This window comes from Pipra filicauda, unplaced genomic scaffold, assembly GCF_003945595.2.
Source record: "Pipra filicauda isolate LSUMZ 115617 unplaced genomic scaffold, ASM394559v2 scaffold319_size1146426_pilon, whole genome shotgun sequence".
NCBI classification, from domain to species: domain Eukaryota; kingdom Metazoa; phylum Chordata; class Aves; order Passeriformes; family Pipridae; genus Pipra; species Pipra filicauda.
In genome coordinates, this window is record NW_024104442.1 from 877,656 (window position 1) to 1,146,406 (window position 268,751).

The 268,751-nt window shown below is 54.2% G+C and overlaps 1 protein-coding gene across 6 annotated transcripts; it reads left to right on the top strand.

The window, feature by feature from the left end:
- The first annotated feature begins 36,733 nt into the window (after positions 1–36,733).
- Positions 36,734–229,559, top strand: LOC113996710 (ankyrin repeat and fibronectin type-III domain-containing protein 1-like). Of its 6 annotated transcripts, none has more exons than XM_027737923.2 (23): positions 36,734–36,868; positions 58,227–58,420; positions 64,518–64,735; positions 154,685–154,725; positions 188,223–188,351; positions 213,715–213,916; positions 214,222–214,429; positions 214,719–214,913; positions 215,186–215,299; positions 215,865–215,962; positions 217,526–217,616; positions 219,372–219,479; positions 219,732–219,831; positions 220,400–220,532; positions 221,285–221,404; positions 221,763–221,978; positions 222,325–222,491; positions 222,942–223,092; positions 223,828–223,996; positions 224,260–224,426; positions 225,276–225,486; positions 225,776–226,449; positions 228,387–229,559. In XM_027737923.2, exons 2-23 carry the CDS (start codon positions 58,348–58,350, stop codon positions 228,672–228,674), a joined length of 3,873 nt encoding a protein of 1,290 aa, XP_027593724.1. In that variant the 5' UTR covers positions 36,734–36,868; positions 58,227–58,347; the 3' UTR covers positions 228,675–229,559. The 6 variants fall into 6 exon arrangements, with proteins under 6 accessions (XP_027593724.1, XP_027593720.1, XP_027593723.1 ...); XM_027737919.2 differs by lacking the exon at positions 36,734–36,868 and adding an exon at positions 37,410–38,750; XM_027737922.2 differs by lacking the exons at positions 36,734–36,868; positions 188,223–188,351 and adding an exon at positions 37,411–38,750.
- The last annotated feature ends 39,192 nt before the right edge of the window (positions 229,560–268,751 follow it).

A 268,751-nucleotide genomic window follows, 5' to 3' on the forward strand; every position in this document is an offset into this window, starting at 1 on the left:
CCTCTGGGGGAGGAACCTTTTCCTGAGATCCAACCTGACCCTGCCCTGACACAGCTCCAGCCATTCCCTGGCTGCTGTCCTTGGTCCCCCCAGAGCAGAGCTCAGTCCCTTCCCCTCCTCTGCCCCTGCCCAGGCAGTTGGAACTGCAGGGAGGTCTCCCCTCAGTCTCCTCTGCTCCAGCTGAACACACCAAGTGCCCTCAGTGTCCTCACACGGCTTCAAATCAAGGCCCTTCCCCATCTCCTTTGCCCTCCTTTGGACATTCTCTAATGGCTTCAGATCTTTCTTATGTTGTGGTGACCAGGCAGCTGGACACACAGGAGGTACATGTGTGCATCACTCCCTCAAGTTCCACCAGCCAGCTTTTTCATGGAGCCTGGTGTGTGTGCTGATGGGTCCAGGTGCTGGCTGGGTGGTGGGATGCACCTGGAGAGGTGCTCACACCTGCTCTTTTGGGAAAACAGCACCTTGGCCCCTTTGCTTGGTGCCCCTGTGGGGTTCAGCTCTGCTGTTTCTTACTACTGGTGCCCAGACACTCAGTGAACGCAGGGTGGTGCTGAGTTAATGGTTGGATTTGGTGATCTTAAAGGTCTTTTCCAATATTAACAATGCTGTGATTCTAGAAGGGTCTTTTAGGTGCTGGAAGGCAGTTGTGTGACAGAAGGCAAAGGTCGGCTGCATGTCACCTTTGGGCTGTTAGGGCTGGGGAAGTCAGTGGTGGTATCACCTCAGGATTAGTGTGGGGGCTCCTCAGCAATCTGAAAACAGGAGTGAAATGAACTGTGTGTTGATTGAATGAAAACCAAAATGGAATGAAAAACTGGGCTTACAAAATCATGCAGGCTCTGAGTCACATGAAGGTGCAGCTGTTGCTCACCTTGTCTCTCAATTCTAAAACTAGAAGTTGGCAGCAAAACTTGGGGGTAGTTAATGGAAAGAGGGTGAAGGAAGGTGCTGCTTCACCAAGCAGGTGATGAGTGCTTGGACCTTGGTGCCCTTAGCTTGGGGAGGCAGGTGATTTGTTTGAAAGGCACTGGGCAGATTTCTTGGCCAGCAGGTCAATAGATGGGTCTAGAAAGGACTTGCCTGAGATATATCCACTGTCATACCTCATCCCATAGTTGTGGATGTTTAGAGAATCCAAGGAAACCGACCATGGGGTGCCCAGGCTCCTGTACTCCCCCTAAAAATCCCTTTGGAGAAGGTTAGAGCTGAAGAGCAGAAAAGGTGGCAGTTACTGATGGTCTGTGGGGTGCTGAAGGCTGCTGGGGACACCCCAAAGGTCAGGCCAAACGTGCTCATGTCAAGAACTTGCCCAGTCTGTGCTGAACTCTTCCCAGCCATAAGATGTGCCTGTGGGCACTGCCAGGCACTGCTCAGACCAGGGTCTGCCTCCAGTAAGGACCCTTGTTTCTAGGCTGTAAACTGGATGTCTCTGTTATTTAACGAATGTTCTGGGCTGCAACGGGTTTCACTTGAGGTCTGCAAAGGTGTTTTTGAGCCCAAATCCTCCTGAGAGTGCATCTTCTCTTCCCAAAGCCAAGGGCACCCGTGGGAGGGGCTGCTGGTGGGCCCCATGCCAGGACCAGGGTTGGTGGAGCATTGAGGTGCAGCAGAGGAAGGAGGGTCACAGGAACAGGAGGAGATCTGGCCCAGGAGGAAGGATGCTGTTTACACTGGTTTGCTGCAAGCCAACGATTTGTCCCTGGGTTTCATGGTAGAGCAAAGCATATTTACTCAGCTTGTTTGGCCAGTGAACAAGTGCTGGATAAGAAACTGTCAGATGGGAATCAATTAGAGACTCAGCTTTGAGTGAATGATCTTATTTGACATCTGAAGCCCTGTGAAACCCAGTAAGGACAATGCTGCTATTTATATGGTTCTTTTCTGGTTCCTTCCCTCCTTCCCTGTCATCATCTGTGCTCTAATATTAGAGCTCTGACCCTGTGTGTTGCTCCCAGAGCTGACACCAGCCCTTTCACGTGGTTCCTGTGAAGAGATCTTTTTGTTTGTGAGGGGGAGGCTGCTGGCCAGGCCCTACATCCCTCTTCCCTTCTCCCTGGGGACAAGGCAGTGATTGCAGAGGGCTGACTTGTGCTGCGGAGAGCCCAGCCCAGGTTCAGGTGTGTGCCCTGCAAGTCATTCTCGACGGGGTCTGAGCGGCAGCTGGAGCCCAGGCTGTAGTGCAGCAGGGTCAGGGGGTGTTGCCAGGGGCTGGTTGCTGTTTTGGCTCTGGGCTCTCTGCTTTGTGTGGCACTGTGGCCTTTTGCTCCTCTCCACTTGACTCCTTGGTATGTTGAGTAGTGACAGGACTTCCCTGGCTTCTGCTGGGAGTTGTCTTGTCACAAAAGCAGATGAAGTCACTGTCCTGGGTGATGATGGTTTGTGTTATGAGGAGGTGGGAGTGGGTGCAGAAGAGCAGAGGAGGGGTGATTGCTATTACAAACAAGCTCCTGCTGTCCTGGAGATCCTGCAAGGCTCCTGTGTTAGGGGAGAGTCACTGAGTCCCTATCACCATGACATCTCCTTGCCTACGACTCAGCCCAGGCTGCCCAAGTGAGTGAGTCAGCAGGCAGTGACTCAGGAAGGTCACTGGACATATTTACCCTGCAGGCAGAGACATTCCTGGCTGCCTTTATGACACAGCTTGCCTAAAACTCATCACTAAATGGTGACTCTCTATACCCTTGCCTGGGGCCTCTGGACAGGCTGCTGTTCCTGTTCAGTGGGGTCCCAGGCACTGCAGCTCTTGGAAAGAAAAGCACGTCTCCTGGAGAAACATCCCCTCTGAAACTACATGATGCTGTGGAGGAAGGTTTGCAGTGGGCTTGGCTCTGCCCTGCCTTGGTACCACTAACTGCATCAAAGCATTTCCCTTGAGCACACCCAGTGCTGAATGGGAATGTTCTTATGAGCCAAGGAAAAGCTTTTCAGTGCTCTTCTTACCTCGGGACTTAATTTTGAGGTTTGCTTGAGGCTGACAGCACTTGATCTTATCATATCTTCTTTATCTCCTTTTCCTCCCTTTAATGGTGATGCAAATAAGATTTTCAACTTCTTTTAACTGCTGGCTCTCTAGGAATGCTTCAGTGGAGGTACAAAATCCAATAGGGTTTTCTTAACGAATGTTCTGGGCTGAAACAGGTTTCACTTGAGGTCTTCAAAGGTGTTTTGGAGCCCAAACCCTCCTGAGAGTGCATTTTCTCTTCCCAAAGCCAAGGGCATCTGTGTGGGGGGCTGCTGGCCCAAGTTACAGCTTCTTGTCTGTAACTGTGGTGTTGTCCCTTTTATATCCCTTAGAAAAAACTTTAAGATTTGAAGAGTATTTGAAAGAGTTTTGGTCTGCAAGCTGAAACTTCCTCTTCTAGCAGTGGTGTGCAGTCAGATTTGGAGAACCGTGGAGGTCAAAGCCCTGCCCTCTCCATGCCTGGCTTGCTGGACTGTTTCCCCCACTCCCTGGGCCCCAGTGAGGTCTCTGCTCCTGGGGCTGCCAGCCCTGCTCTGGCAGCATGTTGGGATCTGCCTTGGTGCCAGTCATGGGCACTGGTGCAGCCTGGCTTTGCAGCACGTGGATGTGGACTTGGAAGAGAAAAGGAGGAGGTGAGCGTGCTCCAGGAGAGGTCCTGTGCAGGTGAAAGTGAACTGTTGGTGGCTCACACTCAGCAAAGCTGTCCTGCTTTTCAGTGATCCACTCCCTCCATAGTATGGCTGGAGCTGGTGAGGATCAATGGATAGGGCAGCTGGGAGAGGCAGTGTGACCCTGCTGGGCAGATCATGTCACCCCTTTGTGCCACTCAGGACAGGAGTCCCGCCCTGCCTCGGGGTGTGCAGAGACAGGCTGAGCTGGTGAGCTGGGCAGGCTGCTGGGGGCTCTGCAAGTGGAAAAGTGCTTGTGCCACTTTTACCTTCTTCCCTGAATTTGAACAGGGCTGACCCTGCACAGAAACACTGATGGCTGGCCAGGTAATAATTAACTGGGACGGGTATCCCAGTAATTACCCCTTCTAGGCACACTGCACTGCCTGCACATGCAGGGGGCAGCAGAGGTGGGGGTGGGTTTTGCCCTCCTCCATATGTTTCAGGGAATGCTGAGCATGCCCTGGCAGCCAAGGTGGGTGTGCAGTGCCTTTGGGTTCGGTGGTTCCTCAGGCAGCCGCTCTCCTTCCCTTTGCAGTGGGTGCAGAGCAGGCTGTGCTCTCCTAGGGGACATCTGCCATGGGGTGATGGATGTCCCATGGCTGTTCTTGCTCTCTTGGCTCCTCCTGGGCAGATGGACGAGGACAGAAAGGGGTGGGAGGGCAGCTAAGATGGGACATGGCCTCGTGTCGTGGAGTGGTTGTGAAGCTTTCCCACTCCAGACATGTGTGTGCACCCTGGAGTGGAGCAGAAGCTGTGCCTGGGGGGCTTGGGGGTTGGACCTTTCCAGGGAAAAGGCACAGGCTGTGGCACAGGAGGCTCTGGGAGATGCCAGGCTGGCAGGACATGACCTGCCGTGGCAGCACTGCCAGCACCCAACCCTGCCCTGGGGTGCTCCCCTGGCCTGCCCCTGGCTCCAGGCAGCTGCTGAGAGCCTTGGCAAGTTGTCACTGTTGCTTTTGCCTCTAATGCCAATACCAGGAAGCACACTGAAATGAACTAAGATGGCTAGAGGAAAGCCAGAGTCTCTCCATGGCTCCTGCTGGAGTCACTCCCACTGGAGTGCTCAGGGCCTGAAGTGTCCCTGGATCAGCTCCGGGCTGTGAGTTGGACTGAGATGGGCACTGATGAGCAATATACATTGAGTAAATCAATCCATACACCTGTAAAGTTGTAACTGCACCATGCATTAACAATGCAGCTTGTCCTGCTACCACTGCAAGAGAAGAGCGTCATAAAAGTTTACAGCTGCAATGGCTGGGTGGTCCTGGAAGGACAGTGGTGTTCTTTCTGCTGGTCAGTTTTTCATGGGGATGGCTCCTGGCTTTTGTTTAGTTACAGTCTGCTTTAAAGCTCCTGGTTAACAACATCTCTGCTCCTGCCAGCTCCTGGCCTGGCTGCACATCCCATTCAGGATGGCAGCACTCCCAGCAGCACAGGCACATCCAGGTCACGTCCCTGGGCTGGTCCCTCCGTGCCACGGCTGCTGTTGGCTTTGGCCCTGGCTCTGTGCCCAGCATTGCTTTCCAGGCTCTGGGGTTTTTGTGTGATGTGCCAGGCCAAGCAGAGGTGATAGTTGGCTGTCCAGGTGTCTCTGGGCATGCAGGGCTTGTAACTTGCCTAGGTTTCATCCTCTGCTCAGCCTTGCCTGAGTCTTGGATTCATCCTGCTGCAGGGGAGGATTCTGGATGCTCATCAGTCAAACATCCTGCTGTCTCTTGCCCACAGGTTTTATTGGTGTGCCTTGGTTTCCTGGCTCGTAGGTGAACTAATAAGCAACAAAGCTATTTTCTCTCTTTTTTTGTGTAAAACTGCTTCATGGATTTGATTAGGGATTTTTTGTGTGGTGTGAAATGGTGACAGGTCACTGGAGCTGATGTGCAACCTCCCAGAGCCGCTGGAAGAGGGAGAGATTGGATGGATGAGGAAAATTAGCCCTCCTGCCTTGGACCCAGCTGTTGGGTCAGAAAAATGCTGGAAAAGGCTGGAGGGAGGTTGCACACTGTTGAGTCCTCCCTCTGTGCTAGAGCTCGTTGTCTGGAGCAGCAGGGAAGGTCCTGGAGAGCCCCAGGCACTGGGAGCAGAGGGGACAGTGCCAGCCTGGGCTGGGGGAGGCAGCTCCCTGTGAAGCCCCCAAAGTCCCTGCCTGCCACATGATGTGTGTACTGGCAAGTTTTTTCATAGCCTGGTGCTCAGAAATTGTTACATCTGCAGTTGGAGAGTTCTGCTGGGCTTTGGGGGGCTGAGATGTGTTTGGAGAGGGGAGACCCCCCCCAGCTGTGTGAGCCGCAGGAACATCCTGCAGTGCCCTGGAGGCTGCCCCAGGACTCAGCCACTGTCACTGCTCTAGGGGGGGAAGAACACTCAGGCAAACACACTGTGGGTCACTCTGCAGCCGAGAAGTGCACGGTTTGGGAATTAATGGCACTTTTACCAGCAGACTTTGGTGTGTGTATTCCCAGGCTGCTATTGCTCAGGGCTGGGCTGCTTTACTGGCCCAGCCCTGGTGATTGCAATCCATTACTCTTGGGGGTAATCAGGCCCTGGGGAGGATGTTTGCAATCACGAGCCCCTTTCCTTTGCCTTTTTTTTTTCCCCTTTTCTTTCCCCTGGGAGCTGCTGGAATGGAGCCGGGGCCCTGACAAATCTGTTATCTTTTACTGCATCCGTCCCCATGCAGGGTGGAGGGCAGGGCCCTGTCCCAGCAGAGCCCAGAGCTGGGGAGCTCTTGGTGGCTGCAGGAGCCAGCAGTGGCTCCACTTGTGTCTCCTCTTGTCCCTCTGAGCTGCCTCTTGCCTTTGGGATGGGTCGCTCCTGTCTCCCAGGAGCCCTGCTGCTCCTGGCACATGCCTTTCCCTAGGGAAGAGGTGTCCTTAGCAGCCTGATGACACGTCCCATGGTGCTTTCCTTGGGAATAGTTACAGCACTCAAATGGGGAAAACAAATGTCTCCTCTTTCTTTTTTTTTAATCTGTGTTTTTTTTGAGCTGGCAGGTTAAAGAAACACTGTTAATCAGGGTGTGGGGGAAGAGCTTTGCTCAGAGTAGTGGGGCTGGTCCCTGCAGGGTTTTGCTTAGATAAGCAATTTTATCAAATCAGGGAGGATACCTGAGGCTTTGGGCTATTAATTCTGGATTTATTCCTAATGCAGGTCAAAAAAAGATACTTGTGTGTGTGTGTGTGTGTCTCATTACCCAGCAGCTCCATGGTAAAGGAAGAACCTGAACAAACAACTGGGAAGGCAGTGAGATGCTTAGATTAGGGCAGCTGCCTGGTGAGGAAGTTTGTGCTTGTGCTTAATCAGTGATGTTGGCTGTGTGGGGCTCAGGCCTGGCCTCCTCAGCTTCTGGGCCTGTCAGGAAGAGAGATTTGGAAGCAAAACCAGTGAGAGAGACATGCATATCTCAATCTTACTTTCTAAATATGTATTTTCTGGGTTAAAGAGGCTTTCCTGGCATTCCTTGTGCCAGGGGAATAATGTGGCTTAGACTGAGGTTTCCTGCACTTTAAGCAAGGACCCTCTTCTCTGACCTGCAACAGAGGGCAAAGGATGTTTGCCTGGCACAGGGTGGGAACCTGGGTCAGGGATCCTCACCATCACAAAGGCGTGTAGTGACAGGACAGGGGGGGAATGGCTTCCCACTGACAGAGTGTAGGTTTAGATTAGGTACTAGGAATAAATTCCTCTTTATGAGGTGGTGAGGCCCTGGCACAGGTTGCCCAGAGAAGCTGTGGCTGCCCCTGGATCCCTGGGAGTGTCCAAGGCCAGGTTGGATGGGGCTTGGAGCAACCTGGGCTAGTGGAAGGTGTCCCTGCCCATGGCAGGGGGTGGGATGAGATGAGCTTTGAGGTCACTCTCAACCCAAACCATCCTGAGATTCCACAATCCCCAACATGAGCAGCTGCAGGCTGGAGGGAAGGGAGGGCAGCCCTGCTTCCCTGCCAGTCCCCAGGACACCCACCACTCCCTCAGCACTGCTCTGCTCTCAGGGGAAGCTCCCAGAGGCTTGGGAAGAGGTCCCATCACCTGTTCCTGTAAGAGAAATCTCTCTGACACAGCAGAAATAAAAACAAAGAGCTCTTCTTCAGTGTTTACTTTTATTTTTAGAAGACAATAAGTGAGCGGGGCAGGCTGGGGGCGGAAATGGTGGCTCTGAAGTCCAGGCCCCCCCTCCGCCCTCGCCAGGAAGCTCACGCTGCACGTGCGCCCGGCTGGGATGTTTGTAGACAAAGAGTTTCTTGATGCTTTTTTTCCTCCCCCCTACAGTTCCCTTGCCCACAGGCAAAGAGGATTTGCTGGCTGACATGCTGGAGTCTCGCAGGGAGCCGGGCTCCGGGTGCTGGGCGACTGCGGCTGTGCCAGGCTGTGCCTGTTAGCGGCCCTTTGCCTTGGGTGGTGGGAGAGCTTCCCAATTTTTCTGTTTTCTTGGATCCGGGAATTCAGTCGTTGCTGTGTGGTGCTGGTGGTGTTGAGAACAGGAGGCTGAGGTGGCTCCCACATCCCTCCATCCTTCCTTGGCTCGACCGACCTGGACGGAGCTGGCGCTTCCCGGCTCAGCTGCTGCCCGGCTCAGTGCCCTGCGAGTGCCCTGGTGCAGGATGAGTACGTAGCCCAGTTTCTCTTCCTCCTTTGCTGTGCCTCTTGGGGTGCCAGGATGTCCCTGGTGAGCGACAGGACTCTGCCACAGCCTGTCACTGCGATAGGTGTTCGTGTGCGGCTCCTTTTGTCTGCTCTGGCCAGGAACTGCCAACAGCTCGTGTGATGCCCCTTTTCTTCTTCCACCAAGGAGAGATGCTGTGAAAAACCAAGCTGAAAACCAAGGAATATTATTCTCCTTGTCATGCCAGTGAATGGGGCTGTGGTTGGACCAGGTTGTTGGATAGATATCCCAGTTGGCTGCTCCAGGACCGTGTGCTCCTCGGGGAGCCGTGCTCTGTGCAGGGACACACGGCCTCCTGGTGCCCTGTTTGGAGCTGTGTGAGTTATGGTGCTTGCTTTCCTTGGGGGTTGGAGTTCTCTCTGTGTCTGTGGTGTCTCTCCTGTTTCTGTGGCAAAGGAACCCGATGTGAAGCAGCCCCTGGGCTGTGGGCAGGTGCTGTAGTGATGGGCAGATGCCCCTCGTAGGGGTCATGTCCTGCCATGGTGCTGGGGACACTCTGTAGCCAGGGCTGTGGCTGGTTCATGGGCAGATAGCATTTGTGTTTGCGCATAAAGCAGCATGCAAAGGCTCTTTCATAGAGCCTGTGACTGTCATAGTGTGGCACAATCCCTGCTCTCCATGGTCTGGTCCCCTTGCAGAGCTCCAGCTGGAATCTGCAACCTCTGGAGCCAGTGGTCAAAGCAAAGGGCTGTCTGCTTTTGTGAAGAGGAGGAGGGCATGGCTGCTGGCTGGGAATGAAATGGAAGAGCTGCTGCTATTGTGGGGAGCTGGGGATGCAGCCCACCCTGCCCTGCATCTACCGGGGTGTGACCGACAGCTGCCCACCCAAACGGGTGCCTGGGATGGCCTGGCCTAACCTGCATCCAGAGAGACTCTGTCTTGCCTTGAATGAGCTTTCTCCATCCCCTCGAGTTGGCAGGGAAGGGAGCAGCTTGTTCCTGAGTGCTTGCCAATCCTAACAGAGAGTGTTTTACATGGACTCTGTGGCAATCCCAGTTCGTGCTGGGCAGCAGCATGGAGGGGAGCTGGAGAGGAGCAGGGCCGTGTCCCCCCTGCCGTGGCAGGACTGGGGGGGTGGCCGGCAGCCTTTGGCAGTTATCAGCTCCCCCTCTGAGCTCCTTTGCCTCGGAGGGATGTGGGGTTAATCCCTCTTCGTGGACCCCAGCCCATCCCCTGTGCTGGTCCTGCTCCATTCCTGGGGGGTGTAACCCACAGCAGACCAGCAGCTTTCTCAACCCAAAGCTTCCCTGATCACAAAGCCCAGCCCAAGGGGTAAAGCACTCTAAAGGTTGTGTGTGCAGCACTGCCTGGCTGATCTCTTCCCTCTCTGCTGTGGGTGCTGAGGGGACGCTGTGTTGTTCAGTCCCATGAGTAGTGTGTCCATGTCCCTCCCTGTGGGCAAGTGCAGCTCTGCTCCCTCCCTGAGCTGGGGTAGACTTTATAACTCCCAGCAGTCCTCTGCCAGCTCCCCACCCTGAGCTGGCTGTGGCTATGGTAAGAGTTTATGGCATCGCTCTTATTCCATGTGCAGCATTCGCCTGAACATTTCTCCTTATTTTGTTCTCATCCTTATCTTTCCCAGGTGCCTGCTATTGGAAAGGGGGGGGGATTTGGCAGCTTGGGCAGCCCCTTCAAGGGCTGCAGGGCTGTGTTGGGCAGGTGACATCAGAGCTGTCCCTGCCTGGGGACACAGGGCTGCTCCCTGGCTCTGGTATTGTGGGGCTCGTGGGTTCCCCTCGTGCCTGATGAGGTACCAAGCTTTCCCATCTTACCTGGCACCAGCAAAGGGGTGGCTGGGGGGTGTGTGGGCAGGGACTGGGAGTCCCTGTGCCAGCTGCTCTGGATCAGGGGGCTGCAGAGCCTGGCACAGCTGCTTCTCCCCCTCCGATCTGAGCAGTGACTGGGAGACTCTCGCCTCCTCCTCATTAAGTGCTGATTTGGTGGCACATGCAATAGTTAAGGGCACAAAACTCTTTCAGTGACTATGAATTGAAAGCAAGAGCAGACAAACAAAACCAACCCAAGTTCCCAGGAATTCCTGAATGGTCTGTATTTGCTCTTGGCAAAAGGGGATTTTCTCCCCTTTCCTCTGGAGGAACGTGCTGAAGCCGTTTATTTCCACACTGCTTGGCTGGGACCATTTTATGCAAAGGAGTCAAAATCACTAATGTAAAAACAAGGGGTTGCCAGGCCAGTGATCCTCACTCTGCAAATACTGCACAAGATTTGGCTAAAAATGGAATGACTAGACAGTGTAGGAGCCAAACCTTCTTTTGAGAGAAGACGAGTGTGCTGTCCCTGTAAGGGGTCCTGTGTGGGCTGTGGGTTTGCATCTCTGGCTGTCAGTGCTGATGTCCTGGTGTATGGAATAAATCCTCTTCTGGGAAGCAGCTGCCACAAGACCATGGGACCAAACCTGCAATGAGCATCATTTTGGTCCTGTGCACGTCTGGAGAGTTTTACTCTGTCTGACAGAATGATCCCCCAGGCCTAGTGGCAGCACTGGAAAAATGGAAGGAGTAATCCAGGTTTGCTGCTGTTCAGCTCTGTCCTGCAGTGACAATAACAGGGAGCTTTTTCCAACTCAGTTTGTGTCCAAGTAGACTCTCTGCAGAGGGAAAAGGCCAGGTGCCTTTCAGGAGTCAGGAGCTCATAGCTCCCTGGATGTCCTTTCTTCCAGCTCATGGAGGAAGAGGAGTCTTGACCCAGGGACTGTGTCTGCTCACTATGGGTGCCTGGACAAGTTTCAGAGAGCAAACCCATGGCCAGAGATGTTGGCAAGACAAGAAGCAGCTCCTTCTGTGTCTGTCCTTAGAGGGCAAACCCCCGTTTTCTTTCCATTCAGTGAGAATTTCAATGGCACTGTTCTGACTGCTAAAACCTGGTTTGGCATGGACTGAGGAGGAGTGCTGGGAACTGCTCCTTCCAGCCCCCGGGTGCTGTGGTTCCCTATGCACAGCCACCAATGGGTTTTGAAGTGCTCAGCACTCACAGAAGCCCCATCTGTGGCTGTGGTGTCAGTCCCTGGCACTGCAGCAGTGAGCCCTGCTCGGCTGTGTTACCACGTGGGAAGGGGTTTGCCCTCAGGTGGGCTCTTCATGGGGTGCTGGTGACAGGACAGAGGTAGACAGCACAAACTAAAGCACAGGGAATTGCACTTAATCCACCAAAAATGCTCTTTTACTGGGTTAGTCTGCCCAGAGAGGTTGTGGAGTCTCCAGCCTTGGAAATGTTCAGAACTGAAGTAGAAGCCGTCCTGGGCACCTGGCTGGGAAGTGTTTGGACTGGGTGATCTCCAGAGGTTCCTCACCACCCTCAACCATAGCATGGTCTTCATTCCTGAAGCACCAGGTGAAGGTTTTTCCTATGACTGCCACTGTTTAAGGAACATTTCCAGCTGCATCGGCTCTTCCCCAACTTCCTTCCCTGCCTCAGGACCTGGGGCTCCTGGTCAATGGCAAGTTGAATATGAGTTGGCAGTGCCCTGGCAGCCCAAAGGGCCAACCATGTCCTGGGGGGCATCAGGCACAGCATCACTGAGGGAGGGCGGGGGATTGTCCTGCTCTGCTCTGTCCTGGGGGCAGTTTGGGGCAGCACAGTGTCAGAAGGATCTAAAGCTGTTGGAGAGTGTCCAAAGGAGGGACATGAGGATGGGGAAGGGTCTGGAGAGGAAGCTACAGGAGGAGCTGCTGAGAGCACTTGGCTTGTTCAGCTGGAGGAGATGGAGCACAGACCTCATCGGGGTCTGCAGCTTCCCCATGAGGGACAGCTCTGAGCTCTGCTCCCTGTGAGCAGTGACAGGACCCAGGGAACGGCTGGAGCTGTGTCAGGGCAGGCTCAGGTTGGATCTCAGGAAAAGGTTCTTCCTCCCGAGGGTGGTTGGGCACTGACCAGGCTCCCCAGGGCAGTGGGCACAGCCCCAAGGCTGCCAGAGTTGTCCTGTGCATTTTGCCTTTTAAATTCTTGCAATCTGCATCTCTTGAGTGTGCAAAAGTTCCTTCTTTGTCAAAAATGTCCTGCTTCCCCTGTACTTCAGGAGCCCAAGGATGCCTCAGGTTTGTGTCAGCTTTCCAGGAAAACTAGGGAAGAGCATCCCTTGGCTAAGAGGTGCTTAGAAAGTGAGGGAGGAAAGCAGTTTCATAATTAGCTGCCTAACCCTACCCTAACTCCTGCTGCTGCTGTGTGAGGGCGAGCAGGAGGGACATAGGTGACAGTTACCTTTTGCAGGTCATTTAAAGGTAAACAAAGAGCTGCTCTGCAGGCTCGACTTCCCAATCCCTAATTTGTCCGAGTGACTCTTAACACTGAGTAATGAACGGGACGATTTGTCCAGTGCTGAAGGGCAAACCCCATTAGCTGTGTTGTAATAAAATTTCCCTGACACCTTTCCCCGTATCAGACACAGATCCATAACTACTTGGCTGAGGTTGCAGTCTCCAATTTACAACCAGAAAAATATTTCTGGTTGAAACTGGGGTTTTCAGGCTTCCACCTCTCAGTTGTCAGAGAGTCATAGAAGGGTTTGGGTTGGAAGAATCCTTAAAGATCATCTCATTCTATTCTCTACCTGGATTTTGTAAGATTTTCTGAGGGTTAATAATTTTTGGGAGATGCTTTTTCCTGCCTTGGCAGCCCCAGCTGGGCCAGGAGTGAGGGAATCAGGTCACTTGGTTGTGAGCATTAATACGAATTCAGTCCTGGAGCAGGGTTCCTGATGAGCAAGTGTGACTGAGGGTGCAATTCAAATATTCCTTTTGCATCAGAGTCCAGCTCAAGTGAAGCAAAATAATGAGTTGCAAATCATTTTCTCTGTTGTATGTTTTCCCCCCACAAATTGCCTTTGAATATAAATGCTGGAGCAGACAGCAGCTCCACTGTGGAGACTGAGGCCAGGCTGAGATTGTCTGAAATTCAGTGATGCTGAAAGCTGGCAGCTGCCTTTTCCTGTCTGCCACAGGGTAAATGTGCAACAGGCAGGTGAGTGACAGGCACGTTGGGGGCTAAAAGCACTGGTGTCATGAGCTTGGAACAGAGGAAAATGGAGCAATGTTGTGATACGGCACAAAAAGCACTGAGAGGCCTCTCTTTAGTGGGTGGATTTTTCCTCTCTTCTCCCTAATGGAGGAAGAGTTTATTCTGAAGCTTTCTCTCCTAATAGCTTTGGGCACTTCCCTGTGGTGCCTGGGTTTTGCTATCAGAAGCAGCAGTGAGCATCCTGCCAGGCCTGGGGGGCACAGCCCCATAGGCTCACGAGTGCTGTGTGTCCTGGAGCATTGGCTGCTCCCCTTGGGCAGCAAAGCCCTCGTCCCACAACAGTGTCTGCTCATGGTCTCACCCCATTGATTCCTTTTCCTTCCCATCTCCATGTTGTTCTCTGTAGTGCCAGGCTGGCCTAGAGCCAGGACAGCCTGGATATGCTGGTTTTTTCCCCACAGTGTCACTGATTCACACCAGTTCCCACTCCTGAGGGAGGGTTTCTCTTTCCCCAGTAGTTCACCCTTGTGCCTTGGCTTCCAAATGGGGCACGTCCCCTCCCCCACAGCCCAGGCTGCAGGATAACGAGCATGTGGCCCTGTAATTGATAAATTATCGTCAGTATGGCAGCAAGTAAATGTGTTGGGCACTCTTGCCAAGCCAGGCATATTTGCTGGGGTCAGGAGGAGGCACTAATAAATTTTGGCTGCTACTGCCAATTACAGTGGAGGAAGGATATATGAAAGTAAAAGCCCGTAGTTCTTACTCACACATTTCCTTTTCACTGCTGAGTAAGAAATTAATGTAATCCATTAGCTAATGCAATCCATCATCAATCCAGTGACTGGTAATCATCCTGACAGAGGACAGCACATCCTGCTTTAATGTCGGAGCAAGGAAGGGAGGTTTGCCTCCCCCCAGAGTGTGCTGTCACACCAGTGTGCTCAGGCTCATGGCTGCTGGGATCATGGAATCATGGAGTGGTTTGGGTTGGAAGGGACCTTAAAGCTCATCCAGTCCCACCCCCTGCCATGGGCAGGGACACCTTCCACTGTCCCAGGTTGCTCCAAGCCCCGTCCAACCTGGCCTTGGACACTTCCAGGGATGGGGCAGCCACAGCTTCTCTGGGCAATCTGTGCCAGGGCCTCGCCACCCTCACAGCCAACAATTGCTTCCCAATATCCAGCATAAACCTTCCATCCTTAAGCTTGGGGCCATTAAGATCCTTTAAACTGAGCTCATTGCTCAGACCTGAGGGGTGGGATGAGCTGAAGCCGCTGGGTGGGACAGTGCTGGACCAGACATTTCTGGGGTTCTTGGCCCCATTTGAGTGGGAAGTGACTGTTCTCCTGTGCTGGGCACGTGGCTGTTCTCCTGTGCTGGGCTCGAGTGTCACTCCCCTCTCTGTTATGAGCTGAGGATGTCCCACGCTCTGTCCAGCTCCATGCTGGGCAGGCTCTCTTTGTCTCTCTCCCTCCCATTGGCACAGGCTGGCACTGCTGGAGCACGGGTATCTGCATGCTGGACCGTGGTCTCTTGGCTGCCTGGAGCCCAGGAGGAGCTGCTGTGGCCCCTGAGGCGAGGGGCAGGATGGACCTTGCCAAAGAGGGAGTCAAGGCTGGACCATGTTCCCCATCTCTCACTCCCTGATGGCTGGTTGAAAAGATGTGCTGGTTTTGGGGAAGCCAAGCTGACATCTGGCCTGCCAGTGTGAGCATTCAGCATGCACCGTGCCTTAGTTCCATTTTCATGTTTCAGGGAGAAATATGGGAGAGACTGGAGGGAGAGGCTGTGCCTCACCGTGCCAAGGAGCAGTAGGTGCCAGGGCTGGGGGCTTCCAGCCTGTCCCCGTGTTTCAGTGTTTTCATACAGCCTGACAAACACCTCCTGGCATCACAGCACTCCTGGGAAGTGCTGGGAGCCGTTGGGATTGTTGGGCAGTTGTAGTTTTTAATTGGAGCAATGCCCTGTGAACTGGCTGTGACTGAGGAAGGTATGAGTGACAGTGGTGAGAACCAGGTACTATCACAGCTGAGGTTTCACTGCAGCAGTGGTTAAATACATCTGTTTAATCTCTGTCCATTATGTCAGTGTTCCAGAGCGAGTGCTGTGTAAGGAAAACAATTCTTCCTGATTCCCTTTATATTTGGTCTTGTTTTTCACATTAAGTTGCAGGGAGGGCTTGCCTTTCCAGGGAGGATCCCTTGGGAAGCCTGTGCTGGGCTGAGCTGTCCTGGCTGTGCAACAGCCACCAGTGGCCACTGCTAGATGCTTCCCACCTGTGAGATCTGAGCTGAGATCCCTGGAGTGATCCCAGGGGTGTGGAGTGAACACAGTGCATGTGCTGGTGTGTGACAGGGGCAGAAGTGAGGACAGGAGGTAGGAGGGCTGCTCTCACCCCAGAGCTGGGGAATGAAGGAAGTGGGATAAAACCTCTTGCCCTTGGGGGTTTGTTTTTCTGCATATGGAAATCATTACTGGCAGGGATGTGAGGTGCAAGTGCTGGAGAGGGACAGGATGGACCAGGCCCGAGGGCAGGAGTGCAGGCTCTGCTTGGTTTACTCCCCTGAGGGAGCACTTTGGAATCCTTGGCTTTCTGCCAGTCTGGGGGCAAAAGAAAAACGGATGATAAATGGATTGAAGCTGGGATGTGTCAAACCCTACAAGAGGAGAGGCTACACGAGAGCTGCAGAGGGACTTTTGATAAGGGTGAGTAGTGATAGAACAAAGGGGAATGGCTTCCAACTGCCAGAGGGCAGAGTTAGTTGGGATACTGGGAACAAGTTCTCCCCTGTGAGGGTGGGGAGGCCCTGGCACAGATTGCCCAGAGAAGCTGTGGCTGCCCCATCCCTGGAAGTGTCCAAGGCCAGGTTGGACGGGGCTTGGAGCAACCTGGGCTAGTGGAAGGTGACTCTTCTCATGACAGGGGGTGGAACTGGATGGTCTTTAAGGTCCCTTCCAACACAAATCACTGCATGATTCTGTGAAACCCCTCTTGGCTTGGTCTTCCTGTTGCTCTGAGTGTGTGTTCACGGACACTCTGTGTGCTGCAGGCCCTTGCACGAGGCAGGACCTGCAGTGAGACCCCCAGCTCATCTCACGGGTGGGACAGGCAGAAGGGGAGCGTTGGGCACTCGTGCTGTCCTGTGCACATGGGGCACAAACCTCCCTGTGGAGAGCAGCCAAAGCACAGGCTCCAGTGGTTGAGCTTTCTAGTCTTTTCCCCAAAGCTAACTTTGCCTTTGCAGACACAAAGGCAGGTCTGTGTCCCTGCCTTGGCAGGGCTTGCCATGGCCCAACGTTGGCTTTGTGTGCCCCGGGCTCCGGGAGCCGCAGATGGGCCGGGACGAGCGGCTGCTCAATGCCGGGATTGTCTGCACTGCCCCCACCTCCCCTGGGGACAGCCCTGCCATGGCCCCCCCACCCTGCTGCTGCCTGGGGCTGCTCTGGGTCCCCAGCACCCCCCTGAGCCAGGCAGTGCCTTGGGGCATAGAGCAACCCCAGTCCTGCTGCCCCTCTGTCCCCAATGGCTCCCTTGCTCTCCTGGGTGCCACCCTCCCACGAGGATTCATCCAAAGGACTCGTGGTCCTGGCTGGATGGGGATGCACCAACCTCAGCCTTTGCCATGGGCACTCTCTGTGGGTGAGAGAAAGGGATGCTGGATATCCCCATTCCAGCAAGGCTTTGGTGCTGCTGCTGCCACGGGACACAGGGATGGGGATGCCTCAGGGAGCGTGTGGCCCAGCAGGTGGAGGGGACAGCCCTCTGCAGTGCTGCTCCCTGCCCTCCTCTGGGCTCCGTTTGTCCAAATCTGTCTTAGAAGGCAGAAGGAGAAGGTGTTACAAACAACCTGTGAGTAGTGCACGGACAAGCTGGGGGTGCTGGAGCTGGGACAGAGCTCTGGTGGCAGATGTGGAAACTCTTTGCAGACCATTCTCCCGGTGCAAGTAAGGACTGCAGGATCCTTCAGGTTGAACTGAAGGAAGAAACAAGCAGGTGTGTTGACAGGGAGAGCCTGAGACTGGGCTGCCTCAGTGAACGAGGGCCTTGTTAGTGGTGTGAGGAGAGGTGGCACAGAGCAGCAAATGGGAGGTGGGTGCAGCAGGGGCTGTTCTTGCCACCCACCCTCTGTGGATCTGCCTGGGAACATCCCCTCAGGGCTGGGCCTGTTCCCAGAGGGTGCAGTAACGATGGTCAGGGTTGTTTTAATGTGTGAGCAAAGGCAAGAGCAGGTTTCTGTGGGGTCCCTCCACCTCAGGCTCCTGGCAGGAGTCTGATCCCTCTGTGTTTCCTTCCTGCACATCCTGTCTGTGTGGGGATGGCCAGGAGTCCGGCAGCTGCCACCAGAGCCCTCTGCTCCCTCCTCCATACTTCCAGAGTGGAATTTCAGCCTGAACTCTTTCACCGAGAAGCAAGTGCTGACCCTGCCTCTGCTCCCCCACACAGCCCCCCTGCTTCCCGGATGGAGGTGGGAGGAGAGGAGGGAGTAACAGCATCAGGAGGTTGTTGCTCTTGCAGGGTGTGTCCCCATGGACTGTGGGTCGTGTCCCCGTGTGTGTGGGGTGGGGGACACGAAGGGGCAGCGCAGCACCACTGCTCTCACAGCTCTGGCACTCGTGGGAGGGGGGTGCACTGCTGACACCCCCTCCCCTCTGCTCAGCCCTCCACCCTGCCCTGACCCCAGTACCCGTGACCCAGCACCCCAACTCCGTGTGCTCTTCCCACAGTCCCAGGTCTTTTTGGGTGGCCAGATATCTGCATCTATCTCATGGAAGATGCATCTTAAAGAATTCTTCGTTTTCACAGGGGTTGTCTCCTGAGAAGGACAGACCTTGTGCTTTTGGAGCACTGGATAAAGCTTCTACCAAAGGAGCATCTGTCCCACAGCACCCTGTGGGAACTGCTGTTGTCCCTTGGCATGTCCCCTGCCTGCCCCTTGTGCCAGGGCATGGCAATGGATGGTACCACATGGGTGGGCTGTGAGGGGCTTCACAGAGGCTGCTCTTGCTCTGGTGCTGTGAAATGTGACACTCCTGGGGCTTCTCCTACATGCTCCATCCCTGGGTTACAGCTTTGGGAAGAGGGAAAAGCCCCTCTGCAGAAGATGCTGGTTAAGACATCAAAGGCATTGAAGCGGGAGGGACATAATAAATGTAATTGTGATGAGCTGCTTTCCTCTGTGGGCATGAGCTGTGTGAGATGGAGAGAGATGCTCTGCACAGAAATGTGCTCTTTGCCCGTGTCAGAGGCAGCTGAGGTGTCAGAGATGTCAAGATTGTCAAAATGGCAAGGTGTGATTCCCATCGGAGCTCTTGCTCCAGAGGTGCTGGCTCTGGCTGGGCAGAGGTGCTAATCCCTTGGGAATGAGCAGGAGGCAGAGCACTAAGGCTTTTTTTCCTTTTTTTTTTTCCTTCCCAGCCCTCCTTGTATTTCTGACCTAGAAATTCCTCACTCAGTTTGCTGAGCTGGCTTATTTAAAGACTTGACTAATTTCTGGAGGATTAATTATTCAGAGAGTAGGGGGAGGGAGGGTAATGCCTGCTCCCAACTCTGCAGGCAAACCTGCTCAGGGTTCCTTCATCTGCTGCTGGCCCTTCCCCGGGTGTCCCTTGGGCACATCCTCTGTGCAAATGCATATTGAGGAGCACGTTATAATGGAGTTGTGTGTGTTGCTCTGGTCCTTTTTCTTATGATTTCAGCCTGTGCTGCTGTTCTTCCTTCCTGCAGGTCCCTGTGACTGATGTTCCTGTCCCAGCCTCCCTGTTTGGGGTGGGCACCTCCACCTTGGCCAGGGCTGTCACAGAGGGCCTTGGCCACGGGGATCTCACAGGATCTGCAGAGATCTGGTGACAGTGCTGGGATTTTGGGGGATCTTTGTGCCCTGTCCCTGTGGGTGGGATGGTGCTGGTCCTCCCTGTGGCCATGCCTGCATCCTGCTCCCTGCTCCATCCAAGGCCACTTTGGAGGGAGCATGCAACAAGCTGCAGTGTGGGTGATGCTTGTTCCGTTAAAGCCTTGTTGTTGTGCTCAGGATAATTCCTCAGATGTGCAGTGACAGCAACTGTTTTTCAGGTTGCAAATAGCTCCATGCCCTGGAGAGCATATAAAAGAATATATTTCCTTGATCTCCACAGGCTCTTGATGTGCTGATGAAAGCGGATTCCCTGTTCAACAGCAAAGTAAGGGCAGGTTGGCAGTTTCTTTCCTTTTTATGCTCCTCTGCTTTTTCCCCATGGTGTTTTGGGAGGAAGAGGCTGTCAGCGTCCTTTGGACCCGACTGCAGTGTTTTGGGATTACTCAGGGATCCAGCCCTTTGCTGCAGTTGCGGGAAGGTGGGGGAGAGACTCCCAGCCATGCTGGGCTCCCTGCAGCCCTGCCAAAAAGTGCCTGGAGAGAACATGAGCTCCTCAGGAGAGTGCTTACACAGAATGATTTTGCTGCTGTGTGTTCCTCTGCACAAGGGCTTTTGGCAGCAGGCAGAGTTTGTCCTGGCCACCATTGTACAGGCACAGCTGTCACAGCTGGAGGAGCCTGGGCCACCCAGGGCTTCCAAAAGCCCCCTTCTCAGAAGGCAATACCCAAACCTTCTGTTCTCCTGACCTGTGTGGAGGGGCAGCTTTGCTGGTAGTGACCTCAGTGCTTTTTGTTTGTGTTTTGGCAGGATCATTGCAATAAACAGTCAATGATTTATTAATAACCTGCAAATAGCTGCTCACCAGTTGAGCGGTGGGATGTGTCTGTGCTCTCTCCCCGGCCGAAGGGAGCTGCCAAAAGCACCAGTGTTCAAAGCCGACATGTTTAGCTACTAAACCCTGTGGGCAGAGCAGGATGTGCAGCTGCTGGGGCTGTTTTGTGGGGCTGCAGTCACCCGGCTGCTGAGGGTCACCCCAAAAACGGGTGTTTTCATGGGACTCACAGGCAGCACGTAGCAGAAAATACCGAGCTAAGGAGTGCTCTGCCTGCAGCAGCCCCTGTGAGCTCTGCTGGGGGACACACCAGGGGACGTTGTGGGCAGCTGCTGTCACCCCAGAGGGCCATCCTGTGGTTCCCACGCTGTCTGCAGGAGCTGGCATTTCACACGAGCTCATTTCTCAGCTGTTCTGCAGACATCTCTGTTTTCCAGTTTTTCCAACTTCTCTCCTCTCTAGAGTTTGGAAACCTGTGGGCATCCTTGCTTGGATCAGAGCAGCTCTGCATTTCAGCTGTTATTTCCTTCTGTAAGTCCACCTTCAGCTGGGTCCTGCAGGGGCTTCTGCACAAGCTCCTGAGCTGTGAGGGGTCTAAAGGTAGGAAGTGTCGGGATGTGAATGGCTGAGCTTCACCCTGCAATGGGAAGCTGTGAGGATCTGGAACAGGAAAGCAGAGGGGAAATGAGTGAAGGGTGGGCTGTGTTTATGGAATTGAGCCCAGCCCTGTGGCAGACAGGGGGACTGACACCACAGAGGAGTGCTTGGCTGCACAGGGTGTTCCCGGAGCCAGGCTGAGACTTTCCAAGGAGCAAAGCACTCTGGCAGTGAAGGTGTTTGGGGGAGTTGCTTCAAGCACCTGTCTTCAGGTGTGTTATCCACAGGTCCCCACACTTGCTGGGGGTGGATTTGTGTAACCCCTCCACACACTGTGTTTGGGAAGGTGCCTGGATCTCTGTGGTGTGGAGCCTGGCACAGCATCCAAGATAACAGGTTCCCTTGGAAAAGAGTGGGAATGGGCAGCTGTGAGCCCAGAGGGCAGCAGAGCAGTGCCAGGTGTGCAGGTCACACTCAGGACCTGGGAGTGCTCCCTGGATTTGTGGTCTACACTGAGCAAGAGCCCGGGTGTCGGCTCAGATTCCCTGGGAATTGTCTCCAGGTGCCTCGTGCTGGGTGGATGGTTTTGCTCTGCAGAAGGGCTCCTTGGGTGTTAATGTGAGCTCTGCTACATGAACTCTTCCCCTGCAGCTGCCTCCTTTGGTCAGGTTTTACTGGTCAGGCTCTGTTGCGAAGGTGCTGAACACTCAGAGGGGACGCTGGAGCCGAGTTGAACGTGGCCAGCACTGCTGTGTGCGGCACAGCGCTGCGGTCAGAGCTGGCACACCCTGAGTAACACTGTACTGAACTGGGTTATCTCCCAGAGGGAATGAGATTCTTTAGCATATGATGCTCCTGTTGCTGTGACAGCCTGTGCTCCTCTGGTCCTGTCATCTCTGGATAAGGGAGCTGGAGTTAATTCCTGCTGGTCTGTCAGGACAAGCATTAGCCAGTACTTCGGATTCCCACAGTGCCACAGTGCTGCCTTCTCCAGGGGATTGGTCTGTCCCCACTCTTTTCTGGGAAGCAAGACCCGGTGAGGTGGTGAAGGTCCCAGCTGCCTCTGGTCTGGGGCTGTTTGTCCTGTTCCTGCAGTCTCAGGAGCCCCTGGATTCCAGCAGGAAACCCTGCCAAGCATTGCTTTGCTTCTTCCCCTGGAATCAATGTCCGTCTCACTCTCTTCAGGCTGTGTCTGCACATTTGCTCTACTGCTAATAGAGCTGCTGCTTTACCCATTGGTTCCTCCACCCAGAAAGGGCTCACGAGAGCCACTGCAGCTTTCCCTTTGCTCCACAGAGCCCGCTTGGTTTGCCCGGATGGCTGCAGTGATTGCTGGATTTCATCAGAGGAGAGACGCATCTTTCTTAATAGCCTGAGTAATTTCTTCCACAGGGACCCATTGCATTAAATCTTTAATCCAGCCAGCTGCTAAGGGAACATGCTCAGGCTCCCTGCTTTTCCTATGGATCGCTTGCACAGCCCTAATGTTACCCCCGAGGTTTTCCCCTTTGGAGTAGCTGGAGCTGGTGCAGTTGGAGCCTTTGGAAGGGAGCTGGGGTGGCAAACGGCCTCTTTGCTCTTCTACTTTCTCCCTGTCCTTCGCTTAATGCCAGGGAAGCAGGATCCTCTCTGTGCTGTGTGTACTTCAGTCACATCAGCTGGAATAATATGAAACAAATTGTGCAGGAATTGGGATGTGGTGTTGCAGGGCTGCTACCAACAGCCCTGTTACAGCAGGTCGCTTCTGCCTGTAATTTCTTTTCTTCCCATCCTCAAAAATCCCCGCTTGCCCCAATTTCTTAAGAGTTTCAGGGTTGCTGACTGTCATTTTTGATAGATTTTTTTTATAAAAGGAAATCAGGTGGCACATTGCTGAGCCTGATGCTGCCTGCACTGCTCCTGGGCAGGGGAGAGAGAGGGCTGTGCTGGTCCAGCTCACACTGCCCCATCCTACTTTTGCTGATTTGACTTTTATGTTGCATTTGCTGCATGCTCTGACCTTTTCTTCCTTCCTCTCCCCTGCTTTCTGCCCTGGCAGCCTTCTCTGCAAGGCAGGAGTAATCTGGGAGGAAAGCCTCGTTCATTTTTCATGCTCAGCCACTGGTGCAGCTGTTGACTGTGCTGGCAATTGCCTTTGATAGACATTTACAGAGACAGTGACCTGTGAAAGAGTAAATCAAAGACTCAAAGCTGGTGCCTGGGGTGCACCTTAATATGGTGTGATCTCCCCTTCTGTTCCTCTGCCAATTGTAGGCAGGTAATAAAGACACATCTGCAGATCAGGCAGAGTTCAGCAGCTTCCCTGAGAAACGGGGCCTGAGCATGGCTGGGACATCCTCAGACTTATCCCAGAATCATGGAATGTCCTGAGTTGGAAGGGACCCACAAGGATCATCCAGTCCAACTCCTGGCCCTGCACAGGCACCCCAATAATCCCACCCTGGCCCTGAGAGCATTGTCCAAACACCCCTGGAGCTCTGGCAGCCTTGGGGCCGTGCCCACTGCCCTGGGGAGCCTGGTCAGTGCCCAACCACCCTCTGGGGGAAGAACCTTTTCCTGAGATCCAACCTGACCCTGCCCTGACCCTGCCCTGACACAGCTTCGTGTCATTCCCTGGGTCCTATCACTGGTCACAGAGAGGATGTCACTGGTCACCAGAGCTGGGAGCCTGGAGGAAGGGATATTAAATCTGGCTTGCACAGCTCTGCTCCTGTAGCTGTGGTTCTGCATGAAGCCTGTCTATTGATGAAAAAGATGCTTTGCATCTTTCTCCTATTTATTTTTTTATTTTTAATTTTCTTGTTATCTACTTTTATTTGCCTCTTGGTGCCTTGCAAAGGTCTTAATTCTCAGCACCTGTGGCTGCGAAGGACCTAGTCCAGGCCCAGAGGAGCCCTGTCCCTTATCCTGCTCCAGAGCTGGACTTACTGCCCACATATTGAGGTGATTCAGAGAGATGTGGGCCATGCCCAAAGCTCCCAGGCAGCGGTACCCACCATGGCAGATGTGCCCCACTGGTGACACCAGGTTCAGACCCTGACACTCCGTTGCTCTGGGCTATCTGTAACAAGAAAGCTGCTCCAGTTGCCAGAGCTGCCCTGTTATCACTTAATCTGATTCCTGAGCCCAGTGGGACTGCTCATGCTGTTCCAAGGGCATTCATCCATGAGCTTTCACAGGTCTGGCTGCTCTCACATCTCTGCTCCAATATCAGCCTGTTTGATGTCCTCTGGTACTTCCCACCTTCACTGCTTGTTTCCAAATTATTCTGCCCCATGCACCAGATGCAGAGTGACCTTTAAAATGTGTTTTCCTGGATGTGTGTGAGGATTTGTCTGTAAGGCATATGTGGACTGCCTGCTCTGCATCCCTGGGGGTGGCAGAGAGATGCCAAGCTGTGCACTGGGGAGGATGTGGGTCACATTGTCCCGGTGATTGGCCCTCCTGCAGGACAAGAGGCCTTCCTTCCTTCCCTGGTGCATCATTCCTGCTTTAACCTGCTGGTTTGGAGATGGGGAGGATGGTCCTGCTGAGCAGCATTTCTGTGTGGTCACTCCTGGGCTCTGAGCAGCATCACTGACACCTGCCCTGGCAGGCAGGGACACCTTTCCCAGCCCCTGCTGCAAGCACCAGGCAGAAAATCAACCCCTGACCTTTTCAGCCCCACTCTATTTGGAGCCAAATCTCTGGCCAGCAAGGAGGCCCAGGACATGGATTGTGGCAGGACAGTGCCTGGTCCTGCCATGGTCCCCAGAGCAGAGGGGGGCTCATGTTTTGTTGCAGATGGAAGGAAAACTAGGCTTTGTTTGGAAAATCAGTGGCTGGAAAGACACAGCTGAGCTGGAACCATCACCCAGCTGGGCAGACTGGGGATATTAGAGTGAAAAAGTACCAGCCTGTTTTTTCCAGCTTGGATGCTGCAGAGCAGCACGGGGTGGGAGTGTGGGGTGGTCCATGGCCATCGAGGCTGCAGTGGCCCTCGCTCTGTGGCCCTGCTCTCTGTGCTCTGCAGCAGCTGATGTGAAGGAACCCCAGGGCTTTGCTGAGCATCCCAAAACTGCTGCTTCCTGTGAGGATGCTGCTGGCCCCAAGCTGAGGGCAGAGCTGTGGTGGGACCTGTGGAGATGAGCCATGTGAGGCCACACTGCACCAGGGAAACCCATTGAAACAAAAATGTCTAAAAGCTTCTGATTTTAAAATGTGTCTGCCTGTGTTCAGTTTTCGCTTTTTATGTGTTGGTGAAGGGCTGCCACGGTCAGATCCAGCTGCTTTAGGAGGACTGAAGGGAATGAGGAGTGCTCCTGATTTTGGTGGGGTTGTGGCTTCTTTTTCCAGAATTTCTTCTGGGGGCTTTGGGAGTGGGTTTTTTCCCTGCATGCCCCAGGTCCCAGCTGGCACATGTGTGGATGGTGGGTTGGGGGCTCACAGAGGTGCTGGCTCCTGCCACTGGAAGTTGAGGCTGAGGTGGGTTTGAGGGTCTGACAGTGGATGTGACTGTGGTGTGACAAAAGGGTTGGTCCAGAGGGCAGAGAGCTGCTACCAGGGAGCAAATCAGAGGCACCCAGCACAGGGGCAGCATGGGCTAAGAGGCAATCTTCCTTTTTTCCTTTTTTTTTTTTTTCCCTTGTTTTTCCCCTTTTTCCGATGAGGTGTCACAGCTGGGGAAACCTTTCCTGTGCCCCCAAAACAGCCTGTGTCAGATGGGGAGCTGCTGGCACCTAGGACAACCATCCATCAGAGTCACAGAATGGTTTGGATTGGAGGGAATCCTATAACTCATCCATCCCCCCCCCCGCCATGGGCAGGGACACCTTCCACCAGCCTAGGTTGCTCCAAGCCCCGTCCAACCTGGCCTTGGACACTTCCAGGGATCCAGGGGCAGCCACAGCTTCTCTGGGCAACCTGTGCCAGGGCCTCACCACCCTCACAGGGAGAAATTTCTTCCTAATACCCAATATAAATCTACCCTTTTAGCTTGATGCCATTCCTCCTTGTCCTATCACTCCAGGCCCTTGTCTCAAATCCCTCTCCAGCTCTCCTTGGAGCCCCTTTAGGCACTGGAAGGGGCTCTAAGAGCCTTCTCTTCTCCAGGCTGAAAACCTGCAGCTTTCCCAGCCTGGCTCCAGAGCAGAAGGGCTCCAGGTCTGGAATTTGCCCAAGAGACCTTCCTGAGCCCCTCCTGGAAGGGAAAGCAGCACCCTTGGTTTTGCCTGCAGGCCCAAGGGAGGGGCCATATCCCGATTTTAATCACTTGGGGGTTGCACAGTGCCCAGCTGCACCACTGAGCCCTGCCTGCCTCCTGAGCCCTGCCTGCCCGCTGAGCCCTGCCTGCCCCCTGAGCCCTGCCTGCCCGCTGAGCCCTGCCTGCCCCCTGAGCCCTGCCTGCCTCCTGAGCCCTGCCTGCCCGCTGAGCCCTGCCTGCCTCCTGAGCCCTGCCTGCCTCCTGAGCCCTGCCTGCCCGCTGAGCCCTGCCTGCCCCCTGAGCCCTGCCTGCCTCCTGAGCCCTGCCTGCCCCCTGAGCCCTGCCTGCCTCCCACAGCCCAGAGGTGACCTCTGAGGCAATTCCCAGTTCCCGCAGCCAAAGGACAGGTCTCTGCCCCCGTTAGTTCATCTGCTGTGGCTGAGGTGGGGGGACTGGGACCCAGGAAGGAAGGGGGAAGCTCTAGTTTGTGATGCTGTCATGATGCTCCCTGTGACTCCCACCTACTGCTGCTGCAAACATCGGGCAGCAAGAGACCCGGCCGTGCTGCCTGGGGGGAAGCCAACACGGTGGATGGGGCTCACCAGCATTTGGGAGGCCACCACATGGCTCCCAGATCTGCCTGAGGTGCCAGCAGAGGTGTCCTGGCTGCTGCCAACTGCTGCATGGGACAGAGAAGCTGCTCAACCCACAGGTACTGTGGTGCTGTGTCCTACCTTGACTCTGGGGTGAGGTGTGATGGTGTCTCTGCTGGTGCAGAGATGACTGAGCTGAGGTTCACAGAAATGTGATGAACAAATCTTTCTTTGGTGTATTTCAAGCTTTGTTTTCTCATTTGGGACATTAAGGGATGGATTGCTTGGCATTTTAGCTCAAGATAACCTGTGTGTGCATACATTGCCAAGAGCAGATGTGGTAAGTAGCTTGTTCTGTCACATACCCTTATGATGCTTGTTTTTAGGGATTTGACATGGAGAATCACTGACTTCAGGGCCTTGTGCTCCAGCATCTCCTCTCCACAGCAGCTGGTCACTGCTGAAGAAGTTTCAATTTCTAAATCTCTGTATCTTTTAAGTGAAAGGTGTGTTTCCCACCTGTCAGTGGTTGCTGTTTCCCAGCAGTGCCTGTGCAGAGGCACAGTTATTTTTCTCACCATGTTGACATCATGGGGTTGGAGGTTTGGGGGGTTTTGCTGCTGTGGATTGTGGCTCTGATGCTGGACCTCCTTCCTCCACACTGCAGACAAGGAGCTCTGGCTTGCCCTGTGCTACCCCTGTGTCAAGGCACAGCTTCACAGACCACAGTGGCTGTTGGTAAAGGGTGTTGCCTTAGAGGTGTTGCCCCCCCTCTTTGGAGAAGGGTGTTGAATTGTCGTGGAAATCCAGTGGTTCCTTGACCCTGCCTGTTGGGCAGAAACCCCCTTGACTAAACCTTGTGGCCAGTTAGCACTTAAATTTTGGGGTTTTAATGTGCCTTATGGTGCCTTTCCTGCTGTGGTCCAGGCCCTGCAGCACCCTAGGATGCTTTGCAGGGGCTGGGACCTCACACCTCTTTAGGACACAGCTTCACATTGCTCATCATCTGGCGGGTGCTGGGAAAGGGTCTAGACCCCCATGTCCCCAGGGGGGACATGTTCCAGAGCCCCCTCCCTCCACTGCCCTTGTGTGTGGGATGACTCAGCTCTAGTACTGAGGGAGTGTGGGTGGTCTGTGTTTTGGTTCTCACCAGACCATCTCAGCTGACTCATCCAGGGTCTCACAGCACGTTTCTGCTCGTGGTGGTTTGAGTTTCACAGTGAGACACACATCTGTCCCATAGCCAGTCCCTGCCAACCTGCCCAGACACCTCCTTCCTTCCCTCTGCCAGTGGCATGGCAGCATCCTTGGAGCACACAGCGAGGCAAAGCTGGGAACAGAGGTGGGAAGAGCTGATGTTGCAGAGGGTGCAGGATGCCAGGGCAGAATCTCCCTCCCTCTCTGCATCCTTTATCCTCAGCAGTAGAAACCATGGTCTTGCTAAATGGGGTTGCAGTGTTGGGCTTGAAAAATGTATTCATGGAATGAGCACAAGGAGAATGTGTGGAAGAGAGTCCTAGAAGCATTGGAGTTCCTCAAGGCTCATGCTGGAAGATGGGGGACTTCCCGGGAGCCCTGTGTGTGGCTGCCACTTGAGGCCACAGCTATTCCCACCATCTTCCAGGGCCTGCAGTGTCCCTGAGGTCCCAGAGCTGTGTGTGTGCCCTGAGCAGCTCCGTGACCAGGGCTCTGTCCCTGCTGAGTGTCCGGGAGGATGTGAGCAGGGACAGCACTGCCTTGGAGCTCTGGCAGCGGAGTTCATCTCAGGTGAGGAGTCTTAATATGCAACTTCTCATTTTGGTGCCAGTGACCATCTGGGTAATTGTCTTTGTCCTGCCCGATGGGGCTTTAAATATTTTTGCCTACATTGTGAAGGATTGGACATGATCTGCTTTGTCAGTCGTCTTGCTTTCCTGAAATAAGTCAAAGTATTTGTTTTCCCTCGGCTGTTATTTGGGCCCTGTACTCTCTGGCAGTCCTGGAGGTTTTAATTTTATACAACTAGCATTTTGTAAGTTTTAGAGGTTTGTTTTGACTTTGTTTTAATTAAATTGCTATAACCTGGGGGAAATCTTTTGGCTTCATTTAAATGGAAAGCCTTATTCCAAGTAAATCCAACATCCCTGTCTAGCTGGTGATTGTGCTGTTCAGAGTTTTGACAGGAAAAGTTAAAATTTGACTCCGGGCTTGAAAGTTTGCAATCATTGGCTGCAACAGGCTCGGTGGCGTAAGAGGATTACGTTAATCTATTGTCTGGGAAAGAAGTGAGATTTTAATAGACTCTGTTTTGATGCAGAAATGGGATAATTACTGGGTGAGAGGAGGGAAGGAAAAGGTTGGAAATAGAAATGGGAGCCTGGCAATGGAGCCTTGGCTGCTGAGGATGTCTGTGTCCCTCTGGGCTCTGTACTTGGCCCTGGGGAACCCTGTGCACTTATTGGGGGGGCAGGGAGGATGAAAATTCCCATGAGGTCTGACCACTGTCTCCTCCTGGACAACCTCTCCACCACACAAACCTCTGGCTGCCAGGCTGGGTCTGCTGCCCCTTCACAAAACTCCAGGAGAGTTTGTGTCGGGAAGCCCTGGGAAGGAGAGCTCCTCAGGACTGTGCTGTCATGTCCCTGGGATCAGTGGAAGGACTTCATACAAGTCAAGGGCTCAAGGTCACGGGTGAATAATTCCCCAGAGAGGCTGTTGCATATTAGGAAGAAACTCTTCCCTGTGAGGGTGGGGAGGCCCTGGCACAGGTTGCCCAGAGAAGCTGTGGCTGCCCCATCCCTGGGGCCAGGTTGGACAGAGCTTGGAGCAACCTGGGCTAGTGGAAGGTGTCCCTTCCCACGGCAGGGGGCGGAACTGGATGGTCTTTGAGGTCCTTTCCAGCCCAAACCATTGTGTAATTCCATATTTCTCTGATTTATCCGAAGCAGGCCATGCTGAGTGCTGGAAGGGAGCTGGTTGGATGCTCCCCCTGCTCATGCTGGCGTGTATGAGATGACCTCCCATGGCTGACTGTTCATTTCAGTTTGTTCCCTGTCCAGCCCTGGTGCCACCCCAGGAGGGGTCACCCCACAGCTCAGCTTTGCCCTGGGCAATATCCATCAGTCACAGGCATTTAGGAAGCTGCAGGTAGAATGAAGGGAGCAACAGAGGCTCCATGAGCAGCCACCCTGGTTTTGCAGTTTTGGGAGGGATGTGGAGAGTACAACACAAAGCAAAAATTGCCCCACGGGTTGGCAGCTGGGCACAACCTCTCTGTTCCTTTTCTGCCTCTTCTTTCTCCGGCCGGACCACTGCAAGTCCCGGCCCCTTTTGGGAAGACTGGGAGGTTGTGTCTCTCCCAGGATCCTTCTGGACACACTGTCCAGCCCACAGCTGGATAAACACACCCTGTGGGGGGTGAGCAGTTGGCTCAGGGGTCGGGCACAGAGGGTGACAGTGACTGGGGTGACATCAGATGGGGGTCACTAGTGGGGCTCCACAGGGCTCCATCTGGGCCCTGTGCTCTCCAGCATCTCCATCAGTGACTTGAATGCAGGACTGGAAGGGACATGGAGCACGTTTGCAGGTGACCCAAAACTTCGAGGAACTGTTGAGTCCCCTGAGGGCAGGGAGGGCCTGCAGAGAGACCTGGACAGATCCAAGGGCTGGGAATCACCAACCATGGGAAGTTCAACAAGGGGAAGGGCTGGATTCTGCCCCTGGGATGGGGCAACCCTGGATGGACAGACAGACTGGGAATGAGAGGCTGGAGAGAAGTGCCGGGAAAGGGCCTGGGGTATCCTGGTCCATGGCCACTTGGCCAGGAGTCAGCAGTGCCCTGGCAGCCAGGAGGGCCAACCCTCTCCTGGGGGGCATCAGGCCAAGCATCACTGACCTGGCCAGGGAGGGGATTGTCCCGCTCTGCTCTGCCCTGGGGCGGCCTCCCTTGCAATATTGGGGCAGTTTGGGGGGACACAATGTAGGGAAGATATTGAGCCATTAGAGAGTGTCCAAAGGAGGGCAACGAGGATGGGGAAGGGCCTTGATTTGAAGCCGTGTGAGGACACTGAGGGCACTTGATGTGTTCAGCTGGAGGAGACTGAGGGGAGACCTCACTGCAGTTCCAACTGCCTGGGCAGGGGCAGAGGAGAGGCAGGGACTGAGCTCTGCTCTGGGGGACCAGGGACAGCAGCCAGGGAATGGTTGGAGCTGTGTCAGGGCAGGGTCAGGTTGGATCTCAGGAAAAGGTTCTTCCCCCCGAGGGTGGTTGGGCACTGCCCAGGCTCCCCAGGGCAGTGGGCACAGCACCAAGGCTGACAGAGCTCAAGGAACGTTTGGGTGATCCTCTGGTGCACAGGGGGTGACTCTTGGGGATGGGCCTGTGCAGGGCCAGGGTTGGACTGGATGGTCCTCGTGGGTCCCTTCCAACTCAGCACATTCTGGGATTTTGTGGTTCTGTGACTGTGTGATCCTGTTACTCTGTGATTCTGTGATTCTGTGATTCTGTGTGCTTTCTAAGGAAACCCTTTAACAACACCTGTAGGTCTGACCAGGGTGGTGGGGAGGAGGGACTGTTGTGGGGAGCCGGGTGTGGGAGGGGGCTGCTCCCCCTTGGAGATCCTCTGGCTGAGGGTGTGGCAGCCGTATCGACTGAGTCCTGTGGCTCTCCCAGCCTGGAGACTGCTCGCTCCATATTGATTATCATTTTTTTCCTGAAGGCAGATGAAGTTTGCTGGGCTCTAATTGCAAGAATTATTCTCCTTTCCGTTTTCTGAAATCCTTGATCATGTTAATGAGTTTTCCAATTTTTGCTTCGGGTTTTGCCAGGGTTGGTCTTTAGGGGGAAAAGACCCCAACTGGTGAGTGCTGAGCTGTGTCTGTTCCCAGACTGGCTGAGGATGTGGGGATTACACATGTCCCAGTTTGTCCCACTGGACAGAATTGACAGAATTTGGGGGTTTTGCCCCTTTTGATTTGAAAGAATCATAGAATCACAGAATATCCCAAGTTGGAAGGGACTCACAAGGATCATCAAGTCCAACTCCTGGCCCTGCACAGGAAAACCCTAAAATCCCACCATGCACTTGAGATCATTGTCCAAAGGCTTCTTGACCTCTGGCAGCCTTGGAGCCATGACCACTGGGGATCAAATGAGTTTTGGGTGGATCTCCAGCAGCAGGGGAACAGAGCCAAGGTGACCACCTATGGGCATGTTAGGGCAGAAGCAGCAGCCCTTGCTCTTAAAACAGCCCTGCCAGCTCCAAAAGTCTCCAAATTATTCTGTCTTTGTTTCTCTTCTTGCTGTGTTTCCTCCCATCACCTCACTGTTGATGTTTTATACTTTCTTCAGTCCTTTTGAACTCAACAAACTATTTTTAGGAGGGATCAACCAATTTTCTCTCTCTTTTTTTTTCACTTAGCAAGTATCTAAAAGCTCCTGTGACTCCTTCAGCTGCCTGTGCTGCTGGCTGCTTTTTCCTGCCCTTATCTCTTCCCTGCAAGCCTGAGCCAGGTTTTTGTGCAGCCATCAGGGAGCAGGCACCAGGGCTGGCTGTGCTTTGGGAGGTAGTTGTCCCTGTGTGTGCTGTGATTTAACTGCACAGTGCTGCGTGCGGGGGGAGCCTTTTGAAGTGGGATGAAATGGATGAAATAACTTGGCAATTTCCATCGATCTGGGGGGTTAAAAAGGGAATTGGTTTTCACATGCACATCCCACGCTGCTCCCAAAGGGACAGACACTGAGGAGCTGCTGCAGGTGGGTGACCAGCTCAGCCCTGGTGTCTCTGTGGTGGTGGCTGTGGCTGCCTCTGTGCTGCCAAACAGACTGGATTTGGTGTTGGTTCCACCTCTGCTTCCTGGGTGCTTCTCTGGGAAGGTGAACTTTCATAAAACCCCAGGAGGGACCCACAAGGATCATCGAATCCAGCCCTGGCCCTGCACAGACACCCCAACAATCCCACCCTGTCCCCAAGAGCGTTGTCCAAACATTCCCTGAGCTCTGGCAGCCTTGGGGCCGTGCCCACTGCCCTGGGGAGCCTGGTCAGTGCCCAACCACCCTCTGGGGGAGGAACCTTTTCCTAATGTCCAATTTAACCCTGCCCTGACACAGCTCCAGCCGTTCCCTTGTGTCCTGTCCCTGGTCACACAGAGCAGAGGTCGGAGCTGCCCCTCCACTGCCCCTTGTGAGGAAGCTGCAGACCCTGATGAGGTCTGACCTCAGTCTCCTCCAGCTGAACAAGCCAAGTGCCCTCAGCCACTCCTTGTATGGCTTCCCCTTGAAACCCTTCAGCATTTTCGTAGTTCAAGGCTCTCCCTGTGTAATTCTGTGCTGTTCCCAAGTGCTCTAACTTGGGCAGCACATCTGGATTTGCTGCTGGAATTAGAATAATTGTGCTAAATGAGTTGTAGTGCAGTGATACTCCAGGCAAAGGAGTAAAATGATGCAGTTGGCTTATGGCAGGTACCGGCCCGGCAATCTGTGTGTAATGCAATAGAGCTGCCAATTACAGCAAAGTGCCTGGTTAGGCTGAAATTACAGAGTCTCTCACATCCTCTGAGCTTTATTACAGCTGTGTTAAGATGTAGCACTTCCTGGAGGGCCTCACAGCTCTGCCAGTAAGTGTGTGTCCTCCCAGGGCTGTTCCCAGGAGTGTGTGCTGTTCCCAGGAGTCGGCTCCAGAAGTCTCAGGCCATGTTTCTCCAGGGCTTTGGGCACCAGAAAGGACCTGTGATGGGTTGTGTCACTGTGGGCTCATGTTTGCACAGAGCACAGGCACGTTTAGAGTCATGATGAAATGATTTGATGAATTCCTGATGGAATTGTTAAGGTTGGAAAAGCCCTCCAGGATCATTGAGTCCAACTGTTACCCCAGCACTGCCAAGCCCACCACTAACCCATGTCCCTTCACAGGGAAGAATTCCTTCCCAATATCCCATCTAACCCTGCCCCCTGGCCGTGGGAAGCCATTCCCCTGTGTCCTGTCCCTCCATCCCTTGTCCCCAGTCCCTCTCCAGCTCTCCTGGAGCCCCTTTAGGCCCTGGAAGGGGCTCTCAGGTCTCCCTGGAGCCTTCTCTTCTCCAGGTGAACACCCCCAGCTCTCCCAGCTTATATGCATAGAAGAGGGTCTTCAGCCCTTTGAGCATCTCCATGGCCTCCTCTAGATTCATTCCAATGTCTCTTGTGCATCTGTTCCTTAAATCAGTTCATACTTGCATTTAACATGTTTCTTTGCATGCACATGGTGATAATTGGTTTTGAACATCCTGTGAAATAATGTATTCCGATTTTATTTTTATAGCTATCCCACAACATTTGATGGCTCCCTGGTACACTGGGTTAACTGGCAGAGAAAAATAGGGCCCCAGTCACTGTTATTTAAAACAGAGTGGAAGAAATTTATTTCCCAACCCCCAAGAATTAGTGCTTATTACTTAAAAAAAATGATGATTGTCAAAATTCTTCATTATTGGCTCCATGTGAGGTTTGACAGGGAGCTGATGTCTGACATCCGTGACCAATTTTCAGCAGTTTGGAAAAGTCCCACCCCAAACTCCTTTGAAGTCCTCATGGCGCTTCCCAGGTAACTTGGAGAAGCCGGTCCCTCCCCAGCTGGCAGTGAGAGAAATCCTTTTCATGAGAAATCCTCTTCCACCTGACCTGAGGGCACACATGTTCTTGGGGATTAGGAATCTTCCTCTCACCCGGTTTTGGGGATCTCAGCAGGTATTTTTCTCTCTCATGAGGAGGGACTCTGACAACAGCAGATGGGAACTGGGTTACCCACACACTCCTTCCCCACCGTGAAATGGCCCCTTTGGCCACAGGACATCCTGGGATCAGTAGGCAGCAGTGCCTTCTGCTCCAGGCTCTGTTCCTGATGAACTGCCCAGGCCCTGGCTCCTCCTTTGGCCAGTCTGGCCACTTTTCTGGACTGTTCTGCTGTTGTCCTGTTCTGCTGTTCTTTGATGTCCCACCTGCTCTCTAGGACTGCACTCATGCATCCTGCTGGACTCTGTCCTCCGCACTACTGGAAGACCTCAGTTGCTGCTCTCCAGGTATCAGCCAGCCTGGGAAGGGGCCACTGGGGAAGGGAGCCTCAAACCAGGCAAGGTTTTGCTTGTAGACGTGGGGTGGCTGCTCCCAGCATGGCTTAACTCTGCCTTACCTGCTTCCCCCAAACACGGGGAGGTCGGGTGCTGGTGAGCATCCCCTGTGCCGTGTGGGTGAGGGATGAGCTGCTGGAAGCACAGCTGAAGGAGGAGCAGGATGGGCTCTGCCTTAGCTGCTGAGTGGCCCTTAGGGATGCAGCTCCCCAGAAGAGCCAAGGCTGGAGAGTGGCTGTGTTTAACTGGTGTTGAGTGGTCTGGGTGTGGAGTGAAACTGGAGCCCTGGAGAAACAGGCCTGGAGTCCTCTGGCACTGTAGGAGCAGATGGAGAAGCTGTCAGCTCCAAAGAATCCCCTTTTCCTCCTTCTCTACTTCTGCCTATCCATGCTTAGGAAGTGTAATCAGAGTAAAAGCTGCTTGGGGAAGCCACAGAGATGTAACTAGGCCTGGTTTGCTCACCCCAGGCTCAGGAGCACAGTGACTGGGGGCTGTGAGGGTTCTCCGGGGATGGTGCAAGGACCACCTTCCAAGGCTGTCTGGCTGTCCTGCCATGCTGACTGGGCACAGGACCTGACAGAGTTGCTTCCCAGTTCACACCTGGGGTGTCTGACTTGCTGTGAGGTAGCTGTGATGATTTCAGCCTGGAAAATCATCGTGGTTGTTTGCAAGCTGGGCCCGGTGCCGGTTCTCACGTCCGCGATAGCTTCACTGTGTTTGGAGGGTTTTGAAACAGAGAATGTTGGTCTCTAGGGCCTGAACCACTGGATGTACAGGAATGTGTGAGATGGACCCAGACAACCAGGCTGTGTTTGACTTGTGGGGGTATTTTCCTCCTCCCAAATGCTGCAGCCAGAGGTGTGAGATGCCTGTGCCAGTGTCTCGGTGCTGTGTGCAGCCGTGCTCTGCATCCCCTGGCACTGAGTCCCAGCACCCTACTGGTGCTGATTTCTGCTTTAATGTCTCCTCCACAGCTCCTCTTAAAAATCAGTTTATGTCTCCTGCAAATTAAGCTACTGTTTCACTTATAAAGCGTTTCATTGCCCTGATAAGTGGAAGTGGGAAGCTGTCGCATCACTGAGGACGTGGCTGCAAACCCCAGCACAGCAGCTTGTTAATGTGAAATTAGAGAGGGCTCAGCAGTATCTCAGCAGATTGCCTCTGCTGCTTCATAAGAGACACCGAACTCCTCTGGGAGCTAGCTGTTGTGACAGGCCTGCTGAAGGGCTGACCAGCCATTCCTTGAACAAGGAAGGGCCTGAGGGCTGTTCCATGTCCTTGGGGAAAGGAGGCAGTCCTTACCTTGCCCTAAGCCACCAGAGGAAAAGCAGAGGCTAAAACTCAAAGGAGAGATGTGTGAGCTTGTGCTGTGTCTGCCCCAGTGCTGGTTGTGCTTCCAGCCAGATGAGTCCCAGTCAGCCTGGTTCAGGGGACTGGGATACACTGGGGAGTCTCTGGGGCAGTAATCCCCTCTGGAGAATCACTTTCTGGGCACAGATGGGAGTGTTTATGGAGCTGTCTGAGCTTTCAGGCATTATCTTCAATCCCACCACCCCCAGTTTATCCAGACATGGGATTTTAGGAAGGCAGAGGTTCCTCCTGTTTGTTTTCCAAGTGCCATCATTGTTGGGCAATGCAAGATGGATTAAGATTTGCAGCCTTGCTGGAGGCCTGACTCCCTACCAAGAGCTGTGTCTCCTACCTATTGCAGAAATGTGGGGTGTCCCTGGCCATAGGGTTGTCCCCCATGCAGCTGGAGTGCTGGGGAAGGCTGGCTTGCTCCTTGGATTTTGTGTCCATCAATCTGTCTAATCCTCCTGCTGGTTTTTCTACAGTCTTCCAAATCGCTCTTTTGTCCCCAAACAATTCTGCTTTGCAAATGCCAAAGCAGGATCCCTGGGGCAGCATCGCTGCTCCTCTGCGCTCCCATCAGGTGGTGGGAGGAAAAGGAGAAGAGGGGATTCAAATTAACTCCACTCATCCTCTCCACTCCTCCCGCTGCCCCGTCCAGCCCCTCTCCTGTTGCCTTGGCATGGCTCAGGAGCAGATAACATCACCTGTGCCAGGTAACCCTGCCGTCCTTCTCCCCGGGTGTGTGTGTGCCTCAGCCCAGCCGCCTCCGGGAGAGCCGGCATTGTGCCTTTTCCCATGGCAGGGAAACAAGAGTTTGTCCCCTTCTGCCTCCCCTTCTCTGATCTCCCCTCGGCTGCTTCCCGCTGCCTCCCGCCAGCCCCCTTCGCTCTCGCCCGGCTCCTCTGACCCGCTTTGACGTGTTGCATTTCACGGCCCCCGGTAACGGAGAGCCGATGGGAGATAAGAGGGGTGACCGTGTTCCCGGCCCCCGCTGTGCCGCAGGGAGCCAGCCAGCGGATGCTCTGCCCTCTCCACAAACCCAGCGATTTTGGGAAGTGCCCTGGACCCCTCCCCGGCAGCGGTGGAGCCCATCGGAGGGAGAAGGTGGGAGACAAGGGGGGTGGCAGTGCGGAGCAGCGCGTAAACAGCTTTAATTTCCCCGTCTGGGAGAGAGGAGCGAGGCTTAGCTCTGCCCTCCCCGTGTGTGAGCGGGAGGCACTACGTGCCGAGGGACCGTGTGGAGGTGCTGGCAGGGTCCCCCGTGGCCGTGGGGCCCCCTGGAGCATCGCCAGCCCCCCCTTTGTGTGCGAGGCTGTGCCGGTTGGCTCCGTGTGCCGGGATGAGTGTCAGCGGAGCGGGAGGCAGCGAGCGGGGATGCTGCAAGCAAATTACCCCCCCAAAAAGCGCGGGCGGGGACGGTGGCTCTGCGGGTCACAAGCAGCTGGCGGGGGTGGCCGCCCGGGTGGCCCTGGGGCTGTGGGGTTGTGCTCCGCGGGGCGCACCAGGCTGCTCAGGCATTTAATTCCGAGCGAGAAGCTGAACATGAGCCTAGTGGAAAAGGAAGGAAGGGAAGGAGGGAGGGAAACGGGGCTGGGGCTGGGGAAGGGTTTTCGGCAGTGGATGGCCATCCCTTGTGGTGAGCAGGCTGCTTGCAGGGGATGGATCTAAGCAGGGAGACAGCAATGAATGAGGGGTTGTTTATTTTTTAACATGGCATCCAGACCGGAGGGATAAAAGGACATGCAGGTAGCTTGGGGCTCTGCCAGCTGAGTTAGCACCAGTTTTCCTTGTTGCCTCTCTTGGCGTGGCTGGGAGTCGCCGTCAGACACCTCTTCCCTGGATATGCTTCACTGACTTCATCTGGCTCTGCTCCGTGGGGCTGGAGCGAGGTTTGGGTGGTTTTTTTTCTGAAGCCCTTGTTTTTCCTCCGCCCAGCTGGCGTCAGGCACTGAGGATGCAGAGACAAGTGCTCCTGACTTGGGGAGGGCTGGCAGGAGGATTTCCCTTTGGGTTCGCAGTGTCCCCGTGTCTGCTGTCTGCTGTGGAAAGGCTTTGTGCTGGAGCGTGGGGAGCAGAGCCTGCAGGTGATCTCTAACTGGATCAGTCTCGCTTGCTTTGAATGTCTGTCCCTCTCCTTGCACTCAGGTGTTCGGTGACAGGCTGAAAAATCATGGTAGGTAGGTGCTGCCGGAGGCTGAGGGTGCCTTCTGCTTTGGAAAACAGGGAGGGAGGAAACCTAGTGGACTCTGAATAGCCTCAGGAAGAGCAAGCGGGGATTCTTCACAGGAGGAGCAGTCAAGGATCCTCTCCACCTGGTCGCCACACGCAGTAGGAACAGACCCTTTGGAAATTCATCTGAACAGCCGATTTCTTGGGGTTTCTCGTCACCTCTAATCAAACAGCATCCCCTCCCTCATCCGAGGGCCACCACAGCCACCCTGGCCACTGCTCCAGAGAGCAGCTTCCTCCCCTGCCCAGCGTCACTCGCTGTGGGAGCTCACAGACCTGTGCCAGCACTCCCAAGGGATCCTTTCCAGCGGGCACTCTTCATTTTACCCCCTCCTGCTTAACGGAGCTCTGCAGCGTCGCACTGAATACCTGTGGAGCCACCGGCCACTCGGAGCTGCCACCTGCGGCTGCCTCAGGGGGCCAGCACTTGGTACCCTCCGAATCCAAGGGATCACTGTGGAGCCGCTGCAGACTGTCCAAGGAATTCCTGGCTGAACTTCTCCTGCCTTGTGCCGTGTCTCTGTGGCCCCGCTCCCTCGCGGTGCCATGGGCTGACGGGGCACAGGGGTGTAGCATGCGCCAGGGCGCGGTGGGACACAGGGACACGGGCGGGCGCGTGCCCGGACGCCGCGGGAGCCATGGCTTCGTTCGGGAAGCTGACGGAGTACTTCAGCCTGAGGAAGTCGAGGCCGGAGCTGCGCTCCCGGCGCTGGGGCCGGCGGAGCGGGAGCTGTTGCTGTAGTGTCGTGGAGTGCAGGTACGGCGTGGCTGTGACCCCACTGTCCCGGGGCCTCCGTGTGTGCCCAGGGGCTGCGGGGTGGGAGGTGCAAGCCTTGGTGCTTTGCTTCCCGTTTGACCTCTCCTGGGGCTGCAGAGGGGGCTGGGAGCAAGCCAAGGGCTCTGGAAGCATCACCCTTTCCTGCCTGGGGCTCCCAAGTGGCTCGTTGCTGCAGGATGTCTCCAGCAGGCTCTGTGACCTGGCAACCCTGCCCAGGGCACGTCCCAGGTGTCTGTGTCACATCTCAGGTGTCTGCTGGGTGACCACGTGCAGCTGTACCTGCCTCTGTCTGGTGCTCTCTGTGTCATGCTGCTGTGTCTCACGTTAGAAGAGCGAGGTTATTGCACCAAAATCGCCCTTCCCTCCCTCTGCCCTATGCAAAATCCTCAGCTGCACCTTCTCGGGTGAAGCTGAACCTGTGTGTACGAGGTGCTGGCTGAGCCTCCTGGCATATAGGAGGGGTGGGCAGGGTCTGAGTTGTGCTCAGGGACAGGGTGCAGTGGCGAGGGGAGCTCAGACGGACACATGGATCATTGTCAGCTTGTTTGGTGTGTGGATTGAGGAGGGGATCACACTGGGGATGGGGAGCAGTGGGCTGACTGGAAATCCCCTGGGATCGTGCTGCCGCTGGAGTGCTCAGGGCCATTGTGTGGGGGGGGTGCACACGTCCTTGTTTTGCGTGTAAACGCAGTTACTGCAATTAAGAAAATTGCTCTGTGCCTAGTTGGCTTCTCCTTGGGTGTTACAAGCAGCCTGTAGGACACAACTATCACTTGGTGCTGCTCTGGGCTTTTCCCTCTCCGTGTGGGCTCAGCCTGAGCAGTGTGTGTCCCCAAACCCTCCTGCTGACCTACACAGGGTGCTTCTGGAGGGTTGTGGGTCTATGTAGAGACACACAGGGCGAAAAATAGCACCAAGGAATCCATTCACCTTCTTCCCTGGTTGTTAAGTGCCTCATACTCTGGAAAGGTTATTAAAGTATCTACAGAATGAAAAGAAGTTGGGGCCCCTCCTGCTGCTGTTCGTGCTGCTGCTGAGACAGTGGGACGTGCTGAGGCGTTGCTGTCTCCCCTCTTCCCTCGGAGCTGAAGGAGCGTCGCCTCTTCCCCGCTCACGCGTTTCTCCGGAAACGCAGAAACATTCGGGGCTGAGCCAGGAGCTTTGTTCTGCTCCTTTTTGCCTTTGTGGACAGAAACCCTGGTTTGAAACCCTGGTTTCTGTCCTGAGGTTTTTGTTGTGCTGGTGCCGAGCTGGTGTGAGGAAGGTGAGTTCTCTGGGTGCAGCCGAGCAGGGCGAGTCCCGGGGGTTTGCTGGTGTGCAGCCGAGCATGTGCCACATCTCTGGCCCGAGGCAGATGAGGAGATGTTCCCAGGGCTTCACAGCCAGTCAGTCCCCCATGCACAGGGTGCTACAGTCCTGGACCTTGGATTTTGGGGAGAGTTGGGTGGTTTCCTACATAATGAGAGATGTCACGGTGCTTTCTGAACTCTGAGATGTGAGCTAAAAAGTGGCTTTGCTGGCATGTAGCTCATGTACCAAATTTTCCATGGGGATGTACTGGCTATGGATGTGAGCAGCCTTCTAGTGGAAGGTCTCAGGTGCATGGTGTGACTCTTGGGGATGGTCCTGAGCAGGGCCAGGGGTTAGACTCGATGATCCTTGTGGGTCCCTTCCAACTTGGCTGATTCTGTGATTCCACGTTCCTGCCTGTCAGGAAGGTGGAACGAGATGGGCTTTAAGGTCCCTTCCAACCCAAACCATCTGTGTCTGAGTTCTCCCCTCATGCAGGAGTGTGGCTCACTGTACACCAGCCATGCCCTGTGTGGGGCTGGAGGAGGAGCTCCCCCCAGCCGACGTTTCTCCCCGTTCCTGGGTGCTCTGGTGCAGCCAACATCGAGCTGCAGCCCTGTTTTGTCTCCTGGGCTGTGCAGGTGCTCCAGGGCAGTTCCTCCAGGCTGGATCCGAGTGTGTGGACAGTGTTCCTGGTGTCCCTGCCTCCCCCAGGGACAGGGCTCGAGTGCCCCTATGGATACCAAGCCCATTCCCTTGATTGCTCACGGTTGATTATGGAAGTAAAAAGAAGTGTTGACTGAAGTGTGGGATGCTTTGAAATCACTGTCACTTTTCACCCCAGCTATTCGAGCTTCTGCTTGGTTTCCCCCCCCCCCAAAATGTCTTACATTGAGAAGCCCCAGGAAATCTTCACAGCTGTGATCCAAAAGCCAACACAAGGCAGCTGCTGCCATGGCTGACCCTGTCCTTGCTCTACATGGTGCTTTTTCCAGCTCTGTTGAGCAACTTTCTGCTTTTATTTCATTTCTTCACTCCAATGTGGGCAAATCAAGCATGGAAATAAGATGCTCAGCTCCCATATTTCCAAGTGCATGGATGCACCAGAGATCCTGCACCCCAGGCTCAGCAGGGTGATGTCCAACAGCCCTGACTGCAGCCCTGCCCTGGTCTTGCTCGGGGCAGCCGGGCTCCCACTGCCCTTCCCAAAGCTGTGTGATCCCCTGGGACCACAGGGAACAGACGTAGGCCGGTGCTCAGTGGAGAGGATGCACTGACTGGAGTTATTAAATTCTAAATATAGTGGTCCCACGCATTCTCATAGGACCTAACAGGAATCAGCAGGTGTGCAGTTATGGTTTTAAATAATCCTGCATTTTCGAACGACGCCTCCGGATAAAGCAACGCGAACGATGTGGGGTGAGTAAGTCTGCTGGGCTGGACAGTTTGTGGATAGAGGAGGAGCCCAGCAAAAGCATCACCTCATCCAGGTGCTTTTGGGCAATCATGCTGCCTTCGATGTTCCCTCCTGCTCTGCCACCACCTGTGGCACAGAGCTGTGCTGGGATTTGTGTTCTCTCAGCTGGAGGCTTCTCCAGCCTGAGCCATGCCTGCTGTGCCTGGCAGGAGGGCAAATGCTCCCCTCTGGAGCTGTGGCACAGCAGCCTGGTGTTGGTAAATCAACAGGACAGTTGGTCCCAGGGCTGCGAGGCCCCAGGGTGACAAGGTGTGACAGCGTGTCCCCGTCCTGGGGCAGGGACTGGCAAGCCGAGCCGAGCCCAGGAGAGCAGGTGATTTATTTGCAGCAACTTTTCTCCATCCAGCAGGAGCGGTGATGGATGAACCAAAAAGTGCATCTGATGGTCTCCAGAGCTGCACTGCTCCATGTGGGATGAGGGCCTATCGCAGGGATAGGGGATAAGGGGATTTCTCTGCAGGTACCTGTGGGGGAACCACGGGGGGCTGAGGGGCCTGCTGAGGTTTGGGGGGTTGTTCTTTGTGTTACCTCACTGTGCCAGCCCCGAGGTGCTCATGCCCAGCTGTGTGTTGGTAGGAAGGGCAGAGAGGATCTGCTCTGGCATGGAGGAGAAATGAAAGGAAAAGGCAGGTTATATGAAATAGCTCTTCTCTTATTAAGGTATTTTATAAGCTGAAAGGTCTGGACAATTGATTTTGGGTTCCTGCAGCTTTTGAAAGTGGATCAGAACATCATGGAAAGCCGTTGTGTTGTAACTGAGCTGAGAAAATGGCTCTGCTCTGCTTTGAATGTGCCAGGGAGGCTCCAGGGCAAGCTGAAATTCTCGGGAGCGGGCTGGCACCTTCCCAGGCTGCTGTTTTCAACCAGGGAGCTGGGCTGGCAGAGCCCTGGGCTGGGATCCTGGGTGCCTGCAGTGATTCTGGGAGGACGAGGGTCTGCTGTCATGTGACAGAGCTCACGGGTTTTCTCAAGGACACCCTTGGAATTGGTCTCAACAGGATGCAGGGGGGGCAAGCAGATCTCCCCGAGAATGCCAGTCCTATCACCCAAGTGGTGACCTGCAACAGTAACCAATTAATTTAAAAAAAAAAATCCCAATTAAAAATCATTATAAAATCATAAGTCCTGTCCAGGGGTGGGTTTTGAAAGGCATTTTCTCCTCTAGGTGGGAACTCAGGGGCTGATTCAGTGGCTTCCTCTCTTGGCCCAGGACTGTTCTGGGATAGATCCACTCACCTGGCTTCAGGAGGTCGATGCCTGTTCCCTCTTTGAGACCTGCCAAAGGTCTCCCTCCCTTCCTCTGTGCTTCCCAGAGCCCCACAGAGGGGCTTTGATGTGCTCCCTTTGGGATCACTGCCTAGTTAGGGAAAAGGAGATCTTTGGGATGGAGGAAGAGGAGGAAGAGACTTGTGCCTGGGTTTGGATCCTGCATGCTTCTCCTGGGGGAGACCTTCAGCCTTGGAAGCAGCAGAGCTGATGAGCCCTGAAAACTTGGGGGGTAAAGATTCTGTGTCCTCAGTGGGCTCCAGGAGACGAGTTTTTCCCTGTCTTGGGGTGAGCTTGGTGAAACCCAGGGAAGCTCAGCTTGGGAAACAAGGATGAGAGGGGGTTGGCTCGTGGTGAGCAGGGAGCAGGCAGGCAAGATGGAACCTTTAGGGTTCCACTGCCTTTTTTCTCAACACCCGACTTGGAAGTTGGTGTTAATTAACAATGAATTAAATTATGTAAGAATTATATTACATAAAAATTTCAACTTGCCCGGCCTGATTTTGCCCATGTCATTTGATAATGTCCAGCTGAAGGAACAGTGCTCCAGGTGATGCTCCAGCTTTGCACTCACAGAGGGCAGAGGTGGGTCCGTGTGTCCCTGTTGCTGGCAGGGTTGGAGCCTCTCCCAAGGAGCTGCTCTTTATAGCAGGGAACTGTAACCTGCCCTCCCCTGGGGATGTTTTCCACACTGATATCCTGATCCATGTTTCTTGCTGTGTAGTTTGATGGACTTTGAGATGGAGAGGGGTAGTGGGGTATGTTTTCCTGGCAGGATTGTGTTTAGTTGTTTTTGGGTGCTTAAAAATATCTCCTCAGCTCTGGCAGCACGTCTGTGCTCAAGCACATGGTCGTGATGGGGGACAGAGGAACTGGCAAGTTTTGGGGCTGGAAAAGTGCACGGAAGGAATAGTTCCTGTGTTAGCTGCACACAGCATGAGACAGGCAAAGGTGGCAGGTAGAGATGCTCAAAGGGGCTTCTCTGAGGGGCTCTGAGGGTCTCTCCTACATGGTTGAGAGTTTGCCTGACTTTTCCCACTTGTTTTTTGACACATTTTGAACAAAACCTTTCTGCTCCCAAATGACACATCCGTATGGAAAGATACCTGCATTTTAAAGGAGAAAACAAGTAAGGAACTTGGAAGTGTTTTGGGTTAAGTGAGAAGTTTCCACCTGAAATTAGTCAATAAGATGTTTTCAGCACTTGTATTCCAAACTGCCTGCTGAGGTACCAGCAGGAAAACCTGTGTGGGTGCATGGACTCACATTTTTTGCTGTAACAGATCATTGTAACCTGTTAAAAAAATCGATGTCCATCGCTACTGCATGGAAGTGGTCTGTGCTGGTGCTGGAAATAGATCCTAAATCCAGTGCTAGTGACTCAGTCCATGGCCTGCTTCACTGAGGTGCTGACCACCCATTAATCCTGTTAACTGCAACAGGCAGTGAACACTCAGCATCTTCACAGCTTGGCTGGGCAAGAACATGAGAAAGAGCTTTAGGAGCTGAAATCTTCAGCCTCGTTCAGCTGGAGATGCTCTGGGTCAGGGTCTCAGGGGGATGGAGGGCCTTGGGCTGCACAGCTGGATGTGGGGTGTCCTCAGGGGCAGCTCGTGTGCTCCTGGGTGAGGCTTGTTTGAAATGATGCTCCAAAGTCAGGAACTCCTCTGCTCTGGAGCCAGGCTGGGAGAGCTGAGGGTGTCCAACCTGGAGAAGAGAAGGCTCCAGGGAGACCTTGGAGTCCTTTCCAGTGCTTGAAGGGGGGTTATAAAAAGAAGGAAAGTGACTTTTTACACAGGCAGACAGTGACAGGACAAGGGAGAATGGTTTTAAACTAAAGGAGGGGAGATTTAGATTAGGTGTTAGGAAGAAATCCTTCCCTGTGAGGGTGGTGAGGCCCTGGCACAGGTTGCCCAGAGAAACTGTGGCTGCCCCATCCCTGGTAGTGTCCAAGGCCAGGTTGGACGGGGTTTGGAGCAACCTGGGCTAGTGGAAGGTGTCCCTGCCCATGGCAGGGGGTGGAATTAGATGAGCTTTAAGGTCCCTTCCAATGCAAACCATTCCTGGCTCTGCTCTGTCCCACCTGCCCTGGTGTCCCGGCGCTGAGTGGTTGTGCCTGTTGGGGTCACTGGTGACTTTCAGCTCTTGAATTTCACATCTGCCCCCTTTACCCTCTGAGCTAGTGGTCCATGATGAGCTACAGGACCAAGCCCTCGTCCCCTCTGCTCTGTGCCAGCCTTTCCCCAGGCTGTGTGTGCCACATCCCCAGTGTCTCACAGCCATGACAAGCTGTCAGACGTGAGTGGCTCTGTTTTGTGAGCAGAGTGGCAGTGCCACGGGAGGAAATGACATTTAGCTTTGTTTCTTGATTGAGCTGCCTGGGTTCTGTATATTAAAACTAAAGAGGCTTTTTAGCTTTGTTCTCCCTCGTTGTTTGCAGCGCCAGGGCTGGAAACTGTCAAGAAGGGGCTTGGGAAGCAGCACGGAGAAGAAATCCATCTCTCCATCAAACCTATCCTTGCATGGGGCCTCTCCACCAAACCTTGACTTGTCCTGGTTTTCTGTGGAGGTTTCTGTGCACTGGGGGACATCTGGGTGCATTCCCAGTTCCAGCACCCAGTAACCTGCTGGTCTCAGTTCTGCAGAGCTCCCAGTGCTGCAGTGGGATGCTGGCTCCACACCCTCGGGGCAGGGGAAGCGATGTGCACAGAGCCAGGTGTGCTTGGGCCTCTTGATGTTCCTCAAAAACCTGCTCCCATGGCTGAGTGTTTAATATCTGTCCCATGAAAGTGCTTGCATTTCTGGGACTTGGAGCTGGCTGTGAAAAATTTCTGGATCTGACAGACTGAGAAAGCACATCCGAGCTCTCCGTGTCATCTTTTGGGGCCATGTTGCATCTAAAACCAAGGGGTGTGGTTTGTACCCAGTATTGTCCTTTTCTGCCTGGCTTTGGCCTCTTTTGAAAGTCAGTTTTTGGGCTGGGAGATGAGGTTGGGGGCTGCCTAATTTCTGCACAAGCTGCAGCTAATCTTTGCCTGGATTAGGCAGAAAAAGATGAACGGTCATCCCTTATTTTTGAATGGTACTTGGATGGGGTAGTGGGAGGAAGGGTAAATGATACTGGCATTAAGGGGAATTACATAGGTGGTGTGACTGCAGGAGACGTTTCCTTCAGCAGAAAGCCTTGGCCTGTGAGTCACAGTTGCTCGAAAGACTGTTTGATTCCTGATTCCCCCACTGTTTTGGCTCTGAGTCACAGCTGGGTGGGGGCGCAGGTAGGAAACAGAAGCACCAGCAACCAACCCCAGTGGGATTTGCGCACGGAGGGGGGAAGGAAGTGACTCCAGACAGCGGATGGGAATGTTAACAGCTTCTAATAAAAGTGGTGGCTGGCAAGGGGAAGGTTTCTGAATGGGGGTTGTCCCTGTGTGCCCTTCTCTGCCTGCTCCTGCCTGTGCGGGGCATTCCCGGGTGTGTGGGGACACTGGGAGGTCCCCAAGGTATGTGGGGACATTGGGCAACCTCTGGGGTGTGTGGGGACACTGGGAGGTCTCCGAGGTATGTGGGCACACTGGGCAGCTCCCGGGGTGGTTGGGACACTGGGTTGTCTCCAGGGTGTGTGGGGACGCTGGGTGGTCCCTGAAATGTCTGGGGACACTGTGCAGTCCTGGGGGGACACTGGGCAGTCACATGTGTGGGGCTGAACTGGCTCAAGCAGAGCTGGGGAGGAAGGGGAGAGGGGATATACTGACAAAAAAGACTCTCTCTAGACCCAGGAAGAAGCATTTCGAAGAGGAAAGAAAAAAAAGGACAGTGCTGCTGGGAATATTTCAGATGGAAAAACTAGAATACTTCATTTAATAATTAAAAAGGTTTTTTTCCACAAAAATTTTTGTTTTCTCCTCAGGGAATACTTGGCAATTATACAAATTAATGCAAAATATTTTTAGTTTGCATTTTTTTGATGGGAGAGAATGCAGGAGGGAATAAGCAGATCCTTCTGGTTCATTGGCTATAACAGGCACTTTGGCGTGAGGGGAGCAGAGCAGAGCCCAACCCTCATCCCCCACCTGAGGCAACCCCTGGTATGGGTACACCTGCCTGGAGCACCCATGTGCTTCCACAGATGTCTGGAAACCACTGGAGCTGGCATTTGTACCTGCTGGCTGCTCCTGGCCCTGCTGCCTGCCCTGTGTGCAGAATTTGTGTGACTGTCTCTGTTACATCTATTTTTCAGCTGCAAATCCATGTTTGTGGAAAAGCTGGAAAGCTTCAGTGCATTTTTATGTTGCTTTAAACAACAAATGGATAAAATTTATCACAGAATCACAGCCTAGTTTGGGTTGGAAGGGACCTTAAAGCTCATCTCATTCCAACCCCTGCCATGGGCAGGGACACCTTCCACTAGCCCAGGTTGCTCCAAACCCTGTCCAACCTGGCCTTGAACACTTCCAGGGATGGGGCAGCCACAACCTCTTCAGTGGGAAAGGGAGATCTTATTCTGGCTGAGGATTTTAGAGGCTGTTTTTCCACCAGCAGGGAGGTGCATCCTGCAGCAGGGCTGTGCTTCCCCTGGCAGAACCTGTCCCTGCCTTCCTCTGCGGGAGCTGAGCTGACACTGCTCACAGAAGTGGCTGAATCCCCATCCCTGGAGTGTTCAAAAGCTGTGTGGATGCAGCCCTTGAGGATGTGGTTTACTGGTGAACACGGTGGTGGTGCTGGTTGATGGTTGGATTTGATGATCTTATAGGTCTTCTTCCACCTTAATGGTCCTGTGATTCTGCAGACAGCCTGGCAGCTGAAGCTGTGCCCAAGCTCTTGCTTGGAAATAAAATGTTTTTGGGCTTTGCTTCCTTGCATCCCATGGCTGGACCTCCAGCCCTGGGAATTGGTTCCTTGCCCTCAGTGCTGAAGTTCAGTGAGGGGCTGGCTGGGACCAGACCTGAGTCTGCCCTCGAGGAAACCCATCCCCAAGTGCTCCTGCCTGGCCCCTGTGGCTGTCACGGGCAGGGCTGGACTTTCTCTGTGCTGTTTTGGGCCTCTTTGCTCCTGTTCTTTCCCTCACAAGACAGATAAAATCCATTAACCTGGCTATGAGCAGCTGTTGGAGGGGTCCTTGCTGGAGCTCTACTCCCAGCTCCTCCCAGCTCTCATTAGTCCTGCACTGAAAGCCATTTTTTAAGGGATTTTACTGTATTGTGTTGGGAGCATAAAAATGTGTCTTGTTGAATGGGCTTGTCCCTCTGACCCTGGCAGTGACCTCCCTCTTGTGCTTCAGATGAAAATGAAAACCAGCCCAGGGTTCTGGATGAAAGGTGGTGCCCAGGAGGGTTTAAAACAACAACATGCCTATGATTATAAATCTGTTTTTTGACCGAAACATATGAAATAATTATTTTTGCCAGGGGTTAGTAGTCAGAGACGGATCAGCTCTGCCACTGTTCGCCTCCAGTGCTGGGAAACTTGGTCACGCTGCAGAAATGATGGGATTTAAAGCAAACTGAGCTGCTCCGACAGCTGTCTGGAGTGTCTCTGTGCTGGAGCACGTCGAGTTCAGGCCTGAAGCCTCTGCCCCGTGGTTGTCAGGAGCAGCAGCGTTCTTTCCAAGATGATCTCAGCGGCTTTTTGTCTCCTCTGTCGTGTGACTTGGATTTTGAAGCACCAGGGGAGACCAGCCCCGTGTCATGGGACTGGGAACGGGACCAGGAGCTGGGGGGCAGCAGTGCAGGGGCATCACAGCTCCAGTGCTGGAGGTGGCTGCAGTGCTGGACCCCTTCACATCCTCCCTGAAAGGTGTTTGCAGGTATGAAGGAGGCAGTCTTGTATTTATTTGTACATTAGCCAACCTTTTAAACTGGAGCTGGGATGTTTGTCATCCATGTCACTTGTGCTTCATTAGCTTTTGTCCCCGAAATTTCTCAAGGCAGACAAGAGGTGCATAAACCCCAGAAAAGAAAAGCCAGGAGCCAGGGCACGACGTCTGTGGTTGTGTCTTGTGAGTGTGGGGACAGGGAGGTGTCTGCTGTGCCCCAGCCTTGGCAGGTCATAGAACCCCTTCTCCTCTCTGCTCTGCCTCCCTTTCATTCCCATCAGTGTGTGGTTACTGGCGAGGTGGCACTGGGCACTCTGTCCTTTACAGCAAGGAGCTGTGTTCCTGCATTGCTTTGCTCTGGGCCGCTGTCTCTGCCCTGAGTCAGTGTGTCCATCGTGCAGTGGCTGTGTCCCAACCACGTCCCAGCCACGCTTTGCTGTCCCTCTCCCGCCTCGGGGCTGGCCACGTTTCCAAGTCACTGGTGTGTCCCTGGGGGTTGAATCCTGCTCATGAGCTGACTTTCAGTGTGCAAGACCTTTGGCTTGTGAGCTTCTTTATGCATCTCAAACACCCTCCTTCCTAAGGTGGGGAGTGCAGCCTCAGCGCTCTTCCTTCTGCAGAGCGTGTTGTGTTCCCTGCAGAGCACCCTGGATGCCTTTGGCCATCCTCTCTGCATCACCTGGATGGCAGAGCCTGGCTACGAGCACAGGGATGCTGGGACATTCCCCACGCTGGTCCTGAGGATGCAGGTCACGCTCTGGAGCTGCCGGGAGGGAGGATGCTCGTCTGCTTCGCCACCGCGCCGGGACTCAGTGTGTTCACCTTCGTCTGCCCTCCCTGCCCATTTGTCAGAGGGAACTCTGCGAGCAGGATAGATGTTCACGCTCCATGGATGTTCCTGCTTCTTTCCCTGCACTGGGGACTTTCTGCCTTTGGACTTTTTGCTGTGGAGGTGCAGCTCCAGCCGGGCTGGAGCCCCCCCCCGAGAGTCCCCCCCACCGAGAGCCCGGTCCCTGCTTCACCCCTGAATGGTGTGTGAGCAGTGCAGCAGGTGGGCAGGGGGGAGCACAGGGCTCCTCTCACCTGTGGGATGGGGAAGGGATGGTCTGGTGGTACCACAGGGATAGAGCATGACAGAGAGGGCAGGGTGAGCCCGGTGAGGGCCCCCAGGGACCCAGGGAGTGCTTCTGGGTTGGGGAGTGGGCAGAGCTCCCTGCTGGCTGGGGGTATGGTTCACTGCCTGCAGCAGAGCTGGAAAAACACGTTCTTTTAACAAAGAAACCAACATCCTTTGAATGAATGAACAGCAGTGTCTGGCCCCACCATATTTCCTTATCCCTCTTTAACAACTGGATTTCAGTGACTGGTGGAATGGAGGTGTCGCTGTGAAACACAGCCACGGTGCCTGGTCTGGGCCTGCTGATGTGCAGAGTTTGTTCTTTTCATCCCTGGGGGTGGCTTTGCCTGTTGCCCAGCTTGGACTCCGGAGTGGTGTCAGTGGTGCTGGGTGTGAGCAGCAGTAGCAGGTCTTTCTTTACCTGGTGGGTGAGAGGCTGTTGCCCACTTGAGTGCTCAGTGCTCTTCAGGGCAGCTTCAGCCACAAGAAGGACTCTTGGCCCTTTCCTGGGAAATTTGGAACTTGTGCCCAGCCCAGCAGGGTGGTACTGGGAGCAGGGCTGGGCCTCGGGGCACAGCAGTTCATAGCAGTCAGTGGTGCTGAATCCTTCTCCAAGTAGCCCTGGAACATTTTACTGGGGCTGCCCTCAGCACGTGGGGTGTGTGCCCTCCTCTCCTGCACCTCCCCCAGCCCCTGGAGCCTGGCCCGTCCCTCTGAGTCAAAGCACATTTGCAGGGACAGGAGCAATTATTCCCTGGATGCCGGTGGAGAGATGCTCTGCAAGCCAGAGAGGTGGCAGGAGAAGAAGCTTTTGCAAACCAGCTGGTGGAAATCATGGTATTTACCAGCTCGCAGCTGAGCCTGGGAAGGTATTTTTATAGCTTCACATGGCTGGTTTTTTTCTTTTCTGAACTTGCATGCTGAATGCTGTTTTGGGTTTTGTTTTGCTTTGAAACTGTCTCCCAGCCAGATGAAAGATGCTCTGTTTCAGCTCTCGTCCTCCGCTCCTCACACATACACCGGGCAGCCAGAAAGGAAGGTTTTCTGTTTGGGTGTTTTTTGAATGCAGAGGAAAGATGTCTCAGTGATTTTCTTTGGATTTGCAACCCACGAGGTCAATCCACTGGAAACAATGCCAGTGACTCACGGGTTTGCTCACAGCTCATAAGGTTTGCAGAGCAAACTGGTGATTTGGACAGGTGAGGATGCCCTCTGAAGGCTCCACTCTTCTGAAATCCTTGGCCTTTGGTTTCCAAGGCTACTCTGTGTCTTACCCAGTTGATCTCTTCCTCTCAGACTCCTTCTCTAGGCTTCTGCACTGCTGTGTGACCCCCTTAAACTTAATTCCCTGCCCTCCCTGGGGTCTTGCCACTGCTTTGGGTGCTGGACCACACTGAACCCCATCCTGGAGGCACTGTCACTGCTGCCTTGTGCTTCCGTCCAGGAAAAGCTTCTGAGACACCTCCAGCCTCCTCTGCTTCCCTTCTGCTCCCGCTGCTGCCTTTTCCTGTGGAGCCCCTCTGCAGAAACCAGCTGCAGGCAGATGTTGGCTTGTCTGGTGGGGATGGAGGAGCTCCTGGCTCAAATCCCTGCTAACCCCAGGGCTCACAGCCCCCTCGAGGCACAGCTCACACTGCTGAGCACCATGCACTCCTGGGCTGTCAAGAGGCTCAGCTGTGCCTTGCTTTGGGCTCTGGGAGCTGGGCTGGCCTGGTTCCAGCCCAGGCTGGTGGGGTGTCCTGGCTGCTTCCTGTGGGAGCAGGTTCTGCCTCCCCCCGGGCATGGAAAGTGTAGGGAAGTACCCTAGGGATGGCAGTACAAGATGATCCCTGTGCCATGGAGCTGAGCACTGCAGGGAAACCTCATGGAATCACAGCATGGTTTGGGTGGGAAGGTGTGATGACCCATCCTGAAGGGGGTCGTTCCCCCAAAAGGTGGGTTGTTGCAAAAGGGACCTTAAAGTCCCATCTCGTTCCAACCCTCTGCCACGGGCAGGGACACCTTCCACTAGCCCAGGTTGCTCCAAGCCCTGTCCAGCCTGGCCTTGGACACTTCCAGGGATGGGGCAGCCAGAGCTTCTACAGCCAACCTGTGCCAGGGCCTCACCACCCTCACAGGGAAGAATTTCTTCTCAACATCCCATCTAACCCTGCCCTCTGGCAGTGGGAAACCATTCCCCCTTGGCCTGTTCCTCCATGCCTTGTCCCCAGTCCCTCTCCAGCTCTCCTGGAGCCCCTTTAGGCCCTGGAAGGGGCTCTCAGGTCTCCCTGGAGCCTTCTCTTCTCCAGGTGAACACCCCCAGCTGTCCCAGCCTGGCTCCAGAGCAGAGGGGCTCCACCCTTGGAGCACCTTCCTGGCCTCCTCTGGACTCGTTCCAGCAGCTCCACATTTGTCTTGTGCTGAGGACCCCAGACCTGGATGCAGCACTCCTCCTGCCCTGGCTCTTTAGCATCCTTGTTGGCCTTTTAGGACTGTGAGCACTTTGGGACCTGTTTTCCCTGTCACCTTATGCCTGCTGGGGTCTCCACAGGCTGTTTCAGGGAGTGGACGTGGGTGTTATGTTCATTTTTTTTCCATCTTGCAGCGATTTGTTTTAGTAAGAGGCCGTGGGCTGTACTGGAGGTGCTCACCTTCTTCCTCCTAATTCCAGAGGGGGCTGTGGTGGGTAATGGCTCCTCCTGGCTTGTAGCATCTCCTGTTTCTCTGAATCCAGCTGGAACCCTTGCTGAGTTTTTAAGGTCAGGTTGCTAAGTTACACCTCCTTGGAGGAGCGGGCTGAGCAGCGTGTTACAGGCAAGAGAAGATCTGGGAGCAGTGTCCCTCTGCAATAACCAGGCTCTCCTGGCCCCTCTCTCTGCCATCCTCCCTCAGCCCAGGCTCACTACATTCACCTGTTCTACCCCAAAGCTTCAGCTTCAGCTTTATCAGCTTCCTTCTCTCAGCAGATTTAGTGAACTGAGGGTGTAGAGGAGCCCTCCCCAGTTACCTGTGGGATGCCGTGTGGTGCTGCAGGAGGAGGAGCAGCACTTTGGCTTCTCTGTCTATATATTTTTTTTAATTCTTATTTGCCACTGGGGGCTGTGAGATCTTTGGGACACGTGTTGTTCCCCTCGGAGCTTGGAAGTGGCCTCTCGTGTCCCTCATGTGTCAGGGCTGTCACCAAGCCACAGCTCTGGAGAAGGCAGGCCAGGTCTAGGGTAGCTGCTGCCCTGCTCCTCTGCCCCTCTTTCTCTTTAGCCTTCCACTCCAGATTGCCCTCCCCTTCTCCTTCCCATTTTCCATGAATAGCCCTCCTCTGGGAAGGCTGGGAGGAGCTGGATTTGGGCAGTGGGTGCTTGAGTTTGTCTGAGAGCTGCTGGGACTGGGTGCTGTGGCAGAGTGAAGGCTTCCCTCTTCCCAGGAATGGGACATCTCTGGAGGGTCACCATCCTTGGGCATTTCCAGGAGATGTGCAGAGTGTTTTCTTGCTCAGTTCCCAGGAAAATCATGTAAATCGGGGAGGCTTATTGGGGTCCTTTTTGGATTGTGAGAATAGTGGATTTAGGGTTCTTTTCCCCTCTTACTCCTCTCTCTGTTGTGCTGCCGGATTTCTTCTGGGGCTGGTGTTGTGACTCCTTCATGCTTCCCAGGCAAGCTGCAGACTGCATGGATTGGGCTGGGAAGTGCCCTCCAGAGAGCAGCTTCTCCCACACAGAAACAAGCTGGGAGTGTGTGCAGTTTGCTTCAGCTTGCAGGAGACATGCAGGATCTGACTTTCCCTGGTTTAACTTGCATTAACCTTTTCTCTATCCTTCCCTTTATCTCAGCCTTTCCCCTCTCTTTCCACGGGGATGGAGAAGCCACCCCGCCAGGACATCCCAACAGGGAAGGCACTGGACACAGCACAGCTTCAGAGATGTGTTCTGCCTATTTTCTTTCCACTTTTTTTGGTCCTAGTGACTCTTTGTGTCAGCCTGTGTGCTCTCAGCAGAGCCTGGGGAAGCAGTGCCTGCTGCCTAGTTAGCAAAAGGAGATCTTTAGGATGGGGGAAGAGGTGGGTGAGATGTGTGCCTGGGTTTGGATCCTTCATCCTTCTCCTGGGGAGACCTGCAACCTTGGAGGCAGCAGAGCTGATGAGCCCTGAAAACTTGGGGGTAAAGATTCTACATCCTCAGAGGACTCCAGGAGAGGAGCTTTTCCCTGGCTTGAGGTGACCTGTGGCTGTCCCTAGGGCTGGTGACAGGGACCTGGCCCCGGTGATGGTCCCACATTTCCCCTTCTGGCTGTGGACTGGGAAGTGATGGAGCTGTCACTGGGCTCCTGCCTGAGCTCTCACATGCAGCCAGAAGGATTTTTCCACCCTTGTCATGACTTGATTATGTGCTCTCCTTCCTACCCAAATGCTCAACAGCAGCTAAATATAGGCTGCAGCAGTGTTGATTATGGCTTTTCTAATCGAGCTTTACACTCCAACAGGGATCTCTACTAATGGGATGTGGCATCCTTGAGAGCACCCAGCTGAGGAGCCTGCTTGAGAAGCAGATGTAGACACAATGTGACTTCCCAGTGGGATCAGGTCCTGCTGACAGTTGCTTCTGGAGCTGTGCACAGAATCCTGGTTTTGGCTGAAATAGAGTTAATTTTCTTCCCAGAAGCTGGTCCAGGGCTCTGGTTGGGATTTAGGATGAGAACAATGTTGGTGACACACTGATGGTTTGGTTGTTGCTGAGCAGTGCTCTCCCTAAGTCAAGGATTTTCCATTTCCCATGCTCTGCCAGCGAGGAGGTGACAGGAACTGGGAGGGATCATGGCCAGGACAGCTGATCCAAACTGGCCAGAGGGATATTCCAGACCATGGAACATCATACCCAGTATGGAAACTGGGGAAGTTGGCTGGGGGACCAGTTGGGCTTTTTGTGTGGTGAGAGACTGTACTGGGCACCACTTGTCTGTCTGGGATTTTAATCCTCTCGCTCTTTTCTTATCTCCATTTTCATTACAGTTATTATTATAATAATTAAATTTTACTGTATTTCAGTTATTAGACTGTTTTTATCTCAAGGTTTTTATCTCAAAAAGGGTTTACCTTTTTTCTGATTCTCCTCCCCATCCCACTGGGGAGGTTGGGATGAGCGAGAGGCTGGGTGGAACAGGGGTTCAGTCACAACACACAGGATGGTAGATTCACAAAGCCAGAGGAATTCGAGTTCAGATTTCAGATCTAAACAGCTTTCTAGTTGTTTTGCTTTTTCTGATAAAATAAATCACTCCCTGCAGATATACAACTTAAAATCGCTCCTCTAACAGAGTGAATTCTTCTGTTTTCCCTGCTGTGTGACTCGTGTGAGTGGCCCTGTGGGCACAAAAGGATGGAGCACTAAAATGTTCATGAGGTTCTGCAGGTGATGGAGCTGTACACAGGTATCCTGGGATTTGCATGCAAGAAGAAAGGAATGTTTTGAACTCATTTATGCAGCACAGCGACATGTTAAGCTCCATCCCCGTTGCCTTGTGCCAGTGAAATGTGTTACAATGAGAGGTACAAATGTTCTGCTGGAATAGAAACGGCTCAGGATGCTAATTCTGGCTTTGTATCTCCTGGTGCAGTTCGTTTCCATGCTGATTCCCAGTGAAATGTGGTGCTTGGGGTGGACAGGATGGTGCTGAGCACCTGGCACAGCTGTGGAAGTGCCTCTCCAGGACTGGGGCAATACTGTCCCTGTCCCATTCCCAGAGCACTCTGTGCAGCTTCACCTGGGAATTAAGAGAGAATGTGACTGATTTGTATTACCAAAATTCTGATCCTAACGTTGAAATGTGCTCCCCATCCCTGCTCGGGGGACACACACTCGGGGCTGGCAGTGGCTGCTGTGGCTGCTGGTGGCTCAGCCCCAGCGATGTCCCTGAGGTGTTAGTGGGACCATCCCGTGGGAAATGGCTGCATGGCACCACTCCCACATCGCTGCTCACCTCTGGGTGACATCAGACACCAACACACTTGGGAGCTGCTGCCACATCTGTAACAGGGGGGAAAACCAACCGGGATCAACGTGGCGGGGACAGGCGGCACTGCGGGTCAGGAGCTCTGGCACCACAGACTCTGCCTGCCTGACCTGCAGGACTGGAGAGTGAACTAGGATGACATTTGGTGCTGGAACATGCAGGGAGAGAGAGGGGCTGCCCTGCAGTCTGCACTGGGAGCTCAGCTCTGCATGATCACAAGGCTAAAGCCAGGCTGGGGGAGCTGGGGGTGCTCACCTGGAGAAGAGAAGGCTCCAGGGCCTAAAGGGGCTCCAAGAGAGCTAGAGAGGCACTTTGAACAAGGGCAAGGGGAATGGCTTCCCACTGCCAGAGGGCAGGGTTAGACGGGATATTGGGAAGGAATTGTTGGCTGTGAGGGTGGGGAGGCTCTGGCACAGGCTGCCCAGAGAAGCTGTGGCTGCCCCATCCCTGGAAGTGTCTAAGGCCAGGTTGGACGGGGCTTGGATTCACCTGGTCTAGTGGAAGGTGTCCCTGCCCATGGCAGAGAGTGGGACTAGATGGGCTGCAAGGTCCCTCCCAGTCCAAACCATCCTGGGATTTTGTAATGCTCCAAGACAGGTGGAGGATGCTGAGTCTGAGGTAGAGGGAGGGCAGTGAGAGGCGTGGAAACATCCATGGGGAATGAAAGCTCATTTTGTGAGAGAAGACCGAAAGAACTTTCCTTAATCAGCCTTGAAAAATGCAGGCGGAAAGGGGCTGGGACTTCATTATAATGGAAATTAATCATGGGAGCAAACACCAGAGAGGGGGGATAATTATTTAAGCTGAAGGTTAATATCGGCACAAGAACAAATGAGCATAAACCAGCAAAGAATTGAATTTTGGATGGAAATTTGAAGGATCTGCACCATTCAGTGTGAGATTTGCCCATGGCAGGGGGTTGGAACGAGATGATGCCTAAGGTCCCTTCCAACCCAAACCATTCCATGGTTCTGTGATTTGGGAACAGCCCCCTTGGAGTGTGCTGGGGGGCTCCTTTGGGCTCAGCTGTGGGTTCTGTGACAGCAGGGGAAAGGGGACAGCCTTGGAGTGACCCCAGCCTGTACCCCCAGCACAGGGCAATCCCTGCATGCCTCCTCATGCCACAGCAGTGCTGGGCTCTGTTCCTTTTTGTCACATTTCTGGGGTCCTTGCAGCATGGCCTAGGCCAGTGTCAGATCTGAGGAGGGCACCTGAGGTCCATCCCTTGGCGGAGGCTCTGGGATGAAGCAGGAGAAGGGGGACCCACTCCCATTGCACTGCTTGGCTCACTGGGGTTTTGGAGGAGGTGGTGACACATGACCACACTGCCAGCACATGGATGTGTGTCCTGGTCACCCCTGCAGATTTGGAGACCCCATCATCAAATTCAAGTGAGTTTTGACCCCACAGAGACCTTGAATTTGTGTTTCTACATGTTTCATGACACCTTTGTGAACTCTGCAGTCCCTGCTGTTGGAGTCTGGACCTTCCCTAGTGCCCGACCCTGGGACCCTGGAGTGACCTGGTTTCTACCACAAATACCTTTCTGGTGTCTTGGATGATGCTCACTGGGGGTTTTACTGTCTTAAAGGCAATTTGTATCCCTTCAATCTTGAACCTGCTGGTTTCTTTATTTGCTTAATTCAGATTACCTGTGAGTTTTGAGGTGGGGTGGGTGCTAGAATGCTTTGTGTGCTGTTTATGCTGCTTGTGCCTTGCAGCTTCAGATGCAGATCCTCATTACAGTACTGGCCAAGGGAGAGGGCTTTCCTGGGACAGCAGCAGCTTTGCAAACAGCATGGTGCTCAACATGAGCTGGTGTGCCCAGGTGGGCAAGAAAGCCAGTGGCCCCTGGCCTGTACCAGCCATGGTGTGGCCACAGGCCCAGGGCAGTGCCCATCCCTGTGCTGGCACTGCTGGGGCACCTCCAGCCCTGGGGGCAGTTCTGGGACCCTCAGACAAGGGACACTGAGGGGCTGGAGTGTGTCCAGGGAAGGGAATGGAGCTGGGGAAGGGGCTGGAGCAGCAGGAGCGGCTGAGGGAGCTGGGGGGGCTCAGCCTGGAGAAAAGGAGGCTCAGGGGGGACCTTCTGGCTCTGCAACCCCCTGACAGGAGGGGGGAGCTGGGGGGGATCGGGCTCTGCTCCCAGGGAACAAGGGACAGGATGAGGGGAAACAGCCTCAAGCTGTGCCAGAGGAAGTTTCAGTCAAATATTGGGAAAATTTCATCATGGAAGTGGTGGTCAGCTATTGGAACAGGCTGCCCAGAGCAGCGGTGAAGTCACCATCCCTGGAAGCATTTAAAAAAGGTGTAGGTGTGGCGCTTGTGGCCATGGGTTAGTGCTGGGATAATGGTTGGACTCGGTGATCGTAGAGGACTTTTGCAACCTAAACAATTCCATGATTTTAGGAAGGGCCCTATGCTCAGTAGGCAGCATGTGTGTCCCAGAGGGGTCCTGTGAAGCCCCATCCCTCCTGCTGAAGGGCTGTGCCCTGTGTTCTCTCCCCCCAGGTCTCTGGACAGAAAGCTGCAGCGACCGCTCCTGGGCAAGTCCCGGACGCTGCCCAGCATCCCACAGTCCCCGGTCCTGAGCAGGCTCCCCCTGCTCGACTCCACGGCCTACAGGGAGGAGATGCCGGAGCAGAAGCCCTACAAGAAGTGCTCGGCCTCTGACCACCAGAAAGGCTGCACGGTCCCTTCAGCCGGTGAGTTCTGCGGCACCGGGATGAGCCTCCCCCCCTTCCCACTGCAAAACCCCAGAGAACCTTCCCTGCTTCTCCAGGGGCATAAATAACACGTCCAGCTCCAGCCTAGGTGGGGTTTATCCTACTCCAAAACCAGCCCTTCTTGACAAACTTTTGGGTTTTTTTGCCCCTGGTTGGGCCTTTCTTTGAGCTTGGTACTTAAACCTCCCCATCCCTCGTATTATGGTGATGAAAAAGAAGAGTTGGATGTTGAAAGGCACCCCAGGTGGAGAGGTGATACCTGGAGCATTCTGCCTGGGGGTGGTGCTTGGATCTTTCTGCCTCTGGATGAGCTGCCTCTCCTGGCCACATGTGCCTGGGTGAGCTGCTCTCTCAGGAGCTCCTTGGCCTCTGCAACAGGCCCAAGTGCCTCTTTTCTGTGCCATGAAGTGGCTTCAGGGCACTCATAGATGGTCTCTGTCAGGAACAGTGGCAGGAGCATCTCAGTGTGCTCTTCCCACAGTCCTGGCCTTGGAGGTTTGTGAATGCTCCCCAGCCTGGCAGTGTGTGTTGGCCCTCAGTTCAGCTCTGAGGGTTTTTATCGTGTTCTTCTACTCTCATGCTGATCCTGATGAAATACTAATATGGTTGGACCAGCTGCTCTGAACAAGTTTATTGGCAAAACCGCTGGTGGCCAAAGTGTTTCAGTGCTTTTGGTGCCAGCAGGATCACGCTGGGACTATAAAAATAATGGGAAAAGGGATTATTAGCACTGAAACAAAGATAAGGCCTGCAAGCCAGGGCTGACAACCCAGCACTGAATAAAATCCTTATAAAACAGCTCCCTTCAAACAACACCCTTGGATTTTTTTATTTTTATGTTTTTTTAAGTCTAACCCGCTCACAGTTGGATCCCTGTGTTACCCAGCAGAGCAGCTGTCCAAACCATGGATTAATTTTAGTGCTTTGCAGGCTGCATTTTGTTTTGCGATGCTACTAATTCTCCCCAAAGTCGTGCACAGAGCAGATCTGGGATGCTGCTGAGCCCATCCTGCTGTGCTTGTCCTGGCAGAGCCCCTGGGTGTCCTGCAGCTCCTGAGCAACTGCTCTGCTGTGTTTGGGACCCACGTTTTTTCTTTCAGCCCATCAAATTGCTGGAGTGGGTCTTGGAATGGGAAGAATACCTGTAGTATTGTAGTAGCATCCACCACAAGGGATAGCATAGCACCCCCTCTGCAGGTCCCTGGTTGGTGTGCTGGTTGTTCCAGGGAGCTGTGCTGGAGGGAGAGGGAGAGAGGGAGAGGGAGGCTGGTGTAAGACCGTGGGGTCCCAGAGTGAGTCAGACCCACTGCAAACTGGTCAGCCTCTGCTGCAAGCACCTCCTCTCCTGTGAGGGGCTCGAACTCCATGGAACAGCCGTCCTGGAGCAAGCCCTGTGCACAGCCCTCCCTGCACAGCAGGAGTGAGGAAGGGCCCTGAGTTCACATAACAACGGTTCAGGATCTTGCTTTACTCCTGGCTGGAAGGTGCCAAGGATGCCAAGAGGAGGAGAAGGTTTAGGAAAACCCTTGTAGATTGGAAGGCTCCCTGCACAGCCAGAGCCTTGGATGAATGAATGAGGAGTTGTTTTCTGTCCAAATCCTCCCGTGTTATTTTTCTGGCTCAATTAGGAGCTGCTAATTAACTGCTCATGAAGGCTACCAGGATGCTGTCATGGAGGAGAAAAAGAAGGGATGGCACTGCAGGATGGGACGTCTGGGCAGCAGGACAGGAGAGGGGCAGCACGGGGCGAGTTAACAAGCCCCAGGATGCTGGCAAGGAAAACAGGATTCCCACAGGGAATTCCCACAGTTACAGCAGGGCTGCGGGGTGTCGGGAGAGAGAGGAAATGGAACAGGTTGCCCAGAGAAGCTGTGGCTGCCCCACCCCTTGGAAGTGTTCAAGGCCGGGTTGGACGGGGCTTGGAGCAACCTGGGCTAGTGGAAGGTGTCCCTGCCCATGGCAGGGGGTGGGATGAGATGGTCTGTAAGGTCCTTTCCAAGTCAAAACATCCCATGATTCTCTGATAAGTACCTTTTCTTAAAGAACTGGTGAATTTGCTTTGAGCAGGTGCCATCGCTCCCCATTTGAGGCAGGGGGACATGGCCAAAATGAGCTCGGGAAGAGGCTCATCCACAGGGACATGAGGTTTGGCAGGAGCAGGGCTGTCCGTGGGAGCTCATCTTCCTGGAGAGTTCACCACTCCATGGGGAGGAAACTGCACTCTGCCTCGCTGCTGTTTTGGGGGGCCACGAGCAGAGGAGTCACCAAGCAGGGTGGGAGAAGTGAGTGACGTGTGACATCCTCATCTGACCATCAGAACATGTTCCTCAGCCTTTTCCTTTGTGTCCCATGGTTCCAGTGTGTCAGTGCTGGAGGAGGGATGTGTCCTGTCACTCCATGGGAGGACACAGGAGATTGTCCTGCTGTGGCACCACAGCTCCTCTGCAGATCCTTGTGAGGGTACCAAGGTGTCTGGCGGGGAACTGGGGCCCCAAGGATGGACAGAAGAGCTGAGCCTGCGACTGCTGAGCCTGCCAGATCCTCTCCTCTCAAAAAAACCCTTCCTTTTCATTCAGAGACCGAGGCTGGGCTGGTGAACAGGTCTGGATGTCCTGTTGGTCTGGTTTTGGTTTTCCCCTTCAGGTAACCCATAACAGTGGTGTGGTCAGGTGGGACAGGCCCCAGGTTTTCCTTCTCCATCATATATCCTTCAACCCCTTGCCTGGAGCAGTGCTCCTGGATTAACCCCAAATCCTTATGGCCACAAGCCTGGGATATAGCAGGGGGAAGACAAGCACAAATGAGGCTTGATTGAACAGGGGCAGTGCCTGCCTCGTCCCAGCGATTATCCCTTGGGTGTCACACTGCAGTGTGCCAAGAGATTTCACACAGGCTGGTGGCACAGAGAAATGAGCTGCCTTTCACTTCTCATCCCTTCTTCTCCTGGGAAGTTTTAGGTGTGAGACTGAGAAAGACTCTCTGTTGCTCTCTATTCATCCTACAGCAGCAGGCAGGGGATTCTTCTCAGCCTTTGGCTGCCTGCAGCTCTCACCTGCAACTCTCACCTGCAACCCTCACCTGCAGCCTGCCCAGGGAAGTTGCTGCATGTGGTTTACATTCCTGATGCCTTGCAATTCCCACCTCTTGCACCTGGAAGGAGCAGACCACTCTGGAGCTCTTCCCTGCCTCCCCCCTTCCCTTGTCTGTCAGGCAACATGCAGAGCTCTTCAGGAGCTGGCTCTGTGCCCTGCTGTGGAGCTGGGAAGAAGCGAACTGATAGCAAGGTTGGCGTGAGTTTATTGGGAGTTTTGCCCATGGGAGGAAAGGAAAGAAGCCAAAAGGAAGCAGCTGGATTTGAGCTTAGACCAGGATCCTGGAACTAATTTTCCTAACGCTTGCAGGGATCATCCTGTCCATGCTCAAAGGAGGTACTGAAGAGGCACCAGGTCTGTCCTTGCTGCCTCCTTCATCCTTTGGTGTGTGTCCTCTCCACCACTTCAAATTCAGAGGGAAGAAAGGCTTTGCAGGAATCGTTGCTGTCAAGCCCAAGAGGATGTTTAGAAGACCTTTCAGAGGTGCCCATGTTGAGGGCACAGCTCTGGGTGCCAGAGGGGTGAGCAGCTCCAGGGCAGAAGAGCATGAGGATGGTTGGCCTCCAGGCTGTGGGTTTCTCCTTGTCCCTGGAATTTCCTCTCCAGTTTGGATGGGACACTAAACAACCTGATCTAGTGAGTGGCATCCCTGCCTATAGCAAGGGGGGTGGAACAAGATGAACTTTAAAGTCCCTTCCAACCCAAACCATCCTGTGATTCTATGACTTCTTGATGTTTCCCTTCTGACCATTCTGGGCTTGATCATTGATTTACTTGTTTGGCAGTAATCAGGAACAAGCTCCTTCAGCACACAGAAAATCCTTTTGGGGTAGACAAGGCTCTCTCCTGCAGTGGCTCCCAGGGAGGAGGGACCACAGTTTGGTGAGGATCACTCCTTGGGGAAGCCAGGGAGCAGCTCCTGGACTGTGCTGGAGGATGCAGCTCCTGTAGCTCCTTGGAGAGAGAAGAGACCAAGAGCAGCAAAATCCTTGGGAAACTGGAGTCAGTGAGATCAGATGTGACCCAGATGAGGCTTGAAACCCAACTCATCCTCGGGAGAGCTGTCCTGCACGGAGGAGAGGGTGTCCTCTCCCTTGTTCAGCACACAGCCTTGGACTCCCTCGCCCAGGGTGGCAGAGCAGGGGTGCCTGGGGCTGAGCACCCTGTGGGGCTGGGAGGGCACAGTCCTGGAGACAGAGGGTGGCACAGGCAGTGGCTGGGCCATTGCAGGTGAGCACGGGGGCACTGGGGCTGGTTCCTCCCTCCGTGTGTGATTTCCCTGCGTGGCGGGTGGGTCTCCTCCCGTTTCCTGCCGCGTTCCCGGGGCGATGCTGCCTCTGCCTCCCAGTCTGGATCTGCCTTCGATTGACGTGTTTGTGCGTTGAACAATCACAGCTTTCAAACAGCAGTTCCTGTGTTGTGTGAGGTGACATTTGGAGAGGAGCAGCAGCAGCTTATTAAATTGAAAGTAGGGGAGGAAAAAAACTGACAAAGTGCTCGGAGTGCTGTGCTCTGGGTTGCCTCTCTCATGGAATCACAGAATAGTTTGGGTTGGAAGGGACTTTAAACCTTATCTCATTCCAACCCCCTGCCATGGGCAGGGACATCTTCCATTATCCCAGGTTGCTCCAAACCCCATCCAACCTGGCCTTGGACACTACCAGGGATGGGGCAGCCACAGCTTCTCTGGACGACCTGTGCCAGGGCCTCACCAGCCTTACAGGGAAGAATTTCATCCTCATATCCCATCTAACCCTGCCCTCTGGCAATGTCAGTAGGTGGTTGCTCCTCTGGTGACTTGTAGTCTAGCCTGTGTCCCATCGTGTTCCATGTAAACCCCACAGCCTTCCTGGGTAAACTGGACTGGGGCTGGGTTTTACCTTAGGGCCATTATCTGCTTCAAATTCTGGAAGTGTTTTGCTCCTCAGCCCTGGAGTAGTGGGGTCATGGTTGTTTGTGCTCAGAGGTGCTGGGATTTTAGTAGTGAGACACTTGCCTTGGGAAGAGGCTGCAGGAGGGGCAGAGCCTCTGAAGACAACCCTGTGAGATGCACTTTTGGGCTGAAAATTGATAATTTTTCCAAGAATTGAACAAGAGGCTTTTATTGTTTGTTTGTCATGGCTTGAGCAGTGATTTTGGCTTAAGGGGGGAGGCAGGGCAAGCTCCAGATGTGAAGAAGAGCTTGGCAAGAAAAGCAGGCGGCATCCGAACTGAAGGGAGAAGAGTGGAGCGGTGATATTCTGGAGACATTTCCTGTTGTTTGATTGTTTTTCTCTTTTGTTGCAATGAAAATGTGGTCAGTCCTGCCCTGGGAGCACCAGCCTTGCGTGATGCTGCCTGTCCTCTACCACTGCCGCCACTGTCAGTGTCAGTGAGGTTTGTCCCCAGGCTCTCAGCCCTGCAGAGCTGCTGGGGACAGGCTGGTGGAGACAGGAGGTCTGGCTTCTATCCTTCATGTGGCTGTTGATTTGCTCCTGGCTGTGCCATAAAGGGTTTTTTTTCTGCAGCAAATCCTTTTGTAATTTGTAACATTTGTGGTGCCTCATTTTTCGCATACACAAAGCAAGATTTCAAGACCAGGTTGAGCAGGACTTGGAGCAACCTGGACTACTGGAAGGTGTCCCTGCCCGTGGCAGGGGGTGAAATGAGATGAGCTTTAAGATCCATTCCAACACAAACCATTCCATGATTCTAACTATATTTGACTGATCCCTGCCAGGAAGGTGTTGGGGGCTGTGGATAGGTGGGGCTGGGCACATTGGGAGCAGGGGCTCTTGCCTGGGGCAGGGGATACTCAGGGGTTTGCAGCAGGGATGTGCCCTCTGATCCCTCCCTGGGGAGTGGATCCCACAGCATCTGTACCCCAGGGCCTGCAGGTGGGTGTGGGATGGGATGCCCACTGAGCATCCCCCGAGGTGTGCTGGAGAGTAGGACATGTCCTGGGCTGTGGATCTGATGGGGTGGCATGTCCTTGTCCTCCCCAGGGGAGGCCTGGCGGCTGGAGGATGACTGCACGGACCCCCCCCGGGACCCCCAGCTGGGCACGGCGGTGGAGGACGCCCCGTTCAGCTACTTCCGCACCCGCTCCTTCTACATGAGGAAGAGCCTGTCCGTGGACAACCACCTGGGCTCCCTCAGCTATGCCGTGCACCCGGCAGAGACCAAGGCCGAGCGTGTCAAGACCAAGCTGCGGCGCCAATTCGTGAGTACTGGGGCCTGCCCCACCCCCATCACACACACACGGCTTCCCACAAACACCGACGGGGGGGAGAGCTGTTCTTATGGCCAACATTCCCAAAACAACAGACAGAGAGGCCGCTCCAGTGTGGTGGAGCACCTGGCAGTGGCAGCTCGAGTTTGCCCACACCGTGGCAGAGCCCCTCGGCCGAGGGGGTTCCTGGCTCCCTGATCTCGGTGGGCTGTCGCTGGCTCAGGGATGGCTGGTGCTCAGCCAGGTGAGGTGTGGGACAAGGGCACGGTCCCTGGGCTGTCCAAAGCATGGAACGAAGCTGAAAGTAGGAAACAAGCTTTCCTGTGCTCAGCCTCACATGCATGAAGAACTGCATCTTCCCAACGGTTTGTCCTGAGCCAACAGTGAGGGGCTGGGGCAACGACGAGCCAGCACTGAGTCCCTGGGGCAGCTCAGCCCTTCCTGGCCCTTTGGAGCATTCTGGTGGCCGGACAGCTGGGACACGCCAGGGCTACACCGCAGCTGCAGGAGCCTCTGATCAATGTTTAATGGGCTTTGCCTCTTCTCTTTCCCAGAGACACCCGATCCCGGGGTTTGTATGGCCTTGTCCTGCCTCGTTAGGGGCTTGGGGATGTAATGAGGGCTCGGGTGTCTCCGTGATGAAAAGCACTTGGTGTTGATTGGCAATGGGTGAGAGCATTGGTAGGGAGTGGGGGCCTGTGCACCCTGAGGTGCTGAGGCTGAGGGAGTGGGGCTCATCCTTCCCCAGGCTTTGCTCAGACACATCTGAAACCCCCGAAATCGCTGACGTTCCTCTAACCCAGAGGAGGGGCTGGTCCTCCTCTGGAGCTGCTCCTGCTGTGCCTGGGCTGCGTCGCTGCTGGACAGTGTGAGTCTGGGGGCTCTCCCTCCCTGCTTGTGCTTGGGTGGATCATTGGATGTAATGCTGCTTTTTCCCCCGGAGGACAGTTCCACCCTCGAAGCGTGTTGGTGGCAGCAGTGGGTGCTGTGGGGGTGAGTCTGGGCGAGCTGGTCACGACCCAGGCACTGCCAGTGAACCATCTCTGTGGGAGCTGCTGCCTTGGCTCGGGAAGCAGGTGAAAGCTCAGGGATGGAGATGAGTGGCTGAAAGATGCTGGAGCTGTTCAAGCTGAGGCGGCCCTGCTGTGGGGTAAGACAATGTCTGCTTTGTCTGTCTGCCTGAGTCTGCGGCCCCAGGTGCACCCAGCACAGCGGGAGGGACAGGAGGGCACTGGGACACTGGGGACCATTCCTCTTGCAGGGATGTTTTTTCAGTATCTCCTTGGGACTTGTTCCCCATGGCCTCCCTTCTGCACGTGTGGAAGCCCTTGGACTCTCAGCACAGTGTCCTGGTGCCTACAGAGAGGTGGGTTCTGCCCTGCCCTGTGGAGCAGCCCCCTGCCCCTGCCCGCTCGATGCCATCCCAGCACCTCTCAGTGCTGTCTGTGGCCCATTTGATTTGACCTTCGAGTTCCTCAGGTTTTGGGGACCTTTAGCTTTCTTCAGTGTATCCCTGGAGCTGAGTGTTCCTCAAGGAACAGAGTAGGACTTCTATAGGGTGTGGATTTTTTTTTTTCCCCTGCTACATCATTTCTGGTTCATTCTGACAGGTAAAAGCTGTGGTTGCTGTAGGCTTGGCTATGGTCTCTGACCTTGTGAGACCTGCTGAGAAAAACAGACTCATCCTACTTGGCAAGGGCATCCTCAGGACCCTTCAGAGGAGTCCTGGGCAGAAAGTGTGGAGGAAGGTGAGCTGATAACCCTTACTGAGGCTTGGGCCAGTACAGGACCAGCATTCCCCACACAGCTCCAGAACCTGGTTTGTAAGATGAAAGTAAAGGTCCTGCCAACCTGGGGAAGTTGTTTCCTAGAGCAGTTCTGGGCTCTGTGTCCTCCCAGGGCTGGGTAGTCACCTTCCATCTCCATACTGGAGGTGTTACAGCTTCCCCTGGGTCCGTGTTGTGCCCTCATCCTGCCTGGCACCTGCTCTGCCCAGCCCTGGCTGGTGGAGGAATCGATGCCAGGGGGGATCCACTCTCCTCATGCCTGGCAGAGCACGCACAGGAGAGAGCATGATTTGCCTTTTCCCACTGGCTCATCTGGGACCTTTAGGAAAGTCCATGTTTAAAACTGGATTCATTTTTCCGGGCTGTTGCACTTGCCCAGCCTGTAACACTGATTCCTGGCTTTGCTCTTTCCCTGCTGACAGTCTGAACCACCTTTGCCATGCGATGTGGCTGCTCGGCTTCATTTTCACATTCCCCAAAAATAGAATTTTGGGAATTGCTGAGTGAGGGGGGAGGCTCCTGAGGCTTTGGGTGGGCAGCAGGGACCCTACGCTGGCAGGATGGATGGAGACAGGGCAGAGCTATTGCCCCCATGAATCCAGTGCTGTGTGGCACATCTCAAATCTCACATCATCAGGCTCTGCCTAACGAAGGTTTCGCATGCTGGTCATGGACATCTGAGCTTGTTGAAGGGAGAATTTATTACAGCTTGTGTGAAAACACTGGAGTCTGGCCTCCCTGCATCCCTGCATGTGGAGAGCTGGATGCTGCTGGGGCTGCTGAGGTGCAGAGGGAGCACCTGCAAATCCTGCCTGGCCCCGTTGTCCTGGAGCAGCCGCCCTTCCCGTGTCTGCCGAAGCCCAGCACCCCTGCCTGCCTCCCAGAGCACCGTGCAGGGTGGATTTCCTCCACCCCCCCATGGTGACATGTGTCTGCGGTCCCACTCTGGTGTGTGATGGATCTGCATGTACAGATTACTGGAATTTGCATAATTTGAATTTTAAATGAATTCCAATTTTTGTGATTGTCAGGACTAGTTTTCTTTCTAATAAGCCTTTCCTTTTAGCTCCTCCAAGGCCCGTAGTGCTGTCAGCGATCCCGCCCTGGAGACAGAGGAGCAGTTGATTGCTTTTGACACCTGTCTCTCACACGGATCCCTGGCCTTGTCCCAGTCACTCCGGCTGTGATGGAGACATGACCAGGCTGGGACTGTGCTCCGAGACCTTGGTGTGTTGTTTGGGGTCACTCGGGCATGGCAAGGGCCTGGTTTGGGTTTTGTGCCCTGCTGGCTCTGAGACGGGCAAAGAGGAGCAGGGAGGGGACCTTCTGCAGTGTCCCTTGCCCAGGGGCAGGAGGAGAGTGACATGGCTGAGTTACAGACTGTGCTGATCTCCTTGTCTTCGCGGGAGAACTGATCATTAAAGGCAGAATTAACCCTGTTAAACTCAGCATTAACCTCACAGAGCATTAAAGGAGGTCACTAGGCCTGAGTCACTGTCTGTGGTGGCTGCAGGGACAGTCAGTGCAGATCGCAGCAGGGCTCTGAGGGGATGTAGGCTCTTCCCTCTTCCCCTGGGGAGTTTGAAGGTCTCTGTATCTAGGCCAGTCATTCTGGCATTGCCCACTGACTTTGTGACATTATAAGGAAACCTTTCAGCCTGATGGCACAGATCCTGCTGCCTCTGGAAGAGGAGGAGCCAGTGGTGCCCAGGGTCCCACCACCTGGATTTGAGGTCTCTATCCTGACCCCCCAGCTCCTCCCAAACTACATGCTGCTCCCTGTGCACGAGGGAGGAGTTGGCCAGTTTGTGCAGGGGAGATGGAGCAGATCAACCCTTGGCATTGCCATGGCATCCCTGGTGCTGCCCCAGCTGCACTTGTGCTTGCTGTACTTCCTCTGTTTTACAAGTAGGTGACTCAAGGTTGTGTTGCTTCCCTGACTCTGCACTAATTAACTTGACTCTGCGCTCTCATGCACTAATTTATTTTTTAATCATCATTATTTTTTGGGTAGTATTTTTCCAGGCAGTGATTCTGATATGAAATGTCTGTGCCCTGCAGGTAACACTTAGAGCACTGTTTGTCTTGGGAGCTCTACAGATGAGCTGAGCAGAGGTAATCCCTGCCTTACAAAGCCATGATGAAGGAGGAAAGGCAAACCGGGATGGTAGAGCCTGGGCAAGGGGGGCAGCGAGGGGAGGAACTCACTGTGTGGCAGAAACTTGATCACACCTGGTGCTCACTGGAGTCACTCACAGGGACTGGGCTGGCATTGGCTGACATGTACCTGTCCAGGTTTTCCTATTCCCATGAATAATGATCAACCCAGAAATGCCTCCTGTTGCTGGTGGTCACTGTAGTAATATTGGGGAGCACATGGGTCAGTGCAGAAACCTCCTCACCCCAGAGCAGCACCAATCCGTGGGATGTGAATATCCCAGTCTGGGCTTTTGGTGCCAGCTGAGCTGGGCAGAGCCAGAGACCTAGTAGGACATTGGTAGAACTCCACTCTGCTTTATCCCAATGGTTTGGTCTCGTTCCTAAGTGTGCAGGGACTTCCCAAGTCTGTGGGGTGCAGCCATTTGTCTCCTGTATGCAGCCAGTGCTGGAGGCTTTGGCATGATGCTTTGGTGACAGTGAAGTTGGTTACCTGCTGTAACCCCACCGGTACCAGTGAAATCCTAGCTCTCTCCTTGCTGTTGGATTCTGTTCTGACACTGCTACAAACCTGGTTTCAGAAAGTGTCAGCAAACAGCCAGAAAATGCTTGGCTGTGCCTGTAGTTCAGTGTGACAAAAAGAAATAATAATAATAAAAAATTAGAATCATAGAGTCCCAGAATGGTTTGGGTTGGAAGGACCCTTAAAAACGATCTCATTCTACCCTCCTGCCATGAGCAGGGACACCTTTCACTATCCCAGGTTGCTCCAAGCCCTGTCCAGCCTGGCCTTGGACACTTCCAGGGATGGGGCAGGCACAGCTGCTCTGGGCTGAACAAATGCCTGTGCAAGAGACAGGTCAGCTGTGCTTGGTGGGGAGGTGGAGCAGAGCGGTGGGTCTCCCTGGATCCACGTACACACTGCCCCAGCCTCCTGAGCAGAATGGCAGCGAGTGCCTGAAGGAGGTGGGTGCAAAGGCAGGTGAAGGATGAGCTCTGTGTATCACTCCCTGGGCCCAGCCCCTCCCTGTCACATTGCTCATTTTCTGACTGTTGTTCATTGAGTATTTAAAAAAACCCAACAACCTGATAAATAATGTGATGTTGGAGACAGAGAGCAGCTCATTCCCCTGAGAGCAGGGAAGAGGCTCCCTGTGAATCACCCCACTTTGCAAATTAGTGTGGGAGTGAACAGGCCCAGCGATGCTCCAAACACAGACCTACCCGGCTCATTTCTTTGGTGAACGTGGTTTTATTTCCAACAGCAGCTTGTGACGTCCCAGCAGGTTCTTTTTGGTGGCTGTAGTAAAGCAGGGATGGCTTGGGAAAAGGAGAGTGTGCTCTCAGCATTCCCACACAAAGGGAGATGTCTCCTGTTGGAGGAATTAGGAATTAGAGAGGCAGATTGTGAGGATCACTCCAAGCTGGGCTGGTTCTGTTGGGGTTTGGGACAGTGTGATACATCCCACTTGGGCAAAGCCAAGCTGGGGCCAGGTATCTGTGACAAACAGCATGGACTGGCTGAGCTGGGGCGGGTGAAGCCTCTCCTGTTTGCTGTCAGTGATGTGGGCCCGGTGCTGGGCAGGGTGAGAGCACAAGGCTCTACAATAAACACACAGGAACTGTGGGACCCTGAGCTTGAAACTGGAAGGGTTTTTTTGCTGAGGACTACTTTGGGTTTGATTTCAGTGCTGCTGTTGCGAGGTGGGTACTAGTGAGAACTACATATAATTTTCCAGGGCTTTCCCAAGAAAATATGCAGGCTAGCTTCGGTTCTTTCCAAATAACTTATGCAAAGTATCATGAAAGAACCTCTAGATTAAAAATACAATCACAATGAAAACCCAGCACGATCTCCCTGCAAACCTGCAGTGATTGCTCCCTCTGCTGGCTTTGCTTTGGGGAGGAGAGCCTGGGTCGGGCTGCACAGGGCTGGGGATGCTGTGGGGCACGAGGAGGTGGTGGAGGGAGCATCCTACGGATTGTCAGAGGTAAAAGCAGTAGCTTCAACAAATCCAACTGCAGGGTCCTGCACTGGGGCCGGGGCAATCACAAGCACAAGTACAGGCAGAGACTGGATCAAGAGCAGCCCTGAGGAGAAAGACTTGGGTGTTGGTGGGTGAGGGGCTGGACATGCCCCGGCCGTGTGTGCTGGGACCCAGAAACCCCCCGTGCCCTGCGCTGATCCCACAGCGTGGGCAGCAGGGGAGGGGGGATTCTGCCCCTCTGCCCCCTCAGGTGAGACCCCCCTGCAGAGCTGCCTCCAGATATGGGGGAACCAACAGCACAAGGACGTGGAGCTGCTGGAGAGAGTCCAGAGGAGGCCACGGAGATGCTCCAAGGGCTGGAGCCCCTCTGCTCTGGAGCCAGGCTGGGAGAGCTGGGGGGGTTCACCTGGAGAGGAGAAGGCTCCAGGGAGACCTGAGAGCCCCTTGCAGGGCCTAAAGGGGCTCCAAGAGAGCTGGAGAGGGACTTGGGACAAGGGATGGAGGGACAGGCCAAGGGGGAATGGCTTCCCACTGCCAGAGGGCAGGGTTAGATGGGATATTGGGAAGGAATTGTTGGCTGTGAGGGTGGTAAGGCCCTGGCACAGGTTGCCCAGAGAAGCTGTGGCTGCCCCATCCCTGGAAGTGTCCAAGGTCAGGTTGGATGGGGTTTGGATTCACCTGGTCTAGTGGAAGGTGTCCCTGCCCATGGCAGGGAGTGGAATGAGATGAGCTTTGAGGTCCCTTCCAGCCCAAACCATTCCATGATTCTCTGAAGTTTCCAGCCTCTGATGCATTAACGTTTTGTTTCTTCACGAGGAACATCAAATGCTCAGAGAGCAGCAGGGCTGAGGAGGAGGAGAGCAGAGTCCTTTGCCAACTTCCAGTTTTACTCTACTTCTTCAAGGAAGACTTGCCAAAAATGTGCACCGTGTCCTTTGGTATGTGAAGTTTGTGTGAAAGAAAAAAATAACCACAGTAATTTAAAATAAGTGAGACACTATTTTTGTGAGCTGGTGGGTTCCTCCTCCTCCTCAGGACTGGAGTCTCACAGCGTGAAACTCAAACGAGTTTTTGGGTGGGAGCTGCAGCCTGGGCGGGGTCTTGGCAGCGCAGGGTGGGCTGGGGATGCTTTGGGCTGCAGCCAGCGATGGTCCATCTGCGTGGAAAACCAAACGCTTTTGGATGCCTTGATCCTGCTGAGCGCACAAAGACTTGTGCTGGCGGGGCCCAGAGCAGGTTTGGTTGGGGTGAGGAGGTGCCTCTCCCAGTACAGCTTCTCCTCCTTTGGCTGGCTGTCCCCTCCCAACAGCTGGCTGTGATGGTGACAGTGGCCACACGTCGGCTGCCCAGATCCTTCCTGGCCTCTGTATCCATCCAGGCCCTGGCTTCTGGGGTTGTTCCTCTTAATCCCAAAGTGCACACTCTGGTGAGTTTTGTCATCCTGATTTCCTTTTCTTCCGTGGTTTAACCACAAGAACGGCTTTGTGATGGCAGGTCCCTGGATCCAGCCTGGTCACTGCTCAGACCATGTCCCATCCTCTGCTGACTGTGGGGCCTCTTGGTCCTCCTGCAGACCTTCCTTTTGTGTCCCTTGGAGATCTGCTCTTCTGCTCTTCCTCTCGAGCATCTTGCTCTTGCTTTCCCAGATCTCAGACAGCAAATCTGTTGTAGTCTGTCCTCTTAGACTCACAGTCTTTGGGTTTTCCTGATGTGAGGGAGGCAGGTGCCCCAGGTTCATGAGCAAATGCTGCAATCCCCAGATGTCTTTCATTAGCCATTGGAGCGTGCCAGCGAAGGGAGTACTTTGACAACCTGAGGTTTAAATGCTTCAGAGCACTTTCCCTGCAAGCAAATTCATACAGGGAGGTGCTTGTACCTGAATAAGCCCTTTGGGACACCCTCTGTGGCTTCATAGAGACTCAAGGATCTGGCAAGTGGATTCAGCTGCAGGCCTGGGAGCATTTGAGTGTAGTGCTATGTGGAGGTGGCACTTGGTGTGTGCTGGATGCCATCAGCTGGCTGCTGCAAACCTCTCCAGGAGCAGCCTGCCTGGGTTGCTGGATAAATCACCAGTGGGCTGTAAAGAATTTTTTTCCTTTAGAAAGCATGGAGCTGTGAGATGCAGTAGCAGCTGTGTGCTGCGAGAGGTCTCTGCAGCACAGCACTTTGTGCACCCAGCACAGAGCGGCTGCTCCGGCTCCTCTCACCACCCCTGGATGAAGTGCTTCGTTTTACCTACCCCTGCTCTCACTGGAGAGCTCTGAGTTCTCAGCCTCTAAATCATGGGATCTCATACTGGTTGGGGTTGGAAGGGATCTTAAAGCTCATCTTGTTCCATGGGCAGGGACACCTTCCACTAGACCAGGTGAATCCAAATCCCGTCCAACCTGACCTTGGACATTTCTAGGGATGGGGCAGCCACAGCTTCTCTGGGCAACCTGTGCCAGGGCCTCCCCACCCTCACAGGGAACAATTTCTAACCCTGCCCTCTGGCAGTGGGAAGCCATTCCCCCTTGCCCTGTCTGTCCAGGCCCTTGTCCAAAGTCCCTTTCCATCTGTCTCGTACCTCAGTCTCCCCACTCCTTGCACTTTGGAGCCTGTGGAAAACTACCAGAGCTCCCCAAAGCACGGGGGGGGTCACGGTGTCAGCACGTGGTGGCCACATCTGACTGTCCTTCATTAGTGATGCTGTCAGGGCTCTGTGCTCTCCCTGCCCTGCAGCCAACACTTGGCTCTTTGCTGCATCCACTTTCTAGGGTGACCTGTGACCGGGGTGAGTGGTGGGACGTGACCCTGGTGCTCCCTGGGCGTGCTCATCCTGCTGCAGGTTCTTGGGTCCCAACACCTCCTGCAGGGTTTGCTGCCTGCTGGGTGTTGCTGGATCTTACAAAATCATGAAATCACAGAATGTGCTGAGTTGGAAGTGACCCACAAGGATTGTCCAATCCAACCCTCACCCCTGCACAGGCCCATCCCCAACAGTCCCACCCTGTGCCCCACAGGATCATCCAAACCCTCCTGGAGCTCTGGCAGCCTTGGTGCTGTGCCCACTGCCCTGGGGAGCCTGGTCAGTGCCCAACCACCCTCGGGGGGAAGAACCTTTTCCTGAGATCCAACCTGACCCTGCCCTGGCACAGCTCCAGCCATTCCCTGGGTGCTGTCCCTGGTCCCCCCAGAGCAGAGCTCAGTCCCTGCCCCTCCTCTGCCCCTGCCCAGGCAGTTGGAACTGCAGTGAGGTCTCCCCTCAGTCTCCTCCAGCTGAACACACCAAGTGCCCTCAGTGTCCTCACACAGCTTCAAATCAAGGCCCTTCCCCATCCTCGTTGCCTCCTTTGGACGCTCTCTAATGGCTCAATATCTTCCTTATATCCCAGCTGAGGAGGGAGTGACTTTGGGGGATGTTGTTACAGACCAGAACCCACACCTGAGCAGAGGTTTTTCTGGCCCACAGATGGCCTTACCTGCCTCTCCCTGCAGCTCCCATGGCAGAGCTGATCTTCAGCAGCTTCCCTGGCAATGCAGTGTGTGAGGACAGCTGCCACCCTGCCTCACGGGATGCTGGCACGGACAGGGGAGAGCTGATGTGTCCAACTTGTGTTGCCATGTGTCTCCTTTCCCCCTCTGTGCATCAGTGCCCACCCTGGCACATGGGAACATACTGACAATGTGAGGTTTGTCTGGGCATGATCTTGAGCTGGTTGAGCTCCTTGGGGAAGGCTGACAGTGGAAGGCAGAAGGTCCAGTGGAGACTGAGGATGGGGAAAGTTCTCTGCCATCACAGGGTCCCTGGCAGGGTCTCCACAGGTTCTCTCCCTCACCAAGAGGCTCGTGGTTATGTCTGACACTTCCCAAGGAGCACAGCGAGGTGGAGGCTCTGGGAAGGAGCTGGCAGTGATCTCAAAGGGGATGTTGGGGCTGGAGATTAAGTGGAGCATTTCCGGTGGGAAAGCTGATGTCTGGGCTCAGGTGTCACCTCACTTTGACAGCAACAACAGCCCCGTTGCAGTTGGGAAGGATGGAAAAAGAAAGGAACCTGAAACCTAAGAGCTGTTTTGCTATTTACTTTGGTTCTGTTTTTACTCCAAGAATAGAAACAAAGACGATGGATTTGCATCACCAGGAGCAACTTGAGGAGGGAGGAGGAAGCGATGGGGCCTCATTAGTGGCAGGAATGTGCTGGCAAGAGGAGGACCTTGGTGACAGGGAGGTGGTTTGACCTGGGGGTTCCTATTAGCATTTGGTTCGTCTTACTTGTGTTTTATTTTTTTAATGACCAGTTTGTGAGGTTCAACAAGCAGAGCCTTGTCTCCACAAGGGAGCACTGGCAGAGAGAGCCCAGGGTGTAGCACAGAGGAAGGTGCCCTTGGAGGTGCCCCAGTTGCATAGTCAGGTCTTGATCTCCTGGAAAGAAAAGGAGATTTATCTCCCTCTATTTAGAGGGCTTTGCATGTTACATGTAAAGCTGTTCTTCCTCGTTCCAGCTGCTGCAGTGGCATCTCCGGTCTGAGCCTGGTCACACCAGAGGACTCAGAAAGCAGTGGGATGGTGATGGGGTTGCTGTGAGACCTTCAGCCCTGCTGACCCTCACCCTGGGGGAGGAAGGGCTGGGGTGGATGCTGTGGCTGAGGAGCTCCTGATTCCTCGTTTCATGGCAAGGGCCGTGCTTGCTGCCAGGCTGATGAATGTGTCCTTGCTGAAGCCTCCAAGCAGCCCAGGAGAAGGTGACCTGGCACCCAGGAGCAACTGGCAGGGTAACAGAAAGGCAGAATGATGTTTTTGTGGGGTGAGAACTTCCCTCTGTTTCTTTGGCTGTTACAGAGGTGTCCAAGTGCCAGCATGATAACATTCAACTTCTGGATCTTCCTGTTCCCTGACAGCAGAAATGTTCCACTTTGTGCTAAGTTTCAGCACTTGTGGACACTTTGAGGAAAGCAGCATGAAACTGCTGTCTTGGAATGACCCTGTGGGCTTCCAGTTTCTCTGTGCGCTGATGTGGTCCTGGGAAGACCCTACATGCTCCCAGTTTCTTCATGAGGTTTTGGGGTCCTGACACTCTTGTCTAGGCCTCTGTTACCTCCTGGGGAAGAGAGGGAGGAAACTGGTTGCTGGTGCAGAGCAGATAAGGAGCTCCATGTAAGGAAGCCCCACGGGACATTGATAGGGCCGTGCTGGACCTGGGCCTTGGTTCAACTCCTGCTGCCTTCCCCCGTGGCAATAACTGCATTGCCTGGTGAGGAGGGGCCACACGTGTGGTCTGTGATTTACCTGGGCTGCAGGGGAGCACGTGCCCAGCCCGGCTGGGGCTCCTGCTTCTTCCTCTCTGCAGCGGGGGGGATCATTCCCTTTCAGTAGTTGGCCTCTGTGTCTTTATGGGTGGGTTCCTCTTCCAGGCCTGAAAGTCAACAGCAAACCCTGTCCAAAGCTTGACTGGTTCATGCAGCTTTTTGTTCAGATGACCATTTACTGTTCCTTGTGGCCAGCAGGTACCCCTGGTGAGCATCTATGGCATCAGCTCTGGAGCAATAGGATGTGCAGTGGCTGCTTGGGTGGGAGGGTGGAGCATTGGCTGCCCCAAAAAGTAGGGAAAATAGAGTCCCAGTGCCTGGTCTGAGAGGGGGCTTGTTCTGACTGTGGGCCTGTGCTTGCTGTGGAAAGGCACCAGGCCCTTTGCACTGGGATCGAGCCTTGTGATGCTCCAGGAGGAACACACAAACCACACAGTTCCCTGGGAGACTTTCTGTTGTTGAACTTGTTTTTCCTCATGGGGAGGATTTGGACAGGAAGCAGGAGGGGTGCTAGAGAGTCCTAGAGGGATTCGGGTGAATCCAGCCTTTCCCCCAGACCTCTGGCTGCCCTGTGGCTCTGGTGTGCTCTTACCACATGTTTCAGGGTGACAATTTGTTCATCTCACTTCTGGAAAGCACTGGAACAGGCTGCCTGGAGAGGGTGTGGAGTCTCCCTCACTGGGGGTATTCAAACCCCCCCCGAACACAATCCTGTGCCATGTGCTCTGGGATGACCCTACTTGAGCAGGGAGATTGGACCAGGTGACCCCTCCAGTGGTTCTTCCAACCTGAACCATTCTGGGATTCTGTGACAATGCTGGTGGTCTGATACAGCATTCCCAGCCTTTCTGCACTGAGCCTGTGAGGAGGCATCTTCTCAGGGAGGTGTAGGCCCTTCTGCCATCCTTCCATCTTCTTCCTCAGGGGGCATTGACACCAGAGAGCCTTTTGATGTGATTACACATTGCCTAGTAAATCAGCAAAGCTGCTTTGTCATCTGAGAAGTTGAGTGGGGAAACTGCAAATCTTCAACTGGGGCATTGCTGTGAGTGAATTAATAACTGGAGCATCCTTGGGCATGGCCTGCTCTGAGTCTGTCCGACAGGACACACCGAGCCAGAGACTGAGCACCATGTGACAGGAGCTCTGCCAGCTCTGCCAGCTCCTGGGGCTCATGCACTGATTTAACACCAAACTGGTTTTAGTTTCCAACATGTTCAGCAGATCAAAGTGTTTTCCTTCCCTACCCATGGCCACAGGCATCCACAGATGACACCGCCGAGCTCCATGGTCTGCGGTGCCTGACCTCCCTCTGGGGGTGTCTGTCCTCCCTCTGGGGTTGTGTGTCCAGTCAGGGTCCTGCTTTTTGAGTACCCTTTTCTTGCTTTCAGTGGTGACTGAGAATGCTGAGCTCCAGCCATCTGTCTGTTTGGGCTGGATTTTCAGGGCAATCCTCCAGGACTGTGGTGTGGTGAGGTAGATGTGCCCCAGCACATGTGCCTGTGGGGTATGGATGGACCTGTTCAGTTTTGGAGCGTTGCTTTCAGCTTTACAAGGGTGAGCTGCTCTTTTCAGGCCTGCAGCCCTTGAGACAGTGACAGGCTCAGCTTTGTCTGGGGTTGGGCTTTGAGCCCTTGTGGGAGCAGCAGATTGGGATGGGCTGTGCTTGGCACCCGCAGTCCCTCTGGTGCTTGTCCATCCTGCTGGTGCCACTACAGTTGGGTTTGGTTTGTGCTCCTTGTTTTCTGTGTGTGCCCCATCATGGGGTTATGGGTCTGACAAAAGCCCAGGTGCCTGTCTTGGAGGAGCATCAGTGGAGCTGGGAGAGCCACCGGGAGCCCGAGTATACTGCAAATGCTTTACTGTGGAAATTAATGACCTTGCTGAGAAAAGGCTGATTTTTCATCCTGGGAAGGAAATAAGTGAGGAAGTTACTGTCACAGAGTGGTGAGGAAACTCAGTAAAGCGGTCTGGGAGCGTCCCAGGGCAGAATCACAGAAACATAGAATCTTCTGAGTGGGAAGGGACCCACAAGGATCATTGAGTTCAACTCCTGGCCCTGCACAGGACACCCCAACAATCCCATCCCATGCCTGAGAGTGTTGTCCAAATACTCCCCGAACTCTGAAAACCTGGGAAAGAGCAGAGGGTGGGATCCATCTCTGTTCATCCTGCAGGAGCCCCTGCCTGTGGAACTGAGAAGTGGCTCCTTCATCCCCAGCTGGCACAGAACGACAATAACTCCCTGCCCTGCTCATCCTCCCGGCCACCCCACCTGTAGCCCCAGCTGGAGGTGATGGGACCCTGGCAGAGAGTGCAGGGGGCAAGGCTCAGGTTTATTTTAAACCATGTGCACAAGGTCCTTGGTTGCTGTGAGTTGGTGTGGGGCTGCAGGACACTCAAAAGTGACACACAGCTCAAAGCCTGGTCTAAATATTTTTAATTACCCTGCATTTGGAGACCTTTTACAAACAGAAAGTGACAAGCCATCTCTTTTCTGTGGTCTTGGCCACAGAAAAATATTTAGATCAGCAGCAAGGCAAGTAATCTTGGTCCAGGGCTTTACTTTGAAGGTTCTTTTTGCATAGGGTTGATCTTTCTTTAGTCTTGGTTTTGTTTAGGAGTTCCCATCATAGGCAGACTCGGACCCTCACACCCTCGGACGTGTCTCCTTTCTCCAGGACCATCCAACACCCCCACAGGCATCGCTCCCCCTTCCCAAAAAGTTATTGTTCCTAGAAAGCAGAGCAGCGCTGCTGGAATGTTAATTGGGGGAAGTGAATAACCAGGGCTCCCCTCTCCCCTTCCCCAGCCCCCTCTTAACAAGCAAATTGCATTTATTTAGTCATTGAAGGCCCTGTCTCTCCTCCCCTGGGCAGACTGAAGTGTCCATTGTGCAGCCCCACATTGGGATTTGCTGCCATTTGTTCGAGGAATTTTTTTTTTAAGAAAGGCAATTTTTAAGGAGGGTGGGGGGCACAACACCCCTTTCTCTCTTGCTGCAGGGAGAGATGAGTTGTGGTGGGCAGAGGTGGGCACGGGAGTGGGTTTGTCACTGGTGCCGTTCCCACAGTCACTCAGGCTTCACTCACCTTTCCTTGTCAGCCTCATGGAGGAGGCAGGGAATGTGAAACCCAGCCTGTGTCTGCAGTGGGAAGCGAATCCATCGTGCCTTGCTGTGTGCTCAGGGTGCTGCTCCCTGCCAGCCCTGGGGCCCTGCTCCCCAGCCCATCAGCCCAGCCCAGTTGGTGGCACTGGCAGGGCTGTGGCTGAGCCTGTGCTCAGCTTGATGGGAAGAGGTTTTCCGGGCAAGAGTGAGGCTTTGAAGCCATCCCTGCAAACCCACTAGAAGCTGCTGAGCTGGCCCAGGGGGATTGTGGGTTTGTATCTTGTGTTGCTCCGTGGTGAGAGCTCCATCGAGCACAGCCCGAGGCCCAGCCCAGCCTGGGCTCTGGTTTGTGGCCGAGATTATGGTTTCCACAGATGTGCAGAGCTGGCTGGGGGCCCCCGGCTGGGCTGGGGCAAGGGCAGTCCCCAATATTTTTGTTTTCCTGCTCACTGGGCTTTGGATTTACCAGTTGAACCACTGGATGGGTTTTAGAATCAGGATCATAGAATGGTTTGGTTTGGAAGGGAAGTAAAAGCTCATCCCATTCCATCCCCTGCCATGGGCAGGGACACCTTCCGCTATTCCAGGTTGCTCCAAACCCCATCCAACCTGGTGCTGGACATTTCCAGGGATGGGGCAGCCACAGCTTCTCTGGGCAACCTGTGCCATCACTTCCAGGCAAACGATAATCCAGATCAAATGAATAATTCTACCAAGTGATTAAAGTAAAAACAGGTAATTCTGCAGAGATAGCATTGGGTTGAAAACTGAGGGCTCAGTCCCAAATCTCTGCCACAAAGCCCTGCAGGATTTCAGGCCCTTGGAAGGCAAATTCCCCATGTTTTGTGCTGACTTTAGGCAAGCAGACCTGGAAGTGAGGAGCACTGCACGGCTCCCAGCGGCACCAGAGGGATGGTTTGTGCTGGGCTGATGCTCAGCCCCGTCTCATGCCCTTTTCATAGAATCCCAGAATATGCCAAGTTGGAAGGGACCCACAAGGATCATTCAGTCCAACTTCTTGCCCTGCACAGACACCCCAACAATCCCACTCTGGCCCTGAGAGTGTTGTCCAAATGCTCCTTGAGCTCTGGCAGCTTTGGTGCTGTGTCCAGTGCCCTGGGGAACCTGTTCAGTGCCCAACCACACTCTGGGGGAAGAACCTTTTCCTGAGATCCAACCTGACCCTGCCCTGACACAGCTCCAGCCATTCCCTGGATCCTGTCCCTGGTCACAGAGAGCAGAGATCAGAGCTGCCCCTCCACTGCCCCTCCTGAGGAAGCTGCAGACTGTGATGAGATTCCTTCTGCAAATCAACTCTCTGGAAGCTCTGGATAGCTCCTGCTTCCCAGCTCTCTTTTTCAGATGGCAGACAGTGCTTTGCACTGATGGGTATCTCTTGCTGCCTGCCCCATGTCCAGTTGCTCACCAGCTTTGTAGCACCTGAATGTGCAGAAAACCCCTCAGAGCAGCAGAAGGCAGGTGTTGGATGCTGAGCCTGCTTGGTGGCAGCAGCTCTGCAGGACCCCTCTTGGACTGGTGTTTGATGTTAAGTGTAACAGCATCGGTGCCTGCGTGGGAACTCGCACCCCCTCCCTTGGGTGTGCACCCCCCCTGCACACTGGGGTCACCCCTGTGCTCTGCTTGCTCGAGGTTCATACAAAGGGAGCCATGTCCCATCTTTTCCATAGGTTAGACCCCATGTTTTCCCTTCCCAGCTCCCTGCTCGAGTGCCCGTGCAGCTCCAGCCGCTCTCTGTGCCTCTCGTTCCCCCCAGCCCTTGCCTCTGCTCACTCTCCCTTACTTCTCCTCCTCTCCTCTCCTGTTCACTCTCCTCCTGCAGCTGGGAGAAGCTTTGCTGGGGTAGGGAGAGGTGCAGGCTGGCACTGCCATGTCTGGGAGTCAATGGGAGAGGCACCGTGGTGGCAGGAGGAGGTGGCAGGTCCTGGCTTTACCCATCCCCTCCTTTTTTCAGTGCAAAGGAGGGCGAGCAGCAGCTGAACCAGACCAAATTCTGGGTGTCTCTGTTGCATTTGGAGACTCTTTGTTGCCCATGTGTTGCTGATTTGTATATTCATGATTAAACCTGCAGCTGTCCAGCACCAGGAGGATTTGGGATGAATGACAATGACAAGAGACAAGGTCTTTACAAATAAAGTAATCATTTCTCCCTGCACTTCTCATTCATCCCCTTTCAAAGGGTCTCTGTGTGACGCAGATTTGCTGCACTTTGATGCTGGGACTGCGAGGAGGTGTCTGGATCTTGCAGCCCCCCTTTATTCCCATGGCAGCCGTGGGTGTGATGACGTGGGAGGAAGGGGCAGTGTGTTAAATGCTCTGATAGTTTCTAATGGTGTCAAAGTCTGCCATTTAAATTGGGACTTTCATGCTAGAGAAGAACTGAAAGGGGAAGATGGGCGTGAAAATCGATGCCGTGGCCTCTGTTCCTCCGCAGCGTCCCTGTCGTGGGTGTTGATCAGCTCCCTCCCCTGGTCCTGCTTCCCCTCCCACTGGAGCTTAATCCTCTGCTGATGGCATCCCTGTGTTGCCATGGGAATTGCTTCACCTCTGCCTGCTGGAGAACTGGAGCTGGATCTGCTGGTGGTGACCCAGTGTGGAGGTGGCACCATTCCTGCTGGGTCCGTGGTTGGCACCGAGGTGGCTGGAGATCAACACATGCCCTGCAGCAGCATCAGGGGACTGGGACATGGGTGGCATCACCAATGTATGTCATGTTTTAGCTGTGACTTTGACTTTTTACTGGTGTCTGCAGTTTATCATTCAGAAGTGTTGGCCTGTGCTGCTGAAGGCACAGTGGGTGGTCAGTCACCTGAAGGTCTCTCCCTGGCCCCTGGTGGTCCTGCCTCCTCATGTTCCTAGGAGTTGTACCCTACATCCACACTGCTGTTGCCTTAGTGTGAGGTTCTTCTAGTAAATGTTCCACAGCTCATCCTAAAGCTTCCTGAACTGACCACAACTTCTGGTCCTCACCTTCCTGGAGTCTGAGAGACCAGTATTTGCCCTTCAAACTCCCCAGAGATGCCTGGCACCTCTCCCTTGGGTGCTGTACAGGCCTCTGCTCCCTCCCTGGGGATGGTGATGGGAACAGGAATGGCTGCTCCGATCTCCTGGCACGGCATGAAGGGCTCCTGGGAGAGCAGTGGCAGAGGGCAGGGGTAACTCGGGATGGGCTGTGGCCCAAGGCTGTGTAGGAGCCATATCCCCAAGGGGTGTGGGAGCCATGTCCCCAAGGCTGTGGGACCTGCCTGACTGAGGAAGGACGGGGGCAGCCTTGGAAAGCAGAGGAGTGTGGATGAGATGGCTTCACTCTTACAGAGGTGATGAGCAAAGCCCCAAGTATTTAAACAAGGTGTTCCCTTGAGCTGAGGCTGATGTGAGAGCTGCCTGTCCTGTGCTGCATGGTCTGAGTGAGGACAGACCATGGTGGGCACAGCTGTGTGCCCTCATGAGGTGTCTCTGCAGAGAGGAGGAGCTGTGTGTACCAGCTGCTGACATTCATCCTGGCGCACGGCCGAGGACAGGCAGCTGCCAGCCCACCCTCGGAAGGTTAGTTGGTTGCTGATGGTGTTGGATGTTTTTCCTAAGCTCCACCTCACCTCAGAGCTTTGAAGCTCCACAGAACTCCAGTGTGAGAGGAGAGCTCAGAGAGGTGTGGTGGGATTTCTGTGGGTCCTGCCTTTAGGGATCATGGTGTCTGGGAGCTCCTCAGGGTGACCTGTGACCCTCCTGTGCTGGCAGGGAGCACAGGTTGTGGCAGGGAGCTTTTGGGCACATCTTGCAGGAGGTTGGGGGTTGTGCTCAGAGGTTGATGGACAAGGGCAGCTCTTCTGTAAGTGACATAGACAGGGCACTGTTGTGGCATTGGTGGGGGGAAGATCTGTGGTTCAGTGCATCCCTGGGCACCAGGGCTGGGGGGAAGGAGATCTGCTGGACCATGATCTTGCTGGTGTCCAAGGCCAGGTTGGATGGGGCTTGGAGCAACCTGGGCTAGTGGAAGGTGTCCCTGCCCATGGCAGGGGGTGGAACGAAATGAGCTTTAAGGTCCCTTCCAACCCAAACCATCCTGTGATTCTAAAACAGAAATGGATTGGGCTGCATGGAAAAGCTGGAAGCCATGTAGTAGGTAGGACAACCTGAAAAGTGCATTTATTTCTGTGTTTTTGTGGTGGGGGGAAACAGTTTTCCCCCTGCAGTTATAAAATGGTAAAACCCCAGGGGGTGGTGACCCTTGAAGTTTTGAAGTTTTACCCAATGAGCGCTTCTGCAAAATATAAACGTATCACACTCAGAACGGAAGAGAAGGTAGTTGTAGTTTGGTGGTAGAAGTGGTAGCCATGTTCTGAGGCCACGAGGAAGGGGCTCGGAGCCCCTTGGGGCCTCTGGGGCCCCCCCAGCCCCCGGCAGCGGGGGGCTGCAGGGACTTGGAACAGCATAAAGCTGGGCTAAGTACCTGTGGCAGAAAACTAAAGAAGTTTTCTCTACCGTGAGTGGGCAGACGGAGCAGTGGCAGAGGCAGCAGCGGACAGAGAGCAGTGGCAAAGAACCAACAGATAAGAACTGAAGAAGAAGCAAAACAGCATGCAGCCAAGGAAGACGCAGAGTTGTCTGAGAGAGCCAAGAGAAAGAGAGAGAGAAAGAGCAGCAGAGAGAGAGAAAGTTGGGGTAAGAACTGAAATAAAAACCCCAAACTGCTTTTGTGACCTTTCCTATGTGGAAAGGATGGACTCCTACTGAATGGAAGTCCTAAAACTGCAGCAGCACTGCAGAGAGGAGCTAAAAAGCTCAGAGGAAGAATGTGGAGGGGGTGACCTTGGCCCCCCCCCCCGCTGCTTGAGACAGAGCACAGAGCTCTGTAGGGACCTTGAATCCCCTGAAGATAAAGGACCGTCACGAAGACCCCTGCGCTTCGTGATACGATGTGGTGATAGCGCCCTTGTCCTGGGAAACACAGCCCACGGAGGAAGACCCTCGTCTGAAGACGAGTGGCCAAGGGGCTTGGATACCCCTCGTGTGTGCTGGCAGAGATCCAGCTGCTGCATGAGAAGAAGAGTGAAACAGATAGACCTGCTGCCTTAGAGGCTACTGCTCTGAGAGTGGAAAAGGATCTTTCCTTCTTCCCTCCTGGACTTTTATTTGGAGGGGAGAAGAGATTTGATCCCTTGTAAATACTTATGTCATGGTAGAGATAATTAAGATTGTATATAATGTACTGTAGTATTTATTTGTACAGTCATTGTAATATATATTCCCTTTCCCCCATTTTTAGTCTCGTGTGGTTGTCTGGAAAAACCCATCTCACATTGGGTTGAGATGTGGGAGGGGGCTTAGACTAGGGAATTGGATTTTGGGGCTCTCAAACCATGACAGTTTTATAATTGAAAATCCAAGCAGATGATGGTTTTACAGTCATCCACCTGATTTAAATGAAACCATCACCATTGCCCAAGGAAAGCTGTTGACAAAGTAGCTACAAAGTTCCCAGGAGCAAAAATACTGTTTGAATGAAACACAGGGCACACATTTGGGAAAAGTAGGCTGAGTAAGACTCCGAGGTATTTTTTTCCCTTTAAATAGCATGTTTGGAAGATAAGAAAGTAGAAGAAATGTTATTTGATGGTAGGTCTGTTCCTGGAGGGGAAGCACATGGAGCACGTGGGGCTGTTTGCTGTGCTTGGGGTGTTGTGTGGTGTTGGAAGGATGCGTGGGGGAGGCTGGGCAGGGGTGGGATCTTCATCCCTCTTTTAGCAGCACGTGTGTCCTGGCTTGGTGAGGCTGGCTTGGTGAGCCATAAACAGAGCAAAGTTTGCTTCATTGCCAACCCAGATGAGATAAAATAGTTTTATCGAGATTTATGGGGATAATAAACTATGCAGGGAAGTTTATGACACATCTAGCTGTGATCAGGGAACCTTTAAAGGGTTTATTGGGCAAGGATGTTGTCTGCATGGACAAGCCCTATGTAGTGCTGGAACAGTTGGAATTGTGCTGTTTGCTTAAAATATCTTCATTTAAGCCATTTATTTGCCTCTTCCCAGAGTCTCTCCATAAATGAACCTGGCAGGAACTGTGTGCAGGGAGAGGACTGGTGGTCAGTCACCTCCTAATTTTCATCCAAACAAGAGGGAGATGAAGCTGGGGGAGATCAGCTGCAGGAACCCACCACAGAGCACCAGGTTAAGGCTGTGTCGCCTTCTGGTGTTGGTGAGCTTAAAATTGGATAAACTGAATTTGTGTCCTCAAGCCATTGATTCAGGGCTTCTGATTGCCTAGATGTGCATGTGGCTTCCTGCCAGCAACCAAATAATACCGTAAATAAAGTCCTGCCTTTCCTGTGAAAAAAGGAAAGGGATGGAGAACGTGGAGGTTGTCAGAGCACAGGTCAGCACCACTCTGGGGAGGACCTGAAGTGAGGGAGCGTCTCCTGCTGTGCCCAGGGAGCACAGAGGTGATGAACAGTCCTGGATTCTCCACGTAAGAACCTGGACCCGTGTTGCACAAGAGATCTGGGAGTGAAACCACTGAGCTTAGCAAATCTGAGAAGACAAATGTGTGTTGCTGGGGGACAAATCCCAACGGCCCTATTACTGACTGGTCTCTGAAATTTTGAGGTAAAGGCAGCCTTGTGTTGGGATTTTAGGCAGGCTGTGGGTGGAAGAAGCTGTTTTACAGTTAACTTAAATCACCATAGGAAACGAGAGGTGGCTTTGGGATGGGTCTGTGCCCTGAGGTTGTCCCAACTCCCTGCTTGGTACCCACCAGCACAGCAAAGTCCCAGTGGGACCTCTGGGCTCTGCAGCAGCCTGACCATGTCAGCCCTTGCCTTCCCCACCCCTCTTCCATATCCCATGACCATTAAGTGTAATTCATTGCTTTGATTCTCAACCACAACTGGGGAATTTTGTGGGGAATTTTGTTCCTTTCCACCTCTTGCTGTCAGACTCTGTGGAACAGAACTGGGGAGAGAAGAGGCCACCATGGGAGTGGCACTGTTTTCCCTGTCACTGAGCTCAGCATTTGAGCCCTTACCCCAGTGCAGAGTGGGTGGGGAAGTCATGGAGAGGGACTTGGTCTCCAGTTGTGTTCCTGTCCTCTAATGCAGGGGTTTGATCTCCAGGTCTCCCTACACCATTTCAGTTAACTTTTCTTCATGCTTGGGGCCTGAGGAAACCTTTTTCTTTCTCTTCTGGATTTCTCAAGGAAGGGAAAGCTGATGTCCCCAAATTGAGTCAGTGATTTTAGATCATGTTGTCATTTCTGCAGGAGGGGTTTGCAGAGGGGGCCCTGTCCCTCCTGCACCCACTGCCCACCCAGGGCACAGCTCTCCACGGGCAGTGATAGCTTCCCATCAGTTGGAATCTTCCCTGCCCCGATACCATGCAGGTTGCTGCTGATCTGTAACTCTGCAGAATTCCTGGTGCCTGCTCCAGGCAGGATGCCTATTCCCGCTTTTCAAGGTGAATAAGATACCTTTTGTTTTCCAAGCACAGAATCAATTTACATGAGAAGCTTTCCCCTGTAGCTTTGAGAGCTGATCTCAATTTGTGATCTGCAAACTGCCTGGAGGGGGAAGCAGAGCTTGGTTTGGCCACTCAGGGCACTGGGATGGAGTCACGTCCTCAGGGGCAGGCAGGGCTTGGGGCAGGATGGACTTGGGGAGATGTCCAGTGTGCAGCTGGGACTTGGGCACTGGCCAAGGGAGAAAGAATCATGGAATGGGTTGAGTTGGAAGGGACCTTAAAGCTCATCTCCTTCCTGTCATAGGCAGGGGCACCTTCCACTAGCCCAGGTTGCTCCAAGCCCCGTCCAACCTGACCTTGGACACTTCCAGGGATGGGGCAGCCACAGCTTCTCTGGGCAACCTGTGCCAGGGCCTCACCACCCTCACAGGGGAGAATTTCTTCCCAATATCCCACCTAACCCTGCCCTCGGGCAGTGGGAAGCCATTCCCTTGTCACTATCTACCCATATAAAAAGTCTCTCTCTCTCCTTTTTATAACCCCCTTTAGGCACTGGCTCTCAGGTCTCCCTGGATCCTTCTCTTCTCCAGGTGATCACCCCCAGCTCTCCCAACCTGGCTCCAGAGCAGAGGGGCTCCAGCCCTGGGAGCATCTCCGTGGCCTCCTCTGGACCAGCTCCAACAGGTCCCACATGTGGGCACAGAAAGATGAGGCTGGAAATGCTCTGGGACCAGCAGGCCTAATTCCCACTTTGAACCCTGCTTTGTTTTCTTTTTTTTTTTTTTTTTTTTTTTTTTTTTTTTTTTTTTTTTTTTTTTTATAAACTTGTCCTTTAAGAGAATTTTCTCTCTGCAGCACACAAGGATTGTATGAAATGCCTCCTGTCTGGTGGTCTCTGCAGAGGTTCAGCCTGTGCCTCGTGAGGAAGCGTGGTGGTGGTTTGCTTTGCTCGTGTTGTCACGTCTTCCTTCAGTTATGGGATAAACATTAACACCACAACCACCCACTAACCAGGCGCTGCCTGCCATGGCTTATCATCCCAGCCCTGGGCTGTTGGAACAACTTTACAACACCCTTAAGTTTAAAACAAACACACGCGAAACCCAGTCCCTGTGGGTCTATTAGAGCTGACCAGCAAATGTGCATTTCATTACCCAAAATATGCTGGTAGACCCAGCACAGACAGTGAGCCAAGAGGAAGCAGACCTGCAAAACACTTTGGATAAAATATGAAAAGTGTTTTTTTTTATTTTTCCACCCCTCCCCTTTCTCTTCTTGATTTCTCCTGCTCTGAATTCCTGGGTAAAGACTTGTATTTCTGAGGGAAGCCCAGGCACCAAACTGGGAGATGCACTGGGCAGCTCAGGCCCAGGAATGGCAGGGCAGGAGTGAGCTTGTGGGCAGTCAGAGGACATAGTGTGCTCTGTTTTTATTTATTTTTACTTCTTAATGGCATCAGTGCCTGGAGGGGAGACCTGCTTGGGGTCATTTCCCCCTGTGGGAACAGAGCCATGTCAAGGTCCTGCAGCGGGAGCAGAGCTTTGCTGGACTGGCATCCTGGGGGAACAGGGACAGGACAGGGTGTTCCTCCTCTGGCTGGGGAGGTTGGCACAGAAGGGCAGGGATAAGGGGGCTGTGTGAGCCCTACATGGCTGGGCACCACAGAGCTTGGCACTGACTGTGTCTGGCTCATCCACCAGCAGGAGTCCTCTGCTCTCACCCCCATAAGTGGGAGGGAACAGTTTTAAACTAAAAGAGGAGAGATTTAGATTAGGTATGGAGAAGATAATGGGTGGTAAGGCCCTGGCACAGTTGCCCAGAGAAGCTGTGGCTGCCCCATCCCTGGAAGTGTCCAAGGTCAGGTTGGACGGGGCTTGGATTCACCTGGGCTAACGGAAGGTGTCCCTGCCCATGGCAGGGGGTGGAACGAGATGGGCTTTGAGGTCCCTTCCAAGCCAAACCTCTCTGGGATTCTGTGATTCCCACGTGATCAGCAGGTGTGGCTCCGAGGTTGACCCCAGCCATGCAGACACATCTCAGATGAGGACTGGTAACGCCCAGCCCTCCATTTATCCTGCTTGGTGCAAATTACAGCCATCAGGGCTCCCCTTTCATCCCTTCTTGGTGGGCTTGGCAGGAAAAGCTCCTGCCTTTTCCAGTGGGATTTTGAAGGCGTTCATTAATTTGCAGTGTTGATGATATCTCCTGGTGCTTGGAAGGATTTTGTCATCCGAGGCTGAGCTGTGCTGCACAAGGATCCTGTGTTGGCCTGATGTGCAGGGGAGGCCAAGGCCAAACCCGTTTCCATGGGCTTTGAAGAGCTAAACAGCAATAAGTGTCTAAAGAGTTATCTGCTTTCTTTTTTTTTTTGGAAATATTTTGCCTTTGAATGACTGGCTCGTTGTTCATGTGGAGCAATGATTTTTTATTCAGCAATGTCCACATATCCCACTGCTTCCCCTCCAAGAAAAACAGAGCAGCTGTCTCACCAGTTCCACCAGACTGGTCTCACAGAGCGGAGCCTGGCTGGTGGCTCCACGCAGGGAGTGTTGTTGCATGTGAGAAGGTGACTCACCATCGGCCGTTTGGGCAGCAGCAGCTGTGGGCATTTTCTCTGGCTGCTTTTGGACAGTTTAACGGAGTCATGCCAACTCTGCCCCATTTTTCAGATGGAAAAATAGGTGGGGAACCCATAGTTGATCAAATTAAAGAAAATTCCAGGTAATATTAAGAACAGTAGTGGCTTGTGAGCTCCAACATCAGTTATTTCACCTTTATTCTGACCAAAGGACAGACTCTCTGAGGGGACTGTGGCACAGGAACCACTGAGCTGTATAGCCATGTCCCTGCAGGTGGGATGTTCTCTGTGGTACAGGGAAAGGTGGATTTGGTCACAATCAGGGAAAAACTGCAGAAAGCGGTGATGGGGGAGTACCTGGTGAGGGCTTCAGGAGAGGCAAAGCAAAAGCCCCCAGCCCAGGTGTGCAAGCAGGGTAGAGGGTGCACAGAGCTAAGTATCCCTTCCCATCCCTGGGAGTCAGGTTGGGCAGGGCTTGGAGCAACCTGGTCTTGTGGAAGGTGTCCCTGCTCATGACAGGGGTTGGAATGATTTGGGCTTTAAGGTCCCTTCCAACCCAAATCAGGCTGTGATTCTGTGAACCCAGAAGCTTTGCCCTTTGCTCTGGGGGTGAAGGAGGTGCTGAGCATCACCAAGGCAGAGCAGCCCATCCCTGCTGTGAGAGCAAGGCCTTTCTCCAAAGATCCAGAGAATGGATCTTTGGAGAGAGAGACTGTCCAGGCAAAGCTCTGAGCTCCTGGTGATATGCAACTGGCACACAGCATGAGCAGGATGGGGCAGGGTCTGTGCCAGCATCCCTGGGGTGGGAGAAGATGACTTGCTGGGCCTGGTTTTGCAGTCCCTCATGGCTGCAGGGAACGGTCCAACCCGAACGCCGAGAGCTGTGCAGGAATTTTCAGTCCCAAGTGTTTCAGATGTGTTTGATTGGCTCTGTGTCCGTGGTCAGGCTGTGGATGGACACGCTGCTGCTCTGGGCTGGAGCTGCCTGGCACAGGGGTTCAGCTGGGATGGCTGTGAACTGGGACCTTGGTTTTTAGCACACGTGGCACTGAATTGCTTTTTTTCAGTGGGCTGCAAAGGGTCCCTGATTCAGCACTGACTGCACTTGTTCAAATGGACAAATTTAATTCAGGATGCGGAATTCCCAACAAACTGCTTTTCATATTCGCCTGCAGTGTGCGATAAGGGGGCGATCTGCACACCTTAACAGGTTTCTTTACTCAAAAGGAATTCATTTGACTCATAGTACACCTTTTAATAAATAATTCAACCTAAAACCTCCAAACTCCCCAGTGCAGCAACATGTGAGCTGGTACAAATGTCAGTGCTGACCCAGCTGCTGAGTTTGGTGGCCCCACAGGGGCTCAGCCTGTGCCTGAGCCACACCAGGGGCTTTGCTGGTGGCAGCAGGTGTTGTGCTCTTCCCTTTGCTTTTAGAATTTTAGGATTTCAAGTGTGGGGATGTTCAGGAGCAGAATCTGTGGTTATTTTTCTCCTGTCTGTGGAGCAGCTGTGCCAAACCATATGGGGTGGAAGTAGGAGGAAGATGGAGACTGGGGCAGTTCCCCAAATTAACACTCCAAAATGGTGAGAGCCTGGGGATGGAGGATGCCCTGTGCCTTCTTCTGGAGTGGAGCAGTGGGACTGGGGGAAGGAGAGCATGTCCAAGGGCCTGTGGGGCTCAGGGAGGGTCCCCAGTGGGGTTGTGGGTGCTGGTGCCACTGACTCAGGTCTGGGGCCAGGCACCACCTTGGTGGAGGAGGTTTTCTGACTGACTTTTGCTGCAGTGCTGGGAAGAGGTTCTGGCAGCCCCAGCTGGCTGGTAGAAGCCCTTGCCACAGCTCTGGACATGTCATATCTATTTCTTCCCTTGCTGTCTGTGCTGAGACCAACTTGCTCCATGTGGGCAGAGCCTCCTCGGGCACATTGTCATTGTCTGACTTTCCTGTCCCCTTTTACCCTTTCCTGGTAGAAAGGGAAAGGTTTAATCCACTAACCCAGTCTGTGTAACGGATGATCCTTCTTTCTTCTTGTTCTCTCTTTTCATATCCTTCTTCAACCCTCCAACAAGTACTTCCCCTCTGCCAGGCCGTTTTGGGGCACTGGGATGGTCCATATCCTGTGTTGGAGGAACAATCACTGGATAGTTTGGGTTGGAAGAGATCTTAAAGCTCATCTCATTCCAACCCCCTGCCATGGGCAGGAACACCTTCCACTATCCCAGGTTGCTCCAAACCCCATCCAACCTGGCTTTGGACACTTGGAGGAATGGGGCATCTCCAGGGGTGGGATGAGCATCATGGCAAAGGGTTGGGCTTGCTGAGGGCAGAAGACCCTCTCCTGAGAACCCCAGAAGGCTTGGGAGCACAGCTGTGGGGCTCATGTGCTTCCTGGGCTCCCAGCAGGGCTGGTGCCACCCTGCTCCTGCCAGCAGTCTATGAACACGTGAGCAGGTCAGGGGCTTGGAGGTGACTTTTGGAAACTGGATTCTACTTTGAGGAGACTATAGCAGTGCAGATCGTGCTGGCTTCATGGTGTGGTGCTTGGAGAGGCACACAGGCTGCGTGGGGAGCTGAGGAACAGCCCTGGACAGCCCCGTGGGAGCAGTGGCCAGGTCCTGGTGCCTGCTGAGACACATCACTTTTAGCTGCAGAGCCCATGGAATGGAGGCTCACATTGCTCAAACCAGGTAGGTCACTGCTAATATTATTGGATAGATAAAATCCAGAAAGACTAAGAGTCTTTCCTAATATTGCACCCAGATAGTGCCAGATATGGCTTTGTAATAAAAGTTCAAAATGCCCTACTTTAGAGCCTTCCCAAATCTCCTATTGGGATTAGGAGCCTGTGTTTCGTCTTGTAAAAGCAGAAGGGATGTAATTTTCCATGGGCTGAACCACGAAATCTCTGTCCCTGCACAAGGTGGTGTTTGGGAAATTTATCCTTGGTCTCTCTTCCCTAGTGCTGCTGTTTCTCATCATTTAAACTTGCTGCATCTCCTGCCATCATCCCCTCCTCCCTGCCCTGGGTGGAGAAAATGGACCTGTAGGTGCAGCCACAATAAGGAAAGGTGAGAGTGCTCTGGTCTGGCCCATTTTTTGGGTTTTTTTCCCCAAGCAAATATCTTGTATGGTGGGTAGTGGGTGCCCTGTTACAGCTGCACAAGCTGGGGCAGGAGAGAGAAGGGATTTCTTCAAGGGATATGTGTGGCAAAGACCAGCCTGGAGCCTCTGTCCCCACTCTGTGCTGCCCAGATGTTGTCATTCCTCGAGGAGGGACATGAGCTCAGTGTCTTACCGAGACCACATGTACAGAGTCTCCAGATTCAAAGTCTCCAGGTGCTCAGGATCCAAGTTTACTCACCACTCTGTGCTGCCTGGGGGTATTTCCCTCTGTGAATTCACAGTGGGTTTAATTAATCATCCTCCTGTAGGAGCTGCTTGTGTGAGCCAGTCAGTGTGTGAGCAGGGTGCCTGTGTCCCCAGGGGGGTGTTATCCTACATAAATAGCTTTCTATAAATAAATAAACAGATTAAGGGGATGTCCCTGCAAACGGGCTCTCAGTGTGTCTCAAACCCTCTTGTGTAAATAACCTCACTGACAAGTGCAGGGCCGAGTGGCCTGTCTGGCGATGAGTCTTTGACCTGTGCCAGGGCCTCACCATCCTCACAGCCAACAATTGCTTCCCAAAACCCATTTAATCCTGCCAGGATGAATCTGTCAGTGGGAAGTCATTCCCCCTTATCCTGTCCCTCCAGGCCCTTGTCCAAAGTCCCTCTCCAGCTCTCCTGGAGCCCCTTTAGGCCCTGGAAGGGGCTCTCAGGTCTCCCGGGAGCCTTCTCTTCTCCAGGTGAACACCCCCAGCTGTCCCAGCCTGGCTCCAGAGCAGAGGGGCTCCAGCCCTTGGAGCACCTTCCTGGCCTCCTCTGAACTCACTCCAGCAGCTCCACGTCCTTCCCGTGCTGGGCCCCCAGGGCTGGAGGCAGATCTGCAGGGGGGTCTCACCTGAACAGGGCAGAGGCAGAATCCCCTCCCTGCCTTGCTGCCCACGCCGTGGGGATGTTTCCAAAGGGTAAAATGCAGATCCCTGGGTCTGGAACTGGCCAAACTGCTCCTGTGTTTCCCCTGTCCAGGGGGGTGGGGAGCTGAGGAAGAAATTCTCCCCTGTGATCCTGGTGAGGCCCTGGCACGGGTTGCCAGAGAAGCTGTGGCTGCCCCATCCCTGGAAGTGTCCAAAGCCAGGTTGGACAGGGCTTGGATTCACTTGGAATAGTGGAAAGTGTCCCTGTCCATGGCAGGGGGTGGAACTGGATGGGCTTTAAGGTCCCTTCCAATGCAAACCAGTCTGTGCTGGGAGTTGGCAACCCCAAACTGCCCCATCCCTTCCCGGGCTGGGTCAGTCTCTCCTCAGGGAGTGGAGCTGCTGCAGCAGCCCTGGCCCCTCTGCCATGTTCAGGGCACAGCTGGGTCCTGCCACAGCTTGGAGCTCCCTGCAGAGGGCCATTGCTTCCCCTGTTTGCCACTTGTGTGTCTGTACGCTGGGGAGCACTCTTGTCTCTCCATGCACAGCCCAGGCAGGATGCTCAGAGTGCCTGTGCTGTGCAGCTCTCTCAGGAGGCATGGGAGACCTTCCCAGCAGCGGTGTTGCTTTCCTCCTGTTCTTCACCCACTTGGTTAGAAGCAATTTTGTGGACAAGCCACAGTTTCAGTTTGTAATTTATTTATCAGTGGCTCTGTGAGCTGGAGTTGCTCCATCAAGTGCTTTTCCCTGGCTGACTGTGTGTTTCAGGGCAGAGGGAAGAGCTGAGGTTCAGGTGGGGTGTGAGATATGCACCTGGATGCTTGTAGGGCACGTTGAAGGTACCTCACCCAGAGCAACTGCTTGATTTCCAGACCCCACGTGCTCAATGGGAACAAGCGAAGAGTCACTTCGACTCCCTGCTTTTTGTTGGTGAAACTTTCAGCAAAAAAAAATGCCCTTTTTCTTTCCTCTTTCTCAAGAGGGATTGGAAGGAAGGTTGAGATGTCCACGAGTGTGCTCAAGTGGTTGTGGAGCAAAGCACCTCTTTGGAAGAGCTCACAGATTCCTTTTCTTTGCTGGAGCTGCAGAGCTTCCCCACCATCCTGGCAGCACTCAGGTGCTTTGACACAGCAATGCCACCCCTTATTTTTACATCTACCCCTTCCTGAGCTGCCCCCCAGCACCCTATTTCATCAGTGATCATCTCCATCCTGTGGCAAGTCTGAAGATGAGATGAGTTTTGGCTGCCTTGGCCCCCCACTCTGCCCCAGATGGCAAAAGGTGGGTGCCAGGCTCCATCTCCCAGGCTGCTCCCAGCCCAAGAGGGTGCTCAACGTTGTTTTCCTTCCATGGGTCTACTTTTCTGCCACAGTGAAGGCAGAAATGCTAAATTCCAGCTATCTGTGGGTTGTGGCTGGTTGGTTTGGGCTCCGTGAAGGAGCTGGGACAGTGTTTGAGCCCCTCGAAATGGGGACTGCTCCAGGCTGGGGGACAGTGACCACGGGCACTGCCACCTCCTCTGTGCCTGAGTGGGCACATGGCAGCTGCCTCGAGCCTGGCTCAGCTCAAGGCACAGGATTAAAAGGCTCTGAGCTGCTGGGACTGAGCTGAGATGAAAGCAGTGGCTCCAGCCTGGCATGCCATCACTGCCATCCAAGGCTGTGGTTATCTGCCCACCGAAAATGTTTCTTTGGAGCACTGGCAGTGGGTCAGCTTGCTCTTTTTAACATGATTCTTCTAAGCACATGCCAGGGCCATGAACTCTCACGGGGAGAAGGGGATGGGGTGTTTTGTCCTCTGCCATTCGTGGCAGAAGGACTAGCTTCAGTGCCCAGCTGCTGGTGCCAGTGGTGTGGAGGAGCCACGTGGTTTATGCTGCCCTGAGGTGGACACAGGGATCTGGGGACATGGTGCTCTCTAGTTCTGGACTTTTCCAAATACTGTTCAGCTTTTGGGGCTATTCTAGGAGATGAGAAACTTCCCCAGGATCAGCACAGTCAGCTTGGGTGCTCACAGAGGGGCAACGATGGGCTGGGAGAGGAGGGGTCACCTTGGGAGAGGTGTCCTTGGAGAGGTCTTGGGTCTGCTGTGCTTCTCAAGGTCCAGCAGCCCTTTCCCTTACCACCAAATTCACCTATTGCTCCATTTGATTCTCGGTGTTACTCAACCCCCACTTTTTGGAGAACACCTACTGACAGAGGTCCTGGATGGGACTGGGGGCTGAGGGTAGAGGGATTCCATGGGGCTCCGTGAAAGCTGAGTGTGGATAAACGGGACACAAAACATGCTGGGAGCCCCGGAGAGCTCCAACCGCGATATTTGGAGCTGTCATGAGCTGATCAAAACCAGATTATCTGCATCCATCAGAGATCTTAAAGGGTCCTTCTCACTTCTTGGGACTTTGTTATGAGGCCGTGACCGCCATGTCCTTGTCTGATCCAGAAGGAGGAAACTCTGAGCTGGGGGGATCGAGGGGAGGGAATGAGCAGCCTTGGGAAAAGCACTGGTGGTCCCGCTCCAAGGCTTTCCCGGCAGCCCGGGGGAGCAGCGTGGTGTTAAATGTCATTTTAATGGGGGCAGCATCCCCCTAAATGGAGCAAAACGCAATCTGAGATGAATCAAAGCTGTGTTAATGGGGGAAAACGTCCGTGGCTTTTAAACACTAACATTGCTGCGGGACTCGGGCTGTGCGTCACGGGAGACATGGAAAGGTTGGCCCTTGGCTTGGCCCAAGAACATGGGAGAAAAGCTCCCAGCTGCTGGAATGTCTCTGTCGCACTTATGGTAGTGGGGCAGAAGAGGGAGGGAGAGGAGCAGTTGCACAGGATTTGCCTAAAGGATGCTGTGCCCTCAGATCAGCCGTAATGGAGAAAAGGGAGCAGGGAGAGGGGAGGGAAAAACCTTCTAGTTGTGTGGGGTAAAGGGAAAGCCAGACTTTCCCCCTCCTTTAGAGTCCCCCATCCCATGGATTTAAACACAGGCTTTAAAAGGAGAATAAAAAATAACGAGGACATGGATAGATGGTTTCTTTTTATCTCTACAACTGAGGAGATAAATGTGACATTAATTATGTGACACAGCTTTGAAAATCATTATGTATCTCTGTTTTTTTTTTAAAGGAGGTTTCAGATTTCTGTCTGGGACTAATAAAGAAGGACAATTTAAAAAAAAAACTTTAAAGATGATCTGTAGGGAGAATTTGCTGTCTTAATTTTCCCTTCTGTAGATGCAGCTTGTTCAGCTCTCCTGTCTCTCACGTGGAGGGAGCATCACTGTGTGTGCAGGAGCTTCTGGGGGAGGGAAAACCAGGAGGGTCTATGAACTCTGATAGCAGAATATGGACTTTTGGATGGGTGGGGGGTGAGATGGGGCCACGGGAGGAGGAAGCATTGAACCCTGCACCCCTCTACCCCCAGGAGAGAGGAAATTACAACTGTTAGCAGCACTGAGTAAGCAGTTTGTATGGTTTTGTTGAGGTATGCAGCCATCTGCCTCCTGAGCTTGGTTGGGATGGAGCAGGGAGAGCATCAGGCGGGTGAGGGGAGTTATGGCATTTGAAGTGGTTGGTTGTGGAATTGTGGAATCATTTAGGCTGGAGAAACCCTTTAAGATCAACAAGTCCATCAAGTCCTGCAAGGCCACTACTAAACCATGTCCCCAAGTTCCTCCTTATCAAAGAATCATCACAGAATCACAGAATGATTTGGGTTGGAAGGGAACTTAAAGCCCATCCAGTCCCACCCCCCACCATGGGCAGGGACACCTTCCACTAGCCCAGGTTGCTCCAAACCCTGTCCAACCTGGCCTTGGACACTTCCAGGGATCCAGGGGCAGCCACAGCTTCTACAGCCAACCTGTGCCAGGACCTCCCCTCCCTCACAGCCAACAATTTCTTCCCAATATCCCATCTAACCCTGCCCTCTGGCAGTGGGAAGCCATTCCCCCTTGGCCTGTCCGTCCAGGCCCTTGTCCCCAGTCCCTCTCCAGCTCTCCTGGAGCCCCTCTAGGCACTGGAAGGGGCTCTCAGGTCTCCCGGGAGCCTTCTCTTCTCCAGGTGAACACCCCCAGCTGTCCCAGCCTGGCTCCAGAGCAGAGGGGCTCCAGCCCTGGGAGCATCTCTGTGGCCTCCTCTGGACTCTCTCCAGCAGCTCCACATCCTTCTGATGCTGGGGCTCCAGAGCTGGTTGCTCTGTGTCACTGGCCTGAGACATCGGAGTGTTATTAGGTAGAAACAAACCCAAGAAGCCTTATTTGAGCTGCCTTCCCAACTGCAGTGTGCTGGAGGCTTGGGTTTATCTTGGGCTTGCCCGGGAGAGGGCTTGGAGCAGGCTGACTCCTGCGACTGCAGTGGTGGTTGGGGGATAGATACAAACTTTGCTACCCAGAGTCCAGGGCTTCTCTCAGCAGTCAGTTTAAAATGGTGTGGCACTAGGACAGACAAGGGGTTGCTTGGGATAGGGAGAATAGGTGGAAAAGCATGAGGTCAGTCCATATCTATCCTTGTGCCAGGGCCAAACTGGGTTCAGGGCTGGGAGAGGGGGGGGGATGAGATGGAGTCTTGAGCATCCTATGGGAGGGAGCCTTGATCCACAGACAAAAAAATGGTTTTAAATGATTGTTTTGTAAAATTGGACTCCTTCAATAGGGTTTTCCTACAGACTGCTTGGAGGGTACCATGGCAAGGTATGACTTTTGGTGCTAGGTAAAGGTGGAGTCCTACAAGTGGAAGAGGAGCAACACTGCAGTGTCTGTGGCTTTCTAGGGATTGCTGGGCTTTAATTGCATCTCTGGGTTTTCCATGCATCCCTGTTTACCACTTGCACTCCTCCAGAGGGGCTGTGTTGGAGGCTGCAGCCATGGCAGGAAGCAGCAGGTCCACATGGCTCCCGTGAGAAGTGGTGCCTGTGGCTCGGGAGAGCTCCAGCCTTGCCATGGGCTCTGGGTCTGGGTGCTGCTGAGAATGCACACTGCAGGGCTCAGCACATTCCACGTGCTGGAACCCATGATCTGTGAGCTGTGGGTCTGCAGGGCTCAAACTTGCACAGCACGATGCTCCTTAAAAACCAGCTCTCTCCATGGTACACCAAAACTTCAGTGAGGCTGAGCTCGGTTCCCACTCTGTGTCCTGCTCCCCACCTGAAGCAGCCCACAGAGGGGGGGGGTGGGGTTGCTGTTTCAAAGGGAAAAGCTTCCCAACATTTGGCAACTTGATCCCTTGCCACTACTGTTTTGGTGCCTGCTGGCAGCCACTGTGTGCGGGGCCGTGGCCAGGGAGCCGTCGGGCTCCTCAGGTCCTGCTCCACTGTCAGGGGGATGGGGAAGCTCTGATTCTCCTGCCTGGGATCCTCTGCAGGTCCTGCTCCACTGTTGGAGGGGACATGGGAGCTCTGACCCTCCTTCCCAGAGACCATCCAGCTCACCAGACAGCTCACCAGTGCAGGCAGAGCATCTGTCCAGCTTGGTGTGAGCTCTGCCGTGGACCTGCCCTGGGGGGACGTTCCTCTCCTCTGTCTCAGTCTGTCTGTGTGATGGGCATTTCTCCTGGGCAAGGTGGCACCTTGGCACCTGGGGTGAGGAGCAGGGAGGGCTCTCAGGTCACTGCTGCCCATCAAAGCCCACCTCAGTGACAAGAGGGTCATTGTGCTTTGCAATCACCGTGAGTACGTGCAGGGCAGATCGGGGAGCACAGACTGTGGCAGTGAGGATGGTGGCACGGCCACCCCAGGGAACGGCAGCAGGGAAACACCCTCGTGAGAAAGGTGTCAGTGCCCTCCCTGTCCCTCCAGCACAGAATGAATTCTGGAAAGACATCCCAGAAAAACGCGCCGCTGAGTTTGGGTGGGTTGGGTGTCTGGAGTACATGATGGCTTTGGGATTTTTGTAACACTCATCTGCACGCTGGCTCATGGAAAGCTAATAACTCCCGGCTGGGAGCTGTCAAGGGCATTCTGTCTTGCTACCAGAGGTGGGCTCCAGGGAAAAGCCAGGCAACTCAGACCCCTTCTCCAGGGGGGATTTTTGTCCTGACTCGTGCCTGGTGGCCAGGAGTCGGACGCAGTTGAGCCTGTTGCATCTTGGCATCTTCCCAAGGCGGGATGATGCCATAGTCCTCCTCCTCCTCCTCCACCCTGATGGATGGTGGCTGGAGGACCTGCAGGATTAGGTCACCCTCTGCGGTGGCTCCTGCTGTGTGGTGGCTGTGCTTGGCAGCGCTGCCCTGCACAACCTCCACGGCAGGTCCTGCTAATATTTGCTTTATGACACATCTCTGATAGCGGTTGGTGTGTGCCCAGCCATTCCCTGTAACTCAGCAGCGCCGTTCCAGCCCGGCAGGACGTTAGACCAACAATAACAAAAATAAATCACTCCACACTTGCCCTCCAGTATATACTTAGTTGTTACTGTACGTGAGCCCCCGAGAGAAAACGATGTGTTTATTGGGGCCAGCCTTGCACCTCCCGGCACTGCCCTCAAATACCCCCCGAGGCTCCGGGGTCAGCCCTCGAGGTGCCTGTCTGCACCTCAGTAAATCGTGGAGCTCTCTGTGCCCTCACCCAGCACGGGCTTGAACTTTCCCTGGAACACAGGGAATCGGCAGAGCCCACCCAGAAGGTTTTGGTGAGGGGAAGGGATGTCCCCCGTGTGCTGCTCCCCCCCTCTGGCCAAACACAGGCTCTCATTTACGCTCGGGAACAATGTCCCTTCTCCCGTGCTGCCTCCCCAGCCTCCTCCCCGATGGTATTTTAAACACTCCAACCTCAGTGGCCACCTCTCAGCTCCAAAGTTTTCTGAGAAAACAGAAGTATGTGAGCTGTGGGGTCGTTCTTCCCGCTGCCCTTCGCTGCACGCGCTGTCTCCAGCCTGTTTTCCATGGCAGCTCGTGGCAGTACCTGCTGTTTCCCTTAAAAACCTCAGCTGTACCAGTGGTGCTTGTTTGTCACTGTGCCAGCTGTGGAACCAGGAGGTTCCAGGGCCTGTTTCTCACTGCAGGATGCTCTCTGGTTTGCAGCATCGTGGGACAGGTAGGCAGGTAATGTGTAAATAGGCATGGGAAGAGATACCTTCACTGCTCTTACACTCACCCGAGCAAAATCCCTGTTCCCAGTGGGCCAGCTCTGGCACCTTTTTAAAGGATCTGGCTGTATATTTTTTCTCCAGTAGAACTGGGCATGTGGGAAGTGATGGAACCTCCTTGAAATACAGAAACCTCTGCGCCCTAAATCTTCCATTGCTTTGGGATACATGGATGAGGAAGTCTGGGAGAAGAGGTAAGACATGGCCATTCTTGTGGGCAGCAGCTCCATGAGGAAAACTCCTAGGGGAGAGATGGGGGCTGCAGGGGTTGAACCTTTCCAAATGGTAACAGGGTTTTTCCTATTATTAAGACTTAGTATGTTTTTCTCCCATTAAAATACAGACACAATTGTTTTTTAGTCTCTCTCCCATGCATGGGACTAGTCCCAGTGCTAACACCAACTCCCTACCCCATTTCTTCTTGGCTAAAGCCCTTATTACCAAGTCTCGGTCCAGCACTTCCAGTCCCCAACCCTTGTGTTCATAGTGTTTAATGTCAAGCAGTGTGTTTGTGATGAATTAATCTCCGTGTGGTTGCATGTCCTGGCACACGTGACTGTGATTTCTGTGGCACAGCACCTTGCATGTCCTTCCTGCACAGAGGCCAGAGTGTTGATTTGGGCCTGAGCTCTGCTGCTCCAACTCCTTTGAGCTGCTGTGAGCCTGAGGGGGCTGCAACAGGCCCTTTTGCTCTCCATCTCCCCCCTGTTTTCCTCACGGGGGCTGAAGAGGGGGCAGCCCCAGCCCTGACAATGCTGTCGAGCCATTGTTGGTAGCTGTGCCCATGCCCAGCACTGCCTGAAGGACATGTCCCTTTTTGATTTCCAGCTGGGTATGGATGATCCCTGTGTATCCAGAGGGAATTCCCACCAGCTCCCAGCCCAGCAGCTTCAGCAAGGGTGGGCAAAATAGAGCAAGGCCTCGGGCTCTGGTTTCTGGCTCCTTTCTTGATGCTGTTCCCAGTGTGGTACCAGCGGAGCTGGGCAGGGGCACATGGCTGGTGCTTGCAGGGGGGGACCAGGGCTCTGCCAGGGTCTACTTCACCCCACCACAGCCCCCAAGCATCATGTGGCTGCCCACCCAAGCCTGGAAAAGCAGAGAGGGTTGGGAACACCCTGGGAGGGAATACTTATGGGGTCTGGGATGCTGCAGCCTTAACTCGTGCCTCTGAAAGCGCCAAGTCTGGGGGAGGTGTGTGCAGGGAGGAGGCAGGAGGCTGATGCCTACAGGAGACAAGGTCTCAGCTCAGGCCAGCTCTGCTGGTGGCCCTGGGCAGCCACTTGGACACTGAGGACTGCAGAGCCATCCCCACACTCCGATGCCAAGACCATGGCAGCTGCCTGGCTTTCCTCACATCCAGCTTTGTTGGGGTGGAGCAGTGCTGGAGCGTGAGTAATGATCCGAGCCAAAAACAGATCTTGGCTCTTCTGCCTGCAGGGAGCCTCTGCCCTGATCTTTCTCTACTATCTACAAAGTCTGGTTTCCACCAGGACACCCCTCAGTAGGGAATGCCGGAGCGATTTGTACCATTTTAAGTGTTAGGACAGGCTAAGTGCAAAACTTTTGAGGATGTTTTTCCGTCCCCACCGTGCACCAGTTTGAGTCAAAATCTTTGTCCCACTGTGTTGCTTCTTCACGGTGGGATCGTCACCTGCCTTCCTTGACCCCCAGTGGGACCTCGCTATAAGATCTTGCTTTAATGTGCAGTGGCAGGACAAGGGGGAAGGGCTTTAGGCTGAAGAAGGAGAGATTTAGATTAGATATTAGGAAGAAATTCATGGCTGTGAGGGTGGTGAGGCCCTGGCACAGGTTGCCCAGAGAAGCTGTGGCTGCCCCTGGATCCCTGGAAGTGTCTAAGGCCAGGTTGGACGGGGCTTGGAGCAACCTGGGCTGGTGGAAGGTGTCCCTGCCCATGGCGGGGATTTGGAACTGAATGAGCTTTAAGGTCCCTACCAACCCAAACCCTTCTAGGATTCCATGATCTCCTGAGGGTCCATCACAGCAGAGAGCAGGGATGGGAGAGGGAATGTTCCCCTGGGACGCTGTAGGACAATCACTTGCTCGGGAGCAGCTGCCCAGACAGCACATCTCCCACCCAGGTGGGCATCTCACTGCGAGGGACCAGCACAAGGACAGCAAACACACACTGAGGAGGATTTGCTTCTGGGAACATGCTCTGAGGTCAGGGCAGAGGTTGCCTCAGGAGCCCAGTGGAGGAGGAGGAGGTGGCTGTGCCCTCTGAAGCCCCCAGGAGCCAGGAATGGGGTCACCTTTGAAAGTGGCTGGTCCTTGCTTCCCTTGGGCCCGGCTAACCACACCAGTGATGTGTTTTTCAAGCATTTCCTCCTTTAGGCAGCTCAGCCTGGAATTGTACCGTGGGCTGGCTTTGCCCTGCTACTTATAGGCATCACCCATCTTTGCTCAAGGCCTTGACTAGGTGGACACAGGGTTTTCCTCAGTAGCTTGTGGAAGCCAATGTCAAGGTTTCTTTTGGCATCAGTGCATTTCAGATAAGAGCTGTAATTGCTGCTCAGCACTTCAGACCTCATCTCTCTGCTCCCGCGCCTGAACCTGCCTGCCCTGGAGCGGGAGTGACGTGGAGCAGTAAAACACACACACATCTCGTTTGCTGCAGGGCTGCTCCCCAGCATTGCAATCAGGTATGGTGAGATCAGCACAGTTCTCAGCCTGCCAGCTGGGTTTGGAAGCAGACTGTGCCCTGGGATCTGGCTTTGAGTCAGTAGGCACTGCCCTGAGTGGCTCTGTCACCTTTGGAGTGGGCAGAGCTAATGCCCAGTGACAGGAGGCTGGGCTGCCCACTTGGCCTCAGCCATGGCCTTGGCCATGACCTCCAGGTCTGCCCTGCTCCTTGCAGGGGAGGGATGGTCCTGCCCTTCTGGCCATGAGGTCCCCCCAGCTCCTGGCCCTCACTGCACCCTAATACTTCCCACCGAGGCTTGGGAGCAAGTTGGAAATGCTGCTTGGAGCTGGCAGGAGCCTTGCCAGCATCTGCTTTGGTGGGAAAGCTGTGAAACCACAGAGCTTTGCAGGGATCACCTTCAAAACACTTCCAGACGCCTCCAGTGTCGTGGGGGAGAATGTTCTCACGCTGGGTTGTGGTGAGGTCTGCCCACCTGGGGAATGATGTCACAGGTTTGCCGTGTTCTTATCCCCTCCTGGGGCTGTGCTGGACACTGGACTGGGTCCTGCCAGGTCAGAGCTTGGACACAGCTGACCAAGAGCAGCACAGAGGGGCAGCTGGAGCAGGGTGTTCTCCACACCACACATGGTCCCACCTCCTCGAGGTGCAAGAGAGAGCCAGGCCACCCACAGAAACACAGGAGCACCTAAAGGCTGCATGGAGCAGGGTGGCTACTGGATCCTGCTGACCTCCTCAGAGACCCTTGGCCTCGGGTCTTGCCTGTCACTTTGGAAGGGAGCAGGAATGCTGCTGGAAAGGCAGGGGCTGATGCTGCTGGATGCAGACCTGGAGTCTTACAGCTGCTCAAGGTTTTGCAGCCGACAGAGCATCTCACCTGAGCACAGCAGATCCCAGCTGAGCTCTCATGGCTTCTACCTTTTGGCCAAGGGCTTGGGAGCACAAAGGGCAGACCTGGGGCGTCCAAAGGAAAGCAAAAGGAAAGTGAACACTGTCAAATTCCCAGTGCTGTGGTGGCCTTATGGAAAGGAGCTTGTCCTTGTCAGAGAGGACAGGGGCAGGCAGAGTGCCCACTGTCACCTTGTGGAAGGTGCCAGCTGCTGTTGCAGCACAGAGCTGTCTCTGGGTGTCTGGGGTGCTCAGAGAGGAAGACTTTGTTCCCCATTGAGATTAAGGACCAAACCCTCCAGCTCTCTTCCCACCTGCCCGGGGCAGAGGGAGTTGTTCCATCCTCCATGGCCAGCACTCTTGAAAGAGCAAGGCCTGAGTGTGCAAACCCAGGGCAGGCTGATATCTGCTCTGCTTTAAAAATAACCCTTGTTGAGCTCTGTTCCCATAGTCTCCTTGGGAGAGAAATTTGTTACTGATGTGCCTATGAAATTAGTTGAGTGATTCCTTTACTCCCCGTCATTAATATGAATGTGGCAATGGCAAACAGGAAGGTTTGGCTCCCTCGGGAGGAGAGATCTTTCAGATGGCACAAGTGCTGATCAAGGAGCAGGGAAGAAATCAGTTACCAGAGTTCTGCCTCTGCAGGAAGAAAGAAATGAGTTTGTGTCTCTGACATGACAAACCCCAAACCTCCAGAGACATCCTTGTGCTGCTGCCACACACACTGTAGTGGGAGCTGTGTTCCCACGTGAATTTGGGTGATGAATTTGGGTGCACAGGGTGTAAGTATGTGTGTGTGGGTTCATGTGTGTGTGCATACACTTGCTTTTTCACTAGAAACATGGATTTTTGCTTTTTTGGGAGTCAGGCTTCTCTTCAATAACTGAAAGACCCAGAGGATTCTTTTGGGGGTTTGATTCTAGGTTTTAAGAAGTTCTTAAATTTTTAAAGTCTCTTTATTCCTAAAATTGGGTTCTTTGGGTCTTTAAGCAAGATAAAACCCAAGGATCAGGCTTTCTCTTCTACTCAGTGGCTCATTCTGTTGGGGTGTTGCATCTGTTGATTCTCAGGAATCTTTGTGGGTTTTAAGTATTCTGTTGCCCAGAATTAAGCCAAGAGTTAAGAGGGAAGCGGTCAAAAGGTGAGGAAGTTTAGTGAGGCAGCGACTCTCACGCTGTGTTTCCTGGTCCAGGACTTTCACCATAGACCTGGAAAGAGTGGATTTTAGTTTTCAAAGCCACAGGAGAAAGGTTTCCCTCTGGAGCTGCCTCTGTTGATGCAGCAAGCCCGTGGCCAGCCATGCCCACCAGTGCTCCTGCTGTGTTCAGACCCAGTCTGGGATCATCCTGCTTCCCACAGCCTGCTTAGCAAGATGTGCTCTGGCTCTTGGTTTACTGGGTATTTTGGGGACCCAAAATCTCGGTTTGCTGGGTATTTTGAAGGTCTTACCTGAGGAGAGGTGGTATTTCAAGTCACCTTTGCTCATTCAGAGGTTGCTGAGAGCAGCAGGCAGAGGTATCCACCCTTGGTCAGAGGAGGAGACATGTCTCACCTGGCTGCTGGACTGACTGCCAGAATCCACAGGAGGGCTTGGCTGTTCCCCCTGGGGCCGTGCAGTGCAGGGTACTTGTCGTCAGGGCCCTGCAGCCCCTCTGCAGGGTGGCACAGACCACCACTCCCCTCTGTGCTCTGCCCAGTCCTGACTGCAGGGTTCACTGCTGGATTTAGGGCTTTTCTGACCTTTTCCTGCTGGGCTTCGTGGCCTTTAGCTGCTCGGTTAGAGGCAGCTTCTGTGATCTCGACACAGCCCAAGTCCTTGCTGCCCCCTCCTCCCAGCCAAGAGCCAGCTGGGCATCACCAGAGACCTCCTGCCAATAGGAGACGCCTCCCTCTGAACCTCCGTGGGTTTTCATGCCCTTATTTCTTTTTCAGGTGCCTGTCTCTGCTCCACCCAGCTGGTTCACCTGTGGGACAAGTAGGGAGCAGTTTTTTGGGAATGCAAGCATGTGCTGCAGGCTCTGTGCATGAGTCACTTCTGTCCTGGTGGGCCATGAGGTCTGCTCTGGATGTAGCTGCTCCACGGTGTCCTTTCTTCATCCCTGGGGTTTTTGGGGTGGTTTGGCACTTGTCAAGGCCCCTGGGGCACCCTGGCTGTTAACCAAGTGCATTTGGGTAGGAGTGGGTGGCCAGCCTGCAAACGCCTTGTCTCCTATAGCTGAGACAAGGCAGCTCAGACAAGCTGAGACAGATTGACACTTCCTACATTTCTTTAGCATTCAGCCTAGTGAGACACACATTTTAATGTAGAACACATCACCTGGCCACCTTCACCCTGTTAAACCCTGCAAGAAAGGAGGGCTGTCACCTCACCCCTCCCTAGGTGGTGGTGATGACTTTGCCTGTGCCCTCCTGACTCATGCAGAAGATTTGCCCTGCAATTTGTTTTGTTGCAGTAGCTCTTGTTCTTAATTGCAGGGAGCCTGTAATCAAAGCAAAAGTGTCACAAGCTTTGTTGTTGCTGTTCTTGCCTGTGACAAACAGCAATGGCAGCAAGGCAGTGCCTCTGCCCCATCCCTGGAAGTGTCCAAGGCTGGGTTGGACAGGGCTCGGAGCAACCTGGGATAGTGGAAGGTGACCCTCCCATGGCTGAGGGTCAGAATTAGATGAGTTTTAAGTTCCCATCCAGCCCAAACTGTTCTGTGAATCTGTTTCCACTTTGCTTTATTGGTCAGTGAAAAGTGCAGGGAGGCCCCTTGTCCTCCAGACTCTTTTGGATCCAAGTCATTGGGACCAGCTGGATACCAGGACACACCTTTCCTGGAGTGCTCTCACTGCATTTCCAAGGCCCTCCACATCACCTGGGTGAGAAGAAAGCACCGTTTCCTTGCTAAAAGGAGCTGCAGGTCATGCAGGTGTCCGAGTGGAGATGCTGCACATCCTGCTGCCACTTCCTGCAGCTTTCCAAGACTTGGGGTTAGAGCGATTAAAGAGTTGAATTCAGCCTGGAGTTCCCACCTGGATCTCAGCTGCTGGATTGCTCACAGTGTGAGTGGGTACCCAAAAATGTCTTGCTGTGAAGGTGGAGAACCACATTTATCCAGACAGTCCAAGTGTGGCGTGTGAAAGCAGTGTGTGCTTTGCTGTGCTCTGCTCGCTGCCCCTGGGGAGCAGCCTGCTTTGCCTTCCTGTGATGATGCCTCTGATACGAGGGGGGAATAGGGATGGAAATAATGGCTTGTTACTGATTTTGCACAAACAAAACTCGACTGCTGGGTAACTGCAAGATAATGACCAAAATTTGGTGGTGTTATCACGTGGAAGGATCTTGGAAGGATCTTGCTGTCGTAGATAAGGATCTAAGAGAGCACCTCCCTGCCTCCAGCACTGGGATGTCTTCAGCTCAGTTTACAAGGTACAAGGCTTTTGTTAATATCAAAACTGATAAAGATGAATGTTTCTTAAACCCTTCTGACTTCAAACACACTAGTGGTTTGTAGCATTCCAGTGCCTCTCAGCTGAGGAGCTCCAAGCCATGAGCAAGGAAGGAGGCATCTGGAGTCCTTGTCCTCCCTGGGAGAGGAGGCAGCTCTGGAGCAGGGCTGGGAGCAGCTCTGGGGGGGCTCAGCAAACCCACCAGATCCCTCCTCTCTTGTCAGTGCATGGCTGAAATATTCGACTCTTGTAACACAGGAGGGGTAGAGAATCAGATAGAGCAGAGGAAATAATTCCAGATTTGAGTAGAAATTATGAATGCAGCCTTCAGGTACCTAAAAGGGCTTCAAGAGAGCTGGAGAGGGACTATGGATAAGGGCCTGGAGGGACAGGACAAGGGGGAATGACTTCTCACTGCCAGAGGGCAGGGTTAGATGGGATACTGGGAAGGAATTGTTGGCTGTGAGGGTGGTGAGGCCCTGGCACAGGTTGCCCAGAGAAGCTGTGGCTGCCCCTGGATCCCTGGAAGTGTCCAAGGCCAGGTTGGATGGGGCCATGAACAGCCTGGGCTAGTGGAAGGTGTCCCGGTAGTGGGGTTGGAATGAGATGGCCTTGGAAGTTCCTTCCAACCTAAACCATTCTATGATTAATGGTCTGCTCAGGGTTTAGGCTTATTCTTGCTTCCCAGAGGTGAAGCTGGTCAGGAAAAGGCCCTTGAGGATGCTCTGCTTTCTCCCCAGTAATGGGGCTGAGGCTCAGGGCCATGGCAAGGTCTGAAGGCCTGTTCATACCTCTTTAATCAGGCTGCTCCCTTCTGGGGGTGCTGTGTGGGGGCAGTGAGGGGGAGGTGGATCAGAGGAAGCCCTGGCTGGCCTCCCTGCTGCAGGCAAATGGATGTTCAGCTCCCAACAGTTTGTCGTGACTGCTGGGACACCCCCATACTTTCTCCTGCTCTGTGGGTGCCAGAAAAAGCTTTGTCTGAAACAGCTTCCCATCAGGAACTCACCATGGGTTTCAGCATGGCCTCAAGCTCCAGTCTGCAGTAGAACTGAGTTTCGCATTTATTTTTCATCTTCTGCTCAGATTCTTCTCCAGGGTTATCAGGCAGTAACAGCCACCTTCTCCAAAATGGGATCACATCCCTCTCTTGAATGTCACGGAATGTCTGATGCTTCCAGCCTGTTCCGCCTTGGGCAGCAGCAGCTGGGAGTCCCAAAATGAAGGGGGACAGGATGACAGAGGGCTGGTTATGGAGGTGAACTCTCCTGTAAATAAGAGCTCTGAAACCCATTCTGAGTACCAGGAAATTACTCGTCTCCATTAGTTTGGGCCTTTATGAAAGCAGGTGATGGTTTTGCTCTGCAGGGATCACCTGCAGCTGGCAGGGCTGGCGTTATCCCAGCAGCAGCCATGAGGGCTGAGATGTTCCCCCAGCACTGGAGCTGTGCAGTGTTTTTCCTGTGTGGAGGGTTTTCTCTGGCCAGTGCTGCACGGGGCTGGAGAGCAGGGCTCAGAGCTGTGGAGGTGGCGTTGGATGCCTAGGGGGGATGGGACAGGGCCAGGTGGCTGCTTTGGAAGTAAAGGCAGGGAAATGTGCTGCTGCCTGCTGGGCACCCACCCTCCTGCCCCAGATACCCCCCAAAATGAGCTGGTCCTCAGTGCTCAAGTTTGGGATGGAGCAGTGCTGCAGCATCCAGCCGGGAGCCTGGATAATTTCAGGTTTATTTTGTGTTTCCCAGATACTTTTCAGCAGAGGTTCCCAAAGCATGCTTCAAATAATAGGCAATTTTTTCTTTTACTGCCCCTTTCAGGCTAGTAAATGGTATTTTCCTTTTCCACGGCAGCAATCTTGTGCACACGGAAGCTGCTTGGCCTCTGTGGACGCACACAGTGCAGCTGAGGCTGGGAGAGGATTTATTTACGAGTCCCAGGCTTGAGTTCTCCTTTTTATGCTGTTTCTGCCAGAGTTGGGTCTATGGTTCTCCACAAAGCCAAGGCAAAATAACTGTGGAACTGGGACATGGAAGCAGACAGGATGATGGGTCCCAGCCAAGCTCCAAATCTGCTCCTGATGCCAGGGTTTATGGATTACTGTTAATCTGAGAGGCAGCTTTGTACACTTAATAGGTGTGTGATTGATCCTGGTGCCCAGGAGATTGACCCTTCTCATCGGGCCATCCTTTATTTATAACCTGGAGCAGCTGGAAGTTTCCTCCTGGAGGGAGTGTTGGTCCTGGAGCCGCACTGGCATGGACGTGGCCAGGATGGTCTTTCTGCTGTCACCAGTTGGCATCCTGAGAGCTGTGATGGCTGGAGAGGGGATTTCCCTCGCTCTGGCATGGGGATGGAGCAGAGAAGCAGCTCTGGAGAAGGTCCTCCAGCTCCTCCCAGCCTGTGGCTCCTCTTGCAAGGAGAGGCTGTGCTGGGAGATAGCGCTGGGGATGGAGAGGGGCTCCCCTCCCTCTCTGATGCAGCCCCTTCCCACCCATCCATCCGTTTAAAAATAGCTGTTGGGGGTCTTTTTAACCTGGACAGCCTGAGGCTGGTGGTAAGGCTTGTTGGGAAGGGGAGGGAGCGATGTGCCTGAACGTGCACACTGTTCAATGAACCAGCACAGTGTGAAACAGCACCAAATCCTCGTCCCCCTGCCCGGGCTCAATTAGCTCTCCCTTTATTGAGGGCCTTCCTCGTGCCTCACTCAGCTAATTAAAGAGCCCATGCCAGTAAGCTGTGGCACCAGGTTGACGGTGGGGAGCTTTTCTGAGCAGGATGTGAAGGGAAGAAGGATCACGCTGGCAGCAGCTGCTTGGCTGTGGGCCCTGTGGATTCAGCTCCCCCCCACCGAGCTACTGGAAATGGAAGATCAGGTTTTAAAGCCCGGTTATAAATACGAGCGCGGGAGCTGATGCAACCCCGGCCATGAGAACGAGGTGTTTGGAAATGGGAGACTGCTGGCAGGGAGGGCAGAGCTGCCCTGCTCCCCTCGCTGACTGGAAAAGGGAGGTGCCTCCTTGGCTGTGGAGGGGCTCCTACCCCCTGCTCCCACCACCCCAACCTAGGGTTTCCATGAGGGAATTAGCTGAGGTAATTAGTGGGCTTGATTTGCTCTTGGGTCTGTCTCCTTCTAATAAGTTGTTCAGCCTGGAGAAGAGAAGTCTCTGTGGAGGAGACTTTAGAGCCCCTTCCAGTTCCTAAAGGGGCTCCAAGAGAGCTGGAGAGGGACTTTGGTTAAGAGAAACGTGCTGGGAGTAACAGGACAAGTTTCTGAGGCACTTGGAACATCTTGGTTCCCCCTTCTAAGAGCAGGTCCATGCTGAGGTGGGCCAGAGAGGGGCTGGACAGGGAGCAGAGGAAGAGGGTGATCATAGAATTAGGGAGTGTTTTGGGTTAGAAGGGTCAAGACTGTCTTGTCCCACTCCCCTGTCATGGGCAGGGACACCTTCCACTAGACCAGGTTGCTCCAAGCCCTGTCAGCCTTTCCCCATAGGAGAGGTGTTCCATCCCTTGGCTGTTTCAGCACAGGTGCTGTGGCCCAGGCAGCACCCATGGGTGTTTTCTGGCTGAGGTCTGGTGTCAGAGCCCTGTCTGCAGCTTACTCATCACCTGCAGGGATTTGGGAATGGAAGTACCAAGCCCAGTGCACTTCTGCACTGCCCGTGGCTGCTCCAAAAATCCTGTTCCCTTTGACAGAAATAATGTCCTGCTCTTAGTGGGGCAAATGGAGGTCCCAGGGATTTAGTTGGGGTCAGGCCCTTGCACTGCTACCTCTCAGCTGGTACATAGCAATGACTGTAATTTGTTAGGAGTAGCTCTTTGTTTGGAATTCAGGAAAGAAATTTGCACCTGCCTAGGAATATTTCAGACTGATGTAGAAGAAACACGGCAAAGACTCTCGAGAATAATAAACTCTGTGGGTTTCAAAAGAATTTCTTGAGCAGCCCCAGGTTTTGATACCTGTGAAGTTCCTTGCAGGACTTTGCCTCAAGGCTTTTATCAGGCGGCAAGGAGTGCTGGGAAGCAGTTCCATAGGGTGGGGAGAGTCAGAAGTTTTGGGTGTGGGGGCTGCCCTTGGCTCAGTGCCCACACCTGCTGTGCTCTGCACCTTTCCATCTTGCCTATTTTCGTCTTCAGCACTAGTTTTGTTCCTTTCCAGCAGGTACTGCCTGAACTGGGAATGTGACAGGAGCCCACGAGTCTGCAGAGAATAAAATGCAGCCCCCACTGCTGCCTCTGCAGCCCGGGCCCTGCTCCTCACCTTCCAAAGCATCCTGCACCTTCCTCCCTGAGCTTTGGGATGCTTTGGCCAGGTCTGGATGTGTCTGCAAGGGGCAGAGCTGCTGTTTCTGCAGCCCTTGGACAGGGCAAAGAGCTGAGGAGGAGATGTTGGTACCAGCCCCAAACCCGCTTCCCCTTTGGCCACATCGAGCATCCCTGCACCCCCCACCCTCTCCCGTCCCACCCGGGACTGAAAATCTGTGCTGATATGGGTGAGGTGTGTGCAGTCCCTCCGGTGTTTTAAGCCCAGCACCACGTAAATCTCCCCCGAGCCCCGGCAGGAGCCGCGGTGCGTGTCCAGCGCCGGTGCCGGTGTGGGAGGGAGCCGGTGGGAGCTGGGGTGCAGCGGCAAAATCCTCCTCCTGGTGCACCCATGCGAGGAGCCCTTTAGGTGTCGCGCTGGAGCGGTGAGTCCCCCGCGAGCCCTCGGCCTCCTCCTCCTCCTCCTCCTCTCCCGCAGCCCGGCCGCGGACACTCCGGGAGCTCTGTCTGTCTGTCTGTCTGCCGGCGGCTGGCGCGGGGCGAGTCACGCGGAGCCGTGACTCCCAACCACAGCGCCTGGCACGGAGCGAGGGGGCTGGCACGGCTCTAGTCTGCGGGTTGGAAACAGCCTGGAGATCTCCTGGGATCTTTGGGATCTCACGGGGTCTCCCGGGGGCTGCCCGCTGCCGCTCCCCCCACCCTACGGGGCGCTCCCGCTCTCCCGGGAAAGGGATAAATCACTGTGCCCTCGGGAGCCGGGCGGTGTCCGGTTACCCTGGGCTCCAAGGCATCCTCCTTGTGGGGCCGGCTCACATGCCGATGGTTTGCTCAGGGCTCTTGGCCGGCTTGGGGGAAAAAATCTCAGTTCCCTGGCGGTGACACGGTGTGGGCAACGTTTGGGGAAGGCTGGGAACTCCTGGGGCAGGAACACACATCTCCTGCTGCGCCGTGTCCCCTACACTGGTGATGAAGCAGAAATCCCGCTCTGGGGTGGGATGGAGGATTGGAAGGGGTCAAAACTAGGAGCTACCCCTACTCTGCATCTGCTCCTACCCCTCTCCTCCAGGATAGGCTGTCTGTGTCCTCTGTGTGCTCTGCTGTCTCTCTCTCCCCCTCACATTTTTGTCCCACTGTTGTGTTACCTCTCAGCTTTCCATTTTCTTGGTCTAATTTTTCATTTTCTTCTTCCTTTTGCAGTCTGAGCCCTGGTTCCTTCTCCTCCTACTGCCAGCTCTCTGCCCACCCCTGGATCCTGAGCCAGGTGCTGGGTCATGCTGCCCCACAGGAGGGGAGAGCCCTGGCTGGAGGAGAAGCTGGAAGCTCTGGGGGAGCCATAGGGGGTCTCCAAGAGACCCACAGCTTATTAGAGACCCACAGCTAATTAAAGAGGCTGGCACCTCTTTGAGTAGAGCTGTCCAGGCTTAAAGTGACCTGTCCTTCTGCTGGCGCATGAAGTTGCATCTTCAGTCCTCTTTGGGGGCCTGTCCAGCTGGAGCACGACATGTTAGGGACCCAAACTCACGTGCCCAGCCCGCACTTTGTCATGGCTAAGCTATTTTTGGGCTGGCTCATTTTGTTCCTGCCCTGGCATTTCCAGGGTGAATGACATCAGAGGCTCCAGAGCTGAGCCGCTGGAGAGGAGGGAGCACTTGTGGAAAGATTGGATCATTCAATTCAAAGGGAGAAGATCCTGCTTCTCTGGAGGCAGTTCAAAAAGCCTGGAATTACTTTCGAAACTCCGATTATCTGACCTTGGGCATGAGTGCTGTGCCCCCTGCAAGGAACCCCTGCACAGGGACCCTGTCAGCACTGACAGCCCTGTGTCCCCAATATCTGCAGCTTGAATTCTGGCCTTGCAGGTCTGAGCTCTCCCTCTGGCTGTGGTGGCTTTGTCTCCCCTTGGTTCAGACCAGGAGGTGAATACAGGGAAGCTGCTTTCTGGAGGAGGCACATTGAGGTGTCGAAGGGGCAGGTATTTGACTTTCCCTTGTAGCCAGTCCCCAGAAAAGCCACCATGAGCAGGAGGTGCCAGTGCTTGAGAGGTGACAAATGTGTCATCTGTGGGCCAGGCTGGCTGCAGTGACCACCTGGACGTCTGCCCTGCAGAGCATGGCTAATCCCCCCCCCAAGGCCAATTCCTGCTCCTGCTCTGAGGGATTTTTACGATCGGTTTCAGCAGGATCTGGGCTGATGCATTTAGGAGAGGGAGGAACACAATGAGAATATTTATGTGGGTTGTTTGCTGCTTAGGAGAAGGAAGCTGTGTTGGGTTGCTGGATGGTTCCCAGGGAGAAGGTACTTCCATGGATTTCAGCTTCTTTCCATGAGGTGAAAAGGGAAAGCAGAGGTAAGGAGAGAAGCCTCATGACCCAGTGCCATGAGGGATGGTACAACACCTAATGGGGTCTAACATGCTCCCAGGGCTGGAGTGTGGTCCCTCCTGGTCCCACTGTGCCATGCTGGGGACATGAAGCACCACCAGCAGCTGGGACGAGGGTGAAGCAGAGAAGACATTCCCATTCCCTTCCCCAGCAGGCTGGAGGAACAGAAAGAAGACAGTTCAGTGCTGGGAATGTGGGAGCACAGATGCCTCTCCCCTCCTTTCCTTTCCTTCTGACTTCACAGTGTTTTGTGGGATGGAGCAGGTTCCCCAGCACTGGATGCTGCAGCGCCGAGTGCAGCTCGCTGGGCTTTGGGAGCCGCGCGCTCCCAGGGCGCAACGCGCGATCCGTGGGAAAAGTGGGATGGTGGCAGGAGGGGAAGGGGGAAGGAGCGGGAGGAGAAGGGTGTCCCCCGAGCCCCCCCGGCCCGCTGAGCGTGCGGCGAATTCCTGCCGGCTGGGCTCATGTGAGAGCATTATCCCCGGGATGAGCTCATGCGCGAAGCGCGCGGGTTATCCGTGCGATTCCGGGTGCCGGGGCACCGGTGGCGGATTCCCCGGAGTTATGTGCAGTTGCCATTTCCACGCATTCCTGGGTTAACAGCCGATCGGGTTTCGCTGTTCACAGCCCCATTGAGCGCTCAGGGCCACGGCTCCCGACGCTGGTGATGGAGCGAAATCCCTCGGCTGTCTGGCTTCTGCTTTCTCAAACCTTGCCTTCCCTCTTCCTCTTCCTTGGTCTTCTCCAGACCCTCCCTCCTCTCTCCCACAGCATTGCCCATGTTGCAGGTTCTCCATCTCCTTCCTCATTTCTTGTTGAGCTTTAGTTTGTAGTGCCAGTAGGAGCTTGGTTGAGGCCATCGTTGTGTGGGATCCTGTGCCCTCGTTGGTGTGAGGACCAGGCTGGTGATGAGCCACCACACCCATCAGCTCCTTGCTCTGCTCCGGTGGAGTGTGCTGGCGGGAAAACAGAGTCTGGCGCAGAACAAGTCCCTGCTGTCCCTTTCTCTCTGTTTTCTCCACTCACGGGAGGACCTCAGGAAAGGTGGGCAACTGAGGAAGGAGACCTGGCTGTGTTTGGCCAAGAGACTTGGCTCTCTTAATAATTCAGTCACCAGTAGGTCAGTGATGGGACCAGCCCTGTAAGGGTGTCTGTGACTACAGTGGAGGGTGAGCTCATCTCAACCACTCAGCTTAGGCCATGAGAGGGTCTGCCAGGCTCTGGGGGTCTGCACGTGGCTGCTGGGCCACCCATGGCAAAGGACACTCTTCAGAGCTTGGCCTGCTCAGCTCTCATCTCTTTTCCTGGTGAGGAAGGGGTGGGGGAACAGCAGGGCCACGAGTTGCAGAAAATGAGCTCTTTAATGTCTGGTGGATGTCCATGTGCTGGAGAGGCTCTTTGCTGGCACCAGGCTGGGCTGTCCCAGTCCACAACTCGCTGTGACAGTCAGGGGGGTGGCCCCTCACCCACACCCGTCTGGCTCCATGGGAGCACTTGGGGAGAGCTCAGGTGTGTCCCCAAGGGGTGAAGCCAGTGCATGTAGATCAGTGTCCCTCTAATTAGTAGCAAAGTGGCTGGAGTCTCTTCCTCCGCTTCCCAAGGTCATCCCAGCTTTGAGAGGGAACATCTGCATGGAATCTCATGGCTGTGCTGCCAGCTGCCTTGTAACTTCAGGGGGTGGATTTGTTGCCACCTCCTATCACACAGGACCCCTCAACTTTCAAAGTCAGTGTGAGGCAGGGAGACCATGGAGGTGATAGGGGGGGAATACCACTGCTCAGACATCCCTGGTTCCAAGTCAGGGAGTGAGGTGGGTGAGGAAAGAGTCTGATCACCCAAAATGAGTTTCCACCCTGAACTCAGGAGTCTGCAAGACCTCCAGGGTGGAATCAGCTCATCCCTTGGGACCTGCAGGGAAGTGCTTGGAAAGAGAACTGTGGGAGGCTTGGACTAGCGTGGAGTCCAGGTGAATTTTCTGCTCTGCTGAATATTGAAGGTGTTGAGGAGTCCTAGGGAGGGGCGAGTGTCAGGCAGGTACTCTGCAAGTAGAAGTGTTGGTGCTGGTTCTCAGTCGTGAGCCCATCCCCTCTCTCCTGCTCACTTCTGCAAGGATGAGAACTGTATCCCAGTACAGTGGGGAAGAGCTGCTTTGGATGTCCTAGGAAGGAGCCTTTTAAAAGCAAAATAATGCATGAAAGTCCTTTTTCTGGAGAGTTCTGTGCTCCTGGTTTGTTTGGACATGAGCAAGAGGCATTTATAACAGCAGCCTCTGAAATAAATTGCTGAAACTGTCTTGTGAATGGAGCAGAGGACTAAACTCAGAGACTGATTTGATTGTTTTTTCATCTTCTGAACCTTTAAAAGCAAAAGATGGAGCGATGTGAGCAGATATAAAACATGATAATGACCAAATTCTGAAAAGTCTTAGGAAAAACTGGAAGGACACAGCTGTGGTCATGGCAGTCATGTGTGATCCTGTGCTGTGTGGGTACAGGCACTGCCGTGCTCCTGCCCTTCTGGTGAGAGGCTCGGCTGACATATTATTTTCTAAGATATTTTATATAGCTGTGCGTTGCAGCTTTGTTAATATTGTTACATGAACCTTTTTAATTTCCTGCCTTTTTTTTCCCCCCTGTGCAACCTTAGGATGCTGCGAGTAAAGTTCCCTTTGTGTACGTGTGTGTGGAGAAACAGAGAGGGTGGAACGCGGCTGGTTGGAGGGGAGATGCTCGACAGCTCCTGCTCGGGAGGGAGACCGGAGGAGATGGGGCTCCAACACTGGAGAGATGGAGGGGGAGAGATTGAAAGAAAACACAGCCCAGCCGTGCCGGTGCAAAACCTCTCCTTGTTCAGCAGGAGCGAGGTGAAGGGTGTTGACATGTTAAGTGGTGGCAATTAGGCCGGGAGTTAACACCTTATTAAGCGGGACTGGGGGCAGTTGGCACCTCCAAGCCTCCCTGTCTGCAGGCTCGGCCGGGACACAGCACGGACAGACTTGTTCCCGGCCTTTGGGGCTGTGCCGGTCATCGCTGAGATCCATAAAACTCTCCTGGCTGGTGGGCGAGGCAGCAAACCCTGCCGAGGGCGAAATGGAAGTCCTTGGGAGTCAGAGGAGCCAGTCCAGCGCCGGAGTCCAGGCACCCTCCGGCCGCGGTGTGGTGGCAGCTCTCAGTGCAGGCGCTGCCCTGGCTCAGATTTTCCATCAGGATTGCCAGCACCGTTCCCAGCTTTAGAAGGGAGGGCTTGAACTTGTGCCCACTGAAATGTGGGGCTCAAGGTTCCTGGGGGCTGGGACAGGGGCACCTGGGCAGCATGACCTTTCCTTACCCCACGTGACTCCAGCTGGTGATGAAGTGGACCGTGGTGTGCCGGGCACCTGCCTTTGCTTCTCCATCCTCAGATAAAATGACCTTGATGTAAAAGCCTCGGGCACTTCAGGATGTCTGTCCTCCCACCCCACTGCAGCTGCTCAGCCCAAGCAAAGGAGGGGTCAGGGTATTTTTGCAGCTTTGGAGCCCTTTGCTACCAGACTTGCCAGGACACTGCAACCAGCTGGGAGCTGCTTCCTAGCCCATCAGCCATTTCCAGGGAGCTGCTTCCCAGCCCATCAGCCATTTCCAGGCTCACTGTGGAGGTGACAGCCTGGGGGAAGACTGTACCTGGGAGAGGAGACACCAGCCCATGAAGTGCCCTAAATTCTGTCACGCTGCACTTTTTATTGTGATCACTGGGATGCACATCCCTTAGGGCCTTCCATGAGACCCAGCCCCTGTGTTTGCCCATTGGCATTTATTGGCCTTGTTTGTCCTCGTCCTGATTCAGCCCATTTGAGAAATTCCAGGGACGCTGTTGGACTTTGGTTGCCCCGTTTGGAGGGTGAAACCCTGGCCAGTCTCAGGGGTGGTGATGAGGATTTCCTTGGTGCAGACCTGGGTGTGGAGCAGGACATGGCCCATGGAGCTGGGGATATTTTGGAGCTGGTCTCTCTTCCCCAGCCTGGCTGCAGGGAGGGGTGTTGTGCCCTGTGGAATGATGGGAGATGCTGCAGGACACTGAGCTGACACTGCCTCTGTGGCCCTGGAGACTCTCACCACACCACTGGCAGTGGAGGCAGATGACGATGGGATCTGTAAAGCCAAAGGATTTTGGGGGGATGAGGAGAGGAATGGGATTCACCTCCAGGGCAAGAGTCCTGCCCTCTGTGGGGACTCTGTGGAGACTCTGCAACTCAGACCTGCCATTGATGGGATGTCACCTGCACTGTGCAGTGCTGTGAGCCCGTTCCTCAGCCTCTGACCCACCTCAGTGTACTACAGAGCAGATGCAGAGGAGCAAGGGCAGCGTGTCCATAAGCTTTCTGTGAGGAAGATGTGTGCAGTCCACCCACAGTAACAGAGATCACAGTTGGTTGGGGCTATGGGGGATGCCAGAGCATCCCACATCCCACCTCCAGCCAGGCATGGTGCGGGAGGAGTTGTGCCCGCCAGGACACCCCAGGACATGGCAAGGAGATGTGATTTTCCTACAGTGGTGTTGGCTGGCATTCCCAGGTGCAGCTGGGGAACGTGGATTTGGCTTCCAAGGATGCTTCCAACTCCCTTCATGGGGATGACTGCACAGCCTGGGGTTGGGGCAAGTTAAGTCCCTGCTTGGACAACCCGTGTGCTGCTCTGCTCCAGCCTCTGGTAACATCAGTGGTAGAGTCACCATCCCTGGAAGTGTTCAAGAAACATGTAGATGTGGGATTTGGGGACAAGGTTCAGCTGTGGCCTTGGCAGTGCTTGATTAGTGGTTGGACTTGATGATCTTAGAGGGCTTTTCCAACCTTAAGGATTCCATGATTCTGTGATCTCCACACCATCCTCCCCTCTTCCTCCCCTTCTTTCCCATGCTTGGGAGGGGGGTAGATGTGAGCCTGTGACCTCACTGCTGTCACCGTGGCATGGCAGCATCATGTCAGAGCGGCGCAAATTCGGAGGAGGAGGAGCCTCCCGGCAGGCGCGAACACACGGGAGGGGCTTCGGGGGGGAGATCACTGAGCTGAACCAGGACGGAGCAATGGCAAACCCCGAGCCGGCGTCAAAGCTGCTCTGCTGCCAGTGTAATGGCTCTCAGGGCTTGCTTTTATGTGACAGCTGCTTCCAAAGGCTGGCGGCTCTCCAGGCAGCTCGAGCCGGGGGTGAGCGGCGCGGGCGCTCCGGCAGCGTGCCGTGCCCTTCAGAGAGACAGCTCTGCGCTGCGGAGAAGCTGCATTTTTGCGGTTCTTGTGGTTCCCTGTGTTTTTTGGGAGAAGGGAAGAGGCCGCTGGAGCACAGACCCGCGGCTCAGGCGTGCTCCGGGGCAGGCGAGCGGCGCTGGGAGGGTTTGCAGTGCCCGGCCCGGTGCCCACAGCCTGCCCACCGGGGTCTCAGGGACCGGACCCCTCTCGCCGGCCTGGCTGCTCCCTGATGCCACGTCCCTCGGCTCCTGTGCTCGCTGTCAGCTGCCCACCCCGTGAGCAATGGGACAGGGGGATGGCCCCTGCCCTGCCCTGCCCACCAGGCTGAGGTGCAGGGCCCAGGGTAGCCCAGGACACGGGGGTTTTGCCGGAGGTTTCCATGTCTGCCGCCTTGGCATGGGGCTGTGCGAAGGCATCTTTTACCCTGACAGCAAACCCATGGTGACAGCTACCGCGAGGGGCGAGATTGAAACCAGATGCACCCCTCTTTCTCAAACTCCAGCAAAGCCAGAAACAGCCCTCTGGGGACGGAATGTCTGGGAAGGGCTTGGATGTGCTCCTTCGCCAGTGCTCGGCCCTGGAGCCCCGAGGCACCGCTCAGCCCCGGGCCAGGCTATGCCCAGTGGGTGCTCCGGGCCACTGGGCAGGAGTGGGCACCGCGGGGCCCTCACCCAACAGGCAGCAGCGCCCGGAGCACACGTGGCCCTGGCTAACGAGAAAAGACATGGTTAATTAGAACAAGGCAGCGCGTAGTATGTGTGGCGCCGGCTTTTAAAGGGCTTTGCGTGTTGTCTTCGTTATGAGTGTGAGAATGCAGCTCACTCGCTTTTTCTTTCCGAACAAATTAAGGACACATTTCACCCATCAGGAGATGAAATAAAATACGAGCAGGGAGGGAGCGTGCCTGGCGAGCTCCCTCTCCCCGTCCAGCTTCCCCCGCCCTGCGCGTGGCGGACCCTGCGCTGGGCAGGTGCTGCCAGGCTCCTGCCTGCCCTGTCCACGGGCAGGGCACCATCCCCTGCCTGCCATCGCTCCCTGGCTCACCTGGGCTGCTCCTGCACCGGGGTGGGCAGGGGGACATGGTGCAATTCAGGGCTTGGCAGGGTGGAGATGCCCACAGCTGGAGCAGCTGGTGGAGTCTGAAGCCCTTGGGATGCTCCTGCTTCGTGGCAGACTGAGGTCTGTACCGTGGTGGCATTCCACTCCTTAATGCTGACTGTAGGGATGACACTCCTTGAATTATTTTTAAATTTTCTTTTAGTGCTGCTGGGCTTGACCTCCCCAAAGAAGCACCATAGTGGAGGGTGAGGGGTGGGCTGGAGGAAGAGACAGAGAATAAAGCTGTTCCCGTGAACAGTTGTGATGTTGGTGCTGTGGAGTTACTGGTTCCAAGGGCCACAAAGATGCTTCAAGGGCTGGAGCCCCTCTGCTCTGGAGCCAGGCTGGGAGAGCTGGGGATGTTCACCTGGAGACGAGAAGGCTCAGGGAGACCTGAGAGCCCCTTGCAGGGCCTAAAGGGGCTCCAGGAGAGCTGGAAAGGCACTTTGGGCAAGGAACTGGAGGGACAGGACAGGGGGGAATGGCTTCCCGCTGCCAGAGGGCAGGGTTAGATGGGATGCTGGGGAGAAATTGCCCAGAGCAGCTGTGGCTGCCCCATCCCTGGAAGTGTCCAAGACCAAGTTGGACAGGGCTTGGAGCAACCTGGGATAATGGAAGGTGTCCCTGCCCATGGCAGGGGGGTTGGAACTGGATGATCTCTAAGGTCCCTTCCAACCCCAGCTGTTCCATGATTCTGTGAACTTGGCACAGACAGCTGCCATCCCCAGCTCTGTGAGAACCACAGCAATGGGAGCTGGGAGAGGTGTGCTGGGCAGCAGTGCCAGGCTGAGCACATGAGCTTGGCTGGGGACAGGCACTGCAACCAGGAGAGCTGGTGTGGTCGGTGCTGCAGGGGATCTGTCCAAGAGACCCCTATCTGGGGACACAGGCCTGGGAAAACAGCCATGAAGGGGTTCCAGTCCCTGGCACCGCTGTCCCAGCCCTCATTTCAGCCACAGAGCATCAGAACTGTTGAAGCCCGAGAAAAAAACCCCGGTGCAACCATCCCTCCCCCCTCAGTAATCTGTTCTCTGAGCTGGATTTAGGGATTCACTGTGGCATTAAATGCAAATAACAGACGAGTCGGTTTTGCCCCAAATGGGGGAGGAAAACGAGTCTGGGAAAGGAGTTTCTGTGCGGTAACGTAACCGTAGCTCGGAGGGGCCCTCGGCTCCGCCGTGTGTGTCTCTCTCTGCGTGCCTCTATTTTCCTCCTAATACTCGTGGACTGCTGGCTTGTAACGTGACGACTTTTCAACGTCAATAATGTATTGAATAACACTGTCAGAAACTGGGGGAGCGTTAACTCCTTCCCTAGTCTGCAGCTTGCGGTGGGAGCCTCTGGGGGAGAGCTGTGGTCCCATGGTCAGGGCTGGGGACATTCAAACCCAGCACTGGGAGGTCTCTCATCCTAAGATTGCTCCCTGCACAACCACAGGCACAGGGACAAGAACAATGGGCACCTTGTCCCTCCCCATCTGCTGTCAGCCTGGCTGAGGGGTGCAGAGTGAGGCACATTTTACCACAAATTAGTTAGGAGTTTATCAATGCAGTCACATTAAATGACAAGGCATTGCTTGCTATTGAATTTGGCACATCTCTGATTTTTTCCCCCTGTCCTGGTGACTGAGGGACAGCTTTTAGCATTTCCAGAGTGGATATTCCCCACCAGGGAAGTGCCTCTGCCTCTCATCTGTACCAACCCAGCTGGGACCACTTCCCACCTCAGACTGGTACGTATTCCTGTCCTGTCCTTTGTGACATCTCCTGCTCACCAGGAAGCAGTTCCCTCTTTCCCATTCCTTAGTGCTGAATGTCATTTTTGTCCCATCACGGAGGGATTTTTCCCATCATGTTCCATTTTTCCCCCCACTATGGACTCAGCTCTCTGGCAGTACTGAGGAGTGGCCGATACCAGCAGGCAGCAGTTGTTTTGTAGATCGGTAATCACAGAATCACAGTCATGGAGTCATTAAGGTTGGAAAAGACCTTTAAGATTGCCAAGTCCAACCATTAACCCAGCACTGCCAAGGTCACCATTAAACCATGGCCCCAGGTGCCACATCTACACCTTTTTTAAACACTTCTAGGGATGGTGAGTCCACCTCTGCCCTGGGCAGCTGTGCCAGGGCCTGACCACCCTTTCTGTGAAGGAATTTTCCCAATATCCAACCTAAACCGCCTCTGGTACAACTTGAGGCTGTTTCCCCTCTCCTGTCCCTTGTTCCCTGGGAACAGAGCCTGACCCCCCCCAGCTTCCCTCTCCTGTCAGGGAGTTGCAGAGCCAGAAGGTCCCCCCTGAGCCTCCTTTTCTTCAGGCTGAGCCCCCCCAGCTCCCTCAGCTGCTCCTGCTGCTCCAGCCCCTTCCCCAGCTCCGTTCCCTTCCCTGGACACACTCCAGCCCCTCAATCTCCCTTGTCTGAGGGTCCCAGAAATGCCCCCAGGGCTGGAGGTGCCCCAGCAGTGCCAGCACAGGGATGGGCACTGCCCTGGGCCTGTGCCCCCACTATTGCTGGTACAGCCCAGGGGACATTGGCTTCTTGCCCACCTGGGCACACTTGAGCTCGTGCTCAGCCACTGCTGACCAGCACCCCCAGGTTCTTTCCTGCCAGGCACTTTCCAGCCGCTCTGTCCCAGGCCTGGAGCTCCATGGGGTTGTTGGACCCAAGTGCAGGAGCCGATACTGAGCCTGGTTGACCCTCATAAAATTGACCTCAACCCTGCAATTATAATTGTTAAATCTGTGCTCTCTAATTCAGACAGAGAATTTCAGCTCTAGCATTTGCAGCAGATACCCAGGCTGGAGGGCAGCTCTGCACAGAGCAGAGCCTGACACCCCACTGACTCCTGTCACCCCATTCACCCCATTCACCCCATTCACCCCGCTCACACTCGGCTGCGGAGCAGCAGTGCCAGGATTTCTCTTGAGGTGATGAAAGTTGAGTTTCACAGCACTGCCCACTGTCTATGGGTCTGAAAAAGATCTGCCTATGGTGGGGGCATTGTGCTCACCCTCCTCCTGCCATCCCAGAGTCCCTCGGCATGACGTGCCCACTGACCCCATTGCTCAGTGTGTGGGACAGCCCAGCTCAGCACCAGCCCCTTTGCCCTGCCCAGGCAGGTGCTTTGCACACTGGCTTATGACATGGGCTTCTGGGCTTTGAGCTCTGCTTTAGCAAACCACGCAGCTTCCTAAGCCAGCTTTGGGTTGTTTGGGATTTGCAGCTCTGGGGCTGCTGTTGAGGAGGGGGAGCAAGAGGGTGGCTTGGGGGTATCAAGCAGCCAGTCAGGTAAAGGTCAGCCACCCCTGGCAGCTGGGGCTCCTTGCTGCTCCCTGTCACCTTCCCTGCTTGGGAACAGGGCTCAGCATGTCCCCTTGTCCCAGCCTTCCAGTTGCATTTCATTGTGCCCCATGGCATAGTGGGATGGCATGTGGTGGTGGATTTGGGCACTTGGTGACAGCAGAGAAGCTGTGCCCTCTCCTTACACCCCCTCCCATGGCTACCTGCCCTACTGTGGGATGGTGTCCATAGCAGGAGCCTCTCTATAAGTGCTGTGAAAGTGGCACATGGAGGATGCCACCAGCTCATTGGGGTGACACGAGCTGGCCTCACTCTGCAGCCTTGAGGTGCAATTCCCTCCTTCTTTTCCCAGGCCACACTTGCTGTGCTCAGAACACCATGTAGGGCACAGCCTCTGGATCATTTTCCACATTCCTTGGACAGCCCCACAGCTACTGATGTGGCCGTGGGGTCACAGGAACATGACTGATGTTATCTCTGGAGCCGCATCATCTCTTCCCTCACTTGCTGTGCTCCAGGAAGTTTCTAAAGAGCTTCCCCAGCTCCTCTCGGAGCAGCACTGATTTCCACAAGCCAGGAGCAGACAGAGTGTCCCTCTGTGTTTGTTGTGTGCCCAGGCCCCATGGCATCACCCCACAGTGTCACCCCACATGCCCTGTTCGCCCAGGGACTGCTGCGGGGAGGAGGCTGCAGGAATGCGACTGGGAATAGGGAATCAACTGGGATTAGCTGCTTGCTTTCCAGCCAACGTGACTTTGGCTAAGTGCTGTGGGGGACCCCCTCCCCTCCTGTTTGGCTCAAGGAGAGGAGGGAATAAAAAAAAGAAAAAAAGGAAAATGTTGGTTTTGTTTTGGCTGGGGAGCTGGAGCCACAAGGAATGTTGGGAAACCACAGCTTGGGTTACCCTCTTCCAGCGCACGGCATGATGCTCTGGCGAGGAGGCAGAAGGGGCTTCTCCCTCCTTGCCTTGCTGAGACAGAGCACTGAGCCCAGTCCTGGCCTGCAGGAGCTCTGTGGGAAGAGGGATCACTGCTGGGAAGGCACCCTACAGGCAGGGTGGAGGTTGCTGACTCCAAGTGGCCAACGGGCCAGCGGGGCTCTCTGGGAGCAGAGAGCAGTACAGGTGGCACTGGGAGACCAGTGCTTTCCCCACTATCCGCTGTGACACACTCCCTAAAATAGTCAGGGCTCTGTTTTGACTTGTGGTTTGGAGGGATTCGGTTGTGGGTCAAACCTTCCAAGGAAACCAGATCTACATGGAGGAGCGTGCAGGCAGGAGGGAGATGTTCTCCAGCGGATGTGAGTAGGATCTGAACCTCCCAAAGAAGGTTCCAACTGACCTTGGAGTCAGCTATTCTGGGAGTGATGGGTGTGGTTTTGGGCGTCCTATGCTGGGCACCCTGACCAGTGCCAGAGCTTTTACTAGTTGGAACCCTTGGAGATAGCGCAGGAGGGTGCTCATACTGCAGGGGATGGGAACCTTCACCTCTGGGTGTTGTCCCCCACGGTGCAGGGACATCACCAGACCAAATGAGGGGCTCCGGGCATCGGGTTTGTTCAACTGGAGGAGACTGAGGTCAGATGTCATTGGAGTCTGCAGCTTCCTCATGAGGGGCAGTGGAGGGGCAGCTCTGATCTCTGCTCTGTGATCAGTGACAGGACCCAGGGAACAGCTGGAGCTGTGTCAGGGCAGGCTCAGGTTGGATCTCAGGAAAAGGTTCTTCCCCCAGAGGGTGGTTGGGCACTGACCAGGCTCCCCAGGGCAGTGGGCACAGCACTAAGGCTGCCAGAGCTCCAGGAGGGTTTGGATAACGCTCTGAGGGCCAGGGTGGGATTGTTGGGGTGTCTGTGCAGGGCCAGGGGTTGGATGGATGATCCTTGTGGGTTCCTTCCCACTCTGGATGTTCTGTGATTCTCCAGTGTTATGAAATGCTCAGAAATGAGCTCCATGCAGGATCGATGAGAGCTCGTGCAGAGCCTCAGATATCCCACTGAGTCTTTTCTGTTGAAGAACCAGTATTTTGGCACAGGACACAAGAAGAAACCTGTTTTCCTGGAGTGTGACTGAACAGAGAGACAATGGGGAGCAGGACAGGGGGAGCAGCAGTTTGCCCCTGCATGTTTGTGGTGCAGAGCCTCCAGCTGAGGGGCTGGTTCAGTGCCAGAGGCTAGAGGAGGATTTTAGTCCAAATACTGTGAATTTTTTCCATTGTGATATCCTTACTGCAATGCAGGTCACCCATGGCACATGCCTGGGGCAGGTGAAGTCGCAGTAGCTATGTCACCCAGGGCAGGAGAAGCACTGAATGCTCCTGTTGCTGTGCAGGCACAGTGTATCTCCATCCAGGTGGGCTGTGCCATGCAGAGGGATCTCGTGTGGCAGGTCTGGGCTGTGTCACACACAGTACTGGGCTCTCTGTGGGTGACATGGTGCGTGACAGCAGGGACATGCTGTTGGACAGTTCTGACTCCAGCTCGCTGCTGGAGGGGAATAGGGCTTGCAGATGGGAACAGGGCTTTATCTGCTGCTGCCTGTGGTGAGTGAGCAGGCAGGGGGGTGGCAGGAGCATAAACAGGAGCCCAGGAAGGTCTCTTGAGCTGTAGGATGTGGCATCCACCCTGGGAATGCCCACCCCTGCTGCCCCTTGGGTGTCACTGAGAGCTTTTGGAGGAGAGCAGGGACCTGAGAGCACATTTTCAGCAACAGAGAATCAAATCGTGTCATTCTTTGGTCTCCAAACCCATCCACTTTGGAGGGGACAGCTCGAGAGGAAGGAAGGAAGACCTGAAACCGGAGCAGGAAGTTCCTGAAAGGCGAGAGCAGCCTTCATCCCAATGTGCTGAGCCTCTCTTCTCCAATGCCTGTGGCTGAGCACTAAGTGGTGTTAAATCTTAACTGCAAACCCTTTTGAAGTTCACATCCTCCCTCCTGGTAATATATCCAGCCGTGGCAGTCACTGAGCTCCTGACTCTTCTGAGTTTACCATACCCTCTCATCTTTGCTTTTGTTGGATCTATCCTGACTCTTCATGGTCCCCAGGGATCTGTTGGTGACATTCTGGCCCCCTACAGGGGTGGCTGAAGGTGCAGAGCAGGATAAAAGCACAATGAGCTCCTGGGGTGAGCAGAGCACCCAGGGGGTGAGTCCTGCAGGTTTTGTTGGCTCCTTAGGTGCTGTGTGTGAGCATAGCCCCACAGTGGGCCAGGGGACACAGCCTCCCACAGCACTGACCTGTCAGCACCGGGCACGGGGCGGCAGCTGGAGGTGGCTGGGAGTCAGTGAGGACTTTAGTGCCAGGACCCCACACCCAGGGGGTGCAGGATGTGCTTTGGGATGTTCCCTGTGGGAGGGAGATCTGGACAAAAGCATTCAGCACCCAAGTTTTCTGTGTGGAGGGATCAGTGGGGTTACTCACAGTGCCCGGGCTGGAGGAGAGGGCCTTGTGGCCATCGAGGAGTGGGGTGGCAGGATGGCACTGTGACCACTGAGGTGGCAGGGTGGCTGTGCTGCCATCAGGGTGTAGGGTGGCAGGATGGCACCGTGCCAGCATCCCCGCCTGTGGCTCCGATGGGGAGCTGATGGGAGCTGCCCCAGACCCGGCCGATGCCTGGCGGCGTTTCTCGCTGATCCCAGGGCAGGCAGGTGGGGGGACTTGCCGGCGCTGGCAGTTCTGATAAAGGCAGGCCGGTGCTTTCCAGCCCAGTGGATTAGGCTGGGGCTGGACATGCTCCGTGTAAGCGCTCCCAAGCATGCGCCTTTCCCGGTATTTCCCATGGCTGGAGCTACTGTTGAGTGACTGTGGAATTAAAGTATCGTTTGCAATTTTCTACATTCCAGAGCGGTGTCGGGTTCTGGCGCAGGGCAGGCTCCGGGAGTGCCTGAGTGCTGCCTTGGCCCGCACGGCCCCGGGGAGCTCGGGGGCTGCGCACATCGCTCTGTCCTCACAACTCCTGCTCAGGGGAGCGTCAGAGAGCCAAAGCAGGGAGCCCAGCCTCCCGGCTGCTTGGCTGGGCAACCGCTTACCTCCTGTCTAACACTTATTTCCAAACCAAAAATTTCACCCCGGCGACATCTATTCATTTTTCCCAGGATTTTGAGCGATGGGGAGATTGGAATCCAAACACACCCAAACTGCCCGTGGTTTCAGACATGTCGTACTCCCCCAGCATCAGGTGGGTGGTTGTCTCCAGAAAGGCTGCCCACAAATGTAACCGAAATCCCAGCCCAAACCCCAGTTAGCTCCAGCAAAAAGAAAGAAGAAAGTTGTAGTTTTGCAGCAGCTGATCCATCTGCTGCCCCTCATGGGGCCAGGGCGGCTCTGGGAAGCCGGTGGGGCTGTGGGTTTGGGTGCCTGTCCCCGTCTGTGTGCTGGGGTTAAACAAACACCAGCTCAGAATCTGCACAGCGTGGAGGATCAGGGTGGTTTGCAGGCTGTGATGGATTAAGCTTCTCTGTGTTGCTGGGGTTGGGTTGGGATGGCACCCACAGGCTTCTGCTGCTGAGGAAACTGAGGCATGGGAAGAGGAAGGGCGGGATTAGCCTGTCCAGCTAGAGATGTGGTGGTGCAGGCTGGGTGTCTGGAGTCCCCCCTTCATTAGATGATGGAGGGAAATGGGCCTCACCAGAATGCTGTTGGCTTGTGAAGCAGGAGAGGAAGGTATTTGGAGACACCTCTATCTTGCCATTGACTGGAGAAGATGCCTCTGCTGCAGACACGGAAAGGAAGGTGTCAAGCCTGTTCCTGATGATGTTTTTCCAGTGATGTGAGAAACCTCCAGCAGGAGTAGAAGTGGGATTTGGCTCTGTCATGAGCCCTGTATGTGTTTAGTTGTCTGACTCCATGAAGGGCTTGGCCCACTTCAACTTTGGGCAAGGAGTGTGCTTGTTATGGAACGAAACTTGCAACGGGATCTCTGTGGAGGCTCCTTCATCTCATCTCCATTTCCTTATCCCACATGTTCTTGATGCCCACCCAGGCCCTTCTCCCGTTGTCAACTCTGCAGTATTCTCCTGGCAACACTCACACTCAACTGGATGTGCACTGGAGCCTCAGCTGGAGGACTGTGTTGGTGGAAAAGGTGCTCCTAAGCCAGTTTTCGTGGGAACTGTGGGGTTGCAAGGACACAAAGAGGATATTTGAAGAAGGCAAACCCTTGTGTTTGTGCTGGAGCAGCTCCTGAGGCCTCCCATACCCTGGGGGAGTCATTTGTAGATACCAAAATGTAGTTGTAGGTTGTAAGGCTCTTGTGAAGAGTTGATCAAAAGTGAGATTAACTCACTCTAAGATGAGAGGTGGTTTCTGTCTAAATGAGGGGAAAGCGAGAAGTCCAACCCTGTCCACTAGAGATGGATGTGCCCAGAACAGGTGTCTCACTCTCCTCCACTGGATGAGGGAGGCATCTCCAGAGGCTTCCTCCTCATTCTTCACATCCCCTGACTTCTCCTGAATGAAACAGGATACATAGGTGTGCAGCTCCTTCCATGACATTGTGGAGCGTGAGTCTCCAGCAAAGTCTCTAAGGCTGATTTGGAGATGGAGACATCCTTAATCACCATATCCCTCAGACAGGCACCTCTGCTATTTTCTTAATCAGCTGCATGGCTTTGAAGCAGCCCAGATGGTATCTCCTGTGGCTGCTTACACTGGTGGTGTGGCTCATTCATGGGAGGGATGTGGTGGAGGGTAAGGAGGTAGTTTGTATATTTGTATACATACAAACACACACATGGCAGTGCTTGGAGAAGGAAATGAAATCCAGCTGGACTTTCCTCCTGATCCTCAAATCTGGGAGGTGATGGAGTATTTTTAATGGTATGGTTATTCCACTAATGTCCCCCCAAGAGATACTTCTTATTCATATCCTCTCCTGGGAGCATCTGTGGAGGCAGCCTCTTGCAGAGGCAACCGCCCAGGTCTGTTCTGAACTGCTTCTCTCTGGCTAAGGAGCTTGTGGTCTCTGGTGCTTGGACTCTCTTGGACTTCTCTGGCGAAGAAGAAGAAGACAAAGACCTGTTCTGATTCCCCAGAGAAGCTGTGGTTACCTCATCCCTGGAAGTGTTCATGGCCAGGTTGGATGGAGATTGGAGCAACCTGGTCTGGTGGAAGGTGTCCCTGCCCATGGCAGGGGGTGGGATGAGATGGGCTTTAAGGTCCTTTCCAACCTAAACCATCCCAAAGACTCTTAGAGTTTTCAGAAACGCCAAATAGCAACGAGGTTTTCCTCCAAAGACATCTTCTCATGTGGATATTTAGACCCCCCCTCGTGCATAGCACAGTGTCTTCTCAGACACTGGGAACGTTTTCTTATTCCTCTGGTATGTCATTCATGGCAGGATGATGATTCAGTCTTGGGACATGACTTTGGGGAAGAGCTTTGGTTACCTCCAACCCCATCCAGCAGCTCCCTCGTGACGCTCCCCCAGTGCCTCTCACTGGATCACCACAAACCCAGGTCTGACACACCAGGGTCCCCCTGAGGAAGCCCATGAGCTCATAACCCAGGGTTGCCCTGGCTTTCCTGGTTCTGAGTGCACGTTCCAGGCTCCTGACTCATTTCCCAGGACCAAAGCATGCAGCCCACTGTCTAACCCTGATTTCCCCAGCATTCCTGAGGTTGGAGGGGAGCAACAGAAAGAAAGGACCCTCTTGGCTTTCCTCTCCTGGTATTTTTCTCGGCATTTATTAGGCATTCTTGCTGTTTCTATTCTTAAATTGTTTTCTTGTGCAATCTGTGTGGGTATGTGCTGCTAAATTTAATACTTTGTTAGTATCAGATTTTGCTTTCAAGGGCTTTCAAAACAAAAACAATAAAAATAAATCCTTTTGCAGGAGGTCACTGAGGTGGAATGGCTTTTTCCCAAGCACTGACATGCTTTGGACTTCTCCCTGCTCCCTGCTCAAGCTTATTCCCTCTTGCCAAGAGGCCCTTTTCCCCCATCAGCTGTCTCTGTTCCCAGTGGTGAAGATGACACATGGTGTGTGTGGTGCTGTGGGTGTTCAGGACCAGGGAACCAAGTGAACCCCATTTTGAGTAGAGGGCACTTGTGTGAGACAGTGACAGAAACATCCATCCTTAGTCTGCTGCTCTTGCAGGACTTGTGTTTGCAGGGTCCTTGGTTCTGGGAGCTCATTGGTCCCTTGGCCTGAAAATGTCTCTGTTTTTAACAGCAAGGTTTTGGACTATCCTGTCAAACAGGTTGCCCAGAGAAGCTGTGGCTGCCCCATCCCTGGAAGTGTCCAAGGCCAGGTTGGACGGGGCTTGGAGCAACCTGGGCTAGTGGAAGGTGTCCCTGCCCATGGCAGGGGGTGGGACGAGATGAGTTTTAAGGTCCCTTCCAACCCAAACCATTCTATGATTCTATGAAATCTGTCTCCAGCTTCTTTAGACACACTTGGTTTCTGCTGGAGAAGCTGGTGGATGCGATGAACCACTGAACAACCCCAGCTGGTCAGCCCAAGCAGATGGGATGTCATTCAAAATCCCAACTGGAACTATCCCATCACGAGTGCTCCAGAACTTCTGCATCAACGGTGGGGCAGAGCAGCCCTGGGAAGGTCCTGCTGATGTCAGGCCTGCAGGAATGCCCCCGTGGTGCCCAGATCTCCGAGCAGAGGAGGCCGGTGGTCCTGCTCCCCGTGCAGCTGTGCGAGCTGCCTGGCACTGTGGAAGTGACTGTGGTGTACTCTGAATTTTCCAAAGTCGGGTGACGTAGGAACCGAGGCTCCCACTGCTCTGTTTTACTTTTATTAGCCAAACTATTTAACCAGCAGAATTGTTTGCAGAAGCAAAGCACTTTGGTCCCCAAATCGTTGAGCTTCCGCCTTCCATCCGCTCTCAGTAGGACAGCGATCATGTGCTAAATCCCAATTAATCATTAAGAAGATATTTGAGGTTTAGCAGCTGTGTTATAAGATACAGTTTTTACTGGTTTCGACCTCAGTTAAATATGTTTTTAATAGTGGATGGTATTTAATTAAACATAAAATAACAGAGGCTTATTAAATCTAGAGAGACCTTTCCTAGTGATGGATATTGAATGTTAAGTAAATACCAGTTGGTCATTAGAAGCATATTCAGTGTGGTTTCACAGCTATGTAATAGCCAGGTATCTGATTACCCATCTGCCCAGGTCCAATGAATACGCCCTTAATAATCAATTGCCACTCATTTAATATGTAATAATAACTGTCCTATTAGACCTGAATTAGATCCCTGTAGGAGCAAACAGAGGTAACCTGGTGCTCACTAGGATTTTTGAGCAGATTTTGTTTTGTTTTGAGTTGATGGTTGATGGAGATTAATGTGGTTGAAGATTGGATGACGCTGGGTAGGATGATGGACAAGTGGGAGTCGCGTTGTGTTCCTGTGGGACCTGCCCACTGCCACCACTGTGGTCAGCCAGGAGCAGGGTGACCGTGGTCACAGGGGGGTGAAGGTGGGCTACTGGCAGCACTCAGGGCTCCCACAGCTGCACTGGAGTCTGTTGCTCTTGTCTGAGGGACCCAGAATTGGACACCCCTTCCCTGAGAACTTGCTCCAGGAGTTACTGTTTTCTCATCCTCCCAGATCCCGTCTTGTACTTTTGGAGAAGCATTAGACTAGGGCTGGAAGTTTGGTAGCATTGGGAATAGAATCACAAACTGGTTTGGGTTGGAAAGGACCTTAAAACCCATCTCATTCCAACCCCCTGCCATGGGCAGAGACACCTTCCACTATCCCAGATTGCTCCAGGCCCTGTCCAACCTTGCCTTGGACACTTCCAGGGCTGGGGAAAGCTTGGGCTGTGTGTGTGCAGTGCACGTGTGGCCCAACCAAGGTGGGAGGAACAACCACACCACGTCACTCAATTAAGATTGTACGTAAAAAATGATAAATACAGAGGTGGCAGCTTTTAAACAGAAAAAAACCTGCTGCTGCCAAGCTTGCTGCCCGTGCTGGGGGCTGTGAGCCTGCCTGTGATGGGGGCTGGAGGGTTGGATCTCTGAGCTGGAGCCGAGAGCACTGCTTTTCTGGGACTTCGTGGGTAGCCCTATTAGCTTGCTAACAGCAGCACTTCTTTTTTAATTTCTCTGTGCTGCTGCATTTCACAGGCCATAACTTTTCATTCCTCCCCTCGTTAACCTGCGCAGTGGCACTGACTCAGCGCTGGAACAATACACGCGGCAGTCGGGCGGTGATTCACGCTCCGGGTGGAGGGGATGAGCCCGGCTCCTCTGCTCGCCTATTAATTCCTTCTAGAGCGTGAGTCAGGCTCTCCTCGCCCCCGGGCAGAAAAGCAGCCGCGGTGGGATTTAACCAGGGAGCCGGGAAGGAGCCAGCAAGGAGGGTGACAGGCAGGGGCTGCGGCTGGTGGCCAACCTGCTCCCGGTGCTGCCAGCTCTGAGCCACCCAGCGTGTGCAGGGGGGATGTGACCATGCTGGCACTGAGGGCATCTCCTGGTGGTCCTGCATCACTCCATCCTAGCAATCCCCTCTCCTGCCAGCTCAGGGGTGTCGCTGCCTTCCTGAGGGTTTCCCTGGGCACAGGGGTGAAGTTTGCATGGTGGGCTCATGGCCAAACCTGCCATGTGCAGTGTGTGCCCTCCTGCTGCTCATCACAGGTTTGGAGGCAGAGAGATGATTGTGCCCTGCACACCCCTCTTGGTGTGTGGCACAAGGCTGGGAGCCCCTTTCCCCACCCGGACCCATCCACCAGCTCGCAGGTGTGTCCTGACACCCCTCCTCCTTGGCATCATTCCCTGCATGCTGCATCCCTTGGGAGAAACCATAGGAGCAGTAGGACAGCACTGAGACCAAGCAGGTTCATCACATGTGGTGGTTATAGTGGGCAACCTTGTGTCCTGGAAGGACCCAGGGACTGCTGCAGGATACCAGATCCCCAGGATCAGCCCCAGGACAGCCCCAGTTACAGCCTTGCCAGTTAACACAGTGTTGGGACCATGAGAGCAGCTGGGCTCCAGCTTGGCAGTAGGTGAAACTGTGAGAGCAAAGGTGTGGGAGCACCCAGGGGCTGCCTTGGGCTTGTCTCCAGCTGGACAGGCCTCAGAACCTCCACAACTGCCTGCAGCCCACGGCAGAAACACACCTGGGATGAGGGAGACAGGAAAAGTCAAAGCTTCACCAAACTTGCAGGCATAAGAGAAATGGAGGGAGAGCAGTTTGTGAAGTGCTGGTTAGCTCTGATCTTGAAGACGCATGTTGGAAACAACCCCATGCCACGTGAGTTGTGCCAGGAGCACCACTCCGGGCATCCCGGCTGCCTTTGGGGCTGTCAGGAGGATGGGGATGTTGTGGGTGCTGCAGAGACAGACTGTGGCAGGAGGGACTGACCAGGCTCAGCTGGACTGAGGTGGTGTGAGTGTGCACTCAGGTCACCCTCACCCAAGGGTCTGCAGGCATTTCACAGGCATTTCAACTATGGAGCATTGGTGATGCCAGTCCCTGAGCTCTGGCAGCATTGCAAGGGGAGATGCAAGTGAAGGCATCAAGGTGGGATTCTCCCATCTGCCTGGCACTGTCCTGGCAGAGAAATCTCTTCCAGAAGTACTTCCTAGAAGTTGGGCTGTTTGCCCTTGATGTTGGGGTCCTGTGTGCACCCCAGGAGGATGCAGAGGTCTGTGCCAGACTGTACCTGTCTGAAATGAGCTCCCTGCACGAAATAAGGATGAATTGACTCCCTTCTAAGGGTGAGGAGCTGCCTGGTCACCAGGTTGTCCACACAGCAAGGAAAGTCCCTGTTCAGAGTCACTGTGGCTGTTGAGTCACCCTCCCTCATCCACAGGGTGGGTGCTGGGGCTGCTATACCTGACCAGCACCGGGCCACGGCTTGGGCTGGGGGCACAGCGAGCAGCCCCACATCACAGGCCCTGGGCGAGGGGCATCACAGCCTGACCCTGTGGGGTTCTCTCTGCCTTCCCCGTTTTGTTCTCCACACTGTGCACAGAGCCTGAGCCGACCCAGCCGCCTTGGCCGGGCTCCCCGCGGCCAGCACAGCCATAAAAGCCTCTAATCCGAACAGGCTGGGGCAGAGCCGCCCGCTGCCATCGGGACAACTCTCCGTGTGTGGTTCCCGTTTAGTGCAGATTTATTTCCTCTGGGTCTCTGGCTCTGCTGCTGCTCGCTCCTTGGCTCTGCTTTTGGGAGCATCCAGCATTTACCTTCTTGCAGCAAGGGGCTTTGGGGAACTGTAACTTCATTGTACATGTCAATTAGGAAAACACCCTCAGGAATTTCCTTTCTGATGTTGCCTGGCTCTACAATAACCTCTGTCTCCGTGGCTGTCGGCTCCCCAGAGCCCGTCCCGCCAGCGCAAGCCGACGGGGAGCCGGGAGCGGGCTCAGCTCCGCAGACTCCTCCAGCTTCTGTTCCAGCTCACTCCGAGCGCCTAGCCCCATCTCGTCTCCACTTCTCCCGCGCTCCTCACTCCTTCTCTGGGCGCTGGAGTTTGGAGTTGTTTTGGAAACCGCTGCGACTCCGGCATGACGTCACCACGGTTCTGTAGTATCTCTGTCTCCATCCTAGTTAGACGCTTCCTGCTCCCTGGCTCTCGCTCCGGCTCGCCTGGCGTGCCTACACTCTTTCTTCTTCTCCACAATTCCCCAGGGATTTCTTTTCAACTTTTTTTCCCCTGCCTTCATCTCTTACACAGCAGTTTTTTCTTCCCTTTTCCTTTTTTTTTTTCCTCCTCTTTCCTCCTCTGCAAAAAGGGCCCTTTTTGCCCCCAGACTGCCTTTCCCAATCCTTTTTTTGCAGCAGGCAGCTGTGCCCGCTCTGCTGCTGCCAGGAATGCCGAGGTGTGGGGATGCCCCTGGCTGGATGGTTCTGGAGGGCCGGGGACAGGTGGTCCCCCAGCCACAGCTGGGAAGGGGTTTTCTGCCGCCCCTGTCCATGCTGACAGTGGGGCTCAGGCTGCACTTTTCCTCTTCTCCCCCAGCTCCTCTTCCACCATCCCATCTCAGCCCAGCTTTTCTTGCACAGCAAGTCCATTGTCTAACTCCACATCCCCAAAGCTCCTTGTGCTCTGACATCCCTGTCTTCACCCCTCCCACGCCGACAGCATCCATCCTGCTCCTGCTGTGAGCACCCACAGCCCCGTGCCACACTGGGACCAGCCCGTGATTCCTGCACCACTGTCTCCTGCCTGGAAAAACATATGCACAGTTTCATTATGACTCTCTAGAGAGTGTTCACCAAGCATGAACAAAGTAGGATTTATTTCTTTAATTTCTTCCCTCCCAACAGCTGAAATGCTGCCTGATTGCTGGCAGACCCCCAGGGCCATGGCTTGCCTTCCTCCTCTTGCCTGTGCATCCCATCCCCAGCCAAAGCAGCAGAGGGTTGTGCTTCCCATGAGAGCAGTCCTGGAAATGGCACTATTAAACATAAAATACAAATATATATATATATATATATATATAATGTGTGGGGGGGGGGCTGTGTGTGTGTATATATATTTGTAAGAGCGTGTAGTGATAGGACAAGGGGGAATGGTTTGGAACTGAGAGAGAATAGGTTTAGATTGGATATTGGGAAGAAGTCCTTGGCTGTGAGGGTGGTGAGGCCCTGGCACAGGTTGCCCAGAGCAGCTGTGGCTGCCCCTGGATCCCTGGAAGTGTCCAAGGCCAGGTTGGACAGGGCTTGGAGCAACCTGGGATAGTGGAAGGTGTCCCTGCCCATGGCAGGGGGTGGAATGAGGTGGTTTTAAGGTCCCTTCCAACCCAAACCATTCTGTGACCCCAGGATTCTGTGATATGTATCTGACCTCTCCCTGCCCTGCAGGACTCGGGTATTGCAGTATCTGAGTAAACTGAGGCACGTGGGGTGAGTGCCAGGGGAGCCATGTGATCACACCCCAGTTGTGACACAGACCATTAATTTTCTGTCCCTGGCTGTACCTGTGGCTTGCCAGGTCATTTGATCACTGGAGTATCTTTTTAATGTTATTTGGATTAAAACTGGATTTGTGCTGGACCAGAGGCTCCTGCATCCTCCTCAAGGTGCCCGTGTGGCACGTGTCTGCAAAAAAAAACCAGGCAGAATAATGGCAAGTGACCCAGGAACTCCTTACAGTGGATGCACAGGACTGGGGGCACTGGTTGTCCTGCTCAGTGGGGAGGTGTGAGAGGTTTTATGGGGCCAACTATGGGAAACATGGGATCCTTTTGAGGGCACAAACCCTTTCTGAAGTCAGAGGCTTCTGTCTTGAGAGCAGAGGGGAGCTGGGGTGAGTTTGCACTAAGCATTAATCCAGCAGGGCTGGTGCTGCTGGGCAGGGCTGGGAGTCACACCAGGATAAGGTAAAAGGAGGGGTGATGGGCTCTTCAGCTCCTGTGAGACGGGGAACAACTCATTTATTGCTTGTGGAGTATGGAGAGGTTTGTGGGGAGAGGAGCTGTAACCTTGCCTTGCCCTGTACAAGCCATTTCTATCAGCAGTGTGGGCTTGGTGTCTGCTGGAACTGGGACTTCCCAGCTTTGCCCTTTGGATGGGGGTTCTGGGCTTTCATGGTGACCACGCTCAAGAGGTCAGAAGTGAGGTGAGTGTTTCATGAGAGCCACAGTACATCAGACATGTCCCCCACTGCCACCAGCCCCCCTGGGCTGTGCCTCTTTGGGGTCCAGCTGTATGCTGAGCTGAGGAGTGTGGGGCTTCTCCCTGCACCCTGCACTGCCAGTCCCAGTGCCCCAGCACCCACACTCCGAGTGTGCCTGCAAACATTGTTCTGTGGGTTTTCACCAGTAACCTTTGGATGTGGCACTAACCTTTGGATGTGTGCATCTTGCAAACACTGCGCTTGTGCAAGCCCGGGGCTGTTTCCAGCTTTTAGGGTGGCCACCCCAGCCCTACAGACCTGTCCATGCTGGAAAAGAGCCATGGGATTGGGGTTGGGGGCGCTGGAATAAGGCAGAATTCCTAGGGAATACCCATACCCTTGTTTTCTAGGGACAGGTTGATGTCATTTTGCTGCCCTCCACCCAGTTGTTTGGCACCATCATGCTGTCGGGGTGTGCAGGATGCTCCTTTCCAGGCAGGAGGTGGCAGGGGCAGGTAAACCTGCCTCTGAACAGACATTTCCATGGAAGTTGCCTCGAGCCCTGTCATTGCTGCTTACCTGGGACAGCCGCAGAGGCCTGTAATTGTTGGGAGAGGCTGTGGGCGGTCGGATAGGAATCTCTGCTGCCCTCCTGGCCAGGAGGGAGGGGAGGACGACGAGGAGGAGAGGAGAAGGAAAAAGAAGAGGAGAAGGATAGGGAAGAAGCAGGGACCTCTGTGCAGCTCTCAACACTACAGAGATGGTGAGTGATTTCACATCAGACTACAGGAGTACCAAAGAGATTTGGTGGGAAAAAGATAAAATGAATTCAAGGCAGCTGTTTTTTTTCACGTAGTTCATGAAGACATTGTGGCTCTGGCTGTGCTGAAAGCCAGAAGGACAGATGGGCTCGGTGAGCAGCTTGGGGGGCTGCTGCCCTGTGGGGGCTGCTGGTCAGACCCCTATGTGTGGGAGGAGGGACTGTGATGGAGGAGGAACATGCCAAAAGAGGGACCGCTCCAGTGGCATCACGGCAGCTGGCCCTGAGCCGTCGTGGCTCTGAGCCACGGCTGAGTGGGGTGTGGATTTGGCCCAATACCTTACCTGGTTGTGGAGGGTTCCCCATGCCCGCTGGAGGTGGACAGGAGCCAGCAGGATGGGGTGAGTGTGAGGACACGGGCAGGAGCCGCAGGGTGGGGACCCAGGAGTAGGTGCGACAAGGAAGGGCCGTGGGCGGCAGGAGGAGGAGGAGCACAAGCCCTGCCCAGTCCTGAAAGCCTCAACGGGTTGGAGATGAGCCTTTTGCACACAGGATGTGTCACCCACCACCTGAGCGGCTGCTGAGTTTGAGCACAGCCCTCCCGACATCCCTGCCCTGCCGCGGGACGATGCCCTGCCTGAGCGTAAGAGCCGCCTCCTCGGTGCCTATCGCCCTGCTGGGCTCAGCTGGAGTTGTCAGGGGTTTTACTGGAGACCAGGGGCAGTCAGCACATTGCCTGCCTCTCTGGTCTCCACGTCCTTGGGGGTGTGAGGACTGTCACCATGGTGTCCCTCAAGTGGCAGCACGCTGCCATGGAGGTCCTCACTGGGGCTGGGGCCTCTCTGGGCACTTCCATCACCCCACAGGGATTCCTTAAGCCTGTGTGATTATGGATTAAAAACTGATTCCCAGGTCCCAGGTGATGGAGGAGAGGGGACTGTTTGGGTTCCAAAAGGGCAACAGCATGTGGTACCAGGTCTTGTGCTGGGTGGGACTTCGATTTGCAGCTCCGGAGCATGGAACCTTGTCAGAATGGTTTTGAAGCTTTTCAGGAGAGGGATGCTGGGGCTGAGAGCTCTGCAGAGCTCCGGCCTGACCTCCTGTGAGACAGCAGCATGGCTTTATAATACGAGATGTGGGTATGACGTGGCCTGTGTTCTCTGCAAGGATTTACCAAGGCTGTATCATGTCACTGATGTCTGCTGTGCTCTTAGTTCCCTAAGCTGGTGTTTTGGATGGAGTTGGATATGATGGCTGTGGCAGTGGGTTTGTTTAGAGCTCTGCCGTGCAGCACTTTGCAGGTTGATGAGGTGAAATCTCCTCTGCCTGCTGGAACAAATGCTTTGTAGTGGTTTGAGGCATCCCAGGGATGCTGTGGTGCCCCAGACCTTGCGGTCTCAGCCCGGGGACAGGAGGCTTGTGGCATCGGGGCAGGGCTGGGGATGCCTCTCCCCGCATTTCCTGGGCAGAACTGCCACCATCGTGGGACGATGTTGGATGAGTCTTCCCTGTCTGTGAGTCTGGCCATTGAGAATACCATTTTCTAGAGGCTCAAAAAGGCAATAATAAATAAAAAAGCTGTTGTGTGATAGGTTCTGGTGATATCCCCTGCCCTTTGTGTGGTGCTGGGGTCACTGGGCCCTGCAGCCAGGCCACTGTCCCTCCACTGGGCACGGAGGTGCTGCCCTGTACCTGCTGTGTTGTGGAGTCTATCCCAGCCAGGCAGTGCAAGAGCCACAGGTGTTGGAGCAGGTTATCAAATTCCAAAGAAATTTGAAAAGGCATCCAAGCTCCAAAGGATTTGTCCTTTGAGTTGTCAGTCTCACATCCCCGGGTAGAGCTCCCACGGGCCTTCATGATGAAGCCAGGAAGGGGTGGAAGGTGGATGCTCCCTCACACACACTCCATTCTCCGTGCTGACAGCAGTACTGCCGATAAAACAACTTTTTGTTCTCTGTGGTGGTTTGATCTGCTGCGATAAGAGCACGTGGAGCTCGTCCAGCCCCCACCTCCCCGAGCGCTGCGTGAACATGACGCGCGGCTTCTTGCGACCAGTAAATAGCATTTGGGGAATGAAAAGAAAAACAGAAAGGCTCGTTTGTTATTCTTAGTGATATATGAAAGAGCTGTCAGCTCCATCCTGAAATCATGAATCCCTGGGTATTCCTGGGACAGGCCAAAGGAATGCATCCTGCAGTATTTTTTCACTTGGAACGACCGTTTGGCTCTTCTTGGTCTGAAAAGTTTAACTTTGGCTGAGTAACAAATTAATGCCGTCTCTTAGTCACTGTCTGGCCGGGATGGAAACACTTCCCTGACCTGGTTTATCTGCGTATCCATCCCGATGGCTTGGACAGGTCCCGCTGCTGGCGCCTTCCAGGGCGCTCACTGGCTCCGACGGGCACGGGGGGAGGTCGGACGTGGTGCTGCTGGTACTCATCATGGTCTCAGGGCATGAGCAGAGGTGGTTTCTAGAAGGTTCTTATTTTTTATTTTTTTTTAATTATAATTTACTTATTTATTTATTTTGGATTTTAATGATTTTTATTAGATTGGTAGAGCTGGAGAAAATAATTTTTTTCTTCTTCAGGCTTCTGCTTCATAGAATTGTGGAATGGTTTGGTTGGAAGGAACCTTAAAGCTCATCGTGTTTCAACCACCTGCTATGGGCAGGGCCACCTTCCACTAGAGCAATTTGCTCCAAGCCCTTTCCAGGGATGGGGATCTGGAAGCTTCAGACCTCATTCCCATCTGCTAGACCTCATTCCCATATCCTCACCTAGAGCTGTTAGTGGGGAGCTCCAAGGACTGGTGGGAGGCACCCGGAGCTGCTGGGACACTCCCTGGGTCTTCTGCACAGGAACTGCAAACGGGAGAGGAAACTTGGAAAGATCTCACCTGAACTTTACATGTTGTTTGTATGGTTTAGGTGAGGAACCAGCTCGCTGTGTGGCTTCAACTGTGACAACGCATTCACTGGGAGCTGGGGAGTGGGAGATCAGACACGGGATCCCATCCTCCCCTGTACTGCACCCCTGCCCCTCCCTGCAGTGCCTGAGCCCACACCAACCCCACATGCTTGGGGCCAAACCGGGTTCTAACGTGCTGACAGCATCCCGGTTCCCAATGCTGTGTTGCATCTGCAGAAATCTGTGAAAAAGGAGGATTTTTATCCACCTTGGATATTGTGCAGGGAGCTCGAGGTAGTGGGTACCTGTGTGTTTGGGTGCTGCACGTCAGGCTGGGAATGGGGCATCTCCACAGGGGTCAGGCTGAGGGGACCCTGCCTGGTGCCAACCCTGAACCATCCTTGCTCCTCTGCTGCTCAGGAGAGCCTGGGCAAGAAGGGCTGAAAATTAGTTTAAAACCCCCCAAGAAAGAGATGATTTCCTAGTGCTGGCCAAGAAACGTGACACTGAAGAAATAGTAGAAAATAAAAGGAAAAATAAAGTTCACGTTGGACCTTGAATTGGACATTTAATTTGCAGCATGGACGATGTCTGCGTGCAGAAATCTCAATTTCAGATCCAGCCTTGCAAGGAAAAGTCACTGTAAATAGATATTCCTGTATGCACGTTCCAGAGCCTTGTGCCATGTCATTAATGGAGTACTCCTTCTGGGAGTACATTCTTCCCTCAGTTTGTATCCCCATACATTAAATTGATAGTTTAGGGGATTATTGCTCGTTCCAAGCTCACATGGGTGGAGTCCCCTTTATATGGCCATGCTGGTATGTAGTGAATTTGAATTGGCACAGCAGAAAACTGGAAAATTTGGAACAGATAACTGTCTCCTATCTTTATATGGGAACATCAGAGTTCCTAGCTTTATTCTGGGGTTCTTGCCATTCCAAATATAATTTATTCTTTTATATAACTGTTTTCATATGATACACTCTGAAGAGCGGATAATGGTTTGGGGAGGAATATAATCATTTTTTTTCTCCTCCAAGGCTGTCTTCCCAATTAATGAGATTGAGAACACGTTCCAAAAATCTATTTTTCCCCTCCGGCCTTTTTCTAATGTACTCAATTTATTCTGTAATGTGTCTTGTGCTTCCTTTATGGAGTTTGATTCCTAAATATTTAGTGGTGCTTGGTTGGCTGGAGCCTGTGGAAATGCTCAGGGTATGGATGCAGTTGAGAGAGCAGAGAGGGACTAGCTGTCTCCCACCTGGGAAGGTGGGCCTGGGGATGTGGCAAGGTCATCACTGTGCCCATCTCATGTGCTGTCCTCAGCCTTACTCCCAGCTGGGGTGGCTTTAGGGGGAAGTTGTGTACTTTGGGGGGATGGAAGGGTATCCTCATTTCCCAGCTCCTTCTAGATGAGAATTGGGTGGCCAGGACTGAACTGGTGCCTTCACCCCTCAGGAAAGGCTGTTCCAAGGGAAATGTGCAAAGCTTAAAGGGCTTTTTCTTCTTAAAGCCTAACCTGTAATCTGCATGAAATTCTTGCAAGTTTTTTTCTGCTTAAACATTTTTGGGGGTATATACATTAATTACAACCCCACTCCACCCTCCCTGGGGCAGCATCCAAAGATGCTCCTTTTCCAGAATTCCCAGGCAGTGGAAATTCAGCCTCCAACATCTGACTGTGCTGAGTGGTTCCAGCATGGGCTTCATTCCCTGGGGTTGTTTTCCTGTGGACTCTCAGGGCACCTGGGCTCTTCCAGTGCCCCCCCTTCCTTTCCCCAGCCCTCCTAAACCCATTTTCATGCCCAGGGGCAGTGCCAGGTGAGAGGGGCTGTCTGGAAGAGCTGCCAACCACCAGAGGGGTGCAGGTGAGGAGGATGAGCTGAAGAGCAGGGCTGCTGTCCCTGGGGCCTGCAGAGGGACAAGGGCTGCAGAGGCAAGGACTGGAGGAGCACAAATGTTGGTGATGCTCCCAAAAGCCTGTGGCATATTATCATAGAATCATAGAATGATTTGTGTTGAAAGGAACCTTAAAGCTCATCTCATTCCACCCCCTGCCATGGGCAGGGACACCTTCCACTAGCCCAGATTGCTCCAAGCCCCGTCCAACCTGGCCTTGGACACTTCCAGGGCTGGGGCAGCCACAGCTGCATATTAATTTCAGAGAGTCTTGCTGCTCCAAAATGGGTTGGTTGATATGTTTCAAACCCTATTTTTAATAGAACCACTTTTAGTTCGAGACTAAATGTAAATTTTTAGGCCTGTACGAGTTACCTTGAGTCTGTGATGGTGGGAAAGGGGTGCTCAGCACAGACCCTGAAGCATCACCTGGGCACTGAAGTTGTGCCTGCTCTGTCCAAGCAGCGGTTGTGCTCCATAAAGTGTCACAGAGGGAGCTCAGGTTCTCCCTCCAAGTCACATCTGCTCCCTTTCCTGACCAAACCACATTTTAGCTCCTGTTGGCTTGGGATAAAGCCGAGGCAGCACCCCGAGAGTGTGTCATAGCCTTCTGTAATGCCCAGCCTGCCCAGATCCAACAGCTCCCCAGGGATGAGCAGGGCAGGAGCAGGTTGCCCAGTGAGCTGAGCTCACTGCTGGGTACCAAGGAGGAAGAGGATGATGATGAAGTGGCCAACTCTGAGGAGCATCACTATTTTGTGGTAGGCAAGTCATTCTGCAGCAGCTCTGCTCTTCCTCCAGAGCTAAGAGCAGTTAAGGGAATATTGTAGTGGCAGGCACATTAACAGGAGTGGGGATTCATGTGTGCACCGTTTGACTCAGACGTTGTATGACCTTGGGAAGTCACTTTCAGGGCCAAAAGCATGAAAGAGAACTGCTCTCTGATGGCATTTTGGGCTCTGGATGTTGCCCAGAGAAACTGTGGCTGCTCCATCCCTGGAAGTGTCCGAGGCCAGGTTGGACGGGGCTTGGAGCAACCTGGTCCAGAGGAAGGTGTCCCTGCCCATGGCAGGGGGTGGAACTGGATGGGCTTTAAGGTCCCTTCCAACCCATTCCAACATTGTAGGATTCTGTGTCTTGTGCAAGGGCTGGGTTCCATTCAGTCCCTGCTGACAGACCCTTCATGTTTCCAGATGGAATGGAGGGCCACCCCCAGGCCCAGTGCCATGGGTGTGTATGAAGGCAGAGGGAGAAGACAAGGGAGATGCAGAGGTCTGTCCGAGGAGAGGTGGGGTGGCTGGAAGGACAGCAACCAGGCTTGGGATGGGACCAGCAGCCTGGCTCTCCAGTGGGGTAGGGTGATGGGTGGGGGGTGTTGGTGAGTCTGCTCCCTGCCAAGGTGCCCCATGGTGGGGTCAGGGCCCTTGGACACCCCCTGACCCTCTCTCCTGGAGACCCTCATCCTTGTGCTGCCCACCCTGGTTGCCTCAGGGAAAGATCTTTCCCAGCCCAAGCTGCAGCCCTGGGTCCTCCGTGTCCGGGAGGCTGTAGCTGACAAGGAGAGGATGGGAGGGAAAGCGAGGGAAGGGAAGGGCGGGGAGGGAGGGCACCCTCATTTGCTCCCCACACTATAATTAGCCAGGCTGGCAGGCAGAGCTGCTGTCAGGCTGCCTGACACACAGCCAGGCTGCGGGCGCGCGGTGCCGCGTGTGAAGTACACGCTGGAGGACAGGGTGTAATTAGCTGCAGGCCCTGGGAGCTGGGAGCTGACTACTCACATCCAGCCTCCCTTCGTGCCTTTTTTATTTTTTCTATCAGTGATGAAATGTAGAGCTTCACCTATAAACCAGTATAAACACGTAGGAGGATGGAAGTGCTCAAGACTGGATTGGACATGGCTTGGAGCAACCTGGTGTAGTGGAAGGTGTCCCTGCCCAGAGCAAGGGGGTGGAATGAGATGAGCTTTAATGTCCCTTGCAACCCAAACCACTCTGTGATTCTATGAACTGGTGTGCCCAGAGATTAAAAAATAACAAAACATTTGTAAATACCAAGCAGCACATGAATGCAATTATGAGATCAGACAGCTGACATCCCCAAAATGAGGCAAAATAAGAAAACCCACCAGGTTTTAGCAGGAACACAAACCCGTCCATGCTCCCCTCCAGTGCCTGCCGTACTCGGAGCTTTGTGCTATAAATAGCAGCATGTTCAGCTCAGCCCTGATCCTGCAAACACTTAAGCCCAAGCACAGCTCCTTCCTGACGTGCTCTGAGTTGCTGTAATAGTTTGCAGGCTGTACTCATGAAAAAGAAGGAGAGATAAGGTGGAGAGTCGAGGATATGCAGCCCACGGGTGGCACTGGCGGTGGGTGACTGCACAGCCTGGCAGCTCCTGCACCCTCCTGGGCTCTCCAGAGGGCTGGAGTAATGCAAACTGGGAGTGCAGGTGCCCACACCCGTGCATGCATATCACTCTGGGTGCTGTTGAGCTGGCAGGTTTACAAGCCCTGGTGGTTTTGCCGGCAATTTGACAAGTTCTTTCATCCGGAGAAGCTGCACCGAGTGGCAAGTGCAGGGTCGGACTGTGCTGGCCCCGACACGGCTCCAGGAGCTGCTTCCACAGGAGACTCTCACACGGAGCCTGTGCGTGTGTGCCTGGCTACATGTGCATGACTGAACTCCTGCAGGCGTGCAGCAGTACAATAGGAGTGGGAAAAACAAAGTTTCCTGGATGAGGTCTCGGTAGAGAAATGCTTTGGAGCTCGGGTCAGCCTTAGCTGTGAGGGGATTGCAGGTGAGCACAGGGGTGGGAAGGCAAGGACAGAGTGAAAATGGACTTGTTTAATGAGGGGTGTTAGCAGATGCTCATTAGCAGACTCGCTTTTCCTCCAGCAGGAGGGCAGGTAGGGATAGAGTGGCTCCTCCTTACCCAGCTGATGAGGAAGCCAAAGTCACTGCGAGGGTCTGTGCTGCAGCCAGCCCAGTTGTGTGGGTGTAACTGCCTAGTGGGAGGAGATGTGGGAGGTGGGGGGTCAGTGGAGCTGTGCCAGCACCGGGGCCTGGCTCCCTTTCCCCTCGGTCCAGCACAGCTGTCCGTGGATCGATGCTCTGCTGTGCAGTGTGCCTGTAAGGGTGAGCTCTGAGGAGGAAGAGGAGGAAGCAGAATTAATGATGTTGGGGAATTTGGCACTGCTCCAGCTTGGCCTGGCCCTGAAGAGAAGAACCTGTTGGCAGGGCCAGATCGAGCAAAAGTGTGATCTGGAGTGAGGGGCTGGTAATGGGGCAGATGTCCCATCACTGTCCTGAGGCTTGGAGAGATCACAGAATCATGGAATATCCTGAGCTGGAAGGGACCCGTAAGGATCATCCAGTCAAACCCCTGGCCCTGCCCAGGACACCCCAACAATCCCACCCTGTCCCTGAGAGCGTTGTCCAAACACTCCTGGAGCTCTGGCAGCCTTGGGGCCATGCCCACTGCCCTGGGGAGCCTGGGCAGTGCCCAATCACCCTCTGGGGGAAGATGAACCCCATTTCCCAAAGTACCAGGTTTACACTTGTGTTTCAGCTCCTAGAAAAACACCAAGGTCTCCCCTCCTGGCCCCCAGATGTGAGGATGGAAGAGCAACCAGAGACAAGCATTCAGCGCCTGAGTGTGGGTTCCCACCTCCTGGCACTGTGAGGTGCTGGGGTCAGGTCAGTGTCTGAGCAACACCGTGGCATCAGAGAGCCACTGAAACACAGCACCTCTTCCCCTGTAGATCTGTGGTGTCTCCAGAAAGGACAGCTGCCTGGAGGACACCAGAAGCTCCTCCATCTTTCAGGTGAGGGTTGACCTGTTCTGCTGGGGGTGGCTACAGGGCCTGGTTCTGTTTTCTGGATTACTTCAGCGTTCCATGTGTGCATAGCCATGTTTCCCTCCTCCTTCCCCCTTAAATGGTCCAAAACTATTCTTCTCTGTTTTCCAGCTTGTTTTTCACTTTGCATTGAACTCAAAGCCCAACTTGGATGTGCATCGATGCCCCATGTGTGTGCACGGGGTCAGGGTGTGATAGCAGGGTCAGGGTGTGATAGCTGAGTCAGGCTCCCATTCCAGAGCTGGATGGGATGAGGTTGCTGCTGAAGAATGAACATGTTGGAGCCATTGGCATCCTCCCCTGTCTGGGATGAGTCTGTAGGGAATCACCATTCCCTTCGCACAGCCTTTGTAGCTGAGGTGGGGGGAGGCAGGACCACGATGGTGAGAGGCTGGGGCTGGCACACACTGGTGGCTCACACACCTCCCCATGGTCCATTGGTGCCATCCTCCAACAAAGACCTTTTCCTTATTCCCAGGGTTGTGTGTCCTCCTTCCTCCCACCCTTGAGCCAGGACTTTCCATCTGAGCAGCACTGCCTGCCCCACCTGACCCTTCCCCTGCCACCAGATTTTGTTTTGCTGTGTGACCTTTTATTAGACACCCCTGTTCTCCATTCCTTGATCCCTCCCATATTCCAGCATGCAGGTGGGATCTGCTCTCCATCCCAGCTGGCCTTTGGGGGTGCAGAGCTGCTGCCAGCCTGGGGACCTGGAGTTCCCCCCAGGTTGGGAGCCACATCGGAGGCAGGAGTTGTCACCCATGATTTTTGGCTGAGCAACCTGGTTCATCCAGCTTGAAATTCAGGTTTGAGAATTTGAGGGTTCCTCTGGCCTCCATTCATGTTTTAGGGGTGCTCAGAGATGTACTAGCCCAAGGCCCAGGCAGTGCTGGGGCTGTTTGAAGGGTCCGGTGCTGAGGGCAGGTGGGATGGGAGCTGGATCCCATGGAAGCAAGTCAGTGTCTGTCAGGGAGGAGACAGAATTCCCACAGCCCTTTGGTTTCTTGGCAAAGCCCATGCCAGGGGGCTGAAGGGAGATGGGGAGCATGGTGTGCCCAGCCCCAGGCTGCTCCAGCCTGTGCTTGGGGGGTGCTGGTAGCTGGTAGCTCCTCCTCCCAAACAACCACTCGCATCCCAGGCTCTGAATTTTCTTCCTCTTCCGACAGTCAGGCATCACCTCCTGATTACTCATAACTGCAGCATGTTGCAGATACACAGAGCTTGAGGAATGGCTGTGCCTGGGAGCAGAACCACCAGGATCCAGGGGAAGAAACCGGGATGGGGGGGACAGGCTGTGCAGCCTTGGTTCCACATCCCTGTCCTGCCCTGGGGGCCAAGCACCTCCTGCCTGTGCCCAAATCCCCCTGGAATACCCAGCCCAGCTCAGGAGCCCAGCTCTGGGGCTCTGAGGCAGGTGAGCAGGTGAGGATGGCAGGGCACAGCCCTCTGCCAGCTGTGGCCCCCAAGTTTGTTTTGCAGAATCCTCTTTTAGCGTGGAAAAATAACTCATCCCTCGGTTTTTCTCCCATTTGTTTGTGTGGGCATTGATTACGCTGGGAGTTACTGAGCCAGATTTTATTGGAATGACTTCGAAAGCTGCCACCTGCGAGCGGCCGCCGGTCTTTGGGGATTATTTTGGTGTAGTTTCTAAATAATTGCAGGAGGCTTCTCCAGCCTCACTAATAAGTTCGTTCTCCCAGGGACACTGCCTAGAAAAAAAGATGAGCTGAGATTATGCTTGGCAACATTTAGGAGAGGAAAAAGTACAACAAGATTGATGTCTGCTGGAGGGAATAAATAAATAATACAGAGGTATCTGTCTTAGCCCCTCTGTGAGCATCCTTGTTTCCAACTCAGTGTCTGTTATCTCCCCAGCTTATTGGCTGAATTTTGGAATTCAGCACACTCCTTTGTATCACTCATTGTTTCTGTTTGCAGTATGTTGTGCTAATTCTGACCAGGGACTAGCAAGGCTGGCTCTGGAGATGAGCTGACCTAGGGAAGCTGGCCTGGTATGTTATCTATATTGTGTAACTGGAGCTTGGGAAATATAGAATTTAAATAACATGCAAAATTATGTAGTTAGTGCATGAAAAGAGAAATTAAGTGAACAAATTCAAGCACTCATATTGGCCCAGATTCGTAGAATCAAGGAATGTTCTTGGGTTGGAAGGGACCTTAAAGCCCATCTCATCTCACCCCCTGCCATGGGCAGGGACACTTTCCACCAGCCGAGGTTGCTCCAAGCCCTGTCCAACCAGACCTTGGGCACTTCCAGGGATGGGGCAGCCACAGCTTCTCTGGGCAACCTGTGCCAGGGCCTCACCACCCTCACAGGGAACAATTTCTCCCCAATATCCCATCTAACCCTGCCCTCTGGCAGTGGGAAGCCATTCCCCCTTGTCCTGTCCCTCCATCCTTTGTCCCAAGTCCCTCTCCAGCTCTCCTGGAGCCCCTTTAGACCCTGGAAGGGGCTCTCAGGTCTCCCGGGAGCCTTCTCTTCTCCAGGTGAACACCCCCAACTGTCCTAGCCTGGCTCCAGAGCAGAGGGGCTCCAGCCTGTGTCCTCCCCTGGAGTCATGCCAACAGGTTAAAAAAGCCCTTGGATAACTGTAGGTTGTGTTTTAAATAGAGACGAGCCCACAAATGTCTTTAACACTTTGTACACGTCTTATGTGCACAAGGAGCCTGTTTTGCAGTGCCAGAGGGAGCTGGGCTGTCACCTGTGTGTCCCTTCCATCACCCTGCACCAGGGGAGGGGTGGGAAGGGCAGTGCTGGGAACACCACCAGGAAGATGAGACATCTTCTCCCTGGTCCACTGGTTTCGATGCCACTAGACAAACCCTAGCACAGGCCCAGATGTCACTGGGTGTTCCTCTGCTGGTTTGGGAGGCTGCATTTTTACACCCTGGCAGAGGTGATTTCTGAGAACCTCAGTATGGACCCTTATGTCTGGTAAATCTAGTCTGGCCTCTCAGCTTGGAGAGTTGGGGGTGTCCAGCCTGGAGAAGAGAAGGCTCCAGGGAGACCTGAGAGCCCCTTCCAGGGCTTAAAGGGTCTTCAACTGAGCTGGAGAGGGACTTTGGACGAGGGCCTGGAGGGACAGGACAAGGGGGAATGGCTTTACGCTGAAAAAGGGGAGATTTAGATTGGGTATTAGAAAGAAATTGTTCCCTGTGAGGGTGGTGAGACCCTGGCACAGGTTGCCCAGAGAAGCTATGGCTGCCCCATCCCTGGAAGTGTCCAAGACCAGGTTGGACGGAGCTTGGAGCAACCCGGGACAGTGGAAGGTGTCCCTGCCCATGGCAGGGGGTTGGAATAAGATGAGTTTTAAGGTCCCTTCCAATCTGTTCTGTGATCTTCTGTTTCTAAAAGCCCCAGGGAAGCTGGTGTCCTGTTGCCTTCCCTTTCCTTCGCAGCATTTCCCAGGTGTTTCTGTGAGGCTGCATTTACAGCACTGATGTTGGGCTTTTCTGCCAGGGCAGAGGGCTCTGAGCATCACACAGAGGTCCCTTAACCACAGCAGAGGCAATGTGAGCCCAGCTCGTGCATGGGGAGAGACAGAGGATACTGATGGAAATGACAATGACCTCGAGACAACACTTTGTTAATCATATTGGCAGGCAGGCCCTGCTCCTTAGTAGACAACATCCTGGCACCCAGGAGCTTGACATCAGTGGCTCCTTCTGCTGCTGCCTCTGCTCCAGTGGTTGGTTTCTCTCCAGAGAAAATCAGTCCAAGATGATGCCCAGACACACCCAAAAGGGCAGGTGCTCAAAGGTCCATGACTGGGGGGGAGGCACTGGGGGCACTGCCAGACTCTGGGACCATAGAATCATAGAACCATGGAAGGATTTGTGTTGGAAGGGACCTTAAAGACATTCTTATTCCCTGCCATTCCATGGGCAGGGACACCTTCTACTAGACCGGGTTGCTCCCAGCCTCGTCCAGCCTGGCCCTGGACACTTCTGGAGGCAGGACCTCCATCATCTGGAACAGCACCCTGGTGCCCTGCCTTCTCCTCCTGGCCCTGCTGGCAGCAGGAGCGTGAGCACTCGGAGGATGGAGGGGGAAGGCTGGTAACTTTTGGTAGCTGCTTTGCCCAGTGCCACATGCCAGGGCAGGAGGGGCTGCTCATGCCCCCCAGTGCCTCCATGCTGCCCATGTCCACATGGCTTGGGAGGAAAGGGTGGAGGTGGGCACAAGCCTCACTTGAGGTATTTGTTTTAAAAAGACAGGCTGATAAAAATCACTCTCTCCATTATTTCATTAAGGGATTTAAACTGTGCTTCCTAAACCCTGAGTCATCAATGAAGTGAGCAAACGAGAAGGAGCAGGTCCCACTGGAGGTGACTCACACTGCAGGCTTGGGGCTCACAGGGGACTCTCTGAACCGGGTGATGCTCCACTCACCCCATCCCAGGAAGGCCAGGGTGTCCCTAGCATCCTGAGCAACAGCAGGAGGTCTCTGGGAACCTGTGGGCCTCCCAGATTTCTTTGGAAACTGAGCCATCCCGCTGCAGCCGTGCCTCTCTGGAGTCCCCAGCTATGCCTTGATGCACAGGAGCCACGAGCAGACGCTCCCCTGGAAGCCTGGAGACCATCCAGGAGCAGTGCACACACGCAGGCCGGCGTTTGAGCTTTTATTGTTTGCTTGCAGAGATGAAAGCCTCCAGATCCCCTCTCAGTTTGGGAGGAATTGATCTTTCCTCCCAGAAGGCACAGAAAAACACCAGACCACCTTTTGCTCATTTGCTTCTTTCAGTTCCTGCGTTTTCAGGCACTGGCAGGAAAAGAAAAGACAGTCCCAGCTCCCAGTAAGGCCAGTCCCCTCTGCACTGGTTTATCTAGTCAGCTCTATCCTTCCCACTGAAAACTGTTCAATCCCAGTGCCGGGACATTTTTCCTAAGATCCAGGCTGTGTGTTCCCTTTGCCCCACTCTGCTTCCTTACATCCCACCCTTCCTTTGGCCACTTTTCCGTAAGCTTCCCCTCTGGGGGTTGCTGAGACTGCTGCACCAGTGGGACCGAGGTGATGGCTGGTGGCATTGTCCCAGCCCACACTGCTGTCCCTTCATGTGTGACACCACAGAGGGCAATGTCCACACTCGGTCCTGCCCTCAGCCTCCCATCACCCGTTCCCTACATGATTCCTTATTACTCTCTTCAAACCATCAGTGATCCCCTGACTGGGAGGATCTTCCCAGATTCTACACTGAGCTCTCTCAGTGCTCTGGGCCAGTTCCTACCAGGTGGTTGTGATGTCCCTGCCCTTGGAAAGGCCTCCAGCAATCTCTCCTCCATTCACTGGTGATTTCTGATGCTCTCCTGGAGCCCTCTGGATCCACTGCCACCTTGGTTTTGTGCTTGCTTGGCAGAGAGAAATTCAGGGTGGTGGGATGGACCCGTGTAACTCCATCTGCCTGCTGGGCACGGCCCTGTTCTCCTCTGGGAAGAGAGTAAGGAGGCAAAGGGCTGTGCAGGGGCAATAGCCCTGCTCCTGGTCTTGCTCCAGTCCCAATTCCTTGGTCATATTGCTGGAATTCTGCTTCTCCTCCTTATTTGCTATTTTCTTACTAAGCTTTAAAATTAGCAATTTTGGCTTGTTGTTACTGCGATCACTGCCCAATTTACTGTTGGGGGGGGTTATCTCTCTGCAAAGTTAGTGCCTCATTGTTTTATCCCAGATATTGAAAATCTTAGTTCTGGCTTTGGCACTGATGGGAGCTTTTCCCATGGACCTCAGCCATAGCTAGGTGGAGTGTCTGGCTGTGTGGGGTGCAGGTTTTGCAGGTGTTGTTTCAGTAGTGTTGAGAAAACTGTTTGCAGGTGGTTTCTCCTTAAATATCAACAGTTGTCTGTGATCCCCACTAGGACAGAGAGCAGAAGGAACTGAATTTGTTGTGACTCATGAGCTTTGCTGAAACCAATCCATAGCTGCAACAAAGATATGCTATGGGCTTGGAGGACAGATCCCCTCACTCAGGGTGCTCACCCTGTGAAGTTACTGCTGTGCTCGTTTCTCTGTTGCCTCAGGAATGCATGGAGTGGTTTAGGAGATGTAGGGATCTCCTGGACATCACCCAGCCCAACCCTGCTCCAGGCAGGGTCACCTACACCAAATAGTCCTGGACACCCAGGGCCATGTCCAGTGAGTCTTGGATGTCTCCAAGGATGGATACTCCCCCACCTCTCTGGGCGTGCTGTGACAGCATTGGATCACCCCAGTTTGGTCTCTGGCCATTGATCCACGGGGCTTTGCTGTAGGTTCTTGCTGCCGTCGGGTCAGAGAAGCGTCAGGGAGAGCCCAGGGGTGAACCCATCTCCAGCTGGTGGGGATTGCTCAGAGCTCTTGCACCAACATGGCAATTGGCACATGGGCAGGTGAGATCTGAGAACCAGAGAATCACATAATCTCCTGAGTTGGAAGGATCCACAAGGATCATCCAACCAACTCTTGGCCCTGCCCAGGACACCCCAAAAATCCCACCCTGTCCCTGAGAGCGTTGTCCAAACACTCCTTGAGCTCTGGCAGCCTTGGAGCTGTGCCCACTGCCCTGGGGAGCCTGGGCAGTGCCAACCACCCTCTGGGGGAAGAACCTTTTCCTGAGATCCAACCTAAACCTCCCCTGACGCATCTTCAGCCATTTCCAATGAGCTTCTCATCCCAAAGGGCAACTCCTTGTGTGCTCCCAGCCCTACCTCGAGATGGAGCTCAGGTGTGTGCCCCGAGATGAGCACGAGGGTGACATACATCCAGGCCCACGTACCCCACACTGTGGGGTGGTTGCAGCCTCTCCACTGTGCCACTGGCTGACCAATACCTCTGTGCCATGGAGAGGGTTGGCCATCACCAAACTATGTCCCCATCTCGCTGGCTTGGCCAGAGCTCCCTTTTGGGGGATGTTTTGGTGACAGTGGATCCCCACCTGCTTAAAAGCTGGAGCCCTCCTCTCCCTGCTGGCTTTTCAGCCCCAGGGTGGGAGCTCCCCATGGCTTTGACTGGTGAGGGGAAGCTTTGCTCTTGCAGCCCTGATTAGCATTCGGCCCCGCTGCTCCTGTTGTTCCGAGCTGGAGCTCGGCATTGCCTGGCAACCACCGAGCAAAACTACAACAGCCGCCCCAGAGCCCGAGCGGGCTTCCCACGAGCCTGCTCCACCCTGGCACACACTGCTGCCCACCAGCACGGGGCCAGGACGAGGATCACCCCCAGACCAGGAGGGGAAGGAGGAGGAGGAGGAGGAGGAGAGGGCTGTGGCTGTGCGACGGCTTTGCTGACACCCAGGTTCGGTGGGTCTGTGTCTGTCTGTCCCAGGGCCGTGAGCATCCCGCCGAGCTGGGCACAGCCTGTCCCTGCATATCCCACGGTGCAGGGACTCTCCTGTGCTCACGGAGTGCGTGCCATGAGCCAGGGCCTCGGAGCAGGGTCGGGGGCCAGCCCCCACCTAGTGTGTCTCCGTGTCAGGAGGTGTTGGGAGAGAGCCCATGGTGTCTGTGGGGTGCATCAGACAGCAGGGCCAGGCCTGGGGCTGTGCCCATGCTCTCTGTTGTGCACTTTGCACCCAAAGTGGGGTCTGTGGAGTGCCAATCACCCCCAGGGTCCCCGTGGGGAGGATCAGCCTGGCTGGGGTCTCCCAGGGGACCCTGACACCCCGGCAGCCCATCTTTGATTCTCTCAGACTTCTATTAGATCGTGCTGGGAGTGGAGTTGGCAGCACATGGGAACCTGAGCGAGCATTGGGGCTGTCTCTACTTCCCAGTTTTGTGCATGCTTGGGGTCTGACGTTGTTTTGACAGAAGGATTTTGTGGTCCTGCTTCTGGGGGTAACTGTGGGCCTAGGGCTCAGCCACTGCCCTGCCAGAGGGTCTCTGCAGTGGTGGTGGCTTGGTCCCTCCACAAAACCCTGCACTTTGTCCTCTTCCCAGCTGGGTGGACTCAAAAGGACATGAGTGCCCTCCTGACACAAGGTGCCACACTTCTGCAGGTGACAGGAGATGCAGACATGCCTGAATACATTGGTTTCAGATCTAATGCATCCCCTCATCTTTGCTTTAGCTCTCTCCTTTTACATCCTTGGCTGCTGTGGGCTCTGCCTATGGCTGTTGGGTGGCTGGAGGTCTGAGCTGTCCTGTCCAGCCCACTCAGACCCACTAGGCAGAAAAATAATAGACATGTCCTTTCCCTGCTCCCCACACGTTCTTATCAGTGATACTTGCTTGGCGAAGGGTTAAAAAAAATAAATACCCCTGTCTTTTGTGTTTTACAGAGCCTGGGGTCCGCAGACAAGAAGGACTTCTACCAGCCAAAGTAAGTGCCAGTAGCAGTGGTGAGTAATTGCATGGAAATTCCCGGCTGGTCCATATTCCCCAGCAGCTCCGTGCCTTGCTAAGATTAGACATTTCAATGTACAAGAATAGCTGCTGCAATTACACAAGTGAGGATAACAGTGGAAGGGCTGTCAGTCATCCTGGCTTCGGGGCATATGCAAATCGCTCAATCAGGTCAGAAGGAACCATGACAGCTTGGCTGAGCCTGAGGGACAGAGCTGGGAGCAGGGGTGACCTTTCCCACCTCTGACTCCCTCTGCTCCTGATTTGCACAGCTGAGCTGCATTGGAGAATAGAAGGGTTTCGATCCGTGTCACCACGGGCTGATCTTGACGCACGTCTCCCACCGCCGTGCTTTGATGGTGATGTCTGTCCTCTTCCATCCACTGGGGTTGGAACAGCACCATGAACTGAGGGGGGGAGGATAGGCTCTTTGGAATCCTGGACATGAGCAAAGTTGCTGCAAAGCACCCCACTAATGTGGGCAGTTGGTTACTTAGTGTGCAGACCAGGTAACAGAGCCTTGCCCCGGCACGGCACCTTCAAGCGAGAAGGTTGTGCCTGCTGGAAGGATGGATTTGTGGCCATCATTGTTCGGATAACGGCAGAATCTCCCTGCTGAGAGGTTCGGTTCTGCCCTGACACTGAACTGGGTGTTGTGCTGCTGAGCATGTCGTGTGTGGGACCTTGTGTTGCTCTTGCTCTCCTTGGGGGAGTGAAGGTCTATAGGTTATCATCTTTCTTGTGACAAAAAACCACAGGTGGATTTGGAGTTGCAGGACAGTGCTTTGACCCGCAGGATTGTCAGAGGAGCATGGTTTCAGAAAATTCAGAAGGAACTGGGTTGAGGAAATTTCTTCTCCAAAACTCACTGTTCTTCTGCCCTTTGCTGCTTTCCAAAGGGTTCCTGCAGTGCTGCATCCCGGCAGTGCAAGCACCCTGGCAGCATCCTTGGTCCGAGTTAGGCTTGGCGTCAGAGGGAGCATGTCCAAGGAGGGCAGACTCTGTCACGGAGCATTGTACAGACCTGCCTGCTCCCTGTCTTTGATGGGAGAGCAAGTGTGTGTGTGTGCATGTTCTTCCCCTGTCTGCTGGTCCCTCTTTATGCCATCAAAAGTTTCTAAAGCTCAATGCTGGTTTCTAGGTCCATGCTGAAAGTCTGATTGCAGGGAGCTCCTCTGCCCCCTCACCTCAAGGCAGTGCAGCTCATCAGCTTTCCAAGACTGCAGGCAGCTAAAGACTTCTGGAAATACAGCCTGAGCCATTTCCCAGGCTGTTTAATCCCGTATGGCTCTCTGGGAGATCAGAGGAATATCTCAGGAGGTTGTGGAGTCACCGTGGATGCAACAACAAAATGAACACACATTTGGCAAAGCACTCATCTCCGTGTTTCTGTGACCCCTCCCAACAGCTGTGCAGGAGGATTTCAGTGCTCCTTTCTGTAGTGCTGCTGTGTGCTTGTGAGGAGTCTGTGTTTTGACAAGCAGGCTTAGAACAGATTGAAGCATCTCCAGTGTCTCTATTCCAGCTGAAGCTTTGGGGAGGCTTTAAGCAAGAGATCTGGAGGAAATATGTAAAAAGCTTTTACTGTTGGGATTTCCTGCGGGGTGGTTTTGGCGGCAGGTAGCAACAATTTGTGGGGCTACATTTATAACTCATCTCCTCTGAGAAATGAGGAATGTTTCCCTACCTTGAGTAGGAGAACATGGGCTTCCCATCTCGCTGAAGGCGTGGAGCTGTTGGGTCAGAGTGGGGAGTGCTGGTGCAGGAGGTCTTGTAGATACAGGTTGTCTTATGGGTGCTTGTTCCTCTGTGCCACGAGGCCACGGGACCTCCATGGTTTGGCCCAGCAGCTTGTGATACCAGCTGTGACTTGGCTAGTCATAACACTGGTTAATGCCCATCCTATTTATGCTCTACAGTAGCTGTTTTGGGGTTGTGACTGGTGAGTTTGTGGCCACTGCCCCCACCCCATTTGGCTTTTTGATCCACTGGCTAACCCTGGCACTGTCACAACCCATCTGCAAGGCTGGACCAGATGCTTTACAGACCCTTCAGTCTCTGGCAGGGCTATAGCTGGTCTTCCTCAGCAAAGAAAGATCCATGCAAGCTGCCAGAGGTCTGGTGGACCTGCCAAGGGCTTGGAAGAGCTCAGCTCTTCTGCAGCAATTCCACAGCCTGCATTCACAGTTCCCTGAGCCCTGGGCAAGGTGGTGGCGAGCAGCCAGAGCGTGGGAAGCAGCTGGTTCCCAGAGCTGAGCCAAGCTGTGCCGGTTCCTGGACACATCTGTGTGGCAAGGATGGTGAACCCAGAGAAGTCTGACAGGGGGCTGCTGCTCCTCCAGCTCCTGTATGCCAGAGCAAACTGAATGTGCCTCGCCTCTGCTTTTCCTTTTCTGGCTTCCAAGGCAGCAGTTCACCTGCCACCAAAGCCCTGAGCTGTGGGAGCAGGGTCAGAACAGCCCTGCTCTCAGGCTGGGGCTTCGGGGCTCTCACAGGAGGTGGAGGTTGTGGAAATAGAAAAAGGAAAGACACACATGCCAGAAATATCAGCAGTGGGTTTTGTCACCACTTGTTCTGGGAGTGACTCTTGCTCCATTCCTGCCATGTTCAGCTTTCTCTGATCAGGTGCCCTCCTCCTCCTCCTCCCTGGACACTCCATCAGGCTGAGTTTTCTTGTGTTGCCCTGAGTTCCCTCCTTTGTCGCCTCTTCCCTTCAGAAATGGAAATGCTGTTCTCACCCCATAGTTACCATCAGTCTGTCTCAGCCAGCAGCTGGGTGTTCCCAAAGCGCCCGGAATATCCCAGTGCTCATCAAGGGCATGGAGCAGTGTCCACCCTCACCCACCAGCCTTTGATGGCTCTCCCCCCCCCATTACATCCATGAGGTTTTAAGGTACAGATCTTCTTCTGGGTTGCCCCAAATATGGAGTGGAAAGGAAGGGAGGTCAGAGGTGCCCAGGTTGGAGCCACTGGAGCTGAAACGCTGCTGCTGCCCACTCTGGGGAAGTCACTTCTGCTTCCAAGGGCTTCAGTGAGCATGTTTATGGATGTTCCTGCAAGAGCTGGCCCATATTAGGAGTTGGGACTCCAGGCTTTTGGTCTGGGAATTATTGTTCCCTCTTTCCATGTTAAATGGGGGGATGCAGCCTGAGTTGAGAAGGCTGAAGCATTAATTTTAAGAAAAGTTACATCAATTGTGAACTGAAAGGGGTAGAGACCAGGCAAGGAAGAACAGGCACACCATGAGTTCCCATAGCTGAAATGCCTGGGAGAGGAGCCTGGTGTGTTGGGAATGGCCACAATTCCAGCTGTGAGTCAACATCTGCACAGATGTCCTCATCTACACTGGCTGCTCCAGCTATGTTTTGTGAACAGGGACAGATGCCTTCCTGTGTTTCCAAAGCAGGTTGTTCAGATGTCATATTGATATATCCTGAGCTAATAATTCTCATCTGATGAAGTTTGGGCAACCCTGGCTGTAGCCTAGCTCCATCTGGGATCTGACCAGAGCTTGTAGGGATCGGGGAAGAAGCACCAAGTGGGGTGAGTCCAGCCCCTGACCTGCTCACTTCTTTGTCACCCCAGTTTTTTGTAAGATGCTCATACAGTTGTTAGAATATCCAGGCTTCCAGAGGTTCTTCCAAGCTTCTAACAGAGGGCCCTGGCTGCTCTCTCAAGGCAGTTTCCCAAGCAAGGAGCCACTGGCTGAGGACCCAGGGACACCTTACTCAGAGACAGGAATAGGCTCTTCTGGGACAGGAGGTAATTACCATCTGTGTGGAAGTCTCTTGTCAGGAACCGAGGTTGTCCGGTGTGTTTGCTGATTCCCCCGGGCACATCTTTGCTCTTCAGTATCAGGCACCAACTGGAACTCAGTTTCTTCAAACCGGAAGGAACTGTTGGTAGTAATAACATTCATAAAACCCCTGGCAAATGCAGGCTGAAATACCTGGGCTTAATTAAAGTGTCACTGATTTGCAGTGGGAGCTGCCACGTCCCTCCCCGTGCTGTGTCCTGTGCCGAGAGCAATGCTCAGCTGTCAGGAGAGCTGTCACTTGGGAGCAGTGAGTGTGTGCCAGGCACTTTGAGGTGTCAAGAGAGACACAGCTGTAGTGACACAAAAGGCTCTCCATTGATCCGCTCCTCCTGTCCCTTGGGACAATGTGGCTGTGCTGGAGAGCCCTGCTGTCTCAGATACCATTCCTGCTCCAGCAGAATCCCACAACCCTTTCAGGTAGATCTGTCTCCATCTCAGATTAAAGGCTGCCCCTGCCTTCTGTCCTCCAGCCTCAGATGTGTAAACACACGAGGAACCTTTGAAACCACCTCCCAGAAAGCAGCAGCTCCTGTTTGTTTTGCCTCGCAGTCATTACACTGAGCTGTCTCCGCAGCTAATTCCTTGTCACCCTCCTCGTACAGCAGAACATTTCATCTCCCAGACTCAAACCTTTCTGTGCCAGCACTTAGATGAAAGTGTTTCCTTGCTGAATCATTATCTTGTAAAACCGTGGTGGTTTTAAAGATCTAGAAATCAGTATTTACATTTTGGAAGCATTAAGGGCCATCATAGTAAGCGCGATGTGTTCCTGAGCAGAGTGTTCATTTCGTTGCCTCCTTCGCTCAGACATTATTGCTCTGGTAACGATGATAATCACACACATACAGACTATGTTTGACTTCTTCTGCAGTGGCTAAGAGTCATTCAGCTGGGATGCTCAGCAGGTAGCTCAGGTTCCAAGTGCTGAACAGTGGGAGGAGGATGCACATGGAAAGTGGGGAGAGATGGTGCTGATGATGGCAGGGAATGATGGGGTAGGGGAAGCAATGCCAAGACAATCTCTCTGCACTGAACCATGGGATACTCAGTGCTGCTAGAAACTGCTCCCAGACCACCCCCAACAGGGTTGGAGAACACTTTTCCCAGCTTTGGTTGTAGGAAAGGATGAAGTGCCGCCACTAGCATCTCTGGAATGGGACAACCAAAACGGTGGAGGGTGGAACAGAGGTGTTGAGGTCTGTGGGGTGGGTGCAGGTTGGCAGCTGAAGGGGAGTGGAGCCCTCTAGAAGGGATTAGGAACATGGGCTCCTCACTTCCAACCCCAAATCCTGGCTAAGGCAATTACTGGAGAGTCGGGAGTGAACTCTTTTACACACAACATAATTCAAGGAGATTCCAGTGCTGGTATCTCACCAGAGGGGTTCAGCCACTGAAACTGTACAGCAGACTTAAACAATATTTCCCCTGGAGTTTGGCCACTGGATTCAGTCTAAGCTCCAGGCAGGTAACGGGGCTTTAATCCTCTTGGAGTGCTGGGAAAGGAAGGGAATCCTGGAAAGGCACTTTGGAGAAACGTGGTTATTTGACAAATGCCAGTCTGGGAATGGAGAGCAGAGCTGACCCTGAGCAGCCTGGGAGCAGGGGGTTAGGAGAAGCAGGAATGAACAGGAGGAAGTAAGAGGGAGCTGGGGGTTAGCAGCAGTGGGAATGAGCAGTGGGAGGTATCTCATGGCATGGCAGAGAGTTGCCTTGGATCAGCTCCATTGCTGTTCCTCTGTGGCTGCAGAGGGAGCAGGACACACCCTGATGAGGAGCAGAACTGGCAGGGATCCAGCAGAAGCTCGGGCATGGAGGAGGCCATCACCCCACTGGTTTGCCCAGTGGCATCTGGGCTCTTCACCCAGGCTAATATTGCCATTTGCTTCCCAAGCTATGACACTGGTGCCGGTTTGAGGCTGGTGAACAGCGAAGGGCCCCTGCCAAGGGTCCAACTGTCCTGCTTTTGGCCCCCTCTCCAGGCAGTTTGGGAGGGCAGCACTGCATTATGTGCCTGGTGGGTCACAGAATCACAGGATATGCTGAGTTGGAAGGGTCCCACGAGGATCATCCAGTCCAACTCCTGGCCCTGCACAGGACCATCCCCGAGAGTCACATCCTGTGCCTGAGAGTATCATCCAAATGCTTTTTGAGCTCTGTCAGCCTTGGTGATGTGCCCACTGCCCTGGGGAGCCTGGTCAGTGCCCCAGTGCCAGGACCTCTGTGTCCTGCTGAAAACCACTGTTTTGGTGAAGCCTGGGTGAATACAGCTCTTACACATTTTCTTTTTTATTGCTTCTCAGGTGAGAGTGCTCACCCTGGGCTTCTGTGCCTGCTGGGGCTGGAGGATCAGAGTGGAGTGCTCTGCATCCACAATGGGGCCAGAGGAGGTCACAAAGATGCTTCAAGAGCTGGACCCTCTGCTCTGGAGACAGGCTGGGAGATCTGGGGATGTTCAGCCTGGAGAAGAGAAGGCTCCAAGGACACCTCATTGTGGCCTTAAAGGAGCTTATTAAAAGGAAGGAGACGATTTTTACATGGACAGACAGTGATAGGACAAGGGGGAATGGTTTTAAAGTAAAAGAGGAGAGATTTAGATTGGGTATTAGGAGGAATTCCTCCCTGTAAGGGTGGTGAGGCCCCGGTACAGGTTGCCAGAGAAGCTGTGGGTGCCCCATCCCTGGAAGTGTTCCAGGCAAGGCTGGACAGGGTTTAGATTCACCTGGTTTAGTGGAAGGTGTCCCTGGCCATGGTAGGGGAGTGGAAGACGATGATCTTTAAGGTCCTTTCCAACCCAAACCGTTCTAGATCCATGATTTTTCAGGACAAAGAAGCCCTTGATAACCAAATTAAATATCTTATCTCAAGGGAGGTCAGAACAAGGACTGCTTGGTTTCAGTGGTCCCCAGAGCCCAGGGGACAGCAGAACGAGTTTTTGGGGCTGGCTGAACTCACCCTGCTCTGGGTGCCCAGGCCAGGGTACCCCTAGACCAGCCCCTTGCCATACCCCTGCTCTCCAGCTGGGAATGGCCCTCCCAGCCCTGGTGTGAAATAAAGTTTTGGGTTTCATTGTTTCTGTGCAGGTTTTAATGTGTTAAGTGAGGTTGCAGTGTGGGCTCTCACTGTACCAGTTGTCATAGAAACTTGCAGGGCTTTTTTCTCCGATCCCCCCAGCCCCTTTCTTTAAACCAAAGCAGGGATGGGGTTTTAAGCCCCCTGTAATTTCAGTTCCAGTCCAATTGAAAACCTGCCTGGCCCTGATTCCCTGCCTTCAGCACTGCCACACAAGGACTCAAAGTCTTTAAATTTTGCTTCCTGTTGTCCCAACCGAAGGGTTTGTGTTCCCTTGAATTGGGCACTTTCTGGATTCTGTTCCCCAAAATGCCCACTGGGGTTGGGGCGGGTGCTCAGTCTTTGTCGCCCACAGCAGGGGTACCTCTCCCTGCTGCTGCTTCTGCAAACAGGAGCAGAGCGGGCACGGCCCCTTCGTGCCTGGGCACTGGGCATCCCTGGCCTTTGGTGGGGACATTGTGATGGTGACTGCCTGCCCTGCTGCTCTGACCCCGGGGCTGCCTCCCCTGCTGGTGTTGCTGGGAGGCTGATGGTGCCAGCTCAGCGCTGAGCCGGGCGCAGGAGCCACCTCAGCAGCAGCTGCAGCCCTGCCGCGACTGCGGCGCTCGGCGTTAATCACGGGGAGGGAGCCGAGCGTAGGAAGATGGGCATTTTTTAACAAATAACCGAGGCTGCATTCTCCCCTAAGCAAGAGAGCAAAGTGTTTGCTGCAGTGAGTCAACACAGAGGTGCTTTAGCCCTGGGAGGTAACGCTCCCGCCCACAGCAGCCACCAGTCCCACAGCCGGTACCGAGAGGGAGAAGTGGGTTGAGGTTTTTCCTGAGCTGCTTAGCCAGCAATCACTGCTGGGCTTTCTCCAGGACTGAAGGACCCTTTCCCTCATGCTTTGCTTCTGGCACAACACTTGATGGGGACTTCTCATAGCCAGCCAGACATGTAGGTCAGAACCTTCAAGGAGCTCGGTGCCTCCCCAGCTCCTCGTTGCTCCAAGGCTGGTGCTGTCTCATAAAATCACAGAGTGGTTTTGGTTGGAAGGGACCTTAAAACTCACCTCATTCCACCCCCTGCCATGGGCAGGGACACTTTCCACTAGCCCAGGTTGCTCCAAGCCCTGTCCAACCTGGCCTTGGACACTTCCAGGGATGGGGCAGCCACAGCTTCTCTGGGCAACCTGTGCCAGGGCCTCACCACCCTCACAGGGAGGAATTCCTTCCTCAGATGTAATCTAAACGTACTCTCTATCAGTTTAAAGCCATTAAACATATCTCCTGAGTCTTCACCCTGGTGTATGGCAGGAGTTAGCCTCGGAGGGCCAGTTATCCTCTGGGAGTCATTTGGGTGGGATTCAGGTAAGAAAAGGTCTATTAGATCCCTCCTTTGGTGTCCTGTGTTCTACAGGGATGTAAATGTTGCCACAAGCTCCTGAAGAGGTTGTGGTTGCCTTCTGAGAGTTCTCTAATCCTCTAAGCATCCTTGAGAGGCACCTAATCCTGACCCAAAACTTGCTAGAACTTGTTGGACTCCATCTCCCAGTCCCTGCCTCTTGCCATGTCTCACTGGATAAAAGCAGTTGGCACCACTCTGGTTTTGGGCGGGTGGCAGATTTTTTATCAATAAACCCAATATAGCTCAAATCTTTCACAGCAAGATATTCTCTCCAGCCTTCAGATCAATTTGTGACTCATCCCTCCAGGCTCTGCTGTTTTAGTGTCCCCTGTCAACGTGGGCACCTTAATTGCAGGAGTGTCACTGTCAGTCCCAGCAGTGCAGGACATGCAGCTCCCCCAAGAGCTGCCTCAGCTCTTTTCATCACAGCATCACATTAGAGCCGTGGGGACCCTTGAGCCTTCCTGGAGGCTCTCTCTTGTCTGGGATCCAGTCCCTGTTCATAAATACAGCCTGAAATCCCTCTCCGTAGCTGCGTCATCCTGCGCTGGGCGGCATTAACATGTACAGTGTTTGAATGGGCTCAGCACTACCAAGCAGCCCACATTTCTCTCTCTCCTCATCAATATTTACCATTACATCAATCTTCCTGTCATCTGCTAATTTTTTGAGTGAGGATTTTGTATTTTTGTCTCGATCATCGATGAAAATATCGACTGGCGTGTTCCCCCTGGAGCCTTGCTAACGATTCCCCATCGACAGCTCCTGTGTGAGGCCTGTCAGACGGCTCTAAATCTATTTAATGTGCTTTATTGGTGCTGTGCAGTCCCATCTTCTGAAATCAAGACATGAGGAAGCACTTTGAACTGAGCCGTAACGTCCAGCAGGCCTGTTCCTGGAAGGTGTGTTCATTAAAGAGTGACAGCGGGCTCAGTCGACAACATCTCTTCCACCAAGACACACTGGCTGACTTTAATTAGAACTTACATCCTTTAATTATTTCTTAATTTAATTCCAGATGAGCCCTGCCTTCTGGGCCCTGTATCAGGCTGACCATTCTGTTGTTGACTAGGTCGTCTTCGCTGCTGGATGGGAATGTTGGTGGGAAGGAGCCACTTCCATCTGGATGTGGCAGCCTTGAACTTAGCTCAAAACAAGCAACAGAGCCCAGAAAACTCTCCCCGGCCTTGGGTACACGTTGGCTGGTTGGTGCTGTTTGGCCACATTAGATGTAAGCATGGATGCTAGTGGTTTAGGAGAGTTTTATCTCTCCTAGGAATTATTTTATTCATCTTTTTTTCCCAAACACAGAATAACAGTCGACTGTGTTTTCTTCTTTTCTGCATCATTTAAGCAGTCCTACAGACTCTGCTTTAAAATAGCTCTAGTGCTCCTTAAAACCAGACCTATTGCTAGATTTTGGCTCCCAACAACAGATTTTCCATGTCCAGCCATGCATTTCTCCCTTCTTTTGTTTCCCTAATCACTTTCCTACACATTGTAATTTTTCATTTGTATTGACCACTCTATTCTGCACTCCATGGCAGGAGGTTGGAACTAAATGGCCCTTAAAGATCTCTCCCAACCCAAACCCTTCCATGACTCTATGATTTAACTGCTGGCTCTGTGAATCTTCTACCGCGCAACTCACAGACCCAAATCCTCGATAACACATTATTTCTTATCCATTGTGAACATGTGTTTCAGGCTGAGCTCCCGCAGTGCTGTGGTGGCTCAGGTATGATGTGCTGTGCCTTGTCCCAGTCCTTGGTGAGAAGGTAAAACCTATATTTATTCAAGTACCAACTGCTAAAAGATCTGTAATTCTAAAGAAAAACATACAATGCCGTGTATTGTAAGTGTGCAGTGCCCTCCTCTTCAATCCTGCCACCCTCCTACGCAGAGACTGCTGATCACGTATCTCATCGTAGCAGGTTTCAGGAGGGTTGAGTATGTTAAATTTCTGCTCGTGAGGGAAAATTTCCCTTCCTCATTCTCCTTTCCCAGTCTCTCTGCCTCACAGCAGCTTAAGAGCTCGCTGCTTTGCCTCTCAGCACAGCACGAGCAAGGGCTCAGGTACAATTTCCTGGAACAGCCACAGATTAATCTGGCTTTTTATTCAAACCCCATTGTGGTGTTTTCTCCCCATGCTCCCACCGTCAGCGCCAGACTGACAGCTGGGCCACGGAACTGGAGAATCACGGCATGCTTTGGATTGGAATGGGCCTTAAAGCTCATCTCATTCCAATCCCCTGCCATGGGCAGGGACACCTTCCACTAGCCCAGGTGAATCCAAGCCCCATCCAACCTAGTCTTGGGCAGCGTGCTCTCCCAAGGGATGGGGCAGCCACAGCTTCTACAGCCAACCTGTGCCAGGGCCTCACCACCCTCACAGCCAACAATTCCTTCCCAATATCCCATCTAACCCTGCCCTCTGGCAGTGGGAAGCCATTCCCCCTTGTCCTGTCCCTCCAGGTCCTTGTCCAAAGTCCCTCTCCAGCTCTCCTGGCTCCCCTTTAGGCCCTGGAAGGGGCTCTCAGGTCTCCCTGGAGCCTTCTCTTCTCCAGGTGAACACCCCCAGCTCTCCCAGCCTGGCTCCAGAGCAGAGGGGCTCCAGCCCTTGGAGCATCTCCGTGGCCTCCTCTGGACTCACCGTGTGCTGTGGGTGGTGGCTCTACAGCCCTTCTCCGAGCTCCTGAGCTCCTGAGAAGCGAGATTTCCAGTAGTGGTAGAAATAACAGCATTAGCCCTGCAAGCAACCAGCCAGGTCTCTGGGAACTCCAGCATTGGTGTTTATCCTCTGGCTCTGCTCTGGGAGGGCTAAGCAGAGGGAACAGGGCTGTGCTGGGCAGACTGTGGGGAGACACGGAGATAGCGCTAATTTGCTCAGGGAAGAGTGCAACAAAGGGTATTAAAAGGAGGAAAATGCGCTGTCTTTCCTGCATCCTAACAAAATGCTGTGCATAGAGGAGTGATCCATGGCTTTGAGCTCTCCCACAGTTCCTGGCATTGACAGACACCGGATTTAGAGGAGTGTGGTGGCTCTCAGGAGATGTGCAGTGGGAAGAGATGAGGGTGAGGGTGCTCACTTCTATCTTCATGCTTGGGACATCATGTAAAAGGGCAGCACCTCCAGTATTGCTACCTAATTTATGTGGAAATTAATTCCTCACCCAGAAGTGCCTCATCTCCCTATGGACTGCACAGGGAGCCTGGACAGCCAGCACAGAGCTCCGCTTTCGGTCTTGCCACTGGTGGCTTCAACACACCCTGAAGTCAGGGAGAGTTGATAATAATTACTGAAGAATCATGGAATCATAGAATGGTCTGGGTTGGAAGGGACCTTAAAGCTCATCCTGTTCCACCCCTGCCATGGACAGGGACACCTTCCTGTTCCAGGTTGTTCCAAACCCCATCCAACCTGAAACACTTCCAGGGATGGGGCAGCCACAGCTTCTCTGGGCAACCTGTGCCAGGGCCTGAAACACTGAATAATGTTTTTTACGCCTAATGAAAGACTTGACCGAATCAAGCTGTGGACAGCCCAGGGAAGTTGTCTTTGGGCATTTTACTGAGGATTGTGCGAGATCAGCTCAACCCCCAGCCACAGGAAAACACCACCTTGCCCCATGGGAATGAGTGCAGTGCTTTGAGGAAATGGGCTGGAGAAGGAGATGAAAGGAACCCCAGGACCTGCAAATTCTCATTTTTACATTTGAAATGGAAAAGCCTTCCCAATGAATGCTTCAAGAAAACCTCAGAGCTGACAGATCTCAAGCAGGGACCATTGGAGATTTTTCTTTGCAGTTTGAGGTAGGAAGGGAAAAGCACAGAGGGAGAGAAAGCTCAGCTGCACTCATTCTCCCCTCGGATGTCAGAGGTGCTTTGTTTTACAGAAGTGCTTATTATTCATACAGTGTCTCACCAGGCAGCTGGAATACAGCTCCAGGGGGGGTTGCTCCTGGTGTGGGCTCTGCCATGCAGCACTGTGGATTTTCCTTTCTCTTGGGATATCCCACCAGAGCCACCAGAGTGGTGCTTGGTGCCCACCTTTGGGCACTACTGCTAGTGGTGGTTGGGTCATCTTTTCCCCACTGCACTCCTCTTTTGTCCCTCTTTGGATTCAAGGTTTTGTCCTGGATCCTAGGCTACTGTCAGCAGATGCGTGGGCTTAGCTTTGCTTGTCCTGAGGGTCGTCTCAGCAGCAATCTTCCTGAAGGAGGTACAGCACAAGAGTTGCTGCCTGCAGATGTTTCCCTTGTTCCCAGATGTTTCCAGGAAGCCCCTCTGGCTGCACACAGCATCTTGACCACCTGTGTTGGGTCCCAGTTGTGCCAGAACCCTATTCTGCAATTTGTCCACTTGCCTTTGCCATTTCCATCCCAGCTGGATGGCTCTGAGGATGAGGAGGACTCTGCTTCTGGGCTCCTATCAAGCTTCTGTGTTCCCCCTCCTCCCCCCAGCTGGGGAGTTGCTGAAAACTCTGGTGTGAACTGGAAACCAATCCTAGACTCCCAACCAGTTTCTAGCCATCTCAGACTGGTTTCTAGCCATCTTGGGTTTGCTGCTGTAAATCCCTGGCTTCACAAGCCATGAAACCAATCTCTGAAGGCTGGGAGGAGGAGCATGGCTGCTGCTGAAGACATCAGTCCTGCCTCATTGAGAGTGTCCTGTGGAGTCAGGCCCACCTTTGGGATTTTGTTGGCTGGCTGGAGCCACCAGTGCTGTCACCAGGAGGGACCACCTGCTGAGTCCAGCGTGATGGATCCCACCTCCTCCCACCAGAGCAGAGCGTGGTCCTGGGGGATGTCCCAGCCAGCAGGGACACTGGAGGGGGGTGTCAGCTACAGCAAATGTGAAACCGTCAATATTTGTACACAAAGGCCACGCTGAAATCCCCGTCCCAGTCCAGACATCAGAGGTGTCAGTTCTGATTTCCCAAACACAGAGAGAGCCCTTTCAGCCCCGGCCTGCTCAGACACTGCAGCTTTAATGTCCAAGCACCCAGCGTGTTTCCACTCCCCTCAAATGCATCAATCAGGTCTCGGTGAGGCTCTGAAAGAGCCAGTTTGTTAAACAAACACACTTAGTGTAAAAAGTTTATTCCAGTTAATTGGGACTTCATTGCAATGGAAACAAATTACCCAGCTGTCATCTGCCAAGGCAAACAGCAGAGGAGGAGAGGGGGTCCTAGTCAGGCAGGAGACAAACAGCCATCTCAGGCAACCTTATTTATGGCCTTTTTATGTATTTCTGTATTTATTTGGACATTCCTGAGCTGGAGAGCTGGGCTATTGCTGAGCCGCATGCCCCAGCGCTTGCATGGTGACAGGTTATCAGCCCATGGGCAAAAGTTGGCACTGGTCTGGTGGGCACTGCCATGGGGACCCAGGGTGTGGGGTCTGTGTCGCTGAGTAGATCCTTCTAGGCATGTCCAGGGCTCTTGCTTCAGAGCCAGCGGTGAGGTGTTGGATGTGCAAACGATGGGCAGGTCAGGGTGAGCTGCTGGCCCCTGGAGCTGGGAGCCATGGGTGTCCCTGGAGCTGGGGGCCATGGGTGTCCCTGGAGCTGGGGGCCATGGGTGTCCCTGGAACGAGCAGCAGGGTAGGGAGGCACTTTGCAGGGCACAGAGCTGGTGGTCACTGGGAACTTTGCCCCCATGCTTCTTTGGTTCCCTATTCTGTGTTGGCATCGACCCCGGGTGCGAGTCAGAATCCCAGAACGTTCTGAGCTGGAAGGGATCATGGAGTCTAAATCTTAAGTGAATGGCCCACACAGGGGATTGAACTCATGACTATGGTGTTCTTAGCACCAAGTTTTGACCAGCTGAGCTAATCTCAGGGTCCCTGTCCCCACTCTAGTCCTGTTCTCCCCTCTCAGCCCAGGGAATTACCTTTTCGGCAGAAGAGTTGGGAGCGTATCTTGATGAGGCTCCCACGCATTCCCAGCCTCTTTTGATTTAACAAACAACCCATCAACACCCTTTTTTCCCTCCTTTTATTGAAAAAGAGGGAGCAAGGAGCGGGGATGGGGGATCAGGAAGGCAGGAGGCATGTGGAGAGCAGGGCTGGGTGGGAGGTGGGGGCCCTGTGATTCCCACCGGAGCTGGTCCTGGTTCCCGCAGCCGCCGGCGTGCGGAAGTGACAGATAAACCCTCGGGATTAGCAGCGTGTCCCATGTCAGGAGAGCAGCATCCCCTTCCTGGAGCATTAGTCACCCGAGCCTGACGCCAGGGTGTGGGAGGCAAGTGCAAGTCATCGAATTACCTCCTCCCCCAGCTCCCAGGGGCCTGTCCTTGCCTTGTGACCCTCCAGCTCTGCCCTTCGGAACCCTGGCTGTGCCAGGGCAGCCAGACAGGCAGAGGTGTTGTTCCTGACCACAGATGGATGCATCCATCCATGGCACATCTCTGGCTGTGGACATGGTTGCCCTGTTATGGACAGCAGCATTGGGATGGTACAAGCATGGAGGGCCTCTTGCAATGGCCTTTGGGATGCATCCTTCCCTGCTGGCCTTGGGGATGTGGACAACAGGAGCAAGTCTCTGCCCAGGTGCTGGGACCTTCCACTGGGCTGGAATTTTCTTTCTGTGCCCGGTGGATAAACTCAGGGCTCTTCCACCCTTCTCACCTACCACAACCACATCCGAGCCAGACTTTTCTGGTCCTGTGAAGTCCTAAAGTTCACATTTGAATTTCACATTGTGATTGAATTGCCATCCAGAGTCTTTTATCCACTTTCCAGGAGTGTTTCTGTTACCTTATAGCTGTAAGATCATCATGGCCCACACTCTGAGGTTTCTGTCTGTGATGGCACATATTCAGGGGGTGGAAAGCCTGGATTGGGGTACATATCTCTGGAGGGGCCTCGAAGGGGGCAGACAGCAGAGCGGAGCACTGATAGCTACAGAAATGAGTCCTGAGATTGGAATGATATCATCTGAGGGATGTGGGAAAGATAGTGACCAGAACTGGAAAGGACACCAGATTTGGCTTCCTTTCTGGAGCCGGGAATGGAATGGAGGAGAGACTGGGGAGTTTGGTGCAAGCCCCTTGGCTCCCTGGGGTTGGCTGGCGCATCTCGAGGTGATCTGAAAACACAGAGCTAAGACACTGCAAGTGCCAAGTTTCCCTGCATGACAACTGGGTTCTGTTGGGGGCAGTCAGAGGCAGCAATGCCCCCTCAGTCCCACATTCCTGTGGCCCCACTCTCCACGGGATCCTCGATGAGCAGAGCTGGGGCACAGGGTGCTGGGCATCTCCCTCCTCCACCTGGCAACCCTGTATTATTAGGGATTTTAGCTTTCTGCTTCTAGATTGACTTGTTGCAGGTGTTTATTTTTAGCTCCTCCAGTGCCTTACAGATTCCTCGAGGGATTCTTTCATTCCCTCTCCCTCCCACAGGTTTGTTTGTAATGGAACCACGTCGATTTGAGCCACGAGCAGGAGCTTTCAGCAGCGGCGGGGGCTGCCCTGCCGTGCTCATGGAACTGCTTATCTGTGGGTTTAGCTGAGGTCCATGGGTCCATGGGGTCCGGGAGCCCTGAGAGATCAGGCTGGGAGGGAGCATCACTCCCACCTACAGCCACTGGTGTGGGTGCTGTGCACCCGAAATCACTGTCAGAGCACATCGAGTGGCTCCTGTCCCCTCGCTCTTCTCGGCACTGCCCTCCCCGAGAGTTGTCTCTTTTCACTCCCCAGGGGAAGAAATTCAGATCAGCATCACCGAACGTGGAAACAAACCCCAGGGTCCTCCCGCAGCTCCATGGTCAGCTTGGGTGGAAATTTTTCAGCGTCTTTTAAAGTCCTGCATAAAGTAATTCAAAACAAGTTGCAAGTGTATTTTGGATTCTGGCAGAGCTTTGCCTGCTGGCTGTCCCAGACAAGGGCTCACTTTGAGTGTACCCTTCTGCTGAGCAGGGGGGCAATGTTTTCATTCTTAATTTAGAGCATCCGTCCAGCCAGGGTCCAGCCCCCTGTCTCCCACCGAGCTGGTGCAGCTGGGAGCCCGGGGGTTACCTGTCACCACCAGCTCTGGGCTGCACTAACATGTTCCCTAGAAAATGTGACTCTCTTTGGACTCAGCCTCCTTCTGCTCACCCTGGGGGATGTGTGAAGGTACAGTTTGTGCTCTGTTTATTCCAGGATTTTTGTTATTCTGTAGAGGAGAGTGAGTTTTGCTTATTTTTAAACACCTAAAATAGAGGTTGATACTCTCTACAGCTTTGCTGGTTTTCCTGGGGAGAGGCAGCCCTGGGAGGTCCCGTTCAGGTAGGGTTCTGGTGGTGGCAGCTCCATCACCACGGCCCTGATCCAGGGAAGTGTGTTTTTCTGAAGCACTGATCTCCACGGGCCGCCCTTACCTGGAGATGAGCACATGCTGAAGGGTTTGGTTGGACTTGGTCCTGTAAAAGCAGCCAAGGGAGCCGAAGCCTGAAAACCACTCAAGTGTTCAAGTAAACCATCCAAGCAAACCTGAAAGCCACTTGCAAAGCCACAAGCATCATGGTGTGGCAGCTCCTCTTCCTCTCCATGGATTAACCAGATGCAAGGAGGAATAAGGAGAGAGGCCACCAGGACCACACGTCCCCCCGGAGTGTGTCGCAGAGTGTGCTGGAGGAGAAGACAGGGCTCTGTGCCTGCAGTGCTGCTCTTGGTGGCTTGCAAAGCCACTGTTCAGCCATCACCTAACTGTTTTCCATCAGGATCAGGTGATAGTCGGCTTAAATCATGCCCAGAATTAGCAGAGGGGCCTGGGATACCACTGTGATGAGCCTAATGTCAGACTCTGGTTTAATGGAACAACCTGATGCTGGAGGTAAAAGGTTTGGAAGGTGGACCCAAAATCCACTGTGGACTTTCTCCTCTCTTGGCTGTTTTACTTGGGGTCTTAATGCAGCTTTTCTAGGCTTGAAGTTGTTATTTAGGTTTTTCTAATCTTTAACTTTCTAATGTTCATTAGCACAGTTCCTGTCAAAGAACAACATGTTCCCACCCTGTCCTTGCTGTCTCCCCAGTTAATAACCCTTTGCTGCTTTGACTCATTTAGAAAAAGTGACAGTAGCTTTGAGAATGACTCCTGATATAAGAGACAGACGTCAGCATTGTCAGTCAGGTCTGAAAAGCAGCACTAATTCACAGGGAAATGGCAGCAGAAGGCCCACGGTCCGTGTTGGGGAGCACTGAGCCCACCTGTCTCAAACCATGGCAGTGTGTGTGTGTTCCTCCCAAGCTGCTCAGAGGTGCTCTGAACCCAGATGGCTGCTTTTCCTTTCAGGAATGGGCTGTAATAGCTCCTCCCTTCCCTCCCTGAGGTTCTGCTTTGGAGATGCCCATTGCTGAGGCTTGTGGTGCAATGGAAACCCTTTAACAGGGGCGGGCGGTGAGGAGAAGGTGTGAGAGGAGGGACTGGGAGGCACGTGCTGTGGTTTAGGGTTGGCTGGGAGGGGGTTCTGGTTTCTGAGCATCTGCTCTGCTCCTGAAGCCCCCACCATCTTCCTCAGTTGGGTTTTACCAGTGCTGAGGAACAAACCAAGGACTCCAAACTGAGGTTTGAAGCAAGCAGGGACAAGCACTGGAAGGCCATGGTCTGACTTCCTGCCTTGGGAGAGGTGGAGCAAGTGCTGGCATTGCACCCCAGTCCCAAGTCCCAGGGCCTGCTGCTGGTTTGGAGAGAGTCAAGAGCCCACTCACTTGGTGGGACCCTACCCTATGGAGAAGGGATATGTACCAGGCAGGATTTAGTCACCTCGGAACAAGCTGTGTCCATTTGGTGGTTTCAGTAAATCTGGGATTTAGTTCCAGAGGAGATCAGGATTGCTGTGTGAGTCTGGCAGTCAAGGAAAAGGAAGCAGGAGGCACCAGCATGATGTCCTAAATCTTGAAGACAAGGTCTTCCAGTTTACGTGTCATGGTCTTAACCACTTCAGGGATGCCTTTTCAACTGCCTGTGAAAGGCACAGCTGGCCCAGAAACATTCCAGCTGCTATTCTCTTCCAGAGCAGAGGGCTCAGCTCTGCAAAAACATGGTGTCTTTCTGCAGAGCCTCCAGAGAGACAACTCTGGGCTGCAGCACCCTGTGGGCCTGCGGCCTGGTTGCACCAGAAGATGGTTTACCCTGGGGAGTTGAAAGCCCTTGCTCTGTGACAGCCTGGATGGAGTGGCGCAAGTGCTGTGTCCCTGGGGAACCTGCCTCCTGTGATGTCCCCACCCCTAGGGCAGCATTTTTTGTGCACTGAGGTGTGGTTTTGGCAACAACTAGCAATGTGTTCTGTGCTGGAGGGGGAAGATGAGACACCTGGAAAGCATTTGTGTCACTATTGCCAGTGTGAATAGTCCACCTCTTCAGGGCTGAAGGTTTTCTCCGAGGACAAACTGTCCTGTGGTTTACCTTTCCTTGCTGGCTCTTTGCTTTCCAAGTATCTGAAGCCACTTTTGGGCACTTCAGGCTCCCAGCAGCCAGCAGAACACCTCACATTGGGGTTATAAGTCAGCTGGTGCAAAGACTGGGTTCGTCACCGCGACTCTGCACCGTGGTGGGCAGATGGTGCCCAGTGCCAGAGAGGGCCTTGCACAGCCATGGGGCAGTCTGGTGGCCTGACCTGTGAAGCCCAAGCCCACGATGAAAGGCAGGTAGTGAGAAGGTCACCTGCCATGGCTCATATCTCTACCGCTGGCTTTGCCCAGGGGTTGTGGTCTGTGCTGCAGGATTCCTTGTTTGGAAATAAAAGGGTCTCGTCTCCTGCATCACTCCAGGCTCAGTCCAGGATGATACACAACCTCTCACATCTCTGTCCCCCACTGCTGCCCCTGCCTCCTGGGCATTTTGGGTGTGAGAGTTCTGCTGATGGGCAGTGACTCGTCTGGAGGATGTCAAGTGCAGCTGGCTCTCCTGCTGGGAGGTGACTCTTGCATGAAGAGTCTCTTGTGTTGGAATAAAGTGCCTTTCACTGGCCTGGCTGGCATGGCCATCCTTCGTGGGGTCTGAGGAAATGGGCCTGATGGTGATTGAATGCTACTGGTGTAGTGTGGACAGCTGGCTTCTGAGGAGCTCAGCTCCCTGGGGGTGTTCAAACAGCAGAGGCCAATCCCTGCAGCCCTTGGGGGTAGGTGGATAATATAATGGGGAAACTGAGGCACAGAGGCTTTAGCTCCCGGGTGAGGCCATGCTGCCCAGGCTGGTGTCCTGCAATTTTCGCAGCACCAGATGAAATCCACTGGGCTGGGCCCTCCCACAGCCTGACCTAGGGCAGGATCCGTGCCCATGCTCAGTCCCTCGCTGGGGATCTCCACACAGCCAGTAGGGTCCCCCAAAGGGAACACACACCTGACAGATCATAGCCAGGTTCCCAGTCCAGGAAATGGCTTTGGCCCATCCTGCTTGGCTCCTGCTGCAGTGCATCCGTCCTCCCAGTCCCCAATGCTCGGCTTTGTGGGTCTTCCCCGGGGCTGCGAATGCCTCTTGCTCTCCCTCTCCGTGTTGCTGGAGTCCCTCGTGCCCCAAGCACCGAGGAGCTCTCGTCTCCTCTCCTCTCGTCTCCTCTCGTCTCCTCTTGTCTCCTCTCGTCTCGTCTCGTCTCGTCTCGTCTCGTCTCATCTCGTCTCGTCTCCTCTCCTCTCCTCTCCTCTCCTCTCCTCTCCTCTCCTCTCCGACCCTCTCCTCTCCGACCCTCTCCTCTCCGACCCTCTCCTCTCCTCTCCGACCCTCTCCTCTCTCTCTTCTCCTCTCTTCCTCTCCTTCTCTCCTCTCTTCTCCTCTCCGACCCTCTCCTCTCCGACACTCTCCTCTCCTAGCCTCTCCTTCCGCTCCTCTCATCTCCTCTCTCTCCTCTCCTCTCCTCTCCTCTCCCCTCTCCTCTCTTCTCCTCTCCTCTCCTCTCCTCTCCTCTCCTCTCCTCTCCTCTCCTCTCCTCTCTCTCCTTCCTCTCCTCTCCTCTCCTCTCCTCTCATCTCCCTCTCTCTCTCTTCCTCTCCTCCTCTCCTCTCCTCTCCTCTCCACCCCTCTCCTCTCCAACCTCCTCTCCGACCCTCTCCTCTCCGACCCTCTCCTCTCCTCTCCAACCCTCTCCTCTCCGACCCTCCCCTCCCGGACCCTCTCCGACCCTCCCTGACCCTCCCCTCCCTGACCCTCCTCAACCCTCCCTGACCCTCCCTGACCCTTCCCTCCGACCCTCTCCTCTCTGACCCTCTCCTCTCCGACCCTCTCCTCTCCTCTCCTCTCCTCTCCTCTCCCTTGGCTTCAGAAACGGGCTCAGCATCCCAGAAATTCAGGCTTTCATGTGGGAGCCAATAGTCACACAGCCTCCATCCAGAAACCATCATTATCGGCTGCTTGCTTTTTCATGGTTTCTTTGAACTACAGCTCCCAGGATGCCTGAAGATATGCAGACATCCCGAAGACAGTGGTTTCCCATAAACTTTTGGGGTTTCATGCTTTGCAAGCAGGAATGTTTTTATTGCGTCGCAAATCCCTTCAAGTCCCTCAAACCTCCACGGCGCTTCCCCGCCGAGGGGCAGCCACAGGGGCCAGAGCCGGCCGGGGGAGGCACGCCAAGGGCTTTTCTCTCTCCTGTGTTTTCCCACTCCTTTCAAGAGGGGATTTTGTAAATCGTGCCTTTTCAAGGGGAATTTTGGACTGGGAGGAAGTTTGGATGAATCATGGTTTGCCTGTAGGGATGTGTTTCCCATTCTCCTGGTCCCCATTATTGCGGATTGAAGTGCCTTGGGTAGGGTGGTGAGGGGTTTTCACTGAACTGGGAAGAACTGGGATGCAGGGAGGAGAAAAAGATGCACATTCCTGCACCAGTGCAATGAGCCCAGAAGACTGAATTTTAATTCCTGACATGCTCACAAGTCCTAAGGGAAAACCAGAGAGGGACGTTTTCGTTTAACATGGAGAGATGTGGTTGGAATTACAACCTGGAGGGTCCCCACCTTCCAGCCTCCAGCCAGATCCACCCCTGTCCCTGCCATCAGGGCATGGGGAATGCTGGGCACAAGTCCCATGGGTGCCATGGGTGCCCGCACAGCTCTGCACCTTCCTGCTGCCCATCCTGGCACCAGGAGAGGTCTGTGGTGTGGTGGATGGTGTGGACCCAGCTGCCCCTAATAACCACTTACTCTCTGTAGGAGAGGAAGCACAGAGGGTAGAGTAGGGCTGTGGTAGCACGGTGGCATTTTATGGCATTGTTCTTCTGACCATAAAAATACTTCGCTGAGTTTTTCCCATTTGGTGCTGGTGAAGATCAGTGTTGTATCTCACAGTCAGACTTGTCTCTTTTTTTCCCTTGGCTGCTTAAAAAAAAAGCCCAGGATCCCCCATAGCTTGGGGTTTAATAGGTATTTCTTCAATAGGTGCCACTTTACCAGTCTGAGGAGCTTTGTGAGTGAATCGTGGAGGTTCTGGGTGCCCTTGGGGGCCACCAGCACCCCAAGCTACCCAGACCTTGCAGGAGGCAGCAGAGGTGTGGGTCAGGCCGTGTGTGCCACTGGAGTGATTGGGGTTGGAAGGGATCTATGGGGATCATCTCACCCAATCCCTGCTGAAGCAGGGTCACCTACAGCAGGTTGCACAGGATCGAGTCCAGGTGCATGTCTGGAGAAGGGAACCCCACAACCCCTCTGGGCAGCCTGTCCCAGCACTCCATCACCCAGTGCGACATGTCCTGGCCCTGCTCTGTGCTGTCCCCAAGCAGTGAGGCCAGAGGGATGCTGCTGGGTCCTTTCTGGGCAGCTGTCCTAGTGCCTCTGGGGTCTGAGCTTATTCTCCCATCCTCCTCCCTCCCTCCCTCCACGTGAGCACACTTGGACACGTAAGCACATGTGACAGCTCCTGCCACCTGCCCGTGCTGCCGGCGGGCGCTGGTGGCGGGCGGTGTGGTCCTCTGGAGGGGCTGGGTGCCAGCCAGAAAGAACAACCACGGAGGCCCTGTGGCCGGCTCACATTAACCACATCACTCCTCTCCTCTCTTGGAAAGGCCTGGCCACCCAGCAGCCCAAAATAACAAGCTTTTCCATTCCTGCTCGCAGCGTGGGACACGAGGCCATGGAAAACAGAGCCGGCTCCAGCGCCAGCGCCGTGCTCAGACTAAACAGCGGCACATCCCCCCAGGGCGTTTGTCCCCCGCAAAGGGGACCTGGCTGCAGTCACAGCTGTGGGGTGGAACGGGACGGCGATGCCAGCACAGCGTGGTGCTGCCTCACTGTATGTGGGCTCAGCCAGAGTGAACAGAGGAGGATGAAGGTCCCAGGGGGATTGAGCCCCTCCAGGGACCTACTTACCCGTCCCCGCTGACTGCACACGAGGAAAGGGATTTGTTGGATTTTGTCCTTTTTTTTTCGGTCTTTGTTTTCCCTGGAATCTTTTTGGTTGGGATAAAAGCTGTAATCGGTAGTGGGGGAATTCTGAAAATCAGCTACCAGAGCTCCTGGCCCCAGGCAGGATGGGAGCAAGTCTGCACGTCCCTCTGCCTTGGCACACGTACAATCAATCACGCTCACGCAGCCCGGTTGGAAGAGCCCAAGCTCTCCGTCCTGCTGCTCAGGAAGGAGAGATAGATATCTTCATTAAAAACAATCACAGAGGGAAATGACAGAATTCTGAAAAATAAACAAAGTGATGGGGATTTTGCCCAAGGAAAGGAATTTTTGCCTATTTTATTTCATGGGTTTTATTTATTTGTTGTCTGTAGATGGATGGATTTTTGGTTTTAAAGTAGATTATGCTGATTTTGAGGATGAAGTATGTTGGTACGTGCCTGACATGAAATGGTGCTTTTCAATGGTTTATGGTTGGGAGTTAGAAAAAGAACTTTGCTTACAAGAATCATGGAATCATAGAATGGTTTGGGTTGGAAGGGACATTAAAGCTCATCTCGTTCCATCCCTTGCCATGGGCAGGGACACCTTCCACTAGCCCAGGTTGCTCCAAGCCCTGTCCAACCTGGCCTTGGACACTTCCAGGGATGGGGCAGCCATAGCTTCTCTGGACAACCTGTGCCAGGGCCTCACCACCCTCACAGCCAGGAATTCCTTCCCAATATCCCATCTAACCCTGCCCTCTGGCAGTGGGAAGCCATTCCCCCTTGGCCTGTGACTCCATCCCTTGTCTCCAGTCCCTCTCCAGCTCTCCTGGCTCCCCTTTAGGCCCCTTTAGGCCCCTCTCAGGTCTCCCTGGAGCCTTCTCTTCTCCAGGTGAACCCCCCCAGCTCTCCCAGCCTGGCTCCAGAGCAGAGGGGCTCCAGCCCTTGGAGCATCTCCGTGGCCTCCTCTGGACTCTCTCCAGCAACTCCACGTCCTTGTGCTGTTGGTTCCCCCATATCTGGAGGCAGCTCTGCAGGTGGGATCTCACCTGAGGGGGCAGAGGGGCAGATTCCCCCCCTCCCCTGCTGCCCACGCTGTGGGATCAGCGCAGGACGTGGAGGGTTTCTGCATCCCAGCACACACACACAAGGCATGTCCAGCCTCTCACCCACCAGCACCCCCAACTCCTTCTCCTCTTTTAAGCTGTTTTACAGCACCAAATGTTGACAACAGGATCTTAATGTGACAAGGTGGCAGGCATGCAGTTCCCAGCCTAAATACTGCTTAGAATCTGGAGAGAGAGAAAACTTCCAGATCATCTTACGTTGTCTTCAGGATCCCACCCCTTCCAAAATCCTGCTGCCCGTTTTTGGGCCACGTTCATATCAATGGGCTTTCATGTTCCACTGCCTCCTTGGCTCGTACTTGCTTGGGATTGGGTTCCCAACTGGAAGGTGTGTGCCCAGGGAGGGAGATGATACTGGTGCAGGTCCCAGGCCCCACAGTGGGACAGGCATGCTGGGGGTGCAGTGTGACTCACCAAGCTGTGGCACATGTGCCCAGCATCTCTGTCACCGCACAGATGTTGGTCAGAGGGGGGACAGTTGTTATTGTCAAAATGCAAATGAATAAAATTATTGTTTTGACAGAGAATTTTTAGTGAAAGAAGAACATGCAAATTTACCTTCCATTCAGAGTGTGCATTAGAATTAAAATGCAGTGTTTGAAAGCCAAAACAAAGGAACATTTTAATTTGAGGCTCATCAGATGGTTCCTTCTGCTTGGATTAGCATCACATTCTTTGCATCAAATGCTGTAAGTTTGACAGAACTCTGGTTTTCAAAGAAAACAAGAAAGAAGTTCTAAAAACGCTATCCATTTCCAGGGATTCTTGGTGCTCTCATGTGTTTCCACTGTCCTGAAGCAACTGGCCTGGTGCTGAACACTGGACAGGCCAACGGGAATAGACTGTGGGATTCGAGTAGGATGTGTGGTTGGGTTCCTTCCTGGATGCTGCTTTAATCTGGTTTCCAAATAGCTCAGAAAAGGTTAGATTGGATATTAGGGAAAATTTCTTCACTAGAAGGGTGGTCAGGCCCTGGCACAGCTGCCCCAGGCAGTGGGTGGAGTCACCATCCCTGGAGGGATTTAAAAATTATGTAGATGTGGCACTTGGGTGGTTTAGTGGTGGCCTTGGTAGTGCTGAGGGAGTGAATGGGCTTTATGATCTTAGAGGGCTTTTCCAACCTTAATTCTATGAAAAGACAGATCACGATTCTGCTCCAGGGTCTGGTGGGACATCGGAGTCCACCTGAAGAGTGAGGGCAGCGAGGGGGCACAGAGTCACGAGCTGCCCCCAATGACTGGCAGAGACTGTGCTGAAGGGATGGGTTGTGTTTCTCTCCTTGGCCTTCCCCGTAAACACCCTCCAAATAAACCCTGCCTTTGCACGGCCCTCGGAAGCAGCTGTGCTGCTTATTTAAACACACCGCGAGGTATCTCCGTCCTTCTGCCCCTGCTTCCCTTCTCCTTCATCCTTGGGAACACTGACCCGCCTTGTGTTGCAGACCAGAAATAGAGACTGGCCACTGACTTGCTAATTGTAATGCAGCCTGATAATGCCAGCTATAATTAGATTGAGGTATCCAAGTGCTTTTGCTGGCGGAAGTTTTTGTGACCCTGTTATCAGACTTTAAATAGAGGATCCCGTCTGCTCTGCCTGGCTCCTGGCTGCAGAGCCAGGTCCTGCAGCATCCAGCTTGGTTCTTCCCAGGGAGGCCAGCCCAGCATCAGTCCCGGTGCTTGCTCAGCCTGTGAAGAGCCAGCCTTGGCAGAGCAGCACTCACTGACAGTCTTGGGGCACTGATTATGCCCCCCAATATCTGGCAAATGTCAGTGACCACTGAGAGATTTACTGTTACAAAAATCCCTTCCCCAAGTCCCAAGTGAGCTCTCTGTGCTGGGCCAGTGCAGGGGCTGCCCTGGACTGTGGTTACTGGGGGACTGCAGTTCTGACCCATCTCTCCTTTACTGCTACAGGGAAATCAGAGATGGCTCATGCTGAGCTGTGCTGTGGCACGGGCAGGAGTGCTTCGGGGTCTCAGGATCAACTTGTCCAGAGCTGCAGACACCTCTTCTTGTTCCCTTTTGTTGAGACCTCTACCTTCTTTCTTTACCCTCTCATACAACTCCTGCCACTCTTTCCCCATCTGCAGCATCCCCACAGTCTCCCTCCCTGGCCTCAGGAAGCCTCAGCCTGCTGTCCAGCTGTCCTCCCCTTGAGCACCCTTCTCATGAGGTCAAAATAGGCACCCCCAGCTTGGCTGGGTCCCACCAGACTGTCTGGTTTGGGTTGAGAAGCCATGCCCTTGGCAGGTGGGTGAGGCAGCACCCTGGCAGAGCTCATCCCCTCAGGACTGCACAAGCCTTTGGCTCCTTCTCTGCAGCATCACCCAAGCTTGGCACATCATGCTGCTCCCCAGCCCAGTGAGATAACTCATGGAAAAGTTTGGTCGGGTGGATATGTTCAAATTCATCACTTGCTCAAACTGTGGGCACCCAGAGCTGCTCTGTCGCTCTCTCTGATCCATCCTGAGCCCGCCAGGGAGGTAAATGAGCCCTTGTTGAACACCAGCACGGCTGGGGGGGGGGGGGGAGGGGTGTCCTATGTCATAGCCCATGGGCAGGCCTGGGGCTGTGACAATAACAGAGCTCACCAACCAATCACGGCTGAGTCAACCTGAGAAGTGGGACACTGAAGTCCCAAAGGAAAGCCAGGGACTTGGTGAAGCTGTGGATAAGCCAATGCCCAGCCCTTCAGTTGATGAGCGCAACCTCCTGGGATGCTCTGCCGCCCTGCAAACCCAGCTGAGGTCCTGGGCTGCTCTGTGGGGAAGGCACCTCACTGCTGTGTTCTGGCAGGACATCACCCCAGATTCCCTTTTCATAGAATTACAGAAATCATGGAATGGTTTGGGTTGGAAGGGACCTTAAAGCTCATCTTGTTCCACGCCCCTGCCATGGGCAGGGACACCTTCCACTAGCCCAGGTTGCACCAAGCCCCGTCCTGGACACTTCCAGGGATGGGGCAGCCACAGCTTCTCTGGGCAACCTATGCCAGGGCCTCACCACCCTTATCACAGGGAAGAATTTCTTCCTTACATCTAATCTAAATCTGTCCTCTTTTAGTTTAAAACCATTTCCTCTTGTCCTATCACTGTTTGATTAAGTAAAAAGTCACTCTGCTTCTTTTTTAGCCCTGGGCAGCACCTGGGGAGTAGGGGGTGAGCCCCCTCGAGGTGCAGCAGAAGGGCAGTGTCCCAAACAGACACGGGAGATCATCGACAGAAGCCCTGAGTGTGTGATCCTGGCAGGCAGCAATGGCCACGTGCAGTCAGAATCTGTTCTGGAGCTTAGGAACACACGGGGGATGGCTTCAGACAGGGTCCTCAGTGCTTCCCAGCTCACCTGGAGCTCAGGTGTGCAGCACCCCTTTGGGCTTGGGAAGTGCCTGTGAGCACTGTCCCCTACTGGTCACCAAAACAGTGGTGGAAGAGCTCAATCTATGGTTTGTGTGCCCCAGCAACAGACATCGCTCGTGAATTTAGGAGACTCAGGAGGAGGAACGTCCAGAGCATGGAGTACATGGCTGTCTGCAGCTCACCAATGAATCCATGAAGATTTGAGATCAGTGGCCAAAACCACTTTCCTGAGTGGTGAGGGCAGGGGCAGGACGGCCTGGCAGCATGAGGGGTCTTGGGGCTTCCTCCTCCAAAGCTCACCTGGGGACCCCAGAGGTTTTGGTGGCACTCAGGGCAGTTTTCAGGATCCCTGCCTTTGCTTTCTCCCTTTCTCAATGGCAACAGGTAGCGAAGCAGGGCCATGCAGGGTGACAGGGTCTCACAGTGTCCTCTGGGGATGGCAGTGGGGTTTGGTGCCATGTTGTAGCATCAGGAGTGTCACAGCAAGCCCAGTGCCAGCGGAGGTGAGGCATCACTGCCTTCTGTCTGGTGGTCCTTCCACAGTTGAGCCTGGTACTCCTCACCTGAGCCTGATCCCTCTCACCTGAGCCTGATCCCCCTCTCATGTGAGCCTGGCCCTCCCTGATTGATCCCTGTCCCCCCTGACTGAGCCAGGTGCCCTGTTCGAGCCCAGTCCCCCTGGCTGAGCCCGCACAGCCTCGTGGTTATGTAAAGCCGCGGCGAGCGCAACCAGGAGATTCTTCAGTGTCGGAATCTGAGTCACATGGGGCTGTTTTATTTCCCCCTCTGCTAATCTTGTTTCTATAGAAACAAGATTGGGAGGAAAAAAAAAAAGAGGAAAAAAAAGAGCCAAGCACAGAGCAAACGAGAAACCTGAGGTGATGGGTGAGGGAAGCGGAGGCGGCGGCTGAGGAGGTCGGGCGACGGGTGGGAGCAGGGGACCCCGGCCGGGATGGGAGTGTGCCTAGAGGGGACAGGGACTGTCATGAAGAGCCACTCTTGGATGAGCTGCTGCTCCAGCAGTGGGTGATCGGCAGAGCCGGGAGGGAAGGGAGCAGAGGCTGTACAGGTGAGTGAGCATCGCTCGCGCCGCTCCCGGGCATCTCTCCCTGCACGGCACCGCTGTGCACGGCTCCTGGGGGTCCTGTCCCGGCTGCTGCCTTGGCGGCACACTCATGACGGAGCCGTGGGCAGTGGGAAGCGTGCTGCCAGTGAGCAGGGTCTGTGACCGGGGTCTGTGACTGCATGCCCATGGCCACGAGTCTCCCCTTTCCAAAACCCCCCTCTCCTGAAAGACTGCTGCCTGCTCGGGAAGTACCTTTCCAGCTTTGTTTTCCCTCTATTTTATTTCAACTGTACCTGTGCAAATAAGACTGCCAGGAGCCAAACCCCGTGGCTGCGGGGAGCGCAGGGCTATGTGCTTCCAGCCCTGCTCACCCCAGGCACAGCCACCTTCTCAAGGCTGGCTGCAGCCAGGATGCCCGTGGGGATAAGCTCAGCTCTAAGCTGTTTGTGCAGTGGCTGCTCCCAAAGGAGGGAGGACCAGCTGAAACGCTGCCTGTTTCCTTGCTGCCAAGTACCTGGGCTGCCCACAGCCACCCCATGGCTCATCCCGGGACTGTTGTCTGTGCTGATGGAAGAGGCTGGGAGCTGCCTGCCTGGAGCTGGGTTAGTTCAGAGCCATGTACAGGCACGTGCTGACTCCCAAGTCTCAGGCTAAGGCGTGCAACAAGTGGGAACTATTCCTGCCTGGATGTGCTATCTTCATCACTGAGGGATGGCTGGCTGGTGCCCGTGAGGTGGGCAGGGCTTTGACTGAGTGTGTTGGTGGAGCAGAGGTGTTGCCGGGGCTGGTGCCTGGACTGGCACTCTGGTGACCTCGGTCATCCCTCACCCACAGGTCGGTGCAGCTGTGCCTGCCAGGACCACGGTCTCCCTGCAGCTCTGGCCGTGGCACGGCCGAGTCGTACTGTGCCAGCACTGGGTGAGGTGACACGCTGGCACCCCGGGCATCGCCGGCTGCGAACTGCCGAAAGGCTTCTTAGCAGATCAGCCCACGGTGTTCCTCCAGGGGCACCTCAGGGGAGGGAGGGATGCAGAGCGGAGGGGACCAGGATTTTGCTTGTCATCACTTCCCATTTGTGGCACGGGGGAAGTGGTGGTGAGGCATTGCGAGCCCCCGGCCGGATTCACGCCTGTGCCCAGAGGGTGAAGCCAGGGGGATGAATCCAGTCCCTGTGTATTTCTGTGCTGAGCTTTGGGAAATGTCACTGCTTATCCGCCTGCCTGGCCGGTGAGGGGGCGGAGGGTGGCACTTCAGCCCCTTGTCCTCATCCCAGAGGGCAGCTGAGGGATTTCTGTGCTGGGATGCTGTGTCCTGAGCTGGCTCAGCAAGCTGCCTGAGCCACAGACAGGATGGGGACAGGCTGCCAGCCCACCGTGTCCGTGCTCTGCCTGTGTCCCCACTGCCTTGGCAGACCAGGGGCTTCGGCAGCTGCCCATGGTGGGGTTGGACTCCCAGAAAACGTGTAGGATGAAGAGATGGGCACAGGCTGGTGGCACACACAGCACATCAGGGCTGTGGGAGCTGTGCCCTGCGCTGGGCCCATCTCTGCCCCCTTGGCCAGGCTGGGGTCTGAGTGCTGCTCTGGGCACCCTTTGCTCATCCTAGTTGGACACTCCAGGGCCCTCAGTGCACACCAGGCTGGGGACAGCACTGTCCCCATCTCCCTTCAGCAGCAGCCTCCGTTTCTGGCTGCCCCTGCCTGCTCTGTGCGGGGTGCTGGGTGCCATGCCTGGTGCCAGGGTGGGGGGTTCGCTATGTCCGACCCTGCCACCCCCCATGTGCCTGAAGCAGGGGGTTTATGGGGGACATGTCACATGGAGGTTGTGCATCTCTGTGCCGCAGCAGTGGTCCTGCCTTCTGGGAATGCCAGCTCTGTTCTGTCCAGAGCTTTGGATGGAAGGGCTGATGATGGGTATTTCTGCAAGAGCCTTCAGCACCAATAATTATTTCTGGGAGAAAGATGCTGTGTTCTGACTTAAACACTGACATGGGACTCTGAACATGTGTAATCTGGCTGACAGATGGCAAGTCATAGAGGTGTGATTTATGATACAGCACAGTTGCTGAACAACCTTCTCTGGTTGTCAGGAGACAGTTCTCCCCAGCACTGTGGTTGGTGTTCCAATTGATGGCTTTTCCCGTGTGTCCCCTCGGTGTGCAGGGATTGCCACGGAGCCTTGGCAAGTCCCCTTAGGGTGCAGGCACTGCCACAGAGCCTTGGCAGGTGCCAGCTAGATCTGCCAAGCCCTGACCATGCCAATACAGAGCTGCTGCAGAGATGCTGCTTCTGCTGGAGGGCTGGGCAGGTGAGTCCGGATCCTGCCCGGCTGGACCTGGAGCAGTGCCGCGCAGTGGCAGGGCTGGGGGGGCAGTGCTGGCCTTGTCCCCATCCCACAGCTGCCATGAAGCTGACTCAAGGTGACAGTGGCTCCCTGGGGCTGCCTGTTGCCCAGAGCAGCACTTGTGGTGCTGAGTGTGTGGTACTGGTGGGGGAAGGCAGAGAAGTCTTCAGTGAAGCACACAAAGGGATGCATGCTGCCAACCACAGGGAACCTGTCTCACCTGCACAGCGTCTTCATGCCTCAGTTTCCCTTAAAATCCCTAATGCTGACCTTTCTCAAGGGATAGGGGCATCTATTAGTGTTTGGAAAGCGCTTGGGAAGCAGAAGGGTGGTCCTGGCAGCATCCCCCATGTTAGAGGCTCAACACCACAGAGCCCAGACCTGGGCACAATGCCCAGAGCTGTGGGAACATCCCCACCCTGGGACCATCCTGACCCTGGGAGCACCTTGATCCTAGGGAGTGGGAGTAGCCCCAGCAGAGGAGCTCAGGGGAGCTGACCACAAACAGGGCCTCGGTGGGGCGAGGGGAGAGGGGCAGAGCAGGCTGCAGTCACGGCAGAGCAGGTATGATTCATTCCCCCTTCTGCAGCACAGTTTATGTAAAGCAGCTCTGTATAAATAGCCAGATGATCTGTAATGTGCTCCTGGCTTCTAATTAGTGATGCTTCTGCTGGAGCTTTTGGGGCTGGCAGAGGTGAGAGGAGGCTGGTTCATGGCTGGATGAGTTGCTGACAGCTCTCAAGGGGGAGGTGCCGGCCTATCAGAGCCCTCACGGCTGTCTCCTCTCACGGGGCTATGAGCAGCTGGAGGTGGTGGCTGGCAGGCTGGAAGGTTGCTCTGGGGGGTGAAAGCAGCACCCCAAGATTCTTGATCAACTTCTGGCTTGTATGTGGCCTGGCTTGCCTGTCCTGTGTCAGGCAGATCTAGGCAGCACATGCCCTGGGCATCCATCGCCTTTCTCCCTGTGCCTTCCCTTTGATGCCATGATTAGGGAGTCACAGCAAGGCCACATGTTCCTGAGCTCCCAGGTGGCTTCTCCAGCCCCACCAGCACACCTGACCCAAGGACTAACTCTCCTTCATCCTCAGCCCTGTTGCCCTCTTTTCCCCCACCAGCTCTTCTTGGCAGATGCTGTTGGCTCTGTCCAACTTGAAGGATGCAGTGGCTGCTCCCTCCCTGCTCGGGCAGATCCAGGTAAACCTCCTGAGTGTGTCATTGTCCCAGTGGCGGTCATTGCAAGAGGCACATACTGGCACCACAGAGGCACTTGTTTGTCATGGGGGTTGCTGCCTTCTTGAATCCATGCAGGGGGGCTGGGATTTCCCAGCACCTCATTCCTGCTGGGGACCAATTTGGGAGGGGTGGCTGTAATGGTGCAGGGAGTGTGGTGAGGATGGGGCAAGTGCAACAAACAGGGCAGCGTTCTCCAGGCAGTCCCCAAATCTCATGAGGTCAACACCCCCAGCATCCCTTCAGCTGGAGCTGCAGGGTGGCAGGAGCCTCTCCTGGGTGGGTGAAAAGCGGGCAGGAACAGTCAAATGGCACCAAGGAGGTGCTATAGGAACCCAGCAGCACCTGTTCCCAGCACCCAGCCCCATTCCTGGGGGTCAGTCCTGCTCACCCTGGGGTCCACACCATGCCAGTGCTGCAGAGCATTGGCTCCATGCCCGCCCCTCACCCTTCCACAAGTGGGGTTCTTATCCATGGCAGCTGAGCTCTGATACCACATCAAGGGAGAGCGAGGTGCTGGGCACAGTGTTGGTGCTGGGCTCTGCTCCTTGGGCTCCTCTTCATCACCTCTTCCTCCGGGTGCGAGTGGAGGAAAGCTGGGGTTTGGGTTTCTTGCTGGGTTTCTTTTAAGGCAAACCTCATCATTTACATCAAAGTAGGATTTCTTCTCAAGAATGTAAAGAATGACCCTGGAAGGTCTGAGCGGCTCTTTGCCGGCAGTGACTGCAGAGACAAGAGCCCTCTCCAGAAAGCTGTCTCCACCCTATCCCCAGCAACAGCAATTCATAAGCTGAAAAATAAATCAATAACCAGAGTTAATGAATTGAAGATGTCTGTGTTTAAAATGTATCAGGGAAAAAACTGTTAGCTGGCTGGGGCTGGCTTAATTATTGTGAGGAAAGGCAGGGAGCTCTAAGTTCTGAGAAATACCTTTGCTTTTTCTTTCTTTTTTTGGAGGTATTTGGTTTGGTTTAAGGAGAGGAAAGGAAGAAGGAGAGAGAGAAGAGAAGGAGAGGGAGAGGGAGAGGAAAGGAGGTTTCTGCAAGGCAGGTGCCTCCTGAGCAAACCTCAGTGCCAGTTCTCTGCCACTGGGCTTGGAGACGGTGCAGATGTGCCTTGGAACATCAGCTCTCCTCTGGAGAGGGTTGGAGTGGAGAGGGGTGTGCAGCATGTTCCCAGAGCCTGCAGATGCTCTTTTCCCAGGTCCCAGGGATGTCTGGGACATCCCACCTGGTGGGAAGGGGCTTTATTAGCACAGATGGGTCCTTCAGTTGAACCCATTTGCTCCCACACATTTCTGTTTTCTCCTCTGACACCTCTCCAGTGTGAGCTGGTTTCTGTGTCAGTCCTCCTCAGGGAAGCTGTCCCAGTGTCTGGGAGCCCCAGCTGGGAGGCCACAGGGGCTTCAGGGTTTCTCTGAAGGAGTGTGTGGCCAAGGCAGGGGTCAGTTTTGATTCTCTCCACCAACAATGCTGGGCTGTTTCTCCAGCATTGCCCATCATCAGTTGGAGTCTGAGCAGGAATGCAAAGCCTGGGGAGGTGATTTTGCTGCAAGGGAGCAGGACCTGGTGCTCTCAACCTGCCAGACTGCACCTTCAGTTGGCAAACATGGGTCTGTGCTGGTCCTGTCCTGCTCAAAGAATGCTAAACCTGCTGCTCTTCTGCTTCCCTGTGCCACTGACCCTCTGGGAGCCCCCTCCTTTCAGTGCTGAGCATCTCCACAGATGTGCCACTGGGAGCTGGGCACTTCAGTGCCATTAACGCCTCTCCTCTCCCCTCCCCAGGTCGGAGAGCAGCCTCGCTAGGTTTGCCCACCGCTTGTCGGTGAAGCAGAAGCAGGAGAAGAGAAGGAAAGCTGAGTATGCCTCGGCCGAGCTGTCTGCATTCCGGCCCAGGTCTCTGAGCATTGAATGGTAAGAGCTGCAGGACAGGGCTGGGGGAAGGAGCTCCTGCCTCTCCAGTCCCCCTCCTGTCCCCTTTCCCCTCTGCTGCATCTCTCTGTCCCTGTGGAAGCCATGTCCCATGGGACAACACCCCTTCAAACCCCTCCACCTGCTGCAGAGGCTGCCCCAGGGTATCCCCCCAGAGCATCCCCCTTGCCCAGTGCAGGGAGCAGTGAGGAGCCCCAGGGGCTCTTTCCTTGGGAGGTTGAAGGAGACCCCACAAACTGAACCATGAGAGTCTTTCAGGGTTCACGTGGGTGTTGGAACTGTGTGTGTGCTGGGGCACATGAGCACATAACCTCTGGCAAACATCACCACTGGTGCTTGCCTTGCCTTCCCTTCCTTCCCTTCTCAAACCTTCCCATACCTTCCCAAACCTTCCCTTCCCATACCTTCCCAAACCTTCCCTTCCCATACCTTCCCAAACCTTCCCTTCCCATACCTTCCCAAACCTTCCCTTCCCATACCTTCCCAAACCTTCCCTTCCCAAACCTTCCCTTCCCAAACCTTCCCTTCCCAAACCTTACCAAACCTTCCCTTCTCAAACCTTCCCTTCCCAAACCTTCCTTTCCCTATCCTGGGTTTCTGAGCTCTGATGCAATAGTCTTGGAAGCAGATCACAGTCAACCTTCCCAGTGTTAGAGGTGACCTGCTAAGGAGATTTAAAAGAGCTGGGAATTGCATTGCTTTCTGCTTCCTTAGATGGATAAAGGAGGGTAAAACTTTAAAAAAAAAAAAGAAAAGAAAAAAAAGAAGGAAAAAGGAATAAAAAAAGAAATGCTTAGAAATTGCAAGAATGTCAAGTTTGGTTTTCATTTTCCCTGCTTTTTTTGGAGATCTTTCTGGCATCTATTGTGTGTTCTAACACTTCAGTGTGAGGTTGTGGAACCCTCCTCAAAGGCTTCCTTTATCTGTGAGGTTCGTTGGGCATCAAAGCTCACTAGGTATTAATGAACCAGACAAAGAATTCAGGATATTTGGGGACAGACTGCTTCTTCCTTCACTTGCAGAACTTGCCTCCCTTTGCTAAGACGGTGTCATCAGGAAACCTGGTCTGCAATTACTCTCCATCTCCCAGATAGACAAATATGTGAATTTGTAGTGTAGCAAATAGGAAAACAAGCAAAGAGCTCATTAAAAACAATCAAAGTTTGTCTTTATTCATAACAAACAAGCATGAGAAGTCAGCAAATCTCCTTCCTCCCTTTAAATGTCTCTTTGAAGCCCTCAGATCCCAGTTTAGCCCTGTCAGGGGATATTTGTGGTACATTTTCCCTCACTCCATAGCATTTTCCTGGGGGAAACCATCTGTCTTGTGTTTGGCAAAGCACCTTGTGCAGCAGCGACTCGCAGCAGCGGGAGATGATGCTCTTTTAAAGGCATTTTGTAAACCAGCTTGGAAATGAGCTCTGGGTGAAGAGGGATGGCCTTTGCTTTTGGTTTTCCATGTGCCATCACTGGAGTTGGAGGCTGCAAGGCCTGAGAGATGGACCCAATGTCCCTGTTCCTGCAGGGACACAGGCACGGGTGGCCCGGCCAAGGATGATACCCAGACTGCAGCTGCGGGTTTTATCTGTGGCTGGAGACACCTTGAGCTGGATCAGACATCCAGCCTGGCAGCCAGGCTGAGGTGGGTCGGGGTGCTGGGGTTCAGGTGCCAGCAGGGCACAGAGGAGGGGGCACCATGACAAGGAGGGGACCCTGCCCACCGCCTGCTCCCAACCATCTCAGCGTGCTTCTTCCTCCTCCTTTCCTCCTTGCCGTGGTTAAGCAGACACCCAGGAGCAGTCTTAGCTGAGTTGTTACAGTGCAGGAATTTTGTTCCCAAAGAGTAGCTGTGGCACCTGCACAGGAATCCTGGAGTGCTGCTGCTCCACAGGGCATCCTGCACCTCCAGCCGTGCCTGTGCCTGGCCCACATTTCCCTTTCCTGCGCACGTTTCCTTGGCAAGGCAATTCAGAGGCTTTTTTCAACCTCCTCTGCAGCCAAGACGTCCAAAGGGATCCCCTGGCCTTTTCCCTGGTGTGAACAGCTTTTCTCTGTGTTCCCTGTATGTCACCAGGGATCTGTGCCCATCACAGTGGGATCAGCATCCTCAGATAGTCTCTCCAAACCATCCTGGGCTGTGGCGGATGGAAAACATGGCTCACGCCCTGACCAATCTACAGGTGACTCATTTGTCTTCCAGAGCAAATACTTGCATCAAATTTGTCTGTATTTATAACCCAGGGCCACCACTGCATCCTTTCCCTTACCTCTGTGCAGAGGTGAACACCCACACTGTGTGTGATGGGTTCAGCTCACCCCACATGGGCTGGAGGGCCATGGAAAAGCGATGGACCATTTTTTTCCAAATCAGCAGCTCCTGAGTATCCTGCCTATCATAACCCCAAGGCCTGAAGGCAAGGGAGGGCTCCTCAACCTGCTGTTACCTATTGCCAAGGAGGAGGTAGAGAAGCCAAACATCTTCAGTTCCCTTTGCTTTGTGTCAGTCTGGGGCAGCAATTAGTGTTTCCTGCTTGAAATTCCTTCCAAAGCATCCCCACACAGGGCAAACTGAGCCAGTTTTCCAGTGTCCCAGTTATTCAGGTGCTCAGGTAGGGCTGGATGGAGCCAAGGTAGCAGAGAAGGAGCTGTTCAGTGTCACAGTGGCTGCCTGAGCACAGCCAGGTAGGATGGGACAGAGATGCCTTCAGCTCCCCTTGGCCCTTTTCCCAGTCCCTGGGGACACCTTGGGCCAGAGTCCCTGGGCCAGGGGATGCAGTTTATTTGCTGCCACAATAAAGGAGGTGCTGGATGTCCTGTGCTGCCTACCCAAAAGCTCAGGGCTGCTCCCATGGCAGTTCTCACAGTCCGTGTGTCCATCAAAGCACATCTCCCTGGTTGGGCCACGCTGATGGGTCGTGTTCCCCCCGGGCACAAGGCAGGCTTTATTCCCACGGCGCATGTTCATGTGCTGCACCAGGCGAGCGGAGCACGGTCCTGCTCCCCAGCTCGGCCGGCAGCGAGCGAAGCCTCGTTAGTTCCACTTATTAAAAACAAAATTGCTGGGGGGAAGGGAGAGAAGGCAGAGGAAAAAGTGAAGTATTGAGAAAACACTTCTTTCATTCATATGTTGTTTACTGAAATAAATACTTCATTATTAGGCTTTTTTAGGGTGTTTTTTTTAAAGCCAGCCCCACAAAGTCCCCAGTGTTTAGGCTGTGAATGTGCCCGATCACCTCAGCCCATTGCTCCCGTGAGCCGCTGTCCTGCTGCTGGGAGGTGCCTGGAGAGAAGCATTGCAGGGATCTTTCCCAATCTTGGGGGAGAAACCTGGGGGCTGCACATGTCTGGTTTTGTCCAGGTTTGCTAATTCCCTTCTCCTTGTCTTTGCTGGATGGTCTGTGCCAGGGCTCGCAGGGTGTGCTGCAAATGAGGCAAAATCTGCTAACTGAGACAAGGGAGGGTTTGGGGGTCTGGTTGATTAAAGCTCTGCTTTCTGCTAGTCTGGAATCCTAATCTAGCTCCCAAACCTAAACAGCACAAGACTACTCTTGAGTTGAAGCCCATTGCCTTCTGCTGTTGGGGTGAAGAAGGTGAAAGCTGGTGACTCCTGTGGAGACCTCGCACTGCCCTATAGGCAAAACTCCAGCAATCCCCGTTCTCCCCACTTAGAGTGAACTGAGGCCTCCTCTCCTCTTGTGCCTGTCACCTGAGATATGCTCCACGTTTATCTTCCCTCTTAAGCGAGGCTTAATCCAATAAAAGGACTGTGATCCCTGATTTGCTCCTGTGTGTGCAGAGCTGGGAGCCTCTGTTCCCTCTCACATCCTTCCAGCTCCGGTGCTCATCGGGAGTCTCAGCATTGGCAGGTTTGTTCTCCTGGCATCCTTTTCCTTCCCCACCTCTAGCCCTAGTTTTCCTTCTTCCATTTATTCCTCTGCTTGCCTTCCACCCACACTCCTTTCCTCATACTCAACCCTTGTTCAGCCTGATTTCTCTCTGTTTTCTTTTCCTTTGCTTACTGGCTGTTTTTCCTATTTCGGCTCCTGGAGTTGTTCCTGTCAGACAGCCTCCCTGCAATCCACGGTCAGAATAGCCAATTCCCTTGGTGGCTCAGGAAAAATGCGGCGCATTCCTCTCTCCCCCATCCCGTTATCTCGGTTCTGCTCCTTGGCTGCCCACCACGAGCGCCGAGGCCGCGCTGGCAGCCGCGTGTCTGGTGGTTGGCGACAGGCGGCCGCCTCGGGCTCAGCCCTGCCTGCAGCTTGTGTTCTTGCCTGAGCCCTGGCACGGTGCTGGATCCCAGCTCCTCGCTTCCCCGCTGCCGAGAACTGGGATGCGCAGGGATCTGCCCCCAGTGCAGAGCACAGAGGCCCAGCTGGAAGGTGCCAAGTGGGCAGAAGCCACCAGACGCAGGACCCGCGTTGGCACCATCTGGTTGGTAGAGGTGGCACACGCAGGTGTTGCTGTCCTCTGCCCGGTGCTTTGGGTTTAGTTGCAAGGCAAAAGTTTTATAAGGAAACTGTTTTCATGAAATTTGTTAAAAATTTCATAGTATAATATTTCCCCTTTAAGTGGTCCCGCATGGTGTGGAAGTTCTCCCTGGATTGCTGGGCATGGAATCCACGCTCTGGAGGTGCCTGGCACTGCTCAGTCTCCTGCCATTGCTGCAGTGGCAGATGTGGGTGAGCAGCATGGATGCCCTGCCCCCCCTCGCCTTCTGGACCCAAGTGCCGTGGTCCTGGTGGGACTGCAGGGCCTATGGGAGGTGCTGGATCCTTCCAACTCTGATCCAGTGTCTGGGAGAGCTGCTACTGCACAGCTCAGGTCCTGCAGCACTCCAAGGCCATCTGGGAGTGTCCCCAGGACTCTCTGCATGACAATTGTCCCCTTGTCAGGGGCAACCTGCACAAAGTGAATTGTCAGCAACTTTTGGGAGGCAAAGAGGAGCAGCACCATAGAGACAGTGGGCTCAGAGCTCCTCCAGGTTTCACAGCCCTGCTCGAGCTGTCTTACTCCAGAGAAGACATCCTGGAGCCCTTTCTCTTCCCAGACCAGGAAGCTGTTAGCCTGAGCAGGGGAAAACGAGAAGGAAGATGAGGCCCTGAGCCTTTCAGCGGAAGAGGAGAGTGGCAGAGCTAGGGAGGTGTGGGGACACCTGGGAGCAAGGAAATGCTCTGGGCAGGCTGAGCTGTGGGCACCATGTTGGCAGCGGCTGCTGTGGGGCAGCCAGCCTTGCTGAGAGCTTCACCTTCATCCTGGAGGTCCCACCACGGAGCTGGGGTGGAGCAGAGCCTCCCCCAGCCCGGCTGTGCCGAGCACAGGTCCCGGCTGGGCTGGCGCGGTGTTGAAACGAAACGCAAGGCGCTTTGTCTCGACTGGGAGCGCTTTAAGCCCTCGCTCGGGAACAATGGCCAAGCTATGGGGTCATTTGTTCTGGTATTTCAGCAGCTCCTCATGATTTATGGGATGTTTTGTTCTGCTGCTTGTCTTAGCTTCCCCCTCTCCACCCTCCCCGTCTCCATCCCTTCTCCATTTCAGCTGCTCCTCCCCCCGCTGCCAATTCCCCTAATAGCTGTGGAGCCTCTGTGCCTTATGAAGTCATGGTATCTGTGACTTATTGAATTAGCCGGGTGGGAGCTGGACTTCCACACCGCACTGGGGGCTGCCGGGGTGCCCAGGCTCCCGGGGAGCCAGCCCACAGCAGGGCCCCTCGCCCAGGGGCTCCGGGCAGCCTGAGCAGAGTGCTGGAAAGTTCATTCACAGGCGATAAATGTGGGCAAGAGGAGCTGCAGCCCCAGCGAACAAGGAGGGCTCTGTCTGCGGACACCCCCTGGTCCAGGGCAGGATGGGGGCTTGGCTGCCTGTCCTGGGGCTGCCATCCCTCCCTCTCCCTGTACACCTCTCCGGTGGACACGAGTTAGGGAGCCCCTGAGCTTTCGGTGTTTAACTGCACATGGGGTGATGTGGTTCAGAGCTTGGCCATATCCCCAGCAGCCTGGGAATGGCCATGGCCAGTGCCTCTGGATGTGCAGGGAGAGCAGGAGTTCACCCTCCCAGAGCTGGTGGGACAGTGATTCACCAGTGACTGCGATGGACATGCTGAAGGGGATGGGGAGGAGTGAGCCCTCCGAATACCTCCCAGACAGTCGGGTTAACCTTCAGGAAAGTATTGCAAAGGGATCATCTACTTGTGCATGATCTCTTTTTATCCTCATTTCCTGAGTCACCTGCAGACAGACAGAGGCTTGAGGGCAACTGCTGGTCCTGATGGGACTGATGTGGTGCTGCAGTCAGTCCTTAGCCCAGTCTTTAGCCTTTGCAGTGGCAGAGGAGCCATGGCCCATGCAGCTCTGCTTCACCCTGACCAATGGGTGCAGATGGGGAAGGAGATCTTGTGCCTCCTGATGCCACAAGCCTCTGTCTGCCCAGCTTTCCTCCTCGTCTCAGGAGAGGCAGCTCAGCTTGTGATTCTGATGAACCTAAAGAGGTTGGGAGCAGACTGAGGGCTGGACTGTGTGCTGCTGCAGGCTCTGGCTCCAGCAGGTCCAGGTCTCTTGTCTGCATTTGTTTCTCATGTCACTTCAGTGGGAAAAATTGAGCCCTCTGGGAAAGAGACAGAAGGAAAATGTTCAGAGAAGGCTGATGTCCAGGTTCTCCCTGTCTGGGACCAGACCCCTCAGTCAGATCCCTTCCTCACTGAGAGCACAGGTAGCAAATAACATTTATTTAAAAGACAAATATAAAATATACCCTTTGCTGGTAGCTGATACCTCCCAGCCCCGATAAGATTATTTCTCAGTCCATTACCCTCAGCACACTTTAATTTCTCTCCAATAGCCCAATTGCCTGTTTGTTTTGTTTTATTGTCATCATCCCTCTGCCATTTCCCATGACTGAGATCTGCAAAGCAGGGTGGATGCCTTGGTCCCTGCTGAAGAATGTGGAGGATGCTCTTCATCCTGCAGGATCTCCACTGGTTCTTCTCCATGCCCGGAAGGGGCCAGTGAATTTCTACAGCAGGCAGCCCAAGTCTCCTGGTTATACTGCAGGAGGGAACTGCAGAGGCGTTGCAATCCTTGGTATGAAAGGGAGATCCTTGGTATGAAAGGGAAATCTCATGGGTATCTGAATCTTAGTGTGAGTCAAGCCCTCCCAGATGGACCCATTGGATCCTCCACACCAGCTGGTATTCCCACCGAATCATAGAATGGTTTGTGTTGAAAGGGACCTTAAAGCTCATCCAGTGCCACCCCCTGTCATGGGCAGGGACACCTTCCACCAACCCAGGGTGCTCCAAGGCCCGTCCAACCTGGCCTTGGACACTTCCAGGGATGGGGCAGCCACAGCTTCTCTGGGCAACCTGTGCCAGGGCCTCACCACCCTCACAGGGAAGAATTTCTTCTCAATATCCCATCTAACCCTGTCAGTGGGAAGCTATTTCCCCTTGTTCTATCACCACAGGGTGTCAGTGCACTGAATTTGGAGGGTCTTAGCTCTCCCAGACCCCTTATCCGGCACACAAAAATACCTCAGTGTATTTATTTTAGTGGGAATATCAATAATAGTCCTGATTTCCTATTAGTGGTCAGGTCTTCAGACCTCCAGCTTTGAACCTGGCCTCTCCATGAGCTGGTTTGCACCTAGGGAAGGGCAGTGTGGAGGAGTCATGTCTGGAGCAGCTCCAGCAAGGCCAGCAGCCCACTCCAGCCTTGGGATGCCAGGCTGCACTTCCCTCCATCCCTGGGAGCAGAAGGGATCGCTGGTCCTGCTGCTGATGCTGCTGGGGACACTGGTCAGGAGACACAGAAGCATGGACACATCCAGATAGTCCTGACAGCTGGCGCTTCCAAGGTATTCCAGTACTTTTAATCCTTGTCCCTTTACTAGTGGCAGTCGCTGTTGGGCAGGTTTCCTCTGCTCTTAGATACTTTCCCGTGGCAGAGACAATTCTGCCTGCCAGAGCTTCAGGAACCTCCTGTTTATCTTCCTGGAGAGTGTCTCTCAGTGCCAGGTCAACACTGGACCTCCTGGCTTGGCCGCTGGCAGGCCGGGCAGTGCTCAGCAGGGAGGCCAAACGGGAGGCAGGAGTCAGCCCGGGACACTCGGGACACTGAGGACCAGGTCCTTGGATGTGCTGCGACCTTGTTCCACCTCTGCTGGAGTCTTCCTGCTCACTAACTCTTCCCCATCCCTCGTACCCACCTTTCCTCTGTGGGCTGACTTGCTTTTCAGGGAAGCTTGTGAGCCCAAGTGCCTGGTGGAGGTCAGAGAGGAAATTATGTTCCCTTCCACTCCTCACTTTCACATTTCCTCCCTTTGTCCCCAACACTGAACTGTTCACCCATTTACCCCAGCAGCTCCTTCCTCGGGGACATTCCTCTCCCTGTCCCACTTTGCTTTGTTACCTTTAGTTCACTGGAAAGAGAGAAAGTCAGACAGGGATGATCTTCTACCACAAGGAACTGTTGGGCAACATGAAGGAGATTTTTCCATGTAGGCAGTGCCAGATAGTGCAGATCTGAGAGACTTTCCAGTTTCAGACCAGGAAAAGGCAAAGTTTCATGCCTTGCTTTGTCCAAAGTGGACACTTGGCAGCATCACCATGAGAAACTGCTTATGGTGTTCACTCTGCCCCTGAGCTCCCTTACAGGTCTGTTCAAAGTCTTCTTCCTATCCAAGAAGTGTCCCAACAGGGCCTGTCAGGGCTTATCAGGTAGTAACTGAGAGGCACATCTCCTACCTGAAGCCAGAGCAGGCTCCTTACTAATGGTTTCACACAATCATGGGTTTCCTTTTGCCCATCCCTGCCCTGACTGGAGAGGTCCAAGCTCTCTTCAGGCTTCAGATCATAGATTCATGGAATGGTTTGCATTGAAAGGGGCTTTCAATATCATCTCTTTTCAATCCCCTGCCACGGGCAGGGACACCTTCCACTAACCCAGGTGAATCCAAGCCCCATCCAACCTGGCCTTGGACACTTCCAGGGATGGGGCAGCCACAGCTTCTCTGGGCAACCTGTGCCAGGGCCTCACCACCCCCACAGGGAAGGATTTCTTCCTAATACCCAACCTAAATCTGTCCTCCTTCAGCCTAAAAACATTCCTCCTTGTCCTTCATGCCTTTGCAAAAAAGTCCCTGTGCAGCTTTCCTGTAGGCCCTCTTTAGGCACTGGAAAGGGCTCTGAGGTCTCCCTAGAGCCTTCTCTCAGTCTGTCTCTATACCAGAGAGGCTTCAGCCCTTGGAGCATCTTCATGTCCTCCTCTGGAATCTTTCTAACAAGCCTATGTCTTTCTTGTGTTGTGTTCATGATTTGCTGTAAAAAGCTGTTGTTTTGGAGCTGTGGAAAATGAACATCTGACATTATGTAGCAGCATTTGTTAAGCAAGGCCAACAGAGCAGCTGCTGAGATGAGCAGAGTTCCAAGAAACATCTCTTCTTGGTGTTATCAGCATGGATTCTGGCCCACTGCCCCCAGAGGAGCCATTGTCACCTTTCGTGGGACTCTGGCTTGTTGAATTGATGGTTTCTGCACAAACCCTGCGGGTTTCAAAGCTCATGGTTGTTGCAGCCTCTGAGAAGGCAGGGATTGCAGGATGACTTGGCACTGTGGTTACTCACCCCTTCCCCTAGTCTTGCTTCTCCTCTCCACCCCCAGGCTCCACATTTAAGCACTGAAGTGACCAGAACCCAAACTGAATTTTCAGAACTTTGGAGCTTCACCCCTTGCAGAGCAGATTGGCCTGGGCTGGGGGCAGGGATGAAGTGATGGCCTGGGCATGGGGTACCCGCTTCCCCTGCCCACTGAGCAACTGAGGGCAAGAGTTGGCCCTTCTCGTCCCTCGGATTCTCAGTCTTTAAAAGGAGCATGGCAATGTTAACCTCTTTTTCAGGCACTTTGGCATTCCTGCCCATGAGGGGTGTGCAAGTTTCGAGCTGGCTTCCCGCCAAGTCCCCGAAACTCGACAACAAGGACCTGCTTCCCAGAGAGGGAAGAGAAAAAAAAAACGACTTAAGCAACCAAAGCTATAGCAAAAAAATATATATATTTTACATATGAGACAGATATATACAATGAGAATACTATACACCACAACTCCAGAAATCCCAAACAGCTCTCCAAAAAGGGAAGAACGGGAGGGAGAAGGGAAAAGGACAAAAAGGGACAAAGACCAAACAAGTCAACCAGCCAACTGAAGGTAAATTAGCAAAATCTCACCACTTCCCTTCGAACAGGCAGGATGGCTGGACACGGCCCAGCGCTCTCCCCTCACGGGTGGCAGATAACAGCAGTCACTGTAGGCCTCAGCTCCAGGTAAGCCAGACCGAGACAGGGACCCACCGTTCTCGAACCTCGCCGGAAAGGAAGAGCGCGAGGTCCCTCCCGCTGGCTTTATTTATACCTCAAGTTACGTAAAGGAATAGCATGGAATACTTCCGTGATCACTTTCCTAGTTCCTTCCTGGTTACAAACTGGTCTCCAGGAAGGCCTAGAATGAAACCATCACAAGGGGGTTGGAAAAAGATGATCTTTCAGGTACCTTCCAATCCAACCCATTCCATTCCAGGATTATATGATTCTGTGAGATCCACTGGTTCAGGAGCTACTGTTGCTCCAGGACACTTGACAAATGGGATCTTTTGCTGGCCAACTTGTTCCCCAGACTGAGGGATGAGATGTGGGCTTGGTCTGAGCGCAGGGCTGACAGGTCAAGCTTTGCTGGTAGACTTTGTACATCTGGGATCACAGTCTGGAGCTGGCAGCTTGTGTTGGCACTTCAGCCAAGAGTACCAAAGTTAAGGTTTCTGTGCTGTGAGCAGTGTCCTGCAAGATGGAACTTCTGCCCAGGGAGAAGGTACTAAAAAGGTGTCTTTGTTTTCATCTCCAAGTGATGTTCTTGTTCCTCAGCATCTTCACTGAGGAGGAGGAGGAAGTTATTGTGGACAGAGGCAGTGGCAGGAGCAGAGGTGGGCAGACAACTCCTTCTAGTCTGGGGAGATCCAGGCAGGTATAACCTTAAACCAATTTCTTCTGGGTTTAAATGTCCCTGTGCACTGGGCCTTGAAGTGGGAGGGTGCTGTGTGCTGGATCCATCAGCCCCTGCAAGACTGACCTGTGTCAAAGCACACAAGCCTTGAAGGAGAGATTCACCAGAGACTCACGGGGGGTCAGTCCCTGCTGCCTCGTGCCAGGGCCCAGCCGGGAGGGCAGAGACCCCCCCGAGGCTGGGCTGGGCTGTGGTGCCAGGACAGACTGCCCTGCCTCCCGACCTGTCAGGAGCTGCAGCTGGGTGAAGGACTGGGTTAGCCAGTGCAGCTCATCTGAGGTCCAACCTGCACCTTGTCCTTGCCCGTGCTCCACCTCTTCTTCCATCCTCCCTGCTCCAAGCCGGGCTCCGGAGCCGAGTCCTGACGTGCCACAGCCAGGCGGGTGCGTGAGGGCAGGAGAGCTGGGGCATCCTGTGCACTGCACTGCACCAGGATAAATCCTGGGCAGCAAGAAGCCTGCTTCTGGACACAGATAAGCTGCCGTGACATTTAGTCAGTGTTCCTGCTTTCCCTGTGTGCTCCCAGTGTCCTGTTGCTGTCCCAGTGGGGTCTGAGGGAAACTCAGCTGTGAGCGTGCCCTTGGAGTTCCTTCAGCAGGGAGCTGAATATCCTGGCAGAGCACTTCCCTGATTGCTTTGCAAGGGGAAGATGGATGCTGCCAAGAGATCTCATCCTCCCAAGTGCAGTCCTGGCCCTGCTCTGCCCTGGTCATGGCAGGCAGGAAAGTTTTGCTTATGGAGCAGAGCTCCACTGGGATGAACTTCACATGAACTTGGGAAGTTTCTTTGGCTGTCTCCTTTCCTGATGATGCAGGTCAGGATCAGGATGCTGCATTGCACAGGCACCCAAGGCTGCCTTCCTCATGCACTGACATGCTCACCTCATCCTTCTGAAGCAGAGAGGCAGGTGCTGATCTCTGCTCTCTGTGACCAGCAACGGGACCCGAGGGAACAGCTGGAGCTGTGTCAGGGGAGGGTTAGGCTGGATTTTGGGAGAAGGTTCTTTCCCTAGAGGGGGACTGCATAGGGCACTGGTACAGGCTCCCCAGGGCAGTGGTCACAGCCCCAAGGCTGCGAGAGCTCAAGGAGTGTTTGGACAACGCTCTCAGGGCCATGGTGGGATTGTTGGGGTGTCTGGTGCCCTGATGCAGGGCCAAGAGTTGGACTTGTGATTTTTGTGGGTCCCTTCCAACTCTGGATACTTTATGATTCTATAACTCAGGGTGTCTGCTGCCTGAGCAGCCACTCTTCACCCCAGGTGGAACCCCCAGCAGATGGACAGAGCTGTCCCTGTCAGCACTGGGACGGTGCTGCCATAACTGCTGCTCTCCCTGGTCTCAGGGGCATGGTGGGCACCCCATTGCAGCACCAGGTCTTTAGTGACCTGCTCAGAGTCACCCAGGTGGTCTGGGAGAGAGTTAAATCCCCCTGCCTTGTCCTGCTCCCACACTTTTCCTGTAGTGCACACTTGCTAGCTTTGCATGCATCCACATCAGGTTGTTTGGTCTGTCACTGGAAAAACTGGGATAATGGAGGAAGAGAGGCCCTCAGGGCTGGAGGCTTGTTGACTCAGTAAATGGGAAGCTGTGATTGTAGCTTGAGCCACCCATGTTAACACGGGGATGAGCTGTGTCATCCTAGGCCAGCAAGTGACAGGAAGCAGTGGGCACATAAAGGGGTTTTCTGGGTCCATGGGCATCTTGGTCTGGAGGAAAGTGTCTTGCAACAGGCAGGAGAAGCAGGGGAGGAACATGCTGGGAAGAGCAGGGTGTCTGAGGAGCATGAGGGTGTTTCCACCCTTTGTCTTGCTGTTCAGGGCATGATGAGGAGGAGGAGGGAGACAGCAGCACCCACCAAGTGGTAGGGCCACCAGCTCTGTAAGATGTTTCCCAACCTCTTGCTGATGGAGGAGCCCAGACTGGTTGTGTGTGGCTCAAAGTTCCTGCTCAGTGTAACTGTGTGAGCAGGGATCTTCCAGGTGCTTTAGGAGATCTCTGAGGTGCTGGGGTCAGAGCGGTCTCCTCTCACTCCCCACTGCTGCCTCCCATCTCTAGGGCCACCTCCACCCTTGCTCTTCCATGCTGCAGGGAAGTCATCCCTGGGTGCTGCATGGAGGGACGAGGAGGGCACCATGGATGGAGCCAGCAGACAACCTTGGTGAGGTGGTATAACACTTCCGAGTGGAAGTTTCTTTGCTTTTACCTTTGCCAGACTTTAACTGTTCGGGCTGGATTGTTCTGTGCTTCTCTGCCTCAGGCTGAACTTTCTCTCTCCTTTTTTTTCCTCTATTTTTCCCAAGTTTCAGCAGAAAGTTGAGGAAAAATGGTAACTTTGCCAATTTCTTTTTTTTTTCTTCCTCCTTTCTCTTTGTTTGAGGACTTCTGGTGTCTCGTCTTTGAAAAAGAGACTTGAAATTTGGCAGGGATGATGCATTCCTGCTGGAAATCCACACGGATTTGGTCAAACAGGTTAACCACTGGAAAGCGTGGTTGGGCACGCCTGGAGGAGCTCTTGGGGGCCAGCTGCTGATGTCCCCATCCACAAAGAGACTCTGGCCACTGCTCCCGCTGCTCACCAGCTGCACAGAGCACCTCCTGTCCCATTCTCTAGGGACACCCCCTTGCCCACATGAGTCCAGATCAGGGGTGGTGGCTGAAGGAGCCCAAACTGCTCCTCAATGACAAATCTCAAAGCACTTCACCAAAAGCAACATTGTCTTTGTCTCCACTGCCCATGTGGAAACTGAGGCACTGGCTGTGGGCATTCCCTGCCTCTCCCCTCAGTGGCAGAGTGAGGAGCAGAGCTCAGGTCAGCTTGGGCAGGTCTCTAGGTGAGGAGAATGCTGAGATCATTTCCCAGTGCTCCCATATCCTGTGAGACCTGGGAAAGGATATTTGCAGGCCTCCCTGTCCCATGGGTGTGCTCAGCAGCACATCACACCCATGCATGGATAGACACAGTCATATGATCGTTATGGTTGGAAAAGACTTTCAAGATCATCAAGTCCATGAAGGGCATGTCCCGATGGTCAGAAGTTTGACCTGGTCATCCCTGTGGTTTTCAAAGCTGCTCTTTCATATCAGGGTGGAAATCTCTTCTATTTGCTGTTCTGAGGGCTCTGGCAGTTCCTCCACAAGCTCTGTTATCCTCAGCTGGGGCTTTTCCACATGGTGGTATCTCAAAGCTTTCTGCTTTTGTGCCATGGGCTGGGAAAGCTCCCGTCTGATGAAGGAGCAGGCAAACCCCAGCTGGAAAGAGGCCTGGCTGGTGGTGCCGTTTCCCCAGCTAGCGCTGTTAAAAGAACACTTTAGCACTTGTGGGGTGTTTTCTAGCAAAATGGTGAGAAAAACTGACTTCTTCCCTTGGACTGCAGGCTTTGGATGCTGACTCCATGGAGATGCATGGAGGGAAGGTCAGCTCTGGCACGTGTGAGTGCTGTTGCAGTTGGGTGGCAGTGCCCCAGCTCCTCTGGTGTTCTGCAGGAGTTGGGTGGTGCTGGCACGAGACCAGCAGCAGGGCACCATGGTGGGATGGGTGGGTCAGAGAAGACCCCAGTGGGTGCTGGACAGGGAGCTGGTCCTGAGCAAGGCAGGAGCAAATCCTTGCATGAAGCTGTGCCAAACAAGGGCTTTGCCAGGCTGGGACATGCCAGCAGTGGTCCGAGGAGATCCCCACTGGGGGGTGGTTGCTCTTGGTGGCAGTGCCAGGGACAGTGTGTGGGTAGTGGCCAGCATGCCCAGCACTGCTGGATGGCTCCTGCTGTTGCTTTCCAGTGGGAAAGGGGGTTTCTGACTCCAGTAACATTTACCAGCTGGGCAGCAGCTCTGGAGCCGGGTGTGTGCGTTTGTCTGCTTTTCCATTGTGTCTTGGCCGTTGTCTCCTCCTCCCTGCTGAGATCAATGTCTGTGGGCTGCCTTTGGTAACTCCTTTGGGTGCAGCTCTGGAAGTCTTCAGCCTGGTTTCCGTCGCGAGGCTTGGGCCCGTCCAGCTGCGTGGCTTGGGTGGGATGATGGACTGAAGGTGGGTTTCCACCAGAAGGAACATCCCGGTGATGGAATGGGGAAGTCTCCTGGAGGACTGAGAAGAGCAGGTGGGATGTAGGTGGCTGAGGATGGAGCCCAGCCATAGGCATGGGGGAGTGAGCTCAGGAGACCTCCAGAAGTCCTTCTTGGGCCATTTTTCTACTGTTTGATGGTTTTGGAGAAGAGGTGATTTCTGATAAGAGCCGGGATACCACTGGCACATTCTTCCTGGTGGCACCAGGTGGCGCAGGAGGTTAAAGGATTTGGTTGTCTCTGCAGGTCTGGGTGCAAATCCATTGCTTCCCACTGCTGTGATGAGTCTGCGGGTCTCAACCCTCACCATGTGTAGCTGTGCCTCCGTGCCAGGGCGAGCTGCAGCCCCAGAGCCAGGCAGCAGCGATGCGGCTCTCAGCAGCCCTGTTTCCAGCAGAACAAGGAGCTGAGCCAACCTTTGAACCAGAGTGGAGGGCCTGGGTGTGGACTCCCACCATCCCAGGATAGGGAGATGGATGCAGAGGAGACAGTCCTGGTGGGTGTCAGTGGGGGTGAGGAGGTGGCAGTGTGGGATGGTACCCTGAGGTGGGGCCATCATCAAACACACAACATCCCTCTTGCACAAGCTCAAGCCATCTTGAGGGAAGACAGGTGAGTGCTTCTTCCTGGCCCCGGGAGGTCCCAGACATTCCACTGGAGTGCAGGTACATGGCAGCAGCCCCCAGAGGAGCTGGGGCAGTGCCATCCCAGCCCCCAGGGTCATGTATCTCATTGGGACAGCCTCTGGCCCCATGGACTTGCTCCCATGGAATTGCTCTGCTCCCTTACCAAAAGTGTGTGTCCAGGCTCCAGGAAGGGGACAGGACCTTACGATGTGACCTTACGTCCCTTCTCACTCCTCCCACCATGGCAACTGGGCCCTGGGCATCCCCACGCTGAGCATCCACCTTCTGCTCTGCTTGGATCCAAACTGGGCCCCTGTGAACCCAGAGGGATATTTTTTCTCCCTCCTTTTGCCTCTAGTGATCTTTGAGCCCAGGCGTCGTATGACTCAGCTTGTGCATTTGATCCCTGGAGCAGGGTTTGCACACATGCAGCTGTGGCACAGAACACTGCTCGTTCCTGGCAGGCCAGGCTGGGATAGGATTTCTTCCTGACAGAGGGGCAGCGAGTCCCCACTGCTCATCCCCTTTCACACACGGAAGTCTGATTTAGCTGGGATGGTGCCAGCAGGTCAGAGGTGTCTTCAGAGCTCCGCTGACCTGCTCCAGCATCTGAGCTTGTGAGATCCTGGAAGGAAGGGAGCGGAGCAGAGCAGGTGCTCTCTGGTCCCTCTGTGCTTTGAAAACCTTTGTGTCCATCTGTCCCTACCTGCAAAGGTCCAGCTGGTTGCCTGTGCCGGAAGCATCGGGCACATTTTGGGTGTTGGGCCTGAACACTAATTCTGGTGTTGGACACGGTCAGCAGAAGGTGACACTAATGTAGGTCCCATGAAGGGCAGCTTGGGCACTGACCTTTAGGTTCTGCCCATTTCTGCTGCCTGTTCCCTGCAAGCAGCTCCGATCTGGAGGCAGCTCCTGACCCAGTGAGTAGCAGCAGGTGGTGGTTCTGAGCTCCCTTTTTTCAGGGGCCGGGCAAGCACAAGGTCACAAACCCTGCAGTGAGGAGATTTACAGGGTGCAGGGGTTTGCAGGATGCAGGTTGTCAGGGGACAGGGGTTTTCAGGGGACAGAGGTTTGGAGGGGACAGGGGTTTGGAGAGGACAGGGGTTTGGAGGGGACAGGGATTTTGGGGGGACAGGGATTTTGGGGGAACAGGGGCTTGCAGAAGGCAGGGTTTTGCAGGGCATAGAGTTTTGCAGGGGTCAGGGGTTTGCAGGGTGGCTGCAAGCCCCTGTGGAGCCAGGCTCCAGGGCTGCACGCTTGGCTCTTGGCGCCGGAATTCTGGCTCCATCTGCCTCCTCCCTGACAGTGCCAGGGTTTTTGGGTGGTCGCAGGGCTATGGTCACAACCAGAGCTGCCTGTTGCTGCCGTGCGTACCTGGCACCGGGGTGGCCACATTGGGCTTCCCCAGGAGCTTCGGTCACAGCTCAGGACAGCCTGTCCTGCTCCATCCTGTCTCCATCAGGTTCCAGTTAAAACCGAATGCGTTCTCCAGCTAAGCTGAACAGTCGTTTGAGCCCTTCCAAAAATGAAACAAATACCCACGGACTGCAATTCGAATTGCAGCTCAATTAGGGCTTGTTCCCAATGCGATCATAAAACCTCCAGTACGAAAACAAACAACCCAACCAAACCACATCCAAGCCTGACAGCATCCTCTGGAATGCCTTTAAAATAACAAGGAGGGCAGAGGAAGATGAAAGCAGTGTGGCTGGTGGGAAGAAGGCTCTTTGGCCCCGAGGGGCAGCCTGGAGGTGGGCTGAGCAGGTGTGGGGCAGGGCAGTTTGGAATGGGGACCGGCACAGAGGTGATGAGTATGATGGAGGCGGAGTCGGTGGGTACCACGGGGATGTGGGTCAGTGTGGAAGTGATGGGTACGATGGAAATGGGGCGGCGTGGGGCCCGGGCTTAGGCTGTTCCTAGCAGGGGAGGACGAGGCTGCAGAGGTGGTCTGGAGCGTGGCGGTTGTGCTCGGAGTGGCTTCGATGCCTGAGCAGGACGGGGGGAGCGCAGGGCCGGAGCTGGACCGCGGCGGCTGGAATGCGTGTCCCGCGTAACCCTGGCTTGCACCGCGTCCAGCCAGTCTGGTGCCGCGGGTCGGGTTTCACGGCGGGCTTTAAACCCGGCCTTATTTAGCGTGCACTCCGCTGGCCTGTCAGGGAGGGGAAGCCGCAGCACAACTAATAAAAAAAGCCAAACAAAAACAATGTAATTAAAGAGACTCAGCACTGTGTGTTCCCATAGCAAGAACATTTACCCAAGACTTCCTTGCTCAGATACTTAATGTCAAGCAGCAATTAAAGGCTGGCTTTGTGGGGAGGCAGTGAGGAGGGTTTGCCCTGGCCGGGAGGTGGGAACCCAGGGCTGAGCCATGCCCAGTGCCTGCACTGTGGGAAGGGACCGTGGGCTTTTGGCACTGGGAGATGCCCCAGGGACATGTGTGAATCACACAGGGATGCTGCAGCCTGAGCAGAGGCTCCCAAACCCCTCTGGGCAGAGACACCGTCAGTCCATAATGCACAGACCCACTTGGCTCCATCCCCCTGGAATTTGGTTGTGCAGAATTAGGAAAGTGGATTTTCTAGGTGGGACCGTCTGGGCAGGTCACCCAGAAGTTCTGCTGGGGTAAATCGTTGTGAAAACATTAAAGCCAGGGGAGATGGACTGGTTGCAGAAGCCTCCAGCATCTCCTTCCTGACCCAGATTTGTGGATAGAGCCTGTGTGAACCTTTGAGATGTTGAATCCCCTCCCTCAAAGGATGGTTTGAGTGCTTGGAGCCAGGCTGGGATGCCCAGAGCCAGGCTGTGCCCACCAGTGCCCCCTTACAGCAGCCCAAGGCTGGTGCTCAGAGGCTGATGGTGCTGGCAGCATCACCTGCCTTGGCTGGGGAGCCAGTCATTGTGCCCTGTCCCTCAGGCCCCAAGGAGAGGTGCCTTCGTGTCCTGGCAGTGCTGCTTGAGGAGTGTGTGCAGGAGGGATGCCCTGTGTGGGCACGACCAGGACAGTGACACTTCATGATGGCAATGTGTGCCTGACAGCAGCCCTGACCCTGATGGCAGATGTCACAGGGGATCCAGGAACTGAAAGTCTTATTTTGGGTATATTTTAAATGGAGTTGAGCCACAAGGTCCTTCTGGGCTCACTTTTAAACATTGGGATGTTTAATTAAAAAAATAAAGCAAAAGAAAAGCAAGAAGCAGCAGCATTATTGTGTTGCAGCAGAATTTACTCGAGCCTCTCTGCTCACTTCCTCCCCCAAAGGTGCTGCTGAGCCTGCAGCACGGAGTGTTTTATGGGTGACTGTCAGCGAGTGATCTTCTTGGCTGGCTCTGAACCTCTCTCCGAACCCTGAATTCCCCATCTTTCCCAAATTCAGGCTGTGATTTAAGAGGGAGGTGCAGTGGGGATGAGCTGTGCAGGCAGGCTCTTCCCTGCTGTGGCAGACCAGGGGACATGGCCGTGCCTCCTCGGGAGGACACCACCAACTCCCAGCGGGATATTGTTTATCCGGCCTGTGTGAGTCCCTTCTGCCATGGCTGAGTGAGGACTGGACCTGGGAGGTCCTTACCATCCGCTCCCAGCGCAAGCACTCCCCAGGGGATGCAAATTCTCCTGATTTGGGGATGGTGCAGCACGGCTCTGACCCCGCCCTGCTCCCGAGGGGGAATCCTCCACGTCATCCCCTGCAGAGCTGCAAGGCGCTGGGCATGGGTGGATGTTGCAGGTCTCACCCCAGGATGTGCTTTTCATTTGGGTCCTGGGAGTCAGCTTTCCACTCCAGTGCCATGCCATGATGTGGTGAGCTGTGTGTCCATGAGGTCTGTTCTTTGCTCCCTTGGATCACGAGCTGCTCGAGCAGCAGAGATGCACCGTGGTGTGCCTGCAGTGGAGACGGCACAGATGACCTGCAGCTGTACCAGAACTGATGCTCAGGAGGTTCTGCACTGACCCCAGAGCCTTGAACCACACTGAGCTCCTCCAGGCATCAGGCTTTAACAGCACTGGGCTTCTGGAGCTCAAACAAAAATGTCCTGGCAGGAGCAGCATCTATATAAGTTAGTTGTTATTGCTAAACAAAAGAGGCATGCTCGCTTCGGCTCCACTCAAAACAAAACCCAGTGGGTTTGCCAAGTGGGGAGAAAAGAGAAAAGCTGGAGGAAACAAACAAACAAAGTCTGCTTTGGTGCCTTTCTCTGGACCCAGGTTTCAATAAGCAAGTGCATTTTCAAAACCCTCTATGGAGCAGGAGGGTTTTGCTCTATCTCTGTATGGCTGGGTCACTGCACAATACCTAAATACCTTGGTGGTCCACACACGCCAGGGTGGGTAACTGGTGTGCCTGCTGCTCCAGTGAGCCCTGCTGCCTCGCAGGGATGCTGAGCATGGCATTTGGTCCTAGTTTTGAGTGTGCCTTTTGGTGGGTTATGAAATCCCACTCTTTGGAAGGGCTCCCTTACTCGTGTTCCACTTTAGATCCAGTCTCTATTTTGCCAGTCATGAAAAATCGCTTATGGGCGAAAAGAGTGGAAAATACAAGTGCATCAGCAGCTCCTCTTCATGCTGGACACTGCACTTCTGATTCATGTCCCTGTTACTGGAGAGGAGCTGCTCTCTGTGTTGGGCTCCTCTGTAGAGTGTTCAGTGCCTGAGTGTCCGTGGCCATGGCACATGAATTTCTGCGTGCACAAGGATGAGCTTGGCTAGGTTGGGTTGTCTCTCCCTGATAACTGGCTTCTCCTGTCCTTTGCCTGTTTCTTGGATAACCCTATAGACTACATTGGACCACGGTTCAGGAGAGCATCCCTGGCAGCTTGTGTTAATGGACAACTGATATTTATGGAGCTACGAGGCTACAGGATCTGCAAGGACCCCGTCCTTCTTCTCCTCCCCATGCCAGCATCAGCACCTTTCATTCTCCACCATTCAGACTCTTTTTCTCATGCACAGAGCCCTGCTGTTTTTCTCTTTGCTGCGTCAGGCTGCAGATGGTGGGGAGCAGCTCCCTGAAGGGACAACCACCCACACTGACCCCAAAGACCAGAGTGCAGCGCTATATCTGCAGCCTGGAATCCGCCCTCTCACTGCCTCCATGGGCAGGCACCCATGAGCTAATCCTTTCCACAGCCAGCATGGAGGGCAGCAGGGACCAGGCAGCCTCAGGTTTTGGCTGGAAGGTCATTGCCACCAGCAGCAGCATTGCCTGCACATGAGCCTGTTCACAGCCCGGGCTCCTGCTGGTGGGAGGTGGTGTGGGATGGCCACCGTGGTCCCCACCAGCCCCATCGTACAATCATAGATTCTTTCGGGTTGGAAGGAACCTTCAAAATCATTTATCTCATCCTACCACCCTGCCATGGGCAGGACACCTTCCACTAGCCCAGGCTGATCCAAGTCCCATCCAGCCTGGTCTTGGACACTTCCGGGGATGGGGCAGCCACAGCTTCTCTGGGCAGCCTGTGCCAGGGCCTGACCAATCTCAGCATAAAAAATTTCTTCCTTATGTCTAGTCTGGTGTCCTCTGGGCAGGATGGTCATTCCCTGCCTGTCCAGGTACCTGCTGGGCTCCTTCTGCCAGCCTGGTCTCTGGACTCTGCCAGTGGGACAGACCAGATGTGTCTTACAGGGACTGGTTCTCTGCTGGAGACTTAGAGAGGCTACACCCTTCAACAAAATGCACTTAAAATCGTGGAATTACAACGATTATTAACACTGTTTACTAGGCCAAGTTCTGCAGTGTTAGAACCATTACAACCCAGAATATTCAGAAACCATAACATTATGAACTACCCAGTGGATTTGGTTGTGTTTGATGCAGGAGGAGGGAGAAAATGAAGGTGCCTTATGCACATCCATCCTCATGTGCTTTAAAAAAAGAGAAAACCACCTCTATTGCATTGCTTTATGAGACAGAATCACAGAATCACAAAGGTTGGAAAAGATCTTTAAGATCATTGAGTCCAACCATTCCCCCAGCACTGCCAAGGCCACCACTGACCCATGTTCCCAAGTGTCTCATCTACACAGCATTTAAATCCCTCCAGGAATGGGGACTCCACCACTGCCCTGGGCAGCTGTGCCAGGGCCTGACCACCCTTTCTGTGAAGAAATTTTCCCAATATCCAACCTAAACCTCCCCTGGCACAACTTGAGGCCATTTCCTCTTGTCCTGTCACTTGTTCCTTGGGAGCCTGATCCCCTCTGCTCCCCCCTCCTGTCAGGGAGTTGGAGAGAGGGAGAAGGTCCCCCCTGAGCCTCCTTTTCTCCAGGCTGAGCTCCCCCAGCTCCCTCAGCTGCTCCTGCTGCTCCAGCCCCTTCCCAGCTCCCTTCCCTTCTCTGGACACGCTCCAGCCCCTCAATGTCTCTCTTGTCTGAGAGGCCCAAATCTGATGGATCTGTCCAGCCCTAACACATCCCTCCACAGAACCTCAGCCTCTTCCATGGAGAGGGTGTTGGACTTTTGCTGGTATGTGGTTTTATGGCAGTGCATACCTGGTGTCCACACCACCTCCCTGATGGTCACAAACACACCCCATGGCCAGAGAACTGAACTGCTGGGGCAGGCAAAGCACCTGTCCCCTCTGCAGAAGGTAGGACAATAATTAGCAACAGAAACTGATTGAGGCTGAGATAAATTTAGTTTGGCTGCACTGAGACTCTAAAGGCAGAGCAGGTGGGATCTCCTCCCACACCTCTCTGCAGGATGGGGCTTTGCCATGGGTGAGCTGGTGTTGGCTGGTTGGCCCCCAAGGGCAGGACATCTGTGGATGTTGTTTTCAGCTATCAGTTGCTCCAGGGCAAAGTTTAGCTCTAGATAAATCAAGACTATTTCACTGAGTCCAGATGACTCATAACCACAGGACAGGAAACTCTTATCTCTGGGGCAGCTGGTCTAATATAGATAGATGTTCACTCCTGAGTGCCGAATAATTTCCATCTCTTTACTTCTCATTAAAAGCAAATCAGAGGAGGGAAAACAGGGAGAAATTTCTATTCACCTCAGTTTCTACCCTCTGAGAGAGCTTCCACCCAGTTGTGAAGTCTGCCTGTACTGGGTCATTTGCCATGTATTTTAATTGGCAGAAAAAAGGCTTTTGCTCCAAAGCACGATTTCATTTTAAACCCCTGATTCTGCAGGCATGGATGGAACAGGGATCTGTTACAACATGGTCTCCTTCAACTTCCGTAGAGGGAAGAGCATTGTTGCCTCCTCAGATGAAGGGGAGACGCAGTGGAATTAGACATCTTGTTGAGTAGCCTCAACATCTTCACCCTTGAGCAGCAGCTGGAGGTTGAGAGAAGAGGACCTGGGCAGCAGGAAACTCTTAAACACGATAGAAAGGGCAAGGTTTTGCTGGAGAACCTCTCGAATCAGTTATTTCTCTTTCCTAAATATATCAGGCAGCACTTTGTGTCTCAGGCTTTGCCCGAGGGTCAGACCTGCCTTCCTGGCTACCTCTTCCTGCCAGAACACTCTGCTGGCTCAGGTACAGGTGGTTTTTCCCGTAATCTCTGTCCACCAGTGACAGCAGGGCTGTGTGATACTTTCCCGCTCCTGTGATCTCTGGGATCTTGTCCTTGCCATCTGTAGAAGGTTTTATGTGCCATGTGTGAGCCCTTGGCATGAGGAGACTTCAGGAGTGGCCGTGCCAGGAGCTGCTTCATGTCCATGATGAAGCACGATGTGCTCAGGCTGCAAGCTGAGGACTCTGTGTAAGGAGCTGGGAAGGCCCAGGAGAGCCCAGGGCCGGTTCTCCAGCCCTTCCCTGCATTGTGCAGGTCTCTCGCCCTGTGGTGAGACCCTCCTGGTGGGTGCTGATCCCTTCCTCCCCCCCAGAACCAGCAGGACCCTGCTGCACAGAACTCACCCAGCTCTGCATGGCTGCTTTTGCAGATGGCCGATTGGTTGGTGTTCACTGTCTGATCCATAAAAGCCTCTGTTCAAATAACATCCAGTGCTGGAACAACCCAGGGCAGCAACTTGACACGGTGGCTTGGGCCACACTGGAGACCTCTAAATCCATAGGCTAAAGCTGGTGAGATGAATGATTGCCAGGAGCCAACCTCCCCAGCGTTTTCCACTCTTAAATATCACAGCAATAAAAGGTTATAATCATTGAAGTCTTTCTGCAGCCCACGGTGCCTCATCTGAAATCAGGACGATGGAGAGCGCGGAGCGAGGTGGTTATTAATATCCTGTCTCCTGATGATGGCTTTATAAACATCATCACCACAGGCACAGCCTTTTTGGTATGACCTTCAGCCAAATGTCATGCTTTTATCACACTTGATATTTAACCAATAAAGCAATTCGGGGAAGACCTTGCCCCCAAATATCTGTCCTTATACACAGGGGTATGGGGTCAAAACTGAGAGAAGCTGTATTAAGTCATGCTAAATGCTCTTTAGACCTGATGCTCCTTGTCTAGGAAGTGTGCCAGGGCTCCAGCACTGAAGAAGGGGATCAGATGTTTGATGCCAGTGGAAACTCTCCATGCTGTAAAGGATGACTTATGAGTGAAAGCCCCACACAGCAATGAGGCCACACTCACACCAAAGCTAGAGACTTTCCCTGGTGGGATGAGGTCTTGATGGAGACAGGAGGGTCCTGGCTGCAGGGAGAGGGGCAGCTCCCACTCTGGGAAGCCCCAGAAAAGACATTGGCTTTCCTAGTGACTTGTAGATATTTATGATGGCTATTGAAAGCAGCAATCAAAATCATGTCCCTACCCACAGCAGAGGGTTGAAACTAAATGATCTTCAAGGTCCCTTCCAGCCCAAACTAGTCTGTGATTCTCTAATCATAGTGAAGAAAAGGTTTTGTAGCACAATCAATGTGGATGGAGAAGGTGAGGAGCAGCTGTGGAGCCTGGGTCTCTTGATGAGAAGGACACTGGGGTCACTGGTCCCCATCAGGACCTGGCATTGTCTTGATGACATTGGAAATGGCCTTTTGTCCATTCCCTGCTCCCGCTTCAATTTTGGAGGGTACCCTTTGCTGGAATAACAACCCCGAGGAAAGTCACGTACCAGAAAGGGCTGAGGGATGGTGATAAGTGCAGGATGTGGGTTCCTGCTACGATGGACATGGAGAGGGTGCACAAGGCCATCCCAAGCCAATGATGTGGTGGACAGCGGTCGCCCAGTACAGAGCTGAGGACTGTCACTCCATGCAGCCTCCACTGCCACAGGGGTCTGGGCAGCCCTGGATGGGGCAACCTGTCTCTGTAGGAGCTGAATGCTAGGGACTGGGAGTAAGGATAGATTGCCCTGCTGTAGTGGATCCAGACCAGTGGCAGGGCTGAGCAGCCTGAGGTTGCTTTGGGCATTTCAGTTTGGGTCTGGAAGGAAAGGTCTCACCTGCAGGGTTCCTATGAGCCCCTTGAGACACCTGCAGGGCCAGCAGCAGTGGAGAGGAGGAGAAACAGCCCTGCCTCAGGTGATAACAGACGGAGGAGGGCATTGCTGGCACTGGCTCCAGCTTGCAGGCACTCACATTGGTGCTACTCAGCACTGCTCTGGCTCTCCTGATTTGTGTCCCGGTCCTGATGCTGCAGATGTGCCTCTGCCCTTCTGGCACACCCTCCGTGCCTCATCTCCCCACACCTCCTTGCTTTTTCCCAGGTCATCCTCCCCTAAAATGACGCAGCAGATGCGGGACCTGCAGCTGGCACAGGCCAGGAAGCCGCCAGGCCCTTCCTCGCCCAACGCGGCCAAGAGGCTCTACCGGAACCTGTCGGGGAAATTCCGCGTCAACTACATGTCCTTCGACGAGGGCAGCCTGGTGGGACGGGGCGAGAAGGAGAAGCTCCGCAAGTCCTACCTGGTCAGTGCCTGCTGGGCTCCATCCAGAGGGGGACAGGGGCTCCATGGGGGCAGAGGGTCTGTGTGTGGGTGATGCTGTCACCTAGGTAGAAGCCCAAGAGTGTGTTAAGTGAAGCCACCCTGAAGCAAGTTCAGCTGGAGCTGGTTTGCTAGGCACCATCCAGATGTGTTTGCAAAGAGATGATGCTCCCAAGCCTCTGAGACAAGGGCACCCTCTCCCTGATTGGGTTCATGAGGTGCTGGTGAGAGGTGGGGTGGAGGAAGGTGCCCCATTTTCAGCCCACCTGTGTTTCTCCTTCCACCCAGTTCCAGAGCAATGCTGCCCTCTTCGAGGCTGTGGAGCTGCAGGACCTTGACAGGGTACAGGAGCTGCTGAAGCAGTATAGCCCCGAGGAGCTGGACCTCAACACCCCCAACAGCGAGGGGCTCCTGCCCCTGGACATCGCTATCATGACCAACAACACTCCCATCGCCAGGGCCCTGCTGCAGGCGGGAGCAAAGGAGAGTCCACACTGTGAGTTGGGACAGGGAGCTGTGCTGTGCCCATCACCTGAGTCTCCAGCCTGGTGGAACAGGGCACCTCAGGCAGTGGGGTATGGGTGGGGAAGTGGTCGTTGGGCTCTGGTGCAGGCTGTAGCAGGGCCATGCACTCAAGTGGATCCCAGGACTGGGACACCAAGGGGAGGATGGCATCTGGGAGTGGGGATTCGTTACCAACAGAGCCGAGGCTTGTCCTAAGCACCTTCTCCTCCTTTCTCCTGTCTCTCCTCCTGGGACCCACGGCCGTGCCCCCCTCCCCACAGTCGTGAGCCTAGAGAGCCGCTCCCTGCACCTCTCCACGCTGGTGCGGGAGGCGGAGCAGCGTGTCAACGAGCTGACGGCGCAGGTGGTGAACGAGGCGCCCAACACCGACTGCTCCGAGAAGGAGAAGCAACTCAAGGCCTGGGAGTGGCGGTTCCGGCTTTACAAGCGCATGAAGGCAGGGTTTGAGCACGCCCGTGAGTGCCCACAGGAGGGCTGGGGGGCCCGGGGGCAGCCCCTGCACTGGGGGAAGGAGCAGGGCTGTGCGTGGTCCAGGCACGGGGCTGTGCCAGCACCCATCAATGTCCCCACTCCCTGTAACCAGGGCTCACAGTATGGGTGCGTGGCGGGGAGAATGTGTTCCACTCAGGGAGTATGTCCCTGGGACTGGGGGGAGACCCAAGAGGGACACTGAGGGGTGCAGAGTGACCGTCCTCGCTGTAGTGGTCCCTGTGCTCTCTGTCCCCAGGAGTGCCAGACGCCCCCACCAACGTCCACCTCTCGGTGGCCAGCAGCTCCTCGGTGCAGGTGACCTTCTGGGAGCCCCTGAGCGTCAACTCAGCTGTTGTCACCAAGTATAAAGGTAAGGACCAGGATCCTTGCAGCAGTGCAGGGGGGCCACAGCCACAGCAGTGCCTGGCACCCCTCATGCCCCACGTCAGCATGGCAGAGCCCTTGGCCACTTTTGTACTTGAGCACAGGAGGAGCCAGGGCTGCAGGACAGCCTGGCCACCAGCCAAATGCTCTGAGCTAAACCAAATACCACTCTGCAGCAAGGCAAAACTCCGGGTGCCACTTGTTTGCTGCCCCCTCATCCTGCACACTGGGAGGGCTTTGCTGTGCTGCCTCTCCTGAGCCCCTCACCCACTTGAATCAGATGCTTTTAACTTCTGGGAGGATTTCTTCCATTCCCCACTTCTGGCCCATAAATTAAAGGTGCTGACCCCATCTAATGTGGTTTTGTGAGTAGAACCACAGGTCCCCGTGACACTCCCCCCATTGGGAATCCCCCTTTTCCCTGCCTTCATTCCGCTGCCCCCAGCTTCTGTGCTGCCCGTGGGTCCCTCTTCAGCTGCCACCAGTGACGTGCCCTGGTGGCCTGTCCCTGCTCTGGGGCCATGTGACACCTTGGGGTCTCTCTCTTGCAGTGGAGTGGAGCTGCTCCTCCACCTTCTCGCCGCTGCTGGGGGAGGCTGTGGTTGACAAGCTGAAGAACCTGAACTTCACCATCCAGGGGCTGGTGTCGGTGAGCCCTGGGGAGCCCCCACAGGGATCAGGGCTGCGGGGGGAGAGCCCACAGCTGGGAAAAGCCACTGGCCACGGGGCAGCTCACAGGGTCATTCCCTGAAGCTATAGCGGGGAGGCATTGGAACAGGCTGCCCAGGGAGTTATCATCCCTGGAAGTGTTCAAAAGCCATGTGGATGTGGCACCTGGGGACATGGTTTAATGGTGGCCTTGGCAGTGCTGGGAGAATGGTTGGACTCAGTGATCTTACAGGCCTTTTTGCAACCTTTAGAATTCTTTTTTCTACGATCATCCCGAGCAGAAACAATAAGATTGTGGCGTGGTGCGTTCCACGGGCACAGCCTGGGCAGAACTGAGAGTGCGGGGCTGGGAGAGGCAACTGTCTGTCCCTGCACGGCTGCAGCCACTGGGAGCGGGGAACCCCCCTGCGCAGGGTGCCTGGGCAGTGACAGGCAGAATGGGCCCATTCAGCTTGTGTCTGATTTATCCTCCGTCCCCCACCCGGCTCCCGTCTCCACCCGGGCTCTTCCTGTGCAATAAATCAGTGGCTCGTTCCTCTGCCACCTGCACAGTCCAACCCCTCACACCAGCCCTGTCGCTCACTGAGGGGGGGACTGGCCCCGTCTCCATGTCCGGGAGCTCGGCAAGGTCATGGGCTGGTGGGACTGTGGCTCCCCGCTGTTTTATCTCCCTGAGAACCGCAAGAGCCACGCTGCCTGTCAGCTGTCCCCTCCCCGGGGCTGCCGTCCCGTCTCCAGCACGCACTGGGCCAGCAGCGGGGAGAAGGGGCAGGCTTGGGAACTGTGGTGGGATGGAGCTCAGGATGGGAACACGGGGAGATGCTGGGATAGGTGGGGTCACCCTCACCAGGGGTGGGCAGGTAGAGACCACTGGCTCGAGGAGCGGGGAGTGCCCTTGGTGAGTCAGAGGGGCTTAGCCAAGGCAGCAGTGCTGGAGCTCAGGAGCTGTTGGGGTGGGAGAGCTGCCCTGGTGTGTGGCAGGAGGGGGCTCGAGCAGAGCCTGGAGCCGTGTTGCTGCAAGGAGCTGGTCTGAGCCCATCAATCACACTCTCAGAGCTGCTTCCCGGGCTCCTGTCTGCTTCCATGAGTGCCTGGAGGCCTGGCAACATCTGGCAGCTTGGCTGGGCTTTAATTAGAGGCTTTAATCACTGTCACAGTGCCACAAGCCCTTGACAGTGCTTGGCCAGCTCCCTGTTTCCAGGGGCCAGATCCCTGCACATCCTAGGGGGCACGGCAGCACCCCAACCTACAGAAGCCCCATGTCTGTGGGGCTGGAGCACCTCTGGCAAGGAGCATTTGCAATGGCCAGTCCTTCCTTTGCCCCTCCTAAACCCTCCCACTTGGGCCACGGGGATTCTCTAGTGTCTGATAACAAGGGCTATGTACAGGAGGAGCAGGTAAGAGTCTGTGACCTGGGCTGTGGGCTTCCAGTTCAGTGCTCCTCATGGAATACTGGGGTACTGGGCAGGGGGGAACCCTCCTGCCCTGGCACACGGAGCTGGGAGGGGTGCCTGTGTGCTGAGTGGGGCCTCCCTCCTTGCAGGGCACAGCGTACTACGTCCGGGTGTCTGCCTACAACATGAAGGGCTGGGGTCCCCCCCAAGCCTCCGTGCCCCCGTGTGCCATCCCTTCAAGTAAGTACCACTGGGAACACCCATGGGAGCAGCACCAGCTGCAGGGTGGGTGGGGCAGGTGGCAGCTCCCTGTGCCACCCGGGGGTCTCTCTTGCTGCCGGGATGGGAGCTGGTGGACCCAGGAGCAGAGGCAGAATTTTGGGGTCTCAGGCCAGGCAGGGAGGCTGTGCCTGGGAATCTGGGATGCTGCCTCCAGCCATCAGGTGCTTTGCCAAATAGTAATTTTTCAGCCTTAAGTTCTCCTTGCCACCTGGGAAAGGCTGAGCCATTTCAGGCCAAGGAGGTGGCCAAGAGCCAGGACTCAGAGTGTCCCAGTCCTGCGTGGCAGTGGCCTGGAGCCCCCCCTGTGCCACCACGTGCTCTCCCCAGTCCAACCCAGCCCCAAGGACCTGCATTCCCTGGCACTTAGCTGGGATGGAGGTCACAAACCCCAGAGAGACCAGCTCTGGGCTGTCAGCACTCTCCTCCCCACGCTGGCACCAGGAAAAGCGGTGAGGAACAGCCACCCAATGTCACACAAGGCACCCTGGAATGCTGGGCAGAGATAGGCCAGGAGGACTTAGCTGGAAGGAGCAGCCCAAGTGGTGAAGTTCAGGGTTGAGGGGGCTCCAGGATGCCTCTGCCCCTTGCCTCAGGTCCCAAAACAGGTCCCTGCTGTGTGGTGGTCCGTCAGGACTAGTGCTGTGAATGAGTAAGGAGCAGCCTCAGGGGAGGTTGAACCTGTCCCAAGGAGCAGGTGGCGGGGACATGTTCCCTGCCACCATGGTGCCCAGGGAGCAGGGGTGGGTACCATGAGCAGGTGGAGGTGAACAGCGATGGTCAGAGATGTGCAGCACCATGAGCAGCTCTGGCTGCAGATCCACATAGCTCTGGTATGGAAACTGCCAGAAATCCATTTGCATGTCTATGAATGCACATAGCAAGGGCACAGCACAGCCCACTGACAGGGCTTTACCCTGTCCCTGTCATGTTTGCACCCCCTTTAAAGCCCATTTGCTACCCCACATGGGTCACATTCCCCATGACCGAGATCCCAGAAGCATCAATCGAGTGTGGCTGAAGTGAATCAGACAGGAGTGGGGTTTATTTATTTTTATCTCCACTAATATTTCTCCCTTCAGTAGAGATCCCTCCTTGGCCCAGCAGAATATAGTCAGGCACCTCCCTGGGTGTTTTTAAAGCTACTAAAAATAGTGGCAAGTCCCAGCCAAAGTTAACAGAGCTGAACTTTCCATGGAAAACAGCAGCGGGCAGGACACAGGGGTGTTTAAAGCAATTAATGTAAAGTTGAGGGAGAAGAGCCAGCAGGTCCCTGACCCCACTCCTGGTCCTGCTGCTGTCCCACAATGGGTGGAGGTGGAGGGAGCTTATTTATGTGTTTGCTGAGGTGAACCCAGCTCCCAGCACTCACACGGAGAAAATGGGGAAGACCTGGAGAAAGACACTGGAAAGAATTTTATTTTTTAAGGCCAGTAAAGCGCAGCAGCAACAGACAGGACCTTGTTCCTTCCCTATGCCATGTCCCTCCCACGCTGCAGGTTGGCCAGTGGTCACAGGGAGCTGGGCAGAGCTGGGAGTTCCTGAGAAGAGTGGCACAGAACTGGAGATCTCCTGAATCCCAGCACCCCCAGAGGTGCCCAGCATCCACAACTGCTGTGCCTGGGGGACACAGATGATCTGGGAGGAGGGGATAGGAACCCCGCTTTCCCCCAGGCCAGGGAGTGCCAGGGGTGATGTCAGTCTGTCCCCCCACAGACTGGCGAGAGTACGACGGCCGGGCCCCGCGGCGGAGGGGACAGGCTGAAGCTCTGGACCATCTTCTGGGCCAGGTGAAGACCGTCCACCAGCACTGCATTTGCCACGGTGAGCTCAGGCATGGTGCTGCAGGGAGGCTGGGGTGGGGGGTCCAACTGAGTCCCCCAGGGTGGTGGTGTGAGCCACGGAGCTGGGGTGGTACCAGGAATAGCTCTGTGCCATGGATGAGCATAGCAGGGAGACAGCTCAGGCAGTAGAGACCATGGCAGAGCCTTCCCAGTGGGTTGATGTGCCATGCCAGAGGCTGCCACTGCAGCTCCTCATCTCCTGCTGCAGCATCCTCTGCTCTCTGCTCCACAGAGCCCTGCAAGAACCAGCCCCAGAGCAGAAAGCACTCGGTCTCCAAGAGCCTCAAGCACCTCTTCCACCCCGGCAGCAAGTTTCTCAAGACGCTGAAACGGTGAGAGGCTGGTGCATGGGGTTGTGGAGAGCCCTTCTCCCAGTGGGGTTGTAGATCTGCCCACCCTGGGTGTCACCAGGAGCTGTGCCTGCAGGGTGGGGGCTGAGGGCGCTCAGACGTGTGTCCTCAGCCGGAGAGAGCTGGTGGTGTCAGTGCAGATGAGTCCCATGACCCAGAGATGAAACGTTCTCCTTGGTATCTCCATCTGGACTGGCCAAGCTGTGCTGGTACCCAGATCCCTGCACCATCCCAGTGTCACCCAGCACCACCTCCTCTAGACCCCAGCACCCTCCCACTTCCCACCCCTGTGCTTGGCCTTCAGGCACTCCAGTGTGTCCCCTGCACGGACTGCGCTGGCCCCATCACCCTCCCCTGTGCCAGGAACGCATCAACCAGGGTATCTGCTGTTCCTGCTCCCATACTGGCCATGGCATCTGCTGCCATGGGCTGTTGGAGGGAAGCGGAGACCTGGGGCTGGGCATCTCCTCTTCCCTCAGGAGAGAGGCCCTTTGGGAGATGAAGCTGGAAGCAGGGGGTGACACTGAAGTGTGTCTTCCCTCCCATGCAGGGGCCTCTACCTGACAGCCATCTTCTACAAAGATGACAACATCCTGGTGACCCACGAAGACCAGATCCCTGTGGTGGAGATTGATGACACCTACTCCTGCCTGCTCATGCAAGATTTTCTCTGGTTCACCAAGGTGGGTGGCCCAGGGACCCTGTGCTGGGAGAGCTGGGAGTGTCAGGGTGACCCAAATGGGCATCAGGCAACCACTGATGCCTTTGGCTGGCAGCAGCTTCCCCCCCAGCCCAAGCTCTGGGGCTTGGCAGTGCAGGCAGCCCATGGGCCTGATGCTTGGGGTTCAGCACAGACCAGGAAACCACCAGGGAATGGGATTTCATCCCATCCCTGGAAGCCTAAAGGTGTGCGACAGACCAGTGCCCCACCAGGCAGGCTGTGTGCCAGGATGGGTGGGCACTGTGTCTCCACAGGGATGGCAGTGGCTTCTCAACTGCTGAACTGCTTCACCTCAGCATCCTGCCACAGCAACTCTACCTCTGTTGTAGGAGGTGCAGGGTGCTGCTGCTGGGTCCTCCACTGTCAGCAGACTTAGGGAAAGGGTATGTGGGCAGCTCAGGGTCAAAATAGTTTGCTGGATGGTCCTTATCTACTGATGGAGAAGGCTTTCTTCTCCCTTACTCCCTTGGCTAGTTCTATTCAAACTGAAGGTCCTAGAGGAAGATGGATATCTGAGTGGACATGGCCTGGTACAGGCCCTGGAGGCATATCAGGATGTCTGTGGCATGGGGATTTGCACCCCTGCTGAGAGGTCCTGTGTGCCCATGCACATTCCTAACCCAGCTCAACCAGAAAGGCACATGGATTTCCCCCAAACACCTCGTTGTGACCCGTCTGTGGCAGTGACAGCCCTTGGTGTGCTGTGTGCTGCAGGTGTCGTGCATGTGGGATGAGATCCTGTGGCTGCGGCAGTGTGTCACCGTGTCCCAGTCGTCCTGCTCCTGCATCCTGCAGACACGCTTCAAGATGCTGCTGGCCATCTCACAGATGCAGGTGAGGGTGAGCCTGGCTGGGGAACAAACCATTCTGGTGGGACACCAGGGGCCAGGCTTCCTTGGGAGCAGCACAGCCAGGAGAAGCCTGGGGTCTGCCGGTCCTGCCCACGTCTTGGTCCATGGACTGTATGTCCCTGACTTGTCCTCCCTGGCAGCACCCTGGCTGTGGGACAATGAGGTGCCAGGCATCATGGCAGTCTCATGCAGAGGGGCTGGGGGCCATCAGGGTGCTTTACTGGGCAGACTGGTTTCCAGCAGCTGCAGTCACATCCCAGCTGTGCAGACCCACAAGCACTGTGCCTCCAGGATGTCCCCTGACACTCTACTTTCTCCTGCCCTCACACACCATTGTACAGGGGCTGCTGGGCATTCAGGACCTGGGCCAGATCTTCTTTGAGCCCGTCAAAGACAAGCAGGGCAACATCCTCATCGTCACCCTGAAGGAGGTGAAGACCAACCAGACGTTCGAGAGTGTCCGCTGGGTTCCCATCTGCAAGCTGCAGACCAGCCGCAAGTCCGTGTCCTCCCCGGAGGAGCCCACAGCTCTGGACACACTGCTGATCTCCATCCAGGTGTGTGTCGGGGCCCTTGGGACAGGGCATTGCAGTGGGCTCCAGTGGGGACCACCAGTGCTCCCTGCTCCCCCTCGGACTGGAAAGGTCATGGCAGAGCCCAGGCCACCAAGGGTCTGGTCCTGGCTACAGGCAAACAGGGAGCACAGCCCAGCCAGCTTCCAAAAATCCTGTTGTTTCAAGGGGAGGCATCAGGTTGGTGCCGAATTCACCCTGGCAGCGCTGGGTTTCTTGCTCTGCCTCTCCTCTTCTCCATCTGGACTGGCTGTGCCATGGCATCAGCACAAAGGCAGGTGAGAACTGTGCTGTGAAGGCTCGCTCAGTCCAGCAGTGCCTCTCTCCTCAGGACAAGCTGGCTTACCACCAGAGGAGCAGCCATGCCCTCTCCCCGGGCCTCTACCTGGGCTACTTGAAGCTCTGCAGTGCCGTGGATCAGATCCGAGTGCTGGTACCGGAGCAGCTCCCCAACATCCTGTGCCACGTCAAGATTCGCTCCAACCCCAACATCTCCAGGTGGGGCTTGCAGGGCAGCTCAGCCAGGGCAGCTCAGCCAGGGCAGCTCAGCCAGGGCAGCCAGGCTGCTCCGTCCCATCCAGCCTGACAGCACCATCACCTCCTGCTTCTGCTCCCGAGCTCCTGGCAGCAGCGCAATATTCCCTCTAATCCCCGCTGCCTGCCGTGCAGTACTCTCAGGCACAAGGTGGGATTGCTGGGATTATGCTGTGCAGGACTCAATGATCCTTGTGGGTCCCTTGCAACTCAGGATACTCTTTGGTTCTATGATTCAACCTGGAGCTGGTGCAAACCAAGTTCACTCTCTACCTCCACAGCTCGCACTTTCCTTGGGATGCTGCACTTTTTGGAGAGGAACAGCTGAACAAACACAGCTCTCATAGAGCTTGTGTGTCCAGGTCCAGCCCGAGCTACTCTCTCCTTCATCTGCCTGTCTCTGTCCTTCTCCAGGGAGGAGTGGGAATGGCTGCAGAAAATGGCCAGCGTGGAGGAGTCCATTCCTGCAGAGCCAGAGGCTGACACCTCCCAGAACCCCTTGTTTCATGAGCTCCAAGTGGCCATCAAGGAGCTGATGACCCTGGTCAACATCCCGTTGCAAGAGGTAGAGGCAGGTGCCGAGGTGTGGGGAGGAGGGAGGGGAAGGGGCTGTGAGCACGTGCTGGTCACTGCAGCAGGCGGGGAACCTCTGCCCCGGGCCCTCCTCACAGGAATGAAGCACCCATGACATTTCAGTCCTGTGCAAATAGAAGGTGAGTGATGGGCAAGTCTGAAGCATCTGCCATCCCAGGGACAGTGTCTCCAGGAGCTGTTTGCCCTCACCTGTACCTCCAAAGCAAGGACAGTGAATCTGGGTTTGCATTACTGCCTGCACGTGGTTTAGTCTTGGGCAGCATGAGACCAGCCCAACTCTGCTCCTCCGAAGCAGGCTGGCCCTTGGTCAGTGGTGGGCTGGAGCTGCAGCCCCTGGGGTCAGACTGTGTGGGGAGAAACCCTCTTCCACCATGCCAAGTATTTGCTGGGAAGGTGCCCAGCAGCCCCAGTGTCAAGGCACATGCATCTGGCTGGGCAGCTGTGAGGGCACCTCCCTGCACTGAGATCATCGTGTGGCACTTCTTCCCCGAGACCCTGTCATGGAAACTTTAACCAGTAGTTTGGAGACTTTTAGGAGAATGGAGAGGAAGCGAGAAGTGCAGATTACACTGGAAGCAAGGAGCCTCTGGTTGTGTGCTGAAGCAGCAGTGTCCCCTGGCTGCAGGTGGTCCCTCTATGCATGAGGACTTGGCAGAGGGCCCACCAGGTGATGTTTGTCATTGTTACCTTCACTGTGTTCTTGCAGGCCAAAGATTTCCGTCTGTACAGCCAAGAAGTGCTGGACTTTGGGGATCAGGTCTCCTTCCTGCTACTGCTGCCTCCATCAGATGATGTCTGCACTGCTCCAGGCCAGAACAACCCCTACACCCCTCGCTCTGGCTTCCTCACGCTGCCGCTGCAGATCTTCGAGCTGGGTGAGGAGAGGGGATGCCAAAACCCAATCCTGCTGGCCCCCTTGTCCCCTGAGACCTCCTGAGAGCTGGGTCGGGCAGTGGGGTGGGCTGGAGTTCCCTCACCTCCCTGGAGAGGAGTGGAGGGATGTGCTGAGGGCTGTCTGGCTGCACTAGTGGACAGCATTGCCTCCTCCTTGTGTTGATTGATAGGGAGGAGCGTGTAGGACATCCACAGCAAAGGACCTGATGTTTTTCATCCCCCCTCTCTTGTTTCCTCTCCCCAGTCCACTTCTTCACGTACGACCGTGAGTTCATCACCCAGTACTGCCAGGTGTCTGCCCTCCTGGAGCTGGAGTCGCTCCTCTCCCAGCAGAGCCTCAGGGAGGCTTTCTCTGACGCTGAGCTCTCCACCGCCAAGCAGAGGCACCAACAGGTTCAGGACTACATCCAGGTATGGGGTGGGAGCCATGGGACCTGCCAGGACAGACATGCAGGAGAACCTGAGCAGGGGCTGTTCCCTGGCCTTGGTGGCTTTGACCCCGTGGGGTTTCTCTGATGTGGCTGATGGGCAACAGCAGGCCGGGCTTTCATAGAATCACAGAATGGTTTGGGTTAGAAGGGACATTAAAGCTCACCTTGTTCCATCCCCTGCTATGGGCAGGGACACCTTCTACTAGACCAGGTTACTCCAAGCCCTGTCCAACCTGGCCTTGAACACTTCCAGGCTTGGGGCAGCCACAGCTTCTCTGGGCAACCTGTGCCAGGGCCTCACCACCCTCACAGGGAAGGATTTCTTCCCAATATCCCATGTAACCCTGCCCTCTGGCAGTGGGAAGTCATTCCTCCTTGAACTGTCACTCCAGACCCTTGTCCAAAGTCCCTCTCCAGCTCTCTTGGAGCCCCTTTAGGCACTGGAAGGGGCTCTAAGGTCTTCTCTTCTCCAGGCTGCAGTTACTTTAGCAACTTCTTACTGCACTGATCACGTTAAAAATCCTGAGGAAAGAGCCAAAGGCTTCTGCTCTGCATGTCCCCTCCTTGCTAGAAAAGGGCCTGCAAGTGCATTTTGAGATGGACTTGCAAAAAAGCATCCCACACTACCCCTGTCCCCAGCACCCTGCCTGCAGCAGACAGGTCCTGCTGAACCAGCAGCTGGAGCACCCTCCCACCTGAGAGTGCTTTCTTGAGATTCCCCCAGAGCTCTTGGGAGAGGTGTGTGGGCAGAGCCCGTGTTTTGCCGTGGGGCTTTTTTGCTGCTGTAATTTGCTGTTTGAACGGGATCCTCCGTTTCCTATTTTGGCAGCAAATGGAGGAGATCTGGCGGGAGATGCGCTGGATCATGGATGCCCTGCAGCACGCCCGCTACAAGCAGCCCTCCTGTGGGGTGTCTCTCAGCGGTTTCCTCAGCGAGGCTGGGGGGGCAATGAAGGAGAAAACCCGATCCTCCTCGTCCCACCTCGACTACCTTCCCTCCCCGGTGCCCTCGCCAGAGACCAGCCGCAAGCTCAACTCTGGTAGGGGCCCGGCTGTTCAAGCTCCTGCCTGGTGGGCTCAGGGGGCTGCCCGTGCTCAGGGGGTCAGAGGTGCTGCAGTGGCTGCACCCGAGGTACAGGCAGGGATGGAGTCGGGAGTAGGGCAGGGCAGCCAGTCTCAGCTCTGCCTGTGCCGTGGCGAGTGCAGCACGGGTGTATGACAAGGGGGTAAAACCTCGGGGGCTTCCTTGGATTCCACCTGATGCAAACCTCAGCTGGGGTTGTCCACACTAAGACTGAGCCCCTCTTTGCTTCTCTCACCCCCTCGCAGACTCTCACGGGCTGTCGGATGAGGAAGGCTCATCAGAGGTGTTCCTGGCCACCGACAGCGACTACGATTCCAGCCGGGCTCAGAGCCCGAAGGAGCTTGACCTGGTGTACTCACCCTCAGGGCCCGAGTGCTGCAGCCGGAGAGCTGTCCGCACCCTGCGGGACAGCGCCCCGGATGTCCTGCAGACCCACGAGCTCAAGACCCCACCACCACCGCCACCACCACCGCCCGAGGAGCACCGACCACCCCCTGAGCTCTACGACAGCGACTTCGTCCTGCCCAGCCGGCAGATTGAGCTGCTGCGCATCACGGAGAAGCGACAGGCATACTGCGTCCGGACCAGCAGCCTGGACTTCCCCAAACCCCACTGCCAGGCCCCCAGAAAGTCCTGCCCTGGCTCTGTCAACAGCTCCCCGACAGAGAGCAGGACCACAGGCCACTGTGACCAGCTCAGGCTGGGGACTGGCTCCACGCCCAGCCCTGAGCGCCGCCGGGGCGGGCAGGGCTCTGAGCCCGTCTGCCGGACACGCTCAGATGAGTGGACTCAGAACTTTCCAGAACAGCAGCCAGAGCAGCCAGGGTGCTTGGCCGACCAAGGGAAGAAGCCGGGCTCTGTCACCTTGCGGGTCTGCCCTCAGTATGAAACAGGACTCTCCAAAGAGACCAGTGTCAAGGTACCGGAGCCTGCAGTGGGCAGTGGTGCGGCTCTGCCGCACCCGGAGGGACGGGGCTGGCAGGATGGGGACACAGGCAGTGGGGCTTGCGTGCCCACCCTGGCACAGCCCTCCCCATCCTCCAAGGGGTGAGGTCTCCTGGAGACCCACAGCACTCCTGCCCTGAATCCCCGCTGTAGTGCTGAGGCTCCTGGCAGGACTAGGTACATGGCTCTGCAGGAGAGACAGCCACTGCTGTGGAAGGAGTGATCCAGGGCCACCTGTAGGGAATTTAGGGTACAGGGCAGTGAAGCTGCATTTCAGCTCTTGGTCTGTGGTTCAGCTGCTGACAGTAGGTTGGCATCACCCAGTGTGGGCAGGCAGTGACCAAAGGACACATTGGTGGGTTTCCCTCGCCATGTCCTGGTGTTCAAACACATGATCCTCCCCGGCTGAAATTCAGCTGTCACCCCTCTGCCCTGCCCATGTCCCTCCCACAGCCTCCCCTCCCTGGGACTGTGCTCCCAGCTCCAGCCTTCCCCTGGAGAGCAGAAGCCACTCGTCTCCAGTGGCAACTCCAGTGGCAGGACCCACTCCAGTCCCAGCTGGGGGAGCAGGCAGAGTTGCCTCTGTGCTGCAGGCACCGGGCTCTGCTGGTGCAGCTGTGACATGAGTCCTCTCCACAAGAGCTTTGCTGCCAAGAGCTGACCCCCCAGCTCTGATCACTCACAGCTGCTCCAGGTGGGATCCCCCATGGAGGACAATCCCCAGGACAAACATCCTAGACAGGCCTCCCTCTGGATCTGCGACCTCCTTTGGTCCCAGCCATGGAGATCCTTCCCCTGCTGAAATTTCCCTTCTGAGACATTCCTGGTGCCCAGGACTGAGGATGATGGAGCAGAAAATCCTTAAATCATGGAGTACTTTGTGTTGAAACAGACCCTAAAGAAAAGGCAGAGGAAGGACAGAGCCAACGAGCTGATGGGTTTGTTGCTGGGGAGGTTTGATAGCCGGTGTCTCTGCACCCAGCAGAGACATCCTAGCAGAGAGCTCTGCCTTGCAGTACTCTTTTCCACTTGAGGAATGCCCATAGATTTCTATGGAATTGAAGTGCAGCCCTCGGGTTTCTGGCGGACTGCCCACGTGGCTTTTGAAGTTGCAAAGCTCTGGACACGCCTGCTTGAAAGCGTTTTACGATGCTCCACTCAAAGAAAGCCGAGTTCAAAGGCGCAGCTCCTCGGCTGGTATAAATCAGCTGAGCCCTGCCACGGCTGTGCAGAGCTGGCAGGGCTCACGTGGGCCGAGGGCTCGGACCACCCTGCCAGGGCACTGCGAGCTCCTACGGATGTGCCAAAGGAAACCATCGCCGTGCCCGGGCGAGGACGGATGTCCTGCCCTCGGGCTTTGGAAGTCAAGTGGCTCCCAGAGTTGGTAGCAGCCAACTGAGCTCATTCTCTCGACAGTATTTGGGATTCAGAGGGCTGTCCCCAGGGTAGTGGAGGGGGGGAAGGGTGGCTGTTGGTGAGAGAACGCCATAGTAAAGATGACTGCTGCTTGTGAATGGGATGAAATTTAGCACCATGTCCCGAAGAGGCTTCAGCTGTAGTTTGGCCAAGCTGTTGTGGTCCAGCTGGTCTGATAGTCTGGACCCTACGCACAAGAGGGACTTCACACAGGTCCCTCCATGGTGTCAGGAGCAAGGCTGGGACTGTCCCTCTCTAGCTACAGCTGGTGGTGGGGCAGCCTGAGCAGAGCTGTAGGTGGCACATGCAAGACTTGAGCAGTAAGGACTCAGAGACAGCAGTCCATGGGTTTGGGCCCTGACACCACCGGGCACCACTGGGGTGGCTGTTCCTCCGCCCTCACTGTTCCTCCACACCGTGTGCTGCCGCTGGCCCCTGCTTCCTCCTCATTCCACCCCCTTACCATCCGTCTCTCCCACCTTTCTCTCTCTGCAGCTGCACATCACCAGCCAGACGTCCGCCGGGGAGGTGGTGAAGTTGGTGGTGCTGGAGATGAATGACATCTCCCGGGGCGTGCTGGGCAGCTCGGCCGCCGTCTGCTACGGCGAGGAGCAGCTGGAGCACTTCGGACTGGTGTTCGCCTCCGACGAGAGCGAGCGGTGGCTTCCCGATGACTTCTTGCCTCTGTCCCTCCAAACCAGCCAGCCCGAGGGGCAGTTCTACGTCCGGATCAAGGAGACCTCCCCTCTGGTGCTCCAGTACGGGCCGGCGACCACCGTATGAGAGGAGGAGAGCCGATGGGGCAGCGCAGGAACCTCAGCTTCCAGAGCAGACAGCTCGTCTCTGATGCTTCCTTCTTCCCACAGACACCCTCTCATCAGGCGTCCGCAGGGTGGAATGGGATCATACTGGGCTGTGTGTTATTTGTTTGTGTTATTTTTTTAATTTTTTGTTTTTTTTTAACCAAAGAGGCATGGAGACTCAGTTTTTCTGACAGGGGAAGAGGAGGGTGGAGTGCAGAGACCTCAGAGCTCGGGAGGAATCTCTGCAGGAATGGAATTTTTGAAAGTAAACATTTTTAAGGAGGAAGAGGGGGGAGAAAGAGAGGAAAAATATTACAAGAAGAAGAAGCAATACCTTTTTTATGCCCTTTCTTCTTTTTCTGAAAAACCTTGTTTGGGATTCACTGAAGGCAAAACCACAAAGGATTGCTGGGGAGGGCTGGAGTGTCAGTAAGGAGAGGGCACGAGCCACAAGGCCAGCCCTGGGAAGGGTATTTTCCTATCTGCCCTCCTTTCATTGCACCTGGAGAAATGATTCTCGTGCACAGTTCTTGGAACAAAATTATATTATTATTTTTATTCTGGAAAAGTCAATAATCATTGTGCCAGAGCACAATGGGGAAGAGGTAAAGACCCTTTGACTTGTTTCCAAGGACCCCACGCTCATGCAGACATGTCAATACCACTAGAGGTTTGCTTTAGGGCATCTCCTGCAACCCCCTGGGCTTCCCTGTCCTCCTGGGTGCTGTTTTGTTCTGGTGATTGTGCTTGGCCTCTCTTGTACGTCCTACAGCATGACATTTTGTTAGCCACTAGGTCTCCTGTTACCAAGGTTATTTTTCTGATCTCCTGTGGTCCATAGTAAAAATGACTGCTGCTGACTGCATATCCCTTGTCCTTCTTGCTGCTTGATGCATAGCATTCCGTGATCTCCCAAACCAGCCCCAATTCCAAGGGCTGGGCTCATCTTTCCCAGGAGCTTTCCACGCTGCAGAGCGTTTCATTACCATGTAAATCGTGGGGGGGGGAGAAAAGAGCAAGTTAAAGTTGTTTTTCCAGGCTCCATTGCTCTGGAAGGCAGTAGAATAAGCTTGGGCATGCCAAGGCATCACCTCCACGTGATAGTGGAAGCCCAGGGTTGTAGGGCCTAAGCATCTGCAGTTCAATGCATTGATCTGGTCCCACAGCCTCCAGCAAGGGAAGAAGCCCAGGAGAGGAGTGGGAAGGCAGGAGAGCTCCCAGGTCTATCCCAGCTGGCACAGGCACTGCGAGCAAGGTGAGTCGGGTGGTCCTTGGCAAGGTGAGGCTCCTGATGCTGATGACCCTTCAGCAGCCACCTCGCTGCCCTTCTCTTGGCATAGAGGGGTTAGGGCTGGACAGCAGACCCCCATCCCTGGGTGCTGGGGCGAAGGAGGGGCTCTGTGGGCAGCCACATGGCTCTGCTGCCGCTTCTCAGAGGGTTGTGGCTCTCGCCTTGCAGCACACACTGTGTGGCACGGGCAGGGATATATCCCAGCACGAGCCCTTCCCCGCCCCACGTCAGAGCCACTCTGGAGGGGAGGATCGTGTGCCAGCCCCTCAGCTGGTGCAAATCAACGGCACCACATTGACGTCAGCGCAGGCACCACCATGGGACGTGGAGGCGAGCGACAAAGGAACGCTTTAAAAGGCACTTCTCCCATCTCCTCTCTCCTTTGCTTGTCTGCTGCCTCAAGTTAAAACCAATCCCACTCTCCCGGGTCAAGGGAGAAGTGGGTTGGTGAGTGTATAGGTTCCCATGGAGTTTGTCCTTGTTGGGCATCCACGGGCATTGACATCCCAAAGAGGCGGGAGCTGCAGGGTGGCCCTTCCCTTCACATGTGTCACCTACTGATGCTCAGAGCCTGGGGCAGGGGAGAGGGAAGGCACGACTGGTGGAAAACTAAATGGCTTTCTGGAAGTCACGGAATGAATAGAGCGTTAGATCAGGGCTACATACAGAGAGCTACATCTGGGTTCCTGATGCTCCTCAGCATGGAGCCGTGCAACTCCTGCTGCCCTTTTATTTGACCCCAAAGGGGAAAAAGGCCTCCCTTTTCCTTACGAATTTGTTCTCCCTTCCTAGAAGCCCTGCTCCATCGAGAGAGATGGAGCCATGGCCCAAAGCCAGATGCTGGTTCTTTGGCCAGGGTGATCATGGACCAGCTGGACCCTGCTGGGAGCTGGTTGCCCACACTTCTCTGTGGGGAGCTCTGCCTGTGGAAGGATCTCACTGACTGTGAAGGCTTTTCTGCAGGATTTTCTCTGGCCACACAGCAACATGTATCACTTGGCTGCAAGGAACAGTACATGGGTTTATGGGACCTCTTCCCCTTTCCTGGAAGAGGAAGAGGGAAAGAGCAGGGGCCTGGGTAGGAGCAGAGTTGGATGCAGTCAGAGTAGGAAGGGTAGGAGTTGCATATCAGTTGCATAGGAAGCCCTCCAACCAGGGGTACCAGGATGTGTGATGTCCTGATGCAACACACTCCTCACAGAGTCACTGAATAATTAGGGACCTCTGGAGATCATCCGGTCAATCATAAACTCCCTGCCCATGCAGGGTCACCTGGAGCAAGTGACACAGGAACATGTCCAGGTGGGTTTAGAAGGTCCCCAGAGAGGGAGACTCCAAGCCCTCCCTGGGCAGCTGTTCCAGCGCCTTGCCATCTCCATGGAAAGAAGTTCTTCCTCATGTTGAGGTGGAACAGCTTGTGTTTTAGTTTATGTCCATTACTCCTTCTCCTGTCGCTGGGTACCACTGAAAAGAGTGTGGCACCATCCTCTGACACCCCTTGGAGGCATTTGTACAGATTGATGAGGCCTCCTCTCAGTCTTCACTTGCAAGGTGGTTGCTTCCTTTCACATTCTCATTCTCTCCTTGGGTGGTTTCACGGGTACATCCCAATGTTTTCTTCCTGAACAGGTTGCAAAGCCTTCAGATGCTCTCTTGACCTTCTCCGTGGCCAAGGAATGGGAATAGAAACCAGTAGGCTCTGTCTGTGGCAGCTTTTAAGGCTGCAGTCTCAATGTTAAGGGCTGTGGGGAGCCAAGGTGGCTGCCCGAGGTGACATGGTGTGACAAGGCATGCTGTCAGGTGAGGAGCAGTCACCCCAGGCAGCATAAGGATTGAAAACATTAGCCGTGGTAGGTCTCCAGACAGTGGTGCAGGGGTTTGGTGAAGGAGCTTTCTCCATGGGGACCTGGCATGCACCCCAAGGTACCAGTAATGGAGGAAAATTCCCAGAGCACCTGACCTCAGCCCTGCTCTCTCCCCACTTGGGGAAGCAGTGGAGGTGGATATGGAAGAGGCATCATTTGGCTTGTAGCATCCCTTTTCTCCAGTATTTTAATGGGCAAGGCAGGTGAGAATGCAGGGTGTTGGGGACGCTGCTCCTGCACAGACCTGTGTCACCCAGGCAGATATAACTGTCCCTGTGGTGTCCATGTCCCCAGTCGCTCAGCCTGTCCCAGGCACAGAGGCACCTGTACCTGTACCTGCACCCACCTGAGCCCAGGTGGGCACCTTTAGTGCTCACTAACCCCTCTGCACTGGTATCACAGAATCATGGAACCATTTAGGTCGGAAAAGTGCTCTAAGATCATTGAATCCAACTGCTCCCCCAGCACTGCCCAGGCCACCACTGACCCACGTCCCCACGTGCCACATCCACACAGCGTTTAAATCCCTCCAGGGATGGGGACTCCACCACTGCCCTGAGCAGCTGTGCCAGGGCTGGAGAGCCCTTTCCATGAAGAAATTTACCCAATATCCATCTAAACCTCCCCTGGCACAGCTTGAGGACATTTCCACTTCTGTCCCTTGTTCCCTGGAAGCAGAACCCAAGCCCCATCTGGCCCCCCCCTCCTGTCAGGGAGTTGCAGAGCCAGAAGGTCCCCCCTGAGCCTCCTTTTCTCCAGGCTGAGCCCCCCCAGCTCCCTCAGCCCCTCCTGCTGCTCCAGCCCCTTCCCAGCTCCGTTCCCTTCCCTGGACACGCTCCAGCCCTTCAATGTCTTTCCTGTTGTGAGAGGCCCAGAACTGCCCCCAGGGCTGCAGGTGCCTCAGCAGTGCCAGCACAGGGACGGGCACTGCCCCGGTTCTGCTGCCACCCCAACACCCTGCCCACACACAGCACCCCTCCCTGGGTTTGGTTCCAGCCTTCCACAGACAATCCCACAAGCTGGAGATGTGCATCCCTAAAAATCTGCCCTGAGCAGGGGTCGGGCTGAGCAGTGCCACGTGGGAGGTGGGGCAAAGGGTCTGAGGGCAGCAGTGGGCACCACATGGGAAGGCATTTCCCACCTTCCCTTGGAGGCAGGGACCATTCTCCTCAGCTGGGATGTGTGGGCTCCTTTTCCAGGTGCTGTGGAGCACCAAAAGATGACGCTGCAGAACAATTTGTATTTTGTGAGGGCTTTTTTCTTGTCTCTCTGTCAAGGTCACTTGCATCACTAACAGCATTTGAATGCAGATCAGTGTATTAGTTTTTGCTTCTGGGCACAGTGAAAGCAAAATACCAGCTTGTGCAGGGGGGCAAACAGGTCTTCTCCTCCTTCCACTTGGAGATAGACCCAGGTCCAGAAGCACAGCAGGAGAAAACTGGAGTACATTAACCATGGAGGTTAATGGGAATGTTTTCATTTCCATCACCAGAGGAGCCCTGCCTGAGTGGTGTTTTGCTCACATTGTGCATATTCATAGAAATAAACACAATTTGTGACACTGAAATTCCTGCCCAAAATCAGGAGCTTGTTGGCATCAGTTCTAAAGCATCTGATCTGCTTTTATCCCATCCGAAGGGAGTTGCTCAGTTTATCAGACATGAATCCAGCTTTATGTTTCCCAAGGTTTTCTCTCTGAGTCTGAGACACTAGGATGTTTTGGGGTTTGGGGTGTTTTGTTTTGTTTGTTTGATTAGGTGGGGTTTTTTGTTGGGTTTTTTTGTTGTTGTTGTTTGGAGGTTTGGGGTTTTTTCCCTTTTTTTGCCTTTTTCTTTCTTCCTCCCCTGTCCCTTCTTCTTTGTTCTTTTTTTGCCTGGGACGCTTCTTCTTTCCTCAGCTCTGGCTATAGGAAAGTTGAAGAGCTGCTGCAGTGGCCACAGAGGCAGAGTGCTCTGAGCCTGCCCCAGTGAAGGCAGCGGAAGCCTTTCTACCCTCAAACAGGGGGCAAGAACACAAGCAAGAGCCACCCCAGCCGTCCAAAACACAGTGGAAGTTCCAGGGCCACTCTGGCACATGCAATTACCAAGTTAATCCGTGCTCTACCATCTGTAGGAACTCTGTACCACGCCTGTGCAGTGACACAGCCTGTTTACCCACGTGGCCTATAAATAGCACTGCCGTGGAACTGAAATGTGCTGTGATCACATTTATGGCGGGTGGAATCAAGGGGTTGCAGGTTGCCCACACTTTCCATGGCCAGCCGAGATGCCCACGGAGGATGCGGTTTTGCTGAGCAAAACACCACTGGCCCAAGGCTTGTGTCAAGGAGCCTTTGCTCAGGCAGCCCCGAGAACACACACACTGGTCTGCTCTGTCCGCTGTGGGCAAAGCCACTTCCCATGTGGAACCGGGCTGGACAACACAGAGTTTAGACCAAGACTGCAATTTCCCAACCACGAAGACACTTGGGCTGGAGGAGATGAGAGTCCGGGTGACATTAGCACCATCAGAAAGCTCCGGCTGGCTTTGGTGTGTCTAGGATTTTTTGGCTTGAGGTTCTCCAAACCCACGTATAGAGCAGGCAGAAAACAACTGTTTCCATCCCAAGAAAATTCCTGGGACACAGGGAAGTCTTCTGTTCCCAAAGCAGCCTGAAAAATAAAATATTGTGAAAACAGGAACTGAAAATATGAAGATATAAATTCACAGGAAAGCAATAGTGCATTTTTTTAATTTTATTTCCACTTAAAAATGAACAGTAAACCTGATTTTTTTTTTAACAAAACTCACTTTCACCTGAAAAACCAAAACATGGAAACTGACTGGTGACTATCTGTAAGTTTATTCTAACTCAAGAATTAGGGAGGATACCTTCTGTTGAAACCAAGAATCCTTTATGGACATTTATACTATGGCTAAAATTGATTGGTTTTGGTAGGAAAAAAAAAGAAAAATCCAACAGATAATGTGTTAAGACAATGTTTTTATATCAGTATTCCCTCAAGCCCCAGTCTAATGTGATAGTTTATAAACCACATGCTCAAAGCTGAGCGTGCGCTTTGCAGTCTTGGGCTTCAGAGAACCTTTGGAGATGCCCATGTGCTTGTCCTGATGAGGTTTAACTTGATCTGAACATGGAGATAGGGACAAATTATGATTCTGCTCTTCTTTTTTTGAAAGCTTTTAAACTGATGGAGTGCAGTCCTTGACTTCACAGAATCATGGAACGATTAGGCTTGGAAGGGACCCTAAAGCCCATCCAGTCCCACCTCCCACAATGGGCAGGGACACCTTCCACTAGCCCAGGTTGCTCTAAGCCCTGTCCAACCTGGCCTTAGACACTTCCAGGGATGAGGCAGCCACAGCTTCTCTGAGCAACCTGTTCCCACCCTCACAGGGAACAATTCCTTCCCAATATCCCATCTAACCCTGCCCTCTGGCAGTGGGATGCCATTCCCCCTTGGCCTGTCCCTCCATCCCTTGTCCCTAGTCCCTCCCCAGCTCTCTTGGAGCCCCTTTAGGCACTGGAAAGGGTTCTAAGGTCTCCCCAAAGCCAGCCACAACCAAAACACAACAGAGCACTCCGCAAACAAATGTCACCTCTCCTGCTGGCAGGTGTAGGGGACCCGTCACCAGGATGGTTTCAGTTAATCTGATTCCCAGTGTTTTCCCACAACACAGCTGTTTTCTGACAATACCCCCAAACTGGAAATCAAATGCACAAGGTGCAAGGCCATAGAAATCCATCCCACTGAGCCCCTGGGCACACTGCGTGTGAAGGGGGTGGAGAAGGGTGAAGTGTCCCAGAAAGGATTAGAGCATGTGCTGTGGTTTACAGGTCAGTGACATGGTGGGGCAGGGTACTGGAGGTGTTATGTCCCCAAGTGTTCTGATATTCCCTATTCCCAGTCCCAGCACTGCTGTTCCTGATCCTTCATGAGCAGCACACCCAGTTAAATGATCTGCATTAAGAGCAAAACCCAGACTGGTGCCATCCATCAATGCAAAGCAGGTCATGGGTGGAGGCTTTCATACAACAGCTCGATGTAGAGGAGGGCACCACTTCTGTCCATGCTGGACTGTCACTGCCCTCAGATTGCCCTACAATGACACCAGCAAACTGGAACCAGCTGCCAAAGTCTGCTAAATTTATCTTAAGGAAGGGGGAAATGAGCAGCTAATTATAGATTCATATAGCTGAATCTGTGGTGAGGCCCTGGCACAGGTTGCCCAGAGAAGCTGTGGCTGCCCCATCCCTGGAAGTGTCCAAGACCAGATTGGACAGGGCTTGAAGCAACCCGGTCTAGTGGAAGGTGTCCCTGCCCATGGCAGTGAGGTAGCAACAAGATGAGCTTTAAAGTCCCTTCCAATCCAAACCACACTATGATTCTGTGATTTTATGGTATCTTTAAAGAAAAGGTCCCTCGGGTAACATTCAGTACAACAGACACAAATACTGTGTGTGTTTGGGCACAGAAGCAAGGGGGGAGGATATTCCAAGATCCCACCCACTGTTACCCTGTAAAACACGAGTGTAGATCACACCCCCAGGCTGGTGAACAGGCCCTGGCTATTCCTGGTCTCATCCTCTCACAGGAGCTGCCTTGTCCTGCCACCCTGAGTGTTGCGAGCACCTAGAGAGAAACCACGGTGAGATGGTAGGACCAGGAAGGAGGGTGGGAAGAGAAGTGGATGGGCTGCCTGCATGGTGGGACCCAGTGCTGTCTGGTTTCACCAAGAGGTTCAGCTTTCTTGATGTCTAACAAAGGGAGAGACCCTGTGATAGGGTTTGCAGCCTAGGCTGAGCACTGAGCATGGATTATTGGTGCACCCAAGCTGCCACAGGTATTTAAATCCCAGATTTTGATCAAAAATGGAAACATACCTTTTTGCCCCAGGCTGAAGCACAGATATCTGTACCAAGTCCAAGATGTGAGAGTGACTGGCTCAGGGCCAACTGGTGCCATTGCTGCCACGGCCAGCAGAGATGGAGTCATGGTAGCAGAAGGCTGTGTCCCCTTGGTGGTCACCCCTGAGGGCACAAAGATGTGCATGGTGATGCAGACAGGAAGCTTGTACTCTGCTAGGAGCTGAGTTTCCTGGGTGCCGATAGTTTAAGTAAAATAGAGGCAGAAGATACATTGGAGTGTCTCTAGGAAATACCCATATGGACAATTTTGTAGTGGTGTTTCCTTCCAGATGGCTTTCCCAGTCCTCTTGCTTTGCCAGGTTAACTCAGTCTCAATGAAGTCAACTGGAGAGTTGCTCTTGATGCTGGTGGGACCAGAGGTTTGGCCTGGGAGCAGGGGATGTGATCCACTGCTGCAGAGAGTGCATCTCCCAACAAGTGCACATGCAACAGGTCCCTCACCATGGCTTGGGTCTTGGGTGGTGATGAGGAGCTGAGGAGGGACACTCGCTCCCTCCATCGGCAGCTATCCCCCATCTCCATGTGAGGCTGGTACAGGACACACCAAGCCCTTTTTGATTTGTCACTGACTGTGGGTGACTTCATGAAGCCAAGCTCTGTTGCGCCGTCATGCTCTGGCTGGAAGTGGCTTTGAATGGGTGTTTAATGAAGATGTTAATTGATAGCATGTGGGGAAGAATTTGAGCTGCTCTGAGCTGTCTCCGAGCCCCTCAGATCCCAGAGCCATCATCCCCTTCAAAACAGAACAGAAGAGTTATTACAAAACAAATCATGTTTGTATAGGCGCTTAAAAAAATAGTCTTCTCCAGCCCTGTTAAGCTCATGTTACTGGCAAGGCTGAGCTAGAGAGACCATGTGCACCATCAAATGCCTTCAGCAAATTAAACCAGCATCTAGAGGAGAACGAGGCACTACTGTCCAGATCCTGTCAGACTGAAGCAAGACAAGGCGTGCCGTGGGTCCCACACTGCTTGGCCGGGTGCCCCCGGCGCGGCTCCGCTCCTGGAAGTGTCCATCCCCCGCGGAAGAGAGACTTCTGCCCACTGGGAGCCCATGCCTTCCAGTTGAGAATCCCTCAGTCCCAGTGCTTCAGGGAGCTGGAGGCTTTTCAGCACTCAGCTCTACGCATTCTGGCAGCCATGGCTTGCTGCAGACTCTGTCCTCCTCTGCCCAGACGTGTGCTAACGAGCTGGAGCTCGCGTCCTTCCGGACACGCATGTTTCCCTCAGCTGATGGTGTGCATCCGGCTCTGGCCACAGCTGGCGAGGTCCTCTTCCCAACAGGGCTGGGGGCTACCTACTGGCCACCAACTGTGACCTTGCTGCTCTTCTCAGTGACTTTGTGTAGAAGATGCTCCTATTCGTTGCCTGGTCCAAGTTACCTGCACTCCAGCTGGACACCCAGAGTGCCGCCAGGAGACTGGGGAGGATGCAGTACTTTGAGACCTCTCTCCCTCCGACAAATTGGATTGGAATTGGCTGGTGGACTGAGAAGTTATTAGGAACAGACACCCCCAGACAATGTGATTGCACAAGCTTCATTTCCTTAGAAAACCAGGCCAACAGCGCAGGAGTCTGTCAGTAAACATGTTGATTCCAGGGTCTTTTCGGCGCTGCTTGCAGGAAGGAGCGCACAGCGCTGGCCCCCGGCCTGCACCTCCGAGTGCTGCCTCTCACTCAGGGACGCCTGGACACAGCTCATCTGTCACAGGATTGGCGGTGTTGGAGCCAAGGGTTATGTTGCCCGTGGCCCTTGGCAGTTGCCAACAGCCCAAAGCTTTCCCAAGGCAGGCAGGGTGGATGATGTGGGGCCAGCCACTGGTTGCTCCGTGGTACACCATGTGCAGGGCGGGCACCAGGGCAGTTAGACTTGGTCCTGAATCACAGATGCTTTAGTCTCCACCACTGCCCAGAGGAGGGTGAGGGCAGAATACCATGGTGCTCACATCCAGCCCCATCCATCCTCTGCGCTCAGAAAAGTACAGGAGGATGAGATCTCCCCATGTTGTGTGGTCCGTACAGCTCCACCTTGCTTGATTCCAGCTTGGTTTCCAGCTGGGACTTAGAGTTGGGAATCTTGGGTCTTTCCTTCTCCCTTTCCTTCACCCAGACACTTATCCCTCTGCTTCCCAGCCCCCGGAGTTATAGCCTTCCTGAAGTCAGGCTGGAGGAAGATCTCTTGCAACACTGGAATGCTCTGCAGTCATTACCTCCCTCCCTAGAAATTTTTGGGGTCAGAGGACATAAGTCTCAGTAATCGTCCAACAACGTCAATGGAGCTCCGTTGATTTACACCAGCTGAGGATCAAACCCCTCCCTTTCCTCTCCCATATTTAAGATATTTTCCAGGCTTAAGACGTATACAGAGGAGGGAGTTGATGGCTCCTGGGTTGTTGAAGAGGTTCCAGTTTTGGTCCTGGCCTGGAGTAGCATGACTAAGGTGGCTACCCTGGTGATGTCTCCGCATGGAAAGGCTGTGCTCCCGCAGTGTGCTGGCTGTCGAGCTGGCAGACCGGCTGGGACAGGCATTTGTGAGCCCACACACATTTTAAAGGTCTCTTTAGTCCAAGATGTGGCTCTGTTAACATTTTTCTCATGGCCAGCACAATATGCCATTGCTGCTCCGTAGTGTGGTATGGACCCCACAGCCTCCTTGTTTCTGCAGCCACAACAAAATCCAGCCCACTGAAACTTGCATGCTCCACCTTGGGTTCAGCACTTCCCTCCTCAAGCCTTTGTCAAGCAGGACATCACTGTCCGGGGGTCATCGGAGTGGGGGCAGCTCTGCCGAGCTTGGGATGCACCAGCATGGACCAGAAAATCCAGCCACCTTAAGCACAGACCTGTCTAACCACAAGAAAAAACACCCACAAGCCTTGAGTCAGCATCAGTTTCGATAACAGTGACAGTTTGTAACAGCGAAAGTTCATTCTGAGCCCAGTGTTTTGGTCTGGGCAGCTGGGCCAGTCCTGAGGGGAAGCGCCGTTAATATTGCTGATAGCTGGATCCAATTTATAAGGCGCTCAGCAGAGACAATCATCAGGGAAGGAGACAAATAATCTTCAAGCAATTAAATTTAATTGTCCCATCTGAAGATTATTTATCTCCCTGCCTGATGAATGTCTCCTCGAAGCGCCTAATAAATTGGATCCAGCTATCACTGATAGTGGCTGCTTTTCCCTGGCAGCGGGGAAGGGTGTGGAGAGCAGAGCAGTGCTCGGCTCTGTGTGTTGCTTAAGATCTGTCACCTCAGAACATCTTTTTAGCAGACTTGAAAGTGTCCATAGGCTTTATCAATACTCGACTCTGGTGCAGAGAGCTCGGCAGTCCTGGGCTGGGTCATGCGAAAGCTCCCAGACCAAAGTACCGGGTAGAACGAGATCCCCTTAGGAACTCCTGCATTAGGCACCAGTGAAGATTTGGAAGTACCTCTGTCTGTCTGTCTGTCTGTCTCTACTTCATTAGCTTTTGGTCTGGCTGTTTGTGGAGAAGGAAGAGGAGGAAACCCCACTAGCAGGAGATGGGTGAAAGCTGATATGACACAGCCCAGGAGTTCGGAGAAGGGTTTCCCGTGGGATCATGGAGAACAGCATCACTCCTGGAGACCCCCCACCAGGCCTCTCCATCCCTGCCAGGGAACATCTCAAGCCTGGAGTGGATCAGTTTAGAGCTGGGGCAAAACCTGTCTCTTTTATCCCACTTCTCTTCCCATTGCAAACATGGGCCTTGCCATTGCAGTCAGCCCTTTCTTATGTCTTTGTTTGTACCCTGGATGTAAATGGGTCTGCACTGCTTGGAGGGCCCCAGACAGACATCCAACAGGCCCAGGTCAACCAAAGTGAAGAAGGTCTTGGAAGGCAGTGCAGTCAGGAGATCATCCCAGGAAGGGGGAAGAGGTAACAGTAAGGAGGGTGTGGAGGCCCTTCTTAAGAAGCAAAGAGAAATTGTGGAGCAGGTTTTGCTCCGGATGGTCTGATTCCAGAAGAGAGGACGAGTAATCCTTTTTCACGATCATTTAATCACCTGAAAAGTGGATTACATCTGTGCTCATAGAATCATGGAACAGTTAAGATTGGAAAAGTCCTTTAAGATCATCTAGTCTAACCATTAACCCAGGACTGCCAAGTCCACCACTAAACCATGTCCTCACGTTCCCAGAGCTCCTTACAGATGGGTCACTTGACCTATGAATTCCTGTCCTACCTGCTCTAATCAGAGCTGATTGCAGGCTGGGGATGCCAGTAAAAGCCTTGAGAATCTGTGGGTGTTCTGAGGGACTGTGTGCCTTTCTAAAATCAGGTCTCTATTCACCATCCAACTGTTGAATAGTTCAGTAGTATTTAATTAACGTACAATAACTGTCCCATTGAATTTGACGGAATACATAATTTTGGAATGCTATTTACAGTGCTAGTTTTCTTACAGAAATCCATGTGTCAGAGCTTTATCCATTATTATAGTCTTTAAAATAGGCAGATGTGCCTTTCATGGCCAACTGCATGTTTTATTAATGGACTAGAACTATCAGATGTATTGTAAATCATGGGACGTAGCCACCAATCTACTGCTTCTCTCTTCCGAAGTCCCAAGGCAAGGGAGATTAATTGCCTGAGCTGCTTGTAACGAGCCGTGGGGCACGTGCTCACTTCCCTGCTGTAAGAGCATGTTCTCCCAGCCACTGGTAGGCCTCTCTGCCCTGCCATCACTGCCTGTCCTCCTGGTCACATCTGCTCACCTTTGCCTGCTCTGGAGGTCATGCAAACCTCCACTTGGCACATGTGAACCTTCACATTTATATATAGGTAATAAAATTAACAAGGGCTGCTGTGCTTCTCCAGTTCCCTCTTTTCCCTCCTCTGGTTCATCTTTCACCTGCCCCTCTCCTCAAGGACAGGAGCAGGGCACCTGGGACCTCTCCAGCAGAGCCAAATTCCTCAGGTCTCTTCTTTGTTGAAGCCCTCACATGTTGCGCACATTGCACACAACTGGGTCCTGTGTCGCTCGAGCCAACTGAGCAGCATCTCTCTTCATTAGAGTATTCACTAACAACTCAATTGACCTCTTTTGGCAGGATTGAAAATACTACCTGGGTGATCACACCACTGGAAATAACCTGGAAAGGTAGGGGAGGGGCACGCCAAAAGGGAAAGCTAGAGTTGGGCTGAAGGTTTTGTTGAAAAGCTTTTGGCAAAGCCACACTGCCCACAGTCAGAGCCTGCCCAGGGACCTTGGGCAGGGCTGGTGAGGGCCCATCGTCCAAGTGACAGGACTGTGCCCAAGGATATCCCAGCCAAAGTCTCATCTCAGCATTGCCATCTTCCTGGCAGGGCTGGATTTTGGCAGGAGCAGCCTCCTCTCTTGGGATGCTCCCAGCAGCTGTTCCCCAGCGAGCGGTTCCACTGCTCTGCACCAGCCAACGTGCTCCAGTGTGGAAGCACCAGAGGAGCACCCAGACCCTCCTCTGCAGAGAAGCCTGGCAGGCTGTGGCAGAAATGCCATTTTGCTGCTCTCAAGGAGCACAGTCAGGGACCAGGCTCACTAAAGAGGTGAGCTGCAGCACCACACATCCAGCACTTGGCATGCTGCTGTCTGCAATGACATTTTATCTGGATGACGGATGAGTCTGCACTCTCTGCGGGCTGTTCCTGAATTAGTCTTGGAGAACCCCTGCTCTGTTCTCCAGGGCTGGCTTTGGAGAGGTGTGAAGGACCAGCCTTTGGCTCCTGCCTGCTACTTCCCCAAAGCATCAATGAGCAGGAAAAAGGATGGGTGAAGGGCAGGAGGAGGTTGGAAAACACTCAGACATTTGGGAATGGTGGGACCATGGGCAATGGGAGCCATGGCGGGTTGCAGATGAGGAGGACAGCAAGGAGGAGGGAGCTCAGGGTTATACATGACCATCTCTGTGCATCTGCAGTGATAGCACTGGACGTGAGCACAATGTTAAAATCCTGGATCTGTGCGTAATACTCCACTGGGGACAGATGTCCTCCCTTGTTTTGTACACTGTAAATGCAATATCGGTCCCAAACCCAAATGATTCCCCCCATCCAGCATCGTCCCCCCTCCCATCAGCTGCAAATGGCACAGATGGCTGGGAAAAAAAGAATAGTTATTTAAAAAAAAAACAACAAAACAAAACCAAAAAAAAAACCAAACAAAAACAAACAAACAAACAAAAAACCCAAAATAAAACAACAACAAAAAAAAAAACCAAAACCCAACCAAACAAAAAAAAAAAAAAAAAAAAAAAAAAAAAAACAACAACCCCAACCCTGTTATTTCTGCATTTTTTCTGCATGAGGACACTTCCTTCCTTTCAGGAGAAATCAATCCAGTACCAAATGTTAACCACTTCCCAACCGTCTCCTCCAAACAAGGTAAAGTTGTCCCTGTCCCTGGCAAAAATGTCACCTTGCCATACTTCCAGGCTGCCCCACAGCTCCTGAACCACCCTTTGTTCCCCAGGAAGAGGGACAAAGGAGGCTAGTGGCACATCCAAAGTCACGGTGAGCCTTCAGGAGAGCCACATGGGCTGCTGGAGGTGCTGGATGGAGAAGGTTCCAGCCGGAGAGCAGAGCAGGAGAGGGTGAGCGAGCTCAGCCTGGCTGTCTGACCAGTTGGCTTCCCAGCGGATCAGGAGCAGGATGAGTCCTTGGCAGGGACAGCCGACTAGCAGCTCGGAGGGACTGGATGGGCTCGCCAGCAGACCAAGTCCTCATGGGACTGCAGCGCACTGGCAGGACATCCCTCTGAGCAGTGCCAGGGACAGGCTGAGCATCACCTGCTCATATGTCCTCCTCGCCCACTCAGCAGACCCTGATGCAGACTTTGAGAGCTCCTGTCAGATGTGTTTAGGAATTTGAGAGGGGATGTGGAGTGCAGAGCTGTCTCGGATGCTCTGGAGAGCCTCTCAGGGCTTGTTGGTACAAGTCCACAAGGAAGGGTTGCGTTTCTTACTGGGATCAAGCTCCTGTTGGGACTTGGAGTCCCTCTGGCCATGCCCCAAGAAATTTTGACCCTGTGCTAGAGGTTCTGTCTCCCACCTGGAGAAGAGGGCCCAACAAGGATCTGCCTTCCCCTTACCTTGGAGAACTATGTTTCCAGGGATGGAGGAAGCCCAGAGGTCCAGACCTGTGCTGCCTCTTCTGCAGGACCTGCAGCCCTGGTGCTGTGGTTTAACCCCAACCAAAATCAGGACACTCTAGCAGGGCAAGGAGCTGCACAAGAGGTAGTGCAGATGTGATGCCAAGAGGCAGCAAGAGCAACTTGAGTGTTTTGGCAACCCAGGGGCAGAGGGATGCAGCAGGACGTGTGGGCAATGCCAACAGCACGGTGCTTAGGGGTGTCCTGCACCCCCGCAGGGAGGAGCGAGGAGGCACCAGCAAAGGTCCATCAAAACACAAAACAAAACACATTCAACATCACATTCAAACTTCTCCATTGGAAGAGCGGTATGAAAACAAAATACTCCCCCAAGCTTTGAAGAGCCAGCTCACAATTTCGGGGAGAAGAGGTCACATCTGCTCACCTTTGCCTGCTCTGGAGGTCACGCAAACCTCCACTTGGCACATGCAAACCTTCACATTTATATATAGGTAATAAAATTAACATGGGTTGCTCTGCTTCTCCAGTTCCCTCTTTTCCCTCCTCTGGTTCATCTTTCACCTGCCCCTCTCCTCAAGGGTCTCCTCCCCTTGCCATCTTGGAGCTGTGGGGGAGTGGAGAGAGGCTCTCAGCCCTTGGTTCCCTTTGGGCTGCCTACACTGGAGATGGGGTCCCTCAGCACCCAAATAACAAGCAATTTGCTTCCCTGGGACTCTGGAGGTGATGTTGTTCCGTGAGCATAAGCTCTGTTCTCCAGTTCCTGCTCCAAGGAACAGGCTTGTGACCCCAAGCCCAAGTGTTGCTCCCCTGTGCTCTGAGGTGGTGACAGCCCGGGTGTGAGGGCTGGGCTGGCCCCACTCTGCAGGGGACATGCTCCTACCAAATGTCCTCCAGATACTATTTCACATGAAACTTCAGGAAAATCCCCAAATACCTGAATTTTGCTGGTGGAAGAGTAGCTGGCAAAGGGCTGCTGCCTGCAGAGCTCCTCAGGCCCTGCCTGCAGCAGGCTGCACCACGATGGCAGAGATCCAGGTGGGTTGAAAGCTCCCCTGGGATTCCATTGGTGCCCAGAGTGAGCCAAGGGATGCTCAGAAGAGGATGAGGGCAGAAGGGCGGGAGTGGGGAGAGCTGCAGGACCCTCCAACATGGCTATCCCATTTGGGCCATGTGCAGCTCCCTTGGTGAGATCCCTGTACAGGGAGAGTTCCCTTACTCGGATTCCCCATCCAAGAAGAGCTCCCTCAGTGGGATCCTCCATCCAAGGAGAGCTCTCTTACTGAGATCCTACATCCAAGGAGAGCACCCTCAGCAGGACCCTGTCCTGCCTCTCCTCAGCTGCCTTTGGGGCACTGCCTTGGCCAGAGGGATGATACCTCAGCCTGGCTGTCCCCTTGGAAGGTTGCGGGAGATGGGAGAGGAGAGGAAGCCTGGGAGAAGCAGCCTGGGTGTGGGGATGAATTGAGATCAGGAAGTATCAAGCCAGGTTGAAGGAATCTGGAGGCAGGGAGAGGGCTGTGTGATCTGAGCTGAGCGGGGGCTCCAGGACATGGGATGGAGCTGAGAGGTTGTGAGCTGGACCTGCTGGAGGGCTGTGTGGGGGCTGGGGGGACACACCGAGGTGCACTCGGGGGCTTTGTGTGCACAGCCCGCACAACAGCTGCCGGCAGTATGGTTGGCTCCAAAGCTGGTGTTGACAGTCCTTCACTTTTATGGGAACTAAATTTACCCAGACACACGCAAAATCAAAAAAAAAGAAAAAAAAAAAGGAAAAAAAAAAAAAAAAAAAAAAGAAAAAGATGGGGGGGTTGGAATTAAAATAAATTGCAGCAGCACCAGCATCTGCTGCTTTGTGGTGCAGTCTGGGTTACGGAGAGGGGAGAAGTCCCCGAAAGGGAGTAGCTCTGGTGTTTACTGCAGCCCCGAAACATCCCCCATTTGCAAGCTGAGTGTGTTTTCACCGTGTTGCCTCAGGAATGCTTGACGTCCAAGATGCCAAAGAAATGTACCTGCTGGGTGGAAAATGAAAGCCCAGGGGTTTTCCATCGGTTGGTTAGCGGGTGTTTGCCAGCGTATAGGGGCAATAATGCCCTGCGTTGTTATGGGAGAGGAGCTCTACCGGGAGCAGAGAGAGAAGGATGTGATGATACTTTTACCTCCTTCCTTTTCAAATGCCCTAGAAGTTTTGCTTAAATATTTAGCTAATTTGTCATGTCTTTCTCTTCCCTCCCATCCCCTCAGGCCGTGCATGGTGGTGTTGGTGTTTTCCTTTGGTTGGTTGAGTTCTCGTTTTTGGGTGTCTCGTCTTCTCCAAGTGTGAGGCAGCAGACCCAACACACAGATGCAAGATGGGACTGTCCACTCAGTTGTCTGTGAAGATTTCCATGTCAAGCTTCCAAGGGGGTTCTTTTAAATGCAGGAATGCCCTGGAAGATGCTCTACCATTGCAAAATGTCCTGTGCCTGGTGCCACATAGGCACATCTGCCAACACGGTGAGTTCAGAGGGCGAGAGCTGGACACCCTGGGTGTTGCACACTCGTATCTCCACCAGCAAGGATGGCAGTGTGGGCATGTGTGGGCAGGCTGTGGGCATCAGCAAGCTTGTGTTCCCAAGGCAGGCACAGCCCAGCTGGTACGAAGGTGTGTCCTTTGTCCGAAGGGGTTAGGAGAACAGGGATGTTGGCAGGTCACAGTGGACCCGGTGCCAGCTTGGCACGGAGGATGCAGAGGCAGCCAGGAGAGAGTCCTGGTGTGAATGTCACCCTCCTCACTGTGGGAGCTGCTGCAGCATCTTCTGGCTCCTGAGGGACTGTAAGTGCCTCTCTGCAACGACACAAGCCAGGCCAGGACTTCCATTCAGAAGATGAAAAAACATCTTTATTTTTAAATATTGCCACCACTTTCATGGCCATTTAACACTGCAAACAAACTCTGCAGCCACGGTTTACAGAGAGCCTGCTTGTCAGCAGGGCTCGTCTGCCAGCCCCCCCGGCAGCTGCCGGCGCACGCTGTTCCCTGGGCTGTCTGACTAAACTGGTGCCCAAACAGAGGAGCAGAGGAAAAGACTTTGGTGGCTTCGCATGTGGCTGGAGAGGAAGAAAACCAGCGCAAGTGGGCACAGTTTTCCAGAGTTCAGGAGATCACTATTTTTAGCCGCCTGCTGTCTGATTTTTCCAGATGACAAGTGTGCTGCTCTCTCTAAAAATCGAGCTCTTCTCGGGTGTTTTTGGTTTGATCCCTAATTTTTTAATTAAAAAGGAGATGCTGAAAACAATTAGTCACTTTTTAAAAATTGGAGCCAACAGTTTCTTTTACTTCATTCAGCTGTGATGTGACCAAGGCCAGAAGTTATACTCTGGGCGGAGGTTGAAACCAGGGTGGCTGGCACCAATGTGGCATTTAGTGGGTGTGTAAAATAAGTGAAAATTATATCAATCTGTGAGTTATTCTCTGAGGAGTAAGTGCAGCCTCTAAGATGAACTCTGAAGTCAATGGGAAATGTTCCCCATCCCACCAGCACTGGACTGGGCTGGGGACACAGCTCCTGATGGATGAGAGCTCATCCAGTTTGCTGTCACTGCCCCTGCTCCATGTGCTCATCTTGAAGACATGAGCAGCTCCTCACTGCTCTTCTGCCCAGCTTTCTGAGCTCATCTCCCTGGTTTGTGGCACCAAGAGGTCTGGCCTGGGCTGTCCCATGGGGGTTTCATGTGTTTTACCTCTTGCAGCAGGCAGCTGGAAGGACCCTGGCGAATGCAGCAATGCCTCCAGTGCAGCAACATTGGTTGAAGCAAGAGCAAGATGGACGTGATATAGGGTGGTGGGTTCATGTTCCTTCTTTTGTGGATGGGACCCATTGCTGTGCACAGCCAAGGAGAAAATCTGATGGCAAATCCAGTCACTGATACATGCAGTCTGTTGCATTTTAATCTGCCCATATCTTTTCTGCTTCACAAGCTGCTGAAGGCACAGGCTCGGTTATGGCAGTGGCCAGCACATGCAACATTTATCCTGGTGTTTTCCCAGCAAATCTCCAGCTCCTGAAGTCATGTGATGCTCTTATGAGGAAAGGCTGAGGGAGAAGATGCAGCCTGGAGAAGATGCAGCTGAGAGGGGACCCCCCCAGTGTGTGTCAGGATCTGCAGGGAGGGGTCAGAGGATGGACCAGGCTCTGCTCAGGGGTGCCCAGTAGTGGGACAAGAGGCCATGGGCAGAAACTCTAGCACAGAAAGTTTCATCTGAATATGAGGAAAAACTTCTTCACTTTGTGGGTAACTGAGCACCGAACAGGCTGCCTGGAGAGAGTGTGGAGTCTCCCTCGCCAGGGACATTCAAAACCCACCTGAACACAATCCCGTGCCATGTGCTCTGAGATGTCCCTGCTGGAGCCGGCAGGTTGGACTCTATGACCCACTGTGATCCCTTCTAACTTGAACCATTCTGTGAATCTATGATCCTGCAATTCTGTGATGCAACAAGGGTTTCCATTTTTACTGAATAATCTCCCAGGCCTACCAGCTGTGGAGAAAACTGGTCCATTAGGAAAGAAATGCATAGAACCCAAAAATATTTAATGAATGCCTGCAATGGAAGCCCTGTTTCTGGGTGGCCAAGTGACTGACTCTCTGTCACTGCCGGTAGCACCACTGTCTGCCAACCCAGAGCAACTACTCAAAACCCAGCGTGGCTGGTGAGGTTATTGTGAGGATCCATGAACATCCATCTGGCCACAAAAAGGCTGGTTTGGCTTTCACAGCCCCTGGCAAAGCAGTTCAGTCCCACGAGCTGGAGGAGAGCTGTGGCAGGCGTATGGAAACAAAGCCTCCATCCCTTTGGATCCCGGGAGCACAGTGGATGCTCGCGGGCTCCGGTGTCCTGTCCGGCCACAACGGGCGTCCACGCACTGCTCCGTGCGGAGCCGGCCCGGCCCCGTTCACACACAGCCACGGCCCAAGCGCCGGGAGGTTCGGACAGCCCGGAGGCAGCAGGCACGCTCCTCCGCGGGACTTCAAAGCAGACTCCTTTGTGTGAGGCGTGTTTGTTCCCCTCCCCTCAGTACGGCTGCTCTGATCGATGTGACATCACCTAGAGACGACGCGGGGGGACCAGACCCCGCCATTGTCCCCGGGCTGGGAGGCGATGTCCGTCTCCTAGGAGGTGGGAGCTGGGACTCGCAGGCATGCTTTCATCTCCCTGACCTGCCCTGCTGGTGAGAGGGCTCTTCCCAAGGCACCGACCTGGGGAGAGGCATCCCCACTGCACAGCAGAAGGGACACGAGTGAGAGACGGACACGCTCACACTGTTTAAAGACATCATTAAACGCCCCTGCCCTGGAAGCCCGAACTTGCCAGATATATCCATCTGTTGCTTTTCACTAAAGAGAGCCCAATCTTTTGGAAGAGTGGGGGGGGGGGGCTGTGCTCCACCCTCCTCATCACTCTCCATTGCTGCACCCAAGGAGAAGGAGGGTGGGAGGCAGCTGTAAGCCTCCTGCTTGCTGGGAGCTACCGAGCTGGGGCTGGGAACACAGGTACAGAGACAGGAGAGCCTCCCAGTTACCCAAAGGTGACAGGTGGGAGGTGGCCACCCTGGATCCCACAGGGAGCAGACTGTGGCACCTTCCCAGACTGGGAGAGAGAAAGAAGGCATCGTGGGCCTGGATGGCAGAGGAGGAAGACCCCACCTGGGAGGGGATGGCGGGAAGGTTGCGGAACTCATTCTTTCTGCAAGGGCCAAAAATGTGTAGCTGGTCTTTTTTTAGCTTTTTTTGGAGCAGTGGATCTGTGGCCCACCTTAGGCAGGTGCCAAGGACTTCTGGCTCTCTTGTGCTGTAACAAGAGCTGAGGGGGCATCAAGAAGCAGTTCCCCATGTGGCCTGGGCCCCTCTCCCGATAGCCATGGAGGAAATCCCCCAAATCGGCTGTTGAGAGGGGTTCCCTTCACATTCCACCTGAAGAGAGGCAGGCAGAGGGGTGGGACTGGGAAGAGAAGAGGACTTGCAAATGCTGTCTGGAAGGGAGGAGCAAGCACTGTCTGCCCTACAGGCAGGAGGAGAAGACACAGATATGATACATCCACCTTGGTGACAGCAAGGCATCATGACACAGACAAAGTGGCTTTTCAATGCCTAGTCCTTTCCTTGGCTGCCCATCACTGGCAGCCCTCTGGGAGTAGCTGGACAGGATGGCCGGTCTGCCTCATCATCCCCAGCTGAGAGACCTCAACACCCCATGCAGTGCCTAGATTCCCCCAGGAGGGTGATGGGTCAGGGTCCACTCTCCTGAGAGCAGAGCACCCAGTGGTACTGATTCTGGGCAAAGAGAGTGAGGAGGTGATGGAGCTGGGCTCCCTGGTGCCCCTGAGGGCTCCCACCCAGGTCCAGGATGCTGTGTCAGTGCAGGCATACTCCATCCACCAGCAGCTGAGCAGGCAGGAACCCACCCTATAATGTCACAGCACTCTTCTGTGCTTCAGCCCCAGGGTCACCACCCCAAAGACAAGAACACCCTTGTCAGGGAAACCAGGGATCCTCTCTGTTTGACCTTGGGGCTCCGCACAGGACATCCCTGGCCACAGTGGGGGACTCCCTTGTGCCCACCCTGTCTGATACAAATTCGGAAGGTGTCTCCAGGAGGACAGTTGTCACCTAGGTTGGAGCCAGGCACAAGTGACTGGTGTTGACTGTCCCCAGAAGAAGCTGGGACCCCCACTAACAGGGCAGTGCCAAATGTCCCCCTCGCACCCGCCGAGGCCCAGTGGCTGTGGGGTTGTGCTGCTGAGGGGGGTAAATCTCCTGGAAGATGGTACCCACACATAGTGGGAGCAGGTGGCTTGACCCTACCAGTGCCTCAGGACAATGTTCCCATCCACCCAAACCAAGGAACAGGACAGGACAGCTGAGGTCTGGTCTGGGGAAGAGCCCAGGATACTGTTGTTAAGATGGGTGAACATGAGAGGATGGATGGAAAGGTGAAAAGAACAGTGGTTTGAAACCACAAATGCAAAGGGATTCCTGATCCTGCCACAGTTATCTGGGACCATCCTTAAAGACATACTATCACTTCTGATGCCTTTCCCTATTTCCCCCACCTAACTTGCCATAGCATCTTAACTGGGGGCAGGAGGATGGCGTCTGGGTTTTGGCAGTCTGTAAGTCAAAGTTCCCCTTGATGCCAAGCCATGAGCATGTGATGCTCTCAACATAGTGATGGGCTTAATGATAATGATTGAGGCCATCTCCTGTGGGCACCAGGGCTGAGCTGAGGTCACCACTTCGCTCTTCCACCCCATGGTCTCGGACACTTGTGCCAAGGACTGGCAGCTGCTGAAAGCAGGTGGGTGCAAGGCATGGCAGGGCCTTTCAGACTCACACCACAAGTAGGAAGCACTTCACCGTCAGCCAAAAATTTTTCTATGTCATCCCAACAGGAGATCTAGCAAGGCTTGCCTTGCCAGGAGGGGTCCATAAAACATCCCCATTTTGCAGTGGCTCAGAGTAGAGTGGTTTTTTCCCCCTTTGTTGAAGCACTTTGCCTGGAGAGCCATGCAGGGCGAAGGTCCAGGGGCAGGAGAGGTGAGCTCTGGCCAAGTGCCCACATACCCTGTCCTCCCCATCCATGCCTTGTAAGCAGAGTATCCCAGTGCCACGTTCTGCCTAACATGTGATGTTGGAAACAGTGGTAGGATGTCCACCCTGAGCAGTGACAGGGTTCTGCCAGGCAGAGGTTGGACATCTGCATCTTGCACAGTGCTAGGAAGATGTTGGCATCTGCCTTTCACCATATCTTGGAGGCATCAGGCATCTCTACCTGGCAGGAGGAAGATTATTGGGAAGAGAAATTGCTCAGGGACTGGGCTCACATCACTCTTGGTCTCTGCAGAGGATGCCCAGAACTGGTGTACTGGGGGTTCTAGGAGGGAAAGAGTCTTTTGCACAATCCAAGGATGGGAGGTCCGGAGAGCCGGAGAGAGGTCCCCAGCTGTGACAGCGTGTGAAGCTCAACTCTAGGCTGGGGCAAACACGCAGGGAGCCTCCTCCTGAGGGGCAGCAGCGGGGCAGCACCGATCTCTGCTCTCTGTGACCAGTGACAGAAAGCAACGGACAGCTAGAGATGTATCAGGAGAGAGATAGGCTGGATATTAGGAAATCGTTCTTCCCCCAGAGGGTGGTTGGGCACTGAACAGGCTCCCCAGGGCAGTGGGCACGGCCCCAAACCTGGCAGAGCTCCAGAAGGGTTTGGACAACACTCAGGGACAGGGTGGGATTGTCTGTGCAGGGCCAGGAGCTGGATGGATGATCCTTGTGCATCCCTTCCAGCTCAGGATATTCTATGATTCTATGGCTTTATCTGGATCTGTTCTTGGCGATGCAACACTGGCACATCACACAACCTGGGACACCCCAGCCTGGCAGTGAGCCCCAAAATGCCCCTCTCTTACCTATTCTGTCTCCACAGTGCAGTGGTGCCCAGTGAAGGGCCATGAATGTGCCTGGTGCTACATGTGCTGAAGAAGCAGGGCAGGGTGCCAGGAGCTGAATTGCTTTTCTGACCAGTCTCTCCCCATCAGTTCTGGCTGCCTCAACAAACCCAGGCTGGCCCATGGAGAGCAGGACACAGGCTGAGGTCTCTCTGATTTTCCACCCCAGCTCTGCCTACCCAGACCACCCCAACACATTCGCACTTCGCACTTACATGGTGAGCTGGGGCTGGGCCTCCTCCTGCCAGCTTGTGAGGGGGTGGCCAAAGCCCCGGCTGAGCTTGCACCTCACCGAGGCATTTTGCACCTCCTCCCCACCCAGCCAGCCCCCCGGGGTGCAATGGGACCCCTCTGTGGAGCTCTTGGGATAGGGCAGTCCTGCATTTACAGACCAAGGGAAAGTCAATTTGTGTTATTTGCTGATGGGATTAACTTGTAGGGGAAGCTGATCTTGGAAAGGACTGGACTTAATTATCAACCCATCGTCAGCTAGCAAGATATCTCCTCAGCCAGGGAGGGCTGAGCTGCTGCCAATAGGCACTTCTAAAGGAGTGGGCTGGAGTTTACCTGGAAGATTTACAGTTTCTGATGGGCAGTGCAATTCTCCACAGCATGAGGGAACTGAGCAATTGCTGCGAGGTAATCTGGCAAGAGAAAGAGAGATGGCACCTGGACATGGCACTGGAGAGGCTGTTGCATGTGCAAGGTGAAGGAGGAGGTGATCTGGGCTTAATGTACATTGCATGTCCAGAGAAGGGAACGGAGCTGGGAAGGGGCTGGAGCAGCAGGAGCAGTTGAGGGAGCTGGGGGGGGCTCAACCTGGAGAAAAGGAGGCTCAGGGGGGGCCTTCTGGCTCTGCAACTCCCTGACAGGAGGGGGGAGCTGGGAGGGGTTGGGCTCTGCTCCCAGGGACAGAACAAGAGGAAACAGCCTCAAGCTGTGGCAGGGGAGGTTTAGGTTGGATATTGGGAAAATTTCTTCACAAAAAGGGTGGTCAGGCCTGGCACAAGCTGCTCAGGGCAGTGGTGGAGTGGGACAAGGGCCGCTCCCAGACAAGAGCGTGTGGGACTCAACCCTGCAGCACCAACTCGTGCTGGACCACCGAGCTCAGAGCTGGACTCACTGTGGACAGGGATTTTCCACTAGTCACTTGGAGGAAGAAAGCATTATATCTGTCCATCCCAGAAGGAAACGAGGTTATGAAGGTGCGGGACGCTGTGCTTCAGCAACAGGAACATGGAAGCCTGAGTGAGATGGCTTAGGGCTGGACCCTGCTGGTAAAGGCCTAGGGGAAAGATGCCAGCCTGATTTACCATGGCAGCAGCAAGGAAGAGCCTCTGAAGATGCAGTCTGGAGCAGGGCAGGCATGAGCCTGGCAGGCCTGGATGAGTATGTCTGAGTCAGCATGAGCAGAGCCAGGGTTTTGTAGGTCACTGGACTCGAGAGCAGCAGCAGGTGATGCAAAGTGGCCCACCCCGTCAGCAGTCTCCGTAATGTCCCACCACACCCAGGCAACTGACATGGCTGGTGATCTGATGTTGCGAAGATGCCAAAACAAAGAGCTTTATCCTCATGAGTTTGCCCAGAGCAGGGGGTGCTTCTGACATGGCTGCTGTGAGAAAATTACTGTGAATGGCTGATTTCTGGGCATTTACTTTTCTTCTTATGAAGCCAAAAGAACATAAGTGACACTCAGGCTCTGGGGAGTACCTGAGCACCCCGGGACTCTGACACTCTCGGACAGCTAACAGGGTTTCACAGCATTTGCTGCCACTGGGACATGTGCTGTGCGTGTCATTCCTCTCTTTCTGTGCAGTGGGAGGAGGTTAGTGGGGCAGGGACTGGGAAGAGTCCCTTGTTTTGCTTGGCTTAAAGAAGGAGCCCTTGTGGAGAGGGAAATAGGGGCAGTAAAAATGACTGCTTGAGTAGAAAGGCCTCACACAGGCCAAGGAGCTGATGTCAAGACACTGGGGGCTGTGGGAGTCTTCCCCAGCTTGGCTGGTCTTTGCTGGAGCAGGAGATGGGTGGCCAGTGGCACTGGCAGAGCCCAGGAGACCATGCTGGCAGAGCCTGAGCTGCTGCCCTACGAGGTGATGATGTCTCTGGGTTGTGATTCCCAGTAGGACCCAGAGCCCTGGCCCTGCCGGCAGTAGCGTGATCTTCTCCTCTCCTTTCCTCTCCTCCCCTCCTCTCCTCTCCATCTGGTCTCTCCTGAGCTTCTGTTTTGGACCCTTCTGCGTTTCCTGTCCCCCCTGCCCGCTCCCTGCCCTCCTGGGGCCAGAGGCAGCGTGGTGGGGGTTAACTGCTCCACAGCCCTAATGCGATCCAGCACCTCAGTCTAGAGCTCTGGCACTGCTGCCTGTCCTTACCAGACTCAATTATATCTGCGCTTCAGGAAAATACCAAAAAAAAATCCCTCTCCCATGCTGTCTCTAGAACTGGCTTTAAAAAGGATTACACATGAATACCCAGGCACCCTGCTCCCCACCCTCCGCCACCATTGTTCTTTCCAAGGCGCTCCTCTCGCTTTGATGATGATCACTGGCAGAGTTTCAAAACGATGTATTATAAAATCTTCAAAAAAAAAAAAAGAAATCCAGTTGCCATAACGTAATGCAGATTTTTGTCACCGCTCCATGGCTTCTGCTTTCAATTTCCAGTGAGGGGGAGAGACTCGGTCGCAGTCAGATGGAGACCAGCTCGCATCCCGCTCCATGGGCCCCCAGGCAAAATCCCTGGAATTTGTTCCTTACTGTTTGAAGGCAAAGCCGAGGGAGGAGAGTGCAGAGGGGATGGGGGGAGAAAAGAAGGTGCCAGTCCCCAAGGAAGTTGGGCACAAACCCAAACCATGCCCCAGGTGGAAGTGGACATGTGTCTCTGGAGCTCACACCTGAGCAGGGATGGAGGAGCACTTTTTCATAGAGAGGTTGGGATCACCATCCTGCAAGGTCTCAATCTGGCTTTAGGCTTCTGCTCTCTGGCTGGCTGGCTGTCCTGCCTCGAAACAAGCATCTATCCAAGAGGTTGAGCTTTGGTCCCACTGAACACCTGCCACTGGGAGCAGCTGAGCGTCAGCCCAGTGGCAGCCCTCCAGTCTGGGAACTGGGACATCCTCAAGGGGTGTGAAGGCTGGAGGCAGGACAGGCACGGGGAACACATTGGGTCTGGGCTTCACAGTGACCCTTCTGGCCACAAACCCTCTTGTCCTGTACTGGGTGTCAGGGTTGAGAGAGGCCCAGCCTGCCCTGTCACTGCTGTGCCCTGCAGGCAAGTGAGGGTGGCCAAACCAATCTCTGTCAGGTGTTAACCACCCATCCTGTGGGCTACCATCCTGCCCAGAGCTGCTGCCACAAACCAAGCAGGCTTCTGCTGGGATCAACCCAAAAGGCAACCCAGGTACTCCAGCGCATGGCACTGGAACATTCATTGCCCAGTCTCTCTTCCATCTGCAGTCTCAGAAGGTTTTGCAGCTGCAGAGGTTTGGGAGGGTGTTGGGATGGTATTCCCAAGCATAAAAAGACCTGAGACACTTTCAAAAGAGCACTGACAGCAGGGCTATGACCCACGTGCTTCAGCCTCCCCTTCAGGTGGGCTTTCCCCAGGCTTGCAGCCCAAGCTGCCACATGCTGCCACTGCCATGATGGGAGGGACGGAACGCAGTGCTCCAAGTGAGGCATGTCTCACATTTTTAGAGAAAGGAGCTGTTTCTGAAGAGTTGAAAAGTTTCCAGTATTCATATCACAATACTGTGAGAGCAGGGCTCACTCTGAACCAGGCCAGCACCAGTCCTCATCACACAGCAAAGGGGCACAGTGGTGTCCATGGTTGGGGTGCAACCTCTGCCATGCCCAGGGTGGATTTAGGTCTGGTCCATCAGGAGCTTTTTGGGCTACAAAGGTTCCCTGGGCTGCAAAAGCAATATGCCACCTCTGCAACCTCCCTTTCCCCAGTGGCACTGTACCCCTGACAGGCTGTGCCTGGGGAACGGGAAACACCCCGAAACTTAAGGGTGTCCTGAAGGACCCTCACTGCTCCTGCCTGCAGGACAGACCCCCCCAGACTTCCAGCTTCCCAAGTGGGAACTGCATCTCGTAACTGGAATATTTGAGCAGACTGGGGAGAATGGGGGAACATTTTGTCTCCACTCTTGAAGAACATCCATGAGCTTTGTAGAGTCTTTTGTTTCAGAAGGGTTGACCATCTTCCACTGAGAAATGGTCACTCAACCTGTAGCACATGAATGTGGATACAAGTCATCTCCAAGTCCAACATCTTCGTCTGTGGAAGCCTTCCACAAATTTTTCTGGGGACAACGGCACTGGTGGGTCTTGGTGCTCATGAACAGCTTCAGCATAAGACCACTTGGCCATCCTATGATGGATTAAGGTATGGGTAGCTGGTAGGCATCAGGACACATCTGAAAACATAAAATAAGCCCTCCATCCATTGCAGGTGTCAAGCAAGTCCCAACTGGAGCTGTCACTGCTCCTTGTGGGCCAGAAGTGCCTCTAGCTGGTCCACTGTGGCTGTCACCTCTTGGGTGGGGGCTGACATCTCAAAATAGTTGTTACCTGGACAGTCAGTTTGCACTCTTGTTTCCTGAGTTTCTACCAAGGATCATAGAAAGCCATCCAGTCTGGTCATAGCTGCTCTTCTTCCCCATCTGTGCTCCTACATCCCTCAGCCCCCCCATGTGCCCTTCAGCTTGCCCTGTCCCCAGTGCTGATCTCGTGGGTGGGAGAGAGGTGACTTGGTACAAAGCCTCAGCTTCATGGTGCTGGCTCCCAGAGCCGTCCGGTCCTAAAAGGGAGCATTTTTCAGAGAGTTACGAGCCTGTGCAAACAGGGCTTTATAAGGCAGCATCACTAATATGGAGCATAACCTTCCTACCCACAAACATCCTGATAGCCTTTCTGGTGTGAGTTTGGCTTTGTAAGCCAAGCCAATCTGATCAGGAAAATCCTGGGGAGAAAACAAACAAGGAGCTCTGGGAGGAGGCTGGAAGTCGCTTTCCAGAGTCAGAGCACATGTTGTTTCGTAGACAATGATGCCACAGATGTGCCTTGGCTGGTTGATCAGTAAGGACGCAGCAGCCTGGCCATGGGGCAGAGGGGGCTTTGTCCCCACCATCCTGCCTGCCCCGGCCCCATTCCAGCCCCTCTTCCCTCAGCAGCCACCAGGACAGGCTTCAAAAGCATCAAGGAAATGGGGGAGCCCTCTGTGTCACCCTCAGTCACCCCTCCTTCCCCCTCCCTGAGCCATAAGATGGCATTTCAGGATCAGCTGCTTTTGTCCCACTGCTGGTGCCAAAGGCTGTGGAAAACCCTTTTTCTCTGCTCAGTAATGCCCCACTCCTCCCAGCCACAATGTCTGCAGCTCCACACAGGGGGGAGAGGCTGAAGCCCCGGGGAAAGGACTCCTTTTCTAAAAATTTTATTTTCCTTCCATTTCTCAGCACCACCACAGCCGTGTCTGTCCTGTCCTGTTCCCCCCCCCCCTCCCCGATAATGAGCTGTTGTCTTGTGCAGCATTGAGAGCTAAGTAAGCATGAAAAATTGGAACAATAAAGAAGTAGTTCTGGGACAGCAAAGCCCCTTGTTTGACAAGGCTAATTCCACACCCCCCAGCCTCATTTTCTTTCAGCCACCTTCCCCCTCCTCACTCCCCCTTTATTAAATGAACTGGCTTTTATTGGGGTGGAAGCTGGGTTTCCTTTTCCCCTCTTGCCTCCCCCTCTGTTCACATGTAATTTGGAGAGTTAATCTCCTCAGGCAGGAAATGTTGTTTCTTTCACTCTTTCTCTCCGGCCCCTTCCATTTGGCTCTTTTAATTGGGGCCCAGACCAAGGAAATGGCCACACCACAGAGCCTGAGCAGGAAGAGGGCTGGTTCTCCTGAGGGGCCTTGAGCATCCCCTCCCACTGCCCCCTTTGGCAGATGCACCCTTTGGCCAGGGATGGGGGTACCCAGCTCCCCCTGGCTGTCTGGACACCCTGGTTGGCCTGGGGAAATTTGGGCTGGAGGTGTTGGTTGACATTTCTTCTTCTTTTGCAATTTTGTCTCCCTGCTTCAGGTCAAGTCACCCAAAGATTTCAAGATGGAACATCACTCAGAACCATCTTCCCAGCTCTCCACAGTATGGAGGCACTTGGCTGACGATATTTTCCACGGGATCCCTTTGAAAGACATGATGTTGTAAAACCTCATGGAAATTCTCCAGATTTTTTGTGATCCTTTTCCACCAGTTTCTTTTAAAGAAAATAATTCAATTTTACTGAAAAATAGAGAGCTGAGTTTCCCTCCCAACTCTCTCTCTGTCTCACCTCTTTAGCTGAAGGAGATTTACTGGTGGTGAGTGTGTGGGGACATGGTCCAGTGGGGACATTATTTTGGGTGGTGCTGGTGAATTCAACTCATAGTACAGGAAACTGTGATGGACAGTATTACGATGGCTCAACATTCCCTAGATCAGAGAATCACAGTGTCACGGAATAGTTTCTGTTGGACGGGACCTTAAAGACCCTCTTGTTCCAAACCCCAGCCCGTGGCAGGGACACCTTCCACTAGCCCAGGTTGCTCCAAGCCCTGTCCAACCTGACCTTAGAGACTTTCTGGAACAAGGACTTCCTTCAGAAAGGAGAAGTGAAATTGCAATCCACACTTCACTTAAAGGCGGGGCAGGACCATGTGGAGCTTTTCTTAATAGAATATCCCAGGAATCTACCAGAAACTCATGGGAGAAACCCTTCCTAGAGCAGAGCAAAGCTGGGCAGAAGCAGGCACTCAGAACTTGGTGCACACCAGAGTGTGCAGGGGAATACAAGGAGGCCTGTGATGGAAACAGTTGCTGGAGCCCAGTCTGTTGCTCGGGGCAGAGTCCTGTTCCCACTATGCCCTTAGGATGGTGAAGAGCACTGGGAACAAGTCTTCGTGCCTTCTTCACCATCACTTGACTGCTTCCAGCTCCTCTGAAGACCCAGAGCTGGTAGAATGGAGCGTGGTTGCTTCCAGGCAGGGCTGAGCAGCTCTGGAGACTCCAGTCTCCTCCTAAGCACATTTTGGCCCAAATGTTCCCAGCTCTTCAACAGCCAAAAGCTTTTGGATTGCTGTCTGGCACCATTCATCACTCCCAACAGGGCAGTGATTCATGCTAGGAAGCTCATTATTGTTGGATTCCCTCATCCCTCCACAGATAACCTCAGGAAGAGAGGATGTGCACCGTGCCCTGTGCACAGGCTGGTGGCCACAGGGTGCCCTGCTAAAGACCCCAGGAGAACCACAAGGTGGGGAGTGTGCCATGCACAGCAGAGGAGGATGGGATCTGGGAAAAGCAGCTGGAGTTTGGGAATAGCTAACCAGCTCCTTGCTGCTGTCCTGGACAAAGCAAAGGTTTGCTGGCCCATAGGGGTGAGTGTCCAGCCTTTGGAGTGGGTGGCTGAGAACAATGATACCTGGAAGGGAGATATCCTCACTCAAATGTGAACCCAGACATGTTCATACCCAGGGTATGTGAACCCTCCAGGAGCTGGAGGGAGGGAAGGGGGATGTCACTGCAGGCAGAGGTCACTGTGACCCAGAGGCTCTCACCTATTTGGAGATGCCCTTGTCCAGTGAGGACCTCAGTCTCCAGGAAGCTCAGCTCCCACAGAACCCCAAGGAGACAGACTCTTCTCCACGCCCCATGCCTCTGCCTGGGGAACTCAGGAGCAGTGCCCAGCTTTGCCTGGTGCAGGCAGGGGCTGTGCCTGGGCCTTGGGGCCTCGGGGCTCTGTGGGAAGCTGGCTTTGGAGACAGGGTGGTTTGTACCTGTATCCTCCCTGCAGGGACATCCACATCATTCCCTGCACAGGTGCTGAGGAGAGCTACGTGTCACCTTGTGTACCTTGATGTCACCTAGGTGGACATGGTTCCTTTTATCCAAAGCAGATTAAATCCCAGCAGCATCCCCCCGGGCTGGCTAAAATGCCTGGCTCTGCTTCCAGCACATCCTCAACCCCTCACCTCCACCTCTCTAAGGCTTGACCATCTGGAGACAGGTAAGAGGTCTTGTGCTGGGCTCGAGTCAGGCTGTGGGAAGCAGGGAATGGCAGCGGGTCCCCCTCGGAGCCTCCTGTGCTGGGCAGGGTGAGGACCAGCCTCCCCCAGATATTGCAGCATCCCATGGGGCTGGTTCCAGGATCCAGGCAAAAGCAGGTAGTTGAGCTCCTCAGGCCTGTCCCAGTTGCCTTGGCAGGCGGCTCCTTGCTCAAGGCTTGGACCATAACAGGCAGCAGTGGGTTCACAGACACAGGACTGGGACAGAGACAGGGCGGCTCTCCAGGGGCTCACAGGCGTGAAGTGGTGCTGCTGGGCACAAGTGAGGCCTCTGACACTGCCTGTGCGTGATGGGGCAGAGCCACTGGAGCACAAAACCTGTGGCAGAAGCCTCTTGCAGAGCCTGGTTGGGATGGAGCCAGCCCTGGTCCAGGACAGGAGCTGCAGCACACCTGGTTGAGCATCCCTGCTGCGGGGGACCCAGGGCCTTGCCCTGGTGCGTGAGGGACACGGGACGATGGGCCTGGCCCGGCTCACGGCCCCGGAGAGTGGGGAGGAGAGGGTTAACCCGCTGCCCCGGTCCTCGCTCTCGAAGAAGATGCTGCCACGCTCCCCAGCTCACCGCCTGCCGCCTTCCCCTCCCTCCCCGCTGCCCCTCAGAGCCCTGAATAGGGAATTAGCTTTGCCTGCGTTTAGACCTCTTAATTAGCTATTCTTTTTGCTGGGTTGGGGAAGAGGAGGGGCAGAGGAGACCCGTGGCCCCCAGCCGAGCCCTGGCCCCGCTCCTGCAGCAGCACAAAGGGGCCCAGCGGGCAGAGCCATCGGAGGGCGCTGGGGACGCCAGGACCTGTCAAAGCTTGTTTCCCACCTTCCAGGGCCAACCTTTTCTGTCCCAGCCAGGAGACAGCCTGCCTTAATTGGGCTGAAAATCTAATCATTTGTACCTCCGGGCCTGGGAAGGGGGCAGGGGCGGGTATGCAGGACCTGGAGTGGGTGAGGGATGAGGGATACAGAGGTGGGAGGAGGGACGAGGGGGAAGCATGTAATAGGGAAAGGCAGGATGGAGATGAGGCAGAAGAGGGGTGAGCAGAGTCACAGAAAGGTTGATGGAGCAGCTGAGAGGACAGAAAATTTAGTTTTTTAAGAAGTAAATTAAAAGTTATTCCTATGAAAAAGGAAAAAAAAGTGAGCAACTGTAGAGTGGAAGGGAAAGAGCAACAAAATATATGTTTTCTTGATCTCCATCTGCTCTGATAACTCAATCAAGGCCCCTGTGATTCTCACCTGTCCCACCAGCATCCAGAGTCTGAGATGTTCCTGCACCACTGGTGTCGCATCTACATGGCCCTGCTCCCCTCCCAGCATCTGCTTTTTGTTACTGTGGCTTTGGCACTGCTCTCTTGTCCCTTGGGTGCTGCAGACTTACCTCTCCCACCTCAAAATAACGTGGATGAGCCTTGCTCAAAAGAGAAGAGCAGGCAAAACTCTTCCCAGGAGTGGCCGTGCATCTCCTGTCATGGCTCGCTCTCAGCGGGCACCGACTGCTCCCACTTTCCTTCAGCTGAAGGTTTTCCAAAGCCCAGGGTGCCCGTGCTGCCTGTGCTGAGGGAAGGTGCCAGCCAGGTTGCCGGGCTGTGTTCAGCTCAGTCCCCAAGGCTTTGCCAAGGCTTGGTTTGTGGTGTGGGGACCGGCCCTCAGTGCACTGCGTCTTGCCAGCGCTGCTCCTGTGCTCACACCACCTACATCCTTTCTGCTTCAAACACCTCCACACAGCTGCTGGACCTCTCCCCACCTGCAGGCTGACTGCTCGCAGCCAGAGTCATAGGGACGAGCCTGCCAGCACATGAGGGCATGCAATTGCTCGTGTCTTTTCTTCTCAGTTTCCTCAGTACTGGATGTTTCACAAATACTCTCAAGCCACACTTCTTCAACCAGCCTTTGTTTAACGTGACAATATTTCATGTCTCCAAAATAACCCACACAAATCTAGATTCTGCGTGTTCATGGCCCCTCTCCTGTTCTATACAAAGAAACAATATTTTCCCCACAGTTCCTTCTTCAGCTGCTCCAAGCTTTGGGCCTAATTCCTTAAGGTAGCGTCTTATTAAATTCTTATCTTTCTTTTTTTCCTGATGATCTATCAAAAACCAAACCCAAATCCCCAGATATTTATCAGAATTTTATTCCTTTGCTTTCCATAGAGGATCCAGACTTTCATGCCTATGCAAGGGAGAGTTAAGGAAACGCCTGGGAGAGGAGGCTGCACACTGTGGCTCTACCCCCTCCCTTGCACCATCCTGTCCCAGCAATCCCATGCTCCTTGCCAAACCAGACCAGACATCCTAAACCAGACCACAGACACAATCACAGGGCCAGACCAAAGGGTGCAACTAGATAAGCAGAAGAGATGGAGACACCAGAGCAGCCCTGGATTGTGGAGGGATAGATACACGGAAAAGGCACTGCTGTTTGACACACTGAATTGCGGACTCCTTCGTAGAATCACAGAATCGCTAAGGTTGGAAAAACCCTCTAAGACCATTGAGTCTAACCACTACCTCAGCACTGCCAAGGCCACCACTAAACCATGTCCCCAGGTGCCACATCTATATCTTTTTTTGAACACTTTCAGCCATAGTGACTCCACCACTGCCCTGGGCAGCTCATTCCAGTGCCTGACCACCCTTTCAGTGAAGAAGTTTTCCCCAATATCCTATGTAAACATCTCCTGACACAACTTGATGCTGTTTCCTCTCATCCTGTCCCTTGTTCCCTGGGAGCAGAGCCCGATCCCCCCCAGTCCCCCCCTCCTGCAAGGGAGTTGCAGAGCCAGAAGGCCCCCCCTGAGCCTCCTTTTCTCCAGGCTGAGCCCCCCCAGCTCCCTCAGCTTCTCCTCATCAGTCTTGTGCTCCAGACTCTTCCCCAGATCCATTGCCCTTCTCTGGACATACTCCAGTGTGTCCATCCATCCATGCTGTGGTGGTTTGGGCTAGGCCTTCCTTGGTGACCAGTTTGTAACCAAGGAAGTGTCCAGATTTACCCAGTATTCCCTACGATTTTTACATAAGCCAGATTATAAGAAGAAAGGAGGAGAGGCCTTCGCTCTCTTCTTTCCTTCTGGCAGCTTGAAGGTGCAGGTTCCCTGCTGTTGAGTCTGCCGTGTTGGGGAGCGAGGCCTGGTTAGGCCTTGCCGACCCTGGGAGGCGGAGGTTGCCGGCGATCGTTCCGGAGCGACTCTCGGTTGTCCCAGGAGAGTAGTGAGCTATTTTCTTTACTAACTCTTTTAGTTGTGAGATATTGGGTCACTAATTGGGATATATATATATATATTTTATTTTAGTTTTTGTTCCCTTTCCCTTCCCCTTTCCCTTTTCCCTTGTGAAATTGTATATTTTAATTGTATATAAGTGTAAATATATTTATATATATCACTTTGGTTGTCTCTCTCTCGTTTCGGGTTTTTCTTAGTTTTTTTCTCCCTCTTCTCCCTGAGGTTTTTTTTGGGGGGGGGGGACGGGGACTTCTGGTGGTAAGGTTTGGAGACTTGGCAGGGAGCCAGCTTCAAACCATATCACATGCCAAGGAATGCTGGAGAGGTACAGAGTAAAAGGGATCAAAAGTGGAGACTCCAGCCAATGGAACCCAGGGGAGGGAGAGATCCCTGAAACTGAGCCTACTGCGGTCCAGTGGACGTGAAAAACCTCCTCAGTGTAGGGAAGGACAGAGTGCCAGGGAAGAAGAGAGATGAGAGAGCCTGGAGAAACCCCTGCAGTGTGCAGAGTGAGCCCCGTGGGGATGGGGAGGGGAGGCAGCGTGAGCTGGAGCACACGCCATGGTGTGAGGTGGCTGCCCACTGCCATGACCACAACCCCGCTGTCAGTCCCATGGCACAGCTGGATCTGCTGCCCTGGCAGTCCGCCAGGATGGGATATGGCCTCTAGAGGCACTGACAGAGCCCCAGGATGGGTTCTGCTCCAGTAGCACCTCGGGGCTGCAGATAAGATGCCTGTAGAGCCAGAGATTTTATTGCTGGGAGTAAGAAAGAGCAGATGTTCAGCAGTAGTGGTCTCAGTGGGGCAGGCAGGGATTTGGCTCATCCATCCCAGGAGCTCCACAGCGTGTAAGGACAGGACAAGCCCAAAGCATTCATGGGCTTGAGAATGGGTCAGGGCACAGAGGGCCAGGAACTCTGAAGTTCAACAAGGGGAGGTGCCAGATTCTACCTCTGGGCAACCCTGAAGGTATGAACAGAGAAATGGCTGAGGGCACTTGATGTGTTCAGCTGGAGCAGAGGAGACTGAGGGGAGACCTCACTGCAGTTCCAACTGCCTGGGCAGGGGCAGAGGAGGGGCAGGGACTGAGCTCTGCTCTGGGGGGACCAGTGATAGCACCCAGGGAATGGTCTGGAGCTGTGTCAGGGCAGGGTCAGGTTGGATCTCAGGAAAAGGTTCTTCCCCCAGAGGGTGGTTGGGCACTGACCAGGCTCCCCAGGGCAGTGGGCACAGCCCCAAGGCTGCCAGAGCTTCAGGAGGGTTTGACTGATCCTCTGGGGCACATCCTGGGGATGGTCCTGTGCAGGGCTGAGGGTTGGACTCGATGATCCTTGTGGGCCCCTTCATTTTCTGTGATTCTGTGGTTGTGTGAACTGCTCACCTTGCAGCAGCACCACCTCTGGGTGGTTGTGTGCAACAGGAGGTTTTCAAGCCCTGGTTTCAGAGGGTCGGTTTGGGAGAGGCATCTGGGAGGCAATGCAGGAGGTCAGTCACGTGGCTGGGACCAGACAGAGGGAAAGGATCCCCAAAACTCCCAGTGCACCAGGAGAGCAGTTGCGTGGGCTGTCACAGGTCCCAGGTCAGCTGAGGTGGTTCTGTCCCAGCCATTGATGCTCACAAATTGCAGGCAGAGAGGCAGGCAATCTGCCCTTGTGATACCCTTCCACCTCCCAGCAGTTGAGGCCTTAGCAACTTCCTGAGCCAGGAGTGGTATTTGTGCCACTCTGTGTAACAGCCACCACTGAGCCTGCCCTCGGTGAATTTGTCTAATCTCATTTCAAAGCCCTGTGTATTTTTGGCCTGTGTGGCATCCTGTGGCCATGAGCTCCACAATTTAATTACACGTCGCGTAGGATAGTAATGCCTTTGATGTGTGTGGAACCCAGGGCCGGTTCATTTCATTCATAACTTCTGCCTGTAACCCCAGCTTCCCGATTCCATTGGAAATTAGTCAGCAAAATGCTGGGAACTCCGGTGGCTGGTGTCCTTTTAGCTGCAGGAGTCTTTGGAGGCAGGCAGTCAGGGCTGGCCTCAGTGGAACTCAGGGGGAGATACAGAGTCGTGGAATCTCCTGCATCTGACGGGACCCACAAGGATCATCCAGTCCAACTCCTGGCCCTGCCCAGGACACCCCAACAATCCCACCCTGTCCCTGAGAGCGTTGTCCAAATGCTCCTGGAGCTCTGGCAGCCTTGGTGCTGTACCCACTGCCCTGGGGAGCCTGGTCAGTGCCCAACCAGCCTCTGGGGGAAGAACTTTTTCCTAATATCCAGCCTATCCCTCTTCTGATACGGCTTCCCTCAAGTTGAAGGCAAGCAGGAATGGAGGGTCTTGGAGGGTCTGGGCTGGGTGATGTTGCTTGCCAGCCTGCTGGGAGACCTGAATGGGGGCTAGGAGTGTGAACTAAAGGGATTCATGAGCACTGAGGTTCCTGGGGCAGTTTGTGTCACCAGTTGGAGATGTGAAGCTTGGGGCAAGGAGTCAGTGGGTGTGTGACATCAGAGTGAGGTCTTGAGGCAAAGCAGGGTCACAAGAAGAAGAGCAGAGGACTGGCTGTGGCGGTGCTGGAGTTGAGCAGAGCTGTAGAGAGGAAACCTGGAGCATCTGCTGCTGTGTTCACTGGAGTGGGGCAGCAGTGGGCACCCTCAGGGCTTGTTCTGCCGTTACTGACAGCCTGGTCTCGGTGGTTGCTTTAGGACCTCCAGTCAGTACATGTATTCATGTGGGATCTGTTGTTTGTAGCTGAGGGACAGAGAAACTGTGGCTGCCCAATTCCTGGAAGTGTTCAAGGACACGTTGGATGGGACTCGGAGCAACCTGGGATAGTGGAAGTTGTCCCTGCCCGTGGCAGGGGGTGGGACTGGATGAACTTTAAGTCCCTCCAACCCAACACAGACTGTGATTCTGTGATTAACAGAGATGTAGACACTCCTCTTTAACATCACTCCTGGTATATCTGACTGTAATCTCTTGTGAGCCAAGGGGACAAAAAACACTGCTTGAATAACCAGTGTCCAAATCTTTCCAACTAAACCGAAGAGTTACAAAGCAAGACAGACAAGGTGATGAGCTACAGAACAAGATACTTAATTTTAGTAGATTATCCCATTCAGCACATCCACAAAGCCTGGCTCCAGCCGGGCTCCAGCAGGGCCGGGCTCCAGCCGGGTCCCAGCCAGTGCTCCTGGCACAGGTACAAGCGTCAGGTTTATGTTGTCTCTTGCTCGCGCTACTATTGCTTCTGGCTTTGTGCGGGAGTCAAGAGTGCAGGAACACAGCAGGAGCTCCGGCAGTGACCAGGAGGGGGTGGGACAAGGACAGTGCACGTCTGAAAGCACTGAGGAGCATGGCTGTAAGTCGACTGGGTTAATTCAAGTTGGCTTGGATAACAAGGAGCGTCCCTTGGCGCAGAACATCAATAAATGACTCCTCACTGGACAAAAACTGCCAACCCCCTGCTGCGACCTGGAGTAGCTTCAGGGCTGGGCTGCACATCAGCATGGAGGGAAGGGCAGGATGCTCCCCTGCAGCAAGCTCTTCCCTCCTCATTCTTCTCCAGCAAGGAGCTCACATCCTCTCTGCCTGCACCACCCTGCCAGCCAAGCCCCCGGACATCTTGTGCTGCAAGGGGTCACCTCTCATAACCCCTCCTCACCTCCATTCTCCATTGTATTCCCTGTAGGCAGGCAGATGCTGGAGCAGGAAAGTCTGGACAGTGTTGAATCAAATTTTTTAGATTAATATTGTATTGCTTTTTTGTTAAATGCAGATTCAGGCAACGTGTCCTGGATTTAGATCAAATTAAGGAAACTGTTTCCTCTGGAGAAAAAGAAAAGCCTGGAAAAGTTCCATCATGAAAATGAAATAATTCCTGTGGAAAAGAGGAGGTGGGCACTCCATGCAGGTGCTGAGGAAAAGCCCAGTTATGAAGCTGCAGGTGCAATTGTCCCTCCCCAGTTCACTTCCAGCCTCTTGCAACCAGTGCTTGTGTCCCCTCTCCTGTGACACATGTCCTGACACCTATGGCAGCCTGCAGTGACTGGCTTCATGGGCAGAGGCTGCTCCAGAGTCATTTCCACCACTTTCTGGGGAGCAGAGGAAGCCCTGCCTGCTAAGGAATCCCTCAGGAACTGGTCGGATGCTGGGGCTTGTCCCACAGGCAGGTGATGCCCTCTCTGCCTACCACTGTGCGCAAATGAGACCTCCATTTCAGAGGGCTCTGAGGGTGATGATTCAAGGCTTTTGGTTTCTTTACCAGTGTTTGTCAGAGAGGTCACTGTTTCTCCTGGGGGAGCCCATAGCCCACATAGGGCCCAGATGGGGTGGCGCTGACAGAAGGGATTTCTCTCTCGAGTGGGAAGGCACTGCAGAGCCCATCCTCACACTGGAGCAGACATTTCACAGCTCTCTCCAGTCCAGTGTTATTCCCTCCCTCTGCTCCTTCTTTGCTGATGCCCCTGAAATGTCCATCAGGACAAAGGCCATGTCAAAGTGTCAGCTGCACCAAGAGCGTTTCTCTCACTCCCTTTGTGGACCCTTCTGGGGCTAATAAAAGACCCACAAGCTTCTGGAAGTGAATCATCATCTTTTGCATGGGGTAAGGGGGAGTGAGATGCCCCAGGGCAGAGCAGCAGCTCTGTGCACCCACCGAGGGCTGGAGCTGGGCTCAGCTTCGCCACTCCTGTATTTGAACTCCTTTGCCACTAACTTTCCGGCTGGAGGGAATGACTGACAGAGACTGATGGTGTCTCTGCCTGTGTGTAATCTTAGAGCCGCCTGGATTTGGGAAATCTCTTTCATTGCTTTAAAAAAATAAGCAAGTGACTAGACTGAAGGGTCCCGATTAACCGGGAAAATCTGGGCTAAAATGCGAACGCCTTCTCAGGTTCTGGCCCCTGCCAGCCATGCCGGGTGTCCTGGGGGAGGGTGGCAAAGCCCAGTCCGGGCTGCAGCACGGGAGGCACAGCCTGACCACGCCAGTGCCGTGTCAACATGAATGCGGAGCTGCAGCTCCACTCCAGGCCGTCTGGGTCTGGGGAGGTCTTTGGATGAGGAGCACTTCGCAGGCACTGTGCTGCTG

Coding starts and splice junctions, on each gene's coding strand:
- LOC113996710 (XM_027737919.2), top strand. CDS start 38,632: ATGGCTTCGTTCGGGAAGCTGACGGAGTACTTCAGCCTGAGGAAGTCG. Junction 222,492..222,941: donor TCCAACCCCAACATCTCCAG/GTGGGGCTTGCA, acceptor GTCCTTCTCCAG/GGAGGAGTGGGAATGGCTGC. Junction 225,487..225,775: donor CAGCCGCAAGCTCAACTCTG/GTAGGGGCCCGG, acceptor ACCCCCTCGCAG/ACTCTCACGGGCTGTCGGAT.